This window comes from Manis pentadactyla, chromosome 4 (assembly GCF_030020395.1).
Source record: "Manis pentadactyla isolate mManPen7 chromosome 4, mManPen7.hap1, whole genome shotgun sequence".
NCBI lineage: Eukaryota > Metazoa > Chordata > Mammalia > Pholidota > Manidae > Manis > Manis pentadactyla.
The window spans coordinates 165382540-165658940 of record NC_080022.1 but is presented as its reverse complement, the minus strand read 5'-3'; the positions used below and the strand labels follow the sequence as shown (position 1 = coordinate 165658940).

Here is a 276401-nt window from a genome sequence, read left to right as displayed (position 1 = left end):
CTTCCACCATAATACTGATGCTCACATTTGAGTTTTATGTGGGCAGGAACCATGCTCTACCTGCAGCCCCAGAACCTGCACAGAATGGGGCATATAGTAGTTACTCAATTAGTGTTTGCAGAATGAATGGAAGAATATTAGTTTTGAGGTAAAGAGACTGATTTTCTAGTAAGAACTACAGCTTCTATAATGAAGTCAAGATTCTTACCATGGGAGGGATCCTTAGGGACCTAGTTCAATCTCATTGGTTTGCAGATTACGAAAATAGGCGCAGAGTGATGGCAGATAAAGAATGCTGCTGTGTGGGAAGGTGTTGGGGGGTGCCAGGTTCTGTTTTAGTGCTCTCCATAACTGGAACTCCCAAAGACTCTTCTTTGGATTGGAGCCAAAGTTTGGATTGGCTGCAGTTGGAAACGGTGAGCCTTGAGGGAAACCCCACTGACAAAAACTGAGAAAAATGAAGCATGTTTGGGAGTTAAGGCTGGAGAACTCGGCCTCAGATAAAGTCAGATTAGCAAGGAAAGGGGGAGAAATGATGGTCTGGTCAGCCCCCAGGAACAGTTACCAGAGTTTTCCCAGCATCCCTGACCACCTGTTCTTGCCTCCACCCCAACAACTCCTGCTCCTTGTCCTCTCAACCCAAGCTTCCAATAGAGACACTGATATGCCCTGGGCCACAACGGGTTTGCCAGGGGGTTCACAGAGCCATTGTGCATCTTTCTGATATGTCTATTTGATCCAGAAAGTTTTGGAGGAAAAAAATAATTCAACTAGACTATGTTTTAGAGCTTGGGTTTTCTATTAAGCAGACTTGGTGATAACATGGAGTAAAATGTGCCATGTACACATCCATTAAAGGTAAAATAAAACCCGAAGTGAAGGTATTTATGAGTGAGTTGCTCTGTGTGCTATTCCTCCACCCAGCCACTTACAGGTCCCCCAGGGAGGACTTTGAGGAACACTACTTGCTGATAGCCACCATGTAGCCTCTCCTACCATCTGGGACAAGGCCCACTCCAGAATGGGGGCAGGTCAGTCACAGAGGAGAACAACTGTCTAAGGAGGGCCAGAGTCCAGGCAAAGACCACTGGCCACACCCACGGTGACAGCTGGCAGAGCACTCCCAGGACAGGAGCGGGTAGGTAGGGAGTGTTAGTTTCTAGGTAAAGGTGTTTGGAGCTCACTTCCTGGCGATGGCAGAAGGGGATGAGTGTGTGTCCACAGGGGCTGGGAGGTGGCAGGTCTCAGCAAGAGGAGGCCTGAGCCACCGGCCCGGGCTGGTCCTGGCACCTAGTGCTCCTCCCAAGGCCTGCTGCAGACTCAGTCTGCACAGCATCACCACCCGCCAGAGATGACCCAGGTGCCAGCCAGCAGGGCAGTGAGGGAGGAGGGCACAGAGGGAGGTCACGGGCTGAAAGCAGGGCAGGGACACTGGAGGGATCAGTCCTGGAGACAGGCTGGGAGGGGAGGGCTGGTATGCCAACTGGGGCCTGGGTGGGGCCGGGCAGGCTCTGGAGAACATGGAACTCACCTGGAGTTTCTCCAGTCTTGGAGAGAGTATTTCTGAGAGGAGTTTATTGAGCAAAGGACTTTCTGATCTCCAAGGTGGGAGGACTGGGCTGATGGGGCAATAAGATTGGGGGAAGAGGAAGGGCCCAGGGGCATCTCATTTTCCTTGGCCATTTGAAGATAGGGTGGTGTGGGCTGGAGGGAAGGGCCCCTCTCTGTGCTGGGGGCTGGACAAAGCCTTGAGGCTGACAACACCAGCATTCCCTGGACTCTTACTAAGTACCAGAGCCACTCTAAGATCTTTACCTGGATTAACTCATTTAATCCTCCGAATAACCCCATAGGGGAAGTGTTTTCATTATTGCCCATTTTCTAGATGAAGACACTGAGACATAGTAGGGTTGAGTCCCCGTTCTGCTGGAAATCCAGATGGTGCTCAAGAATCTGTAAGGAAATCAGGCAAAAGACATAGAGTGCCCTTCAAGCCCGTTCATTCATTCATTCATTCATTCATTCATTCATTTCAAGGGATGTTGAGTCAACCTGCTCTGGACAGCTAGCATGCAAAAGCTTATGTGATCTACTGCAGTCCTCACATTGATCCTCTGTGGCAGGTTCCTCACTTTACAGATAAGGAAACTGAGGCTCTGTGAGGTCACCTATCAGCTCAGTTATGTAATACTAGACATGGTCACAGAGCAAGTAAGTAACAGAACTAGAATTCATACCTGGGTTGTGTGACTCTTTGGGCTCTTGTTCTTAGGGAAGGTAAGCCCACAAGTCAGCTAGGAACCGTGCAAGAAAATAGAAGGCAAAGGGTGTTTCTAAAAGAAATCAAGGGACTTTCCAGCATTCCTTTTTGTGCTCAGCTTCCAGAGGTCTATTACCCTGCCAGGAGGGGGCGCTCTGCTTAGGAGGGAAAACTAAGGAGGCAGGTGAGGGAGGGAGGAATTATTAAAAAAACAAAAATCCAGCCGCGGCTGATGGAGCAGGATGGACTCTGTTCAGCACTTTGCTCCTCCTCCCCTCTGCCCTTTCTTCCCCAGGATGTCCGCTGGCTTTGCCTGCAGGGTTGGCTCCTCTGTCATCTTTGTCCATCTCCTGAGCCCCCTGCTTTCCAGCTCGGTCCTGCTCTTCCCTTGAGGAGCAGGCCACACCTAGTCCACAGGTTATCACACCAGGTGACTTCCCTGCCTTCTGAGAACCTGGTGGCCCATCACCCCCAGGGCTGGCCCCACCTCCCCATGGGTTTCCTGGAGTGGAATTTCCCCCAAGGGAGTAGCATTGATTGCAACAGATTGGGCCTTGGGAAAGCTTGGGATTTGGGGTGAAAGGTGATCTGGGAAAGTTCCTAAGGGCGTTCCCAGGGGCAGGAATGGCTTAGCCCTGAGGTGGGTGAGAGCCAGAGTGGGGAAGGGGGCCTGGGGATGGGAGGTGTTCTCTTCCCCAGAGCTAGCACAGCCGGGAACCTGGATGCCCTTCACCTTCTCCCCAGCCCTTGGGCAGGAACACTCAGGCTGGACACGGGACCTCTACTCTCACCAGCGGGAGGATGGACCTTGGTGGTGGGCTAGGACACCCAAACCCATGTGCCTGAGCTCCCTTCCTGGTGCAGGACAGAGAAGAGAGAGTTCCAGAGGCCAGCGCCTCCATTTATGCTTCCATCCTGGCTGACCCCCATCACCACTCCTATCCTATCTACTGGAACCCCCAATCCCCAGTAGATACCCCTTTCCTTATCACCTTTTGGTTTGCATTGGAGAAAGGGAGGCCCAAGTGAAGTGAAGTTGAGGAAGTTCTCAAAGTCTTGTTGGCAGACCCCCTGCTACAGCCCCACCTTCAGTATGACTTTGGTATAAGCATTTAAAGAGTCAGGCTCAGAGTTGGAGAGAGGGGGCAAGGGCTCTCCTTCACCTCCTCCTACCAGCATGCTGATGGCACCTGGTAAACTCTGCTGCTTCTAAGACGTGATTTATCTTACCTGAAATGGTCCCCTAGTCTCTCCTAGGACCCCTTTCTGCTCTTCCCAAGAATATCTCCAATTCCCTAGTTCCTAACTATACCACCCATTTCCAAGGGAGCAGATGCCCCAGCCTCCTTCTCTTCCTTACCCCGATCCCCAGGCCCCCCTAAACTGTGTGGCCCTCAGCACCCAGGGCCTAGGGGGCTGGCAGAGATGAAGGGGAGACAAGCCCAAGCCAACTCTTGGGGTCCCACTGGGAGGGAGGGTGAGTACATCTGGCCTTATCCGCTGCCCCCACTGCTGCCAGCTGGCCAGCCCCATCCCTGGAGCTCAAGTGCTTCCATGCGGGAAGGAGGAAAGCCTGCACAGTGGGAGAAGGATGAAGCTGCTCCCCCCACGTGTCAGTGAACAAATTGGGCCAATTTGGTGTGATTAGTGAAGAATTCACATCTGGCCAGCAGAGTCCTCCCCCCAGCCCAGCCCAGCCCGGCTCCTGCTCTCCATTAGCATCTATTTTCTCTGACGGCTCCATTTGTCTCTGTAGTGGGGGATTTGACAGCTCCCTGGCCAGCCTGGGGGGCCTGGCTCTGAGGGAGAGGCCCAAGGCCAGGCTGCTTGCGCACCCCCTTGACCTGATGCCACGAGGGATGCCATGCTCCAAACAGAGTGCAGGCACCTGTATGTCCCATCTGTCTGCTGTGTGTGTGTGTAGCTCCACAGCTGGGCACGGCCCGGGAAGCAGCATTCTCTAAGTTTCCCCACCAGGTCTCCTTTGCACCCTGGTTTCTCATCTTGCACAACGATGATTCTGCTTTGGGATCAACAGAGACTTGAGTGTGTGTGTGTGTGTGTGTGTGTGTGTGTGTGTGTGTGTGTGTGAGGGGAAAGCAGGGGTCTGGTGTTTCCTAAAGGAAAACAGCTGGGCACATAGAAAGGAGGGCCTGCCCCCACCTCCTTCACCCTTCCCTGCCCCTCCCAGAAACCCACTGCTGCAGCTGCCCCTGGGGAATGCCTGGGATGGCTGTTGTCAGCTGGAAGGCTCGCCCCCAGAAGTGACTTCAAGGTGGTGCCATTGGGAGGTGTGTCCTTCAAAGCCTTGCACCTCCCTCCCCCAGTGGTGACCCCAGGTTGTCTGTGTCAAAGGCAATTTGGGGCTATTTAAAGAAGCCCGACCCAGAGGTCACCTGGGCAAATCTCTTCCCTGGGGAATTACCACCAGATGGCAACCTGGGGCTTGTCTCCTGGAACGTTCTCCCTAGTTGCTTGGGAGCACCGGGGCTCTGCTGTTGCCTGGAACATTTGAATGGGAGCAGTGGTCCAGGATGAGGATTCTCCTTGGAAGAAGGAGGGCTCTTAGAGTCAGGGAAGGAGGGCTGCTCTTCACTGTGATGTCACACAGTCTGGGAGATAGGCAGTGGAAGGTTCTCAGGCCTCTGGCATTTTTCCACAGCCACACTGGTTACCTAAGGACAACCAGGCAGAACGAAGGAAATCAGACATCTGTGATCTTGCCAATCTCCAAAAGTGCTCTGAGGAAGGGGCGCCAACTGTTTCAGTTTGCCCCAGGTGAAGGGGTTCCCAGGGATGTGGACCTTCCAGTGCTAAAGCAGTGTAGTGCTGAGCAGAGAACTGAGGGGAAGCCAGTTCTTTGGCATCTGTCTGATTTCTTACCTGATTTTATTTCAGCCTTGATTTTAGTCTGATGCCCTATTATTATTTGTAGTTTTCTCAGCTTTCTTTTAAAGGTAATGCTTATGGTATTGGAAGGATGTCCTGGCCTGGGGGAGCTGGGGGGGCTGGAGCTGGGTAGTTCATCCCATTTACAGGGAGAGTCCTGGGCATGGGTCCTCGCACCATCATAGCAGCCAAGCTGGCCTGTTCTCCCAGGGCACCAGCCTCCCTGCACCGAGCACTAGTTAACAGATGAACCGTCGGAACACCCACTGTGTGGGTTTTGGAGTTATTATCCCATTTCAGAGATGGGAAGACTGAGATGGAGTCACTGGCCCCAGGGCTGAGTTGGGGTAGAGCACAGCAGGGTCTCCTGTACATCCTTGCCCCCTCACCCTCACCCCATCACCAGTTCAGGCAAACACGGCGGTTTTCTTGAGGTCAGGATTAATCCCTCAGTCCCAAGCCAGGGAGAGTGCTGCTTCTCCCCTGAAAGTGGCCTCAACCCCACTCCCCAGACATTAATTACATACTGAACTCGGGATGGAGAAGGGGGAGGAGGTCACCCTGGCAGGATTCCAAAGGCAGAGGAAGGTTTTGGAAAATCTAGATGTTAGACCAAATTTCTACCTGCTCTCAGCAGTGACTGGCATCCAAGAAGTGGGACCTGAAGAAGCCAAGATGTGAAGGAGATGCCTGCCTGGAGGGAAAGCACACCCGGAGGCAGAGCTGCGTTTCTTCAGCCCTGGGAGCCCAGCTGGTGCTGGGGCTGGTCTCCACCTGCTCCTGCCCTCACCTCCTCTCCTCCACGTGTGCCTCGGCCCTCACTCTCTCCCTCCTTCTCCTCAGCTCACATGCCCAGGGCCCTGGAACCCAAGCAGAGAGAGGCTGGAAACAAGAGCTGAGCTTGCTCTTCAAACTGAGCTCCAAGTGCCAGTTTGAAGGGGGACTGGAAAATTCTCGGGAGCATTCTCTGCTCTTTTCCTGGGTCTGACTCTTCGGCTACTGAGGCACTGGGCACATGGTGTTTCAGGTTAGGTTGCCCAGCTCCAAACACAGAGGGCTTGGGTGCACAAGCTGACCTGGGGGAATGCACACTAGTCTGGAGGAGAGGTGCTGGGCCTTTTGGGGAGCTCCACTTCTGGGGCAGGCTCTTCTCTAGAATGAGGCCCCCGCTATGAAACCTCCCTCTAGTCCTGTTGGCCTCCTTGGAGAACCCCCAGGCCTAGGACTGGAGGGAGTGCGTTTCTACCACCTCCACAGCAAGAGGGATGCTCCCCTCTGTCCTGACATTTGGTCTCCATCTTGGGGAAACTCGAAGGTGGGGTGCTTGCCTGTTTACACCCTGTTTGAATTTGCTTCAAGCCAAAGGCAACTTCCTGTTTCCACCAGCAGGCCCCAGGAGAGATCAAAGGCAAGGGCTGGTGAGTTCAGGGGCGAGGAATTGAGGATGGCCACCCTGCCACTGCATAATGGGAGGGTGGAAATTTATGTGGACAGCTGGAGTGCCAGGATGGTACAGGGACAGAAGCGGAATTCGCAGGGCCCTCTACCTAGGTCTGGCTGTGCTATCCTGATACCTCCTCCAGGAAGCCTAGGTCATCCCTCCGCCCTGAATCCTGACCTCAGGGCACAGAGGCCGTGTCGCCCTCCTCCTCAGTCCCCTATGAGGGTGTTCCTGGTCTCTCTCCTAGCGCAGGGCTCCCTCCAGAGCCGAGGCCTCAGCGAGAGCAGAGACGAGGAGTCCCCTGCCCTGGGCACTCCCCGCCGCGGCGCCCGCCCCACCTGCGTGGAGGGCGGGGCGGGAGGGCCGAGCGCCCCGCGAGGGGCTCAGGCGCGGCAGCGGCTGTCACTCACGCACTCACGCGGGAGGAATGCAGACGGCAGGGCTGCCCTGTGGTCACGTCTCCGCCCCACCGACGGAGGTAGGCGCCCAGGTACCCAGCCTGTGGGCCTTGGGAGCCCGCCAAGCTGCTGATGAAAGGCGCTGCAGATTAACCCTTTTTTGGCCGCACCCCGTCGCTGCCGCCGGCTGCCGGGTGGTGATCCACCCCGAGGGGCGCGAGGATGTAGCGAGGCTGGGGCACCGGCAAATGAGTGGGCGGCCTCGGCCTCCAGGCCTGGTGGGGGTCCGCCCCCCGGCTCAGGCCCCTTCGGTTAGAGAGCTGACACAGCTAAGAGACAGGGCGCCCAAACACAGATGATGAACCCCTCCCCCAAGACATTCTGCCCCGGGTTCTCGCCAGCCTCCCAAGCCCATGTCCCCTCTTGGTAAGTCCTTGTAGCTCAAGAGCACTGGGCAGAGAGTACGGAAATTCATGTATTCATCCAATACACATATTTGAAGAGCTCTTAGGCCCAAGGAAAGTGTGTTCCAAGTCTCAGTTTCTTCTGTCTGGAGATTTACAGGGTGGGTAATTCAAAACGTGGCTTATTTTGGGTCTGTTTTAGTAGCAACCTGCATTTTTCCCTCAAGCAGAATCTCAGTGCCTAGCAGATAAATAAGTGGAGAGTTCTGGTTGGAGTAGGGAATAGGGTACCCCTTTCCTCCAATCCATCTCATGAGGGAGGGGAACACAGTTTGGAAAGCTCTGAGGTCTAGGTATGGTGTGAGCTCCTTTTCAGCTTGTACAGCTTTCTCTTCCTGTTGTTTCCATTGGGGAGGAGGAGTGTTACAGATGCATCTGTTCGTGGAGGCTTTATCAAACAGGCATTGCTCTGTGTGCAGGCCTCGCTCTGGGGCATTCCGTGATGCCCTGAGGTGTGGGCTCCCACTTGCAGGCTGGGGCTGTGTTCTGTGCTCTCCACAGAGGGCCCTGTGCTGGAATTTGTGATTATCATTCAGGGTCCGTGTCCTAGGGCCTGCCTCCCTCTCTATACTCTGCATGTTGCAGGACTCAATGCCTCCCCACCAACCCTGTGTGTCTCCCAGACCCTCCTCTCTTCCAGTTCTGCTAAGACTTCGAAGACCCCAGGTGTGCTCAGGGATGAACGGTGGGCAGGGTGACGAGGGCAAAGCTCTTCGAGCTAAACCTGCCTTAGAGTTCAGATCTCTCCCCCATCTCAGCCCCCTACCTGCAAATTAATCTCCCAGAGATCAAAGTACTTCGTTAACCCTCTTGAACTGGGCCATACCCTGGAAGCTCCCAGATCTCTCCCCCATCTTATCTGGCCTCCCTGGGGAGCCTCTACCCAACCTATGATGGGTCAGAGCTCCAAAAGGGCAGGAATTCAGAGGTCCAGTCAGGAGACAGTGCCAGATGGGGGCTGGAGGCCGGGAGTGCCCAGTTCTAGCCTACCCGCCCACCCCCTTGCCGCGCAGTGGTCTCTATGAGCCTCACCACCCTGGGGAAGACGATGTCACCCTGGAGCTGGGTTTCCAGAGGAGCAAGAGAATATAGGCTTTGGCTGTAGTCAGAGGATTAGAGAGCAGACATCAGGAAGAACAACACGTCCAAATAGAACTCATTTCTCTCAAAAACTGGTGCCTCAGATATGACTTATCCAGCTTGAAGTCATCATCACCTCCAAGACAGTATGGAGGTCATCCTTAATGTCGACTCCCTTCGCCATCCAACTCGTCCCCAAGCCCCATTTCTGCGTCATTCGTGGTTTGAAGATGCCCGCTTTCTTTGCATTTTGTTCCAGACTCAACTGGGCCTTTTTTTTAACCAGTTCCTGAGACTACTGCAACAATGGCTGGTTCCCGGGCTCCAGGTGAGCACACCCCACCCCCTACTGCCATCCCTCCCTCCTCTGTACTAAGAGGGATCTCAGAACACAGGTTGGAACATGCCTTGCTCATGCTCAAAAACCTTTGATGGCTCCCCATTGCCAGCAGGATAAAGTCCCAACATTGCCTGGCATTTACAGGCTGCCCTGATCTGGTGCCAACTTGCCTTGCCAGCCTGGCACCCCCTTCAACTGCAGCCCATCCAGTGGTTTGTTTTACCCTGGTCCTGCCATGTGCTTTCATGGCCGATAGCCTTGGCTCACAGACACAGCTTATTCCTGGCACTTATGGTGTTGTGGGAGGATTGATCACATAATCCCGTAAATGAATATATCCTTATAAACTGATAAGTTCAAGGTGTCTCTAGGAACTCAAGGAAAAGTTGTAATGAGGGTGGCACAAGTTTACACTGGGGACTCAGAGAGCTGCCAGGCAGAAGGGTACTTCAGGTATTGAATTCAAGTCCCCTTTCTTGCTGCCCATTTGATGCCTGGGAAGGTGACCTTTGATCTTTTGTCAGGATGAATTTCTCTGTCTGCACACCTGGATTTCTTGGCTTCTGTGGTTAGCTTGTATTTCATTCTGTCCTGAATTGTAGCCCCTAGACTGTGAGCTACTGAGGGAAGGGAGCATAGCTCATTCAGCTTAGAACACATCATTCAGCACACAGTAGGTCTAGAACACAGTAGGCCTTTAATAAAAGTGTTTTTATTTGAGGTGAGGATGTGGAGATAGCTGCATTAAAGCAACAGGTATTCTCCAAGAGGAATTCAGTGCGGTCTGGCAAGGAGTGAGAGGTGTTGTGGTGGTCTTCCAGTTGTGCCCTCTCCAAAGCTCTGTCCTCTCTCTGTCTAAATGACTCCCAGCCACTACTTTCCCACATGCCTCAGAATCCTCCAGTCCTGGCCTAGGAAACAACATTCCATCTGGCCCAGTTCCCCTACCCCCAGCCCCCAACCCCAGATGATCTATATCTGGGTAGAGTGTGGAATGTGGGGAGGGGGTTCTCTTTTTTGCTGAGAGACTGGATGCTGGTGTCGGAAGCAGAGGAGGTCATCTGCTCCAAATCTGGGCTTCCTTTTCCAGCCTCTGATCAGCCCAACTTCCGGGAGCGCCCCCTGCAGGCTGCTCATTGGCCTGACCATAGGCCTCAGGGAGTAAGATGCCCTTTGTTTCAGGGTCACAAGCCTGTCACTAAAGCCATTTACTCCCTTCCCCCTCTGGCTCCTCAGGGACCAAGCATGGAGGGAGAAAGGAGTCAGCCCACCTGGTTTTAAGGAGGGGAGAGAGGAGGGAGACTGACTTGGGAGTGACCCTAACCTAAGGCTGCCTCTCCACACACACTGCCCCTCCCCCTTACCTCAGCTGTTTGCAGATCACAGGGCTCCTGGCAATTTCCCAGGCTTTCCAATTCTTCAGCTTCCCTGGGGACTTTCCCATCAGTGGAGAATTTTGGGATCTGAGCAAAGAATGGGGTGAGGCACCATGAAGGTGCCAGGCTGACCCATCAAATCCCAGCCCCGTCCCCTGGTCCAAGCTCCCCTTCACGAAATCTCCTGGCTGATGGTGAGGGCCCAACGCCCTGCCTCTGGGAGCCCCCCAGTCTGAGGGTGAAGATCCTATCCCTGTTATGAGGATTCTTCCAGGGTGCTGAGGGTCACAGGATGAAATGAGGACATATACGCTTAGCCCTTCCATGTGTGTGGGCAGCTCAGGTGCCCAGCAGGCTGCCCAGAGGCCTGCTCCCTCAGCCCCTTCCTTTCCTAGCAGAAGCTGTGTCTGGCAGTCCCACTGCACTCTCTCTTGCCACAGAGGCCAGGTGAGTGGTGGTGCCCCAGTACAGGAGGGAGGAGGAGGAATGTGCCCCAGGCCGGGCAGGATGCCACTGGACAGGGTGCCCGGCAGCCCCACCCCCTCCCTGTGAGTGCTCACCCCACTGCCTGCCTGCCACAGTCCTAGTCCCGATGCCAGGGGTCACAGCTGGGTTCCAAGGAGCCATTCCTGGGAGGAGGCCTGGCCTCCAGACACCAGGAGCATCTTGTGGGGCATTAGTCATTGTTGCAACTGCCACTTTAGGAACTGACATTGGGCTGGCTTATTTAATCCTCACAGTTAAATGTTGTATTACTCCCATTTTACTGGTAAGGAAACCAAGGCTCAGGGGGATGAATTCCCTGATACAGTGTACCTTGTATGGCCTGATGTGGAGAAGCATGGATGGGGGATCCTGGGGGTCAGAGGAAGAAGTCTCTTGTGGATCTGCAGCTCCCAAGAGGTTGAGGTAGGGGCAGAGATTCAAAGGGTCCTGCTCAGCCCAAAGAGTTTTTCCTACAGTGAGGGGTAGTAGGCATGGGCTGGGAGTGGGGACAGAGGGACAGCAGGCCAGCACCCCACAGCAGGCCAGGGACCCAAAACTACCTATCTCCTCCCCTCCACCCTCCTGAAGCTGAGAGGGCAGGTGGGGAAATGGTGGCTCTGCAGAACCCCTGACTCAGCAGAGAGATGGCCCCTGGGTGGTAGCCCAGGGGTTCCACCATCCTAGCCCGGGACAAGCATTCTTGAGACCCTCAGTGTGCCTCCTGGCCCTTTCTTTGGCGATGTCTCAGAACATGGGCAGAGGCCTGCTTAGACCAGTGCTTCCAGGGAAAGACTGTTGGCTTTGCCCTCCCCTCTGTCTGCTCCCACCCTCCTCCCCTCTCCTTCCCCACCAGCTTCCCTCCCAAACACTCAGTCATTCATTCCCCAGACCACCTACAAACCACCCATTTTCCCAGACCACACAGCTCCTCTGCCCCACTCAGCTTCTGGGGATAATGGCCACCCCACCCCCATCCTCCCAGCACCCACCTCCACACCTAATTACCACCTTGGCACCTCCGGGGCCAGGGAGGGGGGCACTGACCTCCATTTCTGCTTGGAAATCTCTTGGGCACAGGAGGCCTGTTTTCCTCTGGGAAACATCAAGGGGTAGGAGCAAATTGAAGACCCTCAGCTGAGCCCCGCTCCAGTCCCTCCCACCCCAAACCCCAGTCCCTGGGCCCAGGCTACTGGGGCAGGGCAGGAAGGCAAGATGGTGGGGACCCCTGTTTGCTTCTCTGTCCTCCTGGGCACAGTGAGGGGATCAAGGAAGGAGCAGGCCCAGAGTGCCCTCAGGTGCAGGGTCAGGGAGGACTCCCTAGAAAGAGCACTGGATGGGGAGTCAGAAGACCAGGGCTTAGCTCTGTTGCCCCACTGCTCCCACTCTCCTCACCTGTTTGAGCCTGTTTCCTGGTGCATGAAAGAGAGGAGAGATGATCTCCACCGTCTCTAAGAGCTCTCCTGACTTGGGGCCTTGAACCTCAGGAAGGTGACTGAGAGGTGCCGAGGGTCTCTGTACTACTGAGAGACCCCCGAGCAAAGAAACAGAGAGAACTGTAGTGGGTGGAGGAGCTGCCAGAGCACAGTGGGCAGGCAGGACAGAGAGACAGACCAGGGACAGCCTGACATCTGTCAATCTCGGGTGGGAGGCGGGATTGGGCAACATGCCCGGTAAGGAGTGCAGAAGCCCAGAAGTCCCTCTCTGGCTTCTGAATGGAGCTGGTGTGCTCAGCCCACCCTCCCTACCCCCCCCCCCCACTATGTCTGCTAGGTGATGGTGAGGGAGGACTTCCCTGCAGTGGCTTGTGATCCTGCAGGGGGTCCTCTGCCTTCCCCTCTGCAATGTCTACACTGACCTAGGAGTTGCTCCCTGAGGGCAGGGACTAGCCTACTTGCAGTGCCCAGCATGGGCCCTGGCTCCGAGGAGGTGCCCAATACATGTGAGACGAAGGAATGAGAATGCAACAGCTGGGGGGAGACTGAGGCAGACCCAAGTATGTTAGCTTGTGTGTGGCTCCAGGGGTTGGGGTGGGCAGGGAGGGGAGAGCAATGGGGGCAGAGGGGGTGGTGGTGGTGGTACTGTAGGTGGATTCACCCTCACCAGGCAGAGCTGAGCGAGGACTAGGCCCCCGGGGCCAGGGCCACCAGTGCTGGGCCAGGGTGGGTGAGGTGGTCTCTGTGGGGTCCCTCTCAGGATTCCTCCTTCCCCCATAATTACTTCTAATTAGCTTTACCATAACAGCCAGGCTGGAAAAAGAGGGGTGTTTGGGACATAGGGGGAATGGACATGGTGGAACAGAGCACCCCAGATAAGCCAGGCTCTGTGAGCTGAGCTCCCCACTCCCACTGCAGCTCAAACACACACACACCCTGATCTGGAAAATTCCAATGGCACCCCATCTGCACAGGCCCGAGAGCAGCAGTGATCCAAGGAAATCAGGCCCTTTAGACAACTCACCAATTTGCATTAATTCAAAATGTTCCCCCCACACATACAAAGTCCTGAGAGGGACAGTAGGTGGGCATAGCTTCTAGGCAGAGAGGAGCAAGGAACAGAAAGAGCACTTCAGGCCTGAAGGGAGCTTTGGCAGGCACGTCCACGCTCACAGCTCAGGGCCCGACCTGGAGAGCCTCACCGCTACTCAGAAAATATCCCTAGTGTACAGAGGCCTATTCTGCTGATCTATGCTAAGCTGAGGGACCTCCAACAGATTCATTGTGTCCACAGCCCTCACTCACCCACTCCTTTTGAGTCAGTGCATGCTAGGGCCTTCTCTGGAGGCCAAGAGGCTGAGGCCCCCTCTCTCTAACCTGGGGGCAGGACCCTTCGTCCTATGTCCTCTGCAGATCAAGTAGGAGCTACAGATTAGGTTACTTGCATTCCCCAGACTCACTTCCCAAGACAGCCCTTGGCAGGATGGGCGGCCAGGGGAGGTCATCCCCTCTTCTCTTGACTGTTCTAGGGAGCTGGGGGAAAGGAAAGAAAGGTGGGACATGCCTGCTTCCCTGTCTTTTAGGTGGACCCCAAACCCTGCCACCAGAGTTTTCCCCAGTCTGATACGGGGAGCACTGCCCCAATACCTCCCCAGAAAAGCCCCTAGTCTAAAGAGAACCAGCCTTTGCCCTCGGGGAGTCTGTAGTCTGATGGGGGAGACACACTATACAAACTGAATGGACACTCCTGACCTGGTCTCCTCCGCGAGTTCCCCCTTCCCAGAAGGGAGGTGGGCTTTTCGGGGTGCAAGGTACCCTGCATCCCGAGGCAGCAGGGGTTTGGGGAAGCCTTGCAGGCTTCCTGGAGGAGCAGCTCCCAGCTGGCTGTGGACTGCCGGGAGGAGGCGGCGGGGCCGGGCTGGGCACGCGCAGGAGGCAACCCCAGCGGCGCTCCCACCGGGGCAAGGCCGTCTGGGCGCCGTCTCCGGTCTCGGTCTCGCGGCCTGCGGTTGGGGCACCGCGGGGCCATGTTTGAGCCGGTCAGCTCCCCGCGGAAATTACAGGGGCGCTCGGCGCTGCGGTCGCGCCCCCCGCGGCAGCGCCCGTTGGTTGGAGGCGTTTAAATTGAAAGCAGCTTTGGGGAGAGGGGGCGGGCGCGGATCGACAAGCAAGGGGAGGGGGCGGCCGGGCACAGCGACCCCATTGTCTGCGCCCGCCGAGGGGAGGAACTCTGTGGTGAGCGCGGCGCCCCCTCCCCGCGCTCGGGCCAAACGCCGCTCCCAGCTTGTTCCCACGATGCCCAGCCGGCCCCGCACCCCTTCTCCTCCTGGTCTTCCCTGCCCCTGCTCTGGTAGCGCACGCTCCTCCAGGAGGCCCTCCCAGACTGACAAGCACTTATAGTCAGGGCGCCCCAGACTCATGGAAGGTGAGATCTGAGTTGCGTGCTCGGTGACCTCTGGGCCCCAGTGTCCTCGGTAAAATGTACATACTTAACCCTCTCTGCCTGCTGCTCTTAGTTCTTGTAGAGATGATTTGACTCAATCTATGGGAAAGTGTTATGAAAACTATAGTGCTGCAAAAAAATCTGAGGAATAATAAATGCCAGAATAACTCCCCCACCTCCCTGCGCTTCACTGTGGGTTCATTCGTACACAGGTGTGCTTGTGCGGGAGGGAAATCTAGCATGCTGGGGATGGGTGGGGGAGGACCTAAGCAGCCAACAGCATGCAGGCGTGGACTTCTTGGAGGAGGGAAACGTGGAGCAGGGCTAGGAAAGAGTGAAGGGAGCAGCGATACTGGAAAAAGGAGAGAGGTGTCCCTGCCAACTGCGGGAAGGTCAGCAGAAGGACAGGCAGGAACCAAGAAGGAGGAGGCGCTCTGTGAGATGAACAGGCCCTGCCTGGGGGCTGCAGCTGGAGAAGAGAGAATGGCTTGAGGAGAATGGCCGTTTGCCCAGTTGGCGGATCGCATGTCTTCTGGGAAGGCAGATGGGTGGCAGAGCCTGGTGCAGCCCCGGATGGTGGGTGGGTGCCTGCTGCCCCTAGGGACTGTGGGGAGCTCCCCCTGGGCCCCTTCCCGGTCCTTCTCCCCGAGGGCTTTGGATGCCCAGAGGCTGGTCCCTGGGCTCCGGACACCAGGTGCAGGGAACTCGGCGTGTTGTTCCCTTTGCTTCCAGGAGCAGCAGCAGCAGGCTGTTTGCAGGCTGGGTGCCCAGGGACGGGCTCCACACCTGGCAGAGTCACATGTTTCTGTTTCGCTGCCTAGAGGTCCCGAGTGGGCAGCCAGGTATGGGGGCAAAGCTTGTGGTTCCTGGTCCCTGCTCTGGGTACCTGGTGGGAAGACAGCTGAGCCTGGCCAGAGGGAGGAAGAATCTATAAGCGTTCCCTGAAGACAAGATTGCGGAGCAGCCCTGGAAAGGAGGGAAAGGAGAGGGTGAGGCTGGGGGAGGGAAGGGAGAGTGTCTGGGCCAGGTGTTTCCACCAGAGGAGTGGGGCTGTCAGATAGAGTTCCTTCTCCGTCCTCCTCTCCCCATCTCTGACACTCCCTCTGGGCCCCAACCCCTCCTCCGGAGCCGGAGCCGAAAGCTCTCAAAGGCCTACAACAGAGAGGGCTTTGATCTGGCAAGTAGGATGAGATCTACAAGTGAGCTTTGGGGCAGACAGGGGCCCACAGGCTCTGCCTGTCTTCTCTTACCTCCTCCCCTGGCCTGAGCCCCTGCTGAACCCACCCACCCAGGCTAGTTCACCCCCTCGCCTGGCATGGCCTCTGCTCATGCCAGCTGGACTCAGGGCAGGGATGCTGTGGGAAAAGAATGAGGTGGTAACTGTCTGGAGGACCTGAATGGTTAGAGCTGGGCCACCCCTGGCTCTGGCAAGCTGGTCAGCTTAAGGAACCTCCCTGACCCCCAGGTCTGGGACCCACTGGACACAGCCTCTTCCAAGGGTAGGATCCCAGAGGCTTCATGAACACCATACATTGCATTAACAGCCAAAGACTAACAGGATTCCATTTCGCATCCAGGCCGAGGGCTTTACCAGAAGCCCTCTGAGGATGTCTTTCCTGTCCCTTTTCCTCCCTACACTCAGCCCTCCTATCTCCGTGCCCCTACCTCCTCAGAGCCCAGACTGGCTTCCCAGACATACCCCACAGAACATGAACAAGCCTTTTCCCAAACCCACCTCTTGCAGGAAGGTCACCAGGTTGAGTAGGGGGTAGGGGGGTAGCAGACACCCACAGGCCTTGGCAGCCAGCCCTCACAGTGGGCCAGGCCTGAAAGAGGCAGTGTCGCTTTATATCCTTACCCCCTGCTCAGCCCCAGGGTCCTAAAGGTCAAGGTTTTGAGCCTTGGGAGATGGTCCTGGGGTTGAGTCCTCTGCAGGCCTTGGTCCCAGCTGACAGGCTCTGCATGGGATCGAAGGGTGACTCTCTTGGTGCAAACACTTCCTTGGGGCCAGGGAGGGAAATCTGGGAGAGGGAAAGGGGAAGGAAGAGGCTCATTCCCCCACCTAGGTCATCCTGCCATTTAGAATGCCCATGGGTAGGTGCAATGCGCAGCTACTATCCCAGAGGGGTCCTTGCTCTTGGAAGCTCAGGTCTGATGTTTCCAGAAAGGACAAGATGGAGGAGGGTACCCAGAAGGTGAGAAGGTGAGTTGCTGCAGATGACCTCCAAGTCTCATTCTGGAGCTGACTCTGGTCTTATGATCCCAAGAATCTAGAAACTTACAATGTTGTGCTCCTAAGATACTGGGATTGTAATAATAATTATTATTATTATAACACCAGGCCCAGTTAGAGTTTAACATGCACAATCTCACTTACTGCTCCACAGTGAGGAAACCGAGGCACAGAGAGGGTAACTTAGCTTGTCCCTTGAGAATATAGGACAGGGAGCCCAACCCATCTCTGTGTGACTTGAGAGCCTGCTGGCTTAGCTGCCTCACTGCAGCTTGTGTGCCTGTAGACCTTGCTCTCTGCAGGATCCATGATTCAGCAAATCACCAAGTCCTAACTCAGTGTCCTTGGTGGAAACAGAACAGGTGGGAGGGGGTAGATCCTTGTAGGGGAATGAGCTATGAAGACAGCAGTCATCTGTCTTTTTCCGGGTCCTGGAGAGCTTCCTGGAGGAGAAGCAGAAGAGAGAGAAGAGAGGAGAAGGGTATTTCAAGATGCTTAGGAGGCATGGCCGTTCAGGACAGCAGGATGGGTACTTGGAGAAAAATGACCTTGTCTGAAAACAGAAGACTGGAGGGACCCAGAGAGGCAGGACGGAGGCAAGGAGTCTGGTCTGGCTGCATTTCCCCTTTTCTACCGGCCCATGGGCTCAGTGTCTGTGCACTCAGACCCCAAGAGGCAAAAGGGCTGTGCCCCATGGCCCACTGTTTCACCCCCTCCGCCAGCTGCTCAGCTCTCTGCTCCAGGCTGGAGGCCACTTTCAGCCACCTCAGGCTGAACCCCTAGGGGAAGGGCCCTATGGGTCTCCCCCAGGGCTGATTAACAGCAAACAGCTGGGGTGAACATCTGCTCTTCTCCTAGGGGAGGCCTGTCTTTGTCCCCCAAAGGTATGGAGTCTGCAGACAACTTCCCTCCCAACTAAGGCATCACGGGCTGCTTTTGCAGGCACCTGAGCAGACTGGACAGAGAAGTGAGAAAGTAAACATTTGAGGAGTGCTAGCCTTTGGGGAAGGAGGGGAGACTGACACAGGCAAATGCAGGCACTTGTCCGGAATCCCACGGAGGCAGAAGACTGAAGGCCTGTGGGTCTGGCCCCTAAATTGGCTCTTCTCTGGCTTCAAGGTGCTAGGAGTCTGTGTCCCTGCAACCCCCACCTGCCTCTTCCCCTGGCCCATGGGTTTGCCCACAGAGGAGTCCAAAGCTCCAGGAAGGAGCTGTCAGGTTGACTGGGTCCCTCCTGGGACGCAGGGCAGATGGCAAGTTTGCCAGGCACCCTCAGCACCCCCAGCGCAGGCTTCTGCCCTTTCTGGTTGATACTGCCGCTTTTCTGCTGGCTGCCTAGTCATTCTGGCTGACCTCTGTTGAGGACCTACTAGCCATCAGACAATGGACTGAATATTTTAGCAGGTGACATGTTTCATCCTCTTAACAGCCCTATGAGACAGGTGTTTCTACTTTCTTCTTTTCACATTTTAGGAAACAGGCTCAGAAAGGTGAGGTAATGCTCAAGATCACACAGCTGTAAGAGTGGAGGCGAGGTTTATATCCAGAACCTTCTCTCATAAGCTCTGTACCACTTCCTTTGGGAATACAATTGCTGGGAGTGTGACTCCCTATCTCCTCTAACTGGGGTCCAGCTCGATTGGAAGAGCAAACTATGACCTCCGCTCGCCTCCCTGAGAGGAACTGACCTGGGGCTCAGCATTTTGAGAGATGTGATCCTGCAGGGGGTCCTCTGCCTTCCCCAGGGTGCTGGGGCTGCAGGAGGAAGTCAGACAAATTGTATATCCCATTTTCCTTCTGCTCACTCCTGTCACAAACTGAGGTTCAGATTCCTCTGGGATCAGCGGGAAATGACTTGTGGGGTGCCTAGTGTTTGGAAAGAAGATAAAGGTGCAGGCTCAACTCTTGCTGCTTGCTTACTGTGGGACCTTGGGTGAACTACTTAACTTCTCTGTGCTTCAGTGCTGGCATCTATAAAATGAGGTGATAAGAGTACCAGGCTCACAGGGATAATGAGAGGATTGAGTTGGAATGAATCTGCAGAGTCTGGAATAGTGCCTGGTAAGCAGTAAATGCTACTGCTATTATTATTAGCTGGAGAATCAACAGACGACTGTTTAAGACAAGAGGCCAGGAAATATGGGTAAGCCTATGAAAAGGACATGGTTAATTTTGGGGGGTCTGGGTTTCCTAATTTTGCAGGACTGAGGGATCCTGAGAGGGAAGGAAAGGGTGGATGGTTTCCAGGTGACGTTCCTCCCTTCCCACCCCCATCCCCAGGAGGATAGAAATTCCTCACAGGTTTCTATGCTTTCATGTGGAGCCTGCCAAGCCCTGGCCAGCATTCCTCTGCCCCTCCTGTCAGTTAGGGGCAGGTGGAGGGGATCATTAGCCCCTTTTACAGCTGTGTAAAGTGTGAGGGTAGATGTCTGTACCTGAGGTCCCAGCTGGGACCTGCTTGAAGCAGGTGGCCCACTCCCCAGCAGAGGGCCTTTGAGGGTGAGGACAAGGGGAGGAAGCCACCTGGGCAGCTGTTCAGGGCTGCCTTACAACCCCGCACCAGCGTCTCAGTGCGTGCTGCTGCCTGTGAAGGGGACGGGTCAGGCACCAGGGAAGACCAGGTCTGGTCGTTTCCCCTGCCACCATCCCTATGGAGGGATGACAGGGTTCTGTGTGGACACCAGGGAACATGCAGTATTGCCCCAGAGGAATGAACCTCAGCTCTGTCCCTGCCCCTGAAGCTCTCAGGCAACTGGGTATGGGGTGGGCGGGACCTAGAGAGACATCCAACCCAAGTGAGCAGAGCTGGGAGCCAGAGGACATGGAGGAGAGAGCTGCATGGGTGGGAAGTAAGGGCAGGCTTCCTGGAGGAGAGGGCAGGAAACAGCAGGACCTGGACAGAGGATCACAAGGCTGCATGGGAGTACATAGAGACCTGCTCTTTTTGTTGTTTTTTATTAGGGTATCACTGATATACAATCTTATGAAGGTTTCACATGAGCAACACTGTGGTTACTACATCACCCATATTATCAAGTCCCCCCCACACTCTGTTGCAGTCACTGTCCATCAGCGTAGTAAGATGCACTATTTGTCTTCTCTGTGCTACACTGCCTTCCCAGTGACCCTCCTACATTATGTGTGCTAATCATAATGCACCTTAATCCCCTTCTCCCTCCCTCCCACCCACCCTCCCCAACACCTTCCCTTTTGTGACCTCTAGTCTCTTGGAGTACAGACCTGCTCTTTTAACTCTCAACCTCAATGCATGGAGGTTCTGCACTCATCCATCCATCCGTTGACCTATTTTATATTTATATGTCTGAACAGGACATGAGGAAGCCCTTTCCCCATCAGCTGGAGCTGTCCCACGCAGGATGGACCAAATGACAGGTGGTGAGCTTTCCTTTGCTGAGTTTTGTAAGTGGCTAGTGCAGGAAGGGGGTGCTGGGACTCCCTAAGTGTCCTCCACTCCTCCGTCCTGCTCTGGAGCCCTGTGAGCTCCTCCAGTTCAGCCCTCAGAGCCTGGAGCTCCTGCTTTCTCCCTCAAGCCAGCTGCTTCACCCCTTTCTCCCAGATACTTCTCTGCCATTCTCAACTCACCCCGCCTCCCTGCCTGGGCCTGGCCCTACCTCCACCCATGTGGACTTTCATATCCCTTCTCCCCAGCCTCCCTACCTCCAGTTTGGCCTATCTGCTGCCTCCAGAGCTCTCTCTGAAGACCTTGCTGTAAGTGTGGCCTTCCCTTGCTCCAAAGCCTTCCTTGGCTCCCATTGTCTGCAGAAAACAACCAGATTCCTCCATCTGCCTTTCAAAGTCCCCTTTGAGTGGGTCCCAGGCTCTCACTCACTTTTTACATATGATTTTGGCTCCACTTCCTCACCCCTTGCCAACCAACTTACTTGGAAGGCAACTACTACGTCCAGTCTAGGCTCAGACACTGCCTCCTTGATGAAGCGTCGGGCTGGTGCCCCTCTGAGGCAGAGACTGCGTTGCTGGGATGGTTTCCTTGAAGGTGGGGCCACATCTTTTCATGTTTGTATCCCAGCCCCTAGTAGGGGCTCAACAAATGTAACCACACAGTCATATGAGTCAGAGAGTGAATGATTCCCCATCCTCCTCCCATCTTCCCATCACTGTTTGTTGGGACCTTTCCCGTCCTTACTGCCTTCCCTAGGATCCCCACCTGGGCTTCGCTGTTCCCTGAATGCCCAGGGTGGATTGACCTGGTCATCCTTGTGCTCCGTGACTCTCCTGTCACACTGCAGGTTTCTTGAGGGCAGGAACTGGGTGTCTCCTCACATCACTGGGTTGTTATTAATGCTTATTCAACCTCTAATGCTTTAAAAACTTTCCCCATGCTCTGTTCAAATGAAGTCAGCAGACGGTTATTGGGCTCCTAGGGCTAGCATGGGCCGGGCAGTGTTCCAGGCCCGGGACTCACAGCCACAGGGCCTCAGAGTCCTGTGAGGGAGATGGACAAACATCCCCAGTGAGGTCAGCTCTGGCCTCTGTCCCCTCTTCAGAGCTGAGCTGCTAAGCCCCAGGAGGCTGACTCTCTGGCTGGGTCACCCAGCCAGGGAGTGGGGGGCTGGGCTAGCCTCCTCTCCGCCTCTTTTCCCCTTGTGGCCCAGCAGGAGTCCTTCGGTCCAGCCCTCATGCCAGCCCAGGACCACCCAACTCAGATGTGTATACTCATTAAAGGGTAAATCAATAGTATTGAATTATTTTTAAGTACACTTTTTTAAAAATAGCAAACGCAGCTTCTTAGTTTACTTGGAGTTTCTTTGGGAATCCAGTAGGCACCCCAATCAGGTGATGAACCATTTCTATTTCTGACATGAAAAGGGTAACTTGCTACTTCCTGGATGAAACGAAGGTGAAGGTGTTCCACCTGCTGCTTCTGTTGCCTCTCTCCAAAAGAGACAGGGTGAGGCCTTGTCTCTCTGGGGCTTCTACCCACACTGGCAACTCCTGTGATTAGGGGCTGGGTCCTTGGTGGTCCTGGGCTCCCTCACAGAACAGAGAAGGGCTCCATCCAAACTGGTAAGCCAATCTCCTGCCCCACCCAGGAGTGTGACCTCAATCTTTCCTGCTACGGCCACCACCATCTCCCACTTCTTTGGTTCCAGAAGGAGGTGGGTCTTCAGTGGGACCACGTCCACCCTCTGGACCCCTTGCTCCAGCCCTGAGGTCCTGCCTCTTTTGCCCTGGAACGGGTTCCCAGCCCCCACCAGGCTCACCTGCATGGCTCCTGTGGTGGGGGGTGGGGGGTGGACACAGAGATGTTATTCCTAGGGGTATAGACGTCAATGGGAGCATTGTTCCCACTGGTCCAGAGCAGGATCGGGGAGGAACAGGGCAGAGACTGGGGATGTCCCAGGTGCCACACAGGCTGGCTTTGTCCTCCTCCTCCTCCTACCCCTCCCTCTCACGCCCTCCACGGACCCTCCCCTGGCCCCTTCCTCAGGCTCCTCCACAGCCTGGGGCAATGCAGCTGGTGCAGGGGTGGGGTTTGGGATGGCCTCGGGCAGTTCTGCAGAGCAAGGTCTCCCCCCCCAGGGCAGTGCCCTCTGGAGCTAGGGCTCTGCTCCCGTAGGCCCAGCCCTGCCGCCCACCCGCCTCCGGAGCACCCCATCTGGGAAGCACACGTCCAGTCCTTGCCCTGAGCCTGCTCCCTCCTGTCTGTGTGACATCCAGACCCAGACCAATCTTAGCTGCCCCATGAAGGCGTCCTGGTTACAATTACAACGATGGGCACCCCACAAGACAAGACAGGCCGAATATAAAAATCAGTTGCCAAGAGCTGACCCCTGAGCCAGAACTCCTGGGTACAGGTCCCAGCTCTGCTAGTAGCTGTGGGGCCTGGGTGAGTCACTGCACCCTGCAGGCTTCATTGGTCCCATTTATAAAGTGACTGGCACCGGACCACCTTCCCTAAGCTCCCTCTGGCCTTGTGCAGCTGCCTCCCCGGGAAATGGAACTGCTGCTGAGGACTGATCCAGAGAGAAAAGAGCCCCCGGCCCCAACCCCCGGCCTCTGCTTCTCCTTAGCCTCCAGCCTGAGCTTTGTCCCCAGAGCATGAGTGACAGCCAAAGAAAGCTCCTGGAAACCTGCACTGCTGCAAGTGAAACTGATCTGCAGCCCCAGATCCAGTTCCTCCTCTCAGCTGCCCTGCCTCCCTCACACCTGCTCTGTCCCCTTTGTACGTTAGGCCAGGAGCACTCCCAGTCTTTCATCCACCCCCTGCCCCATTCAAGCTTTAAGCCTGGGGCACCACCTCCCACCTCCTGGTTAGGGTCTGATGGCTGTAGGCTGTCCAGGCAGGTACCCCAGAGCCTGACTCCCCACCCCTCAACCTGGAAAGATCACAGGGAAGGAAGATCAGGGTGGGGAGGGAGGGAGAGGGCAGGAGGGAGACACTGTGTCCTATTGGGTGCAGCAAGGAGTGCTCATTACTGGGGGATGATTTTTTGCTGAAAAAAGCATAGATTCAGGAGGACTTCTTGGAGGAGGGGCAATTTCTGACATGGATTTAGACACATTTAAGCCCAGTAGTGCCCAAGAGCAGGTCCTGCCCTTCTGGTCGGACTAATTAGAGCCAGTCATTTATTTATTTGGCAAAATTTATGGATGTTGATTCTGTTTTAGGTGTTGGGAGTACAGCTGTAAGCCAAAAAGGGACCCTGCTTTCACAGAGTTTATATTCCTGAGTGGAGTTGAGGGAGACAGACACTAACAGATAGGTAAGATGTTAGTTAGCGGTAACTGTTTAGGAGAAATGTTAAAATGGGTAAGGGAACAGGGAGTGACCAACTAATAGTTTAGATAAGGAGCTCAGCAGGCCTCTGAGAAAGTGACATTTGAGCAGAGAGCAAGTGGACAGCTGGGGGAAGATATGTCAGGCAGAGGGAATAGTAAGTGCCAAGGCCCTGTGGTAGGGAGAGTTTGCCATATTGAGAGATTAACAGGGAGCCCACTGTGGCTGGAGTGGAGTGAATGGAGGGAAGGGTGGAATCAGATCACATAGGGCCTTATAGACTGTGACAATGACTTTGGATTTTATTCAGAGTGAGATATGGTAAAGAAAGCAGCCAGGGTGCCTCTCCTTTGGGGCTCCTGGAAGTTTCTAACAATCCCGTCTTCCTTACTGCCTAGGATTAGGGAGAAGTTAAGAGCTAAATTTGGGGATCAGGCAGACCTAGGTTTATTCCTCCACTTATCCATCCACCAAGGCATCCATTTATTTAACAAATGTTTTTTGCATACTCTGTGCTTGATGCTGCCACTCTGGCTAGGTGACCTTGGCCAATTGTCCTTATCGGTAAAGTGGGCCCAGCAATAATTCTTACTTCAGGGACTTGGGAGGCTTAAGCAAGATGAAGTGCTTAAATCATGAACACAGAGCCTGGCACGCAGTGAGTGTTCCATACCTGGTTGCTTCATGACTGGTCACACAAGCTCCCCCACCTCCTCTTTGACCCACCCAAGGGAGTCTGACCTGTGCCCACCCTGCTCTGGGGAGCTTGTCCAGAGAGGACACCCCTGTTCCCCATTCTCAGGGCTTCCCTGTCTCCTCTCCCCAAATGGCTGCACCCCTACTCCCTGCCCTCTGCCTCCTGTCCATGTGTGGTGTCAAAGCTAAGCAGAACATTCTAGCTTGCCCTCTTGATTTATCAGCCAGCCTCTGTCTGCCCTAGCCTATGGGCCACACACTTTCCACCCTCTCCAGAAAGGTGTTGTACTGTCTTGTGCTGGGGCCCAGCTGGGGCTCAAAAGCCAGAGACAGAAACAACTTCTAGGGAAAAACCCAGGCTTTGAAGCCCTTTGCATGCAGACATGTTGAGCAAACCCTGGCTCCAGCACATCCTCACTGTTGGTCCCTGCAAGTCACTTCATGTCTCTGGGCCTTAGTTTCTTTATCTGTAAAAGGGAACAGTAACAACTGTAGGTGCAGGCTGTTGGTGGATGGAGATCACACACATAAAGCTCCTGCATGAAGCACATGCTTCACAAGTTACTATTAAGAGTGGAGGAACTGGGGAGCACATACCCTCACCAAAGTGAAGGTTCTGGGTCTGGACCTGGGGGTGTGAATCCCAGAGATTGCATTCAAATGTGAGTGTCCTTTTGTTTATGGTGAGGGTCCATAGCTTTCTTAGGATTCTCTAAAGGGTCTTGAGCCAAATGGACAAGGACAGAAGGATGACATGGCCAAAAATTTTAAAAGAGTTGAAGTCATGCCTAGAATTTGTTCCTTCATTTTATAAAAATTCAGTTATTCAGACAACATGTTTTTAGTGCCTGCTCTGTGCCAGGCCCTGTGGGGGAGTCAAAGGCACACAGGGACCTGCCTTCCTACCAAGGTGCCCCCCTTTTAGCAGTGAAGACAAGACCATAGAGGCACTGCACTTTATAGTTTATTCAGCACCCCATCTGGGTCATCTCCAATGATCCTTTCTGCTCCCCTCTGGGGGAGACAGCGCTGGGGTACCATTGTGCAGATGATAAAATTGAGACTCAGAGTTGCTAAGCCCTTGGCCCAGAGTCACACAGCTGAGAAGCCAGGACTCAGAGCCTAGCACCCACCCCTTCCTCCCTGCACATCCACTGGCCCACCAGGAGTGGGAAGCTGCATCTCTGGCTCAGGGATGGAGGGGGGGCCCCTTCCCTTTCAGCCTTCAGCACCATATAGGCCGGCTTCTCCCCCTCCTCCTCTCCTGGCCTCAGACACTCAGGGCAGCACCCCCATTGCCCTCCGCAGCGGGAATCTCAGGCTGGCTGGGCTAAGGGTTCCCTTCGGATAACTTGGATCACCGCCTGGGTTTTCTTCTTCCCCAGGTTGAGGGATGCAATCTGGGCATGTCGGAAGAGGCAGGCTGGCTTTGGAGTCAAAAATGTTGAAGGAGAGGATGGCTTGTCCATGAGGTAGAGCAGGTGTGGCTGTGAGAGATGGGGGCACACCTGCTGAGGGACCCTCCCTCCCTACGCAGCTTCCCCTGCCCCCCAACACACTGCCTTTGTGATGCTCCTGAGCATAAGCCAGGCCTCAGCCCACACGAAACTCTTTACACACACCTTCAGCTCCAGGCGGTCCCCAAGACCTCGTTAGGGGCTGGCCCCATGCCTAGGTCCCAGCCCAGGGCGCCAGGCATCAGTGAGGGGCAGGAGGCCCAGCTTATTCTAGTATTTATTTATTTATTTGAAGGCCCAGCATTTACACATACCTGGCTCTGATGAACCCCCAGGGCCGGGAGGAGTGGACGCTGCTGCCTGGGCTTTGATGTGCCAGGAAAGAGATGGTGAGATGTGCTGGGAGGGAGTCGCTGCTGCTTGCGGTGTGTGTACACTGGGGGAGCCCTCATGATGTCATCTTGGGAGGCCAAGGGTGGCAGACGCCTTGGCCAGGCCAGGGGTGACTAGAAGGGATTGGAAGGTGGGGAAAAGGAAGGAGTCTTTGCTGGGCCAGACCTTTGGCCCATAGCCAAGCAGTCCCCCAGCCCCCAAGGGCCACAGCCATTACCTTGGCTTTGGGAGCACATACACCCTTCAAGGTAGAAGGGGAGAAGGGTAGCAGGTTGTGGAAGGAGCTGCCAAAGCCCTGTGAGCAGGCACAGCTCTAAACACCCCCCTCCAGAACTCCTACCCCAAACCCTAGAGGGACCCAGCCCCAAGGAGATTAATGAAGGTGATTGGGGTCAGGAGCACTGAGGTTTAGGCCAGAGACCCACTCAGAACCTCCAAGACCCTCCAAGATAGGCTCTGTAAGTGGGTCCTCCTGCCTGCCCCATATGCCTAGGGTTACCAAGGGGATGCATGCTGAGTGATGAGGGACATTTACTCCAAAGTGAATGAATGAATGATATTGACATACATGCAAAGACAGAAGTGCATCTGGCATGTCACCTATTTACTACTGAGTGTTTTCTATGGGCTGGGCACTGTTCTAGGGATGAACGAATGAGTAAGTCACAGGGAAGCCCAGGCTATACAGGAGCAGTACCAGGGAGAAGGGGCAGCTAGGTTTGGGAGATGGCCAGATGTTCTATTTAGCTCTTTCATTGGAAATAATTTCAAATTTAGAAAAAGCTATAAAAATTAAAACAGTACAGAGTGTATCTTTACAACTTGCGCTCAGATTAACTTACTGTTAATATTTTACTCCATTGCTTTGTCTCTGTCTCTCTCTCTATATATATTTTTCTATGTATATACATGTTTCTCTATAAGTACATCATTTTCCCTGAACAATTTGAGGGTAAGTTACATATATCATAGTCCTTTACCCCTAAATATTTCAGTGTATTTCCCAAGAAGAGGGATATTCTCTTGCTAACCACGCTATAGTTACCAGTTTCATGAATTTGCATCGATACAATATTTTGTCTTATCTACCCTCCACATACCCCTATCCCATTGTGATTAGGCCTAATTCAGTTGACCTAAGAATGTCCTTTCCAGGATTTTCCCCTGGAGTTCACAGGAACCCAGGAGATCACAGAAGTACAGGGAGGGAGGCAGGGGCAGAGCCGGCCTGAGCCACCAGGCCAGGAGAGCGGGGTGCTGAGTGGGAGGGGGGTGAGCATGTGCAGGGATGGGTGTTGCCCCAGTAGCCAGCGACAGGTCAGGATGTCCAGGTTCTACACTCAGCAGACTTTGAGAGAACAAGAGGGCACCCAGGCCTGGGCCCTCAGTGCACCAGGGATGAGGTCCCTCCACCTTCTTCAGCCTAGGGACCCCATTTTGAAAGGGCTTTGGGGCCGGATCCCCAGGGTCAGGAACTTCTGAGTGGGCTCCCAAGTACCCAGACAGCTGCCTCAGGCTCTGGACATCTGAGGGCTGTCAACACAGAAAACAGAAAAACCTCAGATTTCAAGGAAGTGGACAAAGCTGCAGAGCCAGCATCACATAAGTCTCTCCTGCCACCCTCCCTGCCACACACCGGATGGACATGAGTGGGTGGAACAGCACATCAGTTCTTCCAGAGGTTCCAGCCACCAAGGCCCCGTCTCAGCAGGGCCGGGTGGCCAGTGGGAGTGTGGTGTCCTCATCCCAGGGAACCTGTGGGATTTATGGGTCTCTGGGGTTGATGGTGGATGGTGGAATCTTTACCCAGAATTTCCCTGGGTAACAGCTGAAATCCTCCTCTCCCTCTGAGGCCTCTTCTGGAAATAGCTCCCCATCCTTCTGAAGGGCTCTGGCCTCCTCCCCACACTCTTGATCTAGAGCTGGGCCTTCCTGGGCAGGGCCCCTGCCTATCTTCTTCCCTGCTCTATTCCCACACCTAGACCAGCAACTGGGACCTCGTAGATATCAATAAATGTATGTGGTATGAATGAATGACCAGTTCTTTCTATTCAGGACCACTTAGTTCTTACCCCTGCTGAATGCCCAGTGGGTAGAGCTTATGGCAAGAAGACTCATGGTTCAACATCAAGAGGGGCTTCCCGATTTATTTAGTGTATCTTGGATGGTTTCATTGTTGACCTGTACAGAGGCAGGGGGTTGCCAGAGATGACTTCTTGACCCTCCCAGATGTCCCTTTGGGGCCTCCCGGGCCCATCCAAGGCTCTGCCCACCACGCGTGGGAGGCTGAACTGTGGATGGTTGGATCAAGCTTGCATCTTGGACTTTGCCAACCAGGCCAGAGGTGCCCCATACACTGCCTGGCCTGGGACAGTGTCCAGACTTGGTCCCCAGGGCCCTCCCACCCCTGCTGGACAGCAGCCTCTCCCAGTGACTCAGCCCTGACGTCGTGGGGCGAGCGGAAAGGCCGAGGGCGTGGGAGGTGGTGCTCCCTCCCTCCTGTCCTCACCTCCCTGGCCTCAGCCCCCATAACCTCCTTCCCTCCCACCATCCCTATCCTCTAACCTTCTTGGGTTTCCCATGAGCCCATGCACCCAGAGCTGTTGTCCTTGTCCACGGAAGCATGCTTTGTGTGTGCCTAGGTGTGTGCCAGGCACCATGGCTCATGGGATAGAAGCAAAGCACGAGAGAGTTCCTGGTCTGCACCGCACTCTGCCTCTCCTCACCCTAGCAGTCCCACCCTATTAGGGAGCCTGGGTACCTGCTCCTTTCTTAGGTGGCCTGAGACAAAACCTCTCTGTGGCTCTAGGGCTTGGGTCTGCTTTAGTCTACTCCCTCCAGAGCCTTCCTTAAGTGTGTGATCTCAGTTTTTGATTTCCCTCAGTTAGAAGAGGGTCCCTGGGACTCACACGTTCCCCCATAACAGGCCAGGGCACTTGGGCCTCCAACTCTACACCTGCCCAGCCAGCCCCCTCCACCCCACTTCAAAGCCCAGAGCCAGCACAGCTAATTACATGCCCCCCGCCCCACTTGCTTGTTAAGTGTCATTAGCCCCAGTTTACAGATGAGGAAACTGAGACTGGGTGGTGGAGGATGTCACCCCCTCCATCCCCACCCTGGCTGCTGAGCCAGGACTGGCACAAGGTCTGGGGACCCTGCCAAGACTCCCGTTCCTTGGAGAAGCTGAGACCCAGTGCCCGTTCCAGCTCCTGCTTCGGGCCTTTCCCTAGCCCGCTCCTTCCCTGGAAGCCAGCTGTGGAGCCCTGGGGTGGGGTGGGCAGGGAGACTCTCTGAAAGCGCACATAGGCAAAATGCAAATGAGCCCCCCAATTATTGAGAGTCAGGGCGGTGACACTTTAGGTAATAGGACCTTGGGAGTGGATGGCCCCCCACCCCGTGCTCATCAGTCAGAGGCCCCGCTATGGGAAGAGGCTGGTGATGCTCTCACCCTGAGTGGGGCTGGGCTGAGTGGGGTCAGGGGCGGGAGCCGACCCTGGCAGGACCTAGGAGGGCACTGAGCCGATGCTGTGTGCTATGACCGCCCTGCCCTCAGGGATGAGAGAAGCCCTGCCTCTCAGCCCCTCCTGGGGAAGGCAGAGGCTCCCCTGTGGTCTGGGAGCAAGGCCAGCTCCTTGGCCCTGCCTGACTCAGCCAGCCGGGGCTTAGTGGACTGTGAGATACTTGAGGCACCCCTCCACACACACGCTGGGAGACAAGGCCCTCCATTTTACAGACTGGGAGACCGAGGTCCAGAGAGGGGAGTGATTTGCCCAATTGGGATTGTACAGTGCAGGGGGGAAGCAGAGAATTTGGAGAAAAATGTCAGTGAAATTAGGGCTCCTGAGGGACAAGTGAAGGCAGGGAGTGGGGAACAGATGAACAGTGCCAGGCTGTCTGGGAGCAGTGAGGTGCTCACAAAGCTGTAACCTTCTCAAGTGTTGGAATCTTATGAGAAATTTCTTTCATGGCTCCTAAGGACAGACAGAGTGCTGGGCCCATGGCAGAAGATAAATACTTATCTGCTCCCTAGCTGGGTTCTTTGGTGCTAAGGTCTGTGAATGCACAGGGGTTTGGATTGCAGCAAGAGAGATGGAGGGCAGACTTCAGGAAGAACTTGGCAGCTTTGTGGATGAGGGCCTCTGAGATAAGAGCCTAACTAATAGAGGAGAAAGCATTCAGCCCTCTCTGGTACCCTAGATCTTTCCCTGGGGTGAAGGGGTGTCTCCGGTATCTACCCCATAGGCTTTTTCACTTCACATCATCATCACATGGGATGAGAGGTCCATGGACTTTGTCATCATGGGAAGAGTCCACATCCAGGAAAACTGGAGGTGACGTCACTGCCGCTTTGCACAGGTGTGGGGCTGCGCCTTGCTGAGGCTTCACCCCTGCAGCTGTGAGGGTCTCAGCTGAGGCCCTGTGGGGAAGCTGTGGGGAGGGCCGCAGTCAGGGAGCAGGAAACTGGCTCCCCACTTGTCCTTTGTGTCGCCACCCTGTCTTCTCAACAGGCCTTTCCAGGTTGGGCTGTGTCTCTGCAGGGTCCTTTTGTCCTTGTTAGTGGCCAGGGCTGGATGCAGTGACTTGGAGGGAAGAGAAGGCAGGGAGTCCGACTCTGTGTGGCTCAGTGGGGGTGTCAGTGCCCTTCTCTGACCCTTAGTTTCCTTTGTTTTCAAATGAGGGACTTGGCTTTCACAGTTGGTAAAGGATTACACGCTGCCGAAACCTGTGTAGGACAATTTGGGAGAAGGATAGAAGCATATTTATCACAGGTGAATCAAGGCTGGAGCCCAGACTGGGCCTCCTCGCCATGTCCCCCTCCCCAGAGAAAGCCCTCCCTGGGCGCCGCCACCAGTATGAATCTCTCCTTCCTTGGCCTCAACAGCAGAAGCTCCAGCTTCCCTGGGACTTGGCTGCCGTGCCTTACGTTACAGTCAGTGGGTTGCTGCCCACCTCCCCTTTGGGAATGTAAGATCTTTAAGGCAGGGCAGGCTTCTCAGGAGCTGTTTGGCCATCCCAGGTGTAAATGTGGCAGCGGCTGAATCTCATGCAGCCTGAGCTGCTTCAACTTTCTTAGCTGTCCCTCTCCTGGGGTACTTTGGAGAATGAACCTGCACCCCAGAAGGCCCAATTTCCTGCATTTGGTCTGGTTGACAGAACTCTGGCCCTGGTCCTGATGTAACCTGTGTGCTACAGGCCTTGGGTGAGGTATTTCTCCTCCCTGGGCCTCAGTTTCACCAGACTACCTCCAAAGTCCCTCCAGTTTGAACATTATATCCAATTTATGCTCAGAAACTCATTTGTTCCTATAAACTTCCCTGTCCTTCTTTTGCTCATTTGCATAAATCTGCATGGAGCCTCTAACAGGCTCTGTGTTTTTCTGTTGATCTGCTTTCGCTTTGATTTCTGGCTTTTCCTCTGCCGTAAGTGACATGAATGAGGAGTGGGTAAAATGAACAGAGACCATGTCTTGTCTCTGTGACCCTATCATATAGCACAAGGCCTGCGACATGGTATGTGCCCTGTAAATGCTTGTTGAAATAAAATGGCCAAGAGGGGAGTTCAGTGGGTACCTGGAGAGAAGGGGAGGCAGGAGGGGGGTGCATGGGGAGCAGCTGACTTGGAGGGTTGGGGGAGAAGCATCAGGGAGGGAGGTGAGTCAATGTCTCCACCTGTAGATTGAGCAAGAATGGTGAAATGGGGTCCCAGAGGGTGTGACAGGTGTCCAAGGTCATACAGGTGATTGGGGACAGAGCTTAGAGCTCAGCTCCTGACTTCTGACTCTGAGATGCCAGGTTGATGCTGGAGAGGTTTGGAGATCAGGCTGGAGGGAGAGTCTGACTGGGGGCTCTCTCCCCCCACGTTACCTCTCCCTCTGACTGAAACAGGGGCTGAGCTCAGTTCTCCACTTATAAGGAGCTAGGCACCTGTGGGAAGGGGCAGCCCCTCTAGATGGTGAGGGACCCCAGGCTGTGAAATGGCCTGTGAGAGACAAAATTCAGTTGGAAAGGCCAAAGGGCAGTGTGCATGGTCCTATATTCCTTTGGGATCCAAGCCGGGTTCTGAGGAAGGGAGTGAAATTCTCTGCCCTACAGGTCTTGGAGAATCAGGGGAAGCCTGGCGAGACCAGACTGGTGTAATAGCAGGGGACAGGACCCCAGGGCCACTCAGAACCACTCAGCACATCCCCACCTCTGTGATCCAGGAGGGAGTCTAGGAATCACAGACAGCACGCAGAGCCAGCCTGCCTCTAACATCTGGCATTCCCGACAGCCTGCCTCTGCTCAGCCATTCCCACCACTGCCACCAGGTCATCCAGGGCTCGTACCTCGAGTGGGGGTGGGCAGGGGGGTCATATTGCTTTAGACCCCCATCCCCTCAGAGGGGATTAGAGCATTCACCCCCACTGGGGGCTCAAGGAGGAGGGCTCAGGGGCAGGCTTTGAAACTGGGGGTGTAGGTCTAGAAGGATGCTGGGATGCATTCTTCAAGGGGTAAGAACAGGGCCCAGCCAGCTTCTCTATCCTACACTCCCCTCCCTATTTCACCAGCTCTGCTTCCAGAGCCCTTCTCCAGGCCACTCAGAGGAGATGGGTGGGAAGCCCCTAGGTCCAGACCACCCTCCACTTGCTCAGGACTCTGTTGCTTTGACTGGACCCCATGCCCTGGATGGAGCTCTCCGAGGGAAGGTGAATCAATCCCCGAGCTCATCAAACTCATAGGGTTGCACTCTGCTTGCAGGGAGCCCTCAAGTGATGGGGGAGGCCAGACACTAATGTATTCAGGATATAGATGCACAGAAAGACAGCAGAGTGTAAACGAAGTGAATATTGAAGGCTTGGGGTGCAGAGAAAAGGGTAGATAGAATTTGGGTCACAGAGTCTTGGCAGGTTGCATGGAAAACAGGGGCCTGGAACCTAAGGAGGAGAGGAGAAAGGGATGCTGCTTTAGACAGGCAAAAGGCTTAGGAGAAGGGCAGAGCACCAGTGTATGACAGCCCTCAGCTGAGGAGGGTGGGAGCTGGAAGCACAGCTCTGAAGAGCTTCCCCAAGGAGAATGGAGAGCCTGGGAGAGAAGAGGCAGGAGGCTGGGAGGCCAGGGAGATGGACCCGTGCTGTTCTCCTGGGGCCCGAGGCGCTGAGGGGGTGGAGGGAGGACGCGGAGTCCTCACAGGGCAGAGGGAGGATGGAGGGGATGCGGAGGCCTGGAGGCAGGTCTGGCCTGGAGCCCTGACCGCACTCCCCCTCCCCTGTGCCTATCCTGGCCCACACTGACTGTGCCCCAGGCCAGCTGTATCCCAGCCCCCAGCACCCTCCAAGCAGAGCCAGCCCCGAGCTGGTGCCCAGAGAGCAGGGCGCTGCAGCTGCTGAAGGTTCAGCATGGAGACTTGGTGGGGGTTCATGGGAGACTGCTAGGCGCCACTTAATAGGATTTTAATTATACAGCTCCAGCAAGAATTTTTCTCCCCCCTGGGCTTGGGCCCTCACAGATAACTCCATCTCCACCTCAGCATCTTCCCAGCCTTGGCAGCCAGGTCTCCTGGGCCCCCACTGCCCACTCCCACCTACCGTAGCAGGGCTCTGGCCTATCTCCTGGGGACTCCAGGAGGGCCTGGCATCTGCCCCCAGCAATCATGGGAGGACACTGGCCCCTGGGGAGGGCCCTGCCACTGGAAGCTCCTCCAAGGTCTGCATCCAGGGCTGTGCAGGGCCAGAACTGACTTGGGTGCCGGGCAGAAAGAAACACTTCCACTCACTGTGGACTCAGTGCTCATTTTTCCAAGGTGATTGTGCCCCACACCAGGGCCTTTGCATGATGAGTGTCTCATGGGTCACTTGCAACAGCTCTGGGTGGCAGGCAGGGCAGATAGAGTGATAACCTCCATTTTTTTTTTAATTAAAATGTGACATTTATTTTAACATAAGAATTCAACGTGGAAGAGTGAAACACGCACACACATGGTGCACCAAGTGGCAGCTCTGAAAAGCCATGCTGCAGGGAAGATGAAGAGTCCTGGTGTAGTCATTTTGAATCATACGTAAATGCAGTCATCTCTGAAGGATTTGGCAAATATTTATTTTTTTCTGTCTCCAGTCTTTCAAAATAGCTACCAATTTGTTTAATGAAGCTGCTTCTAAGAGCACACAAAACATGAGCACACAGCATAGATGAAACCCAGCGATCTAGAGTGATGGGTGATGCAGGAGTGAGCCCGGTGGGCGCCCTGGGTGGGCTGCCCGGCCACGGTGGCTCCCGACTGCCAGAGAGCATGGGAGGTCACCGCCCTGCAACTCGGGGCTCAGTGGCACAACAGAGTCCATATTGTGCCGTGGGTTCCATTGATCACATAACAAAGAACTGGCAGAGTTCAGCACAGTCTTTAAGTAGATGACCTGCATCCACGTCACCGTCCACCCTAAGTGGTGTGAATGTAAGGCCACAGTATGTACTGGGGACAAACTTCCTATGGATCATTTTACTGTCAACATCATTATTCTGAAATAGGAAGTGTTTCTGAATTAAGGTTACAGACAGTTTTTCTTAAAATACTACATACATTATGACTAGTATGTTAAAATTATTTATACTTAAGATATTTTAATATCCAAAGGAAATTTACTACCAAATTATTACAGTCGATATTAATCAGTATGGCATGCTTATTCATTGATCCCATAGGTATGAGTATAGATCAGAATGATTTTAGTGTCTTCTCTTTCATTTTACTAAGTTAGGAACACAGCATTTACAGAACACACACAAACGGTGCACCACCCCAGGACTGGGACAGCTCCCCGGGCAGCTGCGCTGCAAGCTCCGCTAAGCCCCGCAGGAGAAAAACCGGATTCCAGTTCTTCCTCAGAAGGTACTGGTGGCGGTGGTCAGGCGCCTTGCAATATAGATCCCCAGTCCAATGGCCAGGAGGTGGGAGAGCAGCAGGGACGGGAGGAACACCTTCAGGAACTCAGCCGAGAAGATGCCGCCCTTCTTCATGACGCCCATGTTCCTCATGCTCAGGGCGGTGGCGCGCCTAGGGTGTCTGAAGAGGAACTCCTTGGGGGGCACATTTTCCGGCCGGCTCGACCATTCCCAGATCCAGTCCGAGTTCTTCTTCAGGATCCTCTCCACCTCCTTCCTCCTCTCCAAGTAGTCTTCCTCGGACTGGATGCTGTTCTTCTCCCTGACGCTGTGGGAATCTGGCTCTGAAGCTCTGTTATTATCCCGTGGGGTCTGTGAGCGAGGCGGGCTGTCACGGTGAGAGCTCTTGGAGCTGCTCCGTCCAGATTCATGCTGGGTGTCCCGCAGTGTTTTCTCCAGGTCACCATTATAGAGAGAGACCGAGGCAGGGACGCCACTCCCGTTTGAGCCATGGCTGAAGTGCAGCTCGACCCAAGAGCCCTGCAGGTTCTCCTCCTGCAGTCCGGGGATCCCGCTCTGCGACATGGCACCGGAGGGAAGGCGCTGCGGCCGACGGGCCGGATCGCGGGTCAGTGTCGGGGCTGATAATCTCCATTTAATGGATGAGGAAACTGAGGCTCTAAGAGTTTTAGTGACTTGAACTTAAGGACACGGGGGTAAGAAGTCTGGACTCCAAGCTGTCCGGCTGTGCCCCTGAGCTGCCATTCCCCTCCACTCCACACCCCAGCCACGGGGAGCCATGCAAAGCTCCTCTGTTTGGAAAGCTCTCCTCCTTTCCCACCCTATCTCCTGCTTACCCTTCAGGCCCGAGATGCCTCGGCCCTCCCAGGCTGGGTTAGGGTCCCTGCTCCCATGTTCTCCTAGCTCCTAAATTTGGCCGCCATAAGCCCATTCACACTATGCTGGATTGCCTGGCTATCTGTCCAGATCGCCGTGGGTCTAGAAGTCCCTCAACACATCAAGACAAACCTTGCTGATGCCCCTGGCCCAGCACTGAGATACTCCTCCCCCAGCTGTGCTCTGTAGCATGAGTGCTGACCCTCTCCTGCTCTTGGCCTGCGCCCCTGTGCCTGCCCAGCCTCCCAGTGAGGCCAACGTCGGCCACAAGCATGGCAGGGTAACCAAATGGTCTTCTTTAGTGGCAGCCCTTTATCTGAGTGAGGCTTTTTGGGAGAGTCCTTATTATATTTTTTAACACCTACTTTTGGTTTTAGAGTAACTTTAGATGTATAGAAAAGTTGCCAAGACAGAACAGACAGTTCCTATACACCCCTCCCAGCTTCCCCTGCTGTTAGCAGCCTAGATCACTGAGGTACCTTTGTCCCAGCTAAGAAATAAGCATGAGTACGTTACAAATAACTAAATCCAGCATTCTATGTGGGTTTTACCATTTATTATATTTTTTTAATTCCAGAAGTAATAGGTGAATACATTATTACATGAATTTCAACAATGTTGGAAAATGAACAGTAAAAATGGATCTCCCTTCCCCCCTCCCCCCAGGCCCCTCCAACCTCAGGGTAATTCTTCTGTCCCCTCTATGCGCATGCGTTCTTCCTGCCCCTTTTTCACCAGACAGTGGGGCTGAGGTCTGGCGTTCAGCACCTCGAATGGCCAGCTGTTCTCGCCTACCCTCTCCCCTCCTGCGCTGAAGGCGCTCCTTCCCCATCCCCACCCATCCCTCTAAACTCTGCTCAGCCCATGCTTCCTCTGGGCAGCTCTGAGGAGCTACCTGCCCCCAGCAGCGCCCCTTCCTCTCACTGTCCACTCCACCACATCTTTGCGTCCCTCCCCTTGCCCGGCAAACAGCTGGGGATGATGACAGCACTTCCCACACCCTGCTGCTCCCTGCGCGGCCTCCAGAATGCAGGAGGTGACAAGACTGTGAGTGAAGAAGTGAGCCAGGGCTTTAGGAAAGTCACCCGGATGCAGCCAGCAGTGAGCAGTGGCTCCAGTCCTGTAGTGGATGACCGGGGCTGCAGAGCTCAGGCGAGGCCCACCTATCTGCACCCAAGGCTGGTTTCTAGACAAAACCTCCACCTGGTGTGACCTCTGTTCTTTTCTGCCTTGGCCTCAACTCACCCCAGCCAGAGGAGGAGGCTGTACCCCAGCCTTTTCTGTGTCATCTATACCTCCGTCCACAGCAATCCCTAGAGGGCAACCTGACCACTATTGCTTCAGCCTACCTGCCCTCATCAAAGCGTCTTCTGCTTCCCTCCCAGCCTTCCGGCAGGCTGCTACCACCCACCATCACAGAGAACTTATCTTGTCCTCCTCCCCACCTATGCCAGTGAGCCTCACCCCATGCTCCCCCACAAGGCCTGGGCATGAGGCTGTGCCTGAAAGGGGGCTGCTGCCTGTGGTGGCAACCCAGCGCCCTGAGGAGCCGATCATCCTGATCTGCCACTGGCCAGTCCATTCATCCCCTTGCCTCAGTGCTGTGCCTGCCTCTGCCAATCCCAGCAAAAGAAAGGAATCCTGGTGAAGAAAATGGCTTGTACCACTCCCAGTGTCTGTTCCTCTGACTGCCGAGCCTTCTCTGTCTCCGGTCTCCCCCCGGCTGCCTAGGCCAGAGGACAGAGCAAGAAATGGAAGGGCTCCTGGGGCTGAGGAGCAATGGAGGTTCTTGCCCAGGGAAGAGGACAGTGAGGGGGACCTCAGTGGATGCCCCTGATTCCAGGGTGACAGGGGGGTGCCCCCCAGGGTCACCCGGGGTAGGTCTGCAGCAGAAAGCCAAAGCCCTGCGGGGTTCAGGTCTCCTGCCCTGTGAGGCCCAAGCCTGGGAGAAGCTCTGGAGCTGGACAGCCCGGGGGCTGGGGGATTGCGGCATTGAGGCAGGCTGCTGAGGCATGAGATGAAAGGCCATCAGCGGGGCTGTTGGCAGACGGACAGGCGGGGCTGGTGGAAGCGTGGGGTGGCGGGACCGGAGATAAGCATCTGCAAGGGCTGCCAGGTGTAGACATGAGTGTGGAGGACGTGGGAGGAGTTTTAGCCCTTGGGATCAGGGCAAGGAGCCTGGATTTGGAAGGGTGCCCTGTGAGGTCATCTTGTCCAGCCTTATGCCCCCAGGCACTTGGCCCCAAACCAAGCAGGCCCTGCTTCTGGGGCTTCTGGGCTGGGTGCTCCTCCCTGGCTCAAGCCTGCCCACCTTGCACTCATTCCGAGCAGTGGTCCCCGAAATCAAGCTCAGATCTTCTTTGCGCTTACAGGTACTGTCCTCCATGGGGACGGTCAGCTCGCCCTGACCCTTGGCCAGTCACTTGCTAACTGTTGGAGTACGTCGGCTAACTCAGGACTGGGTCCACCTTGGCCACCTTTTCCCTTGATTCTGAATTTCTTTTACTTTAGTTGTAGGATTATTTGTCCATGTCCCCCGACCCCACTTTTAAGAGAAGTTTCTAGACACCATGGAGAAAAGGAAAAGGAAATTTCTTGCTTCCTAAATATTTCTCTTAACCTTTCTTCATTATTCTAGACCCACACCTACTACTCTGTCCAGGCTGCCATCTTTTCTTACCCAGAAATTATTTCAACAGTCTTCCCTAAAAGTCCCCCAGACTCCTCACCCCTCTCTAATTCCCAGTTTCCACCGCAGTCTTAAACTTGAGAATCTAATCATGTCACTTCTCTGCTCAACACCCTTCAAGGCAGCATTGCCCATAGAGCCGGCCAGCAAGAGGCCCCCCAGCTCCAGGCCCCTCAAAGCATAATCAGGGCACAGATGCTCCATTTGTTAAAGAGCCCTAGGATGTCTAGGTTATCTGGGATCTAGTATTGAGTGGTTCATGGCACAGTCCATAACTTTAAACATCCACTTTTGTGATTAACACCAATCAAGCCTAAGGAATGCTTCTTGTTCTAAGTTCTTAAAACCAAAAGCAACTGTGTCTATAAGCCCTCAGTGTGTGCCTCTGCCAGTAACAGAGATGGACATTGTTGGAATAAAAAGTACATGGACATTCTTGCTAAATCCTTCCTTCCAGATAGCATACATGTGACAGATTATTGAAAACAATTCAACAGTAATGCAATGGATTTTAAATGGATAACAAAATGTCCTAGTAGTGTCACAAATCTGTGTTCTTGCTTCTCTTTGAGTTCCAGAAGGACACACAATTAGTGTGGTATTCAGAACAGATGCACATTGCAAGTGAGAAACATTTTACTGTACTAAATAATTCATACAATTCTTAATTTGTATAAATGTAGGCCTAGAGGTAATATACAGGAAATTTGATGGTGAATCTTTATCTTGGTAATTTGAAGGGTGATGAACCGTTGGAGTTACATAGCACTGTATTTTATGAAAGTATCTCATCATTTAACTATACTTACAGAATTTTAAATTAAAAATTTAAGCTTAGATTTATCTCAATGATTTTAATTTACTATTTTGATATTCATTAGCTATGATTTGCATTTTGCCTCTTAATTTTAATAGTTACATGATTTTAGTCACATAAATAGTCAGCCATATAAAAACCATGGTTTTATGCAAAAATTTTCAATTTTGTTGTATTGTCAAGGAAGGCAAAAAGAACATATTTATTTATTTAGCAATTTGGTATCTTGATTTGTGGGCCTCTGTATCGCGCTCTTGTCCTGGGCCCCACACACTCTAGGGGTGGCCAGCTTCATTGCCCACCATTTCCTGCTGGACTCCTTAGCCTGGCCCACAAAGGCCTCCACAGCTGTCCTCTGCCTGCTTCTCCAGGCTCATCCACTGGATGTCTTCACGCAGCCCTGGACTGGGGGGTTTTCCAGAACATGCTGTGCCTGTCCTGTGCCTCAGACAACATCTCCTTCCCTCACCATTGTTGCAGGGGAAAATACCATCTCCTACTTCCAGTCTCAGCCCACATGTGCCCTCCCTGGCTCCAGCAGGCTCACAGGTGCCCTTCTGGAGGCCCTGCTGTTTGGAAGGTGCCTGTTAAAGAGGTTCTTCCACCTCAGGGTGAGGCTTGTAGGCTGCCTCCTGCAGGCAGCAGCACCTTCGTGTGGATGGAGTGGACAGGGGTTCCAGGAGCAGGCAGGTGCCTCAGTGGAGGAGGGCAGGGGCTCCGTGTGGTGACCAGGGCTCAGTTCTGACCCTCCTCAGTGCTGGGACCACAGGAGCTCTGTTACCTCTGAAGTCTGGAGGACTTGGACCCTATAGAAACTAAGAATCTAGGGAAAACTAGCTGAGACGTTAGTCTTTGCCCAGGTCTAAACCACCTGAGTGGGCCCCAGAAAGCTCAAGGCTGGCAGAAGCCCACTGGCCTCCCTGCCAGCTGCCCTGTGGCTATGCGGTGGAGGGGGGAAAGGGGAGGCAGGACGCCAGGATGTCGTCGGAGCAGGTGGTGGGGTTCAGATGGTGGAAAGAGGCAGGGGCCAGTGGGGCCGGCTGGTTCCTTCACTGTGGTCTCTGCTCCCTGCGGGGGGGGCCTCTTGCTGGCAGAAGAGTGGGCAGGTGGATTTTGAGGGAAGCACTGCCTTCTCTCTCCTCCGAGGACGGCTTTAAACGTGCTGGAACCCCAGTGTTTATCGGGCACCTGTGACGTGCCAGACGCTATGCTGATCTGCTTCCCTCACTTTCCCTGGAGAACTGCAGCCTGCATGTCAGGGTGGCACGAGAGAGTACCCAGCCCAGTCCTCCTGCTCGACAAAGGGGGAGACTGAAGCTCACACAGGGCTGTGACTCACCTTGAGGTGAGTGTGAGGTGGGGTCCAGGCCGGAGTCTTGGTCTCCTGGTTCCTTGTCTAGGTTGCTCGCTCACCACCCCTGGGACCTGCCGGTCGAGGACATTCTCCACCCAGAGCCTGTGGAGCCCGTAGCAACCAGCCCCACCCCACGCCCCCAACATGGTAGCAGCCCTACGGGAAAACGTCCTGACGCTGCCACCCTCTGAAGCGCCCCCACCCTTCGCATGGCCCCTGATGCAGAGCAGCAGGGGAAGTAGAGGGTGCTCAGTTTGGCCTCATTTTCCCCTTTCTTCCATGGACTGGAGAGCCTCGCCTCCCTGGGCCTTGCCGAACCATCTCCTCTCTGCGTCCTGAGTCCCCATCCAACTTTCAACTCCCCTAAGGCCCAGCACCCTGAGATCCTGCTTCCTTTAACACAAAGGCCAGAAGAAGAGTCTGAGATCCCCCCCAGGACGGGGAAGTGAGAGGCTTTGTTTCGTCCCATTTATTTTTTCATCATCATCATCATCACCATCCTCACAACAACGTGGATAACATTTGAGGGCTTACTCAGTGCTCACCACTGTGCTTACAAGCAAGTACTATAATCTGCTTCATTTTTCAGCTGGGAGAATGGAGGCCTGAGGGGTTGATGCTGAGGTCCAAGGGAAAAGCACAAGTGCCACCCTATCTCCAGTCCCCCTGAGCTACAGCCACCAGCTCCTTCTGCTTTTTCTGGAACACCTGAGGAACCTGCCGTGACCCCTGCCCACACCCTGCTCATGCTCTAGGGTGGCCACCTGGTCAGCCAGAGAGACCATCGGGGCTGGGTGTGCGCACAGACCATCGGACAGGGAGCTGGGCTCCCTCCTCTCTGCCTCCGCCCTCTTACTCATCCTGCTCATGGCTGTGCCCACAGGTGGCTCCGTATGGACAGACACTCCACTGACAGCCCCTGTTCATCCAGCCAACAGACATGGATTTGAGCTCCTTTTATGTGCCCCACACTGCACTGGGCACGGGGCAGACAGGTCCAGGCCTGGATTCCACCCTTCTAGAGCTCACTGTCCAGTGGGGGTAATGGAGAAGAAAGCAATCACCTCCATTCATTCTACAGATGATGGCACACAGTACTGTGTGCTGGGTACTGTTCTAGGCACCGAGAATACAGAAATGAACAGAACAGCCCTGCATCTCTGCCCTCAAGGAACTCACATTCTAGAAAAGGGAAACAGGAAGTAGTTAAAAGAAATAAGCAAGGGATATAACCTGTAGAAGGGGATGTCTGCTGTAAAGAAAAATAATGCAGGGAGGAAGGTCAGGGAGGGAGAGTGTGGCTGCAATTACATCACAAAACTAATTGGGGGCTCCAGGGGAGTAGAGAAAGGACCTTGGATCCCTCTTTCACTTGTGCCTCTTCCCCTGGGAGGACATGGGACAAGAACCTGGGAATTTTGAGAACCTGAGTCTCAGGCCAGTGGTCCTAAACGCCGTAGCATAGAACAGGCACGGTGGGGCCTCCTGAAATGACTTCCAGTGCCCACCTGTGTGAGTACCTGCAGTCTCTGGGCATACCCAGAATGCACAGGAAACAGGCATGCACACGTGGGCACATGTTCACTTGGACATGGATGTGCATGTGGGTATGGGCCTTGAATGGACACCCAGTTACTGGGCACCTGTGATATTTCAAGCACCCTGGCCCCAGGAGGCTCAAAGTCTCATGGCAAAGAAGAGAAGCCATGAAATAAGTCAGTGTGGAGGCAAGGAATGTTAGAGGTAGAACCACGGAGCAAGAGATTACAGAAAACTCCCAGGAGCAGCAGAAGTTGAACCAGGCTGGGCCACCTTCACTAGATTAAGCTCAGGTAACTACAGCTTATCTATAATGAAATGAAAGGGGCTACCTCAGAAGTTAGTAAGTTCTTATCACTGGAACCTCAAAGGAAGGCTTGCCAACTTGCACTGGGGATTCACAGACTGGACTAGAGGGTAGTGCTGACGTCTTTTAAGGTTACTTGGGGTTTTGTGAAGTTGAGGGAGCTACTAAAGAACTGGAGAAAGGAATGGCAGGTGAAGCACCTGAGCTTTATCTTAGAAGGTAATGGGGAGCCATGTAGGATGTTGGGTCAGCAGAGAGACACAGGGAAAGCTGAGCCTCAGGAAGATTCATCAGACATCACCTATCCTGGACCAGATTGGAATAAGGATGGATGTAGAGGGAAGGAAAATAATTACTGTACTAGCCAAATTCACCAATGTGTGTGGGGGGCCTGTGAACACATATGCAATGTGTGTGGGAGCAGAAATCTCCAGTGACTAGACAACCATCAAATGAGAAATTGTTGAATGGTGTCCAGTCTTAAAGCAGGGGATGACCTAAATGATCTCTCAGCCCCATTTCCAAGGTTTTAGGCACATGCACAAGTGCATATGGGTGTGTGTGCGCACTCTCTTTATTCATTGATGGTGCTCTGTATGGTGGTTAGCAGGAATGCACAATGTGTTGGTGTTGGTGTTAGGGTGGCTTTGCGGGTCTCTATTTGGGGGGTGTAGCTGCGGAGAAGACATGCATGCCCCTGTGAGAGCCTGTGGTGAGGGGAATTCACAGATTCTGCGGTCATAGGTGTGATACACAGGTGTGTGTGGGTACGGGTGGGAAGGGGGAAGGACTGGGGAGGTCCAGACAGTGTGTGAGGTTTTGTGAGTAAATTTTTCTTATGCAGACTCAGGTAGAAGACTAACCTGGTGTGTGGCTCCAGGTGACAGCCTCATTTCCATCTAGTCTGGGAATACCTGTATTGAGGATTGTTATGAGCCAGGGGTTTTTCTGCACACCAGCCCACTGAACTGTCCCACCACCCTAAATGGTATATTGTTCCCATTTCAACAAGTGAGGAAGTCCAGGACCCAAGAACCTTGGCCAGAGTCACAGTGCCAGTCAAAGCAGAACCAGAGCCCAGGGCTCGTGACTCCGGACCGGCACTCCTGCCTCAGGGGCCACCTCGGGCACCCTGAGGGTGAGTCACAGAATGTGGCTGCAGGAGACAGTGCTCCCTTTAAACATCTCCCAGGCACCCATGTATCTTCAACGTCCACCTGCCTAAGTTCTCTGCTCCTATACCTGCCCTCACTCTGAGCCCTCCTGCACCCCCCGGGTGCATTTGCTCCCCACAGATCCACATCCCCCTAGCAACCTCACAGTGGTGCCCCACAACAGCTTGCCCCTGTATTATCCATATGTTTTTATCCCCAGCTGGGTGCTCAGTTATTGTTCTGGTGCAGGAGGGCGAGGGGGCGGCTTGTGGGCGTAGTGACGCCGGGCTGTCTGCTCAGTTCTCCGCTTGTTATTACCTCTCCTCCAGGCTCCCATTAGACTGCCTGCCCCAGAGGCCTGTGAAGGCTCCCTGCATCTCGGCACCTTTGTTCCTTAATTATCACTGGGGAGCCCACTCACCTGCCAGCCACTTTCTAAGAAGCTGTCTGGCTTCCCTTCCCTGCCTGCACTGCCAGGACCTAAGCCCCTACCCCCTTGGGGCCTGGGCTGGTGTCTAGCAGCAGCTTGCTCCAGGCTTCAGGAGGCTCCAGAGCCTCAGGCCTGGCCACTCCCCAGCCCCTGGTATAAACCCTTTCTTTTTGAGAGCCCCGCCCAGGCTGATGCTGTCTTCCAACACAGAGCTGGAAGGGACTTTATGCTATCTTCTGAGTTCAACAACTGCCTCTCTACTTACTGCCTGGGTTGGGCCACCTACAAAAGGTACTCAATGAATATTCAGTGAAGGACAATTAACTTCCGCAGCCTTTACTTGACTGCCTCCCCAGTGGGCAACTCCCTCCCTCCCGAGGCAGTCCGTGCCACCTGGAGACTGGTTGGGACTTTTATAAAACCACTCATCCGCAACCTCTCCTCAGGGCCCTGCTTTTCATGGCCTTAAGTCTAGAGTCTGCCTTGCTGTGTTTCTGAGTCTGGGCTCAGTCCTGTCTTTCTGCTGGGGGCTCACTGATGCCCACCTCAGGCAGGAAACCTCCCAGCATGAGGCTCTGTCCAGGGAGCACTTGATTCTCCTCTTAGGCTTGGAGACTCACCCATGCCCAACTCTAGCCCCTGGCTTTCCTTCTGTTTCAGGCCTCTGGCTGCTGTTCTGGGGAGAAGGCGAGGGGGAGGGGGCACTAGGGTGAGAGCCCTCAGGCCAAACAAGCTCTGACAGCCGACAACAACCACGGAGGAGGGTGCTTGCTACACACACAGGCCAAGGCTGCGGGAGGGAAGGCCTCAGGGAGTCAGGACTGGAGACTGGAATCTCCCTTCCCCAGCCAGCTTGCTGCCCTGCCTCCTGACCCTTGCACAACTCCCTGCCTCAGTGCACTGTGGGTACAAGGGGTTCAGAGGCTGAGCTTCCTGATGAAGGAGCCAGGAGTAAGCTGACCCATGTGGGCACCTGGGGCATCCTCATGTCAGGTCAGTGCCTGCCCTAAGCTCCTGGGGCACAGCGTGTCTCTCCAAGAGGGATGGCAGGGGTTGCCAAAACCTATGGCTGCCTTTGGACAGAGCCCCTTGCCCACAGTTACACGGATGAGGAGGACATGCTAAAAGAGGAACCCCGTGTCCACAAAGGGTTTCAGAGCCTAGGCCCAACCATATTTCCACTGCCTTCCTTGCGGACCATTCTACTCAATGGTCCCCCTCCTCCCCCAACCCTTGTCATTCTCCATTCCAGTCTTGATCCAGCAGGAGATTTTCCTTTTCATCTCCATTGTCATGCTCTTTAAGTGGGTCTCGGTCTTCTCTGAGACTGGGGCTCTTTGAAGGCAATGTTGCACCTTTCCCTTGAGTCTGGGGGCTCTGTGAGGGCAGGATCATGCTTCTGTCAATTTGATCACATGAGCAGGGTGGAGACTGGAGGCCAGCCATACCCTGGCTCGGAGCATCCTGTGTCCCAGGAGTGCTGCACAGAGGCCAGGAAGGCGCCTGGCGCATGTTGGAGGGCCCCCTAGACAAACACCAGCTGGAGGTGGAGGACTTGGGTCAGGAGGCCACCTCCAGCCACCAGACCGTGACCTCAGCTGGGCCGCCCAGTGCCGCTCTCCGGATCTGACTCAGACCCTTCCCAGTGCTGCTGGGCATCCATCCCCAGGGTCAGCCCCCAGGAGGTCTGCCAGATTCCATAGGTCCCACCCAGACAAAGGCCACACTCCTACCCCCTACCCCACCCCCAGCTTGGACAGCCAGGTGCTCCAGCATCATTTGGATGGTGAGCAGAGGGCAAAGACCACCTGCTGGGCCATTTGCTCCACCACCTCCCTCCCGTCCCTCCTCACTCAATCTCCCCAGACTGAGATTCCTGTCTAGTGTTGGTGTGGCCCTGGTCAGGAAATCACCCTCCTCACAGAGCTCCTGACCCAGAGGCACCCCCACACGAGGCTGGGGCAGAGGGATCCCCAAAAGGCAAACAAGGCAGTTCTTCCATGATAACCACTGCCTTGACCCCCAGAACCTTTTTCATTAAGAGACAATACATTAAGGCAATTCTTCTGGAATGTTCTCTGGAGCCTGTGTCCAGTTATGGTGAGGAGTCTGGGGCTTCTGGGGCACTGAGATACTAGAGGAGAAGGAACAGATATGATGACACTTGCTGATCTCAGCACTCAGCTCTCAGCCAAAGAGATCTTTATGAATGCAAATCAGAGCACGTCCTTCCCCTGCTTCAGACCCTCCAAGGGCCTCTCATCTCACGCAGAATAATATGGAAACTCCACAGGCCCTACACTTCTAAACACTGCCCACTTCTTCAGCCTCATTTTGCCTTCTTTACTTTCCCCCTCATTCATTCCACTCAAGGCTGACCAACTGTCTTGCTGTTTCTTACACACCTGGTTCACCCCTGCCTCAGGGCCTTTGCGCTGGCTGTTCCTTCCAACTAGAATGCTCTTCCCTTTACTCTTCCTTGTTTTTGTCATTCTGACCACAAGAGATCTTTTCCGAGAGGTGCTCCTAGATGACCCAATCTAAGACAGTGCCCCTGTATCCTCTGGCACCCCTGTCCCCATCTTCACAACTTTGTCTCATCCTTCCTCACAGCACCATCTCTACTTGAAATGAATTTCTCTTTAATTATTTGGTTATTGTCTCCCCAACTAGAAATGTAAGCTCTCTGAGGACATGGCTATATCCTCAGAGCCCAGCGCAAGGCCTGGCATAGTGGGTGCTCCAGAGATAGCTGTTGAATAAATACATGACCTGGGGTAGGAGGGAGACGTGCACAGATAACCGAGGTCACTTGGCTAGAAACTGACAGAGGCAGGACCTGATATGGCAGGGCTGGTACAAACAAGGCCCAGCCCAGCAGTCCTTGTAGGGGTGTAGAGAAGGGGGCTGGTCCTTTGGCTGCCAGACCTCAAAGGGCCCAGGGAGGAGGAGGAGGAGGGTGGGAAGATGGTAGGGTAGGCTGCCAGTCAGCGCCTTCCTAGAAGCTCCCAGGCCCCACTTTGAGGGCCACTGGGGAAGCCAAAGAAGGAGGAACCACAGGCCCCATTCTCAGAGCGTCCCCAGTCAAGGGGACAGGGAATAGTGCTTGGAAAGTCCTCGAGGTCAGTCCTTTCCACGGAGCTCAGAGCTGGGCCTGGTTTCTGCTCAGCTCACTGCGTCAGGCCCAGTGTGTTCCAAACCCAACACCTCATCCTCCTGCCACCTGCTCTGGCTTCCCCAGTTCTGTCAACACCCTCCTGCTCTCTGGGGCAGGCATGCTTTCAAGCCAGCGTCACCTCTGACTGCTCCCTCTCACTTACCCCCGACCCCCCAGACTTGTCTCTGTGCGGTGACCAGAGACGAGCAGTTCCCTGTCTGGTCCTAGTCCTCCCAATCCTATAAGCAGCTTCAGGTTAGGAGACAGCTTCCCCTCCCCTGTGCCCAAATGTTCCCAGCCCCTGAAGCAAACTCCACCAATGGATCAGTGGGGTGGGACAACAAAGAAGGGTCCTGCCTAAGTCTGATCCCCACTCACTTTGGAGGAAACTGGGTTGTGCTGGCAAGTGTGTGGACTCTGGAGTTAGGAGATTTCAGTTCTCTCACTTCTCCTTCAGTTCTATGTTCTTGGGGAAGTTATTTAGCTCCTTCAAGTCTTAGTTTCCCCATCTATCAAATGGAGATAACAATACCTATCTCACCAGGCTGCCTGGGGATTAAGCAGGAAAACATAATAAGCACCTAGCAAAAATCTGGAATACAGTTGATGCTTAATAAATAGGAAGCCCATCTTTTCCCTTTCAACCTTCACTCCTCTGCTCAAGAACCTGCTGTGGCTCCCTGTTCCCTATGGTGTCTGATCTAAATTCCTCTGTTTGGCCGTCCAAGGCCTCCAGCATCTGGCCTGAGCTAGTCCCAGTCTTCACTCCCAAGTTTTCCCACACTCTATTCCTGTGTGCCCAGTGAACACACCATGGACATCCCTCTGCTGTGCCATCTGCCCATCCTGCTTATCCTGCAAGGCCCCCTTCTCCAGGAAGACCCTTGAACCACTCCTGCCCTGATCATTGTCTGTCTACCCCCAAACCCTGCCCTTCCCTTAGGCTGGCACGATAGATGTGCTTTCAAAGTGATTGGATGTTCTGTGTCTGTGATGTCACCTGTCCACCCAGGCTGGTAACTGTTTCCAGGTGGGCAGAGAACCCTCCCTGGACCTTCCCAGAGCTTGTTACAGCGCTAAACATGTAGTAAGTGCACAGTAAATGTGTCTTTTTATTTGTTACAAAGCAATAAATAGGGGGAATTGGTATAAGGCAAACTGAGGCGTTGGAGGGATTCTGGGAAGGGAGTTGGGCCTCTCACCTGGAGTTTGGTGCTTTATATGTTATCTCTTCATTCTCACAACTCTGGGAAGTGGGATTAGCCCCCATTTCACAGATGGGAAGACTGAAGTTCAAAGAGGTTTAGTGACGTGACTGGGATCACTTGGCTAGAAATTAACAGAGGCAGGACTTGATGGGAGGCTGAGGGGGTATCCTGGGGGAGAAGTATTTCAGAGAGTAGCCTGTTTAAAGTCTCAGTGGGGAGGCCAAGGGGAAGATGCAGAGGGAGAGAGTGGGCAGATGGGCTAGAGGCGGTGAGGAATATATGGGGGAAAGGCATATAGGATTGCCTATTTGAAGAGAAGGAAGAAGGGTCTGGAATCACCTCTCTGACAGGCTAGTGAAAGATACAGCAAGACTCTCCTGGGGAACTGGCTGCAGCTCCAGAATTTTCCAGAAAATGCCTCAGCTAATCCCCTGAGTTTATACCAGCTAACATGCTCAGCCTCCAGTTCCAGGGCTTAGGAACAGAGGGGCAGAGAAGAAGGCATCTCCACCCCCTCCCTGCAGAGGCAGGATGTCAAGAGAGGCAGAGGGTGATGTCACCGGTGACTTCAGGTTTCTCCCCCACCTTCCCAAAAGCAGTTTCTTCAGAGCCATTTGTCCAAGTGACTTGCCCAAAGCCCTCACATCACAGACCCCACTGCTGCCACCCCAGCACTTGTCCCTGGTGTGGCCTCTGCAGAGCCTTACCTGCCCCCAGCTCTCACTGGGGCGCCAGCCTCAAATTCTCCAGTTGCTGGTACTTGGAAGAGACCCTCATGGTTCCCCAGCTCCTGACTGGCCAAGCCCTGGGTGCAGGCAGCCAGGCCCAGCTGGAATAACAGCTTCCCTCCCTCCATCCTTCCCTCCCACAAGCACTATTTATGGCTCACCAGGGCCTTCACACCCATGAGCTCACTGCAACCTTCCCCACCCGCCCTGGGAACCCAGCAGGGCAAGCGCCATTAGCCCCATTTTGCAGATGGAGAAACTGAGGCTAAATGCCTTCCCAGTGAGTTCCCCAAAGCCCAGCCTCCTGACCCCTTTGTCTGAGGCTCTTCTCAATTTTTCCAGGAGGGTGGCCCAAACACCCCTAATTTGAAGTGGGAGAATTTCAGGCTAGGGCCAGGCAGGTGAAGGAGTAGTTCTGGTGAGTTAGCTAGTCTCAGGAGCAGGAAGCCCTCCCAGGCAGTGGGCCAGGAGGGTGGGAGTGGTGGGAAGCTTTCACAGCTTCACTCACTGGCTGGTAAGAGCCTGGCAGCGGCCCCTGCAGGTCGGATGTGGGGGCCTGAGGCCAGGCAAGATGGCTGGAAGTGCAGCTGGGGTGTTGGCCCCCAAGGCTGGGGCAAGGGAAGGGGATGATCCTCAGCCTCAGAGCTCCTTCCTGTATAACCGCACGTGGGTGGCCATATGCTGGCTGCAGCTGGAGGGATCAGGGAGATGCCAGTGGGAGCTTCCTTTCTACAGACTGTTTAGACAGAGCTCCTCTGCCATGTGGACAGTCCAGCCCAAGCCCTCCCTGTCACCTCACACAAGGATAATGCCATCTGCGATTATCCTCGCCTCCTGTGTTTCATCTCTAGGGGCTCCCAGTTGCCCACCTTCCAGGATGCACTCTCCATTCCAGCCTGCGCCAGGTCCCCGCCGCCCCTTCCAGAAGCCTTCTCTGATTCTTCCTCAGACTGGGGACAAGACCCTTCTCCCAGCCCAGGGAGCGATAAATTCGAATTCTTCTTATTCCTTGCCTCAGAAACTGTGCATTGGAGGGTTCTGACTCCCCCAAAAGACTGGGTAGGGGGGTGGTCCCTGGGACAGCCATGGTGTCTCTCCCATCACACCCAACTGGCGTCCTTGCTGTCGCTCCGCCTCTTTCAGTCTGGGCAGCCTCTGCCCATAGGGGGCGTCCAAACAGTGTTGTTGAGTCTGGGCGTCTTTGCTACTGCTTGAATCACCTGCAGTGACATGGATCTGCGTGATGTCAGATGCACCTCCTGGGCTCCAACCTACTTTTCAATTAACCTGTGACTAAAGAGAAGGGAGAACTCTTAGATAAGGAGAGGGGCCTCGCATTTGGGGCGGGAGCCAGGAACTAGGCAGTGACTTCTGAAGACTCATTGACTTTCCAGGCTCAGGGAGGGCGAACAGCTTGAGATGCTCACATAGCCCGAGACGGATCCAGATGTCTCCCTTGGCCCTGCTCTGAAAGTCCTCGGGCTAGTGGGCAGAGGCCCCAGCCAAGCAACCCCTATTTCCTTCCCCAAGTCTCTTGGAAAGAGCGGTGAGTCAGTTGCGGCCATGAACTCATCCAAGGCAGTAAAAATAGGAAAACAAACAGGCCTCTCCTTCAGGCGGGAGAAGAGGGTAAGGATGAGGGGGAACTGGGATTTTCCCCCACTGGGCAGAAAGGACAACCATCTTTTGAAGTCCTCAAGAGTGAGCCAGGCATCCTCAGGGCCCCTAAACACTCAACCACATCAAAGCCACCCAAGGAAGGTGGTTTGAGGGGCATGCTGCTTCACACACAGTCACAGTCACACACAATGACACAACCGAGTACCTGAGGGACACACAGTGACACACACACAGTTGAGCATACCTCACCCAGCTACACATACAACACGCAACACCATCAGGCAGTCATACAGATGCACACAATTGCACAGCCAGACACACAGGCACACTTGGAGACTTGTTAGTGTCCCACGCAGTCGCATACATCCAGAACAGCTGTCTCCGCCCAGAGGTGCAGAGCAACACAACCGCACACACAGCCACGTGCACACACCCATCACTCAGCTGCCCTAGAAACCAGTCTCTGAGAGCCACACACAATACTGCATAGGCAGCACCCATTTCTCCACACACAGTCACACAAACACACAGCTACACTGCCAGTCACATGCAGCCCACAGCTGCACAGATCGCACACAATGCGCAGTCACACCCAAGCCACAGAAGTCACACACACAGTCTCAGTTACACAGTCACAGAGCCAACAGCCCCACCTCACGCACACCATCACAGAGACCTGTACTGTTCACGGAACGGCTGGGGCTGAGGCCTCATGGAGCTGGCCCTTGGGTGGGAATGGCAAGGTGTCCAATTCACAGCTGCCAGCTTCTGCCCTCCCTCCCCTTGGCTGCACCTCCCTGGCCACCCTCTTCCGAGCATCCACTATTTGGTGTCTCCAGGTTTTGCTGAATCCCCACACCTCTTGCCACTGGGAGGAGGGGCATTAGCCTTGGAGATGATTGACTCCAATCCACGTTAAGCATCACTGTTTATTCAACATCCCTCATCCTCCCCTGTACCAGGTGCTGTGCTAGGCGCTGGTGCATAGAGAGGTTATTCTCAATCAGACCAAAATTTTCCACCAATGTAGTGGTTATTTCCATATGTGTGACCCTCCATGGATATAGCCCCAAACACTGACTTGGTCCCTCACCTTGGCCTTGGGGAGGCCCTGGGCAGTCCAAGACTCTTCAATCTCATTTTTTTAGAGGCCATTTCCAGGAGAGTGGATGGTTCTCGTGTGATTGACAGGACCTCTGAAGGAGACATGGGGGGACAGACTCACAAAAGACTTCGGTGGGAACTCTCCCTCCCCAGCTCTTGCCAAGTGAGTCTTGACAGGCAGCTGGGTTGGAAAACATCCTATACCAGGGTCCAGAGAGCCAGGCTTTCATCCAGTTCTCTCTTGTCATCATGGGCCAGTCATGTCCCCTCTCAGGCTCAGATTCTCCATGAGGGCAAGGTCGCTGGGCCAAACCATTTCTCATGTGGTGGGGTGTGTGCTTATTAATATTCAGATTTCCAGGCCCATTCCAGACCTTCTTGATTCCAGTAATTTAGACTCTCTGGTTCTGGGGACCTCTGAGTTTCCTTCCAGCTCTAAGAAAGACTACGAAACTGCTGGAAACTGAGGGCCCCTTTTAGCCCCAGGTGCTGCCACACCAACACCCTCCAGGCGGTGACACGTCACCTGGCTGGTTTAGACGCTTGGGCTGATGAAGGGCTTGTGGTTAGGGAAGGTGACCGCCGAATCAGAATTTTCAAGCGCTGCTCTTGGCTGAGGCCAGGCTTCCAGAGTGGGCTGGGCTGTTTGTGGACACTTGGTACCTTTTCCAGGACTAATGATGCCCGGGTTCCAGGTTCTCCAAAAACCAGATCCCAACACTAGGCCTGGGGCCTGGTGGGAAAAGTCCATGGGACAATCTCAAGTAGCTGGGACTCTGAATGGGGGTTCTGTTTATTTTGAACACAGTCTCCTCCACTGAGTCAGTCTGCTTCCTAGTTTCTACTTAGCTCCTTTCCTGATGCTTATGGAATGGAATCATGTTGTCAGAAATGGAGGGACATTAGTGGATACCTAACCCCATTTCTCTAGCCTGTGATACAGCCCTGTAACCACATGCATCATCCGAAAAAGCTGCATTATTAGCTTCCTATGTGCTGGCTGCTCTGCTGGCCATTTACAGCGTGCCATTTGATCCTCACAGCAATTTTATGTGGTAGGTATTAATGCCATTTTGCAGATGAGAACGAGGCTCAGAAATGTTAAGCCACCTCTCCAAGCAGCAGAACGGGGATTCAAGCCTACTGCCGTCTGCTCCATAGCCCAGGCTCTCAACCACATCTTGAAGAGCCCCCAGCTTCTGCTTGAATGCCTCCAGAGATGGGGACTCTCAAGCACTGAGGACAGGTTGTTCACCTACATGTTGGAGGGAGCAAAGCTCAAAGAGAGGTGACCCTGCCCCCACAGTGCCTTATCCCGACAGAGGAAATAAGGGGTGAAATAATCACTCTGTACAAGGTGGAAGCAGTTGGTGCCTAAGACGGCGGTGGAGAACGCGCCACTTTGGGAGCGCACTCATGATTAAAAGTATCTCCCTTCTATTGAAACTAAAGCCACCTTCCTCCAACTTCTATTTGGTTTCTCAGCGTTCTGGCCTCAAAAATCACATGGAATTAGTCTGAAGCCCTTCCTGCTTTTGCAGACGACTCTCATGTCCCCATTTCGCCTACTTTCCATGGGGCCAGTTGCCTTAAACCTCTCCAGCTTTTGACTCCCGTCATCATGGTACCCGCCTGTAGAGACCTGGGCTTCACTGCGACCGCTCCTGCACGTGGCCAGAGGCCCTAAAAACACCGTCCCTGTCTCCTCCTTCACCTACAAGAGACAGTTGGGCTTGGTCTGGAAAAACCCAAAGAACCCTGGAGTCAGGAGGCTGGGGCTCCAATCCCAGTTCTGCCCCTCACTGGTTGTGCAATGTTGGGCAGGGCCCTGAGCTGCTTCAAGCACCAGTTTCTTCATCTGTGAAATGGGGACAGCAATACTTGCCCCACCTGCCCTGCTGGTGAGGATTAGCTAGACCCTCAGTGTGAAAGTATTCTACATGCTACTGAAGGGCCAGACCTTCAAAAGTGTCCCTGTGCTTAGGAGGAGCTGAGGGTGGCTTCAGGATTATCTGGAGAATGAAGGCCGTTCTGAGCACCTTGGTATGCAGGGCACAGGGAGGATAAGTTGCTGAAGGACTTTGTCTTGGGAGTATACCTCCAGCCATCACTAAGACTCCTGGGAATTAAAGCATTTTCATCACATTGGCCTCCTGGTAGATTAAGAGATGGGGACAGGTATATATCTCTTATGGCTGAGCCAAAGGACCCAATAGAAAGAGGAAGAGGAGCTAATGCAGGTAAAACACCTACTATGCAACAGTTGCTTACTTACAGAATGTTCACAACCCTGTGAGGTTGGGATTATTATGTCCCTTTCACAGATGAGGAAACTGAGGCATGGGGATATTTTATTCACCCAAGTCAATAAGATGTGGAGGTAGGATTAGAATTCAGATCCTTCTGGCTCCCAAGCTGGTGTGCTTTCCCCAGCCCTAGCTGTATGGTGGAAAGGCCCAGGACTTAGCAAGAGGCTACCACTTAGAGCCTCTCATTCCTGAGGAGCAGCAGGTAGGTAGGGAGGGAGAAGGGGCGCTCTGACAGGAGCTTACATTCTAAATGTCACCCATGGCTTCCTATATTACCCCTGCACCTGGGATTTCTCATAAATGTAAACGGAGGTACACCATTTCACTCATCCTCATTCATTTGTTCAGTGCTTGCTTGTATCCTGAGTAATTATTATCATATCCTGGCCTGCGCTGGATACTGTGTTCACCAGGGTAGATGACCCCATCCCTGCCCTCATGCAGCAAACCCACCCCAGGGCATCTGAAGGACAATGCAGCTGAACACATGCTCCAGGGAAAACGGAAAGGTGATTACAGTCCAGGATGGGGACGTCAGGAGAGGATGCTGTAGACTCTACAAACTGTCAAGTGAGGGGAGCAAGAATCCCTTGTACAGTGTGATTGCATTCATGTAAAATTCATCAACTGGTAAAAGTTAGCAGATATCAGTGATGAAACTGCAAGGGAAGCAGGGAAGTGATTAACATAAAAGCTGAGAAACCAAGGTGGAGGAGAGAATTATGATCCAGGAGGGTCACTCAGTGGGCCTGGGGAGCCAACTGGGAGATCCAGTTTATGTGTTCCTTAGCTCTGTGTGTGTGTGTATTTTAATTCACTCTTTGTTACATATATATATGTATATATTTCACAATATTAACATACAGAAATAGCCAAATTCAGTGTTAGATGGGCCCTAGTCTGATCTCCCACCATGCCATACAAAGACCCTGTACCTAGTAGCTGCTTATGAAGAGAGTACTGCATTGCAGAGGATCTTGAAGCAGCTGGAAGTGGGGTGCGTGGTCCAGCCAGATAGGAGGGGTGTGGCCCCAGGTCTGGAGACAAGAGCTCGCCTTCTCGCTGAAGTTCTTGATGACAGAGAGGATTAGAGGTGTCTTTCCCATGACTGTCTGGATACCTGAGGGTCAGTGATTCCCCAAATGGAGCCCCAGACTCCAGAATTAGCTTCCCCCTCCATCAGCCCAGCGTCAAACCACAGACTAGTAGAAAGAGCACTGAGTCAGAAGGCCTGGATTGGAAACCAGCTCTCTACACACTGACCAGATTTTCCCTGACAAGGTGCTTCGTGACATGACCCTCAGTGTCTTCAGCTATAAAATGGGGTTAATAAACCACCTACTTCACCAGTTGCTATGAGGCCTCAATGAAGATCTATGAGTGAAAATGCGTCAGGGAATGCCATGTGTGCTGTATACTTATGAATGTCACAGTACCCAGTTATTCTTCTTGCCTTCTTCCCACTGCCACCATTTTGCAAGGTGGAGTCAGAAAAGCCTTACCCTGATTTAGAAAGTCCCCAAAATTAGCTTAGTGTCCCAGGTCCTCTGGGCTTGTATCTTCTGAGCCTGAGCTTCAGGGTGATTCTAGGAGCAAGTTCCCCAAGTTGGAGGAAGCCCAGCTGGGGAGGTGGCATTCCAGGCGGCATGTCAGAGGGTGAGTCAGGGCTAAGGCGGCCCTCGCCCTCCCCTGGCTCTTGGCTCAGGGCCCAGGCTGGGTTGCTTTTATTTGCATACATCTGCATATATGCAAGTTTCACCTGTGTACTCTGGCAGAGCCCTGGGGAAAGACACCTGTACAGGGCATGGAGGGAAACCAGAGTGACTGGCTGCCTACTGGGGCATCCAGACCTGGAATCATCATCCATGGTCCATCTGCCTATCAATGCCTGAATCTGAACCAGACACATGGCTTCTTCCCCAGGCTCCTCTGCTTGCCTAAGCCAGGAACTTCAGAGTCATTCTTGCCTCTACCCTCTTCTGGTCCAGTCACCAGGCCCTGCAGAGTTTGTCTTTGAGCCGCCCTTCTAGCACTCCCCTCCTTTCCATTGCGTCTGCCACTAACCCATTGGGCCCTCCCTCCTCACTATTTGCAATGGCCTCCTCACTAGGCTCTCTGCCACCCACTCTTCCCTTCCCAGCCCACTCTGGTACCCGAGATGCTCTGGGGAAGCCTCTCAGCTCCCTCCCATCTAGGTCCTCTCTGCTGCCCACAGGCCTATTCTAAGCTCTCTGAGGCCCTCCCCACTGTTGGCTCTCCTGACATCTCAGCTCTCTCCCCACTTTCTTACCTTCCAACCAAGTGTGTAGGCCCTGCACACACCTTTTCTGTGCTTCAAGTCTCCTCAGCTGTAAAATGGGGGATAATAATAGTACTCCCTTGCAGGGCTCTGTGAAGATATCAATGAGGAAATGCGTGTGGAGCATTGTAACAAGACCACCATAGATATTGGCCATTGCTGCTATTATTCTCCTTCCACCATTCCCAGAGGGCCTTCCTCTCCTGGGGTCCCCTCTCCCTCCTCGGCCCTTCCCCTTGCCCTTGCTGAGTGGTACTTCCCCAGGTAAAACAACTCCGTGAAAGTGAAGAGGACAGCTGGCCTGGGCTCTAATTCTAGCTCTTAGGCAAGTTACTCAACCTTTTTGTGTCTCAATTTCCTCATCTGTAAAGAGGGGATAATATGGATACTTACCTCGTAGAATCCACGCAGTGAACGAAATGATGCAGGCAAGGGCTTAGGACAGTGCCTGGAACACAGAGAGCACTTAATAAGTGTTAGTTACTTTTATCATTATAATTGTGTTACCCAAAACACAGGGCCTCAGGTCACTGCTACTTCCCTTCTACCCCCAAAGGCTCCAGAAGGTTCCTTAGAGGTGTTCCCAGGAACAGTGCCTCCACCTGGATCCCCCTGTGTCTCAACCAGCCAGAGGATCACTACCTGGCCTTCCACCCACCCCTCTTTACTGTGAACAGCAACTGAAGCAGCCAGTAATGTGCTGGTTGTGGAGCAGGGGGCAGAGCTTTCCCTTCCTCACTAGTTCTGGGGTACATTACACCCAGAATTTGGGCTTGGGAGGGCTTTGTTTCCAGAGTTTGGGGGCCTTCCCTCAGCCAAGTTGGAACCTGGATAGGTGCTGGTCAACCCACAGGTTCAAGGGGTGAAGAAGCAAATTAGTCTGAGAAGATGGAAATGGGTAACTCAGTGCAGCGGAGGCCACGACCCACGCAGGGACCCCACCTCACCCTGCAAATACAAACTCTTCCCTGCCCACATCTGAGTCCCCCAGCCATTTCCAGGCACCAGGTGAACTTCCAGTGTGTGATCCTTTCCAATGGGAATTAATGAGGGTGCTGGACTGTGGAGGGCAGATGTGGGCCGGAGGGGGTGCATGAGCCACCTCCCTCTCCGTTATCAGACAGAGTGGGCCTGGGCCCCTTCTTGGTTTAGCACCCTGTCCCCATAACTAAGCAGGTAAGGGAGAGTTTGCAGGAGAGGGGAAGGGGGTGGGTGGAATCCTTACCTCTCACCCTCCCTGCAGTCTACTCTTTCCCCACACCAGGCCAGCTGCACCGTGGTGGTGGTTTTGTATTTGTGATTATTTTTCTCATTTGGGAGGCAAGGGAGTGCCGGTGCGTCTGTGGCGCCCACGTGGTGGTCCTGCTATCCTCCCCAAGGCAGTATTGCCTCATTCTCCTAGGTAAGCTCAGCAGAGGTAAGGCTGTCCCCTTTTCCCTGACTCCACAGCCAGTACTAGGATGCAGGACCCTACCTACCCTTTCCTGAGGGAAGAGAAAGAGTCCAAACTGCAAGGTCGGGAGTGAGAGGGTGCAACCAATAACCCCACCCGCACAGACCTCCCCCGAGTCTAAGGGTCCTGAGGGCCAGGCGTGAGCAATGTGTGTGTGTGTGTGCGCGCGCGCGCGCGTGCGTGGCGGGTGTATGCTGTGTGAGTTTTGTGTGTGTGATAAGGTTGCGCTGTGCTGTGGGTGTTGTGTGGTTGCCCGTGGAGTGTGGGCTGCCGGATTACCGGGCAGGTGTTTGCGGTGTGAGCCTGTGCTCTACGCTGGGTGCTCGCGCACAAACCCTCTTCGCGTGCCCGCAGGATGCACCATCCACTCCCCCACGTCCCACCTCGGCCTTCCGCCCGAAACCGGGCAACAGAGGCCTGGGCGGAACGCTCGAGTTCCCGTGCTAGGTTCTGGAAAAGTCTGAAGAACGAGGCAGAGCCGACTTCGTTCGGGGCGCAGCGAATTCGTTGCAACCGGGTGAGCCTCCCGCCAGGGTGCCGCGTTCTCCCGGCCCGGGGCGCGCGGGCCCACCACCTGACCCCGGCTCGGGGCTCGAGCTCCTCCATCAGGCCCGGCGGCCCGAGGCCGGGACCCCTGGCGCAGAACTCCCGCGGCCCCAGCCGGGGCTCCGGCCGCTCCCGCGCTCAGCCCGGACTCCACAGCCCGGACCAGGATGGAGCACCCGACACACCCTTTTCTGGGGAAAGAGAAACATTCCGAACTACAAAGCCGGGAGTCAGCCGCGTGGCTCCTGGCCGGGCAGGGCGTCGCCTCCAACGCACAGGAGCGCCCCACTTTTTGTTAACGTTTCTTTTTTTTTGGTGGGGTGAGGGTAGGTACTTGGTCCAAGACTGGTTCATAGTTTTGTTTTGTTTTTAACGTGTTTGGTGACTTCATGTATACGTATATGTTAAACGTCCCAGTCAATCCTAAAGGTAAGCCTTCTCCTGAAGAGGAGGCTGCAATTGGAAGTGGGTCAAAGACGCGGGGACAGCGTCGCTGAGGACCCATCGGGAGACCCTCACGCGGAGCCCGCGCGCTGAGAGCACCGGGATCTCCCCTCCGCCTCTCCCAGGGTTACCTGGACGATGAGGCGGGAACGCCAACCGCAGAGAAAATTCGGGCGAGCACGGAGGTGGGCGCAAATCCAAGGGCGCAGCCAGGCTAGCAGTGAGCTCAGTAACGAGCCCGCCGCCCCGCTTGCTCCAGCTCTCATTAACCGCTCGAGCAGAAAGAAAAGAGACATCATAACTCAAAATTTCAGAAAAAGTCAAATCGGAGTGTGTGTGGCGGGGCACGCAGACCTCTATAGACTGTGGGTTCCCCGGGCCTCGCCAGGTACCGGGGCTTTACCGCGCACCCAGCTTCGAGAAGGGAGGAATTCCACTCCCAACCCCCTGCCAAATTGAATTATTCACAATGTTTCCCCAAACCGAGTTAATACGAAAGACCCTCCAAAACGGATTTAACTTTCACTGAAAAGGGACAAATTAAACAAAAATTTCGTTTGGGGTAGATGGGTGCTATAGAGGAGAAAGGGCTTGATAATCCCGCGGGGGCCCCCGAGGGCCGAGTACTGGGGTAGCGGAGGAATCTCTGTTCCCCAGGGCAGATCCATACGGGTGCTGGGATGACTCTGCACCGGGCTACAGACCCCGGCGCCGGGCTGGAGTCGCAGACGCCCAGTCTTTGCTCAGGAGCGTGCCACCAGCGTGGTACCGAGGCCAGAGAGGACGCGGAGAACCCTGTGCACCCACCACGTGTTTGGAGTATTGGATCGTGAACCACCCGAAAGGGGCACTGGTTCGGATGAAGTTCTGTGCTTCAGGGGAGAGTCAGAACCATGGGTGACTAAAGCAAGGCTCACATCCCTACCGCCGCGAGCGCGTATTCTGCGCAAAGAAATCATTACGGGATTGGATGGGATTGATTGCCTTTGCCCGTCAACCGGCGCAGGGCCTGAGAACCACCGTGCACCGTGCAGATAATAAGGACCAGTCGCTGCGCCTCGGCAGGGACCACGGTGGTGCGCTGTCCCCCGACACGGGACCCACTGAGGCTTTCAGGGCGGCACTCCGGTGCTGGGGTTCTCCAAGCGGGCCCCTTTCCCTATGGCAGAGGACCTGTGTGATAAACATGGGAGAGCCACTTCTGGCTTTTGTGACAAGTCAGAGGCTGAGATACTGGTCGTGACAAGACAGTTGGGTTTTTGCCTGCCTGACTGCCCACCTTCCTCTCCTCCCACCCCTCCTCCTCCTCCTTCTCCTCAGTGTAATTTTTGCAATTCATTCTAAAGCAAAAATGACAAAGGCTTGGAGGTCTTATGTGCAGTCACCTCCTTGTGTCCCTCCTAACAGGAGACTCAGATGGGAAATGGCTGACCCAGGCTATCAGAGCCAGAGTGCAGGCTGAGCTGAAATGAGAATGCAGGCATTAAGCCAGCCCTCCCTCCCCTCTGATCAAACACATTACAGCCCTTCCTACCCCCCAACCCCTTTCCTGTCACCTCTCTAACCCAGGCCCTGAAGTTGGTGAGATGTGGCCTCATCCTTAGGGAGTCTGCATTCTGAGACCACAAGGTTTCCCAACCAGACACCCCAGGCCCACACCCTTCCATGTATGGAAAGAGAGCCCTGAAGTGCAAAGTGATGATTGGAGGGAGATGTCTCCCGGTTTGTAAACCAAGGATAATAGTACCTACTTCACAGGCTTTTTTGGTGAAGATGCACAGGGCCTGTGGTGTTGTGTTTCATAAATTCTAAAGGGCTGCAGAGTATTTCTCACCACTGCACGGGGGTGAGGATCCTGCATGAGTTCAGCAAAGACCCCTGAGATTTAGGAGAGGCTCTCTCTGTGAGTCTCCTGGCTTTGGAGAATGCCCAAAGTCAGCTGCAAGGGAGGCCTTCCAGAAAACCCCTGCCTACCTGCAGTTATGCTAGGTCTGGCACAGCAGGGACTCTGGGTACTTGGCTGGGCGGGTGGGTGGGGAGGGAGTATCTTCCTATCCCCCATCCTTTCAGGTATACCCCAAAAGCATCTCCTTTGTGAAACCTTCCCTGACAGCTAACCCCACTCCAAAGAGCACTTTCTTGCTTTGGTGCAAACCCCAGCCATGGCACTGTTCTGTGACTGTCTCCACCCAGAGGAAGATCGAGGTGGCAGAAAGGAAGGTTTGGAAGGATATATCCTTATAAATTCATAGCCCCAGCTCTCAGGAGGTGGTGGTACTGCTGGAGTTGTCTAAAGGCAGTCCCATGGGGAAACAGCTTTTCTCAACTGAGCAAAGCCCTTATACCCTGTTGGATGAGACCAAATGGATTCTACTCCAAGGAGGGTGCTCCCCTCCAGAGCCCCTTCTCCGGAAGCTCCAAGGCTTCAGGGTGGAGAGCTCAGAGCCAGGTACCAGAGGAGTGTTTTCTTAGAAAAACTCATCTCTATCCATTCCAGAGGGGAGTCCAGTTTGAAGCCAACTTACTTTTCCTGCCCCCAAACCCCTGAAAGGGTGGTTCGACCACTCCTGCATACTGCTTTGATCTTCCCGTTTATTCCAAGGAGGCCTGAGCCTGGCCACCCTCCAGTGCCTTCTCTTATTCTTCGGAGTCTCCCTCTTTCTCTGATTGTAGTCTTCTCCCACACCCACCCGCAATTCTAAGATTGCTGCTGTCACTCTGAGCCCTGACAATGTGAGCACACGTGTGTACAAATATGAATAAGCCCACCCCAACTGCATACTCAAGCAAGAAAGGGTATGTATATATGGGTGTGCTGGGATCTGTGAGGACTGGTGCATTTGGGGGTGTAACTGTCTCTCCCCTAACATGAAGCAGTTTAGATGTGTGTGGACAAGTAACTCTCATTAACTCTCATAGGGTGGATACACAGGCATAAACGCTTATAAGCTTGGATTTTCTGTATTTTTCAAGTGTCTCCATTGACAATTCTATTTGCTTAGCTGTGGGTCTGTGTAGGAGACAAATACAGTGCTTTAGTCCGGAACACTGCTATCCACCTTTCAGTATGTGGATATATATACATCACAACCTTTCTGTTCATGGTTGGAGGCTGTTAACATCGGTGTAGACATCTATGTGTTGGTATATGGGAGTACATATGTTGTACTTGAATTGCTTCTCTGTGTAATTGTGTATCTGTGGCCATAGATACTTGCATACGTGTATACAATATATAATATTTAGAAGCAGGTCCTGCACACGGGATGGAAATGCGGCCGCCCAGACGGCCCTGTTGGAGTTCCTTCGTCCTATGGGGAGCCATCAAACTGGATTCGCCTCCCACTCCCGGATTTTGTCTCGGTTCGTGCAAGGCTTCAGCCTCACGCGGTGCCAAGAAAGGCGAGGCGCCGCATGGGCAAAAGTCCAGACGGAGGATCCCTCCTGGGGCCTCGGGAGCCTGCAGGAGCTGCGATGTCGCAACCACACCGGGGCCCCTGCCGGAAGCGGAAGCTGGGAGGGGGCTCGGGGTGCGGCGAGGCGCAGTCGCGGCGGTCGCGGCGTGCCAGGCAGAGGGCGCCCCACGGGGGCGTGCTCGCCGCGCGCGTGCGGGGCAGGCTGGGCGCGGGGAGGTACCTCCCTGACCCAGCGTCTGTTTACCAACAAACTGCAGGCGCTGGGCAGCGACGCATTCCGACGTGTTGAATAAGCTGCCAGCGCGGGCTGTTTGGTCTCGACTTCGCTGCAGGTTCCGTGGCGGCGGGGTCAGAACCGCTGTGCACATCAGAGATTGCTGGGGAGCGCGCCACAGGTCCCTTGCGTCCCCGCAGCCGCTGGGCCCCCTCCACTGTGCTGCGCCTCTCGCCCCTCCAACTCCCTCGCATTCTGCCATTAGGGCCGAGGTTCCCAGACTGCCCAATCATCCCACCCCAGCACCGTTCTCGAAGACCCTGAGATAGCTGGGCCTGGATAGCTAGCTGGGCACAGCGCCTTCCCAGCTCCCGGTTCTGAATTTCCCTACCTCGGACTGCCCGGTGGGGCGGCCCGATCTCCAGCCTCAGTGAGGTCACCGCGTGCGGTAGCCAATCCGCAGCATCTAGGTGGGCGGATCTCCCGTCGGGTCCCGGGAACTGAACTCCAGAGCAAGATGAGGGGGGCCCCATGGATTTAGGGGGGAGGGGAAAAGCCATGGGGGAGTACCCCCTCGGAGCCCCCTTCCCAGGCGCGCGCTCTCCGCTGGAAGAGGCGCAGAGAGACATTTTCCGGGGATCTTAAGTGTGGGGGAGGCTGGCTGGGGGGCTCATCCGGCCCCAACGCCCGAGGCTCAGAAAAAATAGAGTTGGCGGAGAGAGCGGACTACGTGCCAAGCCATGGCCTAGACCCTTCGGCCCCGGCCCCGGCCGCAATGACCTCTTTGCCCTGCCCCCACCCTGGCCGAGACGTCTCCAAAGCCATCTTCCAGGACATCGCCCCCGTCGCATCAGTAGTGGCTGCCTATCCGCTTGGCCTGCCCCCGGCAACCGCAGTTGCCTCCGATTTGCCCTATTCTGGGCCGTACGGCCACCTCCTGCCCTACTCCTACACCGCGCCAGCGATCCCCGGAGACTCCTACCTGCCCTGCCAGCAACCTGCGGTGCCCTCTCAACCCTCCCAGCAGGAGCGCGAGGCAGGTAAGTGCGACCACCGCAGCTCTTCTCACCTCCGGGGTCCTGCTCCTGTGTGCCCCTAAACTTCTCCCTCGCCTGGTTGGGCGCAACTAGCGGGATCCAGATTCCACGGTTTCTGGGGACTGGGGAGACAGCAAAGAGAGGGCGGGAGACACTGGGAGGGCGAAGGCGGGGGCGAGTTAATCTAGGTCTCCTTTCAAGACCGACCTGGTTTCGACTTGCAGTTGTGTGAAGCTGGGAGACAGGGCTCCCTACCCCACCCCCTGGAGCAGCGGGGTTGTGTGTACCTACCTACATGTAAGGGAAAACTGAAACAATCCAGATGTGGGTGGGTGTGCCTAGCCCCTGCCCCAAATTCTTCCTTTCTTGCACTCCTCTTACCCATGTTGCCTCTCTCCCAATTTGTCTAGTCTTGGAAAGCAGTGCTCAAGCCTAAGTCAGATAACTAGAAATCGGGTCCCAGCGGGAGGGCAGTGCAACTGGGGGCTTATTCCAGGCCCTTCCACTCTTTTGGACGGTGCCTGAAAGTGCCCAAGATTCGAAGCTGGCTGGGCAGTATCTGGAGCTGGGACCCCACCACCCATTGTTCTAAGAATGTAGCCACAGGTGGGTCAGGCAGTCTGTCTTCGTGGACCCTGGCCACCTCAGCCTTCCAGCCAAAGAAGCAGGCCAATCCTGTCATCTGCATCCTTTGCCTTTGGGGTAGGTTAGGCCCCAGTTCCCATTGTCTGGAGCAACTCTGAGCTCCTGAAAAAGTGCTTACTGGAAAGCCTCAAAGAAGCCAAGAAGCTAGCCTACCTTCCTGGCCCTGGGCTTGCAGGGGCAGAACCCACGTGACACTATACATACATCTGTATTGGCTCCAGCTCAGATCTGCACCCCTGGACCCCCTGCACTCCCTGTCCCCACCTTATTACCCCACAATTGTCTTTAGCACGGTCTCCTCCAAGGATGCTCATCCACTGGGTGACTGCTGGAGTCAACCCAGAAATAAGATGTCTCCCTCCCTCCCCTGCCATTTCAACACATGCACTCATAAACCCTCAGACCCAGAAGTGACCCTAGAGATTTGGGAGTTCAACCTCCTTAATGTGCAGATGGGCAAACTGAGGCCCAGACAAGGGGTGTGCATGTTCCAAGGGCACAGTGTGTTTTTCTAGTAGGTTGGCCTTTGCAAATTGACTTCTATTGCAGGAGGCCAGAAAAGAGGATTTTAGGGAATTTCCTCAGCGTTCCCAAAAGTTAACTGCCTTCTGTGTGAGAACTGGGGCTGTCACTCCCAGGCTGCCGGGTCTGTCATCAGAGGAGGCAGTTGGGAGAGGAGATTTCTGCAAATAGTGTAGTTTCTACAAATGAATCCCTTGAACTCTTCCTTTCAGTCTATGCTGATATGGGATTGTGTGTGGTGGGAGGAGGATAAGGTAACCTTGTTCTTAATGGGGTTAGTATTTTCATCCCTGTCTTCCACAGCCCTTTGCTTGGTCTAAGGACAAGAGAGTGGAGAGTTTTGTTTTCTTTATGGCATTTCCCCCGTTCCAACGAAAACCACTGACGTCCTTAGACTAGAGGTAGCATTTTTCTCCTGAAACTGGTGGGTTTGCCCATTCTAGATAGAATGATCCGGGTGTGAGAGGTTTTGGGCCCTCCTCTGGCCCCTACCCCTGCCTCCGGGAGAGGTTTGGCTCCAGGAGAACTGCTGCCACCACCCCGTTGAGCAGGCGGGGCAGCGGCGCCTTTAGGGAGGCCGCTGGGCTCCATAAGCGCGACTAGGGCAGATCCAGTCGCGACTTGCAGTAACTGGTGTGGAGAAACGCAGCTGTCCGGGAAAGGCCTCGGAGGAGGGTCTGCTGGGCAAGTTGAGGCGCGGAGGGCTCTGAGAGTTCAGTCGCCAGGCTGCCACCCAGGCTCTGCCTCACCGTCTGAATTGCGCTGTCCACGCGGCCAGAGAGGCGCGGGTGGTCTCTCACCTGGGGCCTGCCTGTGAGCAGTGGGGTTGAAGCAGGGGAGGCCGGACAGGAGCAGACAGGAGAGGAAACCTAACAGTTTTTCTGGGAATTGGCCGGGGGAGGGGGTCGAGGCAGGCGGATCTATGAAGCCCAGAGCGCCAGAGGCCACGGGTGAGGGATGCGGGGGAGGAGGAGGCCACCAGTCACTGCGGCGGGCCAAGGGCGGGGAACCTGACTTGTGTGGGGTGAGCCCGACTGGAGGAAGAAGGAGGTGCGCAGGTGTGGATGCCGCGTCTGGGCACCAGGGCCAAGGGCTCTCTCGGCTGAAGCGGCCCGGCAGACCCGCGTGGAATGCAGCAAACGTTGCTCCAAGCCCTGGGGCCCTACGGCCGCTTTGTCCACCCTAGCACTGCCATCTCCATGGAATGGTCCTGGGTGTCCCCATGGAGTAGCGCAGGTTACTCCTCCCCCCATGCTAGGCCCGGGCTGTCCTCTGGCCAAGATTCCTTGAAAGGCTGGACCCGAGGACAAGCCGTGAACGGATCTCCCGCAGCGGCACCGCGGTACGATCCGGGAGCTGCCCGGAGGGTCTGCTTCCTTTCCAAACCCTGGTTACCTTTCCTGTCAGCCGGGTCCCCTCTGTGAGCGCGGCAGGGCAGAGGAAAGAGGCTGCCCTACGCCCACTGGGCTTCTAGGGTCCCTGAAAGCCGTCTCCCCTAGCGAGCCGGCGGTGGAGAAGGGGAGAGATTGTCACTTTCCTGCAGGCTGTGCCGGGGAGCGGGGAGGGGTGGCGCCTTACAATAGAAGAGACGATGGCAAACCCTGGCAGTACTTTCCACACTAAGATCCTGGGAGGGGGGCTCATCTTGGTGTTCAAGGCCCGCTGCGCCGGCCCTCTGGCCCTCCGACCCACCCTTTTTCCGGCAGCGGCGAGACTGCTACGCCAACCCTGTCTCTGTCCTCTGAGCATTGCTTTGGAGTTCCCTCCGCCTGGAATGCCCTTCCCCCGTCAGCTCCAGGCCTCAGCCCAGCCCTCCACCGAGCTTTTCCGCCCGCCCCACCCAGAGCCGGCGCCGCCGCACCCTGCTGAACTCTGACCTCCCGCCGCAGGCGCCGCCCGTACCCTCGGTCGGCCCTTCCTGGGGTCACGGGACTCCTAAGAGTGGGAGCGCCCCGAGGGCAAGAACTGCGTTTTGTACCACCTGCCGCACAGTAGACGTGAATGTGGTGTTTGAAAGGAGCGCGGAACGCGAGGTAGAGAAGGGCCGAGCCGGTGCTCGAGTGTTTTGCTAATCCGAAACCAGCACGCAAACGAGATGCAAACGAGCCTCCGAACCTGCGCGTCCGACCTTCCCAGCATCCCACGCACACCGTCTTGTGCTGCCCCCCAGATTCAGAGAAGCGGCCTCCTTCCCCGGAGCCTTCAGAGCAGTGCCCGCAGGCCCCGACCAAGAAGCTCCGCAAGCCCCGGACCATCTACTCGAGCCTGCAGCTGCAGCACCTCAACCAGCGGTTCCAGCACACGCAGTACCTGGCACTGCCCGAGAGGGCCCAGCTGGCCGCGCAGCTCGGCCTCACCCAGACCCAGGTGGGCCAGTCCCAGTTTCCTAAGCACTAACCTTCCCCATATGTGTTCTCTGGAAACTCCCCCTCCAGGTGTGAATGACCAGTTCCCCTAACCCTGTTTGTTGTCCAAGTTCTCCAGGGTGTGTTCAGAGTTGGCCCCCAGTAACTGTTAGAGGAGTGTGTTAAAAGGTATGTGTTGGGGAGAGAGGGTAGATTCAGGTACAGGAGGGTCCCTGGATCAGGAGAATTGGATACCAATTCAGAGGGAGGAAGCCAGGGCACTTCAGGAGCTATGGAGGACTGCAGCAAACGTTCCCAACCTCGCTCTTCTCCCAGGACTTCCCTCTTACCTCAGAGTCTCTTTCCTTTGGTCACACTTTGTCACACATATACTCCTGCTGATCTTACATTCTTTCCCCCCTTTTCTCCCCAAAGGTAAAGATCTGGTTTCAGAACAAACGCTCCAAATACAAGAAGCTCCTGAAGCAGAACTCTGGGGGGCAAGAAGGGAACTTCTCTGGGAGGCCCCCCTCCCTGTCTCCCTGCGCCCCACTGCTTCCAACCCTCTGGGATCTGCCCACCAGTGGCTATGGCAACAGCTTTGGAACCTGGTATCAGCATCACTCCGCAGATGTCCTGGCTCCAGCTCAGATGATGTGAGTCGGGAGGGGTGGGCCAGGCCCTAGTCTTCCTACAAAGCCAGCACCCAGCTCACCTACACCCCTTCCAGGCCCAGAGAACATCAGCTCCAGATGGGTTATCTCAGGAGGACAAGAAGCTAAAGGAGAAAAAGGATGGGGTGAAGTCCTGTCCCCTATGCCCCATAACCCAAACAGCCTAATCCAAGCCTTTGGTCTTAACCACTGCCCCCCAACCACCACTACCACGAGCTGGACACCTGCCCTCCAGCTTGTCAGTGGTTCTGGAAGAGAGTCACTGACTGGAGCTCAGACTGCTCCAAGATCTCCAAGTCTTGCCACCCCTTCCTTGAAAGGACTGCAGTCCTACCACAGCCTGGGTCAAAACCAGCAGGAAACACTGAGTATTTTTTCTCTTTGTGTGCCTTGGGCCTTACCCAGCCCTTTTGCAAGCAAGGGCAGGAGTGAAATGGGCATCCACAGTCTTCAAGTTGATCACTGTTAGCTCGGACACAGATTTTTTGTGAAGGAAAGATTGGCCCCGTAACTGATTCACCTATTCCCCATCCTTTACAGTAGCAGGAATGCTGAAAATGTGGAGTTTATGGATCTATGGGTAGTTTACGCTCTCTCCCTAAGAAAGCCCTCTACCCCTTATCTACTCATTTTAAGTAAATAGTGTATCCAATTATCCATATAATTCAACGGGTATTTATGAAGAGCCCATCCCCTCCTGTTCCCCACCCCTGGAGCCTAGCAACCACACATGTACATACTTTTGGGAACCCAATAAGGTAACACTTTCGGAAGAAGGGGACAAACAGGCTCCCTGGATGACTGTAAGTAGGGACACCCCCAAATAGGTGAGGTGGGCCTGGCAGTTCAGCTTCTCACAGCTGTCTTTGTCCAAAGAAAGTGCTCATATTTATATAACCAATCTGACAAGCATCCCCCAAGCTCTTACCATCTCCCATACCATGAGCTTCCAGAGATTAAAGTTCTTACAAAAACCTGGTTCCTGGCTGTGAAGTATGTTTGTTTCCTGATTTTAGGGTGTGGGAGATACTCATCTCTCTTCTCTGCCATCTGACTCTTCTAGCACTGAATGAACCAGAGGACTGGATCCTAGTTTTGCCTCTACCACTAACTAGTGCTGTGGTTCTAGCTCTGGAATGTTCTAATGGCCATTTTCATATGCTCCTGTATGAAACTGGAAGATGCTAATGCTGGGAGTGACCAAAGTCTGAGTGATCCTCACCGGCAAATTCTCTCCTAGCCCAGTTCTGGAGGAAGCCAGGCACCTTACAGCCCCCTGTGACGCACTTTCAGCCCCTGCTCACCTTCTGAGAGGACATACCCGCTGAGCCAGCCCACTCCCCTCAGTGTGCTCCTTGGGGTGGAAAGGCCCCAGCCTGCGTAGGGGGAGGAGGAGGAGAAGCAAATCCCAAAGGAACTGGACTTCTGCTCCATCCAGCCAACATCTGTAGAGCCTCTGCTTTGTGTTAGATCCTGGGGATACCAAGCTGACTGAGGCAGACCCTGTGGGCTAATGAGGGAACCAGACACATGCCCAGCCACGTGTGCAGTATGTGCCAGGCTAAGGGGAGTGCAGAGGGCAGAGCTCACATGGGGGCTTGAACTCAGCCTGAACCCAGCAGTAGGTTCATGGCTGTTGCATCCTGCCCCACACAGTGGGCAGCCTCAGGGAAGCTGAGGACAGGGCCCAATAATTCAGGGAATCCAGCTCAGCCTGGCCTGAGGGATTGGGGGAGGGGACTCCAGTTCACGGCAAAAAGCTCCCAAGACAATCTTCTGGCTTACTGTATAACCCTGTTTCCCAGTGCTGCAAACTGGGGCTGCCCCAGCCTGAAAAGCTCACTAAGGCCTACTGGCCAGAGAGGCCCAAATTGGGGTCTCCTGTAGAATACAGCTGGTACAGAGGTCAATGGAAGCCCCGACCTACCTCCAGAGACCGGCAATCAGTCCCTCAGTGGCCACCCAGACTACCCAAAACACATATGAAGTTCTCCTGGGGATGGCAAATGGCATGGGGTGGGCCAAAGCCAAGATCCGGGAGCAGCAAGGATGATGTGCTAAGGGCAGAAACCTCCTCTTTCTCTGCACTGACACATCATCCCCTGTCCTAGCCTCGGGGGGGTGGCACCAGCTCTCAGTGGCCCTGGCCCCTCCTCTGGGAGGTCTCCTCTGAGACCACAGGCCCTGGGGCGGCTGTTCCTCCCACTGCAGGTAGCACACTCCTCTTTCCACAGACCTGAGATAAGATCTACCGCCCCAACTCGGAAAGCCTCCAAAGGCGAGATTAATTGGACAGCCCAACACGAGTCACATCATTAAAACAACAGCCCAGGTTGTAAAGTTACATTGCAAGAGAAGTGTAATTATTCTCCCAGCCAGAGGCTTGCTGAGCTGACAGCATCTCCCCTTCCCTATGCCTTCCATCCGACCTTCCTGGGGTAATTGGAGTCCTTGTCCACTTGCCGGCTGGTCCAGTTTCCCAGGGCCCCTGGGTGATGATGGGATTGGAACCCCAGTGGAGGAGGTGCCCCATTCCTCCCCTCCAAGCCATCTACACTGTAGAAGGGAGACCTGTAGCTTCTTCCCCTAAGGACTGCCCTCTGGGAATACTGGCTCAGTAAGGGAAGAGGGGACAAGATTGTGTGGTTAAGAATGAGGGCTTTGCCCTCCAGATTCCCATCTCTGCTATCTGACTTTTGGAAGGGTATTTAACCTCTCTCTGAGCCTCATTTTCCTCCCTCTAAGATGGGAACACTAATAGGGCCTGCTTCACAGTGTGGTTATGATGATGAAATGAGATAGTGCTTGTAACATGCTTGACAGTGCCTGGAACATAGTAAGCACTTAATAAATGGCATTTATAGCTGCGGTGTGATTATCAGCGAGGAGGGGTCATAGCAAGGGTGAGTTCACACTGCCACTGCCATCCATTCACCTTCCGCCTCTGGCCAATCTGCCTCCTGAGGGTAGGGAGGAGGAATGGGGCTGGAGCCTAAAGAACCCCACACAGTCCTGGCCACCCCGAGGCTAGGACAGGGGATGGTATGTCGGTGTGGAGAAAGAGGAGGTTTCTGCTCCTGGCACCATCATTCCTTGCTTCTCCCAGATCTTGGCTTTGGCCTGCCCCATGCCATTTGCCATTCCCAGGAGAACTTCCATGTGTGTTTGGGGAGTCTGAGTGGCCACTGAGGGCCCATTTGGGAGCAGGACACAGGCAAGGTCCCAAATGCAAAAGAGCTGGCAGCAGTGGGTGTCTGAAATCAGCTGAGACTAGAACATGGGAACAGAGAGTCCGGGACACAGTCTTTTACCTTCAAGGGTCTCAGCCACAGGAAACCTGACTTGGGGCTTCCCTTCCCTCTCCCTGTGCTATTTTAAGACATGCCCCCCATCTTCTCCCCCAACAAAATGAGATTCAATTAATTCAATTAAAGCAATTTTGGGAGCAGCTCCTGAAGTCTTTCAATGTGAGATAATTACAAGTAATTTGCTGCTGTGAAGAGAAAAAGGGCACACGGGGTCTGGGGGAAAGGACGTAGCCCCCTCCCCACCAAATGCACACAGACCAGAAGGATTCCACACCGCAATCTTAACTGCCCTCCCATTGGCCAAATTACTTGCAGGTGGGAAGAGGGGAGAATGTGGTGGTGGGAGGGAGCTGGGAAGACACTGAGTGACAGACGGCCCCTCCCCCACCCCAAATCCTCTCTGCAAGGTGGGGGTGGGGAGCTGGTTGTTCCCCGACAAAATGTCTGCATAGCCCTAACAGCTGATTACTCAGCTCCAAACCTCATTTGAGTTTGGATGCCTGGACTTGCCTCTGGGATTGTGTCCAGAGTCACTGGAATGTTATCCGGGTAGATGAGGCCTGTGTAGACGGGGCTTGTAGATCGTGGATTTCCCCAGAACTTACATTCGATGTGGGTAGAGAGGGGAAAGGCCAGAGAAGGCATCCACTGACTTCCTGTTTCCAACAGAGTGATGAGACACTCTCTCCTCCCCTCATCTCACGCTTTCTAGTGCTGCCTGGCGTCTAATCTCAATTCCTTCCATTGTGGTGGTGGCAAATCTCCTCTCAACTTTCTGTCCTCAGGGCCGCTGAAGCCTCTGCCTTCAGAAAAGCATCCCCCACCTCAAGGCACCTGGAGTAACTCTTTCCTTGCCAGGGCTCATTTGGCCTGGGAGGAGGTGGGAGGGGGCTGGTAATGGAGCAGACAGAATCAGAGGTAGAAGCCAGGAGGCAGGCGCAGAGACAAAAGTGGCTTCAGGCCTCTGCCAACACCACTCTAAACCCTGCCCATGAGGTAGCTGGTTTTCAAGGGTCTAGGGTACCTGGGAGGCCCTGTTCCAGGCGGCAAGTAATGGTTTTAATAATAATGATGGAAAAGAAAAATTCACTGACCCCAAAGAATTTCTTTCTTACCTTCCTTTCCCTCTCATGCTCTCGCCTTGCTTCTCCCATTCCAAGGAGGGAAGAGGAGGGGCTCCTTCAGCTCCATTTTCTCCCCATCCAACCCTTGCCCCATCCCTTCTCTGAGAAACTTGGTGGTTGGACCTGCGGGAGCCAGGGAGTCCCTGGCAACTGCTGACTGCTCTCTCTCTTAACCGTCCATGTCAAAAAAATCTTAGGGAGGGAGAAATGGCCACCCCTCCATGCCTCCCCTTCCCCCTTTCCTGGTCTGTTCAGATTGGTTCAAAAGGGGGAACTTTTCCACCCCAAACTTCAAAATACAAAGGCCCCAGACAAATACGTGGAGACAGGTGGATGCAGGGTCCCAGGCACAGGGACCTTAAGGGCACACACACATGTGTGTGTGCACACACAGGCAGGCAGACACACACAACAGCATACATACATGAAGTGGGCAAAGCCACACCGAGACATATGAGCACATGTGCATGAAGCTTTCCCATGGCTATACGTGGACATATACAGAGAAATACACACACACACAGGTTATATACTCACAGAGAGAAGCACAGCACACAGGAATGAACCAAGAAGATGCACAGGGACTTAAGCATATGCAGAAACAGACTGAAACATACCCAGGAATACAAAGATGGTCTTCCCTGTGTGGGACTGTGGGCGGGGCAGCCAGGGAGGATTGGTCTCTTTGTCTCTCTCTATCTCTCCCTTCTCCCACCCCTTTTCCATCTCCTATTTTCTGGGAATATTTTCCCTGGTGAGCAGCTGGGGAGGGAGACCGAATGGCCACAGAAACTCAATAATTTTATTACGACTTTATTTTCTTTGTTCCCTGAAGCCTTGTCTCCTTCCTTTCCCTGTCTAGGCAAGAGCTCCCATCCCAGCCCTTCCTGGCACATCCCACAGCTCCCAGACATGGCCATCAATTCTAGCCATGGCGCAGGCACCCAAGCTCTGTCTTCTCAGGTGTCCCCACTGATCTCTCTGCTCCCTTGCCCTGACAGCAACTAGCCCAGGGAGGGAGGAAGGGGACCTGGGATTACAAGGTGAGGGGGAAAGCACTGCCCTGCTGGTACTTGCTGTGTGACTTTGGACAAGTTACATACTCTCTCTGAAGCTGATTATTCTCTTGCCAAATCCTGAGTTGATGCAGGTCTACCACAACTTTCCACCCCGGCCTGGAGTTTTTGTAAGGCAGAGCCAGTCTCCCATCAGAACGGAGGCTATTCTTGCACAGGGCTTTGCTTCCCCCAATAGAGCACATGCATTCTGCAGCTCTTTCCAGCTCCATAGCTTGATGACTCTAAGGTACTCAGCCCCATTGGCATCCTGGGGAACATGTCTGGCCAGCCCAGGAAGGGAAAGGATTGGCCCCAAGCTTCTTCCAAACATCAAGGATTCTGATTCAACTCTTCACAGTTCCAGGCCTTCAGCCTCTCTGGCCCCAAAATGGAGAGATTACTTCATTTCCAGGGGAGGGAGCCACTCTCTGTGGAATATATGTGGAATATATTCCTCTCAGCTTCATCCGAACCATCCCCTTTCAGAATTCAGTTGCATTTGGGGTCAGACTGAAGGAAGACTCTTTGGCCAGCGTGAGGAATTCCACGCTGGCCTGTGTCCCCCACCCTCTTAGCTTCCCCACTTCAAGCTGATAAATAACATACAGGCCAAGTCACATGGCTGGGAGCATGGAGTTTAAACTGTCTGACTTAGATCACGAGGGTCCCTGGGTGGTATCACTCTTTCCCCACTCTGTACAGGGATCCCTTCTGCCTGGAAGCCAACCCCCTTAATCACCTTCTCTGTACTGTGTGCCTTACACCTCAGGACTTGTACTCCTCCCTCACACAGGAGGTTGCCAAGGAACAGGACACTGGCCTTCCTTTGCAGTCTGGGGCCTCCCCCACTCAGTGTTTCCTTCCTCTGCCTAATCACTTACACCAGCACTGGTGCCCCCACTCTCTTTGGGGTGGAGGGCCTCAGTGCATGGGGTTGGGCAGTGGACTAGGAGTGGATGGGGGCATGTGAGCCCTGGCCAGGTCCAACCCTTCCCACTACCCACCTTGCCTGCCGCATAGCTAGTAGGCCACTCCTCTCAGGCTGGACCCAAGAGCTGCTTTCTCTGTCTCTGCAAGCTGGGGCCTGCTGCAAACTCCTCCTCCCAGCCCTGGAGCTACCGGGAATTCTTTGCTCCAACAGATCCTGGGGGAAGCCAGACTGCGAGAGGCTCCTGACATGCCTCTGCGGGGCTCTTGTCACATTCCCCAGGCCCAGGGCAATCAGCTGGATCCACCAATACAGGCTTCTTCCACCCTTGGTGACCTCCACAAGTCCTCCAAACTCCCTCTCCAAAGACTGAATCTGCCCTGGGACTCATCCCTAGATGTGGGTCCCTCCCACTCTCAGATCCTTGGCAGCCCCATCTGAACAATAAGAATCGTCCCCACTGGCTCCTTGAACAATAAAATTTGTTTCCTTCTCCAGAGAGGTTTCGTGGAGTCTCTGGAACACTCAGCTGAGAGGCTGTGGGTAAGTCACTTTACCTTTCTGGGTCTCTAATTGCTCACTGATGCAGTGGAAATAACTATCGAAATATCTCAGAGGTCATGGAAGCAGAGCCAGTGCACCCTTGGTAAGTTGTGAAATATACCAGGCATGCCAGGGGATACGGCAGCTCACCCCTTCACCTCGGCCATACTGACTTGGTGCTCAAAGTGCCTCTCTTCCCCCACCCACTAAATTCTCTGACCCACCAGCTTTACCACATAATGGTGAAGGGTATAGTTCTGTTCCCAGGAACACAAAATCATAAAGAGCAGGATGCCTGAGTTCAAGTCCAGCTCTATAGCCCTGGGCGAGTTTCCTGACCTCTCAGTACTTCACCTTCCTCATCTGGAAAATGAAGATAATGATAGCATGGGCTTCAGAGTTGTTGTGAGGACAAGTGAATTAAAACACAAAAGGTATTTTACTGTGGCATTTTACTACACTGGTGGACAGTGACTTAATGGGGCATGGGGGGGACTTGATAATATGGGTGAATGTTTTTCATGTGAAACCTTCATAAGAGTATATATCAATGATACCTTAATAACAAAAAACCTGCAAAACGTTTTATAATATAGTAAGGATCCAGCAACGGTTAGTTACATCTCCGACTGCCAAGCAAGAAAAACCTCTGTCCATGAGGGATCTTGTCTAAGTGCCCTTGTTCCTCTGTTGGTCTTCACCTGAGAGTAGAACCCTAGTCTGGCTGTCTTCCCCAGACCCTGAGCAGCGTGAGTGGTGGGCTGGACAGAAGCTGTTTTGTGAAGAGGAGAGGAAGTTGTGCAGGAGGCTGGCTGAAGGGTAAGGATATCTGATGTGCTCTCAGAGGGCATCCCAGGTGAGAAGCTGCCGGAAGAGGTGGGACCATCCAGTACCTGCTTGGTTCAGAGCTAGTGCAGAGGCAGACAAGGCCTCTTACTTCTTCATTCGTGAAAGTTTACCCGTTCTGTAACCCTAGGATCCCTTCTACTAGGCTAAAAATTAGAAATATAACAATTTCTTTTTACTGATATTTGATTGTATACCTAGAAAACTCCAGAGACTCAAGGGAGGAAAAAAACTTCCAGAGTTAAGAAAATTGTGGTGTAGTGGCTGGATACAAGATAAGACATCAATATCTATTCTCCAGTCCAGCAATAAATAAGGAAAAATATTCCAGTTACAATAGAAATACAAAATAACAAAATACTATAAGTATATAAATGTGGGAACAGATTTTTAGCTGATTAGAAACTGAAAGATATTAACCTCTGCCCTCTCCCCTTCCACTAATGCTAAGGTTCAGCACATGGCTCTGTCCTTGCTGGCCATCCATTCATTACATATGAAGCATGGTAGACTTAGGTTGGAATAAAGAAAACACTTTCCCAGTAGAAGAAGGAATTCCCAGTATGTAACCTCCCTCCACAAAGGAGGAAGTGTCAACTTTGGACCCACTGGGGGATGCCTAGAACTCCCTAGGCCAACTGAAGAGTTTCCTAACTGCACACAGGCTAGTTTCATCTAAAACTGACAATACAGTTTGTTAAAGCTTTGTGCTAAGCTGTGGTATCTCATTTAACATCCTCAGCAGCCCCGCAAGATAGGTACGATTAGCTCCATGTTGTAGGTAAGACAAAGTGAGGCTCAGAGACAGCAAGTGACTTACCTGAGGTGACACAGCTAGGAAGTGTGAAAGCCCAGGGTTTGAGTTCAGGTGCGTGCATACATTTGCCTGTTCGCACACGTGTGTCCCATCTATGGACAATTCTGGTTTCTCTAAGGGCACAGGGCATGTCTGGAAACAAGGGGAAAGGCTGAGCCTGGCCTCCTCCACTTCTCTTCATTTCAGTCTTGGAGGCCATGGGGTGGTGAGAGGCCCACAAGGCCAAAGATTCAGAAGGGTGAACCCTTCCTCCGAATCACTGGGGCACTTAGGGGGAAGCTGTTGAACCTCTTTGAGCCTCAGTTATCTCAACTGTGAAATGAAATAATGACGGCAGACCTCGCCAAGCTGTTGAGAAGATTAAATAAGACTGTGCTTGTGGAAGCTGCTGGCACAGGGCTTGACACACAGTAGGTGCTCAGTTGGCATCTTCCCTGTCCAGATGGTGGGAGGATGTGAGTTTGCATGTGGGAGCAATTTTCTCCCACTTCCCTTCCTCACCAGAAAACCTTTTGCTCCCTCTGGCCTCTTCTTTTCCTCAGCTTCTGACATTACCCTCCCTTAGCGGAGGATGCACCACTCCCCTCCCCCATTGGTGGCTCCTGAGCTCAGGGCAGGCCTGGCTGGCTCCAGGGGTGGGCGTGGGACAGTGCCACATGCATTGCATGACGTGGCCAGGCACCCTCGGTGCTCAGGGAAGGGCAGCTGCTGCCGTTTGCCAGGTGCAAGGTGAACTGCCCCGGTGGGGGGAAATGCCCCCTCCCCGACTCCAGCTCATCCTTCAGGGTGTGGAGTCTCTGTTCCCTGCTTACTCAGCAGACATTTCCAATCCTGCTCTGATTTGCCCCAGGAGACAACCCAGGAATTTGGGCCTTGAGGCCCTGCCTCCTGTCAGCCCCCCTCCCCAGGTTTGCCTCCTTCCGGGGTGCCTATTCAGGCTACCCTAGCCCCTAAGCCCTTCCTTCTCTCAAACTGCAAACTTCTAGCAGAGCAGCCACCAGACTCCAGATACTTCCCTAGTGTTTCCAGGCCCTCTGAGCTTCCCAGGACTCTCACGGGCTCAACAAGCCAATTTCACACTCTCCGCATCCCCACCACAGGAAGTCTCCTAAATTCACCAGCCAGCATACTTGGCCAGTTGAAGAGCAATACAGAGGTTTGACCTGCTTGTTGTCGAGAAGACACACTTGGTTTTGCATCTGGAGGCCAGGGTTTCAGAGCCCATTAAGTAATGCCTGTTCAGTAATGCCTGGCATAGGCAGAGGAGCCCCAGCACTCATGGCACTGCCCCTTGTTTGCTGTGTGACCTTGGGCAAGTCACATAGTCTCTTGGCACTGCTTCGGGATGGCTAGATGAGATGATGCCCGGTAAGGGTGCAATCACTGTTGGTTCCTGCAGGGCTCAGGAGCAGAGATTGGGTGCTGGGCTTTCCTCTTGTGTCATTTAGCCCCAAAAGCCAAGAGAGGGGGGCAGTTATCATTTCCCCCCCAGCTTGGCAGCCCCTCATCTGATGGGAGTGGGAACCAATGCTGAGAGGGATTGTGTGAGGGGCCCAGAGCTCTCTGTCACCTCATTTACTCATTCAGGCATTCAATGCTCTGAGCATCTACCACTCCAGCCTGGGCTAGGCTCCTGGGGGTGGAGCATGTCAGGGGGAACATGCAGAATCCCTGCCCTCACCCCATGTGTCCCCAGGACCTTGGTCTAAAGACTTCCTCAGGCCCCTTGCCTCCAGCCCAGCAGCCCTCCCCAGGGCAGATGCAAACATTCCATATGGCCCATGCCTGTGCTGGGGACGAGGTAGTAAAGAAGGTGAGATGTTGGTTCTGCCTCCGCAGAGCTAGGACCAGGGACATGAAAGGAGTCGCCTAGTTTGTAGCGACCAGATGGCTGAATGACAAAGGAGGAAGATGGGGCTGGGACCCAGGCTGGGTGTTAGGAAGGTCATCCTGAGGAGTTGACTCAGGGGTTCTGGGGGAGGGGGAGGCACCCCTTTGAAGAGCTGAATGCTGGCCTTGCTGACTCCTGGCCCCACTCTTTTCTGCCAGACCTCCCCACCTGCTCCCTCTGCCCCAAGCCCCACCAGGGCCCCCACACACTGTCTTCTTGAACCCCTCCCCATGCCACAGAGGACACTCATCTCCAAGCACTTTTTGGCTTCTAGTTTTCCAGTCGCAGGCTGCTGCATGGTTGGTAAACAGCTTATTAAGGTGATTAACGCTGCAATTAAAGCTGGAAAAACAGAGGCCAGGGTGCTGCTGGCTGAAGAATCCCCCTGCTCCTCCCCAGTAGGTTCTCCTCTTCACCTCCCCTCCTCTTCCATCCCCTCGGGGCTCAGTTGATGCAACTTAGCCTGACTTAGACAACCAGAGCCCTCACCTGGGGGCTGGGAGGCTACCTATCAGGGGTCCTGTCTCAGCTGCCCTGAACCCCCTTCCGCAAGGAAGTTGGGGGGGTCTTTGGACTGGGGAGTAAGTGTAGTGATGGTGTGTTGCTGAGACAGATAGCATCAGAAGGCTGAACTGGGGTGAGGTCTCTAAGATCCCTTAGTGCTTGGGACCCCTTAAAGGGAGGGAGCCTCAGGGACAGGGGCAGAGACAATCCTCATCCACTTCCCCAGGTGAGAAGGGCAGGGCCTGTTCCCTCCGAGAAGGGGGGCAAGGAGCTTCCTTTCCCCACGTTCACCATGTCAGAGGGGCTGCCAGCACATTTGAGCAGCTGGGAATTGCAACACCCTGGCCCTTCTCTGAGCCCAGCACCTGGAGAAGGATTTAGGGACCCTCTGAATCCATGCTTCCCTTGCTTTAGCCTCGGCTCCAGCCAACTAGGATGAGGATCCGCGGGGCTGCGGTTCTCAGGCTCTCCCTCCTCTCTGCTCTGAGTCCTGGAAGGGGAGATACTGCGTAGGTGGTGTGTCACACAGGGAGGATGTTCACAGACCCCAGCTCTGCCTATCCTGCTGCTGTTCTCCTTTCAAGGCATCATTCATGCTGCCTCACCCACGAAGCCTTCCCAGATTTCCTTTCCACCGGCTACCAGCTTCCCTGCCCTTTCCTCTGACAGCGTGTCCAGTCCTTCCTATGCCACATTTCCCCAGCTCAGGGCCTCTCCAGGGCAGGCCCTGCTTCTGGCCCTGGAGCACCTAGCACGGGTCTGTGCCTCCCTTCCCCAGGCTTCACTCATCTATTGTACTAGCTCCTGGAACTGCCTGGCACATAGCAGGTGCTCAATAATATTGGTTGACTCACTCCATTCTGTAGTGTATGGAGATGTGTGGATAAACTAGTGTGGCACGTGCACCCAAGGGGTCTGGTCTGAACTGGGGGAATGATAGGGTGGGGCAGGGCAGGAGGCAAGGTGGGGAGTAAGCCTCATCAATCCTGTCACCATTGTCAGCAGCAACTTTCATTAACTGAGCAGTCTTCATCATGTGCTGGGTACCTTGTGAAGCATTTTACTCACATTATCCTATTTAATCCTTTCAACAACGCTGCTAGGTAGGTAACATTATCCCCACATTACAGATGAGGAAACTGAGGTTTGAAAAGGTTAAGTGACTTGCCCAAGATCACAAAGTCAGTGAAGTGGTGGAGGCGGGATTCAATTCAGGTCAGCTGACTCCAGCGTGCACGTTCTTGACCTCGGCCTTAAGCTTTTCCTAGGACCGGCTCCTCCCCATTCCACTTCTCCCAGGGATGAACCCAGGGAGGGGGGCTGGCAGGCTGGAGTGGGTGGAGCTGCAGTGGCTTCAGCTCTCTGACACTCTGCCCTGCAGCATCTTAGTAAACTGAGCTGTAGAGAAGCCCCTTAAGAGCGCCCATTCTCCAGAAAGACCTGGTCTCAAGCCTCATCATTGCTACATATTAGCTATAGGAGCTTGATGGAGACAGGACTGCTCTGAGCCTTAGTTTCCCCATCTGAAAAATGGGTACTATACCATCCACCTCCAAGGCTGCTATGAAGGTCACATGCAAAGTGCCTGTCACAGAGTAAGAGTTTAGCAAATGTCAGCTGTTACTAAGGTTTGGAGAACAGTGACCCTCAGGGCAGACTGGGGTTCCCTAGGCCCCTCTTCTTCCCCAAAGGTTGTCACGAGGCAATGGGTGTAGTCAAGAAGCACCTGGCAGAAGATAGGCTCAGCAGCCCCACCCTGGCACTCTGCCTGGTCCCCCACCCAAGCCCCTGTCCTTTCTCCCCCACCCCCAGGGCTGGAGAGGACAACCCCACCGGTGTTGTCCTCTGGAGGTGAGGAGAGGAGGAAGGGGAGGTCAGGGGTGTGGCTGACCTCTGCAGGAGGTCGCCTGGGCAGTTAATCCAGCCTGACAGAGAAGGGATGAGCAGGGAGGAATTAGGGAGCTTACAACATCCTTTTATCCCTAGCAGCCCGCCCGCCAGCCTGCCTGCCCTGCCTCCCTCCTTCCTTCCTCTTTCTTTCTGCCCTTTTTTCCCCTCTCCCTCCCTTTGCTGGCAGCCCAGCCCTAATAAAATGCAGTGTCTCCAGCAAGTCTGCCCGGCTGCCGCCTAGCTGCTCCTGCCTGCACGCAGCCCTCAAACCAAACTGCTCAGCTCAGCCCTGCCTGGCAGCTGCCACTTAACCCTTGCCAGCCCGGCTAGCATCCATGGGCTGAAGGCCCTCCTCCCTTCTACCTCCCTCAGGCATGGGGGGAGGGGAGGGCCTGCCTTCTGAGAGGGAGAAGGATGAAGTGGGGACTGGGGGTCCTCACTGTTCTGAAGTCCTGCCCAGAGAGCCCCTCTGTCATTCGCCAGTGACTGCTCCCGAACAAGGCCCTTGGGGCAAGCATGAGACCCTTCCTCCTGCTTTCTCATCCTTATTCTGCTTTGTGCCTCTCTCCAGCCCCAGAGGCCAACAGGGTGGGGACTGTTCCCCATTTGACAGATGAGGAAACTGAGGGACTGACAGGGAGGTTTCAGGCTGAGCTGGGTCACCTCAGCTACTGGGTGGCATTGCTGATCCTCAATCCAAGAGTTTTCCCAGTACAGGGAGCTGCCTCTGCCTCCATGGGGGGGGGTGTGAGCACGTGCGTGCCTGCGTGTGATGTGGCGGTGACTTGAGATGCCTGTTTGTGCATTTGTGTTTTGGGGGAACTTTATCTCTTGCAGTGCTCATACATTTGTGTGATACTAAGGTGTCTCGGGTGTGTGTGTCTATGTCTGTGTCTGCACACCACCACCCACTTGCCTCCATGGGGGTCCATGTGTGTGCAGTGGCAGAAAGGTGTCACCGTGCGTCATGGTCCATGTGTGTAAGAGAGAGCAGTAGCTTCACAAGTGTATGCATGCATTCGTGCTGTCTCCCGTCTGCATCAGGATGTGTCACTCACACCCCTCCATTCACTCTACTACCTTCAGAAGTCTCCAAAGTCTTGGAGTTGGGCAGCTCGAAGAGGAGGGTGGCAGCAGTGCTGGCCCAGGCCGTCAGTGGCTGAAGGAAAGGCGGAGTCAGGGCCTGAGCCCTCCCTGAGAAGGTGAACAGAGAAGCCCCCTTGTCTGTTGGCTCCCACAGTCCAGCCTGGACGCCAGTGACTGGGGTCCCTGCCAGCTGTGGGCGCAGTGGTATTCCCCCTGCCTGAAGCCCCACCCTCACCCCAAGCTGCAAGGGATAGACAGGAGGGTGAGGGACCGGGGAGTGCCTGGGTGTGGAGGCAGGGGGTTTACACGCGTGTGCCAGCATGTCTGCGTGTGAGCCCAAGATCAAAGAACAGCCCTGAGGTGACCCAGCGGCAGTGGCGGAGGGCAGCTGGCTGGCAGGGAACGCCAAGCTGCCAAGCAGAGTGGAGTCAGGGAGGCCATGGCTGGGAGCCTCCCAACCACTTGGGCCTGCCCAGATTGGGGGCAGCCTTGGGGTCAGGAGCACCTGCCATCCAAGGCCTTGAGCCCAGAGCCCCAGCAGACCGCAGGAGCCCCTGGAGGCTCAGAAGTCGCCTCCCCCCAGCCACCTTCCCCAACTCCCAGGCCCTACCCGGAGAGGTGTCTGCCTCCAGCCTCCAGTTCAAAGAGCTCAGTGGTTATTTTCTTGTTTATTAACATTATATATAAAGATGGGTCCAGTAGGAAAGCAGAAATGAGAAGGCTGAGAGGGAGTGAGAGCTGGCTTTGTTCCATCTCCCTGGGGTAGGACTCCTCGAGATCCACCACGTCTGTCTTGCTCCTACAATGCCACCAAACCCACATCGAGCCAGGCCACATCCCCCTTGGTCCCGGCAGTAACACAGGACAGGTGTGCCTGGGACAGAGGGCCACATAAACAGGGGGCCACAGTGGGGAGGAGGCTGCTTCTCTCTGTTGCTTTAAAAAAACACACACGCTATATATATAGCGACAGCCACTACCTCCCCTTTTCTTCGATGTTTGACCACATCAGCGTGGAGGAAAGTTAGCTCTGGGGGGATGTCTGGGCCAGGGAGGGGCTGTGCCACCAGCCCTCCAGAAAGCCACCCCCTCATCCCTAAGGCACCAAGCTATAATCCTCCCCTCTCCCAGAGTACCTCACTCCTACCAACATTCTCCATCTGGGTGGGAGCAATCTGTTTCCAAGGTCACCGGAAAGGGGACATTTGGGGTTTGTCTTGCCTGGTATGTCTCCTTGGAGATTTGGGGTTTGGCGCCCAAATTGCCAACTTACTGGAGGAGAGGAAGAGGTGGGTGGGAGTGGGGCAGAGCAGCGGTGCCCTCAAAGGGGAGATTGGTCCTATCTGTTAACAATGCCCTTTGTTTTCCTATTTTTCAACAGCTTTTAAAACCAAAGTTGTGCAAAGTCCTATACATGGAAGAAGAAATAAGTCCTTAGGAAAGACATGTGAGCCCCATCCCTCCTCTCCAACCAGCGCAGGAGAGAGGAGGGAGATGGCTCCTTGAGTTCTTCCCTCTAAAGCCACAAATATTAAAAGATTCTCTCACTTGGGGGGTTTTCTTTGGTTTAACCCTCAAATCTTAAATGAGGGCTAGAAGTGCGGGTGGGGGCTGGTTGAGGTCCCCACCCTGAGTCCCAGTCACCATGTCCAATGTCTTTTTGGCAGGGGGATGCTCAGAAAATGGGGAGCCACAGATGGTTTAGGAGGAACCAGGCCTGGCAGGTCGCGGGTTCCATGGCACCTGGGACTTGGCCCAGGCTGATCTGTAAATGCCCAGTCTCCCCAGTCCCCATGGTCTCCAGTCTGGGGACTGAGTACTAAGGTTTAGAAACTGGAAGGTGATGGGCTATTTAAAGCCAATCCAGGCTCCTAGAGTAGAAGAGGACAACCTGTCCCAGCTGGAGTGGAGTACCCCAGCATCTGGAGGGGTCCCCCTGTGTCTAGGCAGGAGGAGGGAGGTTCAGGGGACATTCTTGGTCCATGCAAATTTCATCTGGAAGCTCCTGAGTCCCTGGAGAAAGGAGCAAGGTAAGGGGAGAGGTGCCCTTCCCCTACACTCCTTGATGATTCCTGAGTGTTGGCTAGGAACAGAGGCGCCTTCTGCCTGGTCCCCGGGGGGGTCCTTCGTGGGAGGTTCAGGCCAGGTGGGTGCTCAGTACACAGCCCCAGGGTTGGGCGGGGGCCCAGGGGAGGCATGGTGCAGGGTGGCCGGCTGTGGCGGCTGCTGCTGCAAGTGGGGTCCACTCAGGTTCTGTGCATGGTACCAGGAGTTGGAGGGGTCGTCCAGGTAGCTGGGAGAGGCACTGTACGGGAGCGGAGGAGGCAGCTGACTGCGGGCAGGGGCCGGAGTGGAATGGGAGGAGGTGTCCCAGAGGGCGGGTGATGGTGGTGAGTTGCAGGCCATGGAATCACTGTTGTTGGGGCTATGCTCCAGCGGTACCTCCCCATTCTTGTAGAGCTTCTTGAACTTGGAGCGGCGGTTCTGGAACCAGATTTTCACCTGCACCGGAGAAGAAAGGGGGAGCTAGTTAGCCTCTCAGAATGCTGAGTGGAAACCTGAGGGGAACCCAGCCTAGAGAGGGGGAGGCCAGCACCCAAATGTCACACAAGACACAGGTAAAACCCAAATGTCCTGACTCCCAGGCCAGCATCTTTCTACTCTCTGGCAGAGAACATTCCACTGCCCAGGTCCACATTCCACTCTGACACTTACTGAGTGTGACCTTGGCAAGTTACTTAACCTCTCTGGCTCTTTCTTCCCTACCTGCAAAATGGGGATGTTGGTGGCACCATTACCTACCTCATAGGGTCATTATGAGATTCATTTAAGGTAAGAAAGATAAAGAACTTAGAATAGCCTGGTATACAGTAAGCACTCAAAAAGGGCAGCCAAGGGGAGGATGGGCAATTGGTGACATTTTGTTCACATTAGAAACCCGGAAGCAGAGGCACACAGATACACAGAGAAAAACACACACCCACATAAGCATCTCCATGCACAGGAACATACCTACTCACAGCTTCATGCACAGACAGCAGACTATAAAGATGCACACATGCACAGATGCACCCAGATAAACATCCCAGAAACACAAGTACCCATGTTCACACACTCAGGTGTAGAGAATCCCTCCAGGGCTGGGCAATGGGGGTGACTTGGGGACTCAGAAGCAGGTGAGCCATGATTCCCCAAATTTCCCTTGGGGTATCTCCCCCTCTTCTTGCAGCTCCCCACCCCATGACTGGTACAAACAATGAATCAGCTCCTCACCGGGTGACCCAGATTCCCGTCGAGTTGGGCCCCACGCAGCCGCAACTCAGTCCCGCCTGTCAACACCTGCAGGGAGCAGGGCATCTGCCACTCCTCCCGTGAGGCTGCTGAGGGCTTTAGGGACAGACTGGGGGTGTGTGTGTGGGGGGGGGTTGTCCCACTGTTGAGACCATATCCCCCTGGTGGGGAGTCTCCCTTCTTCGCTCCAGGCAGAGGAAGGGGTGGAGCATTTGGGTGCTGAGCAAGAATGTGGTGTTTTGATACAAGCACACATTTTTGTGTGTGTACTCACATTGTGCAGTTTCATACATGTACCCCTCCATTTATAAACACAATGACCCTTGAAGTTTTGCACCTCTTATGTGAGTATTCCCAAGTGGACCCAGACCCACTAGCATGTGTGCAAGTATTATACACACGGATACGTGTTTAGATGCACATTCTGCACACACATGTCTAGCCTGGGAGGAAGATACCATGTGGACGTCTATTGAGTGACCAGCACTACTGGGGGGCTATGGGAGCTGGGGAATCTGGAGTAGAGGGAGGCACCTCTCCTTGTGACAGACAGTCACACAGGTTCACAAATATGCACACCTGTGCACGTGCTAATGCAGAAACTTCGATAGAAGCTGAAACTTGGTGGGGAGCCTCCACCTACAGGCAAAGAGTTTCAAGGGTCTGCAGGGAATTAAAAAGGCCAGCCAGGCGCGGCGGCGCCTGGAAAGCCTCAGGGTGCCGCGCCGCCCCACCGAGCCAACACTGACCTGTGTCTGCGTGAGGCCCAGCTGCGCGGCCAGCTCGGCGCGCTCGGGCAGTGCTAGGTACTGGGCCTTCTGGAAGCGGCGCTGCAGGGCGGCCAGCTGGTAGCTGGAGTAGATCGTGCGCGGCTTTCGGACCTTCTTGGGCTTCCCGTTCACCATGCGCACCTCGGTTTCGGGCTCCTCCTTCACGGACACTGCGGACGACGCACCGGGCGGGGGGCGGCTCAGCCTCGGCCTGCGGCCCCCTGCGGCCCTGCGGGACGCCCCACCTTCCGGCCCACCGACTCGCCCCGGGATTTTCCGGCGGCGCGCCCTGCCGCCTGCGCCCCAGGAGGGAGCCGCGGGGACAGAGCTGACCGGCGGCCGCCCACTCCACGGCGCTCCCCGCTCCCAGCTCCGCGCCCGGCACCCGGAGCGCCGTCCCCGGCGCCAGCGCCGCCCGAGCGACGTCGGCTGCGGCTTCGCTCGCGACGCCCTCCCGGCTCGCCTCCCAGCCCCGCAGCCCCTCGCCTGCCTGCTGTCCGCGCCTGCTCCCCTCCGCCTTGCCCTCAGTCTCCTCTCTTGCTCTTTCCCATCTGTTTCCGCGCCTTTTTTTTTTGAGTTTTTAATTTTAGAATAGTTTTAGATTTTTAGAAGTTGCAAGCATAGCACAGACTCCCTCCCTCCCTCCTTCCTTCCTTCCTTCCTTCCTTCCTTCGTTTCTTTCTTTTTCTTCCTTTTTCTCTTTTTCGCATTCTTTCTCTTTCTCTCTTCTTTTTGTTCTTTCCTGCCTCCTTTCTTCTTTCTTTCTCTCCCTTCTTTCTTTCTTTCCTCTGGCCCTTTCTTCTGCCCTTTCTCTCACTTTGGGTCTCAACATGTCTCTTTTGCTGTCTCCACGTTTCTCTTTTTCAGCTTCTCCGCTTCTCAGTCCCTGCTTTCCCCCGTTTCCCCGTGGCTGGGGGGCCTTTCCTCATGTCCTCCCCTCCGCTCTTCTCAGCCTGTATCCAGGGTCCCTGGAGCTTCCAGTGAACCTCGCTGCCCACCCCCGAACCCTCTGCAGCCCAATGGTCGACGGCCTGCTCAAGTGCCTGCAAAAGCACCTCGCTTAGGAGGTCACCTGGCAGTCCAGCCTTGCCCTTCCTCCCCTTGCCCACGCCGATCCTCACCCGAGACCGCGGTGCACAGTGCGCCCCACGCCCCAAACGCGCGCAGTCTCGGGACTGGAAGGTCGTCTGACCCCTCTGGGGGCATCTAGCACACCTCTAACTTGAGACAGTCCATTTCTTACTCTTGACACTTCCCCAGATTTCCGCTTCAATTCCCTGTCTTTCTCTCCCTCCGGAACTTTCCAGTGTCCCCCACCGTCCCGCGACCCAGTGGTCCTCACCTGGGTCCTGGGGGGGCAGCGGCTGCTCCCGGTACGCCCCGTATTGCCGGTAGGAGGCTCCGTAGGTATATTCCGACTTGGGCGAGTAAGCGCCTGTGCCTGCAAGCCCGTTGAGATTGAACTGGTGGTGGTAGGTGTAGGGGTTCACGGTCTGGCCGTAGGGCTGGCCCGAGTAGTAGTCATGCTGGGGAGCACTGTAGTAGCCCAGGTCAGTGACGGAAGACTCAGGCAGGGTGGGCGAGTCCTTGGAGCCCGCATGGCAGCTAAGCGAGCTGGAGATATCGGTGAGGATGCTGCTGAGTTTGCGATCGAAGGAGCCACTCATCCTGGCGGGCGCCGCGCCTCCCCGGGGCTGGCCCGGGCCGCTGGGCGCTGGAGCAGACAGGAGCGCGGGGGAGGCGGAGGACGAGGGGCGTGTGTGTGTCCGGAGGCCAGGGGAGGGTCCCGCAGAATCTCAGGAGAGGGCAGGCCGAGGGGCGCTTAGACCATCGCCGGCCTCCCGGCGGTCGCCCTCTCGTCGCGTCCCAAGCCACAGTTAAATGCTGCCAGCTCCGCCCGGCCAGCCGGTTATAGACTCAATAGTGGAGTCGCGGAGGGAGGCTCCAGCACTCTGATTGGCTGCAAGTCCTGCCTTCGAGGCAAAACATGCTCTAGCGCTCTTTCGTTCTCTCTCTCTCTCTCTCCCCCGTTCTTTGTTGTTACCCAACACACACACACACACACACACACACACACACACACACACACACACACACACCTGTTCTTCTTCCTCCTGTGGCTCCCTCCCCCAGCCCAGATAAACCCCCACTGTCTTGAAGAAAGGAGTGGGAGAGCTTGTCACTGCGGAGCCCTGGGGGCTATAGTCTGTCTCCTGGCTGGGGGTGGAAGGTGGGCTCAGGTGCTACGGAGAAGGAGGTGAATTTGCCCATTAGTGTTTGTGGAGGGAGGTGGTCCAAGGTGTGTATGTGTGTATGTGTGTGTGCGCACGCTGTGCAAGTGACAGGCAGACAAATGGGCCTAAAGCGGGAAGGACCTAGGGCACATGAACATGTTTTAATTTCCTTTAAAATAAAAAAAGAAAAGAAATGTCTAGGCTGAAGAAACTGTTTGAAAATATGATATTAATATATTGTTTTTATAACAATGCAGTTATAAAATGCAATTTTAAAAAATTTTATGGGGAAAGAAATCTATCAGGCAAAAGATCCTTGGGCCTTTGAAAGTTGTAATTGGGCTTTCAGAGGGGGCAGGTATGTGTGGATTTGGGGGCTTATGGAGAGGAGGTGCACAGACCTGTCTGTGGTGACATTAGAGTTATCTCAAAACTACGTGTATGCAGTTTCAGAGATTGTCCAGGCTTGCTGGAAGCAGCAGGGGACCTAGGGTCCCGTGAGGCACAAACAGGCTGCCTGTCTGAGTGCTTCAGTAAGGTTGGGGCAGATTTTGTGCACTTGGGACAGCACTGGGGAAGTGTGGCCACTTTTAGAGATCAGGTGTTTGGGATGGGTATACTTGGGGTATGCGGCGTAAGGATTCCATGTCTTCCACAGGGTACAGAGAGATACAAGAGTGCAAGAATATGTGTGTGAGTTAAGTGTAGCAGTGTGTGTGTGGTGTATGTAAGCAGTGTGAGTAGAGGGCCTGGACCTGGTGTCTGTGTGTGAATGTGTGCTTGTATGACGATGGACATCAAGCTCTCAGGACCCTTCCAGTCCCCAGTGCCTGGGAACCATCATGCCCCACTGAACCCTGTTGGGCCAGGCTTCCCTCCCCGGAGACCCCCAGCTCCTAGTCCTAGCCAGCCCATCCACGTTTGCTTAATCCGAGACTGTTTCGCCATTTCACCCCCAGTTCTGCTCTCTACCTCTATTTGGGGTTGGGAGGGAGGGAGAGCTCCTCCCGATCTGTTTCTAGCCCATACAACCTTTCCGCAGGGCTGCGGGGTCAGTTCTCCTGTCCCCTTCCCCTGCCTGGACGCTGCAGGACACGCAGTGCCAGCGTGCCACCTAGTGGTCACTTCTGGGACCTGCATCCTCCCCAAGTCTCGCCCAGTCCCGGGAAAGGGTCTCCTTTGTAGACTCCGTTTGGCAGAGAAGTGTGCGGGGAGCTCCGTGCCCCTTGCCAAAGTCAAATCCCCAGGGTATGCTACCAGGGGCTTGAGAGCTGCAGTTGGAAGAGACAGAGGGCAAAAGTCAGTGGGCGGAGGAGCAGGAGGGTCAGACAGGTAGGAGAGGCTCCGGAGAGGCTGAAGCGTGGGAAAGGTGGGGGCGGGGGCCTGGCGAAGGGAGCTTTATCTGCCTATCTCCGCGTCCCCTCAGCGCCTATCGCCCGCCGCTCCGAGCCCCTGGCGGGGCGAGTCGCCACCCGCTCTTGGTGCCCTCTGTTCTGTTGCCAAGAGGGCGCCTAGAAAGCCAGCGGCGCTGGGGGAAGAAAGGGCACTTTGTGGGCCGGCCCCCCTCCCAGGATGGGAGCGGGGGAGGCGGCAGGGCCTTCTTTGGAGCCCCCAACTCCCCACAGAGAAAGGACAGCGTCAGGCCTTGATTCATTCATTCATTAACCCACAGTGAAAAAGGGCCAGGCGATTCAGAGCTGGCAAGGAGTCCACCTTCCTCCTGAGGTCCTCACGGAAGGCTCACTCCTTTCCCTCCTCACCCCCACCCAAACTGCACCTCCTTAGTAAGGAGAATGAGCACTGGACTGGGAGTCTGGAATCCTGGACTCATGAACAGGTGATGGTCAGGGGGAGTTATGTTAAGATAATTTCTATGCTCCATCCTGCCCTGAAAGTCTTAGAGTTCTAGAAATGGACTAAAACGGCAGCATTCAGGACTTAAGGGAGCAATTAGACAGTTGTTTGGCGATGTGAGATTAGCATCTGGTCTCCTGTTGCATTCATGTTCTAAGACACCAGGGGCTGTAACCTTCCAGTTACCTAGGGCAGGCCCTGACACACACACACAACTTCAATGCTCAATAGATGTTTGTTGAGTCAATAACTAAGATTGCCTAATACTGGAGAGGGGCTCAATCATCATGGCTGAGAACACTTGCAGGGTTAGGAAAAGGGGAGGCATGGAGCAGGCATCAACATTGGGCAGCCCCTCCTGAGTAGGAGCAGGAGCAGCTTCCCAGATGGGTCCTGTCAGGCCAGCAGGACTGGAGCCACCAGCTGCTGGGCAGGCACCTGCTGGCTCAGGGCAGTAAGGTTGCTGGAGGATGCATGGGACCAGGGCCACCCACTGCTCCGCACCTGGGCCAGCAAGATGAGCAGGTGTCATCCAGGCAAGAGTCCTACCCTGGTGGACGGATGATGTCAGAAGTCTCTGCAAGGCTTACAGGAGGGAGAGGGGGCAGAACTGGCCAATGCCTAGGTCAGAGTCCATTGCAGACCCTCTCCCTTGCGTGATAAAAGGTACCCTGTTAAAGCAAGCTTCTCCCTGAAGCTCAAGTATCATGCCACCTGACTATGGCCACAGCAACTGAGCTCACAGAGTTGAGCCAGGTCTTGGGGGAAACTCAGGAAGGAGGATGGTACCAGAGAACAAGTTGGCAGCCCTAGTTCTTCATCACCTGGGTGCGGGCGCCATCTAGTGATCAATGTGAGGCAGCTATAGGCCAGCTCTGCTGGGGAGACCTGGGAAGTGGGCCACATGCGTCACACCCAGAAGGAACATTATCTTTACTTACTTTAGGAGCCCTATCGGCACTAAACATTTACTTTTCATCATCACTTTGCCTTATTCTACAGATGCCACCCCTCCCTCCTCCTACCCATCCTTGTCCAGCCAGTGGTTTCCCTTCGATTTCTCATTTGTAAATCGAAAAATGGATTATTAGATGCCCTCTGAGGTCCCTTCAAGCTCTAATGCTCTATGACTCTAAATTCTAGGATTCTTGTCTCTCAAGTGGGAACTCCTTTCTACCTTCTCACCAACCCCTTTGGAGAAATACCCAGGCAGCCAGCAATCTGCAACCCGGACATCTTCTGGAGTCCTTAATCCATCCTACAAATCTTTCTTGAGCCTCTACTATACTAGGTGCTTGGGATGGAGTGATGAGCAAGACAAACATGATGCGCCTCCCACCCCAGGAGTCCAAGGTCCAGAGACAGAAGTGGACACATAAGCAGCTGGTTTCACTACCATGTGATGTGTGCTGGGATGGGACAGCCTGTGCTGCTGTGACAGCTCAAGGGGGCCTGAGGCATTCATGCAGGCAGGAGGATATCTGAACTGAGGCCTGAGGGATGTGTGGGCCTTGGCTAGGAAAAGCAGGGATAAGGGGAAGGAGAGAGTTCCCAGCCATGGGAAAAGCCGGTGGGAATGCCTGGTGCATAGCGCTGGGAGGGGGTGGCTAAGGGTAGAGCTGGAGTGGAACACAGAGCTCCTGGGGCCCCAGAGCAGGAGAAGGGGCTTTATCTAGAGGCTAAGGGGGAACCAGGGACATGATTTAGTTTACATCCTAGAAGAGTCCCTCTGGCTGCTGTGTGGGAATGATTCACAGGGGACAAGACTGGAGGCTGGGGCAACAGTTAGGAGCCTACTGAGGAAATCCAAGCAAGAGAGGCATAGGTCTAGGGTAAGGAAGAGGTGGTGGGGGGTGGAGAGAAGCGAGTGGGTTTGAGAGACAGTAAGGAGGCCTGAGCAGCCGTGCTTGGGAGCTGACTGGGTGTGAGTGACAAGGAGCAGGCAGCAGTGGGGAATACCATCCATGCTTGTGACTGGGCAACTGAGGGGAAATGAGACTATTCTCTGAGAGCAAGAGCCCCCGAGAAAGGAGGTGTGGGATGGAGAGCGAGGATGGGTCCTATTTTTTGTTTTTGTTTTTTCTTTAACTTTTCATTGTAGTATAGTATTCATGGAGAAAAATGCACACAAAATAATCAATGAATTTTCAGAAACCAAACACAGCTGGGCACCCAGGGTGAGAAGCAGTATTACCAGCACTCAGAAGCCCCCTCACTGCCAGGTACTCCTCCCCAAGGGTAAACTCTGTCTCACTTCCTAACACCACAGGTCAATGTTGCATATTTTTTACTTTTATATAAATGGAAGCATATAATATATCCTCTTTTATGTCTGGCTTCTTTTGCTCAACATTATGTTTGTGAGATTTATCCACATCGTTGGATATATTTGCAGCCTGTTCACTTTCATTACCGTATGTAGTATTCTATCTGTTCTGCTGTTCATGGGCATTGCGGTAGTTCCCAGTTGGAGGCTATCATGAACAGCACTGCTATGGACGTTCTTGTACAGTCTTTTGGTGCCCATATATACACACTGCTGTTGGGTGCCTAAGAGTGGAACTGCAGGCCATGGGATGCACGTATGTTCGGTTTTAGAAGATACTGTCAATCATGGAGGGAGTGCTCTTGGGGTCAGAGAATGGGAGGTTGAAATTACTTCTTAATGTAGTTGTGCCATTAGCTCAGTTGTGATCATGTTGAGGTTAAGTGTCTTTGAGAAATCTAGGAGGAGCTGTCCAGCACGTAACTGGCTCTGTGGATCTGATGTCTCTGGCATCTTGTGGTAAGAGAAACCATGGGCATGGTGAGCTGGTCTGGGACAGGACAGCGGAGAGGGCCAAGGAGCATCCCAGGGTGACACCTGTGATAGAATGGCCAAATGGCAGAGGGAGGTGGTGGGAGCAGGTGCTGGGAGAGTGTTTCTAGGAGGAAGGAGTGGTCAGCAAGGACAAATCCTAGTGCGGATGTGTGGTACAGGCAGGATGAGGATGGAGATGTGCCCACTGGATGACATCTCAAGCAGGCAGAGAGTGGCCTCATGGGTTCGATGGAGGGGAAGCTGGAAGGCTGTTTAACAGTCAGCTGAGGGGCGAGTGGGAGGAGAGGAAATGGAGAGGGCAAGTACAGGCAACTCTGCCCTGAGGTTTGGCTATGAAAGGCAGGAGGGAGCAGAGAGGGTGGGAGCTGGAGGGCATTTGGCATATTGGGGGAGTGTGTGTTTGTGTGTGTTTTAAATGGGAGCAGACTTGCTTAGATGTCAATTATAGCAGCCCATAGAGAGGGATTACTCGAGAGTGCCATCCTGAGTAGGTGGGAGATGAAGGATCTGGAACACCACCCACAGGGTTAGCCTTGCAACAGATTCTCCCATCCGTTGAGTCAAGAGGGAAGATGAAATGATAGGAGTTGGCTTTCATGGAGCACTCACCATGTGCCAGGTGCTGGTCAGAACATTCTACATATATGAGTTCATTCACCCGCTATACCACCCTGCGGGGTGAGCACTCTCATTTCCACCTTTTGACAGAGGGGGAAACAGAGGCACAGAGAGGATAAGTAGTGCATTCAAGATTTGGGCTCAAGCAGTCTGACTCTTAAGCTCTAGTGGGTGAGCAGGGACATTTGAAGGTTTGGAATCAGAAGATAATTTGATGGCACTGGGTACAAGACACATGAGTGTTTGCTCTGCCATTCTCTGTGCTTCTCTGGAAGTTTGAAAAATTTCAGAGTAAAAAGAATTGTTCAAGATATTGGTGGGGGGGGTTCCTGTATGGATGAATGTATGTGCTGTGTATGCAAAGTAGGTATGATGTTAATAGCTAAGGAGAGGGAGGTGGTGGGTCCAGAGGCTCAGCAGAGCAGAGAAAGGTGAGCAGTCTAAAGTACTGCCATGGGGACCAGGAATAGGACTGATCTGGGCACAAGGAAGCATTGCTGGGTTGCCAGAACCCTCTCTGTGGCAGAGACCATGAGGTTGTAGTGACCCCAGGATACATGTTTGGGGCCATCCCAGGTGGTGGGCTGCTCTCCAGCACCCAGTGGTGGGTAGACAGTTGGGCTGACCAGGGTGGAGGTTTGCTTGGCTGGCAAGGGAGGAGGAGCCACTAGCAAAGGTTGCTAAAGTGGTTTCTAGAGGAATCCAAGTGGAGCAAGGAAAGAAGTGAAGAGTGGAGTGATTGGTGGAAGTGGAGAGGAGGTCCAGCTAGAGGTCCCCACAAGGTCAGAGGAAGCTGTACGGGGATCAGGGAGGGAGTGCTCTTGGAGTCAGAGAATGGGAGGTTGGAATTTTTTCAAACTGTAGAAAATCAAAGAAAATGAAAATCTTGAATGAAGCCAGAAGCGGGGGAAGAAACACTGTATTTATAGAGGAACAAATTTGAGAATTACATTGGACTTCTCAGGAACCATGCAAACAAGAACCAAGTGGAGTGGAATCTTTAGTGTTGAAAGCAACAGCAAGAACAGCATAGAATTCTGTATCCACTGGAATTATCCTTCGATAGTGAATATAAAAAATAAAGACCCTCTCAGGCAAATCACATTGAGGGAATTTGTTGCCAGTAGACCTGCTTTGGAAGAAATGTTAAGAGAACTTCTTTAGAGAGAAGAAAAATGATAAAGTTCAAAAACTCAGTTCTAGAGAAAGAAAGGAAGAGCATCAGAGAAGGAATAAACGAAGGTAAAATAAAATATTTAATTTGTTGAATTCTTAATTGACCTAATAGAAAGCAGCTCATATAATAATGGCAATAATGTATTGGGTGATTATAGATGATGAATAAGTGAAATGAACTATAGCACTATTATGAGGGACAGGAGGGAGGAATAGGTTATAAGGCACCTGTACTAGCCATGAAACAGAATAGTGTCATTTGAAAATGGACTTAAATCAGCTTAAATGCATATTGCAAACTCTAGGGCAACCACTAAAAACATTTTCTAAAGAAGTGCAATTGGTATGCTAAGAGAGGAGAGAAAATAGAATCATATAAAATACTGAACTAAAGCCAGAGAAGGTAGAAAAAGAAGGGATGGATTTTTTGAAAAGAGAGTACAACTGCACAGAGAAAACAATAAATGACTCTATAGAGTCTTATGATGCTGATAGACAGTGACTGCAATGGCAGGTGTTGAGGATTTGATGATATGGGTGAATGTTGAAACCACAATGTTGTTCATGTGAAACCTTCATAAGACTGTGTATATATCAATGATATTTTAATTTTAAAAAGAGTACAAGTACAATAAATAGAAATAGCCACAGATATGGTAGATATTAATCCAATTAATATCAATAATCATTTAAGTGTGAATAGTATAAATACACCAATTATAAGGCAAAGTGGGTAAAACAGAACAAAGCCCAGCTATACCTTGTTTACAAGAAACCCACTTTGAATATAAAGACACAGTAGACTAAATATGAAGGAATGGAGGAAGATACATGATGCTGACACTAATCAAAACAAAGCTGGAGTAGCTATATTAGTTTCAGACAAAGCAGACTTCAGAACAAGGAAAATTATCAGAGATAAAGAGGCATATTATATAGTGATATAGGGGTTAATTATCCAAGAAGATATAACAGTTCTTGTTGTAAATGCACCTAACAAGAGTGTCAAAATACATGAGGCAAAAAATAACTGAATGACAAGAAGAAATAGTCAAATCCACTGTTATAGATGGAGACTTCAACATACCTTCATCACTGAGTCTGAATTACTAATGGATTTGAAGAACAGCAAGGAGTCCGGAGGGAGAATGCCAGAAAATGAAGTCAGAGAGTTTAGGTGACAGGTGTTGGGGATTATATAGGGCCTCATAGGGTATTGTAAGGACTCTGAATTTTACTCTAAGTGAGATGTGGGGCTATTGAAGAATTTTGAGCAACGGAGTGACAAAAATCTGACTTGCTTTTTATTGTTACTATTATATGAGAATGTATCTCAGTGTGGACTTTTTTCAAGTTTATCCTAGTTGGATTCTTTAAGTTTTTGGATTGTCTAGAATCATGTATTTCATCAAATTTGGGATATTGTTGGCTGTTGTTTCTTCAAATAGTCTTTCTGTCCCCCTTCTCTTTCTGGGATTTCCATAATGCACATGTTGATATACTTAGCGGTGTCCTTGGTGCAGTTACGCCATTCACGTTCACAGGTCCCTTAGGCTCTTCTCATTTTCATTCATTTTTGTCTTTCTGTCCTTCAGGCTGGATTTCAATTCACTTTCTTTCACTCATCGACTTTTCTGCCTGCTCAGATCTACTGTTGAACCCCTCTGGTGAACGTTTCTTTTCAGATATCGTACTTTTCAGATCCAGAATTTCTCCTTGACTCCGTTTTATAATCTGTATCTTTTCATTGATAGTTTCTATTTGTTCAGACACGGTTCCCTCAGCTTCCATTAGTTCTTTGTCCATGCTTTTCTTTGACTCTTTGGGCATATTTCACAAACAGTTGCTTTGAATTCTTTGTCTAGTACGTCCAATGTCTGTGCTTCCTTAGAGATGGTTTCTGTCCCTTTCTTTTCCTGTGAATGGCCATATTCTCTGTTTCCTTGTAATGTTTCATTGTTGAAAACCAGACATTTTGAAACTTATAATGTAGTAACCCTGGAAATCAGGTTTTTCCTCCTCCCCAGGGTTTGCTTGCTGAGGGATGTAGTCATCCATTTGTTCAGTGACTTCTCCAGACTGTTTTTGCAAAGACTATTCCTTGTCAGGTGTGCTCACTGAAGGTGCTTTTCTAATATCTCAGTAATCAATCAGCGACCTGATCGCAAATGCCAAAATTAGCAGCTCCTTTCTTCATTATGCACTCCTCTGGCAATTGTAAGTTTTCTCTTTTTTAAAAATATTTTTTTATTTTTATTAAGGTATCATTGATATACACTCTTATGAAGGTTTCACATGAAAAACAATGTGGTTACTATATTCACCCATATTACTGAGTCCCCCCGATACCCCATTGCAGTCACTGTCCGTCAGTGTAGTAAGATGACGTAGAGTCAGTACTTTCTTCTCTGTGTTGTACTGCCTTCTCCGTGACCCACCTATATTATGTGTGCCAATCATAATACCCCTCAATCCCCTTCTCCCTCCCTCCCCACCCGCCCTCCCCCACCCTTCCCCTTTGGTAACCGCTAGTCCCTTCTTGGAGTCTGTGAGTCTGCTGCCGTTTTGTTTCTTCAGTTTTGCTTTGTCGTTATACTCCACAAATGAGGGAAATCATTTGGTACTTGTCTTTCTCTGCCTGGCTTCTTTCGCTGAGCATAAAACCCTCTAGCTCCATCCATGTTGTTGTAAATGGTAGGGTTTGTTTCTTTCTTATGGCTGAATTGTAAGTTTTTCATTAGATTTCACAATTCCAAAAAAAGTTGGTTCTCTTAATTGCCAGCTTAATGGTTGCTTCAGTGAAAGGGCTGATTGCTGACACATCCCACCTAACCACTTGCCATGATGTCCTTCCTGACTGTTTTTAAAGCTCTCTCTCTTCAAGATATCTTGTTACATTAAAAAAAATTCAGATGGAGAGAAATGTCTATAGTATGTTGCCAGTCATCTAAAAAAAGGGTGGGGGGAGTATATTTGCTTATAAACAGTGAAAGGATAAACCATAAAATTAAAAATAGTTACCCACTATACATCTATCCCTTATGAATATAGATATAAAACTTTATGAACGTATTAGCAAATAGAATTCAGCATTATGTAAAAATAATTCTACAGATCTGAAAAGTATTATTGGAATAGAAAACAGAGTCAAATTATCTGACCATCTCATGGGTCAGAAAGGAATGTGTCATTGCTCTTTTTAAAAATGTTTTAAATGTGGATGATATTTGTTTAATTTGTCTTGCTATATTTATGTTCTCCTTTTTCAAAGTTATACTTATGTATCTTAAGAATACACAATCATACAGCCCACAGACTCTAAATGCCCAATAAAGAGATTTAAAGAGTTAAAATAAATTTTCCTAAATCACAGGACAAAAAAGAGATGTTATAAAAATATCATTGTATTTTTCTTACACATACTGTTTGTTTAATTTGGCCTACTATCAGTTAGTGCTAATTTCCTCTTTCAACTAAATTCTATTGTTTTTTTTGTTTAAATAACAGCATTTATGGACCAGAAAAGTAAATAATAGAGAAAACCATAATTTCAGATAAATACTTATTTTCATTATAAAATTATAAAACATGTTTATATTATATATGATATTATTTAAAAAATTTTTGTCAGGCTGTGTCCCAGACTGGCCCTCTAAAAAGTTAGTCACTGCAGGTGAGGGTCTTTGCTGCCTTCTGAAAGCCAGAGGCCAAGTAGAACTCACGTCATGGAGCTCAAATGATGCTGCCAGGTCTGTGCTGTTACTCTGCTTTCCGTGGTCCCGCACACTCTCCACACCCCCCGCCCAGCTCATGCGTATGTTATGCTCACCCAGCATCCCTGGCCAGGAACGCACTTTCCCAGACACAGTCCTGAGATTGAGTCTCAGCAGATGCCTGTAGGAACCACTTGCTGTGTCCAAAGGGAGTAGTAGAGCCTGTGCTGCCCTCAGAATGGGAGGGAGCCAGCTCCCTCAAACACAACGGGAGTGGAGAAGTGGCTCCCTAAAGAGAAACCCAGGGCTCTTCCCAGAAGAGGGAATAGATGCTATGCTCGCAAAAGCATCCTCGGCTGTCCATTACCCTGTGGGCAGTGAGCCAAATGCTTTCTGCTAAGTCGTTTTTGGCCAGATCCCTGGAGCCAAACAACATGCATCCATTTTATCTATTACCATATTATATTGAGATGATCTATCAGTGTGTCTGTCTTCTTGATTGGACAGCAAACTTCTCAAGGACAGGGACCATGTCTGACTCCTGCTCCAGCCCCTGCACTTGCAGTCGGCCCCTGCATAATGGATGCCCTGGGATCCTGCTCTTGCCTTGGTTCTCAGCTCTCCATTCACATGTTTGTGCGCCATCTCTTCCACTCCTATGGCCTCTAAGTCTACAGCTCTGGCACAGACCTTCATCCTGGCTCTAGGGCTGGGCATCCTGCTGTCTGCCAGACAGTCTAAGTTGGACATCCCACCAGTGGTTCAAAGTCTATGTTTTAGAAATGGAACATACCATCTTCATCCCTAAACACTAACCATGCGCCACTGCTCCCCCTCTCAGTGACCATCAGTCACTCGGTGTGCTACACTTTCATCTGCCACCTTCAGTTTCCAAGTGTAACTAATCCTGCCTCCCAAATACCTTTCACCACCTCCCCACTTCCCTGTTCAGCATCCCTCCCCTGACACGCAGGCATCCTGCACCAGGCCTCCCTCCACCTGTCTCTCTGGAGCAATGCCCTTGCTCAATGCCTCTTCCCATCTCCTTCACTGTCCAGCCCATGCCACCAGCTCTTTGGCCCTGCAGTCTCTGGCCCTGCTGCTCTGCCCACACATGGGGCTCCAGCCCTGGCAAGACCCTTGCCTTCCCTGAAGGCTTGCCCTGGAGCATGCCGCTCTCCCCGTGTCTGCCCTGCTTCTTCAGATGGCTAATTCCTTTTTGCCCTAGGAGACCAGATTACCTCCAGGAAGACCTCCATGATACACAGCCCAGTCCCCCAACTGAGAGCCCCACCTACAGGCCCCCTGTGCCTTATTTTCCCGACCTTATAGCACCTTATATTCATTCACTCCTCTTTCCAATGGTGCATTTGATTGTGTCCACTGTTGTGTTCAGAAGCAATTTGGCTTCCTGTGGAAAAGCCCCTGTGGTTAGACTGGTGGTCTCTTTACTTCCCAGTCTCTCCCTCTAGACTGAGCACCAAGAGGGCAGGCACGATGCCCCTTATCTCTGTGACTCAAACCAGAGTATGTCATGGGGTTGGCATCCAGTAGGTGCTCATTAATTGTTAACTGAATGAATCAGTGGACCAGCTACAGCAGGTGTTGGCAAAAACTTTGTAAAGGGCCAAATAGAAAATATTTGGGGCTTTGCAGTCCATGTGGCCTCTGCTACAACAAGAAAGCAGCAATATGTAGATAAAATTGTATTTACAAACTCAGGGGGCAGACTGGACTGAGTTGGTCGCATGGAGTTTGCTAACTCCTGAACTACAGGAATGAACTTTCCCCAGGTGTGGGGACAACTTCCATGCATACTTTTGTCCCTAGTGAGCCTGCTCCCACTTTCTGTTCTGACCTCCAGCCCAGCCCACCTGGCCCTTCCTCCCCTCTCATTCCCAGAACACTGTCTGCACTCTGCACCTTGTCACCCAGCTCAGGTTCTCAGCAACCTGTAGATCAGAATCCAGTTTCTTTTCCTTGGAGCACCTCCAGCCCAGCCACCTGGCATCCCCATAACCCCCATGTGGACAAAATGGCCAGCCCTTTGGGCAAAAAGGAATGATAGGCATGTATTTACTATGAATAGCACTTCCTTAGCTGATCAGAAGCATGTTAGTTTGCAAAGCCCACGGACCGCATTATGCGCTCTTTGGTTAACCCCTGCCTCTCTTGCCTCTAGCTGGGCTCCCTGGGGCCTTTCCCTAGAGGCTCAGTCAGCAGAACTGGTTCCCAGGAAGAAAGGAACTTGGAAGGGAATGAGTCGCCTCCCCAGAAAGCCTGGGAGGGGCAAGTATAGAAAAAGTGTGGGAGATTTTGTTTTCTGATACGAAGGAGAATGAGAGAAGAGGATAGCCAAGGTGTGGGCCCCTGCCCAGCCCCTGGCCTAGGTCTGAGCTGCTGTCCTTAGGCAAGTGGTAGAACCATTCATGTGAGAGACTTTGAGCCTCGGAGCCCAAGCTGAGGGGCCCCTGTGTCTGAACTGTGCACAGTCTTGGCAGTTTGGGGAGCACTGAGAGACACCACCCTGGGAGGAACCCTGGTATTCTGCATCAAGGCCCGTTCGAGCAGCTTTGTGGGCAAAGGACCTTGGCTAGGGGGCTGGGGAGGCGGAGGAAGTGGCATGGATGTGGCCTGGCACCTGCTGCTGAGAGACAGTTTTGTTCTCACTCGTGGGCTTCCCTTTGAGAGGTCCAGGGACTCTTGCTGCCCCAAATAAAAGTGGGGTTCTGAAGGAGGAAGGGGAGAATGGACATCAGGGCTAGTCAACCAATGATTTCACCACACCTGGGATGCTTTTGTACAGGGACCAAAAAACGGGACATCTGGGAAGTCACCATTTATTCTGCAGCTGGCCCTAGAGGTAGATGAGGAGAACAAAGATATGAAGCTACCAAAACTTGGCCTGTGGAAGGACAGAAATGCTGTGGATGTCAGCCTGGCATGGAAAGGCAGAGCCACAGGACATCAGAGCCACTCATACATATAGAGAAACAGAGGCCCAGAGAGGGATGATGACCAGCCCAGAGTCACACAGACATACCTCCTGACTTGGCATTTCCCTGTATTAGAACTGCTGAGCTCACTGCAGGCCCTGGCTGGTCGCCACAGCATCTTGCTCTATGGGGTGAATGGCAGAGTGGGGCGTGGCTCTGGGCCCCGGGTGCCCATTGGGGCTGCCCAGGCCCCTCAGAGCAGCCTGGAATCTGCCTTCCTTCCTCTGAGGAAAAATAGGACAATTTTCCTCACACTAATCAAGAGGCAGGAGTGGATGGCCCATCCTGGTGCAAACCAACCAACTTAATATATTTGGAAGTGAGGGAAGAAACAGAGAGACAGACAGAATTTCTGCCAGTCCAGGGCCTGGCGCCTTTTCAGGCTGACCTGCCCGTCTGGATGCAAGGAGGCAGACCCTCTCATTCATTCTTTGCCTTGAGGACAAGGCAGAATAGGAGGAAAACACAAGGGTCGCACCATAGGTACAATTTTTCAAGGAGCAAAGATAAGGGAGGAATCTCTTTCCTTGGAAGTTTTAAAAAAGAGGAGAAAATTGCCTGCGCTGGAAAATAAGATGGTGTGGCCTGGAGGCAGGAGGAGGGTCACAGTCCCTCCTGATCAGCCTTAATTGGTTCAATCAGGGTTCTGCCATTTGGAGAAGGGCAGTGCAGGGCCCTGACCATGGCTGCAGTTAGCTCAACCGCCACCAGGTGGCAGGCCTGCCCATTTCTAAACGCTGTCGATGAGGACTGCTGGGAACTCCGGTTGAGGGGTTTCTTTATTCATCCATCATTTATTCATTCATGGTTTTTATTCCCCAAGCCCTGGGACTCCTCATATGTGCCAGCAGGCGTTGTGCTAGGTGTGAGGAGGAAACAGAAGTAGCCAAGACGAGGCCTCTGTTCCAGACATGCAGCCTGACTCCTCTACCCAGCAGCTGGGCCAGTGCCCAGACGAGGGTCCGTAACGGTGGCCAGGTGTCTGTGGGAAGGCCTGCTGCCTCGGTGGGTTCCCACTGCAGCCGCGTGGGATGGTGCCCCTTGCCCTCCGTTCGGAAGCGAGATCCAATGGGCAGCGGGCCCTGAGCGAGGTTTGGCTCGCCTCCCATCCCAGGCGCATTGCCCACAGCAGGTCTCAGGTGTGGCCGCATAGTGGTCCCTGGGGCTGAGGTTTCCTCCATCTCTGTTCCTCCTCTAAACAAACCCAACCTCAAACCACCCGTCCTTCTCCCCTCCGTACCCCCACTCTGCACAGTTCTGGCTGCTTTTTCTCAGCTGTCCATCCAGAGGGCAGAAAGTGGCACCTCGAGCAAGCCCAGGTCCTGGGGACTTGGGTCTCATCCCCTTCTGCCTTCCTCAGGCTTTGCTCCTACTCCACCCCCTCTCTGGGTTCCCAGGGCCAGTATTCACCACCAGGCCATGTCTCCCATGTGCTGGAAGCATTGTGTCTTGGCTCTTAACACTGTCCCCACCTGAGGTATGGCCTCAGGAGGGCAGGGAGCCAGTCTTGTTCACCATCAACTCCAGGACCCTGCACAGTGCCAGACACAGAGTAGGTTTCAACAAACATGGGCTGAATCACTGAGTGCAGGTGAATGGATGTAGTATGCAAAGGGTTTAAGGTCTCCAGAGGAAGGCCCCATGGATCTACAAGAAAGCAGGGTGGGCAGGGGTAAGCTTGGAGGTTAAGAACACACCTGAGTGCCCATGTGCCCAAGTAACTGCTCTGAATTGTATCAGAGGCCCCCCTGGACTCACCTCAGCGAGGACCACAGAAGCCCCGGTATGCTCCTTATGCACTGGGACTCCAGACTGAGCAGGGATGGGGCAGCACCCACTGGGGAGGTGGACAGGCCCACTAGATGGCTTCCTCAGCCATCAGCCATGGAGCCCTGTCCTCTGGAAGAGTGCCAGCCACTGTTCAGCCCTGCTTTCTTCTCTCTTCTCCTCCTTCCCAGCTTCCCTGCCAACTGGGAACCCCCTCCCTCAACCCAGGCCCCGTGCCTTCTGACTCACGGTGCAGCTCAGCTGGGAAGCATCCGGCCGTGCCCATGGCCCTGGCACCTGGCCCACTGGCCCTGCGTGAGGGACCCCCCTCCCTCAGACCTTCCACGCAGTTCCTCTATTAGGATTTTGTCCATTGAAAACTTCCCCACCCCACACCAAAGAAAAGCCCCTCTGCTAAGTGTGGGGGGTGCAAAGCACCCCACCCCCAGTGCCCTGTGCCAGGTGGAGTGGGAGTCCCCATCTTATCAGCTCATCACATTCCGAACATTCCCCGTGGGCGGGGGAGGGGGTGCCAGCACAGGAGAATGCAGCCTGACTTCAATATCCTGTGTCTCAGTTTGCTCTAGTTTCTCCCCCAGTCCCCACCCCTGGTCCAGGGCTCAGGCCTCTCCATGTGCTTCCCAGTCCTCGTACCTTGGACCCCACATTCAGCTCCTTATCTTTTTCTGGTCTGCTCTGTTCTTCCTTTCCCTCCATTTTCTTTTCTTTCTTTCAGCTCTCTTCTCTGTCTTCCCCAGAGTTTGTGATAGGAAGCGGGGGCACTAGAACGGGGTCCTCTGCAGGGCCTTTGTCCCTGTTCTAGGCATCCAAGAACTCTGGGTTTGAGCTGGCCCTGGCTCAGCACCATCTCCCTGTGGTCTGGGGTTCAAGCTTGCTATCTCTGGCTATTGGCTCCTCCACCCCTTGGAACACCAGGGTCCTGGAATCCAAGTCCTCAATCTGTGAGGTCCTTGCAGGATGATGGTCCAGGTCTGCCCTGGACAGAGCTCCCTAAAACTCCCTCCAAACTGCACAAAACTAGAAGTGAAGGCCTTTCCTCCACCTGCGTCCCACCTCCACCCAGCCCTGGGCCATCTCTTGCTAGAGGAGAGGGGCTGCCTGCCCATCTTCTTTAAACAGAATCTCTGGGTGTGGGTCCAATATTTGAACAAAGTTGCCCTGCTCCTAAAACACACACGCATCCCTCTGCCATCTGGCCACCTCCGAACTCGTAACTACGGAGTGGGGATTGAAGAGGGCTGGGATCTAGGAGCCCTGAGTTCTAATTCTGACTCTTCCACTTACTGCGTGCCCTGAGGCTACTCACAGCCCTGTTTGCTGAGCCTCACTTTCCCTGTGGAATGGCAGGAATGAACTGGAAGTCTTATGTTTCAGAACCAAAGGGGAACATTGAGAGATGCCCTAGACTAGGTGGAAGTTTTGATGGAGGTGTGCAGGGGAGTCATCAGGGAGGTGTCTACTTTTGGAAACAATTCCATTTTGTATTTTGAGTGAGGAGCAGACCACTCCCAAGCCTCCCCTCCCCACAGTGGTCTCTACCTCAATCCCTCAGACCATTTTCTTATCAAAAAAATGTGTCCAAAAAAAGTAGTACTATGAAGAGTATCTCCAAACACACAAAGCCAACATTAAGCTTAATGGTTAAGTTCTGAAAGCTTTTCTACTGAGATTGGGAACAAGATAGGGATCTCCTATGCCCACTTCTGTCCAGCACTGCACTTGGAAGTCCTAGACAGGGCAATATGGCAAGAAAAAAAGTTATGAAAATTGTAAAGGAAGAAATAAAACTGACAGTATTTAGATAACAAAATGATGCAAGAGAAAATACAAAAAATATGCCAACTATTAGAATAAATAAGTGAACTTAACAAGGTCACTGGGTCAGTATAAGAAATCAAATGTTTTTCAATATACTATCAATGCACAGTTAAAGAAAGGAATTAAAAAGACAACACCATTTACACACCATAAAAATATTAAATGCCTACCTAGAAATCTAACCAAAAAACTGCAAGATCACTCCATACACAGAAAAACATAAAACATTATTGAGAAATACTTTAAAATACAGAGGGGTATATAATGTTCATGAATTGGAAGACTCAATATTGTTAAGCTATTAATCCTCCACAAATCAATCTATAGATTCAGCGCAATCCCACTTAAAATGCTAGGAGAAATGTGTGTGTATATGTGTGTGTGTGTGTGTGTATGTGTGTTAACAAATTTATTCTAAAATTTATATGGAAATGCAAAAAACCCAGAATAGCCTAGCCAAAACACTCTTAAAGAAGAGCAAAGCTGGAGGACTTCTGGCACCAGATGTTAAGACAGTGTGGTATTAGTGGAGATAGACCAGCAGAATAAAATAGAGAGCCCCCAAACAGATCCACACAAATATGGCCACTTGATTTTGACACAGTGATACTGCTATATTTCTCATAAAAGGATGGTCTTCTCATAAATGGTGCTGGGTCAACTTTTCCATATCATATGGAAAAGAGGTATATCTTTATCTCAGCTTCACATCATACACAAAATAAGTTCCAGATAAATAAATATCTAAATATAACAGGTAAAACAACTAGAAGAAAACATAAGAATATCTTCATGACTTTGAGGTAGGTGAAGATTTCTTAAACAGGACACAAAAAAATACTAAACATAGAGGGAAAACCTTGATAAATTATTCTCCATTAAAATGAAGAACTTCTGTTTATCAAAAGTCAACATTAAGAAAGTGAAAAGGAAAGCTGCAGAGTTGGAGAAGATATTTGCAATACACAGCATCTGTGGGTATGGGCCCAGTACTCAGACAAAGTCTGGTTCCTGGATACAAGGGCTTATATCCAGAATACATGAAGAACTCTTACAGATCAAAAGAGATAGTATGCATAACCCAATAGAAAACAGGCAAGAGACTTGAACCTGCACTTCACAAATAAGGCTTTCCAAACAGCTCATAAACAAAATGCAAAATGAATACAAATACAGATACACAATTAAAATGAAAAGACCAGCTAAATACTGACAGAGATATGAAGCACAGAGCACTCTCATTCCCAGGCACTGAGAGAGTAAGTTGTACAACCACTTTGGAAAACTTCATAACCACATCAACTACAGCTGAACACACTCAGCCCCTATGGCCTTAGAAATCCCACCTCTGGGCATATATGTGACAAAAGAGCATACATTCTGCTCCAAAAGACATGCCTAAGAATGCTCCTCCAGCACTATTTTCCATCAGCGGTAGAGTTTGGTCTATTAAGTTGACGGTATTCTATACAGCAATGTGAAGGGACAAACTGCAACTGTAAGAAACACAGATGGGCTGGGCAGTGTGCAGACAGAGACAAAGACAGAGACGGGAAACCAACACGAAACCAGGGTGAGAGGAGGCATGGCCGAGAGGAGGGGGCGCTGCAGTGCCTGAAGCTCAGTGGGGCCTGGCCCTCAGGGTGGGCGGAACAGTGAGCCCTATCCCTCCCACCCCTCAGGAATGATCCTGCTGCCCCACTCCCCCACACACACTGCTTTGGGTGAATAGCATTAAGGGAGGAATTAAAGGGGGAGGGGGCTGCATTCCACACCTGGGCTGACAAAGTGCAGAGCCCACTGCCCACAGGTGAGAGGCAGAGAGGACTTGGGAATTCAGTAAAAGCCAGAAATCAGAGGGAGAGGGGAGCACCCAGGATCCTCAAGGTAGGGCTCATGCTTAAAACCCCAAGTATGGTTTTTAATGTGAGAGGGGAAAGGTGAGCCTGGAAATTTGGAAAACTCAAGTTCCCTGGTGTGCCTGACCCTTGGGTTTCATGTAAAGCGAGCAGGGGGGATTGGATGTGGTGTGTCTACCCAACCCACTCAGGGAACTTGCCCTAAGCCCCTTCCTGCGCTGGTGCAGGGCTCAGAAGGTCAGGTCCTCAGCCAGACATGACCCAGGCACATGGAGAATGCCAGTGGCCAAAGGCCCAGATGGCTGAAGGAGACCATGGAGATTCACCTCACCGACATCTGGAGGCTCCTTTCCCAACCCCCGGGGAGAAGGTTTGGCCCCCAAAGAAATAAGGGCTTCAGTGCGGGCCCCAGGCCCCAAGGCTGAAGGACAGTGGTCTTCAACTCCTCCCAGGCCCAGTGTGGGAGAAGGACATACGCCCTCAGTATCTCGTTTGCCTCTCACAGTTTGGAAATCCCGCACGTCTGCAGCCTCTGCTTCCCTGCGGTTCAGGTTTATAGGGGATGCCCTGTGCAGGACCTCACCTCTCACAGATCTGTCACCAGCATGACCTCAGTCAGTCAGCAGGAAAATGGTGGGAGGCGGTGTTCTACTGTCTCTATTGCACAGATGAGGCTCCATTAAGAACCCGAGGTGCACAACCAGGAAACTGCGGGTTGGGGAGTTCGGGAGGAGGGGCTGTGGAGAGGAGGCAGCGGTCTGGGTGAACTGGCAGGAGGGTGAGGATCATGCTTTGCTCCTGTGCTTAAGGAGGTTCCAGGCTGGTGTGGGGGTGAGGAGGCAGTTGAGGTGGACACAGCTTCAAAGAGAGATAAGACTTCCTTCATCAAGGCCCATCTCTAAACACCTCCTCCAGCAAGCCTTCCCAGATGCCTTCATCAGAGAGGCTGTCCCTGTCCTCATCCCCACCTCCCAATCTCCCAATCTCCCTCAGCATAGACCACACCAGCCTCCCAACGCCCTGCTCTGCCTGTCTCCCCACTTAGCGCTGACTGCCACCTGAGCAGCAGGGGTGGGATCCTCCGGGCCTTCCCCAAGGAGCCCAGTGAGGGCTTTGCGTGGGGTCGGTGCTCTGCAGCACTGAGTCAGCTGGAGAGAGCCCAGCGCCACCTAGAGGGTTCCCTGAGGGACGGAGCCCTCACGCTTGGGAGAGGTGGGAGGGCCTTCCGGAGGCTGGTGCCAAAGGAAGGGGAGAAGAACAAGGCTCGGTGCTGGGCAGAAGAGCCCCAGTCTCCTGTGGTAACCACATTTCCCCCCAGGCATCCTGATTTGAGGGTGGACCACCCTTGCCATCATGGCTGGGAACCCCCAAAAGGGGTGGAAGGACCAGCCTGCTGCCCTACCCGTCCCACAAGAAGCACGAGTCAGGGGGAAGAGAGCCCAGACCGGGCACAGGCCTCATCTTTCACTGGAGCCCTTTGCCTCTCGGGGCCTGCACTCTCTCAGCTGCGCAGCTGCTCCCCACTCTGGCCATGAGCAGAATGGAGGCTCCCCGGGATGCAGGATGCAGGGGGCAGATTCTCCCACTGTCCTCAAGGGTGTGGGTGGAGAAAGGCTGGCCTTGGGGGACAGGGAGCGGGTGTTTACCTGGTTGGGAAAGGCTTGGCTGAAGTTCAAGTTTAGCTGCTTAAATTATACCAAGAGGGACAGAGATGCTTTTTGTTCCTATGTTGTCACCCCAAACCTCCCAGGGACTGGGAGAGACAGGTTGCTGAGGGTCTGGGACCTCAGTACTCCAGGACGATCCACCACCCCTTCTCCTGACCTAGCCCTCTCCTCCCACCAAACCTCCTTTAGGTGGTGTACCTGGATTCCTGTCCCAGCCTGTCCTGCAGAGATGAGAGATGAGGGGAGAGGGGACAGAGAGACAGAGGGAGGCAGGGCAAGGAGGCAGAAGAGGAATGGGGGAGGCAGAGGAGGCAGCACAGGAGAAGGCTCCAGAAGAGCGCTGGTCAGGGCCCTGGAAGTGGGGCAGGCTTCCCTTTGTCCTGGTCCAGAGGGAGGGAACTGCACAGGACTGGCCTCTGTGTACCACCCAGAGCCAGTATCTTAACTTTCTGGGGGTCCCCATCCCAGCCTCTCCATACTGGGCAGGTAGTTCTAGGTGTGTGTCCTGAGGGCCGCCTATGTGATGTGACAGCGTGCTCTGGGAGGTGGCTGTTCACTGGGCGACAGACCCAGGGCAGCACCCCCACCCCTGTCAAACTCCTTGATTATTTTTTCCTGTCAGCTCTGCCCCCAGGGACTGCCTCCTGCCCAGGATGTAAGGCAGGCAGCAGCTTATCTGACCCATCCTGGCTCTGGGGAAGCACCCGCTGGAAGGGGGCTGGAAAATCTGAGCCAGGGAGGCAAGACAGCCTGCTCCCACCCCCAGCCTGGCAGCCCTGGGTGCCTGCTTCTGCCTCCATTTCCCAACCTCTGAGAGCCTGCCTGAGCCTTTGGGATGCAGCCAGATTCCTCGAGGCGAGGTGGGTGGGCTGTGGGAGGGATCATCAGGCTGTGGCTTCTGTTCTGCTTTTCCCATCCCCCATGCAGGGTGAGCCAGCCTCCTGCCTCCTCTGGCCTCCCATGCCTGTGTCCAAGGTCTGCTTGCTTGAGTGAGGCAAGAATAATGGATGCAGCCAGGGCTGACCCAAGGGCCTTGGCTCTGAGCCCAGCACTAGGAACACTGTCCATAAATATTTGGGGAGTGAATGGTGCCTGCCCCTCCATACACAGCGGACTCTCCTGCAGCCACAGGGAAGATGGCCACAGTGTCCATCCCTCTGCTTCTGAGCTGGAATCAGCATTGGGGATCTGGGATCCGGTCTGGTGGACCTTTACCCAGGTCTGGCTACAGACAGGACCACTTCAGCCATTCCCCCGCCTCTGGGCTGGCCAGTTTCCTTCAGCCCAGAGACCCCAAGCATTCTCTCGGGTACAATCCCCTGATGATGGACATTCTTTCTGAAATCTAGCTCTGCCCTGGGGACCCCTTGACTGGTATTGGGATGGAAATGAACCCTATCTGGCCTTTGTGGTCCCCATCTTGCTGTATTGTGCCCCCTCCTGGAGTGATATCCACCTGCTGTATGGAAGGACTCCAGCCTGTGTGGATACCCCAAAACTCCTTGGGGGTCCCCTTCTCTGCCCCACCAGGATCCTGAAGGGGAACACAGAACTCTCAATCTTCCCTGACATTTCCTCTCTCCTCTGACCTCAGATTAAGATAACAAGGATGTCTCTTTTGAAGGAAGCTCCCCCACCAAGCAGCTGAGAATTGGAGGCAACCAGCAGCTGCCTGCTTCAGGGGAATGGCTAAAGTCATCTCCGGGTGTTCCCTGCTCCAACTTCTAGGGCCTCAGATGAGCTGTAGTTGCAGGGCTGCACTAGGCTGGGCTGGGGAGCAGGCAAGCCAGGGAACAAGGCAGTTGTATGTGCTTCTCCATCCTCACTCCGTTTCTATACTCAGTATCTAGCCACATTGCATGACAGCCCCTTGGCCCAATGTCTTGTTGTGTAATACTGGGCAAGTAATTGCAGTCCTCTATGGCTCAGTTTCCTAAAAGCTGTAAAATGGGAGTAATAATAGTACCTACTTCATAGGATTGTTTTAAGGACCAGATGAGAATGCATGCAGGGTACTTAGCACAGGATAGAGTATAGATGAAGTACTCAATAAATGGTAACCATTATGATTAAGACTTTTAAGATGTAAAGGTCAAGTTCTCCAGGTTCTCTCAGCTCTGAGCTCTGGGTGTGTTTCTCCTGGCCTGGGGGAAGGAAGGCTGTGTAGAAAATAATGTACTTTGGGACCAGAGAGACCTCCTGCTCCAACTTGGCCCTGATCAGTTTGACCTGCTCCTATCCACTGTTGCCCCACCCCATTCAGCCTTGTCAGGCTGGTGCCCATCCCACTTCCAGGAAAAAGGACATAAACACAGCTGGATGTATGAGAGCCCCCAGCATCCTCTCAGGAAGCACCAGGATGGTGGGGAGTTCCTGTCTGGGTCAGGGAATGTCTGGGAATTCCTAGGGCTTGGGCTAAGGAGCCCAGGAAGGGGAGAAGCACCTATTTTATCTGTGGGAGCTAAAGAGACATGGGGCAGGGTGTTCAGACCTGTCTGCACACCTAGTGGGTATGAGGTGGTTTTGATTTGTTATTTCTCTGATGTCTAATGATGTTGAACATCTTTTTAAGTGCTCATCAGCCATTTGTGTATCTCCTTTGGAGAAAGGTCTATTCAGATGCTTTTTTACCACTTCACTGGCACCAAGCCATCAGGCCGTCCATCCTGCTTCCATGCTCCCCATGACGGCCTGTTCTCCTTCCAAGTGCAGCTCTAGCCAGGCCCTTCGGCTGCTTAAACCCTCTATGGCTCTCCACTGCTTGCAGTCAGACTTGCCAATTTGTGTTCTGTGAACAGTGTTTTGGGAGAGCCTAAGAGAGGTTCCTCTGAAGATGGTTGCAGTCTGGCTATGGCCAAGGTTTCAGGAAATGCCTCATAGTGTAACAGACTCCAAGAGTCTGCCAATGCACGTTGGCTCAGATGCGTCCCAAAGCAAACAATCCCCTCCTCAACCCAGAATTTACCAAATGGATTTGATTATAGATTCACACCCCTCCTCGTATTTTCTTTCTTTTTTTTTTTTTTTTACAGTTTTTTGAGATATAATTCACATATAATACAACTCACTCAAAGTGTAAAATTCAATGGTTTTTGTGCAACCATCACTACAACCTATTTTGGAGTATTTCACATTAGTAGTCATAGTCTTCAGGGAAATCCAAATCAAAACCACAGCGAGATATCACTTCACACCCACTAGGTGAGCAGATGGGGGAGGCAGGGGTCTGAACACTGGACCCCATTTTTCCAGCTCCTAGAATAGGTGCCTCAATCCTTCTTGGGCTTCCTACCATGAAGTTCCCCAAAAGAAACTGTATACCCTTTAGCTATCATCCCAAACTGCCCCTGACTCCTCTCTCTCAATCCTAGGCTGTTACTAAAATATTTTATGTCTCCGTTATTTGCCTATTCTGAACATTTCATATAAATGGAATCATACTATATATAGCCTTTTGCGCCTGGCTTCTTTCACTCAGCAAAATGTTTTCAAGGTTCATCCATATTGCAATGTGTGTCAGTACTTCACGTCTTTTAATGGCCAAAAAATAGTCCACTGTGTGGATAGTCTGCATTTTGTTTATCCTTGCATCAGCTGATGGGCATTTGGGTTGGTTTTACTTCAGGGCTATTGTGAATAGTGCCGCTATGAACACGTGTGTACAAGTGTTTGTGGAGACACACGTTTTCATTTCTCTTAGGTATATACCTGGGAGTGGAATTGCAGGGTCAAATGGCAACTCTGTGTTTAACTTTTGAGGAACCACCAGACTAATTTTTGAGTCAACTGCATCATTTTACATCCCCACTTGCATGTATAAGGGCTCTAATTTCTCCACATCTTCACCAACACTTATGTGATTTTGGGGTTCAAGCATCTTTGTGGATGTAAAGTGTTATATCATTGTGGTTTTGATTTGCATTTCCCCAATGATTAGTGATGTTGAGCATCTTTTCATGTGCTTTTTAGCCACTTGTTTATCTTCTTTGGAGAAATATCTATTCTGGTCTTTTGCCCATTTTTAAGCTGAGTTATCTGTCTCTTCATTATTGAGTTGTAGGGGTTCTTCATATATTCTAGATACCAATCTCTTAGATGTGTGATTTACCAATATTTTGTTCCATTCTGTGGGTTATCTTTCTGCTTGCATGAAGGTGTCCTTTGACACACTATAGCTTTAGTTTTGATGAAGTTCAGTGTCTTAGTCCATTTGGGCTGTTATAACAAAACACCACAGACTGGGTATATTATAAACAACAGAAATTTCCATCTCATAGTTCCGGAGGATGGAAGCCCAAGATCAGCACACCAGTGTGGTCAGGTGAGGGCCCTCTTCCAAGTCACAGATTTCTCATGTCCTCATGGGACAGAAGGGGCTCAGAAGCTCTATGGGGCTTTTTTTATTAGGCACTAATCCCAATCATGAGAGCTCTGCCCTTGTGACCTCATCACTTCCCAGAGGCCCTACCTCCTAGTACCATTACTGTGGGGATTAGGATTTCAACATATGATGTTGGAAGGGACATAAACAGTCAGACCTTAGCATTCAGTTTAGCTATTGTTTCTTGTGCTTTTGCTGTTATATCTAAGAATCCATCGACAAATCCAAGATCACAAAAATTTACCCCTATGTTTCCTTCTTGAGTTTTATAGGTTTAGCCCTTGTATGTAGATCTTTGACCCATTTTGAGTTCGTTTTTGTATATGATCTGAGGTAGGGGGCCCAACTTCATTCTTTTGCATGTGGATATCCCATTCCCCCTTGTGTGTGTATAAAACATTCAATAGCATCTCATGGAACTCTGGTGTTCTAGGGAAACCAATTGGGAAATGCTCATCTATAAGATCTGGTCCAAGTTTCTTTGCTTGGCCAAAGCCTCTCACCATCTGCCACCAACCTGCCTTTTCCCAGTTGATTGGACTGGCCTTGTGCTCTTCCTTAGACTTGCACTGGGTTTTCCTGCCTCTGTGCCTTAGCATACACTGCTCTGGTGCTTCCCTGACCCTTACCATAGACACACACACACACACACACACACACACACACACACACACATACATGCACTGTTCACCTTTGCCTACTGAAATCCGCTCATCCTCTAGGAATAATAATAGCTAGCATTTATTGGGCACTTGCTATGTACCATTTTCCTAGGCAATTTATTTATATTATCTCATTTAATTCTCACAATAACCCTATGAAGTATTTATTCTTATTATCCCCACGTTACAGACGAGGAATTCAAAGTTCAACATGTAGGGTTCCACAGTAAGTGATGGAGGAAAATCTGAACACAGGCCATCTGACTCCGGAGTCCCTGCTCTTAACAAATCACTACTCTGCCACAACCTTTGCTTATCACTGGCACTCTGCCCACAATTTCATTGGTACCAAAATATATTTACGGAGCTGTACTATTTTGTTGAAATAACAAGCTAGCAAGTGAGTAAAAGAATTAATAGAACTGCATTGTCAGAGCTGGAAGGGACCCAAGTGGTGGGGTACCTTCCAGGATAGCAACTTGATGTGATGGATGGGGAGGTTCTGCAACTTGTCCAGGGTCACAAGGTGGGGACAGAGACCATGTCAGGACCAGGTCTCTTCACCTCCTGCCTGGCGGTTTAGATACCATTCCTGTCGTATCTCCATTCAACACATGTTTATTGAGGACCTTCTCTGTACCAGGCCCCACTGTGAGCTCCATCTGAAGCAAACAGGATGAGACGGCTGGTACCCTGCCCTGTCTCTCCTCCTGGGACAGGAGAACTTAAGCCTGGTAGGGCTCCTCCTGGGCTTTACGACCCTCTGGGTCCCTCCCCCATGCAGGGCCATCCCCTGGGCTCCCACCCAACTTTCTCTGTTCCCTTGGCTGGAGCGTCAGGAATGAGAGGCGGCAGGCAGCCAGGGGCACAGGGCGGGCCGGGAGGAAGGGCCTTGGGTCCAGTTCATTTCCTGGCACCCTTGTTTGCCGCGTGCCCCCAGCTTCTGGTGGCTGTTTCCGCCCCGCCCACAGCCTCCCTGGATGAGTGCGCAGCTGGCCTGGGGCTGGACTTCTCCCACCACCCTTAGTTCCAGCTGTCTTTCATCTGGGCCCTCACCTCAGCCCAGCAGACCTGGATGAGAATCCTGCTCTTCCCCACTGGCTGTGTGGCTTTGGGTATGCCACTTTGCTGTTCTGGGCCTTTGTTTCCTCTTCCGGAAAGGGGGATAATAGGACTGACCTTACAGGCTTGTCATGAAGAATAAGAGACGTAATATACATAAAGTGCTTAGCACAATGAGACTCCGTAAAAACTGCCATCTCTTTCTCAGCCTAGCGCTCCCCATTTTCCTCTTCCAGGATGCCTCCTCCCCCACTGTTTCCCCATCCTTGTGTTAGAGTCCCAGTCTGAGCTCTGGGGAAGACCATCTGGGCTCCTCTGTGAGGGGGTGCTGTGATGGGGTTCCCCCAGTGCTGATATCTCCTCTAGCTCTTGGGGGTCCATTTCCCTGACATAGAAATGCCCACGTTCCACAGTGAATGGAACACGGGGAACCCTCATTGTGAGTTTTTCAATGGACTGGAGAAGATTCATTTTGATGCACAACATTGACCTCCATTCCAAGCAGAGTACTGTACTAGGAGCTACTGGCAGGGTGGAGAGAGAGGGTCTGAGCTTGATTTTTCCGGGAGGTCAAGGCTGTTGGGGAACAGATAGCTACTGCCACCTCCACCAACATCTCAATAAAACATTTCTTGAATTATTTACTATTTGGCAGTCTTTGTGTGAGTCCTTATTCTCCAAAATGACTCTATTAGGGTGCAATTATTAACTTCATATTAACTCCACTTTACAGATAGAGAAACTGAGGCACAGAGAGCTTAGGCAACTTTGCCCATGCTAATAAGTGACATGAGGCCAATTGTGACAAATGTTCTAGTAGAGGGAGAAACAGGGTTATGTTGCAGTAGAAAGCATCCACTGAGACCTAGGGAGCCTGGAAAATAGGAGATTTCAATTGGCTTTGAGGAAAGGGAAGCTGTCAAGGGGCAAGAGGAAGCTGGAATGTCACCTGCAGGCACAGTAAACACTCTGAGCAAAGGCCTTGAGAAAGAAGTGAGAAGCCTTTAGGGGATGAAGATCTGCCCCACAGTTTGGGGCCATGTGGAAAGGAAGGGAGTGTGGAGTACAGGGGCTAAAGGCAAGCAGATGGTCATAGAGGACCACAAGCCTTGGGCCAAGGAGCTAGGTTTTAGGTTTGGTTCTGCAAGCCATCCAAGGTTGGGTTTTGAATGGGGTCAGATCAGAGGGCAGAAGGAGGGTCTCCTGGGCCAGGTGATGATTGCTTAAGAGAGGAGAAAAGAAGGGCACGGTGTGTGATCTGATACCAGTTGCTCCCAAGAGTCCCCAGAGTTGGGCATAATCACCACCTCACTGCAAACAAAGAAACTGAGGCTCAGAGATGACCAGAGGTGAGTAAGAGGCTGTGTGTGCATTAGGGAGGGGGACCCCACTGCCTGGGGAAAGGCCAGGGACCAAGCCGTGTTTGCACACTGACGGACAGCAAGGGTGAGTGTACAGCACTCTGAGGTCTTCTCAGGGTGTCTGTGGGTGCAGAGAGGAGGTTAGGTATGGAATGAATGAAGTGGGGAACCTGGGTTTACGGCTTGGATCACCAAGAGAGCTGGGACAACAAGGGGGCTAGAAGGAGGGCAGGAGTTGAGGGGCAGAGCCCTGGGTGCAGGCAGTGAGAGGTGTGCAGGACTCAGGCCTGGAGGCTATCCTGGGTTTGCTGTAGCCCAGCCTGACTACCAGAGCCAGGCTGACATGGCCTGATCTACATGAAGGCCAAGACTGGTGCTCCTGGGGAAAGACATCTCGGAATTTCTCTGTGCTGGAGGGTGTGGGGCACATCAGCTTGGGGTCCCTCAAGAGCTCTGACCTCCTTGTCTATCTCTGTCCCTGTCTTGGGGCCTTGGGCAGATTGCCAGCCAGACCTGCTCACCCACCTAGGAGGCCCTGGTGTCCCACACACTGACCAGCCATCCTTGCTGCTGAACTCGCCCTGTGTCCCCTGCATTCCATCAGCCACCAGGTCCTGCCCTTACCCCTCACCCAAACATCTGTCAAGTCCATCTACATCTCAGTAGGGGAGACCATCACCCCTTCTCATTTCTATCCTTGCACCAGCCCCCAGGTGGGTCCCACTGACTTCCACCGAGGAAGCTTTTGTTTCCTTCAGTCCAAGGCCAGCAAGCTGAAGCCACATATCCAAGCCCCAGTGCTCTCCTGAGCGTGTCCCTTACAGCCAGCTGTGCTGTGGTAGCTGCCCTGCTGCCCAGCCCATTGCCTCTCACTGCCCCCTGTGCCCTCTGATGCATCTGGCTGCCCTCCCCCATCCCCCACCCCGTTCCCTCTCAGCAATCAAGGTTGGCAGAGCTACGCGTGGTAGGGACACTCTGCCCAGAGCAGTTCTGCTACTGCAGGAGTGGCCCTGACATCCCCCAGGTTCCCTCTGATTCCTCCCCTCAGAGGGGCCCTAGATGTCCAGGACCATGGAGGGAAATGGCTAAGATCCTGGGAGATTGTTCTGCAGGAAAGTGCAATCTCCTTCATCATTGTCCCATCATGCTAACAGTTAACAGAGGGCAGCACCAGGGGCCTGTGTGGAAGCCCTGCCTGCCCCCCGCCCCCCACTAAACCCTTCTTCATCTCAGCAATCCCCCCTGCACTCATGCCCTGGTCCTTTCCCTCCCTCCCCTCCTCTTCATGGCTGCCTGAGTCATTTTTTCCCCAGGGCGCCTGATTCTGCGTGTGATGCTGTAACATCCTGCCCCATTCCTGCCAGGGAGCCCACGTGTTACCCTGCCAGGTAGAGCTCCCTGCCTTTCAATAGGAACCCTCTCGGAGACAAGGCATAAAAGCTGCCCTAGGACAATTGCCTAAAGCTGAGAATTTCTGTGATCATGGCAGGAAAGGAGAGGGCCATTATGAGAAGGGGGCCTTCTGCTGCCTCCCAGATCAAACTCCAGAAGGGCACCTTGCCTTGCACGTCACACTCCGGGTCCTGAGAGCAGGACTGAGCCTCCCGCTGTCTGACCCGTAGCTGAGGGGCTACTCTGTAGCTCACTGACACTTTCAGGCAGATTGCACATCACGGGTAACTGGCTCCACTGCCCTTCGGTAGCTCCCTCTTAGGGGTGAGGCCCGAAATGAGGGCTGGACCAGGGGCAAGGGCTGGAGGCTACAACCTGTGTTACTCAGGGCCGGGCCCGTCCGGAGCCGGCAGGGAGGAGGAAGTGAGTCAGTGGGCACAGCGACTCATGCCTCAGAGTTCTGACTTTCCTTTTCAACCCACTGAGCCAAGACATTTGTCCCAGCAGGATCCCAGGGTGGGGGAGGGGACAGCAGCAAGAGGATATTTGTGAGACAGAGCTGGCCTCTCGTGCACTGTGCTGGGCTCCCATTTTTAGGGCCACAAAGAATATGTGGCTGACTGAATTCAGCTGGACACAGAGGTTGAAAACCTGCTGTGTGTGAGGAACTGTTGAAAATACGGGATAAGCAACGGTGAGCCCAACCACCACACAGTGGCCTCCCAACCTCAAAGGGGCCACCTTGGCATGTGACAGAGAATGCTGTGGAGCCCACCAGAGTCCTAATCTCCCAGCCAGGGGGCAAGGCGTGTGCAGCAAGGCCAGCCTCTGAGTGGCAGTGAGGGGACTATGCAGAGGGCTGGAGGAACTACAGAAATAGGGAGGGCAGGCTGCCAGGGAAGTCTCCTGACGTTTGGGACTCTTCACCAGGTCATTGCCCATTTATCCCCAAAGACCCTCTGCTCTTTCCCTCTCCCACCCCTGGCATGCCTACCACGCCTGTACCTGAAATCCAGGTTAGATCAGTGCCCTGGGTCCTTCTCACTCCCTCCCTGCATCCCTCCCTCTGCCCCTGCTCACCCGCCTCACCCCTTGCCCAAATGATTACAGCAGTCTCCTCCCCCCATGTCCCAATCTCTCCTGGCAATGCCAACTGCATGCCACGGCCAGAATATTCTTTGTAAAGCACCTCCACCTCTGTTAGCACCAGACCTAAAATACAATGCCACGTGAGTTCAGTCAGCTTAAGTTTGAGAACTTTCAGAATGTGAGGCCGGGATAGGATGTTGGCCTTCCCAAAGATGTCCTCATTCCTCTTTCACACCCTGTGGCTTCTCAGCACTGTGCCAGGACATAGTAAATTGTCAATGAATGTTTGAGGTTAACAGATTCTGAGCCAGGCAAGTGGCCTGGACTAAGTGCCTGCCCCGCCTCTGTATTTGGGTCACAGGAGAAAGGAAATCTGATAAACCCATTCATGCCGCACTGCTCCTCCCTCCCTCCCCAGTGATTTGCATTTTTAATTCAAATCAGAGATAAAGAGCTGAGTCTTAGTTCGATACCAGAGATTTGAGCCACTTAGTTCAACGAATATTAGTAGCCTTACACACGGGAGGTCAGCTGGGGAAGAATGAGGGGTTTGCTCCAGCCCTTTCACTTCACTGGTGGGGAAACTGAGGCCTGGAGGAGGAAAGTGACCTGCCCAAGGTGAGAGGGCAGATGGGAGCCTGCACTCAACCCACCTGGCACCACAATCCTACTCCATCCATCAGCACCAGCTGCCTGCATACATCTGGTCAACCAGAGGACCTTCCTGTGAGAAGTGAGTAACACATGGTGTGGTCTGGGGCTGTGCGGGAGCGGACAGGGGTGGGGGTGGGCCAGCTGAGGAAGGCTAGTGCGAACACGCAGGCACTGTATTAACAGAGGTGCCTTTATACAATATCAGCATTGTCATGATGTAACTGGGAAGACTTCACCCAAACCAGGTCCCAACTCTCCTTTCTTCCTCCCTGGGCTCCATCCTGCTAGTCCTTTTCTTATCCTTTGTCCAGATACTCCTCCTCCAAGAAGCTGCCCTGACTCTACAGTGGAACCCACAGCTTGCATGTTGTCATAATCACCCACAGAGGCAGATGGACCCCATCCAAGGTTTCACTGGATGTCAAGACTGATGATACCAAGACATACACACCAAGAGAGGATGAAAGTTTTGTTATTCACATAGTCGAGGTCTCTGAGGAGAGCAGGGCCAGCCTCTCAAGCAGGAGAAACAGCTGGAGAGAGCTGGGAGAGGAGCCTGCCTGGTGTTTGGGACCGTGGTTAGGGTCTGGGGTCAGGCTGAGCATTTGCACCCACAGCGGCTTGCATGGTTCAGATCTCCCACGGACACCAAAGGCACAGCACCCAGGCTTTCTGGTTGGCTTGTCCTATGGGACACAAGGAGTGAAGAGGAAAGTGAGGCTTAAAAGCTGTCAGCAGTCACATATCAAAAATTGACCCTGAGTCCTCATTACACATGTTATTTGCATGCCCTAGTTTCTCTGCCTTTCTAAGTGGGTCCCTTCTCCACGGGGAAGAATTGACATGATAAAGTCAACTGAGGGATGAGATGAGGCTATGGATGATAATGTCACTGAAACCAGAGGATTTCAGGCCTTTGGCATGAACTTGGGATTTTTCTTAGGCATCGCTGCATCCCAGAGAAACTTCTAGTCTCCATGTCTCCCTCCATCCCCATTCCATCTCCCAGATCTGTCTGGCACTCTCATGCATTCCTGAGATGGGGCCCTCCCCCTGACCCAGGCGCCCCTGCTCCTGCTCCCACATTCCCTCTGGACACTCCCCTGGAGTGGGAAAACCATCCCTCATCCCTTTCCTGCTTACAACTGGATCGGACATGCTGGTCATTCCTATTTAGGATGGTCCAAGAGATAACGTCTGGCCTGGAGCCCATGTGTCATCACAGGACTTAGAAAGCTGATTCAGGTGGGACCCCTGCCCTCATTGAGTGCCCACCTTGGGCTCTGCCTGCTAACCCTGGCTGTCTCCCCTTCCCCAGGAAGAAAGTGGGGGACCCAGCAGCTAGCCAGGAGAGCAAGATAACTGTTCCAACTGGGTCAGCTTCCTGCTTCTTGACCCCAGATGTCTCCAAACCCCGGGAGGCTGTGGGTCACAGGCAGACCATGGAGAGAGGTTTGGGTGGCTCTGAGAGTCACAGCTCAGGACAAATGCTGTCCCAACAGCAGACAGGGATATGTATGTACTCTCCCCAAACACCAGAAGGAGCGCAATTATCACAGCAGCTTTTGTTTAGCCATGTCTGTCTGTCTGACCAACATCTGCCTGGGGCTTCTCTCATGTGGTCAGTGTCTTCCAGTCCTTGCTCTGCCTCCCGTGAGCTGTGTGACCTTGGGTATCCAGGTTTCCTCATTAAGTCCAATGAGGATGATAATCCTGACATCACAGGAAGCTGAGGGGATGAAATGAGAGTGGTATGTGACCTGATTCGTAAGTCATAAAGTTCGGCCGGAGTCCCTTCCCAGCCTCTGAATCTAACGGTGCACTCTTCTTTATCCTTTTCTTTAAAGAGGGCTCCAAATTGTACAAGCTTTAGGCTCAACCAAACCTAAGTCTGCCCTGAGTATTGTACCAATGTTAATTATTAGCATAAGTGGTCAAGAAGGGTTCTGGGGTCAGGTAGCACAAGATTAAATTCGAGCTGTGTGGCCTTCACAATTGCTTAACCTCCCTGAGCCTCAGTTTTCTCGTCCTGAAAACAGAGATAACACCTCAAAGACTGTTGTGAGGGTTTAATTTCATAATATTTGAAAAGCACTTAGCATAGTTCCTGCTGAAGGAGCACTTAGTGCATGGCAGTTTTCTGCTTATTTTTATAAACTCTGAGACAAGGACTCTAAACTGAACTTCAAGGGAATGAGCCTTGAACACTGAACTCCTGGGCCAAAATAAGAAAGCTCCTTCAGCCTAGAAAAAAGAATGCTCGTGGGAAATGGTTCTTTGTGCTGCAATAAGAGGGATCTGAGTTCGACCCAAGGAGATACACAGTAACCTCTTGAAGTTCCCTGTCAGCTGGATTCTTCGGCGGAAAACTAGAGCGTCGGCCCCGCCCATCTACCTCCACCCGGCACCACCTTCTACGCACCTGTGGGGGATGGCGTCCCGCCCAGTCTCCAAATTCAGTTGAGCCTGGCTAGGAGGAGGGGACCTTTGGGATTCTGCTGGGCTGACCCTTGAAGATAGGAGGGTTTGAGAAATCCATACAGTCTGAGCCCAGATCCCCGGCCACGCAGGACACTTTAAGAAGAAGGGACTCATTTCCACGTCGACAGGCTTACAAGGGATACCAGATACCCAGCACTTTGGGGAAGGCGCTTCCTGCTAATTACGATTGGCGATGCTTAGTTACTACCACTGCTGAATGTCTGGCTTTGCTGAGGGACCATTCCCAGCTCGCACCAGGGTTGGGAGGGTGGGCGGGCGAGAGTTACAAATCTCGACAAGGACAGCGAAGGGGCTGGGGACGAGGAAGAATGCCCAGAGACCGCCAGCCGCCTCTCAGGGACTCACAGCGCGGCGGAGGCGAGTAGAGCATTCCAGCCACCGGCGCGCGGCTGTCTGTTCCCAGATGCGCCAACGCCGGGGCTCTCCGACCGGGCGGGCAGAAGTGGCTGCGCCTGCAACTGCTGTTCCAGCAGCTGGAATAGCCGCAGCACAGCGCCCGGACAAATCCCACCCCCGACCCCGCCCGTCCGATCCCTCCTGCTCGTGAGGCGAAGCTTCTCGGGAGAAGCAAGGGGCGGGGAGGGGAAATCCAAGCCTTTGGGGGCTCCCGACAGGTGTTTGGGGGAGAGGGCGGAGCCGGGTTGGAGAAGATGAGGGAGGGGCAGTGCTGCCCCTTTAAGAGGCGGTGGCGGAGCCAGGACCTTTTCTCTTTCCCCGGAAGGAAAGCGGAGCCCGGGCTGGGCTCGCAAGGTGGGGAGGTGCGGGGCTGGGCGCGGGGAGGCGGGGCGCGCGCGGGGGCTGGGGAGCGCTTCCCTCCCGTCTTCCTTGCGGCCGACCGGTCGGCCTGCCCAGATCCGCCGCCCAGCCGGGATCGAAGGCGACAGTGCGGCCAAGGGGTCGCGGCCGGGACGAGCGGGGGCAGGGTGCCGGGCACTGGGGGCGGTGACCCGGCGGCTGGGCCGGCGGGAGAACAGACCCGCAGACCTGGGAGGGGAATCTGAGAGCAGATCCTGAGCGGATGTGAAACGGCCAGGGCTGCGGGCCCGACACTGACCAGCGCCGCGGGGCTCAGCGACACCGCCGGCCCGAGCGTTCTCCGGTGGCGCGCGGAGCAGGTGAACAGGTCCTTGCCCCCAGCTCCACACCCTCACGCGCTCACGCCCGGCCCCCAGCCCGGCTCACAGCCATGGGCCCCGGCCCCCGCCGCGCCGCCCGAGTCCCGCGCCCGATGCTCTGTGCGCTTGCTTTGATGGTGGCCGCCAGCGGCCGCGCCGCCTCCGCCTTCAACCTGGACACCCGATTCCTGGTAGTGAAGGAGGCCGAGAACCCGGGCAGCCTCTTCGGCTACTCGGTCGCCCTCCATCGGCAGACGGAGCGGCAGCAGCGCTACCTGTAAGTGAAGCTGTCGAGGGTGGGGTGGGAGGAGTGTGTGTGCGTGCAGGGTGCGGATCCGCTGCTGAGCGCGCCCCAGGCCCGCTGGCTCCCAGACCCGCAGGCCGCCGGCTCTCGTGAGGGAGGATTAAGGGGGCGGGGACTTGGTCCTGCTGCCGAGGCTTGGCGGGAAGTGGAGAGATTGGGTGTGGGACGGGGTGGGGGCAGTAATCGTTGGCAAGTGCTGACCTGGCCAGAACCCGTCTAGACACAGCCCCTCAGCTCTTTAAACCTCTTGATAGCGGAAGCAGGGGATCCCGTTTCTGTGGCCCCTTCCCTTCTGTGAACCGGTACCTAGTGCACACAATGCCTCTTCTCTCCAGGACTGAGAACGGGTAAAACTGCAAGATAAAACACCTAGTGGAGCCCCTTTCCCCCTTTGCTGGGGAAAACTTACAAGCATCCGCATTTCCTGCCCCCCCATGAACCTTTTACAATGCGGGTGTCTGCGGCCATGCCAGCCACACCCTCTGCAGAACCAGTCTGGAGGGCCTTCTAACCATTGCTTGGCATTTGGAGGGTGAGGTGACTGGTTGAGTCTGGGTGATTGGAGCTCCTGGCACTCACTCTGACCTCTTGAGGAGGGAGGAGTAGGAGAGGGGCTATCCCAACTCCTGCTTGTCTCCTGTGCCCCCCATCCCCACAAGCAGTGACTCCCTCCCACCAGACATCTTCCCTGCATTCCACAGATTCATGTTGAATCTTCAGCCCTGAGTGTGTTTGTTTTGGTTTGAAGAGGGAGATGGTGGTTTTCTCTTCTGTTCTTCCCAACAGCTGCAATGAGAATGAGGGGGAAGATCTAGGCATAGGGGAGAGAGGGGAAGGAGATTGCATCCAGCTGCTTGTGTACCCCCCCAATCCTCCCACTCCCACCATGTACACTCATGTATATGGCATGTCCAGTCTTAGAGGTTTCTTCATGGAGTCAGTGTGTTGAGGTTGGCAATTGGGGGAAGAGGGCAGCTGGGAAAAGTGAGGCTGCCCCAGGAGGATGGGGTTAGACAGGTCATGAAGGCCCCATCTATCTCTTTGGGCTGGGTGTCTTATCAGACATCTGCCCCTACCTGGTGTCTAGCCCCACTGAGCAAGAGCATATGGTCAGATATGGGGTATGTTGAAAGCTTTCCCAACTCGGGCTGGGGCCTGAAGAAATATGAAGAAGCTTGGAATGTCCAAAGTCCAAACTCTGCCCCAGCCTTGGCCCCTGCCTTGCTGGCTCAGCCACTGCCCAGTCTACCTGCCTACTTGGCCTCAATAACATCTAGCTTCTGCAGAGGCGAGGGCTACCACACCCTTCCCGGCCCAGCCTCAGCAGCTGTGGTCTGGCCATGGCCAAGTCTCCATCTTTTTGAGACCCTATGTAACTATCAGCACAAGTTTCTATATTGGTATTCTCTGCCCCAATCCCAAAGAGTATCAGATTTTTAATGCTGGATCCCATGATATAAGGCAACATAGTATAAAGAGAAGATCAGAAAAGCAAGAGTAAATAATGGAAAGCTGGAATAAATAATGGACTCTAACACCCACACACACACCCTCTGCTATGAGACCTTGAGCAAGACATTTCCCTTCTCTGGACCAGTTTTCCCCAAGGTAGGTTTGGACCTGGATCTAGAGGCTCCTTCCTGCCCCTGTTGGCCTGTAAGAGGCAACTTGGCGATGTGAAGCAAGGAGAGACCCTGAGTCCCATTGCCAGTTTGCCATCTTGGATCTCTCACTAATATCTGAATTTTAATTTCCTCAAATGTCAGGGGGAGGGGAACAACACTCCTTCTTCATGGGGTGATATTGGGGCCCTAGTGGGGTAATCTGTACAAAACACTGTGTATAAGCCTACTTCTTCAAGGAGCAACTGCAGGTTCTTGTGCCAGAGCCAGGATCCGGATGCCCCCTCCCTACCCATGGGCCTTGCGCCTTGCGCAAGACGGCAAAGCAGAAGAATTCTATTTTTTTTCCTGGGTAGCTAGAGATGATATTAGACCTGCCTAGGGCCCAGAAGAATCTAAAACTAATGAGCCTCAGAAAGGCAGGTAGTTCTATACAGTGTTCTGTGTCACTTTATCGGGTACCCTCTGTCTTTCCCAGGGGTGGTTCTCTATCTTGGCTCATCTCATCTCAATGAATTCTGCCCCTTGGCCCTTTGGGAGAGCCAGCTGGGCCAGCTGGGCTTAGCTGCAGCCAGCCTTGTAGCCAGATGTGAACAGCTGCCTGAGTGCATGGCTCAGGGGAACCAGCAAACAAATTTTGGTCTTGTATTCTGTTAGCTTCCAAATCCCTTTGAAAAGGGGAAAGGGCTCGTGGTCCTGAACAAACTCTTAGTCTGGGGTTCATAGTTTTCAGGAGATGCAGGGACTCCTGAAGATATATGCAAAATCATGTGTGCTTGTGTATTTTCCTAGGGTGGCAGGAGGGGAGAATAGAGCTGTCATCATATTCTCAAATAAGGCCTATTCCAGAAGTGGTTAAAAACCCAAGGGTAGATCCCTTTTGTTCCCCCATCACATTCATCTCTGGACTGGGGTTCCCTGCCCATAACATTGGAGGCTCACCCCAACCCAGGTCCCAATTTTCCAGTCTCTGGAGATGAGGGCAGAGGACCAAGGTGCTTTGGGCTTTTTGTTGAGATGGACCAGGACCCTTGGGGAAGCAAAGGGGCTGTTCTCTGAGTAATGGTAACTGACCCCATCCCTGGCCCCCAGCACCTGCTCTGGCATTCCCTCCTGGGAATCCTGGTGGCCTGGTCTGGCCTGTCCTTGCAGGCTATGGGAGATACCTCTGGAGCTCTCTCTTTCACCCTAGCCTGGAAATAAGGTGTCTGGGGAGCCTGGGGCGGGGTGGCTGCAGCTCTTGGAAGATGAGCTCATGCCTGAGGTAGGCAGGAATGAGGCTTACATGCTATGCTCTTCTAAAACATGTTTCCCTGGGCAGGGTGGGTGCCTGGCAGCCTCCGAGGCTTGTGCCAGAGGGAACTGGCATAGATGTGGCTGCAGGCAGACAGCCTGCATGTGTAGCGTCCTTTTCCTCTGCTTCCTCCAATGACCAGTCCAGGCCTAGGAGCTTTAAACTGGGCTGGAGGTAAGGGAGAGCCTGATCTTGTAGAATAAGAATTGAAAGGGGCTTGGTCAGGGCTAAACAACGCAGGAAGATGTCTGTTGCCACAGGAGGAATTGAGATTAGAAGACATGAATGCCCAAAGGGTTCAAATATGGAAAAAAGACTAAGGAGCCGGGAGAGGGAAAAGAAATGAGAAAAACAGCCTTGTTCTTTTTTTATCCGAGGCTTGGGCCAAGGCCTCTTTCTCCTTTCCCCGCTCATTCTCCCGCTTTCTTCAGCTTGTTGCTCTGGTTCGAGGGCTGAGTCACCCGAGGGGAGGGGGGCTGGGGGGGGCAGCGTAAGGAGAAGTAGGGGGAGGACAGAAGGCTGCAGTTTCAGCTACCACAGGAGCAGCCTCTGGGGAGATGGCTAATTTAGGCAGCAGGATAGGCGCAGAGCTGGGATGCAGGCATCTGAGAGCTGCCCACCCCGCCCCCCTGGGCTCGGAGCTGGAGTGGGCCCCCACCACATGCTGCTTCCTGGCCTGCCATGGAGGGGAAACCTGAGGAGTACTGTGTGGAGGCCTGCTGGCCTGCATGCTGGCCCCTCTGGCCCCTCCAAGATAACGGAAATCTTACCACTTGGAGTCACCCCAGAGCCTCCCTCAGATGAGGTGTCTGGGAAGTTGGATCTTACAGGCTGCTTCTCTGAGCATCACTTCACTCCAGTGCCACCCTTTCTCTTTGGGGTGAACCAACCTAGTGCCTTGAATGCTTCTGGGCCCCATTCCTCAGCCTCCTCCTATTCTACTGCTTTCTACTCCGCTGTTCTATTAGCTTTGAACTGCCCTGGGAAGAGTGAAGGGGCAGGGGTGAGGAAGTGCTTTCCTGGAACTCGGAGTTCAGGAGGTTCCCCAGGGGCCTGGAGAGGCTTTCAGGCTGGAGCCTAAAGGAGAGGGTGGGGAGGCAGCTGTTTGAAAGCCCTTGAGAGGCCATTTTACTTATCCCCCTACCTGCGGGAGGGGCTCCCTGCTCCCCAAGCCCAGCCTGACTCCAGGAGAGGAGAGGTCCAGTCTCCTCTTTTTCTTGGCCAAGAACTAGACAAAGCCTCCCATCTAGCCTCTTCCTGACTGCTGCTGAGAGGGTGGGCTCAGGGGTGGTCTGGGAGGGGTCAGCTTGTGGGCTCTGATCTGGACCAGACCCAAAGTAGGCAGCAGAGGTGCTCATTTGCATATATTTTACATTTCATTTGCATACCAGTAAGGTCTCTCCCACTCTGGGCTGTGGCTGGAGGAAGCTGGACCTGACCCTCTGCACACCCAGCTTCCCCACTCTGCATACCCACTCCCAGTCCTCTGGCTATAGACCCGTTGGATCCAGGCTGAGAGCCAGAGGGCCTTAAAGGGCCGCTAAGCAAGCCAAGTAGGAGCTAAAAATACTCTGGGTGGGGGGGGGTGTGCTCCCTGTGGAATCTCTGAGGAGGGAAGGACCTGGGATGTGGGGCTGGGATTAGGGCACTGGCCCTGCCCCCTGTCCATCGATGGGCACAAGTCTGGTGCCGGGTAAGGGCCAAGGGTGTATAGATGGTAAGGGGATTTATTTCAATCCAGTTGCCATTCATGCCCAGCTCTGCCTGCTCAGTACCCCACGGGAGGCTAAGAAGAGGGGTCCCTCAGCTCTCTGACATAAGCAGGCTAGGAGGCGTGGCCACTCTGCTCCTCAGCCACCTCCTGCCTCCACAACTTGGGCTGGGCAGCAGTGGGAATAGTAACATTTCCATTGCATTGCAAGCCCTGGAATGCAACCTGCGCTGCTCCTCACCCACTAACACTTGGACCCACCCTTTCAAAATCATTGTAGCCAACCCCCAGCCTCCTCCACCTCCAGCCAAATCTGAGTTCCTACCCTAGAATGACTCTACCGATCCCCTCCCCCACTTTAGTGATTGCCTGGTATCCTTAGGCCATGGAAGTGCTGCTTATATCCCATCCTCTGCTCCCTCTAAACCACTGAGCTAATCTGCTATTTGCCCTCTGCTCCAGGTTCCCTCACCTGGTTGGGTAGAAATTCCTGGGTGCTTGGAGGGAGGCCTGCGGGAGTGGCAGGGCTGGTCCTGGTGCCACCAATATATCAGAATGACAGTGCTCATGTTAACAATGGCTTCATAGTGAGAAAGCCCTTTCAAGAACAAACCCATTTGTTCCCCCCAAAACCCTGGAGTTTGATGGGACAGCTGCTGTCCCTGTTTTACAGATGACACACTCACAGCTCAGAGAGGGAAAGGAAATTGCCCCTTGAGGCAGAACAAACCTTAGAATCAGGCCCTTAGGCTCCCAGGCTGAGATACTCCTTTCCCAGGGCTGTGGCTTCCCACTTTCACCTGTCAGGCATGCCAGGGGCCGATGTCCACTGGTGGTTAGGCAGCAGACTCACCAGGCACCCTCCCCAGCCCAGACAGAAGGTGACTAACTGGGCCTGCCTGTCACACTGGCTCCCTGCCAGCCTTCCTGCCGCACTCCTAGCGCTGCTCCGCTCACAGAAGCTGCACCCCTACCCCCAGGAGCACTTCCCCAGGGTGAGGTCTGAGCTGAGATAGGAGGTACAGGCAGAGGTCCCACCTTCTTCCCCGGCTCCCCCAGGCAGTGCATTCCTGACGTCCAGTGGGCGGAGGCATCCCCAGGCCCCAGCATGCCCAGGCCCTGCCCTGCTCACTCTGAAAACCCTCACTCCCAGGTCCCAGGCGAGAGCACAGGTGGGGCGTTGCTCTGCACTTCCAGACTCTGGCAGGGAGCCCAGAGCCTGAGTTCTGAGCCGGAAGCCTCAGGGTGATAGCGTTGCTGGGCCAGATGGAAGGGTGCCTTGGAGATGCCTGCCACCCAGGATCCTGTGTCCATAAGGATCAGGGAGGCGGTCCTGGCAGAGTCCAAAGGCTGCAGGGAGATGATGTGGGGAGGGCAAGGGGTGGTAGAGCTGGGTTCTCAAACTGGGGTGTACAATATTTGGGATTAAATATGAAAGTTCCAGGGCTCCACCGCTAGATTCAATTCACATGGCCTGTAATGGGCTGAGGAATTTGTCTTTTTAACAAATATCCCAGGGATTTCTGATGCTAGTGGTCCAAGGACTGTCTTTTCAGATCCTTGTTCAAGGCTGATGACCTCCCTCCCATGCCTCTAACCCCCTCTCTGGTATGGAACGGGTTATCAGGGTAATAAGAACCCTTGCAGGGACTTGCAGTCGGTGTCCCTAAAAATGGGTTCTGGGAAAACTTGGGGCAAGGTGATAGTCTTAATCTATCCCCACTCTCATGCCCGCCCACCAAGAACTCTGCCCTGGGACTATACTGTCCAGAGGTCAGGTACCCAGCCCCCACCGCCCGCCCCCATCTACCACACCTGGTTTTCCTGGCTGGAGGTGGTGAGATGAGGTGGGGCATAGACATCACCCAGGTCATTTAAGGGCCCTGCTGACCCCAGCTCCCCCAGCTCTGGCTTGGGGGCCCCCCTGTCACCTCCTGCCCATTCTTCAATGCTGGCCCCTGGATCTAAGTACTCAGATGGCTTAGAGAGGAAGGATCCAGGCCTCCCACAACACATCCTGCCCCCCACCCTTCACATGTCATCCCTTGGGTCTTCCAGAAGTTGGACACTATGCTCTGGATTCTTGCTCTCTTCTGGTCTATCTTCATCTCAAAGCCAAAGCATTCCTCCCAAAACCCAGGTCTAACCACTTCGCTCCCTTGCTAGAAGTCTTCCCTTGGCTGCCCTCCCCCATTTGCCCTCTTGTCCCTTCCTGTGCTTGGGGCCTCCAGCTGTACGGAGGGCCTTGCAGATCCCCGAGTCACCTGCTTGCCCATGCTTCCTGGCCCTCGCACATACTGTGCCCCTGCTGGAAGTGCCCTTCTTCACCTGGTGAGCCCTGGTCATCACCCTCAGACTCAGCCTGGGTCCCTGACTGCTCCCCACACCGAATCTGGGCTGGTTTGCTCCCTGCTTTCCTCTCACGAGGCACTTACCGAGATGTCTGTCTTGCCTGCCTTCCCCCACACTCCTAGAGGGCAGGGGCTGGGATCCATTCATCTTCCAAACCCAGAGCCTGGCACAAAGCCTGGCACATACCAGATGTTGAACAGCAAGCTGTTTGAAGTGGGCTTTGGGGAGTCTGAGCCTGGGTCCACCTACCTCCTTGCCCCCAGGCTTCTGGCTGGTGCCCCCCAGGACCTCGCCGTTCCTGATGGCTATACCAACCGGACTGGTGCTGTTTACCTGTGCCCACTCACTGCCCACAAGAATGACTGTCAGCGGATGGACATCACAGAGAAAAGTGAGGGAAAGTTGCTGGGGATCAGTGTGGGGTCCTGGTGGAGTGGGTAGCACAGGGAGAATGACCTGCAGGAGCTATTAGGCTTGCCTGGGCAGTTTCTAGTCACTTCCTCTCCAGCTGGCAAGAGGGAGGCCTGAAGGAGAGTGGGACCATAGGGATTCACGGAGTTTAGACTGTCGGTGGGCTGAGAAAAGGGTGTAGGAGAGCTGCCCTGCTGGAGTGGAGGGTCCACGAGGGACCATCCCCTGCCCACTGGAGGCACTCTGTACTGGGAGTATTGGGTGCCCTGGCTCATGGCCCCTCCCATGCCCACAGGTGACCCTGACCATCACATTATTGAGGACATGTGGCTCGGGGTGACTGTGGCCAGCCAGGGCCCTGCGGGCAGAGTCCTGGTAAGTGGGCACTGGCTGTCAGCTCTCCCTCTGCAGCCATCTCCATCTCCCAGGAGCTGAGAAGGGAGGCAGAGGGCTGCAGAAGGGTCCTCAGTGCATGAGCTGAGACCTTGCAAACATCCATTGCTGAAGCTGTGTTTGCATAGTATATGTCGCTAGGGGCGGGGGGTCCCTTGATCCTGCACTGATGGCATTGGGGGAGGGGGAAGGTCTGGCGCTGTCCCAAGGCTGGGCATGGCCTGGGTCCTGTCTGAGTCACCCACTTCCTCCCTCTCCCTCCCCCTTCCCCCGGGGTGCAAAGGACTTCGTGGGAACAAGCTGAGGGAACTGCGAGAAGGAAAGGGCAGAGAGGGCCTGGGGCACTGTGGGCCGGGTGCACTCCCTCCCGGGAGGCTGGCCACGGAAGAGGTGCAGCCCTGCTGACTAACCCCAGCTCACCCGCTGGGTTTAGGAGCCACTCTCTGCTATTAGCTGTCACCTCCTGTCTGCATTCTTCACTGCTGGCCCCTGGGGGGCGGTTCTTAATTTCTGAATCCCAGACAGACAATTATTTTCATTTTTAAATTGATGTGAAATTTACATATAGCAAAATACACAAATTTTACGTTTCAATGAGTTTTGACAAATAATACACCTGTGTAACCAACACCCTTAAAGAAATAGCATATTTACACCACTCCAGAAAGTGTGCCCCCTTCCAATCAATCATCACTCCCGTAATCATCACTGTTGTGATTTGTGTCACCTTTGAACATTGCTTTAAGTTCTGAGTTTACATCCATTCACTGAAACACCTTTTCTGGCCTCCTGTTATGCATGGTATGGGTCTGGGATTTCATTTAAGGTGGTTCTAGATCCTGGGTGCTCCAGCAGTTGTCCGCTTACCCATCTGTTCATTCAACAAATTTTAAGTGAGCACCCACTGTGTGCCCCATACTTTGCTAGCACTAGAAACTTGGCAGTGGCTGACGACACACTCAGGCTGCTGCTAATGGAGCTCACAGCTGGAAGGGGGCATAAAAAGCAAGCAAACAAGAGCTGGGCCTAGTTTGGGGTTTTACCTGGCCCCTGGCTGTTTTACAAACACCCAATTCTGATTGATTTGCCCAGTAACTATTTTTCGAGCATCTCCAGTGCCAGGAGAAGCTGCGAGAGAGGCGGAGAAGCCTTGTGCTTAAGAACTCAGACTCCAGAGCCCAAGAGTCTTGGTCTGAATGGTCTCTGTCTCTCTCTAGATGTGAGCTATTAGTCAGACTTCATTCTCTGTGCCTCAATTTCCTTATCTCAAATGAGGAAAATAATGGTTCCTATTCCGGTTGTTAGGAGGCTTAAAAGGGTTAATGTGTGAAGAGCTTAGACTCCTGCCTGGCACACAGTATGCACCCACTAAGTGTTAGTTGCTGCTATCATTGTTATCTTAATAATGGTCTTTTCACCAAGAGGGCAGCAGAGAAGCAGGTTTCCTAAACTGCTCTGTATCCCGCTCCTGTTAGACCCAAGAACCTGGACCCCACATTCCCTCATCCTCTCCCCTTTTTGTTTTGCCACGCTGCTCTCAAATCTTGTACCTTCTTGGCCTTCCAGAAAGTATTCCCAGAGTATTCAGAGCAGATTTCTGAATTCTGGAAAGGACATGCAGGTCCAGGCATCACTGTGGAAAGAAAGAAAAGCCTAGAGAGCTCTTTCAGCTCCTCTCCCACAACGCCAGAGGTACACAGGGCCAAGGAGACAGCTGGCCTGGGCTCCTGCTGCAGGCTCAGGCTCTGAGTGTTGCGGTGGGGGGGGGGTATCCCCAGGTCTGTGCCCACCGCTACACCCAGGTGCTGTGGTCAGGTTTGGAGGACCAGCGGCGCATGGTGGGCAAGTGCTACGTGCGGGGCAACGACCTAGAGCTGGACCCCACTGATGACTGGCAGACCTACCACAACGAGATGTGTAATAGCAACACCAACTACCTGCAGACAGGCATGTGCCAGCTGGGCACCAGCGGCGGCTTCACCCAGAACACTGTGTACTTCGGTGCTCCTGGTGCCTACAACTGGAAAGGTAGGGACCCTTGGGGATGGGGAGGACCTGAGACTACCCACTCCCACTTAACCCCCGGGACAGTCAGTCCAGACCCTCCACGCTAGAGAGCAGAAGACACAGGACCCCATTTGCCAATATTAGGAACCATCATGACCGCTACTATATTAAAGTACCTACTATATGCCAGAGGCTTTAAGCATATTACCTTCATTAATCTTAAGATACTCTTATGAGGCAAATACTATACCCATTTTACAGAATACTAAGCCTCAGAGAAGTATTAAATTGCCCAAGGCTAATAGTTAAGTTATGAAATCTGAACTGGAATGCAGATCCATCTGATCCCACTTTAACCATTTAAGAACTTTTAATACAAAACATGCTCAAAGAGTAAAAGCCCCCCTCCTCTCCCACCCACCTTCCTGGTTCCATCTCCAGTGTGTATTGCTAAGTCCTGGGCTCCTCCATCCAGACCTATTTTAGAATATACAGGTACCCTTAAAAACATATATGCAGAAACAAAATCCCTGCTGTTCTGCTTCTTTCTCTTTTATCAATAAATTGGACATTTTTCATGTCCAGTGTATGTCACTACATATAGGGCAATCTTTTAGGGGGGCTGCAGAGTATTTCTTGTTAGACGGTAGTTGCACACTTGTACCTACCATGCTGCACACTGCCTCTCAAGTGTCTGGTGGCTCACAACCCCACCATCTCTGCCTCCCTACCATATAGGCTGCTGTAACAGTGACCCCTCTCCCCTTACTGCACCCTTATGGCAGAATCAACAGGCAATGGGAACCCCGAATCTCCTGCTCTTGACTAAGAGGTAGCCCAGGGCATAGATACGGCTCTGGGCTCTCCTGAGGCCGAGGCCTCTGCTGGTTTCTCTGGTCCTGCCTGCCTCCCCCTGGGCCTTTAGAACTTTGGCAGGGAGACAGGTACTGTCCAGCAGCATCCCCACGGAGTAGGGGTCAGGTAGGCAGCCCGAGTTTAGGGGCAGAACCAGCAGGAAATAATGACATGGAGTCTGGCCTCAGTGTCCAGACTGGGAGAAATGTCATCTTGTATCCAGGAGTCTGGATGACTGGCTTCCAGCCCTGTGTCTACAACTTGCTCCTCATCCCTGAGCCTCATTTTTCTCAGCTGCAAAATGGGGTTGTCATTCTCCTAGAATTGTTAATAACCTCCCAGAATTGTTAAAGAGGAAATGATTTACAAATGGAAAAGTGCTCACAAATAAAAGGGGTTATTAATATCCTTAGCTGGTTGGGGCTAGACATGGTGGAGGAAAGGAACGGTGATTTATACTCCCCATTTTCCCCTCCCCAAATCTTTGGGAAGGAAACAGCTACATGATTCAGCGGAAGGACTGGGATTTATCTGAATATAGCTATAAGGAACCAGAGAAACAAGGGAACCTCTACATTGGTGAGTCCAGTTGTGGGAGCTCATTGGGTGGTAGAGAAAGAAGGAGGCTTGGTCCCTGGCATGCTGGCCCTCCCACCTTCAGTGCCTGGTGGAAGAGTGAGGCCAGGGTACAATGTGACTGGTGACATTTAATTCAACTAGCACACACTTACTGAGTACCACCTGTATGCCAGTTCTGTTCTGAGCATCCCACGATGCAAAGTCCCCACCTCATGGAACTCACGGTCCAGTGTGTAGGCAGGACTGGGGACTGGGCATCCAGGGTCTACTTTCTTGCCCAATGTAGAGGAATAGAAAGTAATGGGGGGGGAGCTGGGGGCTGGGTCAAGAGTATAAGGGGACAAGGTTTACTGGGCCTTGATTGACCACCTTCCCCCCACCCCAGGGTACACGGTGCAGGTAGGCAGCAACATCCTGCACCCCACGGACATCACCATTGTGACAGGGGCCCCACGGCACCAACATAAGGGCGCTGTCTTCTTGCTGAGCCAGGAGGCAGGTGGAGACCTGAGGAGGAAACAGGTGCTGGAGGGCACGCAGGTGGGCGCCTATTTTGGCAGCGCCATTGCCCTGGCAGACCTGAACAATGATGGGTGAGAATCCAGGGATGTTATCTGGGGCTGGGGAGAATGGCAAGGGGGCAGGCTTGCCCAAACCAGGGCAGAGAAATGCAGGTTTGAAATTATCATTTGTTTACATGCTGTTTGCAGGGATTTGCAAGTCAATTTTGTGTGTTGATTTGCAATCAGACTTTATGGGGATTCTGGGTATTTGCATATCAATTGCACAACATCTGCATCTCCTTGTCTATGCCTGTCATCTGCATGGCTGTAGTGGAGGTGGGCTGTTGGGATGTGATCTGTGTCTGCATGGTTTCTCTGTGACATGTGTTTTTAATTAGATGGGTCATGTTGGCATTTCCATGTCCTTCCAATGACCAGTGATACCATTTCTACAGCTGTGTGCCCTGGCACTACACAAGATTTATGCTGCATACTGGGGACTGACCCCACACTCCTGTTTCCCCCTTCTTCTCTCCTGTGCAGGTGGCAAGACCTTCTGGTGGGTGCCCCCTACTACTTTGAGCGGAAAGAGGAGGTAGGGGGTGCCATCTATGTCTTCATGAATGAGGCGGGGGCCTCCTTCCCTGCTCTCCCTTCCCTCCTTCTTCACGGCCCCAGTCACTCCGCCTTTGGCTTCTCTGTGGCCAGCATTGGTGACATCAACCAGGATGGATTCCAGGGTATGAGCCAGCACTCCTGCCCCAGCACACCCACTGACTGAGTGCCAGCTGCATACCAGGCTTAACAGGGCCTGAAGAGGAGATGGGATGGGGCCCAGGCCTGGGGAGCTCACAGGAGTACTTGAGAGAGGACGTGCAGAGGGACCTACCAGAGAAGCTTGGTGGACCTCCTGGAGGGGTGCACATACTGCTGGGCATTGAAGGCTGGGCTCAGTGCACAATGGAGGGGAACAGAAGGGGTGCAACATGAACATGAGATACTCACTTAATGTGCCCAAATCTAGTGGGTGTGGGGTGTTCATATCAGAGATGAGGCTGGAGAAGTAGTGTGGGGATGGGGTGGATGCCATGAAAACGGGACAGAGAAACCAGGGCTCTAAATCTGGGTAATGATAGAGGGGTGTCCAGAGAAGGTTTTGGGGCCAGGGATGTGATAAGACAGCTTGGTACCTTAAAAGATGAATCTGGAGGGAGGTGTGGGGTGGATTGGGGAGAGCAAGGCTGGGGGCATTAACATCAAGAATGTAGTCTATCAAGTGTGGGATGTTAAGAGCTGGGACCAGGTGGGAGTCCCAGATATAGGAGATATCCCCAGCATTCTGTAGGACTTGGAGACCAGTCAGACCTGGGGCATCAGGGAGGGGGGCAGACCAAGAAGTTGAGCCTAGTTGCCGTGGAAGCACCTGGTGATTCTGGAAGCCACTTCTCTGACAAGCTCAATTTCCCAGAATATAGCTAAGAACCAAAAGGAAGGCAGAGGAGCCTCTAAAGAGCCAAAATAGGTGCCAGAAAGTTCTGTTAACCAAGCCCAGGCATTTGCTGATAGAAGAGTTACCCGGTTTCCACTCAGAACCTAAGTCCTCTTCCTTTTCTAGCAAGGTTGGCTTTTCTGGTTGGTCACCTACTCCTTATCAGATCCAAGGCAGCAAACCAGAAAGAATCCAGTGAAATTTAAGAAGATAATAAAACAGTTGAGGTTCGTTTGTGGAAATAATGGTTAGACTTTTAAAGTCTTGACATTTTAACAAGTTACAGTATTGTTGCTAAAATTCCAGCTGCTGATGTTAGACAGACGTGGACTCAACTACCCTCTTCCCTACTCATTAACTCTGTGGCTTTGGGTTTTCTGAGTCTGGTTTCCTCATCTATAAAGTGGGGACAGCAGTATCTACCCCCAGTACTCTGGCAAGGATTAAATAAGATGAGTGTATGATGACTACCTGGCAAAAGTTACTCATGGGGAACACCTCCTTTTGTGACCCTGCTGGTAATCATCATTAGGAGAACCAGGTGTCTGGAGGGGCGGCTAGTGGGGAAGCTGGAAGGTACTGTAATAAGGGAAAACAGACACCAGGTCGGCAGTCATGAATCTGGAGTTTAGGTCTGCTTGTGACATTGTCTTGCTGTGTGACTTCAGGTAAGTCATTGCTTCTCCTGAACCTACTTTTCTACATTTAAAAGTAGGCAGTTAAGCTCACCATGATCCCAGTTTTAATACAGAGTCACAGCGCTCTGGGCAATGCCTGGCAGGATGAGGTCAATTCCAAGCTGGGCTCTGTGGCCTGGAGCACAGGGTTGGGGATATGTAGGGTCCTAGTACCTGGGGTGACCCCTCCCGCCTCTCTTCCCTAGACATTGCTGTGGGGGCTCCGTTTGAGGGCTTGGGCAAAGTGTACATCTACCACAGCAGCTCCAGGGGACTCCTCAGACAGCCCCAGCAGGTATGGAAGGACAAGGGCAGAGGGGCCTCCCCTCCTTTCCCTCACCTACCCGCCCCCCACTATTCCCCCTTGGCCCCAATCCCCAGAGTTCACCCCAGAGCCTGTCCCCACTGCTTCCCCCTGCCCCCAGGTAGTCGACGGGGAGAAGTTGGGACTGCCTGGCTTGGCCACCTTCGGCTACTCCCTGAGCGGGCGGATGGACGTGGATGAGAACTTCTACCCGGACCTGCTGGTGGGGACTCTGTCAGACCGCATCGTGCTGCTGCGGTGAGGCAGGGCGACAGTGGTTAGGGGCCTTTCTCTCCTCCAACTCTTTATGCATGGAGCCCCATCTCTGTCCACCTTTGGCACCAGGTCCACACAAGCCTGAACCCTGAACCCTGGCCCAGGCCTTTGCCTGGCCTGGGGCAGGCAGGAGGCACTGATGTCTGTGTGTTTTGTATATAGGGCACGGCCTGTCATCAACATCCTCCATAGGACCTTGGTGGCCCGGCCATCTGTGCTGGACCCTGCACTTTGCACAGCCACCTCCTGGTGAGACTCCAGCTCCCGCTCTGCCCACCCACTCCTCCATCCCCATAGGCGGGAAGGGCCCTGGCTCCCAAACCCCTCCCCTTCCAACTCCTGATATCCCATCATTAGGAGGCTGACGCTGAGCTAAGCACTGCCTTCCCTACCTGACCTCATTACAAAGCAAAATTTCCTTGCAAGAGGTAATGGACGAATTGGGCAGCAGTAGGATATGGTAGTTAGGAGAGGGAGCTCTGGATGGCCTGGTTTAAATCCCAGCTGTGCCCACTGCAGTGGTAGGAGTGGGCTCCAGGGAGTGAGGCCCCAGGTGAGAAGGGAAGAGGGACCCTTAAGCGGAGGGATGTGAGGAAAGAGACAGAGCCACTTTGGGCAAATTATTAATTTCTGAGTCTCAGATTCCTTGCCTATAAAACAAAGTTAATAATAACCAATTCATAGGGTTGTTGTAATCAATATATACAAAAAGCTCTTAGCATGGCACCCTCTACACCCTAAGTGCTCAAAATGTGTTAGTTGCTAAGAGGGTGACAGTTGCCATAGTAATGACCTCAAGGTCATTTGGATATTGGATCAGTAGGCAAAGGGAGACAGAGTAGGGAAGCGTGGGGTTGTGGGGAAGAGGAAGGAGATCTGGACTGGTGATCCTGCACAAGTCTGGGCTGAGATGCCAACTGACTAATGACTTCAGGCAACTTGTTCTGCTCTCAGGGCCTCAGTTTCCCCTTTGGTGACCTCTAACCCTGTTTTCTATGAGTAACTTTAATGGGAGTGGGGAAGGAAGGGGCCAGGGATACCCTAGACCAGCTTCACAGACTCCCCAGTTTGGCCCCTGCCTTTACCTCTAAGGGCCCTGGTTTCCTCTTGCCCACTACAAAGGATGAGACCTAGGGCCAGGATATTTGGGTCGCATGGTGACCAGGTCCTCCTGTATGTCCCTTCCCCCCAACAGTGTGCAGGTGGAGCTGTGCTTTGCTTACAACCAGAGTGCTGGGAACCCCAACTACAGGCGAAACATCAGTGAGTGTTGGGGTGCAGGGTGTGGGGCCCACACTGCCTGGGTCACTTGCTGATCACCCTATCCACCCCCAGCCCTGGCCTACACATTGGAGGCTGACCGAGACCGCCGCCCACCCCGGCTTCGCTTTGCCCTCAGCCAGTCAGCTGTCTTCCATGGCTTCTTCTCCATGCCAGATATGCGCTGCCAGACGCTGGAGCTGCTCCTGATGGTGAGGGAGGGGCAAGGGTAGGACATGGGCTCCACAATCCCTGAGGAGGTAGAGTCCCCCAGGTAAGGGTGAGGGACTGGGGTCTCCCCAGAGACAGAGATGGGGAGGTTGGCCTGGAAGGCCAAAGCCTGCAGAGGGTCTAGTGCACAGCACCCAGCATGGGGAGGAGAGACCCTCAGGTGGGCATAGGGTTAAAAGGCTCAGCGCCTCTGAAAAAGTGAGTGGTGCGAGTGTTGGCTCAGCTCACCTTGGGGGGAAATGGGGTCCGGGAGTGAGGGGCAAGCTCAGCCCCTTTGGGACATCAGGGTTGAAAGGGAGCACTCAACTTGGGGACCCCAGGGATAAAGGGAGGCTCCCCCACCCTCCCCTAGGGAACTCTGAGGAGGAGGAGCGCCATCTCCTTGCTTGTGGATCAGGTGATATAGGAAGGGGGGCAACTTGATGATTGAACAAAAGGGTTTTCAGGCCTACTGGGAGGAGCTCCAGGGTGGCAGGGGCCTCAGCGTCTCCTGGAGGTTCAGGATAGTGTGAGGATTCAAGTTGTGGGGGGCGGGCAATGTAGAGCTGGGCTTAGCTCACTCTCCTTACTCAGGACAACGTCCGCGACAAACTCCGTCCCATCATCATCTCCATGAACTACTCCTTACCTCTGCGGATGCCCGACAAGCCCCGGCTGGGCCTGAGGCCCCTCGATGCCTACCCGGTCCTCAACCAGGCGCAGGCGCTCGAGAACCACACCGAAGTGGGTGGGCCTGGGTCCGGGAGGGCCATGGGGCGCGAGGGCGCCGTGCGTGATGGGCCCTTCACGCCTCTGGCCACCCCCAGGTTCAGTTCCAGAAGGAGTGCGGGCAGGACAATAAGTGCGACAGCAATTTGCAGATGCAAGCGGCCTTCGAGTCTGAGCTGGGGCAGCGGCTGAGCAGGTGCGCTCAGGGCCGCCCCAATGGCCAAGAGTGGGACGGAATATCCTCGGCTAACGGGATTGAGCGACGGAGCCCTACTGGTCAGGGAGGTCCCAGGGGCGGGGGAAGATCTGGGGGGAGGGGCCCCAGGAAGAGGCGAGTCTGAGGGGAGGAGCTAATTTAATTGGTCGGTAGGATGTGTAAGGCCGGTCTTCGTAGCCAGAAAAAGGGCTTTCTTCACTTAGTAGGCCGGAGGGGCGGGGCCTAGTTGATGGGGTGGGGGATCGTGGGGCGGGGCTTTGGGCTCAGGCCAGGGCCCCTCCCTCTTAGGCTCCAGTACAGCAGAGACGTCCGGAAACTGCTCCTGAGCATCAACGTAACCAACGCCCCCAGCCGGAAGCGGGCTGGGGAAGATGCCCACGAGGCTCTGCTTACCCTGGAGGTGCCCCCCGCCCTGCTGCTGTCCTCCGTGCGCCCCGTGAGTGCCCTTCACCCAGCTTAGCCCAATTAGGGCTCCAGTGCTTGTTTGCATCCTCATATGCATTTCATTTACCTGTGCTGTCATTTGCCCGGTGCCCCACCCCAGCCCTTATGGACTGGACCTCCTCAAGTGACTGTAGCGTCTTGGCTGCTGGGGGAACCCATTTTCAAGCTTCTAGGGCTTCAGACCCTGTGCCACAGGGGAGGGGCAGGACAAGCCCTGCTCCGACCACTCAGACCGGATTCATCTTCTTTCCTCAGCCTGGGGCCTGCCAGGCCAACGAGACCATCGTTTGTGAGCTGGGGAACCCCTTCAAAAGGAACCAAAGGGTGAGCACTGGCCACACCCTCCCAGCTCTGTAGCTCCAGGCTCTGATGAGCTCCTTATTCAGGGCGCTTCCCCGGCTTCCCTGAAGCAAAGAATCAGGTTCGAGGGGTGGGGGAGGGAGAGACAATAGGGGTGGGGCAAGAGACCCAGAGACTGAGAAAAATGGGGCCACTAGGGAGCTAGGCACAAAGATAGAATAGGTGGAGGTTAGGAAACCAGTTTAGCTGAGCTCCTACTATGTGCCACATCCCAACCAAGCCCAACACTTGGCTGCTTTCATATGACACAATTCTCACGATCTTCTGAGGAGGTAGGTGCTGTTTTACAGAAAGGAAACACAGGCATAGAAAATTTCCATAATTTGCTCAAGGTCACATAGCTCAAACATAGTGTAGATGTCATTGACAAGAAGGTGAGAAGGGAGCAAAGGATGGGGCTGGGATGGTGAGAGTGGAGACTGCTAGAGAGGTAGAGGCCAGAGAACCAACTCCCCAGGACAGTACTCAGCCTCTCTCCATCCTGCCTGGCCCCAAATGCCCCTCTTGGTCTCCCTGACCCTCATGGCAGATGGAGCTGCTCATCGCCTTCGAGGTCATCGGGGTGACCCTGCACACGAGGGAACTCCAGGTGCAGCTGCAGCTCTCCACGTGAGTGACCTGAAGCCTGCCCGTGTCGGGGTGGAGGTGTCCTGGGTCCTTCCCCAGTCCAGCCTCAGCCGACACAGATCCTCCCCTGCCCCCTGCCTTCCCTCTCCAGGTCAAGTCACCAGGACAACCTGCAGCCCGTGACCCTGCCTCTGCTGGTGGACTACACACTCCAGGCCTCACTCAGCATGTAGGTACTGCCCCACCCCAGCCGCCGTGCCTGAGCTAGGGCCTCCCTGTCCCCAACATGTCTCTCAAGCTCCTCTGACTCACCTCTCTTCACCGGGCATCCTCAGGCCTCTGCTTCCCCTGTTCCTCCTCCCTTGACAACACTGGTCACCATCACTCTTGTTATTACTGTTCCCCTCGTAAAAAGCAGGCAGCAGTGGAGGAGGAATCAGCAACCCTGGGGCTAAGGCACTGGTATGGCCCCACCATTTCAGCATGTGCATTGTGCTGTGGATTTTATATACACCATCTCCTTGATTTCTCCCAACAGCCCCATTATACAGCAACTATTCCTAACTTCACTTTACAGATGAGGAAACAGGCTCAGAGAGAATAAATGACATGCTTGAGGCCATACAGCTAGGAAATGGCACAGCTGGAATCTATCTCAGGTCTGCCTGATGTCAAAGGAGCTGTGGCTAACCAACATTGGTGCCCATCCACTCTTCCAGGGCCCTTCCCGTCCCCTATGACTCCAGCATCTTTCTTACTTCTAGGGTGAGTCACCGGCTACAAAGCTTCTTTGGGGGGACAGTGATGGGCGAGTCTGGCATGAAAACTGTGGAAGATGTGGGAAGCCCTCTCAAATATGAGTTCCAGGTAAGCAGACCTCTGGGATCCTGGGCAGGGATCTCCTGTGAAGGGTGATGTGGGGTTTCTTTCTGGGCTTGGGGTCCGAGGATGTGAGGGTTGAGGGTTGGTTGAGATGGAGGTGGTTTTCCAGGAGACAGTGGTCATGACACTCCTTGTGCCCACAGGTGGGCCCAGTGGGGGAAGGGCTGGCAGCCCTGGGGACCCTGGTCCTAGGGCTGGAGTGGCCCTATGAAGTCATCAATGGCAAGTGGCTGCTGTACCCCACGGAGATCACTGTCCACGGCAATGGGACCTGGCCCTGCCGACCACCTGGAGACCTTGTCAACCCTCTTAATCTCACCCTCTCTGTAAGGACACCATCAGGGACTTTTCATTTGCATCTCATTGGCATTGCACCTCATTTGCATGCTGCAAGGCAGAAAAGCCAGTGTCTTCCCTTCCCCCACAGGCACACCTTTGGGAGCCTGCCTCTCCCTCTGCCCTTTATTCCTCCTCTCTCCACAGCTGCTCCCACTCCTTTCAGCAAATTTCTCTTCCCTCTTCAGGTCTCTGGGGACAGGCGGACATCTCCACAGCGCAGGCGACGACGGCTGGATCCAGGGGGAGACCAGGACCTCCCACCTGTCACCTTGGCTGCTGCCAAAAAAGCCAAGTCTGAGACCCAGCTGGTGAGTGGCCAGGATTAGAGAGGCTGGTGGTTTGTCACAGGGAGTGTGGGCACCATGGGACACATGAATCAAGAGAGATAGATGCTACTCACCAGGAGACCCAGGTCTGATGAGGTGACGTGGCCCCACCCTCAGGGGCCCCCAGAGTGGGGAGACTCATCTCCTGCCCTTAGAGGACAACCCTCTGCCCTTGTCCTTTGGGAACAGACAATGCAGTGGACCAAAGGGAGAGACACTCCAGGAGCCCCAGTCTGTTGGGGGCAATATAGCTGCTCAAAGCCTTAGACATTAGGGCTGGGGAATGGGGTGAGGCAGGAAGACATGGGGAGAGCAGGGTGCCCTCTGGCGGAAGAGAAGGGAAACAGGCCTGGGAAGCAAGTCGAGACAGCTCGCTGGAGAGGTAGGTAGTGGTGTCCCAGAGGGAGGGAGCTGGCATGAATAAAAACTCAGTGTAGGACAGGGTTGGGAAGGGGGTATTTGGCAGTGGGCCCCCTTCACAGGAGCAGGGGTCAGATTTCATGTTATCTGTAACCCTGGCATGTATATATTTGACTTAAAGAATGTGCCTTAAATGGATAAGTGTATATGTGTGTTGGGGGTGGAGGGGGTGCATGAGTGCAGGGGTGAGGCCCCTTTGGGTCAGCCATGAGTGGGACAGAGCCAGGGAGGAGTCGAAAGTAAGGGATGAAGCATGGAGAATCTGGAGACCCAGACTGTCTCATGCCCTATGTTCCCTGCCCACCTCAGAGCTGTGGCAGCGACCGCACCCGCTGTGTGTGGCTGGAGTGCCCCATTCCTGATGCACCCGTCATCACCAACGTGACAGTGCAGGCACGAGTGTGGAACAGTACTTTCATCGAGGTCGGTGTCTGGGTCTGAGGGCTCCACTGCCACCCACTCAGGTTGGGAGAACAACAGGGAGGGTGAGGCCAGGATCACAGCAAGGCCACGTGCGCGTGCATCAGTTAGCGTCGTGTTTTATGCATGACAGGTTGTGTACCTGTCACTGTGTATCTGTCAGGGTTGGTTTGTGTGTCTGTGTGTGGATATGACATAATGTTTGTCTCCAGCTCAAATGACCTTCTCTCGTGTCAGTTACTCCTACCCCCTCCCCACCTTTCCCGGTGCTATTCCTCCCGGCCCCCCGCGAATGCCAGCTTCCCCTCTGTTACCTCTGCACGTAAACTCCTGTTCAGTCTTCAAGGTCTCCCTTAGACGTCTCACCACCGGTGAGGTATTTTCTGATGTTTCCAGATGAAAATGACTCCTCCTTCTCTGGGCACCTACAGAACTTTCTCAGAAGCCACGCATGCCACTTACCACTTAGCTACTTTGGGTTGCAGTTACTCACCAGCCTGCTCACCACCTAAACCAAACTTTTTCTATGGTTGGTTAGATTATAAACTTTTCAGCTTTGTGGGCTGTACGGTTTCTGTTGCAACTACTCAACCCCGCCATTGTATCAGAAAACTGCCCCAGATAATATGTGAACAAATGGGTGTGGCTGTGTGCCAAAAATATTTACAAAAGCAGGTGATGGGCTGGATTTAGCCCACAGACCTGACCTAGATGGTGACCTTCATTGTGTCTGCTGTCCCTCGCATCCGTCACAGGACCTGATGCACAAGGGAATGAATGATGGTGCATTTGTATGAGAGTCTTGGCTGTCACATCCTTTGGGGTGCTGCTTAAGGATGCTGTGTGGTGGGGGTGCTTTGGGGGCTGCTTTGGGCCCAGAGGGAGGTTCAGAGGAGCTTCAGCAGCTTCTTTGACCTACCTCTTGCCCACCTTCAGGATTATAGAGACTTTGACCGAGTCAGGGTTGCCAGCTGGGCTACGCTGTTCCTCCGAAGCAGCGTTCCGACCATCAACATGGAGAACAAGACTGTGCGGGTGAGTGAGTGTGCTAAGCGGCAGTCCCCACCCAGGGTGTGGGGGCTCCAGGCAGCTCTTCAGAGTACTTTCACGCACTCTAGCTATGCGCAGCCCAATCTTGGCAGCACCTTGGAGTCCTCTGGAGGATTTCTGGTGTCCGGACTGTACCCTCGAGCAAGACATCTGTGTCTGTGGAGGTGGGACCCTGGTACTGGCATTACCCTGGTGATTCTAATGAGCAACCAGGGATGAGAAAACCTCTGCTTGAGTTTATTTGATCCTCACAACATTTCTGCAAAGATGTTCCATCTCTATGGAAACTTGAAAAAAAAAGGTTCCCAAACTTGATTCTGAGTTACATCTGGAAGAGTAAATATGACAGAATTGCTAATAATTTGTTGTGAAAAGGATATAAGTGGTCATATGTAAGAGATACACAGAGGAGATGAATGGAGGGTTGGTTATATACGTAATGGTACATTTCCTAAAATAAATTAAGGAAGTGGAGGAAGGGCCAGAAAGACTAATGGAATGGAATATAAATTTATTTTGTTTTACAGATGGCATTTATAATCAGTGGAGAAAGGGAGATTATTAAGTAGTGTTCAGAGAACACATTTAGAAAGTAAAGACAAATCTCTGTCTCACACCATAAACAAAAATATGTATGAGTTAGATTATACAAACAAATATAGGTAATAAAACCTAATGTGCTAGAAGAAAATTCAGAGAACAATTTAATAATGATCTTTAATTTTGGGGAAAGGGAGTTATTTTATTAAGCCCAGAAATCACAAAGGAAAAATTTGACAAGTTAGACTATGAAATTTTAAATATACTGCAGAAGCGATGGCCAGGAAACTGAAAGGGCAAATGAGACAGTGCTTTTTAAAAAAGTTTATACCATATATTATATGACAAAGTATTGATGTAAATTTTAATATGTAAAGATAAAGGGCAGCTTGAAGATAAATAGGCAGTGTACATCAGGTGAAATACAAATGTTCAACTCAATAGTAAAGAAATAAAAATGACAGCAAGAAGAATTAAAAAAGAATAACGCTGTCTGGTGCTGATGAGATAGAAGGAAATGCTACTGATGGGAGTATAAATTGATCGATTCTTTTTGGAGATGAATTTGTCAATGTCCATTAAAATTTTAAATGCATATTTCCTTCGATCTTGCACATGATCACATATCTTAAGGAGCTAATTGGACAAGAATGTGAACATAAATATATGGGGGATATTTTAAAGCATTGTTTATATGGCATAAAATTGGAAACAATCTAGTATTCTTCAGTGGGCAATTGGTTCAATAAATTATGGTATATTTCCTACAATGACCATGCAGTCATCAAGAGATTAGGTTGATCTTTATTAATTGACATCAAAAGATGCTGATAGTAAGTGAAAAAGAAAGGTTGCAGAAGAAAGTATGTAGTACACATACATCTCATTCACATGGAAGAAAAAAGTGTATAATATGTTTAACATATGCATTAAAAACGTGGGAAAAGATTCACCACAATGTTGAAGATAGTTATTTCTAGGGAGTAAAATTACTGGGAGCCTTTAACTTTCTGTATATCATGTGTATTTTTAAAAGATAATCAAAATAATTATTAAGAAATCATGTATAGTCAGAAAAAACATGTATATTCAAAAATTTTATGAAATGTAATTTTATATTATAAAAATATACAAGTATATTGATTATGTTAAACATTAAAATGTAATATATTTATAGATAACATATACATTTATCACCATTGTAGGGGAAGAAAAAGAATGATACTATATGTTAAGCATTTTTTGCTTTTTTGTAAATATTTATGGAGTGCATGCTGTGTATCTTTCAAAGCAGTTTACTCATATTAAACATATTTAATCCTCGCTAGCAACCTTTGAAGTAGGTATTATTATCACAATCCCCGATTTACTGATGAACTACAGAGAGGTTGAGTGATTTGCCCAAGGTCACACAGCTAGTGAATAGCACAGCTGGGACTTGAACCCCCAGGTAGTCTGGTTCCAGAACTCATCTTTTGGTCACTTTGCTATCCTATGAGGCAGGCATTATGATCCCTTTAGCAGAGAGCATGAAATGGAGATTCAGAGAGGGAAAATTACTTGCCCAGGGTCACACAGCTCATTCAAAATAGAGCTGGTACCCAAGCCTGGATGCGTGGGTCATAAACCCAGGCTCCAGGCTTGCCTCCCAGATCTGAGGCTTCTCCTTTGAAACCAGATTTGCACCCAGGGGAAACCAGAGGATGGATGAATTGCTGTTGAGAGTGGGCAAGCAGGAACTTTTTCCAGTCCCTGAGTGCCCCCTACTGGCAGTAAGTCAAACAGCGGGGGCCTGGGCCCAGCTGGGACAGGAAGAGCAGGGGCCTAAGGCAGCGGACGCAGGGCTGAGCTCCTTCGCACTCCCTGCAGTTCTCCGTGGACATTGACTCTGACCTGGTGGAGGAGCTGCCAGCTGAGATCGAGCTGTGGCTGGTGCTTGTGGCTGTGAGTGCCGGGCTGCTGCTGCTGGGGCTGATCATCCTCCTGTTGTGGAAGGTTAGGACTCCAGCCCCCACCTGGACTCCCGCTCCAGAACTTCCTGCCAGCCAACCCTCGCCAACTCTCCCTCCATCCCATGCCTCACTTCCATCCCACCCGCACCCTTCTGCCCTGTCCTCCAACCTTCTCCCCAGCTTCCAGTCTCACCCCCGCCCCGTCCCCACCTCACCCACTGGGATGCTCCTGCCTGGGTTAATGGGGGAGCCTGCAAGCTGTCAAGGGAAACACAGGCGCTCTGGCTTCTGGCCACACCACCAAGCTGGGGCTGGGGCCCAGGCATCCAGGCTCCCCAGCCCTAAGCCCAGTCCATGAGTGCTGCTGGTGAGGCACCCCCAGCTCCCCCTGATGGCCCCTCCCCACCTCCTCCCCTCCGCAGTGCGGCTTCTTCAAGCGAGCCCGCACTCGCGCCCTGTATGAAGCTAAGAGACAGAAGGCGGAGATGAAGAGCCAGCCGTCAGAGACAGAGAGGCTGACCGACGACTACTGAGGGGGGCAGCCCCCTGCCCCCAGCCCACCCGGGTAACGCGGCCTCCGGGCCCTCTTCCCCAAGCCCCACAGCTGGCTCAGACCTCTGACTCTGCCCTACCTGCTCCTCCTTTATGGGCCTTCTCTGCACTTCACTCTGTCCCCGGAACCACCCCAAAAAGCAGGCCACTCTGTGCCTCCCCTCCATGCCTTGGGAGAGCTCCAGGTATCTGCTCTCACCAGCCTCTCTACTGAGCCCTCAAGGGCTGAGGACCTCAACAGGGAGCCATGAAGCCCTCCCCACAGCCTCTTTGCTTCCTGAGTATTGGAAAAGGGTCAAGGCCAAGGCTAGGCCCCACTAAGCAAATTTCCAGAGTGATTCTACCCCTCCATTCCCACCTCCACGGAAGGAGGGGACTCGTAGAGTCCTTCCTCCGGGGAACCAGCACTTTTCCTCCTGGGAGCCCCTCAGGGGTAAAAAAACTGACCCCTCCCAACACTGTGGTCAGAGGAGACCACCACCCTTCTTGGCGATTCCATCAGCAATCTCAGCGAGTGCTCCTCTGTCTCCATCTGCCTCCCCCTCCTCTCTGCTTTCCTCAACTCCTCCTCCAAGGCCTGGGGTGGGGAACCTCATCCTCCCTGTCTCAGTGTGGGATGCTGGTGTGCATTTGGGCTGGGGTCCAGAGTGAGGACCTCTGGGCAGGGAAGGAAGGGCTGGCACATCTTCCCACAGGCTCCAAAGCTGGATACTGACACCCTTCTTCTCCCCCAACTCCAGTGTGACTTCTTTAAGCGGACGCACTATTACCGGATCATGCCCAAGTACCATGCGGTGCGGATCCGGGAGGAGGAGCGCTACCCGCCTCCAGGGACTACCCTACCCACCAAGAAGCACTGGGTGACCAGCTGGCAGACTCGGGACCGATACTACTGACATCCTCCCTGACCCCACCCCTGCTCCTCCAGTGCCCCTTCTATTTATCATAAGCTATGCCCCTGACAGTCCACAGGGGCCACTGCCTTTGGCTGGCACCAGCAGGCTCGGGCACACGCTCTTCTTAAAGCTCATGCATGGGCACCTGGCCATGGGCTTCTCCCCATGGGAGGGCTGGGGCCATGGACCTTGCAGTGCCAAGCACACCACAGCCCTGTGCCCTGGACACATGGGTCTCACTGCTTGTGGACTGTGCTCATACACCATGATGGTGAATGGACAAGAGTGTCCCAGCCTCTGCCTGCACCAAAACCAAGCCAAAAGGCCTCCAATGTGGGGACACCTCCCCCATTCACACTGGACCCATCTTGAGCCATAGTCACTGGACTGACTCTATTATTGAGATGAAAACTACTGACAGCACCCCACCAGGTCCCCAGCTGCAGCACCAGAGAGCAGGGGGCCTGCCTGAGGCGCTCTGAGGAGGCGTTTGCAGGGCCTGGCATGCTCAGACCCAAGAGCAGAATGAACTGGAAAAAAAGTCCTCAGGATGGCTTTCTTCCATGGATCTTTGCAAAGCCTCTCTCCTCAGCCACAGCCCTCACTGGCAAGGGGTGAGCTGCAGGAACAAAGATGGACAAGCCACTTGACAGCCTGATCTTGCTGTGCTGGGAGTGCCCTGGGATCCCCAACAGAGGAGGGGACCAGTCCTGGGCCAAGGAGATGTTGGAAGGATACAGAGGAGATACCTCCTCTCACCCACCACTACCATCCCGGCCTCTGAAGGCCTGGAGAGACCCCCACAAGATCACAGAGAGAGCGACACTTGAATGTAGAAAAGGGAGGTAGCCCTGTCCCTGCCCCATTGGCCAGAACCCACTCTGCCCCCACTGACCATGACTTGGGGACCTAGAAGTGAGAGATTCTTGGCTATTGTTGGCTTTCAGAGCCAACCTGGCTGTGCCGCCTCCCCCATGGGCTGAGTCCTGAAAACCTAGAAGTTGGGGCTGGTTCCAGAAAACCTCTCCTAACCCCTGCCTACTGGCAGGCCTCCCCCTCCGGTCCCTGCCCTTCCACGGTACTGTAGCAGGGGAGTACCCTCCCCCCCTTGTGCCTTCTTTGTACATAGGCTTCTCACGCAACCAATAAACAGCTTCCAGTTTGTACGCGCTGCCTCTACCTCCATCCACCCCCACCCCTTGCCAATCCCAGTTCAGTCTGATGGGTAATGGTGTCATCTAGCTGACCCCTGGGTGGACAAAGCCAGGTGGATGGGTCTTAGAGGTAGGGACAGTGAAGATCAATGGGGAGATACCAGGCCTTGCTCACAGGGGTGCCCTCGTCTAATGGAAGGTCATGGACACATACTGAGATCCAAAACATAAAGTCAGGGAAAAAACCTGAATAGCCTGGATAGAATCCCAAATGCCTTCCTGTTGGACAGTGTGTTGGCCCTGGGGAGGGAAGAGGAGTAACCGTGGTGGTGGGCAGGGTCTGGAAGAGGCAGTAGGCAACTTTGTTGTAGAAACAAGTAGTCCTGGATAATGGTCGAGGGAGGCTGGGCACAAGGGTGGAGAGCCAAGAGCCCTTATCCAGTGGCTGAATTCAGATAAAAACATGCTTTTCTGCCTCAAATCCCACCTTCCCACACCTGGGCACCATGATAGGTGGATCAGAAGGTGAAACAGTGACCCATGGCTGGGAAGACTGAGAATGCAGAGGCCGGGTTCTGGAGCCCTAGTCTTGTGGCAGCCCCCCCAGGTCGGCTTCAGTACTGAACACACAGAGTCCAAGCACTGCATCAAGCCCTCCACTTCCTCCACTAAGGTTGCCCCCTCCATGCAGGCCTGGAGCAAAGCAGCATGCTGCCTTCCCCATGACTTCCTTGTTCTAAATTGTGACACAAGTCCTTCAGTTAATTGTCCCAAAGGCTGTGACCGTCAGCAAGATTTCACGGAAGGCTGGAGATTACTACCCAGAGAAGCCTAGAAGTAGAGTTTTTGATTCAGCTCTTCTGAGCCCACAGACCCAAGCCTTTCTAGAAGACCCTCCTGATGTCTGCCTGGATGTCTCCAGCCTGCCTCACTGTGGCAGCTGTCTGCCATCCACTCCTTCCACCGGAGCCCACCTGACAATCCTGGACCCCGGGCCCCCACCTCAGCACCCCGTCCTCACTGCCCACTCACTTTCTGTGCTGGGATTGCCCCTTCTTAGGTGGACTGACAGTGGAATGCCCAGTTCCTCTAGGAAAATCCCAGCCCCTACCCAGAACTCCTAAAAGTAGTAATGGGAGACCTCAGTTTGTTTTCCAGAATATGGGTCATTCACTTGGTCAGAAATAACACACATAAGTTGGCAAAGCCCAGCTCAGGTTGAGAGGAGCACAATTCAGCTCAGTCCTGTGCTTAACAGCCATTTCCTGCTTAAGAAAAAGGTGGGGTCCATACAACCCGCTAGCCAGCTTCACAAGTCCAGTCTGCCATGTGTGTGTGTGTGTGTGTGTGCGCGCCTCCTCTTTTCCTTCTTTGTGCCAAATGCCATCCCTGGTCCTGGAGATGGTGCAGTAAATATGACAGACACAGCCTTTCCCTTATGGAGCTAAAAGTCTAGTGGGGAAGAAAGATGAGTCAGCAGACAATTCCCACTCAGTGTTATAAGAACTAAATGGTGCTAAGATCAGGAGGTGTAAGGAGCCCTTGGAGGGAGCCCATAAAGCAGCCTGGGACAGGGACCTGAAGAATGGGCAGGTGAAAGTAAGAAGGAAGGATGATCCAGATAGAAGGGGTGGCATTTGCAATGGCTTAGGGATTGGAGACTGGTTCAAGACAGTAGGTATGTATGGCTGGGAATTGAGCAGGGAATATGGAGGGATGAGAATGGAGATTTAAGCCAAACCAGGTAGGTAGAGAACTGGACAGGCTACAGCAATTGGTGGAGAGCCATTGAAAGGTTGTGAGCAAGGGAAGTAACAAGTTCAGATTTGCAGTTGAGCAGGATCCCTGAGCCTCATTGTCCTCATCTATAAAATGGGGATAATAATAGCACAATAGAACTGTCTGGAGAATTAAATGAGATAATGTATGCAAACAGTGCCTGGCACGTAGGCAATTAATTCATTCAGCTGAGATTCTTTTCATTGTGAAGCCTTGTACATAGCTCAGTGTTAGCTAAAGTTACACTGTTAAAACTATTTAACCATTTAGTTATTCAGCCACCTCCCGAACTGAGAAATGACACGACCTAAGGTTAAAGACCATGTCTTAATCCTGTTTTTGTTCCTGTTTCCAGCACAAAGCCTAGCACGTATTAGGTACCTGTTGAGTGCGGGCCAAGGACAGAACAGTGAAAAAGTGAAAACATCCAAGGGGCAAGTCGGGGAACAGGACATACCACGTTCGACCACAAGAGGGCGCGCTGCGTTCCTACCAGAGAGCTGGGCTGCTGGGGATGGGTGGGCTCCGCGACCCAGCACAAACCACCTTCCAGGACCACTCTTTGAGGAAGCCCAGTGCGAAGGAGCGTGCTTTCTCGGGTCAAATTTGTTAAGTGATTAAAGTTTTCAGTGTTGAAAACTGCACTCACAGCACCGATGGTAGACACTGCCTCCATCCCCGCTGTTCTTTAGTTTGGGTTTGACTCCGGGTGTTTTTTAATGGTAAATCAAAATGACGCCTTTTCCTGATCCGCTTGCATCTTTGTGGAAGTGGGTGACTGCACATGACCCCGAAGTGTGCAAAACTTCACAGTCCGAGCCGCTGTCACCCGGGCTGGGAACCCATCAGATCTCTGAGAGCAGGTTAGGGATCAGGAAAGGTCAAACAGGAAAGGGTTTCGTTGAAAGCAACCCGGACAATTTCAGGGAAGGCAAGTGACGGAGACTGGGCAAGGAGCGGGGAAAGGAAGGGTCCGGGGAGGGAGGGGTTAACTCTGGCTACGCCCCGCGAGGCGGAAAGGGCGGAGTGAACGCACGCGATGCTGGACCGTGGCGCAGCCTCCAGAAAACAACAGGCCTTCGGGGCACAGATCGGGCTAAGGGGGCGGGCCCGGGAGAAGCCACGTGCAGGGGCGAGAGGCTATTGGCTCGCCAGAAGTTGTTTGTGAGCGGCCATTGGCAACGGCGGGGCGCCGCGGAGAGCCGGTTGGCCGGGGCCTGAAGGGCCGCCAGGGCCGGGTAGAGGGAGGAGGCAGCCGAACCGCGTCGCTGGGCCGGGCTGGGCCGAGCCGAGCGCCAGCGATACCTGTTCGGCAACCGGAGCCCGGGCCCGAGCTGCGGCCGCCGCCGCCATGCGCTGGATCCGCGCGCTGATGAAGAATGCATCCCTGGCAGGGGCGCCCAAGTACATCGAGCACTTCAGCAAGTTCTCCCCGTCCCCGCTGTCCATGAAGCAGTTTCTGGACTTCGGTATGGAGTGGGCGGGAGACGGCTGGCCACGGGGGCCCTCGGGGGCCGGGTTGGAGTGAATGAAGGGGCCTGACAACGGAGGATTAACGCGGAGGAGAAGAGAGGCCCTGAGTGACAGAGAAGGATTGCTTGGAGGGGTACGGGCAGGAGAGGGTTAACGGGGAGGCAGGGACCGACCCTGAAAGGGTTAAGGGTGCGCTGGCTGTACAGACACTCGACTGGACTGTGAATGAGGGCGAGGTGGGGTGGACTGGGAAGGAGGGGTCCAAGGTGTCTTCCTGAGCTTTGGGAGGGGCCTTACAGAGTAAGGGGCAGTGAGGCGTCATGTTAGGGCAGGAAGGGAGTAGGGTGTATCCAAGCCTAAAGAGTTAATGGGGGCTGTCTGGATGACCCAGAATGGGGAACAGAGAATAAGTGCCGGGGAGTGCTGGTGGGAGTACCAGACATAGTTGGGAGTTGCAGCCATCTGGAAGGAGACTTGGGCTGGTCTGGGCACCCAGGGGTCCGCTGGGAAAGGGGCTCTTTCAGAAGACGCCAGCAGGAGAGAGACTGACCAGTATACCTCCACCCCCGAAGGAGCTGGCCCCTAGCTGTCCCAGTGGGCAAGGACAGTTGAAGATCAAATCTCCAACTTGTCTGCCTGTCTCCAGCTAGGCAAGGGGCCCAGGACACCATGAGGCAGAGTAGGAGGCATGCACCCACTCTTGTCTTCCCTGGGTTCCTGGGCCAGGTCTCCCACCACAAACATTCTAAGCAGGGGCAAGGCTGTGCCAACATGGCAACTAAAACAGGCCTTGTGTGGGCCCTGTCTGCCCATAGGGTATTGCCATGGTGCCAGCCGGGATTAGCAGAGGGTGCCCAGGTTGCTCTTGAGGAGATGGTGCCTGGCTCAGGTTACAGCTGCATCACTGATGGGAGGGGGTGGGGAGGTGTCAGGAGGACACAGGGGCCACTGTTGCCAGGACTTGTCTGCCTATCTCCCTGCCCTGTTGGAGCTGTCCCATGTAGGAAAGCCTCCTGGGCCCTCCCTCAGCCACCAGCAGCTACCCACGCCAGACTGGACCGCGATCAAAGAAATGTCATAGCTGGTTGGGGCTCATAGTAGAGTTTGGCTCACCTGTGGTGCAGTGGGGAAAACTGAGCCCCTCAGAAGGATGGTGACATGGTGTGGGTGACAGAGCTGGAAGCAGAACCTGGTCTAGAACCTAGGTCTCCTGACTCCAGATCAGGGCTTTATTCAATCCTTTACCCCCTCGTCATCTTGCAGTCAGACCAAGGACCAAGGCATTTGGGTTCCCATCCTTGGGCCATTTGCTTCACTGGTGGTTACTAAGGTAGGGGCAGCTCTGCAGTGGTCAGGAAGACCAGCCCGGACAACCTGGATGGACCATCCAGTCTGGATGGACTGGGGCCAGAGATGATGTGGGGACCCTGCAGCCTCAGTGGCCCAGATATAGCTCCCCTCAGCCAGGGCCCAGCCCAATGGACTTCCCAGGCTCCTCTGCCCACCTGGATCAACCCACCAAAGTAAGTGTCTTCTGAGAGGCAAAGAAAGAGGGGAAATGAGGTAACTTAGGCCAGAGGCAGCTGCAAGTAGGCCTGGGAGTGGCCCTGTCCCCTGTGGTTGGAGACAAGCAGGGTTCAGCTGGAGATGTAACCTTCCCACTGGTTGTGTGGGGTGGAGTGGAGGTCAGAGTCCTGCAGGGGATTAGGAGAGGTGCCTTGTTCCCCATCCATGGTCGCTCCTCTGCATCCTCAGGGAAGGAAGGATTTAGTCGACCTGACTCTGGTTCTGAGGTTTGCAGCTCTGTGGGCTCACCTTTCTCTCTCCCACCAGGGTCCAGCAATGCCTGTGAGAAAACCTCCTTCACCTTCCTCAGGCAGGAGCTGCCTGTGCGCCTGGCTAATATCATGAAGGAGATTAACCTGCTTCCCGACCGAGTGCTGAGCACCCCCTCGGTGCAGCTGGTGCAGAGCTGGTGAGACCCCAGCTAGTGTCCACACCTCCCACTTCATTTCCAGGTGCCCCTGGGCTCAGAGATGGAGTCCCCATACTCCCAGCAGCTGTGAGGGAGGCAGGGACAGGGGAGAAGCGCAGGGACTTGGAGAGGCCAGGGAGTTGCCCAAGGTCTAGTGCACTGCTAGGCCAGAGCAGGGACTTAGATCAGGCTCCTAGCCTCCATGTCTGTGGGACAGCCCCATGCTTACCGCCCTCCTTTCTCTGGAAACCCAGGATTCACCTAGGAAATTGTTTTCACAGCCAAAACCCCAAATCAGGCTACTGTCAGCCTTTGCTACCAGCCCTGGTCCTGAAAACCCCGTACCTGTTAGAAAATATTACCTGGGAAACTTTGTGGGAAACAAAACAGGAAAAAGCAAATCTTCAAATTACATAATCCAACCATAAGTCAGACTGTTTTAGATGTTGGAAAACACCCAGATAGATGCAGGGATGGCACAGTATGTACCCCAAAGAGCTTCAGGGGGCAAAGACCAAACATTGATTGCACAGAGCAGCAGTAGCACTAAGTCCTCAGTAAAGTTCACTCAAGAACTCTGCCAGGGTTAAGTAACTGGATGACGTTATGGCCAGTCACACAGAGAATAAACAAAAGTTGTTCTGTCATTGGGCATGTAAATGACTAATTATGGTTGGTCTTAAGTGGCACCAGGCAGAAATCTTTCGCTAGCTCTTCTGGCTATGGTATGCATGGCCGTGGTTCCCTGTTGGGTTCGGGAGAGGCATCTGCACCTGCTTGGAGCCCAGAGCCGTGCTAAATGTGGGCAAATGACAGCAGCCACTGCCCTTGGGGGACCCATCATCCCCTGAGCGCATAAAAAGCTAACTAAGTGCCTAGATAGTAGGGGGAGCAGTGGTCTGCTGACGAATTCGTTTTACTTAAATTAAGAATCAAAAGAATTATGTAAAGGCAACACTGACTGGGTTATTTCCCCTCATTGCAGAAGTATAATGTGTTCACTTTGAACATTTGGAAAACACCGCTAAGTAAATAGAAGAGAATGCCAACCACTACCCTCCACCCCCTAACCAAACACTGTAAGTGTTTGTAAGCTTTTATGGGTGTCCTTTCTCTATGCGTGGGTATGCGTAGGCATGACTTATTCTACTAAATGAGATATGATAAGGAAAATGTCTTGCTCACAAGGCCAGGCACATAGGTACCCAGCGATTGTTAATTGAATCAGAGGGTGGGGGGAAGTTGAAACAGATGCATAGAGGAGGTGATGCATCACTGGGCCTGACAGGGTGCCTAGGTGAGCTTAGACCAAGAAAGAAGGGAAGGGCATTTCAGGCCACAGGAACTGTGTGTGCCAAGGTGCTGAGGCAGGAAAGGCCCGTCTAGGGCCACCAGGAACTTACTCTGTGGATATAGTGCTGTGAGTGCGAGCCGTGACGGCAGGCTGAGGGGATGGAGGCAGAGGCTGATTTTCTATAGCCCAGCCAGGTCACCCCTCGCTGGGCCCTGTTCCTCAGAAGTGCAGGACCTCTGAGCCACCAGCATGTCCCACCATGGGGCGGTGTGGAAGTCATGGGTCAGAGACAGAAGGCGCCATCTGTCCGCACCCCTCCTCCAGCTCTGTCCAGCTGGCTGACCTGGCTGCCTCTCCAGCTGGTCCCTGACTAGCTGGACAGGGCTTCTCAGGCCCCTCCCTGGACATTTTTCCTAGGAGAGCTGAGGGATGCAGGAACTAGGGAGCCGCCAAAATGCCCAGGACACCCCAGGCTCCTACCGTGTCCCTTCCTGAAAATCCATTACACATGTGGGGGCTTGGCCTGACTTATTTGTCCCTCAAAGCTTGGCGCTAATGTCAAACAACAGCAGGAGGGAGTGAAGCTAGACAAGAAAGAACACTTCCCAGTGGATGATTCAGCTTAGAGGAGAGCAGGCCAAGGGATTGCTGGAACATTCTGACACACTGAAGAGACAGCCTGCCGAGATAGTTTCCAGGGAATGGACTTTGGCTATAGCAAGAGAGACTGAGGTCTGAAGGCAGTGAGGACTTGCTGGCCGGGACAAGGTGGCTGCCTGTGAGGGAGTACAGGCCTCCTGCAGGAGAACCCTCCAGCTTGGATGGTAGAGGTGTTCGTGGTGGGCAGGGTTTTCATGAGAGGAGGGGACAATGCACTCAGGAGGCTGGCGGGAAGATACTCCCCTCAGAGTCTCATGAGTAAAGAGCAAAACCTCCCCTTCTGAAAAATGGAAACGTCCTGTACAAATGCTATTAGTAGTAGTAGTGGTGATAGTTAATACGTGGTAACAGTTAATGGAGTTTCTGCTCAGCTGGGGAGAGGTTCTAGGCAGGAGTCACTGTGGGCGAATTGAGAATTCCTGGTTCTACATATGCCTGATAAATTATTTAAACTGGACAAACTGGTCTAGTGGGACCCTGTTTTGGTGTGGCATCGGCATGCTTCACCTTGAGGCCCAGCTTCGCTGCTTGGTAGACACTTAATCCTTAGCAAACCCTCTGCCTCTCTGAGTGTCAGCTTTTCATCTGTAAAATGGGGATCTGTTCTGTTTCTAAGGATCAGACACCGCTGCTAGATGTGCAAGTATGCAGAACTCCATAGACACAGCATGTCTCCAGCTCCTGGGTGGCATCATCTCCAGAGATGAGTGATTGTGACGGAGACTGATTGTCTTAATGTAGTACTGATGAGTACGAGGATGTCAAATGCAAGCCTACTTGGAGTGCCTGCTGGGCATCACCAACTGATTCATTCATTTAACCCTCAGTTTAGAGATGGGGATACTGAGATTCGGAGATGGTAAACAGCTTGTCCAGATCACTCGGCAGAATGTGGGAGAGCCGGGATTCCAACCAGCCTGTGCCATCTGGGGGCTGTGTTCTTGAAGGGAAGAAAGAGTGCTGTGTTCTGGGCAGTTCTGGGGTCAGAGATTTCTAAGCTCACAGTGCAAGCCAGTGGGAAGGTAGGATTTATCTTACAGCAGTGTGTTTGATGCCAGAGTCGCTGGAGCACAGCGGCAACCTCACCTCCTCTCGGGAGGGCAGGATAGCAGGGAGGGTGTGGTCGGTGGGGACGTGCTTCCAGAAAGCAGAGGGTTAAGTGAGAGTTGCAGAGTAGAATCAAATGGCAGTGAGTCATCCTGTCACTAACAGAGTCCTGCCACAGTTGCAGGGAGGGGGTTGGAAGGCAATGTGGCCGGCACCTTCTCATGAACCTCCCTTGCCTGTCAGTGAGGTTTTTGTGACCCCTGGGCCCCAAATCCAGCCTGTGGGGGACCCCCACCCTGAAGGAACCAGGCCTTGCCCTTGAGAAGAAGAACCAGCCCCATGACAGTGGCTCCAGTCATCCAGGGTCTGCACCACACTGGACACAGGGCAGGGGCTGAAGCCAGATCCTCTCGTGGAATCCCTCAGCCACTCCCTGCATAATCGAGTGATCGGAGAGCTTGACAGCCTGCATCGTCTCGATTCTGCACCATAGTCCCTTGAAGTGCTTTCTGCTGTGAAGCCCGTTTTATAGAAAGGGACTGAGCAGCTCAGCTGGGGGGGCCTCCTGAGGGCACAGCCAGTACCAGGGCCCAGGTCTGCCAGCGCAGGGCCACAGCCTCCACCCCTCCACAGAGCAGCTTCCTGATGCAGGGCCTGTCTGTCACCTCTCCCCTCCCCACACAGCCGTCGCCATCACTGTGTTCACACTCCTTCTCCCCAGCAGCTGTGGACACGAGCGCCCAATGCACAGCCACCCACAGGTGCACAGAAGTACACACATACCCCCACTTGCGCAGCGCCCCCTCCTCCTTCCTCACAGCCTGCACCTCCTGCCCCACCACAGGCATACTCCTTCCACCATCCCCAGACACACCCACACCCCGTCCACCTCTCCACACATTTCCACCCCTCCTGCCTCCCAAATCCAGGCTTCTGGACCGGCAAAAACGCCCCAGAAGACCGGTTTGGGACTTCCACATTACCATGGGCCTGTAGGATAGGGCTCTAGATCTCACCCCGGGGCTCTGGGACTCTGCAGTGGCCTTGTTTACTGCTGAGAGCAGCAGGCCCAGGTCTCCTCGAGGGCCATTATGTTAGGCCCCACTACCTGCTCACCCACTCTGCATGGCCAAGGGCAAGTGTACCTGTAAGGGAGGAGTCTGTCATTGCACCACTGCCTTCAGGCCTCCCTGTCCAAGCCCAGTTCTTTCTCTGGGCCTCGGAGGGGCAGGCAGTCCAGGAGCCAGCATTGCTCCCTCCCCAGTCTCTCCCTTCTGGACCACAATCTGGCCCAAGGTGTGCAAGGTGTCTCAGGGCTTCAGGCCAGGGCCAGGGACCTCTGGGAAAACCCTTCCCCTCTTCTCCTTTCCCTTCTGAGAGTATACCCAGGACCACTCCAGAGGGATGGCCCTGTGAGCGATTCTAACTGTGCTTCCCAGCCCAGGAGAGGCCTGAGACTGGCAGCTCTCTGCTGCCTATTGTCAGTCCTGGTGCCCTTTGCTCTACTTAACTGGTCATGTGACTCAGGCCCATTTCCGTTCTCCAGGGCTCCTTAGGCAGCTGTGGAAGGCGGTGCCAGCAGCTAGAAGCTGCTCCCTACCCCGGGCCCTGGGACTCTGACCCTATCTCCCACCTCCTGGCCAAGCCAGTCAGGGCCTCCCAGCTCCAACCTCCTCCCTCCCTGCTTGCCACACCCCTCCTTGGGAAGGGGTCCCAAGGTCCCGCTCTCCAGATGCGCCCCTTCCCTCCAACTCTGCACCTACCCCAAGCACTGCATCCCTTCAGGTTTCTCCCCCAACCCCCCTCGGACCCTCCAGGAATCACACGATCCTGACGCTTTCTCCTGGGTAACTGTTAGGGAACATGGGATATGGGGACACACTGACGTGCAAGGGAATCCCAGCTCTGCACATTAACTTCCTCATCTGTACAATGGGTCTCGCAGTAGCACCCACCTCAGGGTGATCATGTAGCTTAAAGTGGGGGGCAGGCAAGCACAGCAGAGCCCTGGCATGTGGCTGGTGCCCCGCAAATGCTGACGACCGTCACCATTGACAACAGCAGCATCACTGTTGGGACCAGTGTGGGTGGTGAGCAGTCGCTGCGGGGCTTAGACTTGGAGCCAGGGGTGGGGGTGGGGGGGACCTGGGGTTTGAATCCAAGCCCAGCTGCTTCCTGTGTGGTCAGAGACATGTCACCTGCCCTCTCTGAGCTGGTTTCCTTGCCTGCAAAAAGGGGAAATACTGAGTCAGGTGTGCTGGGAGATGAGAGACCTTGTGTAGACTCTGAGCACAGGCAGGCACTCACTGTCCCTAAGCATCAGCTGTTACAATTCTCTAAGCCGACTGAGGTTAGGCCTTAGGAGTGCTGCTCTACCACTCTGATTGTCTGCTGAGGCTGCAGGGATGGGGAGGACCGGCTGCAGGGAAGCTGATCTGCTGTCTGGGCCCCCTCACCTCAGTTATTATGCTGCCTCCTGTGCCGGGCCCCCAGTGGGGAGGGCAGGCAGAGTGCCACAGCTGGGACAGTTCCATCCTTGCTGTCCAGAGCATGACGATTAAAACATGGTGATATTCAAGCCTGTGCCCAATACAGCCAGTAGGATGGACAGTGTTGGGGGCCTCCTGGAGGCTCAGAGGATGTACTTAGCTGATGACGTTTTTGACCACCATTTGTAACAAGAGCAAACATTTAGAGAGTGCTCACTAGGTACTAGGCACTGTGCTGATTATCACATTTAATCCTCACCAAAAGGCAGTGATAGCGGTAGGTACAAACCCTCCATTTTCCTGTTGAGGAAACTCAGGCTCAGAGAGGTTCCAAAACGTACCCAGGGCCACACAGCTCGAAGTAGAAAAGCCAGCAGTGGAACTTAGCAGAGCCAGCTCCACAGCCAACTCGCTCACCATCCTCTCCTCTGCCTTAAGCAAGAGAGGGATGAGGAGCAGTTGGTAGGTGAACGGGAAAGCGCTTTCTGGACAGGGGGACCTTGAGCAACATGGAGGTGGGCATATTGAGCAGCCCCAGGACTGTACAGTGGCAGGAATGCTGGAGACTTGAGAATTCGTTAAACCATTTACCAGTTGTGAGACTGCTTTATGCCAGTGAGGAGCCGTGAAATGGAGCTAATTCCTGCCCATCCCATTTTACCTGTCAAGGTCAAAGTACGGTGTACATGGGCATGTGCCTACCATGGTGGGGCCTTTTCTAGAGAGACTATTAGACCCAAGGCCCTTCCCGCCCTGGGCTCTTGGCAGCCCCTCCTCCCTGCTGACCGGAAGTGTTTCTGCCAGAGAAAAGCTCAGCTCTCTGGCCTTTCCCAGGAGAACAGGCTGCAGGCTGGGCATATAGCAGGGGAACAGTGGTGGTCCTGGCTCATGGGAGCAGGGGACAACGGTTCCAGGTTGGTACCATCTGCTGCCACTGATGGGCCTGACTCCCTCACAGAAGATGGCCCCTCTGCTGCCCCGAGTTCACGGCTTCCCAATGGTCCCCGTAGTTACCCAGCAATTTTCTAGGTCCTGGGGATGCCGGCTTCCTAACTAGGCCTGCAGATGGGGGACAATGGGGCTACCCACTCCTGCTGTGCCTTTCAGAGTAGAGTGAGCTCTTCAGGGGTCTCCATGGGCTTCAGCCCCACCAAGGGTCAGAGCTGAGCATGTCCACTGACTGCTGGGTCCTCCCCACCTGCCGTTTAAAATCCAGTTCCCTGGGCAGATTACCCAGATCCTGGTGCCTGGCCCAGACCCACCCAACCCAGAGTTCAAAGTGTGAGGCTGTCCTCACAGGTTCACAGCCCTGCTCTGTAGGAGGACCTGGGCCAGCCACTCTGTCAGCTGTGCCCTATAGGATGCAACAGCCACCTGTGGGGTAGATGTTAGGATCAGTTTCCATGAAGGGGCTCAGAGAGACTGCATGACTAGCCTCAGTTTCTCTCACTGTGGGCCTGTGGTAAGTCTCCCCAGTCTGGGCCTCAGTTTCCTGATCTGTGAGACCCCATGGATGAGATGATCTTGAAGCTCCTTCAGAGACTACTATTCTTGGATCCCAAAGCAAAGGAGCTGTAAGGGGGACCAGCAACTTAGAGGTTTTCTGGCACAGTTCACTGTGTTGTCACACGGAGACTTGCCTGCAGATGGATTGAGAAAAAGATGATGCAGCTTGCCAACCGGTGCAGCTCGGGGGGTGCAGAACGAGAGTGAGGTCAGCCAGGCCAGGTGGGGAGGGCAGCTGGCCTGGCCCGGAGCTGAGGCAGTGTCCCCGCTGCTCCTGCGCACAGGTACGTCCAGAGTCTCCTGGACATCATGGAGTTCCTGGACAAGGACCCTGAGGACCACCGAACCTTGAGCCAGTGAGTGCGGGCCCCACTTGGCGGCAGGAGGGCAGGTGCAGGAGAGGGGCATCTGGGGCCACAGCTCCAGGGGTAGATACGCCAGCGGGGTGAGCAAGATTATCCCTGCCCTCTGGGATATCCAGCCTGAGGGGGGAGACAGGCCCAGGCCTTGGCAAGCCCTGAGTCTGATGGCGAGATCCGAGCCCCATCCCTGGGGCACCCAGGCTGTCAGGCGGGCAGTGGGAGATTCAGGGTGAGCTGGGGAGGAGCGGGGAGAACGCCACGCATCAATCAGACTGGGAAGGTGGAGTGAGGGAAGACGTGGAGAGGAGGTCAGAAGAAGGGGAGAATTGGAGGGCGTCCTGGGGGCGGGGACTGGGTGGGGGCCAACCCCTGCCCTGCCCTGCAGGTTCACCGATGCCCTGATCACCATCCGGAACCGCCACAACGACGTGGTGCCCACCATGGCGCAGGGCGTGCTGGAGTACAAGGACACCTACGGCGACGACCCCGTCTCCAACCAGAACATCCAGTACTTCCTGGACCGCTTCTACCTCAGCCGCATCTCCATCCGCATGCTCATCAACCAGCACAGTGAGCAGGGCTGCGGTGGGGGCTCGGGGCCTGAGCCAGCGTTCCCGGCCGCCAGGTGGAAGGAGAAAGCAGCAGCATTGAGACTCATTGTTTTAAATGTGCACAGAATGCAAAATTATGTCACTTCTTTTAAGTGTGGTATTCATCAAAACTCACGTTACATTCAGGGACGGTTTGCTGTTTCGAGTTCCAAGGAGAATTCACTGTGATTGTCAAGAAATCATTGCCAATCAAAAGTTAAATGAGTTCATCATGCCCAAATAATTTCAAATGCAAGATGGTAAAAATTATTTGTAAATGGTACAGCAAACAGAAGAATACGTGTAACGCGGGCTGTGTGTGGGCCGAGACCCCTGAGAAGAATGCTCGGGCCTGCAAGGGTCCAGGGTGGCCTGACCCAGGGAGGGAGGGGTCAGGGCAAGAGTGGGGCAGCGTGCCCTTCAGAGTGGGTGCTAGATGGAGGTGGGGGTGGAGAGCCCTGTGGGAAGAGAGAGCCGGCAAGCTCTGCGGCTCTGCCAGCAGCACCTCCTTCCTGCCTGCAGCCCTGATATTTGATGGCAGCACCAATCCAGCCCACCCCAAACACATCGGCAGCATCGATCCCAACTGCAGCGTCTCCGAGGTGGTGAAAGGTAGGCAGCCCCCACTGTGCCTCCTGTGAACCCCGCAAGCTTACCTGCCAGAGGGTGACCCACTGCCCCGTGTGTTGGTGATGCCTCGTGTCTGTGCCAGGAGGACTGCCTGCTGGGTGGACCGCCCCATTCCCTGAATGGCCCCTCTCTCCTGCCAGATGCCTACGACATGGCCAAGCTCCTGTGTGACAAGTATTACATGGCCTCACCCGACCTGGAGATCCAGGAGATCAATGGTGAGCAGTGTGTGTGTCTGAGGGCTGGGGACATGGAAGAGGAAGGTGGGAACGGGAGCCACAAAATCACCTGTTAGCTAGAAGGGGGAGAAGCAGAGCTGTTACTGGATGATGATGATGAATTTATGTGACAAGTATTTATTAAGCAGTAAACCCAACAGGCAAGGACCTTGTTCTCACAGAGCTTGCATTCTTGGTGCTGGGAGGCTGGGGAACGGGCCCTTTAACCAGTGAACAAATAATAAACAAGAAAACTTCAGATCATGAAAAGTGACAGGAAGGAAAGAAAATGGGGCGATGTGATGGTGAGGGGGGGACAGTGTGCGGGCTGTCAGTCTGGCTGCCCTCCCAGGACCCAAGTCACAGTGGCTCAGTCGAGAGGGAGGCCTCCCTCTCCAGCCTCTGGGTCAGAAGGGTCGCAGCTGCTACCCATCTCCTGTGCCAGGTCTAGCCTGGACGAGGGGGGAGAGGACATGGCCGGTAGGGCCCAGCAGTCGAACACATTGCTTCCCTAAGTTACCTGGCTTCCCCCGAGCTCCCAGGGAGGCTGGAGATTTAAATTTGGTTCCTCACCGGGCAGCCATGTGCCAAATAAAACTTTGCGGTAGGGATATCTGTGCTCAAAGGAGGGGGAAGAATGGATACCATCCTCTGCGGGCCTCCTTTGGGTGGAGTAGGCCAGGACCAGAGGATTGGCACAGTGGGGCTGGGAGACTGAAGGGGTGATGAGCTGGAGAGAGAAGCTGGGGTATGTGGGGCCCATGGCCCATGGGCAAGACCCGGGATTCTGGTGCAGCAGGCAGTCACTGGAGGGTCTGAAGCACAGTGATGACAGGATGACTTACAGTCTAAAGGTGTTTAGAGGTTGGAGGAGACAGGAGAGGACACAGGAAGGCCAGTCAGGAGGTCAGTGCAGGATCTAGGCAGGGGGAGGGGATGGCAGCAGAGATGAAGAGAACGGGTGGGTTTGATATATACCTTGGAGGTAGAGGTGTCAGGCCTTGGTGCTGGCGGGGTGGGGGCAGGTACAGGGGAGAGGAGGATCAGGGGCCTGGAAGTCACCTCTACCCTACTCCGCACCCACCTGCTCCTTAGCCACCCCACTCTGTGCCAGAAACGTAAGGTGTTTCATGCCTTTGTACCCAGAAGTCACACTGCCCACATCCTCATCCTCCCTTAAGGTCCAGTTCAAGTCCAGCTCCTCCAAAAAGTCTTCCCAGACCTCCCGGAGGAGACAGGCACTTTCCTGCTTAAGCTGTCCCTTTGTAGCACTGTTGGTTATGTGGGGCCAGAGACAGGCCACTTTACTTCAGTATCCAGAGGGTCAAGCCCAGGGCCTGGCACACAGCTCTCGATACACCTAATGTGAAAGTCGTGTGTTTCAGTCTAGGTGTGAATTTCCGAGAGGGTATGGCTGAATTTTAGTCATCTATTTGTCTCCGCTGCCGAGCACAGGGCCTAAGATTCCTTCATTCATTGATCCAGTGCACATTTATTGAGCTCCTGCTACATGCAAAGTTCTGTTCCAGGCACCAAGGAAAGACACTCAGTCCCAAACATCAAGAAACTCTCTGAGCTAGAGTGATTTTGGGGAAGCAGAGTGCTGCTGTCAGCATCATCTGGGCAGCACCCCTTCTTTCTCCCCACACTGGGTGAGAAAGTTCTCTGGGGCATTCTGGTATCCAGGTGAAGCTAGTAGGTCGGATATAGGATGGATAGATACTATTTGAATGGGTAAGTAGTGGATAAACGGCAGATGAATGGAAGGGTGAATCTGTACTCCATAAATAAATGGTAGGTATTTGAACAGATGCATAGATTGAAGGGCAGTTGGATGGTTGAATGGACACTAGATGGGTAGATAGAGGACTTCCTGGATGTTGGTGGATATGATTAATGGATGGATGGATGGGTGGATGGACATCGTATAATGGATGGATGCTGTATGGATAGACAGAGGGTTGAATTGACTCTGAATGAATGGATAGATGAATGAACAAATGGTAGATGAATAAGCAAGCAGATGGATGGATGATAGGCAGGTGCTAGATGCTGGGTGAATGAATGCTGGATGGTGACCTCTTGACAATTTCCTGTCTTTGGTCTTGACTTCCCCAGCAGCATCCAACTCCAAACAGCCAATTCACATGGTCTATGTCCCCTCCCACCTCTACCACATGCTGTTTGAACTCTTCAAGGTGAGGAGGCTCTCGGATTGTCCTTTGCAGGGAGATGGGAGTAGTTGAGGCTAGGCTCCTCTCACTCGCTCTTACCTTTTTCCTTCCACAGAATGCCATGCGAGCAACTGTGGAAAGCCATGAATCCAGCCTCATTCTCCCACCTATCAAGGTCATGGTGGCCTTGGGTGAAGAAGATCTGTCTATCAAAGTATGTAACCTTTGACTTTGGGGGCCAGAGAGCAGTAGGATGCTCTGGCCACCATGCCTGCCAGGAGATGGGCTTCAGGAAGACCTTGGGGACAGGGAAGGCCATGAAAGGTCAGGGGTGTTAAGAGGTGGGACATGTGGAAAACTGAGGTCTGGCAAGGCCCTGATGTGTCCCCTCTCCCCCAGATGAGTGACCGAGGTGGGGGTGTCCCTTTGAGGAAGATTGAGCGACTCTTCAGCTACATGTACTCCACAGCACCCACCCCCCAGCCCGGCACTGGGGGGACCCCGTTGGTGAGATGGCTTCACCCCAATTCCCCTCCTGCCTCCTAAAGGATGCCTGTCTTTTCTCCTTCCCATCGAATTGTCATGCCTCCCCACCACTGGCCTCTTAGCTCCCATGGTCTCTCCATTCTTGTGTGGCTGTGTGTGATGTCAGTCCCCTCTCCTGACCGGACCTCCCTGTTCAGCCTAGTCTCTGAGCTTGCACATACCTGCCCATCTGGTGTCTGCCTGTCACCTTTTCTCAACTCCCCCCTCCCTTCTATCTCCCCACACTTTCCTACCTCTCTCTTGGTGGTGTTCAACTCACCAACATCTGTCCATTCCCAGTGGAGTAAGCAGGACTGGTATTGGGAAATTGGGACTCAGAGAAGCCCTGTGACCTGCCCAGACCCCCTGACTACCAGGGCCCAGCTCCTCTCCCTGCCATGCTTACGGCCCCCACCCTGGCCCCCAACGCCGCCTCAGCCTTCCTCGCTCCACAAGACTGACTTCCCACTTGCCTCAGAGCCTGTCCTTTCTCATGTCCCTCCTTACCGCAGCAGGTCACCCACAGAACCCCAGCTCAGCCCTCCTGCCTCAGCCCATTGGTCCCAGGAGCTCTGGGGAGGCTGGCACCAGCTTCCTCATCGCTCCCCACTCTCGCCCCCTTGTAGGCTGGCTTTGGGTACGGGCTCCCCATTTCCCGCCTCTATGCCAAGTACTTCCAGGGGGACCTGCAGCTCTTCTCCATGGAGGGCTTTGGGACTGATGCTGTCATCTATCTCAAGGTGAGGCCCCTGCCTGCAGCGCCCAGCTCGGGGGGTGCAGACAGGTCAGGCAGGATTGGGCTGCTGTTAAGTTTCTCTTTCCCATCCTTCCAATCCTTCCTGATTCCAGACTGAGAATCAGAGCAACGCTACAGTTCCCCAGCCCCCAGGCACTCCCTACTTGGCAAGCAACTCCATGGTCTATGACTAAGTCCCTGTTCTGGGGACCCTTGACTTGTTAGATCTAGAAGGAAGGCGGGACCACTGAGAGCTTAGCATTCAGCTCAAGGGGAAACTGAGGCCCAGAGTTAGTGACCTTGTTGAAGGTCACACAGCCCGGCCTCTGCCACTTCCTTCTTGACCCTCTGAGTGAGCAGGAGCAAGACAGTAGGGACGGATCCTTTCAGAGGTCTCTCCAGGCTGGGGCAGTTGTCTCAGCCAGTGTCTGAAACCTCACTGGGCTGCCTCAGACATAGAGTGGGACACATGGGCCACAATCTGTGGCCACTATACTCCACCTTGCGGGTGGGCGTTCTCCTGAGGAGTGGGCAAGGTACAGGGGGGCAGAAGAGGCTGACCCTGCTGCTCTCCAGGCCCTGTCCACGGACTCAGTGGAGCGCCTGCCCGTCTACAACAAGTCAGCCTGGCGTCACTACCAGACCATCCAGGAGGCCGGCGACTGGTGTGTGCCCAGCACAGAGCCCAAGAACACGTCCACATACCGTGTCAGCTAGGGGCCACCGCCCTCAGCTGCACCTGAGGGGATGGGCCGCTGTCTCTGGGCCTGGCCACCACGGTGACCCTCCCTATCCCCCCAGGCTCTCCCTGATGACCAGCTGTGTCTCTGTGGAAATCACTGTGGTGACCAGGCTGTAGTGGCCCCTAAAGTGCCAACCTCTGTCTCCATGGAGACCCCTAGGCAGTCTCCATGGTGCCCAAGCTCTGTGGGTGATGCCTGAGGACTGGGGGCTGTTTCCATCCTGATGGGGTGCCCCAGAGATACATTTCCATGGCAGTCTTCCTCTCTGAGACCAGAACTGCCACTTTTCTGCCAGGGCTCCAGGCCCCCTTCACTGCCCTCTGCAGCCCTGGCCTCCCAGTGGACGCCCCTGCTTGCCTTATTCCCCTGGCCCATACAGGCACCTGGCCCTGCTCTGGTGTCAGTTAGCAAAGGGCCCGGCACCCTCCAGATCTGGGGTAGTCGGCTGGGGAAGGGGTTGCACTGTTGGATGCCTGGTCTGGGCCCTGGTCTTGGGCCCTCTGAGCTGGGAGGTCGTGGCTGGGAGAAGGGGGGCTTCCCTGAAATGCCAGAAACCTGGGAGGACCCAGAGGTCCACCACCTAGCCAAGCTGCTGGAAGCCCCCCAGGTGGCCCCAGCAACGTTTCTGCCGCCTCCCCAGCCCTTCCCAGCATGTCCTCACATGCACTCGCCCACCTGCCCACCATACACCCCCCCACGGTTCCACGTGAGCTCCAGACCCCAGCTGCCGTTGTGCCCAGACATGTGCGTGCTGGGGCTGGCTTTCTCCCTGGAATGCTCTATGTACATAGCTAGTTTTATAGCCTGAATCCCCCTTAGCACACAGGGGGTTAAAGCTGTGTGTTCTTCGCTGTGGCTGTGATGGCAACAGTGACATCCACAGTAAAGAGGAGATCCGCTGAGACTGTGGCCTGGTTGCTTTCCTGCGGGAAGGGAGACCCATACCCACGCACTCAGACTGCAGCCCCGGTGACCAACATAAGACACACCCGGGACACCCAGCCCCTTTCAGGGCATGACACAGTGTATACTATGAGCCCAGCACCAGGCCAAGCCATAGAACACTTGAGCGCATGGCGCCCGGTGACAGACAGGGCACCCTCCCCCCACGAGGAGACTGCACAGCCTCCTGACCCAGCCCAACCCCAACCTGGGGCAGAGAGAAAGGTCACTGGCACATAGTAAGTGTTTATTGAAATAGATTGAGTACTGCCTCCCCCCTTCACATGCAGGTAGGCACCCATGTAGCTCCTGATAGTTTCAAAGACCTGGGTGCCTTACAGTCTCCCCACCAGGCCCAGAAGTGCCAGTACCCCTGCCTCTCAGTTTCCCTCTGAAGCCCTCTCCTAGCACAGGTGGCACAGAAGAGTAAAGGGCTGAGTCTGAGGGAGAGGGCCCTGGCCGTACCAGGGGTAGCCCTCAAGCCATGGCCCCAGGCAGGAATGAGGAGAATTGGCATGCACTGGGGCCTGTCCACAGCTCTAGGCAGATGGGAGTTGGAGGGGGGCTTCTAATCAGCCCCCTGTCCTCTGTGATGACTGGCCAGTGCTCCAGAAGCTGGCCTACCTGCTGGCCAGCATCATACCTTATGCTCCCTACAAGTACATATGCCTGTCCCTGGGCTGCTAGGAGATCCACTCGCTGCCAGAGGGGCTGGTCCCACCCCTCCTGTGGCCTAGCAAACCAAAGCCTGCATTGTCTGCAAGGGCTGGAGTTCTGATGGGGACCCGCGCAGGTAGGAGAGGGCTGATGAACCCTACCAGTCTAGCAGCTTCCAGGGGGAAGTCCCAGATTTTGCCTTTCTACCTAGCTGGGGTGAGGATTCACCAATTCAGTACCACCTAGGCATTGGTAGGGGGTGTTCTGTCCCCACTGCCTCCCAAGTTTGCTCTGTCCCCAGAGAGGGCTCAGGTGCCCTCTGAAGGAACAGTGGGAGAAGTACCCTGGGTTGGAGAGCAGGCCAAAGAGCCAGCCTTGAATGGGCCCCAGGAGGGGTGGACCTATATGGATGTTACCACCATTGGGACCTACAGGACAGGAAAGGGGAAAGAGGGTGGTTTTCATCCCTTCTTCTAAAGTCCTTGCACAGATGGCATATGATGACCAAGCTGCTTTCTGTGCTCACCCCTGAAGGAATGCAGTCTGGGAGTCTACCCTGAGTGCAACTTACTGCAGTAACCAGCCTCCCTGGGGAGCAGAACAGAGCTCTCCTGACAGCCACCCGGGAGGGCTAGAGACAAGCACCTCCGCCTGCCCAGAGGCCTAACCTATATCTCAGCCCAGGACCCTGGCCCTGTCTCAGGGCCTCTGGAAGGCAGGCAGGCATCCTCGCTCACTGCTGGCCCAGTACTACTATGGCCTGAGGGTAGAGAGGCGGACTGACCCAGGTGCTTCTGGGCTCCCAGACTTACTTCAGCCCTGGCCTTTCTTCCCTCTGCCCGTAACCTCCCACAGGAACATTGTGCCAAACAAGTCCTTGAAGTAAGATTTATTACTAGGCCCTCTGGCTGGAGTCTCCCTTTCTGGGGGATCTGGGTCCAGACGGAGTGACAGAGTGAGAGGGTGTGTACCTGCTGACAGCATGGGGCCAGGCCAGCCCAAGCTTGGTGCCTAGGCCCTGCCTTCCTAGTGAGGCCCGTGCCCGAGCCCAGCAGCCACCCCATGCCAGGTGCCAGTGCTTACCCCCACCCCCATCCTCCCCTAGCTCTTCTTGGCCTCCTCCCTGCGCCGGAGCTTCTCACGCTGCCGTGCAGCCTTCTCCTGGGCCTTGCGTGCCCTCTCGGCTGCGGCTGCCAGCTCCTTCACCTTCCGCTTCACTAGCGCCCGGTCCTGCGAGTTGCTGAGCCCCAGGCTCTGGGGGAGGAATGCAGGGGTGAGGGAGAGGCCAGGCCCTGGCTAGCCCAAGCCCCAAGTTCTTTGTGCCCCTAGTAGACTCTCTGGAGCCCTGCAAGTCCTCCCTAAAGTGTGGCCTCCCTCTCTTGGACTTGCTAATGGGTCAGAACCCTCAAGGCAAGAGTGGAATGGGAGTTGTTGGGAGAGATGAGGTTTGGGGGGGTGCCATGCCCCACCACAATCTTTGGCTCCCATCCCTCCACACAGGATTTCAGCCTTGGCATGCCCTGCCTGATCCCCTGAGGCCCACAGAGGGGGAGTGACTGGCCCAAGGTCATACAGCTAGTTGGCCTTCTCCAGAGTCTCCCTGGGGAATCTTCTCACCACCCCTTCCCCAGGCAACTCAGCAGAGGGTGGGAAACAGGCCAGAAACTTTCCAGCACCAAGGTCAGAGGCCCCTGACCTTCCCCAACTACCACCAGCCACCAACACTGAGAATTAGCCAAGGCGATCAGGGGAGAGGCCTGGCTTCCTATGATACCAGGGAACTCATTAAAAAGTCAGATGATATGATAGTCCTAAAAGTAGGTCACCCTGGAGATTTGGGCTGGAGTTTGAAGGTCAAATCAAATAATTGGTCTTGAGTTTCAAATTAGACTAGGGACCCATGCTAGAGTACAAAGATTAGGCCAAGGACCTTGCCTAGAGGTCAGAGGTCAGAGCTGTGGCCTTGGAGTATAAAGGTCAGAATGAGAGGATCCTAGTCCTTGAAGGCTGCCTCAGTGCCTGGCTGGGTCACGGCCCTTCCCCTCTGACCCACCTTGAGTTTGCTTCCATCCAGCTGCAGCAGCTGCGGCCCATCCACCTGCCGTGCAGCAAACTCGGCAGCATATTGTTCCAAGCTGAGGCTCTGCAGCCACTGGCCCACCTGCTGACTGGTCCAGTGGTGGACAGCAGGGAGAGGTTCATCCAGGAACTGGGGTGGAGGCCAAGGAGAGTGAGGGGGAAGACAGGGCCTGTGGCCTGCACACCTGGCAGCGTCAGAGGTCAGGCTTACTCACCTCATCTGAAGACTGGGACAGTGTGTGGTAAGGGTAGGAACACTTGGTCTCCTGCCGGGGACCACTCGGGATCTTGGGGCTGCTGCTGGGGGGTGTGGAGTCATCACTCAGGGTGGATTCCTAGACAGGGAGGGGTGCACACTGCTGAGGAAAGAGCTTGCTCCCAAGGCAGTGCCGCCAATCCCCTGCCCTCAGCTGGATGGAGCTGGGCAGTAGGAGTTCTCGGTGCTTCTGTGCATGAACCAGGAGCTGGGCAGGCACATACCATAGGGTGACTCATGTAAGGCATGAGGATTTGAGGTTCTAGGAGGATGTGGTGCTAGAACTGAGCCAGGCAAAATAGCAAGAATGGAGGAGGTACCAGCCTACGTGTTGCTTCCTGCAAACAGCAGATCAGGATTACCCCAGGCCAGGTCAGGTGTCCCTGCCTGTGGCTTCTCACCATGCCCTTCAGTCCCTTGGCTTGTAAGTGCCTGGTTAGAGGCTGTAAGCTCTATGAGGGCCTGGCCTGTGTTTATTCACCATGGTGTCCCCAGGGCCCAGCACAAGAGAAGGAAGAAATGGAAGAATGAAAGGAGGGCATGTAGGGAGGGAGAAAAGAAGGAAGGCCAAGTCAGAAGTCACACCGTGACTCCTCCCCTGAATTCTCAGCTTTCTGATCTCCTCTGTCTCTGCTGTACATAAGGAACAGAACCACAGAACAACTGGGTTGAGGGTCCTAAAGCCTGGCAACTAATCCACGTGGCAAGCCCCTTTCTGGGCCTTCATTTGTTCATCTGTGTAAGTCAAGTGTAAGCCTTTGTGAGAGTAAAGCAAAAACATGCATGTGGAGCTTTGTGAGTTGTGTGAACATAAACAGATGCTCCTTACTGCTTCTGTTACCTGGTTTCACTTCTCCTACAGGGTTTCAAGCTTTCTGAGCATTAGCTAGGTTGCGGTCCTATTCACCTTTCCCCCAAGTGTTACCCCACTACACAGGTGGCCCAGCTCCTAAGACAGGATGTGGAACTAGAACTGAGACAGGTGGAAGAGCTGGCCGGGATGGAGGAGCCCTCAGGCTGGGCATGTGGCAGGGGAATCAGTGTCCAGTGATGCATGTTGAATAGATGCAGCAATGAATGAATCAATGAATGAACTACTCAATATGAATGAATGAATGAACTCAGAGAATGGATAAGTTAATGAGTCCATGGATGGACAAATGGACGCTATGAATGCCTGGATCCCAGCCTGAGCCAGGGTGAAGCATGCCCTCATGTCACCTGAGGGTGGGGGCCAGAAGGCCATGGACTCACCTGAGAAGCTGACTTCTTAGGGCTGAAGCCCTCATGTTTAGGAGAGCAGGCAGGGGAGGTGGTGCTGCCAGAGGACGCCGAGCCCTTGCCGCTGTCTGTGAACCAGGAAAAGGGCAGGAACGGGGAGCCCCCTGACCTGCCGGCCCCCTCCACCGACTCCCTGTGGAGAGAGTGCCCTGCATGGGTGTGGACACCGAGGGGAGGCCAGGGACCCCCGGGAGCTATGGGAGGAAGCAGTGGCTGAGGCACTGTCAGTATGGCTTACCTACTGCCCACTGACAGGCGGTTGCTGCCCTTGTCCTTCCGGCTCTTGCTGGTGGACGCTCTGCGTAAGGTGACCCTGTGGAGAGGCGGAGTGAGTGGGGTGGTGCGGCCCGCTGTGCCACCGTGCCCCCTGACAGCTCCAAGCCTTCGGTTCTGGCCCCTCCACCACTCACCCCAGGTCCAGGAACTTCCGGCGAGTCTTCTTATCCAGGCCGATGGTGGGGCTGGCAGGCTCAGGTGGGCTGGCATCCCGGCTGTCATCTTCTGGGGAAGAGAAGGAAGCAAATAACCTGTGTGTGGCTTGCCTGCCTCCTTCAGCTGCCAGTGTGAGGAGGCAGAAGCTCTCATGGCTTAGAATCCGGTAACCTGGCTCTTCACAGCTGTGACCTAGGACAAATCACTACCTCTCTGAGCTCCCTTCATCTCAAATATGGGAATAATAACACCTTCCTGTTTCATGAGATGTTCCTGAAAGCATTACACAAACCATAAGCCACCCTGAAAAGTAGGGACCGCTACTATTTACTGTTAATCTTACTTTTGCCAACTTCCCACCAGCCTTCCAATCTTACATACCACTTTCTCGAAGTTTTTCAGGATGCCCCCAACTAGGTCCTTTCACCCTGATACATGCTCTCCCACCACCGTGCATGTTTCTCACATAGCACTTAATACAGCTTGTAACTATACATTTTAAAGGATTACTTGATTTCTTCCTCCTTAAACTATAAGAAATTAGTGGTCTCTCCCGGCAACTCCAAGCTCCGTGAGGACAAGAACTCCATCTGTTTGCTTACTCATGTGTCCCGGGGTCCAACAGTGTCTGGCACCTGGAAGTCGCTCAATAAATGAAAGAATGAACCTTGATGCTTACTCCCCACCTCCCCCAGCCCAACCATTCCGGCCCACGTGGTCCAGCCCTGTGCTTCTGCGTCCGCCGGGACTCGGAGGGGCCGCTGCAGACCCGGTGCACACCAGCAGGGGGCGCCCCGCCGGCCGCCGCTCACCTTCGCTGTGCGGCTCTGCGCGCGGGTGGCGGCGCACGAAGCTGGGCGAGCTGTCCGAGGAGGGCGCGGAGCGCGGCGGAGAGCAGGAAGCGGCGGCCAGGCCCTCGTGCGAGGCGGCGTTGTGCAGGGGCCGGTAGCGTGTGAGCGGCGAGGGCGGTGTTTCGTCCTCCTCCAGGCTGCGCCGCAACCCCGGAGGCTCCAGGCAAAAAGAGCCACCGGCCGGGGACCCCGGGCCCGAGTGCAAAGGCGAGCGCAGCCGGTGCAGGGGGCTCCCGCAACCGTCCGTCACCTGGGGAAAGTGGCAGCTGCTCACTGTCAGCCCTCCTCTCCCTTCCCAGAGGGGCGGTGTCACCCTGTAAAGTGCGAGAGAAACCCCCTCCCCACCTCACCCCAAAGCCAGGAACCCAGACTTTTTTTTTTGGTTCCTTGGGAACTTGGAGGGAAGGTTCACCCCTGCCGGAGGGCAGAGGGGTGGCTTGGCATTGAGAGGGGGGAGACAGGGCCTTCAGTCACCCAGGCTGGGGTTGAATCCTGCTTCTTTCACCTCACTGTGTGACTTCAAAACTGAACCTCTCAGAGACTCAGTTTCCTCATCTGTATGATGGGAATGGTTATACCTTCCTTAAAGGGATGAAATGAGCCATATGTGAATGCAGGTAATATTTGTTGGCATTATGATGTCAGAAGTCTGGGGTGTGGTTTCCCAGGAAGAGGTGTTTGGAGGGATTATCCAGGGGCAAGAAGGGTGGGTGGGGTATGTGTGATTAGGTGGGTTGCCCTAACCTTGCCTCCAGGCCCATCGGAGCCTTCACCATCCTCTGCAGAGCTAGCACTGTCCCGAAGCCTCGAGCGGGACGGCCGGTGTCTCCGGCCCTTGGCCAGTAGTTGGGCCCGGGCCTTGTGTAAACTGCTGTCCAGTCTGACGGTCTCTGGCACAGCCAAGTCCAGGTCTGTGAACCGGGTGAAAGGGCAGAGACTAGACACATGCGGACAGCCAGCCCAGAGGCCCACCTCAAGTGGCCACCTGCACTCACACCCCAGACATTCAACAAATGTTTCCAAATGCCAGGTGCCAAGAGTACAAATGAGATGGGAAGCAGGCTCTCTCACAGTCCCTCAGGGGGCTGACATGTCAGCACATAAATACAGCAGTGTGATGTAACTCACGGGCACCGGAGGACTGGGCAGCCCTGTTAGGATGGGTTGGAGGAGGGAACACCAAGCTGCGTCTTAAGGTCTGGGTGAGAGTTTACAAGAGAGCAGTTTGCAAGCTCGTATATGCAATGCTGAGAAGTGGGGAAGCGGAGGGGGGGTCAACTCCAGGGCAATTGAAAGGCGTGTTTGTGAAGGGGAGGGCTGGGGAGTGAGGCTGGAGAGAACATGGTAATAATGGCTACCACTTAAGCACCTACTGTGTTCCAGAATGTATATCCATTACCTTTTCTACTTAACTACCTTAAGGCTAGGTACAGCTATCATGCACATTTTATAGCTGAGCAAATGAGGTTCGGAGAGGTTAAGTCCCTTGACTGAAGCCACCAGTTAGCAATGGTCCTAGCTAGTCTGGTTCCAGAGACTGGCCTTGCTGGGGACACTGGCTGCCACACTCAGGATTGCACCCTGAGACAGCATTGCTGAGAGGGCCCACAGTTGAAATGGTGCAGGCAGATCCCCTACAAGCCGGTGGAGGGGAAGGGAAGAAAACCCACAGTCCCCTGAAGCCTGTTTCGTGGGTCCTAGGGTTAGTGATGCAGGGCTATGTCCTGAATGAAGACATGGAAGAAGAGTAGGTAAACCCCAAACAGATCGTGCATAAATCCTATTGCTCCTAGTTTCACTTTTTCATTTGATCCATCTGAGAATGAAGCCCTCATTCTGCACTGTCCCAGAGCTTGGCACTGGGGTCTCCAGGCTGAACAGGGGTCCCCAGGTTACCAGACCTCAGGATGGGTCATGACCTTTCTCCCTTACTCCCCCAACCCCAGGATCTCAGGGTCCCAAATCCCTGTCATGCCTGTCACTCATTATTCATGCCTGTCCTGCCTTGCCTGCTCCTCTTTCTCTTGTCTGCAGACACCCCTTAAGCCATCCCAGTTTCTCTCCCTGCTTAATGACCACCTGTCTGTTTCTTGCCCTGACCCCCTCTGAATCCCAAGCCTGGGCTCCTCAACACCTGCCAGAGAACCTCCAATATCAGAGGCACCCAGACATCTCAAGCCATCAAAATGAACCCACCACCTTGCCTCAAACTGACTTCCCTGCTCCCTGAGTAAAAGGCCCCATTGTCCACCCATCTGCCAATTCAACAGCTTTGAGCTAACCTCCCCCTCAGCCCCACCCGGTTGGTAATGCATGTGTCCAGCTGCCTACGTGATTCCTCCACTTGGTTGTGCAGCAGGCATTTTTAGCGTGCATGTCAAAATTGGCCTCCTGACCCCCACCCCGAGCTGTTCCCCCTAGTCGTCCCCCCTTGGCGAATGGCAACTCCATCCTTCTAGCTGCCCAGGCCACACCCTGGAGTCACCCTTGACTCCTCTGTTTCCCTGCCTCCCTAGAAGCTGATCCGTCCACAATTCCTGTTAGCTCTACTTTTGAATTTTATCTAGGTGTACTGAAATATTTATGTTGATATGATATATTTTGGATTAGGTTCAAAATAATCCAGAGGAACAGGAGGGGAGAGTGGAAAGGGATACAGATGAGACAAGACTGGCCAGGCGCCGATGACTGTTGAGGATGAGGGAGCGGTACATGAGCGTGTAATGGAATACACTGAGCTAGTCCTTCTACTTTTAATTTCCCACCATAAAATACTGTGTATGTGTCTGTCTGTGCACACAACTCACATGCACACAGAGAGAGTAGAGAGCAGAAGGGGAAGGGAGAAGAGGAGAGGATGGGAGGGCAGGGCAGAGGAAAGGAGAGGGAGACTCACCACCCCCCTGGTCTAGGCCACCATAACCTCTTGCCCCAATTATTAAAAAAGCCTCCTAGCTGGTCTTTCCTCCTCCCTTTCCCATTTACAGTCTATTTTTGACATAGCAGCCCAAGTGATCCTGACAAAACATGTCAGCTTTTGTTACTCCTCTGCTCAGAAGCCTCCAGGAACTTCCATCTCACACAGAGTAAGAGTCCAAGTTCTCCCAGTGGCTTTCCAGACTTAGTCTGCGCTCCCTTTACTTCTCTGAGCTTCTACTTCTCTCCCTCTCCCTCTCTCCACTCCAGCCACTCTGGCCTCCTAGCTCTTCCTCACACAAACCTAGCCTGCACCTCAGGGCCTTTGCACTTCCTCTTCCCTTTTCCTCCTCGGCTCTAGACAGCTTTCTGCATGATTCTCTCCCTCACCTCCCTCAGGTTTTTGCTTAAATGCTTTCTCTCATTGAGGACATCCCTGAGCACCCAATTTATAGTTCCCCCCAGAATCCCAACCTTTATTTATTCCTATATAATTTATCATTTTCTGACATATTATGTATTTACTCATTTCGTTTATTGTCTCCTTCCACCCATTAGAATGTCAGCTCCATGAGGGCAGATGTTTCTCTATTTTGTTCATTGCTCTAACATAGCATAGAATGGTGCCTGGTACATAGTAGGTGCTTAGTAAATACTATTTTTTAAAAAAAACGAGTTTTTTTTAGCACCCTGCCTCCACCTGCCTCCCTCTCCACTCTCTACAAGGTAGAAGAAACTTTCTAAAGTACATTTCTGACTGTGCCCTCTACACTCTTGCTTTTGAAACCTGGTGGTGAGGAGGGCAGGGGGCTGGTCCTAAACATAAAGTTCATGCCCCTCAGCTCTCCATTCAAGGCCTGAGGGGTTCCAACCCACCCTTTCTGTGATCCCCACACTGCCTCCTCTGTACAGCCTGCTCTTACACGGCACTATGGTGAAGCACATAGGCCCCAGAGCCAGATGGCCCAGGCTGAATCCAGTTCTGCCACTTGCTGGCTGGGTGGCTCTGGACCCGTTACTTACATTTAGGTTTGGCTTCCTCATCTGTAAAATGGGGTCCTAATAGGGGTATCATAGAGTTGTGAGCATTAAATAAGATGACCCATATAAAGCGCTTTGCCTTAATGCCTGTGACATGGTAAGTGCTTCATTAGGTACTAGCTGTTGGTGATGTCTGTACTAAACTGCTTATACTGGTACCTCGATACCTGCCTCTACCTTCGTTTCCCACCTGCCTCCCATGCTCATGCTGTTCTGTCTGCGCCATCACTCTCCACCCCTTCTTTGGCTGTCAACTCAAATACATCATCTCGCCACCACCCGCCAGCTCTGGACAGCTTCAGGCCTCAGGACTGCGATCTGGTTAGAAATGACTATCCTATGCCAGGCTGCACACTGCCCAGGACAAAGCCCTTCACTGTCCACTGAGTATCACGAGAGCCTGGTGCAGGTCCAGGTGGGGAGTGGGTACTCCAGTGGTGTTTGATGAATTGAAGCAAAGTCACACTTTGTGGACTGATGCATAGCTGGTCAGCGATGGGCTCAAGACACACGGAGGTGCTGATGCCCATTCCATCACATCCCCATTTTAACCCTCAGCATGGCACTCCTCACCACCTAATATGCTCCTTGTTTAGTTCAATGGGCTTTATTGTCGGTCCCCTGCTTGCCCCTGCACTAGAATCCAAGCTCCATATGGGCAGTAACTTTATTAGGCTTGTTGGGGGCTGTCTCTCCAGGGCCTGGGACAGAGCCTGGCACGTATTAGGAGCTCAGTAATATTTATCGAATGGATGAGAGATGGGGTGACTGGGGAGCTACAGCTTTAGATTAGGTAGCCAGGCTGAGGTGTGGGTGACAGTAAAGAGCCAAGGTGGCAGGGAGAACAAGAAAGGGCTTTGTAAGGTGAAGCAGCTGTGTGGGCTTGGGCTTGTCTGGGCTGGTGTCTGAGGATCCCCAGGGCCAATGTAGCCTCCAAGGACAGGGGACTGGCCTGGCTGAAAGGGAAGGGGGCCCAAGTTGTCCAGGGGTAGCTGGGGTGGCTAGGAGAGGGGAGAGAGGACTGTCAAAGGACTGCTTTCTTGGACCCCAGGCTCAACACCACTCATCTTATTCCTTAGCTGCCCCTGTCTTCCTTTTGGTGTTTCCAGTCTCTGGGGCTGAGCTGGAGAAGGGAGCTCTCTGTCCCCTGCTCTGACACAGAAACCCCAGGCATTATCTCTAGGCAGCAGGGATTGAGGACTGAACCACAGAATAACAACAGCTAATACTTATTGCTCTCGCACTGTGCTGGGCACCAGCTCTAAGTGCGTTACAATTACTAGCTCATTTAATCCTCCCCCCAACCCTGCAAGGAGGAGACTCCAGGGATCCCCAGGGCAGCCTTAATTTGCCCCAGGGCACGAGCTGGAAATGAGTGGGCCAGGATTATAGGCAGTCTGGCTCCGAGGCTCCGTGTACAGCTACCAAGACCGCTACTCCTCCTCTGAGGCAAAGATGGGAGTGACCTGTGAGTCCAATGCCTCATTCTACAGGTGGGGAAACTAAGGCTCAGAAAGGAAAGATGCAGCCAAGTGTGCAGAGGGAGATAGGGATGGTTTCCAGGTCTCCCAGCTCCCAAGCCAGTGCTCTTGCTGTTCTGCGGGGTCTGGGGAGGGGGGCTGATGAGCACCTCCAGCACTCAGCTGGTACCCAGCCACCCTGGGCCAGGGAGAAGGCCCTTTACCTCTGACTCTGGGCCACATCAGGACCATGGTCATTTCACCTTGGAGGGTCTAAGGAGCAACAAAGGGACTCCAGAGGGGCTTGGGGCTTTTGGAAAAAAGGCAGGCCTGCCTCTCCTCTGGTCCCTGCTCTCCCTCTGCCTGTATCTGTCTGTCTCCCTCTCAGTCTCTCTCCCCAGCAGGGAGTTAGCCTGGCCCTGAGCAGTGGGGAGTCATGAATATTTAATTGCCTTTCCTATCAGGCAGCAGACAAGGCAGGTCAGCTACCTCAGCAGGTTGAGGAGAAGGAAAACAAGAAGAGTTGGGGTGAGGGTGGGAGGAGTGGAGGTCAAGAAGCCCAAGAAAGCTCATCTTGTCAGGCCAGGCCTGGGGGGAGGTGGAGAGACTCAGAGTCTGAGGTCCAGAGGCAGCTCAAGGCTAGGGGAGTCCAGGAGGCCAAGCTTCCATTCCACAGGGAGGCCTGGCAGGAAGTGGTGTTCCCCAGGAGCCAGGAGGCAGCGGTTCCTGGCATTTCCAGGGCATGTGGCCATGGCAGGGGAAGATGAGGTGAGCAGGGGAGGGTAAGGAAGTAGAGATGAAGAGATAGCAGGGGAGGAGAAGCTGGGAGCTGCTCAAGGCTGCGCACATACTGGAGGCTTCAGGCAGCTGCTTCTGTGTCCCCACCTCTCCCTCCATGTTCCTTTGCTCCTGAGTCCATCTGGGAAATAGCCTTTCTTTCCACACCAATGCATGCTGGGAACTCTGCCCTGTAGGGGTGGTCTTTCTCCACATAATAGAAAGGCTGCAGGGGGTAAATGATGGTGCAGGCAGGTATACACATACACCCCAGTATATGAGTATACCCCAGTGTGTGTATGCACCCGTGCACGCACCCCAGTGTGTACAGAGGGGCCTGGCCTGGGGGTATTGAGGCTGAGTGTGTGTTATGTATTTGATTTCCATGCACATCCATGTCGGGTGAGGTCCTTATTTATGCAACTTGGAGGTAATATGTGTCACCTGTGCTGGGGGATACAGGTGTACAGCACAGTGACTGAGAGCATGGAGTCTGGAGTTCTAGTCCCAGCTCTGCCACTAACCTGCTATGTGATCTTTAAAGCAAGTTGCTTCAGTACTCTGTGCCCTCCATTCGTCTATATAATAGGCATACTTCTTAGCATTACTCTGAGGATTAAATGACACAGTGCATGTGAGATGGGGGTGCTGGCCTAGTGTCTGACAGGAGATAAGCACTTAATCAATGGGGACCCTTACTATTATTGTTGTTCTAATTGGCATGTCCACTCAGACAGTAGTGACAGAGAATCAGGCTGTAAGGTCACAGCACACACACACACACAGATGTCCCCAAGGGAACCCCCCAATGCCGGGTGGCCTTGGCTAGAGATATAGGTGAACAGAACTTACCAAAAACCTCATCTGTGGGTTCTCGGAGCTTTGAAGAAGCCATGACTCAAGACAGCTGGGGAGAACAAGGTGGGAGAGAGAAAAAGACTGTGGAGAAGAGGTTCAGGTTGGTGGAGGCAAAGGTGCTGCCAAAGGCTACCTGTTCCTGGCCTTCTGGCTCCTCACCTTCCCTTAGAACCCTTCTTCCAGCCCCCTGGGAGAGAGGTCATCTGAGCCACACCCAGATTGTGTGGCCTTGGGCAGGAGCAAATCCAGGGTGTAGACACAGGCCCAGTCCTGCGGTCTTGATCCAAGCTGATTTGCTGTGTGCCTTCACGTGGGTCACTGAACTTCTCCCCTTCACTCTCTTGGGCCTTTCCATCATTAGCATTCCCTAAAAACTTAATCACCATAAATTGTCCAACAGAAATCTGGGAGAAATCTTGGAGATTATTAACTCCAGTACTCTTATTTTGCAAATAAAGAAACAGAGGGGAGAATGGCTGGCCTAAGATCACCCAACAAACTAATGACAAAGTCAGGACCGGAAACCACGTTCTTCCATTCATCCATTTACCTACCTACCTACCTATCCATCCATCTACTTGCTCATTCATCCATCCATTTGTTCACTCATCCATCCACCATCATCCATTCATTTACCTATCCATTCATCCACCCATCTTTGCATCCATCAATTCATACCACCCATCCATCCATCACCCAGTTCTGCCTGCCCCCGCTCATCACTGAGGCACTCACCACCTGCCTTCCTGAACACGAGCTGTTCAGGAAGCTGGCACCATCAGCACGGCCGCTGTTCTTGACAAACTCACAGTTCTCACAGTTCTAGAAAGACTCACAGATGCAAGGGGGTATGAGGAGTACTCATAACAAAACAGTGGACAGCCAAATCTCTGATGCATCAACTATATTCTCGGAAGAAGTGTGGATGGTTTAAGGGTTTTGTTGTGTTTTGGCTTTTGGTAGGAAGCAAGAAGGGAAGGCAGGTGGAGAAACAGGATATGTGCAGCTGAAACAATCTGTTCTAGCAGACCTAGGATCGAAGCAGCTCTAAACCAAGGTCTGGGTGTTTGAGGGGCAGGGGAATACCAGACAAGGGAAGTGAGAGGAAACTCAGGGGCAGGGGCAAACTGCATGCTGGGAAATGACCTCTGATTACTCCTAGCACTCAGGTCCCCATGAGAAGGGTAGGACACTAGGCTAGACCATACATTTAACAGGTGTAGGAAGGCTAGGCCACCTGCTTACTGGGGTCTTTTCCAACTCTTCTCTTATTATTACATAGATATCATCTCACTGTGAGCTGGCCAGGCTTAGGATTCTTAGTATCTCCACCTTACAGATGGGAAAACTGAGATGCAGGAGATAAGAGGCAGAACTCCACCTAGTCACCTGTCCCTCAGCCCTATCCTGGGTGATGACCTGGAGTTTTGGAGAATCCTAATGAGGAAAGGACTACTGGGAAATGGGAGACAGGTGGAGGAAGGAGAGCAGCTAGGAGGACTGAGAGACACTTCAAAACCACCTCCATCCCAAGCTCCTTGGATGCTTAGGGCTGATGGCAGGAAATGAGGTGTGAGAAGGAGCCAGGGACATGGGACCTCCAAGAACCCTCCTGTTGTTCTTGAACTCTGGGTGCTAGCAGCAAAGAAGTTCTAGACCCTCTCTTCCTTCTTGAAGGGCCAGATGGGAAGAGATGCTGCCCCTAAGAATGAACCAAATTCCCTCATTCAGTCACAAAGCCTCATCTGGCCAGGACCCAGCTAGCTGCCACCTCCTCCAGAAAGCTGTCCTAGATAGACCTCCCCCCTCCCATTTGTGTACAAAATTTCTAAATCCACCCTTCTCCAACTCCTGGGAAATGGGGAATTTTTCATACTTCATTGAGTCCCCAGATGTGCCATGTCTTCCCTACATCAGATGAGAGCTTCCTGAGGAGGGCCAGTGTTCCCCTCAGACTGGGGACTCTCTGACAGTCAGAACTGCACCCTACCCCCACAAGAACAGAGCTCCCTGAAGGCAGTAGTGTGTCTCCTCTCTTAGACTACCTGAGAATGGAGATCCCATATGTTCTTTATTCCAAGTCCCTGGGGAGGGTGGAGCCCCTCCTGTGGATGGAGTCCTCTTTCAGATAGCCTCTGAGGTGGGCTGGCACTCCCAGCTCACACCGGGGCCCAATTCATCCCATTCAACACGAACTCCTTTCTTTCCCTCCCTTCAACAACTAACTCCCTGAGGTGGGTATGAGGGGACACCCCCCAACACACTGTCCCATGGTGGACTCTGGGAAGCAGGACACTGGGGAGGTCACCAGGCCCCTCCCACCCAAACCCCTCCTTCCAAAACTGAGCCTTGGAAAATTAGACCAGCCCCCTAATTCACACTCACACACACACACACACACACACACTCACTCACTCACTCACTCACTCACTCACTCAACTAGGTAACTGCCACAGTCTGGGCTGGGTGCTGCTACCAGGCCACTCCTTCCTCCCAGAGCTTCCAAGTCCCAGAGGAATAGCACCTGTGACTTTTGAACTTTATCTGGGAGTAAGGGAGGCCTGCCAGCTCAAAGCTTCCTGGGACCCAAGGGAAGAAGAAAGAGGAAAAGTGGGTGCACAAGTCCTGGAGGGAAGTGGGGAGCAAGAACAGAGAGAAGCCAGTGGAGAGTCAGGCCACAGAGCTGCAGAGAGAAGGAAGAGCAAGAAAGAAAGGAGAGAGTTGGGCCAGGGAAAGCAGCGGTGGAGACAGCGCTCCAGTGGCCAAGGGAGGCCCAAGGGAGGGTGCTGGGAGCCAAGAGTCTGCCCTGGGGAGAGGGGCGGCCCCAGCAGGGCAGGCAAGAGAAATGGGTCCCTGAAAGAGAAGAAAGAGACCAAGAGAGAAGTGCACCCGGGAAAGGCCAGGAAGGATCGGCCTGAGGGCTGGGGAAGCAGTTGTGGAGCTAGAGAAAGGGGTGCCCCCTCAGAGAGGCCCAGGCTTGGGGCATTCCGCAAAAGTCGGATCCCCCCGGTGCCCCCCGGAGATGGGGTTGGGGTGAAGGACAGGACATCTACTGCACTTCCAGGGCCTCTCTTCCCCAGTCAGAGACGGGGCTAGTTTCTCTCTAATCCATCAGTCCAACACGGTGGGCAAGGAAGAGTTAAGGCCTCTCCCCCTCCCCCAACGCCAGTTTTTAAAAATTTCTCCAGGAGGGAGAGGATTAGGGGCACCAATCCCATCTCCACCCCCTCCCCTGACAGCCCAGCACCCTAGCTCTGCCCGGGCCCCCTAGGGACAGGAGAAGAAAGGCTGTTGTTGCTTCGTCTCATCCAACCCTACTCAGGGTCCCACCGTGAGCCCAAGTGGCCCCCAGGCCCGCTTCCCCGGCCACTTCGGGGTCCTTGGGGTTCCAGCCCCTCACCTCCAGCATCGGTCATCTTCAGCGTCCGGAGCCTCGGGAACCCCTCAGGCCCATGGTGCTCGAGGCGGGGGTCCAGACGGGAGAGGGGCGGGGGCCGTCACCCCGGCCGCGGGGGGTTCCGGGCTGGCTCGATCCGCTCCATCCCGAGGGTGGGGTGGGGTGGACGAGGAGGGTCCTGGAGCCGGAGGGAATGGGTGCAGTGTGGGGAGAGAGGAACGTTTGCAGGAAGCTGGAGGCGCGGGCGGGGCTGGACCAGGAGACCTGACGGGAGGATGCTCCGTGCGTGTGTGTGCGTGCGTGTGTGTGTGTGTGTATGTGTGTGTGTGTGCGCGCGCGCGTGAGAGAGAGAGAGAGCGCTCCGTTGCGTTGCGTCGCGTCCGCGGGGCCCGCGAGGATCCTCCAGGAAGGGGCGACGCGGGGGTCGCGTGGCGGAGAGGCCGGGCGCCGGGGAGACAAAGAGCGGGCGAGGAAGGAGGGGGGAGGGGCGGAGGCTGCAGGAGCCCGGGGGAGGGGAGGCGGCCCCGCTCAGGCAAGGGGATTCTGAGTTGCCGCTACTTCTCGGCCCGCAGGAGGCGGCCCCGCCTTAGGACCCACGGGGCTTCTGTCATCTGCAAGGTCTGTGAGGGCCCCCGATTCATGCATTCTACAACCGTCCTGCGGAGCAGTCGTGCACGCCCAGGCCCGAGGGCCCGCGGGGCACAGAACCGACCTGGCCCAGGCCGTCGGGGCTCGCAGCGTTGTCAGGGGTATACAGATGATGGGGAGGCCTCCACAAGGCTGGGCGCCGGGAGTCCAGGCTCACAGAGGACACTTCAGCGAGGGAAGAGCGCACCGGAGGGTGCTGGGCCGCAGGGGTCGGGTTGCTCAGGGTGGCAGGTGGAGGTAACTCTTGGAGGGAGGATTCCTGGAGGAGGTGATGTGTTGGCTACTCCTGCAGGCCAGGGCAGTGGGGCTTCGGGGTCTGAGTGGCAAGCGAGTGAGATAAATGGGGCTCAGGTCTGCATTTCAGGAAAAAGCCCTTGGCTCCTGTGTGAATTGGAGAAGGCAGCTTGAAGGCAGGGACACCCTCTGAGGCTTTTAAGAGATGCTGTTAGTAGGCATGAAGACTAAAGATCAAGTTAAGAACTTTCCAGGATGTAGAACTGAAGAGATTGACAGATTTGGGGACTGGCTGGCCACAGGGTAAGGAGGGGTCTAGGATGACTGTAGGTTTGGCTTGAGGCCAAGAGCCTTGGAGGTGGGGGGATGAGGTCAGATTTGGACCTGGTGAGCTGGAGGTGGTGGCAGGCCAGCCAGGGGAGATATGTAATAATTAACGACCAGCTATCAATCATATTGTGATGGCTTAGGAGGAGCCAGGCACTGTACCAAGTACTTTTCTCAGATTATTAAGGTCACTCTTATGATAAACCTGAGGTAGGTGTTTCTATTACACCCATTTTAAGAGGGGAAAATGGAGACTTAGAAGAATGAAAGTGGTTTGTTCAGAGCAAGTGATGAGGTTGAATAAGGGGGTACAGAGCTCAGGGTAGAGGCATGGACTCTATAGGGATAGAGCTCCCTGATGGCATGCAGGAATCTCTGCAGTCTCAGGTCCTGCAGGGGTTGTGGGAGGTGGCTTGTTGAGCCAGGATGGCCTTGGGACTGTGGGTGAGGACAATTAATAACCTTTAGGAGCTGAATGTATCCAAGAAGATGTGTGGGAGCTTGGGAGTCTCTGGGTGTCTTTAGAATCTGCTGGCAGCCATGGGGTGCTAGCTAGACTGTGGAGATCTGGGGAGGGACTGGTGACTGGGTGACAGCCTATGGGGCCCATTTATCTGGGGTCTTTAAAGATGTGGTTTACAGATATCTGATGCAATCTGGGTAGTTGGCTGGACAGGGGGGATTGATTATATAGCCCCTGTAGGGAGTGGGGAGTTGACATAATGTCAGTGCTGGGGGGCAGGTTCTGTGTGGAAGGGTGGCTGCTAGGCCACAGGACCTGGGAGGACCCCCTGTTCCTAGTGATGCCTAAGTTTCTAGGGGTTGAGAAGACCCCCATCAACTGATTTCCCTCCCCTATGGGAAATGTTAGGGTTATGGCAAAACTGCTCAATCTGGCAAGAACTGGGCAAGCAAGAGAATGGGGCTGAGATAACAGTCCTCACATAGGCCTGCCCATAGCCACTGACACCTCATGGGTGAGTCACATTTCAGGTCTGAGAAACAGCAAACCCACACACCACACCACTAGCCACACAACATACTAAGTCTAGTCATGTGGGCAACTTGGCCCACCTTTTGGAATACACAATGTGCAGGCCCTTCATCTAATACATAGAACAGATGGAGTGGCAAGGACCCTGCCCTGGTAGCTTAGCCCAAGTCAGACCAGCAGAAGCCCTCACCATAACCGCCTTCTCTGCCTTCCCACCCAGGTAAGTCCAGCCACTTCACTTCTTGGGACTTCTTCGTTAGGTTTCCTGGGCAGAGCCTCATCGACCTCTGACTCTGGAGCCATACCCTGTGACCTTGTGGTTGCCTTTGAATTTGGGATTCAGCCACCTGGATCTGTCTTCCTAGAAGTTCCAAGAAGAGACCTTGAGGAGCCTGGTCACCATCCCCAGGTTTCCAAGTGACCCTCAGATGGGTGGCAGCTCTGACAGGTCCTAAACGGCCCTGAGGTTTGGGACTAGGATCTTTGAGAAGAAGCTAAGGGAAGCCAGAATTTGGCTTGACATGAATGAGACTTGTCTGATGGAGTCATCCACAAGGGAGTTTGCTACCTCAGGAGCTGATTGCCACTGGGAATTGTAGTAGATGCCACTCATCTCAGGTGTTGTCAGGGAACCCCCAAGGTGATCTTAAGGGCCCCGATGTTGGGTCTTCCTTTCGTTAGGGCAGAGGACAACGTGAGAGTCCTGTTGGGCAGCATGACGGTCACTGAACACCATAGCCTTATGCTTCAATTCTCACACACACATGCCAGCACCCAGAACAAGGGAAGGCTGGTGTGGGCATGGCCATATGCCTTAGCCCTCCCTCCCCACTGCTCTCACCTCTGGGCTCTAGGACTTGATCAAGCTTGTCCCTGGCACCCTGGCATCTGGACTCCCAGACTCATACCAACCAGATCTGCTGGCACAGAGCGGGGGGGCTAGAACTACTTAAAGCCTCTCAGGCCTCCGGCTAAGGGATTCTCTAGGACCCTGGGGACAACGCCGCTCTGTTGTTACCTCCACCCTCACTGACACCTTCAGAAAACCTTTGATCCTTCACCTACCTCCTGTATGCTCTGTTGAGAGTAGGAGCTAGGTGTCCCCTTCAGGTTAGAGGATTTCTCAGAGGATCTTGGAGTTCGCCTTATCATACTAACCCATCCTCTGGATTCCATCCAAGGCCTTGTAAAAAAGGTAATGTGAAGAGCCTAAGGAACTCCCTGGAAACCCTCGCCCTGCCCAGGAGGATGGATTTAAAACGAGGCTACTGATGGGAGCAACGGTGTTAGACACAGTTTGCGGGAACCGGAAACAGAGGATCTCGGCAGGAAGACCCTCACGGTCAGAGGCTGCACTGGTGGGAAGGGACCACTAGGCGCAGGTTGCCGTCCCAGCCCCTCCCCCACTACCCTCTACAGCCAATCAAGGAAACAGACAGCGAGGCTCTGGGGCTGCTTTTATGGGGACGACCTGACAGAGGGCATGGTCCGTACAAAACCGGGAACAATACATACATATATATATATATTATATACAGAGACGCGGTCCTACGGAGGGCGGGGCAGGGGCTGCCGCCAGCCCGAAAAACCGGAAGCTCCACGCAGCCCCGCCCCCTCCATCTGCCAGGACGGCGGAGGTGAAGCGCACCGGCCCGCGGACTCAGCCAGCCAGCTCTTTCCAGGGTTAGGGGCACGTCCGGGGGGCAGGAAGGGGGCGGGGGCGAGAAATACTGATCGACGGCATGGCCTATTTACAGGGAACGAGGAAAAGCCAAAACGGATGGAACGGGGTTATTTTTAAAAAATGAAAAACCCAGGCTGGAACAGGGGCATGAGGAAGGGGCAAAATAAGTGATGGATTCTGAAAAGGGAAGGGCCCTGGGGGAGTATCTCTTGGTCCAAGCCCCAATTTGGGGTTAAAGTGAGGAAACGGAGTTGATTTCACTTAGAAAGCAGGCTGCCAGCAAGGCAGCCCTGGTCTCCAAAAAGATGAGTAGTAAAATTTGCCCTCCAGTCAAAACATTGGAAAACTGGGTGTGGGTGGGGTGAGGCTGAATCTCTGTGATGTTAGTACAAGGCTTCCAGGTGTGGCCCTGGACAGGACAGGGCAGGGCAGCGCCTGGCTCACCAGGGAGAAATGTTACCCTTGCCTAAGACCAGGGGCTCTGCAGCCAGGCCCCCTAAGCTAACCTCCTCTCCTCCCTGGCACTGTCCCAAGCTTGGCCAGGAAGCCTGGACCCCAGAGAGGCTGCAGAACAGTTCTAGGAGGAGGAAGTTATGGCTATTTGGCACCTGGGGGCCAGGAGGCACAAGGAGAATTGAGGGCTGCTGCCCCCAGAAAAGGGGAGCTGGGGACCAAGTGTTCTGGACTTTCCCCCTTTCCTGCTCTCACTCCCCTTTTCCTGAAGGATACATGAGAAATCAGTGCAGGGCCAGGCTCTAGGGTGGACTCAATTCCTCCCTCCTGGGAGGGGGGACAAGGATGGAAGGAGGTGTGGAGGCAACCCCTCCCAGCAGGAGAGTCAGACTGCAACAGAGACAGCACAATGATGGGAGAAGGGGAAGGGTCAAGAAGCCCAGGGGCAACCCAGAAGCCCCGTGGGCAGGGAGCAGCCTCCAGGTGGTGAGATGCTGGGACAGCCCCCACACCCATGCCAGTCCAGAGACAAAGGCTGGAGGCTGTAAAGTCTGGCAGTTTGGTCTGCAGGTCCTTGTGTCCACCTACCACCCCAGGCCAGCCCTTGGCCTCCCTTGGCCTCTGTGACTCAGACCCATGAGACAAGAAGGAGGCCATCCTTCCAGCTACTTCTCTCTGCCCAGGCCTCTTTAAGGGAGCCTGTGCAATGGGCCCTCTGGTCCCTGAAGCTTGGGGAAGTAGGGTGGAGGGGTGGGGGAATTGGGGCACCTGTCCCCAGGCTGGTAGGGAGTGGGGGTGAAGTATTGAGGACAGGGGAGGGAGGACAATGGGAGGGGATTATTTTCCAGTCAAGGAATGATTCTTGTTAAGTAGAATTGGAATTCCTCAGTGTTTGCAGGTTTCCTTCCAGTTCTGAGATCTGGAAAACAAAGGGGAGAGGGGGTTAGGCCTGCGCATTGGGCACGGGACCTGTCCCTTCTGCCCTCCTGGCGGGGACATGACCCTGAGCTCTCAGCCAGCAATATGACTCCTCTCAAGAGCCAGGGAGTGGGTTCTAGAGAGAAGGGCTTACCCGATGCTCCCTCCATAGGGCCCTGCCCCCAAGGCAGCCCTGGGCCTACCTTGTCTAGGAGCTTATCCATCTCTTCCTTCCTAGCCAGCTCTGACTCCTCCAGAACCCGGCGCTGTGCTGTCTCCTTTTTCAGGAACTCAATCTCCCTGAGGATTGGATGGGGACAAACAGTGGGTAAGGGTGTGTGGTCGGGCTACCAACCGGGGAGTCTCAAGGACCTCAGCCCTGTCCTCAGCTCCACCTGGGTAGCTCTGCTCCTCTCCCTCTTCCAAGGTCTAGGGGCCCTAGGTCTTCCCAAAGCCCAGTCATTCCGGGCCCAGGTACTCCCACCATGAGGCCCTCCAACTTCTATGGTCCTTGCTTCCCTACTCAGCTGGGGCTGGGAAAAGGCTGCTACCAAAGGCCTCTTAGTCCTCCCTGGACCCAGGACACCCGACTCAAGTCCCCAGCCACGTACTTCTGCTGGTAGTCCTTGATGAGGCGCTTGGCCTTGCTGTACTTGCGCTCCAAGGCCTGGTACTGGGCCTGGGTCTCCCGCAGGTGCTCATCCACAGCCTGGCACAGGCTCTGGGCCTCACCCCAGTAGCCCTCCAGTTTCTCCATGCGCTCCTTGTTCTCCTCCACGCTCTGCTCCAGCTGGGCCTTCTCCACCCGCCACCGCCCCTTCTCCTGCTCTAGGCTCTGCAGCTGAGAGAGGAAGGAGCAGCCTGGGGCTGGTAAGGGCCAGTGGGGGCCAGAGGGAGCCAAGGAGCACCCCCATCCTGGCATTGAGGCCAAAGTCTCTGGGTGATTCCTGCAGATATGGAGCACACTGCACCCCACCCACACTACTAACTCTCCTTGCCTGAGCCTGGGAACTGAAAGCTGAAGAAGGAAGAGGTGGGACCTCAGCCTCACAGCTCTCAGCCAGTGACCCTGACACTACCACACTCCTAGAAGGTCAGAAGCCCAGTCTAGTCACTGACTAGCTCTGTGACTTGGGGCAAGGCAACTTCTGTCTTGAGTTTCAGTCCTCTCATCTGTGAAATGGGAGTGTTCCCTGCCTTGCCAAGCTCATGAGGGCTACAGTGAGATGATAGATGTGAAAGAGCAGGGAGATGGGGGTCCCCTTTGCCCTCTGTAACCTTGCAGCTCTGGCCCTGATGACATGCTGACCAGTCCCTGCTTCCATGGCTTCCTGAACAATCCTGGCACTCTCCCAGCAACCAGGCCATCAGACCATCCCAATGCAGACCTCCCAGCCCCAACAGCTCAGTCCTGAAGCCTCTGTTCTCAACACCTCTGTGCAACCTAAGCCCTACATCTCCAGCTCAAGCCCAGCCTCACTCCCAACTCCAGCCTTGTCTCCCAGCTCCTCAAAGGCACCAGGCCCTAAACCTGACCCCCACCTCCTTCCCACAGACCTTTTCCTCCTTTCCTAACTAGTGTACCTCTGTTCAAAGGTGCCATCATCTCACTGCTCCCCCAGCACTCAGCCTCAAGCCCCTGACTGCCCCTCCAGGTTTGTTGGCTGCAAACTCCACCTGCCCTTTGTGCCCTAGCCACACAGGCCTTCCTGTGGATCCTGATTTGCCATTTTTCCTCTGTCACAGGGCTTTTGCCCATGCTCATCCCTCTGCCCAGAATGCCCCCAGCTACCCGCCCTCCCTTGCCTCGTTAGTTCCACTAGCTCACCCATCAGCTCCCTGCTCAGTCTGTCACTTTACCCTAGAGAAGTCTCCTGTGATTCCTTCCAAGAGCACAGCCCCACACCCAGCCTGGCTGGATGAGGATCCCCCTGCTCCAGCTCAGTAACGCTTTCTCTCCCACAGAGCCCCATGTCCAGCTGAAATGACAAACACTGGTGTGCAGGCTCTAAGCTGCATAAGGTCAAGGATCTAATCTGCTTTTTTCCATTACAGACACTGGTACCTAGAAGGTACCCAACAGATGTTTATAAATTGAAAGTATGAGCAGACTTCTGACTCACCCCTTCCCTTCAAGATCTGCATCCACCAGAACATGGCCTGTCACCTTGACCCCAAAAATGCAGCTCTCTTCTGGCCTTCCTATGCATACCCTGTGCTCCTGGGAGCCCTGGCCCACCCCTACCAGGATACCAGCGGGCCTCTAATTGGTTTGCTGGCCTATACTCATGCCCTCTGACTTCGTAGGCAGTGACCCTCCCCTTTCTGGCCTCATATGGCCGCAGGACCAAGGCTGAGTCCTTACGGGGAAGTCAGCATGCTGCAAGCCACAGTCCACCCCCAGCAGTCCAGCTCTGCCCCCTACCTCTCTCCTGCAGGGATGGCTTCTGCAGCCAGTGGGCCGCCTCCAGGCTCAAGCTTGTCTCCCTGCCAGGAGTGCCCTCCCTCTGCCCTTAGTCATCCAAACCCTGCCCTCTCCCCAAGGCTCAGGTCCCCACTCTCCTCTCTCCGTAAGGGGGGCTGTAACCTACATGTGGGAATGCCCATGCCTGCATGGCCTCTGTGTACCCGTCTCTCCCCACCACACTGGAAGTCCCAAGGGAGTTGGAGCCCAATACAGACTTAAATATGTAAGTCTGCATATCTACATGCCTGTGAGCATGTTGGGACTCAATGTGCTTTGTGTGGGTGTGTATGCATGGTACATGTGCGCAATTGTGTATGTCACATGTGTCACCATCTGGTAGTGTCAGCATCAGCACCTCTGTGAGAATGTACATGTCCTATGATACCCTTCCTGGGCAGTGGCCATGCCTGTGTGTCTCACAGGAGACTGAATGCAGAGGGGCCTGCATATCCAGGCTGATGCACCTGGGAGCAATGTCATGTGAAGCATGGGTCCAGAGTCTGTGTTACATCTGCAGAGAATGGGGATCTGGGAATCAGGGTGAGTGGGTCCGTAGGCAGTATATGCCTGGGGTCCAGGCTCGCATGTGTCACTGTGTGTACTTCTGGGTAGTTTACATGTATTACTGGGCCTGTATGTAGAGGACATATGTGGGACAGTATGAACATGAAGACATCTAGAGTGTGCCTTATGTGCTTCAGGATAACTGTTAATAACTTGACTTTTTATTGAGCGCCTATTTTGCGTCAGACACTGTGCTAAGGATTTTACATGACTTAGCTCATTTAATCCTCATAGTGATCATATGGTGTCGCCCAACATCATTACCCCATTTTACAGGTGAGAAGACTGAGGCACAGAGCAGCGAGTGAATGGTGGAACAGATGAGTCCAGTCCTCAAGCTTTTAACTATGTTCTGTTGACTCAGAGTAGCTTGTACTATATGAGCCTGTAGGTGGTGGACAAGTGTCATGTGTGGTGTGAGGTGGGGTCACACCCCCACCTCCCCCGACACCCCTGCGAGCCCTCAGACCCCATCCCTTCGACACAGGCTCTTACCTTTCTTTTCAGCTGCTGGATCTCTGCCTCAGTCACTGCATGCTTGATCTGGAGCTGTGGGGGCAGAGGGCGTGGCTCAGGGGAGGCTGAAGCGGGCAGTGCTGAAGGGCAGCACACTGGCCCACCTTTGCCCCTGCCACCCCACGGCCCCGCCTCCCACCTCCTTGAACTTGTGCACCAGCTTCTCGGGCTCCATGTCCACAGGGGACAAGGCATCCTCGTTCTCTGCTAGCTCGAACACCTCAATGGCCATCTCGCCGCCTGGAAATGTGGGGCTCAGCTCCTCATCCTCATCTGTGGCATACTCTCCTGTCTACAAAGGGAGAAAGGAGGCTGTGCACCCTGCCCGCCCACTGGAAATGTGGGGCTCAGCTCCTCATCCTCATCTGTGGCATACTCTCCTGTCTACAAAGGGAGAAAGGAGGCTGTGCACCCTGCCCGCCCAAGGCCCCTGCAGCCCTGATGGCCAGGGTTTACACTGGCAGCAGGCTGCCCCTGCCAGACTGGGGATCCTTCTGGGTGTGGTTCATGCCTCTCCCAACAGACTCAGGCTACCCCGGCAGTATAGTCTGCATCTTCCCCAACAACCTGGGGAGTCCCCTGAAAGCATGGGTCACTTCCCCGTGAGACTGGAAGCCCTGAACGAACAGCCTGGGCTTGCCCCTCCCGGTACAGGTCCTCTGAGCTCTGCAGCTGTCTCCTTCCTCGTCAGGTCCTGAGGTAGGGGCTATGCCTTCCCCTCAGAGTGGGTACTCTTTGAGGGTGTTGTGTTTTCGTTTGTAGGAAGGCACTCTGATGAAGACACAGGGTGTGACTCTTCCATCAAACTAGGGTTCTTTGATGGAAGGGTCTGTTTCTCCTCCCCAGGACAGGGAATGGAGCTTCTTTAAGGCCTGGGAAGGGGCAGAAGATGGTTGTAAGGCTCCATCTAGCCACTAAGGGGCGATGGCGCTGCCAGCCAGGCCAGGAGTCCCTACCTCCTCGTCATCCTCCCCGTATTGCGCGTATCTCTGCTCCATCATCTCCCGCTGCCATCGCTCCTGTTCCAGAGTCTGCTGAATTAGTTGGGCCACCTCGCTCTGCTCGCCTGGCCGCTCCCGGCCAATCATAAACCTGCAGGGGCACCAGTGTCACGCCCTGCCTGTCCTCAGCTGGGTAATGCTACCATCCTCCCTCTGGTGCTCCCCTCTTCCCATCCAGACCCTCCCATGGGAGGTGAAATGAGAGGGCTGAGCCCAGAGGCTGTGGAGTGTTAATAATGAATGCAGGAGCTGGGAGCCCTTATTCCGTTCCCTTCCCAGGAGAGGCAGAAGGCCAACCCCTCCTGGCTGGTAATGGGGGAGGGGCAATGTAGCCAACCTTAAGGCTGGGCTGCAGAGGACCTGAGTTCAGGAACTGCCAAAGTAGGGGCTCTTCCCCCACCACTCAGGAGAAAATGAGGCAGGGGAAAGGCGAAGCTATCCTATCCCAGCAGGGCTGGCGCCGCGGAGGGGCGCCTGTGTGTGCTCCTGAGCCTCAGGAAGAGGCGGGATGATGGTGACTGGAGATTAGGATGGAGAGGAAATAGTGGAACTTCCAGGCACCAGCCCTCCTCTTCGTGGCCACCCACATCCTGTTTCTCTCTACCACCCTTTCCTGGGGGCAGTGCCCCTCTTGGAGAGGACAGGGGGTTGCCCCTGAATGTTATGCCAGAGAGGGACACAGGGAGCTTCTAATCCAGCTTCCTTAACTGACAGGCCCGGGGAGGAAAGTCCCCCCAAGATTATATGGGCTGGTGAGGAGAGGATACAGTGCCTGTGGGGAACCCCAATTTGGATGGCATTCTATCTGCACAACTTGGTTCTTCAATGAATGAGGCAGGGCAAGGAGAACAAGCCCAAGAGGAAAGTGTGGAAGTGTGTGACGGTGAGCTTTGCAGCCGGACTGCTGGTGGCCAGCAGTGGTCAGGGGCCTGGGGTGGGAAGGGGGGCATGGGACAAGGGCTCTGGGCACACTCGGGGAGGAAGGCCATGCTCCCTCCTCTATAAATTGGGCCCAAACCTTAATTGGGTGTGGGCAGAGTGGCGGGCTGAGGGCCAGGCCTGTATGCTCTGACTCCCCTCAGCCCCGGCTCCCCTCAGCCCCAGCCCTCCCCGCCCTCACCTCACACGGCCCTTGGTGTTCCGGAGCACGGAGGCTGCAAAGCTCTGGGTTACGCCCACCAAGCTTGTTCCATCCACCTCCACCAGGAGATCGTTCACCTGGATCCTAGGAGAGGCGACACTGGTCAGCCGTGTCATGAGCAGAATTGTGGAGCTGGGATAGAGGTGGCCCCCCTCCTATCAGAAACTCGAGGCTCAGCCTCAGGGGGACCTGGTACTTTGTCTGCCTGTATAAAATCAGGAGGCCAGAGAATCAGCTATCAGCCAAGCCCATCCATGGGCAGTGGGACCCCAGAAAGCAAAGCAGACACAGGCGTCCAGGACCAGGAGTGGTGGCAAGCACACTTCTGGGACAATCACACCCTTGTCCCCTCCTCCATCACACTCAAGAGAGTGGTATGACATCCATAGAGTTCATCACCGCCATGCATACTGGCAAGGGCCCATGGCACAAGTGACAGGCAGCCCTCTCACAGGTCTGCACAGACCTGAGTCCGCAGATTTCCTCCCCGAGGCCTGCGTACCACACTCTGGTGTTCACACTTGGTCCCACATGGCACCTCACCCTGATACGGGTGCATAGCCCTCAACATGTTCCAGCTGTGACACCAGAAGGAGAAATGTGGGTGGTCCTGCCTGGCCTGTGCCCACTTCTCCCTCCCTCAGAGCTCCAGGCCTTCTCTTGGGGCTCCTACGCGGAAATGGAGGAAATGGCCTATTGTAAACAGCTAACCTTCACACACCCCACATGTGGGCACCAGCTTGGACATACTCCTCGCATGCACACACACTCCCCAAGCTGCCAACAGGCGACCATGGAGAAGGCTCTGGAAAGTTCAAATAACGGCAAGAAGTGAAAGAGCAGGGGCTGTCACCTCCCTTTTTTCTGCACCCCCATGCCAACTGGGTTACAGGCAGAAGCCCCCTAAATGGGCAACCTCACCTCTAACATGACCCCAAAGTCACCACGCCCTCACAGGGACCCAACTCACCTCTGTTGCATGGGTCTGGGTCTACAGGGACCAAAAGGCACCCCCATGTCAGCCTCCAACTTAACAACAATCTGGGGGTGCCCTAAAGCCCTTTCACCTCCCCCTGCAGTATATACACAGTGAAGGGACCCGCAGAGAGGTCCCTGGGCTTCCCAGGACTCCAGGAGGCCCTCCCTGAACCCTCAAACCAGATCCCGTCTCCAACCTCAGATGTCAAACACAGGCACACAGGCAAGGAGCAGCCTCCGCTCCAGGCACACTCCTACTAGTTTCTAGCCACACCACACACCTGGATTCCCCGCGCTCTCTAGGCTTCAGCTACACCTGCCTGCTTTCGGTCCCCTGCCTGGAACCTCCTGCCCACAGCAATCCTTCTGCCTCACTAACTCCTGCTCAAACTTCAGGTCTCAGCTTCAGTATCACTTCCTCCAGGGAGCCTTCCCTGACACCCAGTCAAACCCTCCTTTTTATCCTCCACATACTTCTCTTCCATTTCCCCAACTTTTGTGTGTCCACTCAAATGGTTGGCTGCCCACACCACACACACACACACACACACACCTCATCACTGACTCCCTGGGGCCTGGCACCACCCTGCAACAGTAAGGGACTTGGTATTTGCTACAGAAAAAAGGGACACTCAAATGTATTCCACCAGGCACAGAGCCTCCACGCCATACTCTCTCTACAACGACCCAACACGCACCCGAGACCAGAACACACAGTGCCCACATACGGCCGCCTCCTCACACCCCCAGAATGCAAGCTCCATCTGTTTTGTTCACTACTGTACCCCTGGGGCCTGGACCAGCACCTGGCACTGTAATGCACCTCTAGCATCTGAGCCCCACACAGGTAACGGCCCATCCCAGCTCAGTAGCTCACCCCACAAATGACAGCTGGTGGGGGAGGAGGAGGTCGTACCTGCCATCCCGGTGGGCCGCACCCCCCTCAGTCACGGTCTTGACGAAGATGCCCAGCTTCTCCAGGCCCATGTCTGCGCCAGCCCCCATGCCTATGATGCTGATGCCCAGGCCCTCGGAGTCTGCGGAGCAGAGGGTGGGGTGAGAGGCAGGCTGTAGCTGGGGGTCAGGGAGGAGGGGTGTGAGGAGCTCCAGCTGGGGCTTGCAGGGGCCACAGTGAGAGACCCCTCTCCCCACCCCAACCCTCACTCTGGGGCCCAGCCCCAGCTCAAGAAGCAGTCCCCAAGCTTAGGGGATGTCCCACAACAGGGGAAGGGACACAGTTCTGTCCACCTTCTTTGCCAAGCTAGCTAGGATGCTCTTGGGTCACTCCCTGCCCTTTGCCCACCCAAAGAACTGATGGGCAGCAGACTGTGCTGAGGCGGCATGCGCAGATGGGCCAGAGACTATCGTGCATGCAGATGAGGAAGTGTGGAAGGGTGGGATGCGCTGGGGTGGCTACCATAGCCCTCTCCAAGCCGACTCATCTACCTGCACAGCCTCATCTAGTGACCACAGACCTCCTGCTTTTCTCTCCCTAGGGTCCCCTCCCCTTACACAGCTGTCTCTGCCTTCTCATGGGCCCCTGACGTCCAAACTCATAGTCTTCCCTCACAAACTGGCTCTTTCTATCCATCACTCTGTCACAGGGCCTAGGAGTCACCTGGATTACCCCCAACCCCACCTCACAGTCTCTGAGCCAAACAGCCACCACACTGCCTGCGCTCCTCCCAAGGATCTCTCAAGCCCACCCACCTTCCCCCTGGCCATCATTTCGGCCACCCCATGGTGGTCTCTCTCCATGCACTTGTGACCCTTCTCCCTACAGCACAGTCTGCTGCAGTCTTTCTAGAACACCTTTCTCACTCCTGGTGGTAGCTTCCAGGGTCCTACACATGGTCTAGAGGCTTTGATGGCACACCCATCTTTCCCTCACTGTCAAAATACAGCCAAGCCTCTGAATTTCTACTCACAAAATCCACTCCGCTTCCCTAAATTTCCCCTCTTCAGAACTCAACTCAAACGTCACTTTCTTGGGGACACCCCCCCCAGTCTAGTTGAGTCTCCTGTTAAGTACTGTTACAGTGGCTCCTTCCATCCCTTCCCAGCACCTACTACAGTGCATAAAGACATAGCTGGGACTATTCTGTCAAAGTCTGCTTCTCTCATCGGTCTCCCACATCCTATGGCCAGCACACAGTGTCCCTGGGGACCTGGTAACTGAAGGTACTACACAGTGGTACGTGACAGGGCTGGTGGTGGGAGCTTCAGCCGGCTTGGAGTCTGTGTGGCTGTGGGGCACTGACAGGGACCCAGACAGACACCTAAGTCCCCGCAGGTCCAGGGCAGAAGCTGGCACCAGAGGAGACCCACATGGCCTGGTCCCGGGCCTCTCACCCTTCTCCAGCTCCACAGGGAACAGCTCCAACCTCTCCACCCGCTTCTCCAGCTCGTACTCGGCAGAGGCTGCCATGGGATCCACATCCTCGTTGCGACGATCATAGTCCTCATTAGAGTAGGTGCTGAATACCTGGGGAGGGAGCCACTTGTCAAGGGGGCTGGCAAGAGGGCAAGGGCAGGCTGCGTGCCACCCACCAACACTCCCCTCCTGCCACAGGCCTTCCATATTCTCCAGAAAGGTTGAGATTAGTCCTCCCCCTGTCCTGAGATGACCCCAGAGGGAGTGAAGACCCTTCTACCTCTGGGGCCTATGGGGCAAGTGAGAAAGGAACAGCCTTGCCCAACCCACGCTGTTATTCTTTTCTACAGCCCTAACTGCATGGGCATGGCCTGCCAGAGAAAAGGAAGGGAATTCTGGAGAAACTGTCAGACTCAGGACCCCAGGTCCCAGGTCAGAGAAAGACCAACAGACAGTGGCAGAGAGGAAGTGAGATGAGGACCCAGAGAGCCAGAGAGAGGCAAAGGTGGACATGGGCACAGCCAACAGGAGAGCGGAAGAACAGACTGAGCAGGAGAAGAGGGAAGAGGAGGAGGGGAGAAAGATGCTGGAGGTGCCAGATGGGGATGGGGGAGCAGCAGCCAGGGAGGGGGGCAGGAGGAACAGTGATGGAAGAGGCAGAGGGCATCCAGGCCCCAGACAACCTGAACCTGAAGCTGAGGCGAGCTGTGGGGAGGGAGGCGGGAAGGATCACCTCCACCCCCATGGAGGACCCCACCTGGGTGACCCTCCAGTGGCAGGAGTGGGAGAATGCCCGGCCTCGGTCACCCAGAGAAGCGCAGCTCTCTGAGGCGTGCCTCTTATCCCCAGTGCCCTTGGAAGCCTGGGAGGCCTAGGAGCCTGGCGATAGCCCCTCTGACTTTGTCCACAGCGAATCCAGCCTCCCTGGGGGGCCCCAAGGCCAGCCCTGCCTTGTTGTCCCCTGCACCCCTCTGCTGCCTCCCTCTTCCTAGTCTCTCAGCAAAAAGGAAAAGTCTCCAGCCTGACCCTCCTCCAAAGAACAGAGAAGGCAAGGCAGGGGCTCTGTGGGAATGCCTAGTTCTAGGGCCAGGCAGGGGTGCCCCCAGCGGGGAGGTTAATGAACAGCATTTGGGGTACCATGATGTGCTCATGCTTGATTGCCTGCAGCGACAGGTTGGCACCACTTGGAGCCAAGCGGGGGCGAGGAAGGGTGGGAGCAGCACTATCAGATGGCTGGGCCTGAGGCCCGAGGAGCTGGAATGGGCCCCGTCTCCCCCGAGGCCCCTGCCAGGGCCCCCTCTTCTCCAGGAGCAGGCCCCGTGGGCACCCTAGTGGGCAGCAGCACTCTTGTATCCCAGCCTTTGTTTGGGCTCACTCTGTGTCGCCCCCCACCCCCCGACTACAGGCTCACTCCCATGGTGGGGGGCTCACACAAGCACAGCTGGGAGGGGCCTACGTGGTCACTTAACTCACTGCCCTTAATTTCACAGCATCAGAGAAACTCGAGTTCAGACCCTTAAAGCTCATGTCAATAGGGCAGCTGCTGGAATGCCCTCCTGCCATCTGGCCAGTGGCCTCCAAGCTCCCTGGAGACATGGGCCGCCCAGTCTGTACTTAATGCAAGACACCAGATTCACCACCAAGGTCACTCAGACAGTGCCAGGGCAGGATGAGACTGAGCCCAGCTCTGGCGGTGGGTCACTTGAGAATGTCCCTGTTACACACGTGTCCCAGGCACTGGGTCAGAGGCTGGCAGGAGCCTGGACCTGGCAAATTGGCTTTGGCCCACTTTTGCTTCTGAGTCTCCTGACCCTCATCCTCAGCTCCAGCAGGCCGGGTTCCCTTTATCTTTCAGTGTTGGTGGTGGCCTGAGTCACCCAAACCCCTCCGCCCATGTGCACACCTGCTGTGCATACACACACTGTGACCTCCAAAACACCCTTAACAGACTGTCCTGGGCTTTGCCTGCCCCGCTTTTCTCAGCCTATCAAATCCTGCCCCCTGCAGGGAACCCAGACCTCAGACTCAGAGGCCCCAGACCACCTCTCCATTGCCCACCAGGATGTGCCCAGCCTATCAGATGACCCTGGGCCCAGGTTCCTAGCACAGATGGCAATCTGGAATTAGGCTCCCTGTCCTCAGCAGAGGTCTTCATAAAGGCAACAATTGGGTCATCCTCAGGGAACAAGACCTTGGACTGAGAATCAGCACAGAGTCAGGGCAGGGAGAGGGAAACCCTAGGACCCGGGGCCCAGGGTGGGGAGGGAATCCCCAGCAAGGTCCACAGTAAGTCACACAAGGAAGCACCACACACTACTGGCTCCCACACCGTGGCAAGCCACGGTCACCAGGGAGTTGGGGAGCACTGCTCCAAATCATGTGCTATTTTTTACCCAAAAATCAGGGTAAAGTGTCAAATATAGATGGCTAGAGGCCCAGGACTGAAAGACCAAACTCCATCTCTGAGGGGCTCAGGTTGTTCAGAAAATTGGTGGTGGGGTGGTAGGGGGTTCCTGACTACCTCAGTGGTCCCCACCCCCTTCCTCAGCATCCCAAGTAATACCACAAGTCTCAGTTCCTTCCAGAATCCCATTGCCTTCAGGAGGGAGAGGGTTCACAAAGGACTCATGAGATCACAGCCCCAGGGAAGGCAGTAGCACCTTTCAGGCCTCCTGCAGGGGTGGGAGATGAGGTAGAGGTTAATATACTCTGGGGCGTGTGGGAGGAAACTTGGGCAGCTTCAGTGACCAGCAGTAGTTATGGAAACTGTAAGCAAACAGACAAAGGTTTGGATGAGGAGAAGTAAAGGCAGGGTTCAGGCCAAAGAAAGCCCAGGGCCTGGACACCTCCATGCAGCAGGTCTGGCATGGGGCACAGCTGAGCCCAGGACGGTGAGAAAGGGCCATCCAGGCTGAATGTGCCAGTCAAGAGTGGAGGGTGGGAGGCTGGGGTTCTTAATTCTCCCAAAGGGATTTTTCTCCACCCCCACCCTCCCAGCACTGTTCTGAGGATCTCAGTGACTAGCACAACCCACAAACTAATCACCAAGAGTGGTGCTGGGGAAGGAGATGGGGCAAACTGAGACCCCAAAAAAGGGACAGCTCCCATCCCTCTTTCAGGGCACCCAGAGAACATGGCAAGAGCACTAGGTCCTGCCAAGGCCATGGGAGATGGTCCTATTAAGAGCCAAGGAGCAAAGGCATGATGGCAGCTGCCAGTACCCTGGGGGTTTCCTAGCCCACCCCCTTCTCCAGCATGCCCTGCTGAAGGCCTAGACCCCTCAAGGGCCACACAAATGCCTGCTCCCTGTGGAACCCAACACAGACACTCCAGACCTGGCTCAGCACAGGGCTCCAGCACCAGGCCTTCCCCCAACCCCCAGTCACATGGCCCCAGCCCAGCTCACCCTTTTAGGCCTGCTTCCCTCTTTCACTTCTGCAAAGTTGGGGTGGGGGTTACAGACAGGATGGAGGACTGCAGTCCCCTACACCTTGGTTTTGGGAAATTCTTGGCTTCTCCCTCCCTCCCCCTATGTATCTCACATACAGGGGGGGAAGCAAGGGGCTTGTTTCTGAGCTCTCCTGACCCTTCTGGCCCACAGTGGAGTAAAGGCCAATGTGGGGAGGCTCTCCTGAAGATGGGGACACACACACACACAGACACACACACACACACACACACACACACACACTCCCACTCCCACTCCCCAAGCCCAGCATCCAGCAGCCTCTGGAAGAATGTATGGGAAAGCAGGTGTCCCCGGACCCTCACCACCCTCCTGGGCAGAGCTCTGGGCAGACAGGCCCAAAGCGCTGGGCGGGGTAGCAGGCAGAGTAACCCGAGGGCAAGTCAGGGCAGGCTACCCTTGTCTTTGCGCCTGAAAATTGTTTCTCTCTGACAAACAGCTGGGGCTCCCCCACGTCCCCCTCAGGGTGGTAACTTCTGGGAAGGGGGCTGGGTGGCAGGGGCTGACTCAGCCTGCCAAACCCTGCTGGCGAGGCAGGGGATACCGCGTGCACATGGTAGGGGCGGCGCGGGGGCAGAAGTGGGGGCCCACTTACTTGAATGGGCGCTGTGCTAAAATGGATCTTCCTGCTCGGGGCCGGGTCCTCTTCCTCCGAGAGCCCTGGAATCTCCACGCACCCGGACTCGGGTTCATAGGGGGGCTCCCCATCCTCCTCGTCTTCTTCGTCGTCCTCCTCCAGGGCACTGCCCCCAGAGTCCTCCCCCAGCCCACTGTAGGCGCTCACGTCCACCAAGTCTGCCTCTGAGAAGTCCTCCTTCTTGGACTCATCGGCCTCCTCCGGGGCCAAGTCCGGGGCCCGGCCATTGCCTAAGCCTCTCTCAGGCGCCCCTACGGTCGCCGCCGCCTCCTCCTCCGGGGCCGCTTGCGCCTTCTGCTCCTCGGGCGCTGGGCCGGCTGTGGTTGCCAAGGTGCTGCCATTCTCCAGGGCCGCGTGGACCGTCACCTCCGCCTGGATCACCTCCCCAGGTGCCGCCTCGGCCTCCGACTCCCCACTCTCCTCCACCTCCACCGGCTTAATCTTGCGCACCTCCCGGGGCTTAGGGGGCGGCCTGGCGGGGGCCACTCGGTGCTGTGGGGGCTGCTGCCCTCCGGGGCCGCGCTCCTTCTCGGTTGGGGCATCCCCCGACGGGGCGGACGGTGGCGGCTGGAACACCCGAGATCTCTTACTGACCAGCTTCGAGTTGACCTGGGGAGCTCCTGCGGCCGCCGCCCTAGGGAGCCCGAGCCCACGGTGGAGGCCGGTCCTCGAGTCGGCCTTCTCAAAGACTGCGCTGAGCTGGCTGACCGTCGGCGACACGGCGTCGGCGTCCAGCTTGTCCAGAGCCTCTGTGCTGCCGTTGAAGCGCACCACGACGTCCAGCTTCCGGTCCTGCAGGCCGGCGCGCTCCTGCCTCAGCAGCCGCCGCGCCGCGGCCTCCTTGTCGCCGCCCGCGGCCGCCGGGACGCTCCGTTCGAACAGCTTCCGCGTCTCCTGCAGCCGGGACGGCGGATGCGGCGGCGGCGCTGCCTGCGCGGAGGGCGCGGGCTTAGAGTCGAAGCGGCTCACGCGCTCCGACACGCTGGTGCCCAGCTTGAGCAGGGCGCTATGGTCCACGTTCTCGTTCAGGCTGCTGGCCCGCGGCAGCGACAGGCGCACGCCGCGCTCTGGCGCCCGCGGGGCCTCGGTGGAGCCCGCGCCGCCGCCCGCCTCACCCGGCGGCCCGGCCGTCGTGCCCATCTGCAGGAACATACTTTTGATGCGGTGGACATTGGAGCCATATTTCTTGTGGTGGGCTGCCTTGGGTGCCTCGTCGGGCCCGGGCGCGTCGGGCGGCTTCAGAGCCTGGATGCCCGCCTCGTATGCGCTGCGGTGCGGAGAGGCGCTCCGGAGGGGACCCCCGGGCCCCCGCGGCTCCGTCTTCATCATGGTGGGGGGAGCCGGGTTCGCATCCCCTCGCTTCCCGCTCCCTCGCTCCAACAGGCGGCTGGCCAAGTCGGGACCACCGTCCCCTCCCCCCCGAAAAAAAGAAAACGAGAGGCCTTTTTTTAGGCTTCCCCCAAAACCAAGCTGCCAGAAACAGTTAACCCCGCTCTAAAAAAAATCAAGCGCCCTGTGTGGGTCGCCTCCCCCAGTCAAGCTGCCAAAGATAACCAGCCCCTCTTGCAAAGCCCCAGCGGCCTGGTACGGTCGCCCCCACCCAAATGGGAAAAGCGGCGGCCAGGGCCAGTGGGACCGCGCGTCCTGCCCGCGAAGCAGCGGCTCACATCGTCCGAGGCGGTGTCAGCGGGGCTGGCAGCCCAGGCGCCCCCCACCCCGGCCGGGGGCCTTGGCTCTCGGGGGACCCGGCACCCCGGCGCCCATGGCTGATCGGCCGGCCCGGGCCGCTTCGCCGCCGCGCCACCCTCCCTCCCTCCCTCCCCCCCTCGCCCCAAGCTTCGGTCTTTCTCTGGCTCTGCCCGAGCGGCGGCTGCCCGAGACCGAGCGGCTGCCCTTCTCGCCGCCGCCGCTGGGGGACTGGCACCTCTGGGTCCTAAAGGGATCGGATTTCCGGGGCCGGCGTCTGTGAGCCCTCCTCTTCCCCTCCGCCCGAATGTATCCCCTCCCATGCGCGTCCCCCGCCCACAGCCTTCCGCTGACCCCAGACCCTGGCCAGTCTTCGCCAGCCTTTCCGTCCCAACTTCTGACAGCGGCTCGTCAGTACCCCAGATAACCGCACCTTTCACTAAATACTAGGGAAGGCAATCCAGCCACAGTGGTCTCAGTGAGGCCCTCTTCCACCCCAACTGTAAAGGGAGATTAGTGGGGAGGGGCAAAGAATCATTTCCTTTAAGGTCCTTCAAGCTCCTTCGTATGGTTCAAGTCCATTGGCATCAAAATCACTGGGCATTTTTAAATTTTTTAAAATTCAGATTTCTGGGCCTTCCCCCAAACTTTGAAGTAGAACTCAGAGGCCGCCAGGGGAATCTGCATTTTAACAATATTCCATAGGGAATCATTTGTACCCTTTACGGTGTAAAATCTTGGCCCTGTGTTCCTGGCCTTGTCCTGGAGGAGAAAGGGTAACGGAGAAAGGAAATGGTCCTCATCACTCCAGCGGCAGACCAAAGCTGGCCTTTACCCTTTGGAAGTCCGAGGAGGGTGGACTGCCCTGCACCCTGGCTAGAAGGCCAGGTGGGAATCCCTGTCTTCAGGCCCCTACTAGGGCACTCCTGCCTCCCAAACAGGAAGAAGGAGCTTTGGAGGAGGCTTTTCAGGGGCTGGGGCCGAAGTGGCAGTGGTGAGAGCTCCAGTTGGGTCTGATTTAAAGGACCCTGGCCACTGTGTACAAGTGTGTATAGGGAGGGAAGGGGAAGGGTGGTAGTGACCTACGCATACCCTGTCCTGGCAACCCAGAAAGCTGTTTTGATGCCCCCTCCACCCCATACACACAAGGGGGCTGAGGTTGCCCTCTACCACTCCCCAGCTGCCAAGGCCTGGGAGTGCACGTCCCCCCCACCCTTTAGACCATGACAGGTCCAGATGCACTGCTTCACTCTATAGATCCCAGAAAATGATGAACATTGTGAGCCCTAGGACCCAGGGAACAACTCAGGCACAAAGCCTCCCCCCGCCACCCCAACTCCCAGCTGCTTCCGGCATCTCTGGCCTTCCTGGGGCCTCTGCCTCCTCCCCCGCCCTCTTCCCTTCCATTCTCTTCCTCTTCTTCCCAGTCTTCCACACCACTCTCCCCACCCTTGCCTACAAGGGCTGTCAAAGTGAATCCTCCCACCTCTCCACTGTAGGGGTGTGTGTGGGTTTTGTGGGATATAAACCAGTTAGCACGTGCAAAAGAGTATGGGGGATGGGGGGTGGGAAGCTGCCTGGGAGCCCTGAATATAGGTACAGAGAGGACCAGGAGCCATAGGACTGGATCCGGAGTTGGCAATCCTGAGGCTAGGGGAGAGAGGGGGTTCTGAGCAGGAGGCAGGAATGAACCCAGACCTCAGGCCCTCCAGTGCCACCTGCTTCTTCTTTGCGCAGCTGCCCAGGAAACTTCTGCCTCCCCAATTTTCGACTTTGGGATGGGACGGAGTAAAGAAGTTTACCTCAATCTCCCCTCCCTCCTAAGCTTTCTTATTAGACTTCTTTCACCAGCAAGCTTTGGAACTTGGTTTTCCAAGCTCAAGTCTGGAGCTTGAACCCACCCCGCTGACAGGCCCCGCAAACCCTCTATGGAAGTTGGGTGAGACAGAAATCTTCCCTTGTTGGGGGTTGGGGGTTAGGTGAAGTGTCCTCAGAAGCTCTTCTGCGGATTGGAGGAGGGCGCAGGCCCTTGGGTGTTCTGCCCAGAATCTCCCACACCCTTTGGTGAGTCATCTTAACTGGTCCCAGCCCAAGGGGTCTGTGCCCACGCTTCTGGCCAGGTGGGGAAACTGGCTTTTAAGGGTGGAAGAGGAGCTGAGAACCAGCCGTCAGGCCCGGTGACCCTGGGACACCCAACATCATCTCCAGCAGCCACTTGGAGTGAACTAGAACCTTTTGGATGCTGGGGTCTCCCTTGTTCGGAGACTTCCAAGAGTGAAATCCCTTTAAGTGTTTTGGGATGCAGGAGGGTGGAGCCAGCCCAGAGCTTGGATAACTTAGGCTAATGAGGGACATTATTACTTCCTGGGCTCCTGGTTAGCTCAGTAACACCCCCCAGCCAGAATTTCTGAAGCATTTATGGAGTAGTAAGTGCTTTACCATCACTCCTTCCCTGGGGTCTGGCACTAAGCCTGCTGGCCTGTGAGATGGGTGGGGAGCAGAGCGTTATCTCCACCATTCTCTCCCTGCCTGCCTGGAACAGTAATCTCACCTCCAAAAAGGGTGAGAAAGGCAGTTACGTTTGGGGAGGGTTACCAACCAAACCGATGGGTTTAAACCTAATTTTCATTCTTCAGGCTGTGATCCTCATATCTCCTGTTCAGTTCCCTGGGGTAATTTGACCTTTTTTTTTTTCTGTTTACATTGTCCTTTATGAAGGCGGCCTTGATGGCCAAGTTGCCTGGTAGTCTGAATGGAAGTTCCTTCTTACCTTTGCCTGGAATAGAGGGGTGGAGTGGTTCCCAAAATTGATGCAGGAGTGAGGCGGCCAGGGCTCGAATCCTGACACTACCACTTACCAGCCGTGTGTGACCTTGGACAAGTCACTTAGGCTCTCTGTGCTCTGAGAGGATAAACTGAGATGAAAATAACTGGAACACAAAAGATAAGAGTGTGGAGGGAGGTGCCCTTCCCTGCCCTTGCTAAAAAGGCTGGAGGTTTCTATAGGGAGAGACGATCCACCCCCACCCCTCCTCCTGCTTAAAGCTCCTCCCTTTTTTCCTACCCTCCCCCAAAGCTGGTGAGAACCCTCTGAGACTGTTCTTTCAGGCTTGCTAGTTTTGAACACCCAAGTGTAACTACAAGCTTCGGTGATGAGGGTAGGGAGACACTTGATTTGTGATAAGTCCCAAGCCGTTAACGCCCTGGGCTCAGGCCTGGGCTGGGGGCCAAGACTAGCTTTTGTTCCCAGCCCTGGGTTTTGCGACTAGGCCTCTGGAAATGGTGTTTCCTCAGCCACAGTCATTTAAGCAGCAGGGGTTGGCCTGGACCCTGCCTGCCCTTCAGCCGTTTTGTGGTGATCCATTGGTTCCTGCCCGGATCGGTCCCCATCATCTGCCCTCCTCCAGGGACTTGGGCCTGTAGGAAGATGCTGGGAAGGTCTGCTGAGTGTTCCATGCTTACACAGAAGGAATTCAAATCCAGAATGTCAGTGTTGGAGGAGCCTTTAGCAATCCTTGGCTGACCCCTTGCCAAGGGGAGTGAGGAAGGCTGAGACGTGGAGAGGGAAGTGGCTTACTCAGTTTTTAGAGGAAAGAGACCAGGTTGGAGTTCACAAGTTCTGAATTGAGTCCAAGCTCCACCTATTTGCTGGGTGACCTTGAGCTAGTCATTTCCGTTTCCTAAGCCTAATTTCCTCGAACAACTCAATTTGAGTGTCTGATTGTGTTTCCTGCCTGTGGGTGGTCCTGGATCTCCTTCACCCTGTGTGAAGCAGAGCAAAATAGGGCTGTGAAGTCTGACCAATCTTAGAATCCCCAATCTGCCACTTCCCGAATCAAGGGACTTCAACAAATTCCTGCATTTATAAAATAGAAATAATCTCCAACCACACAGTGCTGCGAGGATTAAATGTGTTCTATGAGCATTTATGCATTTAGAATAGCTCCTGGCACAAAGCAGGAGCTTAGTGAGTTGGCCGTTATTAATTGCATGTGTATCTGAACATGTATGAGGGTGTGTACACATGAACACATGTGAGAACAAGTGTTGTGGGTGAAAATGGGCATCGATATTTGCATCTCTTTGTGTGTCTTAATGAGACTTTCAGCCTCTTGTTTCTTTCTAGGATCTATTATATGAAATTCTGAAATATTATAAGCACTCCCTACCTGCAGCTCTCCAAATCTTTTGGGATCATTTCTGGAGTGAAGGTGACCTCCCTTTTCTACCTCCAAAAAGGGTTTCCATTCCTGCCTCTTGGTGCTTCAAGTTCCCCATTGCCCCTGCAGGGAGAAGGGTCCCTTGGTGGTTCTCCACAGCTGGGAGACTGCCTTGCTGCCTGCGTTCCTCTGCTCTGTCCCCTTTTCTTCCATTTGTGCTCCACACTTCACTCTAGTGTCATATGGAAAGTTCAGATACATCTTGGAGATTCAGGAAGGAGACTAAGAAGGAGGAGTCAGGGTGTGTGTGTGTGTGTGTGTGTGTGTGTGTGTGTGTGTGTGTGTGTGTGTGGTTGGGGGTGGGGAAGGGATGGGACAGAGGAAAGATTTCTCCAAATCATCAGTTGCTTTAAAAGAAAGCCTATATTTAGCCAGGCTTAGAGGGCCTGTAAATATGTATTTTGCAATGCAGACAGCCACAGCCATGAGAGCTCCAGAGATATGCAGGGAGGTCAAAGAAAAAATTAACTGGAAAGATTAGGCAATACATTTTGTCATCAGCAGATTCTAAAGACAGCTATCTTTCTATTGCCCACTCCAGCTGCTAATAATACACATTTCTGTGTTTTGATGGAGGTTTCTATTTTTCATCTGCTCTCTGGATCTTGTGCACTGGATACCTGAGGAGGAGACTGGCTCTTGGAGTCACGTCCTCCGCCAGCCTTTGCCTCAGCTGCTGTGGGTCAAGAGCATCCTGTACCTGTCACTCCTCTGTCAACTGGCTCCGCCAGGCTGTTATGGTACCCGGTACAGGTACAACATCGTAAGGCCAGCTCTCAGGAATTCCACACTCAGCCCTTTGCACTTCAGGTGATCTTGCTTGAGGGGGAGGGTTGGGGGCACAAATCCTATCACTTCAAGGCGGTTCCACTTTGGAAAACTCTTCTTTTATACTTTGAGTATGAAGTTTCTTTAAAAATAAGAGTTCGGAGAAGCATATGACAAACAGAATTTACAAGAGTTCCCATTCTGTCATTTTTACCTTCTGGTTCTTTTATAGAGGGTGAGCTGAAGCCCCTTTCTCCTTCTCCCCAGTCCCATTGCCCACCCTACCCACTCTCACAAATTTGGAATGCATCCTTTATAGCCCATAATTATTATATTATCTTTCATTATAAAATATGCACAACATAAAATTTACTATTTTAACCATTTAAAGTGTACCAATTCATTGACACTAAGTACATTCACATTGTTGTGCAGTCAACATCACAGTCCATCTCCAGAACTTTCTTCATCTTTCAAAACTCTTTGTGCCCATCAAACACTAACTCGCTCCCCATGTCTGCCTCCTGCCAACCTCTGGCAACCACCATTCTACCTTCTGGCTCTCCAAATTTGATGACTGTATGTACCTCATATAAGTGGAATCATTCAATGTTTGTCCATTTGTGACTGGCTTACTTCATTTTAGCATAATGTCTTTTTTTTGTATCATTAATATACAATTACATGAGCAACATTATGGTTACTAGACTCCCCCCATTATCAAGTCCCCCCCACATACCCCATTACAGTCATTGTCCATCAGCATAGTAAGATGCTATAGAATCACTACTTGTCTTCTCTGTGTTATACTGCCTTCCCCGTGTCCCTCCCCACTACATTACATGTGCTAATCGTAATGACCCTTTTTCCCCCTTATCCCTCCCTTCCCACCCATCCTCCCCAATCCCTTTCCCTTTGGTAACTGTTAGTCCCTTCTTGGGTTCTGTGAGTCTGCTGCTGTTTTGTTCCTTCAGTTTTTGCTTTGTTCTTATGCTCCACAGATGAGTGAAATCATTTGATACTTGTCTTTCTACACCTGGTTGTTGCAAATGGTAGGATTTGTTTTCTTCTTTTGGCTGAATAATATTCCATTGTGTATATGTACCACATCTTTATCCATTCATCTACTGATGGACACTTAGGTTGCTTCCATTTCTTGGCTATTGTAAATAGTGCTGCGATAAACATAGGGGTGCATCTGTCTTTTTCAAACTGGGCTGCTGCATTCTTAGGGTAAATTCCTAGGCATGGAATTACTAGTTTTTTGAGGAACCTCCATACTGCTTTCCACAATGGTTGAACTAATTTACATTCCCACCAGCAGTGTAGGAGGGTTCCCCTTTCTCCACATCCTCGCCAACATTTGTTGTTATTTGTCTTTTGGATGGTGGCCATCCTAACTGGTGTGAGGTGATATCTCATTGTGGTTTTAATTTGCATTTTTCTGATGATTAGCAATGTGGAGCATCTTTTCATGTGCCTGTTGGCTAGCATAATGTCTTCAAGGTTCATCCATGTTGCAGCATGTGTCAGAATTTCCTTCTTTTTAAAGTCTAGTCCATGATGATTTTATATTTTCCCTACACATTTTATTCACAGAGCAGTATATAGTAATATATTCTGTATTACGAATATATATATAATCACCATCATATCGTATGTATCACTTTGTGTCTTTTTTTTCACTTGACAAGTTTTTCTTGATGGAGCCATGTTAATACATATGGCTTTGACTACTTCACTTTAACTTGTTTATTATGTCATCGCATGAATAAACTACCATTTATTATCAGTTTTGTTTCTGTGTTTGGCTGTTATAAGCAGGACTGCAAGTACACCCTTGCACTTGCTTGAACCCATCTTCAGAGTGCATCAGAAAGCTGGAGTTGTATGGCAGGTGCACTTTCTTGACTAGTACTGCCAAACTGCTCTCTACAGTGACTGCTCCAGTTTATGCTCTCACCACCAGCATTTGTACAAGATGTCCTGTCTGACCACATCCTTGTCAACATCTGCTCTTGCTAGACTTTTTATTTTTGCAGTCTGATGGGTGTGAGGTGGTATCTTATTTGAATCTGCATTCCCTGCCTCTGAGGTCGAGCATCTTATACTCATTGGCCAACTAGGTTTCCTCTGGGTGAGTTGCTTATGTCTATATCCTTTACTATCAATTGCAGCTTTCGATGTGAGTTATAGAAAGCCCACCTAGATGTAGCTTAAACAACAAAGAAATTTTATTATCTCATATAACAAGAAGTCCTAGTATTGGTTAATTCGGAGATTCAGCTGTGACATCAGGAACCAGGTTGTATACCTGTTGCTACAATCCTTTCCTCATCATGTTGGTTTGCCTCTTAAACTGGTCCTCTCATGGTCCAAAATGGCTGCCTCAGCTCCAGGTGTCTCTTGAAGACAACAATGTCTAGATACAGAAGAAAGTGGATGCTTTTTTCTCAGTGTCTCTTTCCCAGGGGCCCCACAGGAGATCTCCCTATGGTCTTGGTGACCAGAATTGCATACATGTTCACGCCTAAAACCAATAATTGAACAGAGGAACCAAAGTATCATGTTATATTTAGACCAACCACTGTTCAGCTCATGGCGCTGGGGTAGGGCCTGCCTCCCCCAAAGCCTTGACCCTTGATTCCTGAATCAGACCAAGATTCTGTTAGCAAGGAAGAAGGGAAAAGAATGCCTTTGGGGTGACACTCAAAATGTCTGTACTTCCCTTATTGATTTGCAGGATCTCTTTATAAATCCTGGAAACTACTCTTTTATCTGTTTTATGTATTGCCAACATTGTCACCCAGGCTGTTGCTTGTCTTTTAATTTTGTTTATGTCATTTTCCTAGCAGAATGGTATGAAAAAATTTTTTTGGTAATGTAGTAAAATTGGCCAGTCTTTTGTGAGTTGTGTCTCTTGTCTAAGAGATCTTTTCCTACCCTGAGACCTTCTACATTTTCTTCGAATTATTTTGAAGTTTTGTTTTTCACATTTAGTCTTTAATTCATCTGGAATTAATATTTATGGATGGTGTGAAGACTTTTCATATGAAAAGCCAATTGTCACAACATTTTTTATTTAATAGTTTATTCTCTCTGAGTTGCAATGCCACTGCCATCATAAATCAAATTCCCACATATGCTTGGATCTGTTTCTGACCACTCTGTTCTATTGATTTCTTTGTCTAGCCCGGCACCAATACCACATTGTTTTAATTACTATGCTTTCAAATATGTTTGGTATCTGTTAGGGGTTTATTCTTTTTCAGAATTGTCTCATCTCCTCGTAGTCCTTTGCTCTTCCATATGAATTTTAGAATCAGTTTGCCTAGCTCTCTGAAAAATCCTGTTGGGATATTTACTGGACTTTTATTGAATCTTCAGATTAGTATGTGTATACCTGTCTTCATGACATGGAGGCTTCCCATCTCTAAACTTAATACATCTTTGCATATATTCCTTCTATAGCCTATAGTTTTATAGGCTTTTTTCTTCATAAATATCATTGAATATCTTTTGTGAGTTTTAATTTTATTGTTAATGATTTCTTTTAAAAAAGATATTACAATTACTAATAAATTATTACTAGTGTATAGAAACAGTATTGAATATTGTATTCTATTTGTATTTGGATGTTAATCTTTGTCCCTCAACCTTGCTGATCTCTCTTAATAACTCTATAGCATAGAGAATCTGTATTCTCTGTAGACTTTCTTGGATTTTCTGTATAAATAATCACACTGACTGCAAAAAATGCCAGACATTTTATTTTCCTAATCTTTCTATCACTGAGTGGTGGCTTCTAAATCTGACTTCTCCCACCTCTTAGGCTGTGCCAGTGGGCTGGCCCTGGACAGCTATTGCCTTGCACTGTCAGTTATAAATAAATAAAAGACCCCTTACTTTCTCCAGAGCTTTACAGTTTACAAAGCACTTTCACTTCCATTATCTCATTGATCTCATTTCCCCCACTTTACAGACGGGGAGTGTCTCGGTGGAAAGCGCTCTAACAGTCCTGCGCAGTAAGACCTCGGACAGTCCCTCCCCTTCTGTTCAACTGTAAGCTAAAAAGTTTGGCTGGAATGGTCCCTAGCATTCTCAGACTCATGACTGATGGTTTGGGGCTGTCACGAGGCTCCAGAAACCCCTTCGAGGCCTGAAACACCGATAAAAAGGGCAGGAGAATTCTGGGTACACTTAGGTCCTCAGGCTAGTGCCCTCAAACGTCTGGGGAGGTGGGGAAATAAGGAAATGTACCCCGAAGCCGGAGGGTTGATTACAGATGAGGGGCAAGGTGGGAAAGAGGGCATTGTGTCCAGCCCCCTGCTTCCTTGCCGGTTCTCCTTCCCATTTGGAAAAACATCCTCTGGACCCGGAAGGGGAGGACGACGTAGCTCGAGGCCTTGGGTCCCCTCTTCCATCGGCCCCCTCTAGCCGCCGCGCTCACCACGCATTTCTGACGCGCATCCCCAACCCTAGGCGGGCCACCCCCTCCAACCCTCACTCCGCCCCAGTATTGCGCAGGCGCAGGTCCGGGCTGAAGCCAGTAGATGCGCCCTCTCGTGGCGGACTGACGTATCGCACCCTTTGTTGTTTAGTGGGGGCGGTGAGGAGCGTGAGGGAGAAAGATGTGGGTGGAGTCTGGGAGGCAGATGCTACAATCAGATCACCATGATGAAAATCCTTTTTCTTTGTCCCTCATGACAACATATAATCCCTCGTTTTAGATGTAGATGAAGAAAAAATATGGCTCTCAGAAATCCGGAGACAGGTTCAAAACGACGAAAGTGGAATGAGACAGTTGGGGAGATGATACATTCATTCAATCATTCATTCATTCAGAAAACATTCACTTAGATGAGGAGAGGCAGAGACAAAGGGCCAGTGGGATTAAATTGAGACGCTGACAGGCAGAGATCCGGCAGAAAGCTGAGGCAGGTGCAGATGGCAAAGCAGCAGAGACAGAGAACTAGCTCCAGAGGGTAACAGGGGTAAAGCAGAGGTTCCAGAACCGGGCTGGGCTTCTGGAGACAGGCTGAGACAGATGGAGATCAGAGACCTTCCCCAGATGGATGCTGCAAATGGTGAGGACCAAATCGGAGCTCAGGAGGGGACAACCTGAGTGTCAGGAGAGGCACAAGTCGCAATGGATTGAAGCAATCAAATATGTTTAAAATCATAAATTCATAATTTTTCTACTAATTTCTTTTTTTAAAGAACGCTAACTGGTCACAGTTTAGAGGATGCTAGGATATCAACTCATTATTTTGAAATTGGTAAATACAGGAACAGAATCAAGTATCCTGTCTTTCCTGTATGAGCTGTACCACTCTGTAACCAAATGGTAAGGGGCCGTCTCTCTGTCTAGAATTATCACAGCTAATAAAGGAGTGATTGCATTAGACTATTACCATATTGCAAAAACAAACAAATAGAAAACCCACACAACCTCAATGGCTATTGTGCCTCCAGATGGAAAAAGCAACACTACCATCTATGAAATGCTCTTGCCAAAGAAAATGGAATCTACACCTGATCAGGACTCTTGATCCAACCAATTACAATTTATAGGAAATAACAACAGATAGGAAATATAATTTACAGGAAGTACAGAGGTCAGAGGAACATGCTGAAGAACACCATAGAGATGCAACAAGCAAAACCCAGCCAGTGGAAAACTACCCAACAAATGACCTGATTCCCTCCAGGACAGTGTTAGTGGGAAGGGGAAACCTATAGATTTAAAGAGACTTAAAAGAGACCTATCAGTTGCAGCGGGTACACCTTATTTGGATTCTGATTCAAACAAATACATTGTGTATGAAAAACATTTATGAGAAGTTGGAAATTTGAACACTATAGATCTGATAGTAAGGAATTACTGTGAACTTCAAGATATAATAACATATTAGGTATAATAATTGTGATTATGTTTAAAAAAAGAATCATTGCCTTTCAAAGATGCATACTGAAATACTGACGGAGGACATTAAATACGAAAGGGAAATTGGGAGGGGTAATATAATGTAATAGATGAAATAACATTGGCCAAGAGTTGCTGAGTGTTGAAGCTGGGTGATGGATATATGGGGGCTCATTATATTATTCTGTGTATTTTTGTTTTATTTTAAAATTTCCAATATAAGAAGAGTGAAGACTCTGTGACGCTACTGCCTACTCTGAGGCCCTAAGGAACAGAGGGTGCAGAGCATTGTGGGCTGATGGCTCTGAGGTGGGGTAGGTCCTATGGTGAGTCAGGCAAGACTTTCAGGGACTTCCTGCTGGCTCCTAGTATGGTCCCTGCTTCCCCTGGTTTTGGCGAAGGGGAGAAGGATCAGTAAGGAAGGCTGGCCTCTGTGGACCTGCTGGCACTGGATTCAGGCACTGCTATCTTAAGACAGCTGAGGGTGTGAGTGGGTGGCTCCAAAAATAGCCCGGAGGGGCAAGGAGAGTCACATGGAGCGGCTGAGGGGTTGAGGCCCTGGCAGGTGGCCCAGCTCTGGCACCTCTCCCTGCTCCTCCAGAGCCCTCTGACTCTCCCTCCAGCCTTCCATCTCAGAAAAGGCACAGGGGTGCCAAGGTGACTCTGGGACAAACCCCGCCCTGTCTAAGTGAATGCTGACTCTGGAATTTGGTGGCTCTCGAGGGACAGGTGGGATGGTCAGGTGGAGAGAGAGAGGAAGGAACAAAGACTAAGTAAACTGCCCAATGGTCACCCAATCTGCAGGCCAACACCCTCCCCCTTAGGCCTGACCCAGGGCAGGCCACAGACATCCCAGAGTGGGGTGTTTGGTTACAGGGGTGCGATGTCAAAGCCCTTAGTCTCAAAGCCAGGAGGGACACTCACGCGGACACCAAGAATTTTGGAACCCTGGCACCCATGGGCCCTGCCTCACTCTCAGGGCATGTAGGGAGTTGCCCCTCTGCCTGCTCTGAATGGGAAACCCTGGGAGAGGGCATCCTACCCCTTTACATCTGGGCCAACATCTTTTGGCAGATGCAGAAGGAAGGGGAAACGGTGCCCCTGAGCAAGCACAGCCGGGTGTCATGGATCAAGTCAGACACAGGGCCAAGTCTTCACATGCATTCACCTGGTCAGAATTGTGGTCTTGGGGGAGTTACACATCCCTTGTGCCTCAGTATTCCGGTCTGTAAAATGGGGACAAAATTAATACCTGCCTTGTGGAACTGCTGTGGGCTAGAGTGAGTTGCTATAAGTAAATATAGGTAAAAGCTTCAGCATAGCAGCAGGGAGGGATTAGAAGTCATCACCCACCAGTGTGCAAGGTCTACATGGGCAGGAGGCTGCTGCTCATCTTGGCATCCTTAGACCCTGACATGTGGGGGCTGCTCTGTCAATATGTATGGAATTCATGATTTTGTAGATTCCTCACAAGCACATCAAGAGGCAAGTACTATTCTTGCCAGTTTGTAGTTAGGGAAACAGAGCCTAGGGAGGGCAATTGACTCTTTCAAGGCCACATCTCCAGTAAGTGGTCAAGATGGGATTCATGCCCAGGCCTGCAGGCCTCCAAGCTGGTGCCACCTCTTCTACTCCCCTGTCTCTGCCTGCTGGCCCTGTCCAGGGCTCTCTCTTCCCCGTGCTGGGGACTGGGTGAAGGGGCACCCACACCTTCCAGATGCCAGGTCCTGGACCAGGTGCAGGATACAAAGACAACAAGCCATGCTCAGGGCTGTGTGGTTGGGCTATGCCCTGCGTCCCAGGGGAAGGAAGGAGGACAGAAAGCCTTCAGAGAGGAGAGGGTGCCTGCGCTGAGCTTGAAAGGTGAGCGGAAGTTTGCTGGTTGGATGAGGGCAGGAAAGGAACTCCCAGCAGAAGGAACAGCCTGTGTGAAGAGCTGTAGACTTAGAAGAGAATGGCTGGCAAAAGCCTGAGTTCCTGTGTGTGCGCGTGTGCGTGTGCGTGTGTGTGTGTGTGCGCGCGTGTGGTGGGCAGTGTACAAGAGGATTCTACAAAGGATGGCCAGGTACAGGAAGGGCCCAAAAGCCATCAACAGTTGGGGAGCTCAGGGCAATGATGCCATTGTCAGGTTGGTTTTTAGAAAACATACTTTGGCCACCAGGAAAAGGTGATTGGAGGGACCTTGACAAGGGAGGGAGCATCCACCCCAGATTCAGTGCCTGCTCTGTGTGGGGATGGGGGTGGGGAGGGCCCACAGGCGGAAACCAGGGCCCAGCTGCTCCGGTACACCTCCCTCCCTCCCTCCCACTCCGCCCTGCTCCTGTCTCTGTCACTCACACAGCCGACCCACAGGCCGGGCAGCCATGGCGCCAGTGCTCATCTGGATTCCTCTTGTGGGCAAGTTGGGGCCTTCTGCCTGGAGAGGTCTAGGGCAGAGGGATGGGACTTAAGGGGGAACGAGATGAAAGTACAGAAGCTCCTCAGGCAGGGGTGCCGGTGGGGGCCAGAGGACTTCAGAGTGTTAATGCTGGGCCTGCAGGGGAGGGGGGTTCAAGGGAACTGGGGCTGGAGCTGGGCTCTGGGGTGAAGGGGGCTGGGAACACCAAGGGGTGTGGTGTCCTGGGCCCAACCCAGGCCCAGGGCCTCATGGGCCCTTTAAAGGGCTGGCTGGGCTGGCTTCTCTCTAGGCCCAGGCTAAATTTGGCTCTGGGAGAGTGTAGGGGCCCGCTGCCACAGGGCCTCTCCCAGGGGCTCAGGATGCCCTTTACTCAGCTTTTGTTGGGCTAAGTGTGGGCCCTGTTCCTCCTGCTTATTAGGGGAGGCAGGTAGGGAGTCCCAGAACACTATCCCACCTCCTCCAAAAGCTCCTCCCCACCCTCCTGCCTCCCAGATACTCAGTGTTAAGGGTTCTTTTACAAGTGCCCTAAACACACACCTACACACACCTGCCCAGCCAAGCATTAGTCCCTGCCCACTGTGACCCCTACTGAGGCCTAAGACTGAGGCAGTGGGAGGAGCTCCCAGGAATCCAAATCAAGCAAAGGTCTGTCTTGTCGCTGGTTAAAGTGTATGGCACAGCCAGGGTCCCATCCAGGCCTTTCCTGGGAGCCCCCTCCCCTCACACACTTCTCATATCCCTCAAGGGCACCAGGACATGGGAGAGGAGGGGAGCTTACCAGGACTGAGGCTGGTCCCTGTGTTTGGGGTTTGTGGTGTCCCCACAGGTCTCCTGACAGGGCTGGGAAGCATCAAGGCCCAGCAGACCACCCTGCACCCGCTTGTGGGCCGCATCTTTGTGCACACCTTGAACCATGAAACCTTTCAGCACCTTCCTGAGCACGTCGGTGAGAGGGGCTTGATAAGCATGGGGTGGGCTGGGAGTGCCTCTGGTAGGCGAAGTCTCCTGTCATGTTTCTAATCCCCTCTCCTCCCTTCCACCAGCTGTCCCACCCACCGTCCCTATCACCTACCACGCCCACCTTCAGGGACACCCAGACCTGCCCCGGTGGCTCCGCTACACCCAGCGCAGCCCCCACCACCCTGGTTTCCTTTATGGCACCCCTACCCCAGAAGATCGTGGACGCCAGATCATCGAGGTACCAGCAGGGACCCCAGTGGGCTGTGTTACATGTGGGTGCTCACTCATGTTCATTTACATAAGTTATATATGCCGCGAACGTGATGGTGTCTGAGTCCTCTCCTGCCAGGCCCCAGCCACGTCATTTCCCCCAGCCCTCTTCTCTATCCTCCCCAGGTCATAGCCTACAATCGAGACAGCTTCAACACCACCCAGCAGAGGCTGGTGCTGTTCACTGGCAACCCAGAAGGTACCATCAGCCCGACCCCACCCCCACTCCACCAGTGCCCGTCTTGGGGAATTCCCCTGAGAGAGGGAAGACTTGGGAATAGTGGGGAGCAGGGCATCCTGGAAGGACTCTGGAGTTGTATTCTTAGCTGCTCTGCTGACAGTCCATGGGGCTGTGGGCCAGTCATTGAGACTGGGTGTCGGGTACAGGTATTTGGGGCCTGTGATGAATGGGGTGTTCAGGAGGAAGGAAGGAGTCCGAGGGGATATGGGAAGACACTGGGGTGGGGGGAGGCTTCAAAGGACCCATGAAAGCTGGGTGCAGCCTGATGTGCCATCCTGGCACTTCCAGGCCCCCTGCTGCCATACCAGGCTGAGTTCCTGGTGTGCAGTCATGATGTAGAGGAGGTGCTTCCCTCGGCACCTGCCAGTCGCTTCCTCACAGCCTTGAGGGGGCTCTGGGAGCCGGGGGAGCTCCAGCTGCTCAACATCACCTCTGCCTTGGACCGTGGGGGCCGCGTCCCTCTTCCCATTGAGGGCCGCAAGGAAGGGTAAGCGTGCAACCCTGGAGGCCTTCTTGAGGGAGGAGGCAACACCTTTCCTTCTGTCTGGATAACGGGTCTCCCTAATTTAATTTCCAGGTGGGGCTTCACTCAGTTTCGTGCAGCCACACCATGCCCATTTGTACCTCCCAGCTTCACACTGTTGTCCATTTTCCTCAAACCATCCCCTACTTCTTGCCCTTCCTGGATCCGAACCCTACTCATCCTGATCTCTGAATGTCTGGTGCCCCATAAGGACATAAAAGATTCATCCATCAGAGGACATTCCTAGGAAGATGCCCTAGAAGACTTGGGTGTTCTGTCTACTCTCACCATAACCCCAGATCTCAGGGTGGCCCTGTAACACCCAAATCTCCAGGGCCTAGTGATACCCACTGAATTTGCTGATGGTGGCTTCTACCTGGGCCCAGGGTGTACATCAAGGTGGGCTCCGCCTCACCCTTCTCCACCTGCCTGAAGATGGTGGCATCCCCTGACAGCCACGCTCGCTGTGTCCAGGGCCAGCCTCCGCTCCTGTCCTGCTATGACACCTTAGCACCTCATTTCCGAGTTGACTGGTGCAATGTGTCCCTGGTGAGGAGGGACCCTGGCTCTGGGGGTGGGGGTAGGGCATGGCCTGCACCACAGTCTCCTCCCTGCCCCACCTTCCCATCCCATCTCTCTATCTGTGGCTCTTCTTTCCCTATCTCTACAGGCACATCCCCTGCCCCATTCACCCGGCCCCACAAGCTTGCTCTAAGGCACTCACAACCTGAAGTTTTACTTTATCCCACAAGAGGGAGACAGAGCCCACAACCCAGGGACAAGGGCTCTACATTAGCTCCAGAGGTCCCAGTTGTCCCCAATAGCTGGAACAATCACTCCCATAGGGCGGGTCCAAAGCCTTTTTCTACCAAGGGCCTTTGTGTGACAGCTCTGTCTGCTTCCTTCGAAGATGTCACCTAGGAAATCTGCCTGTGATAAGGAACAGATAGCCGTCACCCCCATGCTCACTACTGCTCTTTGGGATATTGAGCAGAGGTATTTGGGGTCCTTAGAGATCCTGACTCCCCAGGCTGGGAACCCCTGGAGTACTCTTGTTTCTGTGACTTGACCAACAGTGCATCCAGGGACTAGTAAGCAACATTCTGGAGCACTTTGTGTGCTAGGCTCTGTGCCATCAACATGTTTATCCTCTCAACCACTCCAGGACCTATTAGCATTCCCATTTTACTAGGGCGGGACATTGAGGCCCCTGGAGTTGTCATCCAGCACAGAACTTGTCTGAGTCAGGATTCAAACCCCGATGGTCAGCCCCTAGAGCTGTGCCCTGACCGTGGTCCAGTCCGCCTCTCCCGGGCTTCCTCTGCTGGATGCTAGGCCAGCGCTTGTCCTGCAGGTCACCTGAGCTGGGGGTCAGGCAGGGGGAAACCCGATCCATGGATGCTCTGGGACTACCCAGCCGCTCCTGGGTCAGCCCTGGGCTCTCTGAGCAGGTGGATAAATCAGTGCCAGAGCCCGCAGATGAGCTACCCACCCCGGGCGATGGCATCCTGGAGCACGACCCATTCTTCTGCCCACCCACTGAGGCTGCAGCCCGAGATTTCCTCACCGATGCTCTAGTTACCCTCCTCGTGCCCCTGCTGCTGGCCCTGCTGCTGGCCCTGCTGCTGGCCTACATCATGTGCTGCCGGCGGGAGGGACGGTGAGTGTGGGCAGGGAGCCTAGGGAGACTGGTGCTCACACCCGCACGACTCCTTGTGGCACTCTTGTGGGCCAACACAACACGAGGGGCGGGGCCTCAGCCAGGAGAGGAGTGGGGGGCCTCTTGCCTGGCCTGGCACCAAGCTGGGGATTGTAGGTAGTAGCTTATCCTCTCCTTCACTTTTCCACAGGCTGAAGAGAGACCTGGCCACTTCTGAGTGAGTAGAGGAAAGTGAGGGGCTGGGTGGGAGCTGGGTGGGAGCCCCTACTAGACTGTCAAACTGGACCTTTCCAGCCTCCATGAGCAGACTGACAAACCAGATTCTCTGGAATGATGGGGGCTACCTTTGGCCTCTGAGCTCCAGCCCGGGGCTGCTGAATGCTAGGCCGGACCTATCCTGGCCTGGCCTCACTTTCTGGTCTCCATGGAACAGTCTGTGGTTGCATGGGACAGGGGAGGGGGCCTCACCAGACTTTGGGGATCTGCTTGCCTCTTGGGGGAAAGGGTCTGAGAAGCAACTTAAGAGTTCCCAGCACACACCCACACACTTTGCTGAGTCAGACACTTGGGTTCTAGGCTGGGTTCTATCACACAATTCCTGTGACCTTTTCTGGCCTCAGTTTCTCCACGTGCAAGATGATGTGGTTGGACTAGCTAATGGGTGCTTTCAGTTCCTCCAGCCCTTCCCAAATCCATCTCCCCCTAGTTTTTCCCAGGTTTTCCCCTCCCATGGCCTTGTGCTTCTTCTGTGCTCCAGCCCTCTTCCTCTTCCACCCGAGCCCCAAAGATTCCAGGAGGCAGTTGTGAAATAAGTTAGGCTCCTTTTATTCCCACTGCACTGAGCCTGTGGCAGCCTGGTGCCCTGCCTGCTTGCAAGCCTGCTTCTTTAATTGTGGCTGCATTTGGCCACCCTGCGAACCCCCTTGCCTTGCCGCTTGCGCCCATGTTTGGAGCCCAGCATCAACTTGCGCTGCCCAGGCCACCCCCGCTGCTGCTGTTGCCTGCTTTTGGCCTTGAGCTTGAACTTGGAGGTGTTCTTCTTGCCCATGCAGAAGGAGCTGGAGGCCCCCTTGCCGGTCACTTGCTTGAGAATGCCCTTGTTCACCAGCCCCTTGAGCGCTCGCTTGAAGCGCCAGGCGTTGCGAGTCATGTTGTAACCCGTAGTGGCGACTGCTTTCTTCAGGGTGGCCAGGGACACGTGGGTGTGTGCCCCCTTGTTTGCCACAACCCCCAGAATCACCTTGGAGATGCTGGGCTTCCGGTAGCCTTTGGGGCAGGCATGGTGGTCAGTCTCATTCTCGCTCGGGAGTCCGGACGTGCTGGCCTGCCTGCTGGTGCTCAAGGCAGTGTTTGAGGCCAAGGGTAAAGATGGCGGGGGCAACGAAGTGTCATCCTGCATCTCTCCCTGGGGAGGATGAAGGGAACTGGGTGCGAGGTCCTCCAGGATGGCAGCTAGAAGTCTCCACCGGGTTGCTCCTTGGTGGGTGAGGTGCCTCCCAGCTCCTGCTCCCCTCAGAGGCTTCCTTGAGAGGCTTCAATCTGGGCCTTCCCCTGGTGGCGTGGCTAGGGAGGACCAAGGGTGATCCCCCACACAGGCCTCAGGAGACTTGTGCCTCAAGCTCAGGGGCTGGTGAGGTTATCTCTTGATGACCTCAGGGGGACATTGTGAGGCCACCGGAATCCTGTGAGGCTCACAATGGCCCCATGGTTCCGCCCTGGAGGCAGATGCCAGGTAGTGAGCATGGCACGTACTCTGGGAAGAAGGGCTGAGTCTATGTGGGCCTGAGGAGTGGTTATGTACAGTATGGTTATGCATGCATGCCAGACCATTTCAGAGTACTCTGAGACCCCAGTTTTATTTTTATTTTTTAAAATTTGTATTAAGGTATGATTGATATACACTCTTATGAAGGTTTCACATGAAAAAACAATGTGGTTACTACATTTACCCATATTAGCAAGTCCCCACCCATACCCCACTGCAGTCACTGTCCATCAGTGCAGCACGTTGCCAGAGATCCACTATGTCCCTTCTCTGTGCTACACTGTTCTCCCCGTGATCCCCCACACCATGTGTACTAAACATAATACCCCTCAGTCCCCTTCTCCCTGCCTCCCCACCCGCCCTCCCACACCTCTCCCCTTTGGTAACCACTAGTTCATTCTTGGAGTCTGAGTCCCCAGTTTTAAACCCACTTTTTGGTCCCACCATCTCAACACTTTGGGTCAAGGACTACAGACATTTTTAGAATCAGAATTACATCAAAATTCATTAATTTTTATGACGAATATATTTTCCAGAGTGACCAGAAATGTAATTCCTTGATCCACCTAAGTCCCTTTAATTCCTTGATCAACTTTATACACAAAGCAATGAAAAGGCTTTGCTTTTTTAATTATTTTTTCATGTCTATTTGATAGAATTTTCTCCCATTGGGATCAGTGATTTTCTGTGTAAATTTTACAGGGAGGATTTTATTCCTCAGTTCTGAACCTGTGCAAAATCTGATCAATGATATATTCTGCTATTGTGGATATTTTCTTCTGACTAGTAATTTCCACCACAGCCACCTTTCCTGGGTCAGTTGTGTAGTTCTGACGGAGTCAGGAAAATCTGCTCCCTCCATCAATTTTGAATCAATTACCAGTCTTACCATGTGCAATATTAGTCCTTGTTGGATTGGATTTTGTATTGATTTATTTCTACAAAATCCAGGGTTTTTTTTTAGCTTATTCAATGTCTGCCATTTTTCAAATTATCCACAAAGCATGATTCTGCCGTCTATGTCAGATTTCGTGGCCAGGAAGTTCTCCATCCTGACCGTCTCCCATGGTCTGTGTGCCATTGAGGGGCTATGTGTAAGACTGTCCCTCCGTTTGTCTGCCGAAGCGCTGATGTGGAAGGGTGGGCGTGGGGGGTGGGGCGCACTGTGGGTCTGGCTTCTGCTCCTGCTCTGCAAAACATCCCAGCCCATTTTGCCACCTGTGTGTGTTGTCAGAGTAATGAGTCCCAGATGTGGGATTGGGGGCAGGGAGGAGGCCCTTAACTAGGGCCCTTCCCCCAGGGGGCCCTTACCTGCCGGACTGCCTGCAGCCCTCAGTATCCACACCCTTCTTGCTCCCTTTCCCCCTCAGCTTCCCCTGGCTTAGGAATGGAAAATTGTGTTTTGGACAGCTCTGCTTGCCAAATTCCAGACTCAAGAGCTCATCTTGACCCTCCTCTGGCCTTGTAGCGTGACTCCACCTCCTCGTGCTGGCCAGACAGGACTTGGTCCTGCCCCCCAGGGGGCATGTGGCCCATTCAGCACGCAGCTAGGAAGTAGTTTAATCTCTGCGGCTCTAGCAGGAGTTTGTGTCCACTAACTGAAACTTGGGCATGCATGGGGACCACTTCCCGGCCTCCATCTGATCACTACCTGGGTGGCAATTAGGGCGCTTCTACCCTGCCTGGGGCCCCTTTCCCATTAAGAAAACTGTTTCTTACTGTTTGTAATGAAAAGTCCCTGTGGTCTGTCTGACTAGGAAACCTGGTAGTCTAGGAAAATGTCTCCACACTGGGCACACAGATGTGGAAGGGTTCATCCTTCCACTGGAAGCCAAGTTCATCAGTGGGCCACCATAATAAAATGACACTAATGATGATGATAGCAAGAAGGCTCCCTATAATAATAGCTACCACTGGCTGCATGCTGACCAGGAGACACCTAAATGTTCTTCCTGTATTATTAACTCATTTAATTCATGCATGAAAGAGGAAACAGCAGCACAGAGAGGTTAAGTAAGTTGCACAAGGTCACACAGCAAGTAAACAGTGGAACTCCCATTCACACCCAAAGCAAGGCCTCATGTTTAACCATGGTGCTACCCTATTTCTCAGAATGAACCAAAGCCTGCCTCTGGACAGCAGAAAGCAAGCCCAGGAGAATGTCAAATGAGAATAAGGTTGAGCCTTATTGAAGAGAAATGAGTTAGACCTCAGGAAGGATTTTCCCCATGGGTGTGGCAGTCAGTTCGCTCAGTGCCACTGGGATCTCAGGCCTGTTGAGGGTGGAGGCCCAGGCGGGCCTCTGAAAGACAGAGAGAAGGCTCACTGTCAGTGCTGGGGGCAGCCTGGGGTGGAGATGGGAAGGGTCAGGGTGCAGAAAGAGCAGAGGACAGGTCTGAGGAGCCAAAAGATGAGCAGGCCTGGCAGAAAGCAGCTTGCACAAAAGCCAGGAGGCAGGTAAAAGTGGTGGGGTAGGTTTGCTAGACTAAGACAGGGATGGGGGTGGGGAGGAGGATGGCTTCTCCGTGGAGGCAGAGAGGGCTGGGGGAAGGAGGTAAGGGCTAGAAGGGCCCTAGCAGGCGGTCACCAGTCACAGCGCAGCACACACTAGCCTCTGATGTGCATATCCACTGTATCTATTCATGTCTCAGTATTTTGGGAGCCCTTACCAAGTACCAGGCACTTTTCTAAATACCCAGCCTGCATTTTCTCATTTAATTCCCACCACAATGCTGGAGGTAGATTCTGTTATTATCTGCATTGTGCAGTTGAAGAGACTGAGGTACAGAGTATGAAGGATACACAGCTTTGCACCCAGGCTGTCTGCACCCAGAGCCCATGCTTCTGTTCCTGGGCACTGAGGTGGCGCCAAAGACCTTGCTGTCTGTCCTCTCCGTGCTTGTCACATGTGTGAGTCCCCACACGTAACAAGTGGGGAAGACTGCAGAGGCAGTGCCAGGTGGGCCCCTGGGAGGCTGGCATGCGGAGGTGACAGCTCACCAACCTTGTGCCCCAGTATTCAGATGGTACACCACTGCACCATCCGCGGGAACACGCAGGAGCTGCGGCACATGGCAGCCAGCCGGCAGGTGCCCCGGCCCCTCTCCACGCTGCCCATGTTCAACGTGCGCACAGGCGAGCGGCTGCCTCCCCAGGTGGATGGTGCCCAGGTGCCCCTCATCCTGGACCAGCACTGAGATCCTGCCCGGGTGAGTCTGGCTGGGCAGCACTGGCCTCATTTCTGGACACAAGGTGGCCTCTGTCTCTAGGCTGGGGCAGGTGGTCAGGGATGGGAGAGGTCAAGGGAAGGGCACACAGACCTGCCTGCCCCTCTGAGGCAGTGGTGGGGGTGTGAGCAGTGCCAGTGCTATGCCCCCTCCCCACCATGCCAAGCATTTGGGGTCAGAGAGTCAGGGTGGGGAAGGCAGGAGAATCAGGGACTGGTCCTCCCCACTCCCAGCTCTCTCTTCCCTCTGCTGTTCCAGTTCGAGTCCTGGCCTCATCCTCCCTCTCTGCCCACTCACGGAGCAGCCGCGACCCACAGCCACATCTTTCCTCCTGATTCCAGTTCCTGGCCCAGTGGTCCCCAGGCCTGGAACAAGCAGAGAGATGGGGATGGGGTGAGGGTGTCTGGGGCCAGGACCCCTGAGTAAATAAATACCTGCCACTCTGCTCACCTATTGCTGCAGCCCTTTCTTCTCAGCAGCCTCCCTCCTCCCCAGTCCCCACTGCCTCTATTTCCCTTTCTGCCTTCTGGGAGACCCCAGAGGCAGCCAGCCTGCCCTTTCGACCCTTGGTTTTCTCAGTTTCTCTGGAAGAAACGGGGAAGGACCTGCTATGTGTGGCCCTGGTCTTAATCTTCACATGAACCTATCAGTAAGGGATTGCCTGATCTTTATCCCCATTTTATAGACAAGGACACTGCAGGCCTAGGGAGAATAAGTGACTTACCCAAGTTCACAGAGCAAACAAGTGGCAGAGCTTGGGTTCAAACCTGGTATGTCCACCTCCACACAGCTTTCTGGACCAGTGAGGGGTTCTGGAAGCAGGAGAACCAGGCTTTCACCTGTCTGGATTCCCTGCAGGGAGCGCCCCTTTGTAGAGAAAGAATCCAGCCAGATATGGGGAGAGGGGCTGGGATGCAGGCTTCTGCATGCCCAGGCTCCGTGACCCCTTCCTGGCGGGCTCCCCCAGGGCAAGGCGGGGGTACAGAGGACACTGCAGGGCCCAGAACCCTTGTCAAGCTGAGTGGCATGCTCAGTCACTCAGGAAAAGGCCTGAGCTGGTTTCTCCCAGGTGCCTACAACCTAAGCCCACTGCCCACCGCCACCTGAGCCACGCCCCATCTCACCTCTGACCCCTCCCTTGGGAGGACAAGCCAGAGACCAAGCCGGACCCAGCTAAAGATGGAACAGATCCAGATAATGGAGGGAGAGCAGAGGAGCAAGGACTTGTGGCCCAGGCCCCAGACCTTGGCTCCAGAAGGCAACTCCAAGAGAATCCGAACAAGAGCAAGACATCCCCCACCCTGGGCCTCTAAATCCCTTTTATGAGTTCCACCCGCGAGGCCGGGGATCCACCCACTGTCCTGGAGCTGACTCTCAATCTTCTGTTCCTGGGTGGAGATCGGGGGATGCACAGGGAGTTTCCCTTACCTGGAGACAGGGACCCCAGCTTGGGCTGATGTGGGAGGGTGGAGAGAGCCTAATGGTGGTGCCTCCTGGGCCAATGATCCCTGAGGAGGGACCTGCTTCCCACGTTCAGAAATGTATGTATAGGCAAAAGGGTTGTGAGGGCCCCTAACTGCCCTGGCCCCATCTCCTTTCTCTCACTCCTAGGAATCTCCACCTTGGAAATAGGTGCTGAATCCCTCCACCTCTCCTGCCGTTGCTCTGACCTCCCCAGTCCAGCACCCGGGGCCTGCTCCTGGACCCCTGCAATTCTTTCCCATGGTCTCCCTGCCCTCCCTGCCCCCTCCAGTCCCCTCTCCAACAAGACATGGACCCATCCTTTAAAAGGAAAAATCAGGGTGTCTTGCACTGCCCCCTACCCCTGACTGTCCAGTGCCTTCCCTGCCCACTGAGAATGGAATCCACACTCTGCCCAGGGGCGCAGGCTGCGTCCACCCCTCTGATCTCGTCACGTGTCTGCTGCAGCCACACACCGCATGCTTTTCGGGGCCTTTGCCCCTGCTGTCCCCTCTGCTGGGAACCCCCCAGCTCCCCTGGTTACAGCTCCTCTCTCACTGGGCTCCTTTGGTCTCTGCCCAGATGGCAGCATCCTGGGGAGGCCTCTCTCCTCAGAGAGCCGCTCTGGCTGTGGCCTCTGGGTCACGCTGCCCAGCTCTCCTCACTCTCTGGGAGGACATGCCCTGCAAGGGTGCCTGTGCCCCTGGGGCTGCAGTGCCTGCACAGGAGGCACGTTCTGAAGCAGACCTGCAGGTCTGGGTGTACTCAGAGCTCTTAAGGAGGTTGCTTCTCCTCTCTGGGCAAAGGGGGTGAGCAAGGCCATTGCTAAGGCTCTGCCATTCTGTTCTCATCCCCCTCCCGCCAGGCATTGCTTACTCTCAGCTAATAATCAATCCCATAGACACCTGTGGGGGCAGGCAAGGTTCAGAGGGGACACAGTGTATCTGCTGATAGACACTGGTTGACTGAATGTTCTTTGGGTGCCCATCCCAACCACATGGGTTCTGGACAAGAGGGAGCCTCTGCTTTCTCATTCAGGGTGTCCTCCTTCCCCGGGCGGTCCCTAGTCTGGCCGAAGCCAGGCTTTGCACAGAATCTGGTCAGATTGGAGGATTCAAGCAGCCAGCCTTCTGTCTGAGGTGGCTCTTCCTTGAAGAGGGGGCAGGCCTCTCCCTGTCTCTGTGCTCCCTTCCCTGCTGCTGGGCCACAGGTCCGTGCTCTTCCCTTCCCTGTCAGGGATGGAGAGTTCTAGGCCAGCCCCTCGCTTCCCTCTGCTTTCTGGCTCTGCCTTGGCATCTTGGCAACACATTCTCCCCCGTTCAACTCCAAGGAGCACACGGGAGCCTGGCTGCCAGCCTGGGAGGAAGTGGCCCAGACAAGCAGCTCGCAGGATGGCGTGACTACAGAGGGTACCCAGCCATGCCTGGACACACACGTGCCCAGCCACCCCTGACAGCACATGGGGAGGCAGAGCGCTCAGCACCCCTCTGCTCACTGAGGGGTAAGATTCCACCTCCAACATGTCACTGCCAAAGACAGTGTCACACAGTGTCCCTGTACCACCACCCTGAGACTCAGACTCACATTCTGCTCCACCTTCAGCTGCTTCAGTCCCACAGCAGGCACTGCCCACATGATCCTGTGCCCCCTAAACAGAGCCCCACCTGTGGCCATCTCCCCACCTCCCATTCAGTAAGAGGATCTCTGCCAGGCGTGGGGATGCAGGGCACTGCCCACTCAGTCTCAGCCCCCACGCCTCCCAGACACACACACACACACACACACACACACACACACACACACACACACGTGCCTGCGTACATGCCATTTCAGAGAGCCAGCCCCCTGGGTTATGTCTGGGGTCAGGGTCTGAGCAGGGCTCCGATGACGGCTCTGACGTGTTGATCATAATGGCCTCGACTAACTCTCCCTGCTGCGAGGCTTTGTGAGGGGTGGGCAAGTGCCTGACCTCCAGCAGCTCCTATCACATACACACACTGGAATGATCACCCCAAACCCAGTGGTTGGTGGGGTCTCCCTGCTTCCAAGATCCAGATTAAATGGGCTCTAATTACATGCTGCTCCCTGGGGGAAGAGTTCCAGCTCTGTGAGTTTGGGGTGAGGCTGAAGCTCGTCTGCTCCTTGGCGCTGATCTGCTGCCCAAGGCTGAGCTGGCCACGTGCAGCCACTGAGAGCTGGCAATGTGGCCAGTCCACACTGTGGGCCGCAAATGTAATGATGAAATGATATTTGGACAAACATTGAGTTAAATAAAATACATCATTAAAATTAAATTCCCCTGTTCCTTTTCATTTTTTTAAATATGGCTGCTCCAGAATGGAAAATTACATACATGGCTTGCATTATATTTTGACTGGGCAGCACCAGTTTCGTGGCGCTTCCTTGATCTCCACTCCAGTGGACCCAAACCCAGAGCTCAGCCCGTTGCCTTCTCTCTCCGGAATGCCTGCTCACACCGGGCCTCTGTGCATGCGCCAGAGTTTTCCAAAGCCTTGGAGAGCTGCAGGGGCTTACTCCGCAGTAGTGGAGTCGTCTGAATATGTGGTCTCCTTGTTCTAAAATGTGCTTTGGTCCCCACCCCACCCCATCTTCCTCTCCCTCCCACCGTCATAGGCAGAGAAAACCTCACTCTTTCCAGCGCCTTCATACTTACCTCCCTCCGGGCCTTGCCATGAGCATCCTCTACAAAGCCTTGAAATCTGTGTGTGTGTAGGTATCCAGGTACCCTCCTAGACAAGGGCCATCTTTCTTCCAGGGTCTTGCCTCCTGGTCTGTGGACATCCCCCAGCTCCGCTTGGTACCCTCTGGAGCACGCCAGGAAGGGGACACCGAGGTGCTGCTGCTCACCTGCACGCATGCTCCGCTGGCCCAGGCTTTTCTGGTGGGCCCCCCCACACCCAGCCTCTCCTCATTTTTCTCACCCTCCTCCCCGCTCCACCTGCCTGTTCATCGTCAGTCATACAGACAGACCATCTTAGGGCCCCTGTTGTGCCTATGCACACACATGTCCCAAATGCTAGACCCATGTGTTCCTAGTTCACTCAACATCTTTTCTGCTGCCGTGTGTGGGGAAGCTCTCCCCACATTTACAGACCCCCACCCATCCCCAACACACCACAGGGGTGTAGGACCCCTTTGAATACAGGCATGTTTGTTCATGAGTGGGTGGGCACCCAGAGAGTGAGACATTCTTGCCCAGGGACGAGAGCCAGGGACAGCTGGCTTGGACCTGCCACCCACTCACATGGCCTCCCCCACTCACGGCCACCGTGCCTCCTCCCTGGGGGTCCTGGCTCTGAGCAGCCCCTCACTTGCTCCTGTTCCACACACAGCCCCACACGCCCCCGCTCCTGAGGCCCCCACTCTCCAGCCTGGAAGCTCCCTCTCAACCTCTCACCTCCTCGACTTCACCCAGCTCCACCCAGGGACGTCTTGGAAGCTGAGAATTAGGAGTTGGGGAGAAAAGGAGGGAAAATCCGCCATGTTGTGGTGGTAGAAGATCCTGCCAGGAGCTGGATTCACACCACAGCAGGGTCCCAGGATTCTGAGAGCAGCAAAAATAAAAAATCCAAGAGACCTCCTTCTTCTCTAGAATTTTCCATCTGGATTTGACTAAAAACTCAGGCACAGGAACACAGCTTATCTCCTACAGAGAAGACAAAGGTGAGCCCCATGGAGCAGTGCTGGAACAGCGGTGCTGTGCCACCGTGCAGAGGGCAGCCAGGGTCTGGGGGAGCAGGTCTGGGCAGCTGTATTTAGGGCAGCCGTGATGTCAGCGGAGAGGAGGGCTTGAGTCGGGAATGTAGTACAATGGCCCCTTTGTCCCCCTCCCCTTCTGTCCTGCACACACACTGAAACCACATTCTGGCCTCACACCATGTGAACAGGCACTGAGTTGCACAGAGGGCCACTGTCACACAGTCTGCCACCACCATAGCCCTGACATGCAGTGTCACCTCATGTGCCCTCATATGTGCATGCCCACACAGACACACATTCGTGATCCCATGTGTAGATTTGCACATATGTAGTGAGAGGCGTATTCACTCCTTTGCTTGGAGCTGCGTTGCCCAATATGGTAGCCACTAGCCACATGTAGCTATTAACATTAATTATAGTTAAATAAAATGTACAATTGATCCACATGTCAAGTGCTCCAGAGCCACATGTGGGTAGTGGCTACCGTATCAGAAGGCACAGACAGAGCACACGTCGTAGCTGCAGGAAGCGCTGGCTGAGGGCCTCCCACCGCTGTCTGCTCCCCGACCACCAGACCGGAGGCTTGTTTTCACTTGCTCTTCCCCTCTCCTGCTCACGCCTGTTCATGAAGGCACACAGCTCTGCACTCTCACCTAGAAGGACTGCCTCTCTGTCTTTTGTCCTCTCTCATTAGTCTCCCAGTATCTGTGCATGGCCCCCTTGCCCGCCCAGCATTGCAGCACCTGGCTTCTGACCATGGCCAACTCTGCTAGGCCTGGAAGGAATAACAGGGTGAAAACGTGACAGCATAAGATGGCAACAGTGTCTGGTATTAAGGCCAAGATTAATTTTGAAGAGCTTTGGAAACTCAGAAGGGGCACATTCAGCCAGGGCTGGGCAGGAGAAAGAGGGGACAGGAGAGGTTTGAGCATGGTCCTGAGGGTACGGGGTGGAGCAAGCAGAGATTAGGGCAGAGGAAAAGGCAAAAAGAAAGGCCTGGAAATGGAAAGTGTGGTGCATATACAGGAACTGCAGCCACCTTTTTTGGCTGGTGTGACAGTTATGGGCAAAGGAGGGGACTGTGAGAATGACAGGTAGGTGGTGGCCAGATAGAGCCTTGGATGTCCTGTGGGGGCAGGTGGGGATGGGGCTGAGAAGGCCAGGGGCCCCAGGGGCTCAAGGTCCAGGTAGATGGGGGTTACCTGGTGGTGTCAGGGAGCCATCACCAATCAATCAGTGGTTAATCAGTGGATCACCACTTAACTTTGGGTTATTTACACATGAATAAACTTTCATTATTGTCATCATTTCTTAACTTCTCTAGACTAATTCCCTTTCTACATTGTCCCAATTGTGCTAGAAGCACTGACGATGAATTATTAAAGGCTATAATTAATAGCCATGACTACTTAATGACAGCCACAGCATTTGCAGATGATGGCCTCTGTAGACTTGCCCATCTCTCTGTAGACCAGACAGAGGGACGTGTGCCTTTCCTGCCTTTGAGGCTTAGGCCCTGAGACCCTGGGTGGGAGGGGTGACAGCTGTCAACTTCTCCCTGCCTCCAGGTCTCTGGGTACCTGCTCTGCTCCAGACTTTGGACTCTCTGACTCCTCTATGTCCTGGTGACCGCTCACCACTGTTCCCTTTCCCTGGGACTGGGGAGCTGCTCGTTGCCTTTCCTCCGGGCACCTCAGGTTCTCAGGCAGGCTGAGGGCAAGGGGAAAAGAAAGGGGAAAGAAGGAGGAAGAGGAAACAAGCATTTTAAAAGGGGTAAGGAATGGGCAGGAGGCAGGGTCTGGGCAAAAGGACCTCCCCGGCACCCCACAGCCAGGAGGTCTGGTGTCACGGGAACTTGGAGGGCTGAGGGAGACCCCGTACACGTTCCATAGGGGCAGGGCCTGTCGCCTTCCGGCTAGCAGCCTGTGTGTGCCTGGGCCGGGCCAGACAGCAGCTCTCCAAGGCCCCAGGACAGACTCTCCTGAGGGCTGGGCCGGCTTGCCCCCTCCCCTGGGAGCCCAGGAGACTGAGCCGGAGGCCTTCCTTCCTCTGGGTCTCCTGGCAGGCCCTCAGGGCAGGCTCTCCAACCCCTCTGTGCTCCACTGCTTGTTGCTCCTTTGGAGGAGCTCAGAGAGGGTGGAAACAGAGGGGAGGCGGGATGGCCCTGCCTGTTTGCTTGGGGAGAGGCCCTGCTGCGGGGCTCCCAGCCCTACCTCCCTTCCCCAGGCTGGGACTCCCAGCGGCCCAGAGGCAGTGCGTGCATGTGTGTTGCTGCAGGAGTGGGTTGCTGTATGGCACTGTAAGGGAAAAGAGCCTTTGGAAGGAAGATTGCATGAGAGAGAAAAGGAAAAGGATTAAAGCATAAAAAAGGCGAGAGGAAGGGGGAGAGATCATGGAGGGTGCTGGTAGAGGGGGGCAGGGTAGGGGGAGGAAAGGGGCCAGAAACAGGAGAGCCCACCCACCCACTCAGAGCTCCCTCTCCCAGGTCTCCCACCCCAGGCTCCAAGGAAGGAAATTAGGAGGCCACTGCAAATATGTTTGGGTCATTTCCACATGCTTTATTCCAGCAATCAAAATAATTAAAAACATCTCAAATTATTATACACATACAAAATAGGTACAGAGTCTTGCTTCCTCCCACCCCTAGGGGGAAAACCGCTTTGTGCTTTGGGAAGTTGTGCTCTGACACTGGGGCAGAGAGAGGACACAGGAGAGACGATGAGAGAGGCCGTGATGGTGGGGTGCAGCTGAGGAGAGGGTCAGAGGAGAGGGGGAGAGAGGCCTGAGGAGGCGGAGGCGGCCGCAGAGGTGGAGAGAGGGTGGAAAGGATGTGGCACCATCTAGACCATGGCACTCTCTCCCCCCATGTTACATAGCACCTTCAGAAAATTCACATGAGTCCCCATCCACAAGGGAAAAAAAAACAAAGAATAAAAAAAGACTTTGAACAAAAAGGAACATTTGCTGGCCTGGGGGGTGGAGGGGCATCTCGACTTCCATAGCACCAGTGATTCCCTCCCCACCCCACCCCATCACAGAGATGTAGCACCTTTGATATAAAATGGGGCGCCCCTTCCACCCTGCCCCCATCCCCGCCCCCACGCAGTTGCCCCGCTGACATATAAAGACAGGAAGAGGTAGTCTTTCAGCAACACAGTTACATGAGGAACAGAGCAGTCTCTCCCACCTAGCCCCGCTGCAGGCTGCGTGGGGGTCCATGTGCCGCCCCGAATCCAATGTTTCCGATCTGTCCTGGCCCCTCCTGATTCTCCTCCAGGGGCAGTGGTCCCCTGGCATGCCCATCAAAACCGAAGAGGGGTATGGTGCAGGGGCCATGGCGATACCAGATGGTAAGGCGTCTTCAGCAGTCTGAAAACCCCAGGTCCCCCAAGAGTTTGGGGGTGCTGAGTGAGGGGAGTGGGCTGGGAGCTTGGGGACCACTGGGTGTTTAAGCATTGCCTTTAGTTGCTGGGCAGACAATGCATTGTTTCTTGTGTCTTTTGGGGAGACTTAGATTTGGGGAATAGTGGAGGGGGGTCCCCCAAGGAGGGATGGAGAAAAGAGCAGAAAGGGCAGCATTGGGGTGTCATAAGCCCAACGGGCAGAAAAGGACTTACCCCCACATGGGTCTTCAAGCAAGTGGACCAAGCTTCCTTTTTTAAAAAGTTATTTATTTATTCTTTTTTTTTTTTTTTTTTTGGTAAAAGGTTGATGTGCTTTTGGTTTTTGGTCATGTTCAGTTGGTCAAAGATAAAAACTAAGTTTGAGAGATGAAGGCAAAGGAAAAAAATATTTTCCAAAGTCCATGTGAAATTGTCTCCCATTTTTTGGCTTTTTGAGGGGTTCAGTTTGGGTTGTTTGTCTGTTTCCAGGGTCAGGGGCAAGTGGGCTGGGTGGGAGGGAGCCAGGTTGGGGTGGAGGGAGTTTACAGGAAGCAGACAGAGCCAACGTCGAAGCCGAATTCCTGGTTGGGGGCGCCAATGTCCAATGGGGCCACATCGATGATGGGCAAGCGGGAGGTCTTGGTGGTTTTGTATTCGATTACTGTCTTGCCCCAAACTCCGGTGTGACTCTGGGGTTAAGGGGAGACAATGGGAGAGGGTGTCACCATGTGGGGGCGATGGGGTGACGGGAACTGTGGCCTGTCAGGAAAGCCAAAGCCCACAGAGTGGCTCTGCCCTGGGACTCACCGTGCAGCCGTCGTAGGTGACGCTGTAAGTAAAGCGGCTGTTGCCCTCGGCCCGGATCTCGATCTCGTTGGAGCCCTGGAGGAGCAGGGCCTTCTTGAGGTTGCCAGTCTGCTGGTCCATGTAGGCCACGCTGTTCTTGCAGTGGTAGGTGATGTTCTGGGAGGCCTCGGTGGACATCAGGCGCAGGAAAGTCAGCTGGATGGCCACATCGGCAGGATCGGAGCCCTGGCCGCCATACTCAAACTGTCCAGGATGAAGAGGGTGAGGAGTGAGAGACCGTGCTGGAGCCTCTAGTCCTGGCCCTCCCTGGAGTCCTCTGAGGGCATCCCAGTGAACCCCCCATCCAGAGGTATTACCACTTGCCTCCTATGGCATCTTGTGTCTGAGCCGTTATCAGGGACCCAGGACCCCTGCCTCCCAGCCCAGCTCTCCCTGTCACACTGGCAGAGGCCAAGCCCACCCAGGACCTTCCCTCGTGCCCCTTCTAAGCCCCGGCCAGCCCATCTAGTAAGAGTGGCTCCAGGATCCAGCTCACGTACCTGGAATCCTCCGCTCATGCTCTCGCCGTACCAGACGTGCCTCTTGTCCTTGGGGTTCTTGCTGATGTACCAGTTCTTCCGGGCCACGCTGGGCTGAGTGGGATACACGCAGGTCTCCCCTGTCTCCATATTGCAGAAGACCTTGATGGCATCCAGGTTGCAGCCTTGGTTGGGATCAATCCAGTATTCTCCTGTGTGGGGCAGGGTAAGATGGAGTCAGTGGAGGTGTGGTGGGGGACCCCAGTGGGTCCGGGGGCCCCGACTGCTCAGCTGTGACACAGGCAGGAAGAGGAGGAAGAGGCGGGGGTGTGGCTGGGGCAGTCCCTCACCGCTCTTCCAGTTGGAGTGGCACATCTTGAGGTCACGGCAGGTGCGGGCAGGGTTTTTGCGGCTGCCTTCGGGGCTCCGGATGTTCTCGATCTGCTGGCTCAGGCTCTTGAGGGTGGTGTCCACCTCGAGGTCACGATCACGGACCACATTGGCATCATCAGCCCGGTAGTAGCGGCCGCCGTCGTGAGCCTTCTCTTGAGGTGGCTGGGGCAGGAAGCTGAAGTCGAAACCGCCGCTGGGAGGACCAGGGGGACCAGGCGGCCCAGGAGGACCCGGGGGACCCTGCACAGAGAGGGAGGAGAGAGCGGGATTACCCGTTGCCGGCGCTCTCAGGACTGGAGGGCCGCAGGCAGGCGGGCTGGGGGCTACATACCACAGGACCAGCATCGCCAGTGCGACCACGAGGACCAGGGGGGCCGATGGGGCCTGGGAGACCGTTGAGTCCATCTTTGCCAGGAGAACCAGCAGAGCCGGGGGGACCCTGCAAGGGGGAAGATGGTTGGAGAAAACCTGCTAGAAACCACAGGACCACCCGAACTCTGGCGGAGAAGCCCACCACCTCTCTGCCGGGCTCTGGCAGCATGGCCTCATTCTTGCTCATTCCCATGGCCTGGCCAGGAAACATTGTGTGGGAGGAGGGAGCAGGGAGGGTGAAGCTGGGGACAGGTAAGAATGTCTGGGACTCTCCTTCCCTTCCCCACCCCTGCCCCCTGGACACTTCCCCAGATTGGTGAGAGACACCCATGTCCCAGGCAAAGGGCCCTGAGGTGAGCCTGGGCTTGGGGCCCAGGAAGAGGACATGGGTAGAAGGCATGACTTACACGGGGACCAGCAGGACCAGAGGCTCCGGAGGGACCTTGTTCACCAGGAGAGCCCTGAAGGACAAATGCAAGGGCAATTCAGGCCTTGTGTGGGACAAACGCTGCCAGAAGCCTGTCCTGCCTCCTTACTCTGGTCATGCAGTTCCAAGGTGTCCACTGGTTGACACTCCTCCCACAATCCCTCTTCGTGCACTCCTCACCCTCTCTGAAGTCCCTTGGAAATGCCCGTGGATTGTCAGACCCCAGTACCCACTAGGAAGGGGTAAGAATGACTATCCACAGGGGAAACTGAGGCAAAGAGTCCCCCCCACCATGGTACAGCGAGGCTTGTTGGGGAGGTGATGACAGAAGGCTCAGTGGCAGCAGGGGGCCAAGTTGAGGCTGAGCATACTTACAGGAGGGCCAGGGGGACCCTGGAGACCAGAGAAGCCACGGTGACCCTTTATGCCTCTGTCACCCTGTTCGCCTGTCTCACCCTTGTCACCACGTGGGCCTTGAGGTCCCTAGAAAAGGGGAGGGGACAGGCTGTCAATGGAAGGTCCACTAGCACTGAGTAGGGTACAGTCCACATCTGGACAAGGGTTCTGAGGACATGCAGGCCAGAGCGGAGCACTTACAGAAGGGCCACGGGCACCAACAGGGCCAATGGGACCAGCAGGACCAGCAGGACCCTGGGGAGAGCAGAGAGAGCATTAGAACCTGCTACAGCCTAGCGACAGGGTGAGACCATCCCTTGGCCAGGTCCTTCTTTCCCACCACGTCCATCTCTCCTGAGCCCCAGACGAAACTTCCTGTGAGTCGAGGCTTCATGTGAGCTGGGCAAGTGCCTGGGGACAAACCCATTCCTCAAGGGAGATGGGGCACCATCTGAGAAGGGCCTTGAGGCGGAGCTGTGGCTCAGTCTTTTCAGGGAGGACATATTGTAAGATGTCCTCTCCTCCCCCAGCCTGGGAGAAGTCAGATCTCAACCTGCAGGTCCCGAGGCAGGCCTGGGGAGTCCCTGGCCTGACCAGAAGCAGCAGGCTGGCGCTCAGCTACTTACAGTCTCACCACGATCGCCATTCTTGCCAGCAGGGCCGACGGGGCCAGGGGCACCAGGAGCTCCAGGAGCACCAGGGGGTCCAGCAGGGCCTGTCTCACCACGGTCACCCTAGGAGGCGAAGAGCGGGGAAATGATTAAGCCCCAGCTGAAGGGGCCAGGCCGGGGCAGGGAGTGGCAGGCGGGCTGTGGCTCTGGGGTGCAGCTGTCTCACCTTGGGGCCAGGAGAGCCATCTCTTCCGGGGGAGCCTTCAGCACCAGGAGATCCCTATAGAGAGAAGGGAGCGGTGAGTGACAGCCGGGGGAGGGGGGCTGCTCAGGCAAAGGCCAAAATGGCCATGTTACTGGCATGGGGCTGCTGACCGCTCACCTCACGTCCAGACTCGCCAGGGGGTCCAGCCAATCCAGGGGGGCCCATGGGACCAGGAGGACCACGTTCACCACTTGATCCAGAAGGACCTTGTTTGCCAGGTTCACCCTAAGGCAGAAGAAGGAATCAGGCCAGAGGTGGGGCAGGGAAGGGCCCCAGGGCCCATGGCTCATCTACCACATCTCACATCTGTCATCGCTGGCGCCCTCACCCCCACCCTGTACCCTCCAAGTCCTGTGACGGTTCTTAGGACCCCCAAAGTAAAGGGCACTCACGGAGGGGCCAGGAAGACCAGGGAAGCCTCTTTCTCCTCGCTGACCGGGCAGGCCGACCACACCACGCTGTCCAGCAATGCCCTGAGGTCCAGGAGTTCCGGGAGCACCCTGTACGAGGCAGACGGGGGTGAGGTGCCTCACAGAGGCTGGGGACCAGGCCCCTGCCCCGGACCCCTACGGAGCTCGCACTTACAGCAGGTCCATCAGCACCAGGAGATCCTTTCTCGCCAGTAGGGCCAGGGGGACCAGGGGGGCCGACTTCTCCGGGACGTCCAGCGGGGCCAGTCTCACCACGGGGGCCTTTGCCGCCTTCTTTGCCAACAGGGCCAGGAGGGCCAGGGGGTCCAGAATTTCCCTGGATGGGGAGAAGAGGGGCTGTTAGATTCCAGTGGATTCTGGAGCACCACTGAAACCTCAGATGGGCCCACCACCCTCTTGAAAGCCTGTGGCCTCCACCCCCAAGAGCATGTGCCACCGGTACTTACAGAGGGGCCGGGGGGACCGACTCGGCCAGCAGCACCAGGGAAGCCAGTAGCACCCTGGCAGAAGAGGATGAAGAAGTCAGGAGAAGAGCCCCCTAACAGCCTGGCTGCCCCACCTCCAAAGATGGGCTGGAGAGAGTCCCAGCACGGGGCAGGGAGATACTCACGGGGGGACCGGCACTGCCACGAGCACCTTTGGGTCCAGGAGCACCAACGTTACCCTGTAGAAGAGCAGAGAGGCGTCAAGGCCAGGCCAGTCCTGGGTCCAGGCCTGCCTGCAGCTTGGGGCCCAGAGGATGAGATACTCACAATTGGGCCAGGGGGGCCAGCAGCGCCAGCGGGGCCAGGGGGACCGGCATCGCCCTTAGCACCAGCATCGCCAGGTTCACCTTTAGCACCAGGTTGGCCATCAGCACCCTGGGGGAGGAGGGAGGGTGGTGAGCGTGGAGAGGGCTATGACAGGGTAGGGAGTCGGGTGGCTCCACAGGGCTGGGGAAGGGCAGTAACTCAAACGGGACACAGGCCCTTTGCCTTCTCCTTCCCCAGCTCAGGCCATGTCTCTGTCCTCATCCAGTCCCCCAAGGTCCTGGGACCCAGCTAGTGATGGAAAATTAAAGGGGCCTTGGTACTTACAGGGGGGCCAGCGAAGCCAGCAGGGCCAGGGGGACCAGGCTCACCACGGTCTCCCTAGAAGAAAAGGAGCAAACTGGAGAGAGGCCCTGACACGGGGAAGGTGGAGTGAGGTAGAGTAGAGGAGGAGGAGGTGCCCTGAGGAGCAGTCCCCAGGGCAGAGGATGTGGGGGCAAAGGGGGAGGAAGCCCAGGGGGAGAGCTGGGCCTTAACCAGGTCTTCTATACTTACGGGGGCACCACGAGCTCCAGTGGGACCAGCAGGGCCGCTAGGACCACTTTCACCCTGAGAGTGGGGGCAAGAGGCTCAGGGTCAGGGGTGCACCCTGAATATTCCCAGCAGATGCACCCTGAATACACCCAGGTGCACCTCCCTTCCCTTCTGGTCTCCCCAGCTCCCAGGTTGCCAACTTAGAATGGCAGGACCTGCCCCCCTGCAGAGCCATGCCCAGGCTTGCTGGGGAAGGTGTGTTTTAGGGAAGAAGGTGGGGAGGCAGCCACCTCACCTTGTCACCAGTGGCACCAGCGGGGCCAGGAGGACCAATGGGGCCAGTCAGACCTCGGACGCCATCTTTGCCAGGAGAACCATCAGCACCTTTAGGACCAGCATCGCCCTAACGACATGGGAAAGCCTGAGACTTCCAGTGCAGAGCAAGGAGGTGAGCCGTAGCATCCTGCTTGTGTCTGGACCCCTCCCCAGCTCTGTCCCCACCTGTGCTGAGGACTTAAGATCTTTCAGGGGAAAAAGTGTCTGTGTGGGATTCTGGTGGAAGCTGGGCTAAGAAGCGTCTGCCTTTCGGAGAGGGATGAGTAAGGGAGGAGAGGCCCCACATCTAGTTGCCATGGTAGCTCATGGGGAGGGAGGACCCTGGACCATAGGAGGAGGATTCATCAGCAAAGAGGCCAGGTGGGCAGAAGGGAGGATTAAAAAGAGGGAGTGATCCCAGGGAAGAGAAAGAGAGGCCGAGGGATCCAAAGCAGGGAGATGGGAATCCCACATGGCTCAGGGGAGGGGGCTGCACTTACTCTGTCACCCTTAGGGCCTGGAAGGCCAGCTGCACCTCGTTCGCCAGGCATTCCCTGAAGGCCAGGGGCGCCCTGGCTACCGGGGGCTCCGGGAGCACCAGCATCACCCTGGATGACAACCAAGGTGCCTGGAATGAGGCCTGGGGTCCCACGAGTGGGTCACAGCCCTGAGCCCCTTCTTGTCTCCCAGGCCTGGTTCTAAGGCCAAAGACAGGCATCAGCTATGAGGAAAGGCTCACAGCCCAGAACCTCAGGCTCCATGTGGACCCCTCCCCAGTCATGTCCCATGACCCTTCCCTGACCCAGGTGGCTCTGGTCACAGGTGTCCCCTGCTGCAGCAGGGGTGAGACCTGGTCTGTGTGCTGCCCTCACCTTAGCACCATCATTGCCAGGGGCACCATTGGAACCACGGGGACCAGCAGGACCTGGAGGACCTTGCACACCACGCTCACCAGGGAAACCTCTCTCGCCCTAGAGGGGAAGGAAGGACAGGGCGCATGACGGCAGTTCCGGAGACAGGGCCCAGCTCCAGCTTCTCGATGGGAGCAGCAAAAGGCTCTACTTACTCTTGCACCAGAGGGGCCAGGGGCACCGAGGTCTCCAGGAACACCCTAAGGGGGAGGGAGGGACAGACAGTTAGCAAAGTCCACCTTGGCCCTCCCCACTGGAAAGCACCCCCCTCCTCCTCTTGGGGGCCGGCCCTCGAGGTCTGTGGTTAGAGTCCAACCCCTTCTCAACACTGAGCTGGGATTATCCCTTTACTTCACCTTAGGATGCGTCAAAGACGAACCTCCTCCCCAAACTTTCAGTTGAGGGAAGTCACATCACAGAGAATCCCTTCTCTAAAAAGAAGTCCTCTGAGCTAGGGGCATGCAGCTCCTTCCAGAGCACAGCATGCAGAGGGGCAGCTCCCAGCTTCCCTCTGCGTAGCTCCCTTCATGATGGGAAGTCCTTCCAGGTGTCTACTCCTGATCCCTCTAGCTGATGATTGCCTGATTAGCTAGGGGGGCTGGCCTCTTTCCCTCTACTCCCCGCATTCCCCACCTCTCTGCTCAGCTGCTACCTCTTACCTGTTCACCGGGTTTGCCTGCTTCACCAGAAGGACCAGCGGGGCCAGGGAGACCCTGTAGGTGGGAAATGGGGGAGGGAAGAGAGAGTGACTGGAATCTGGGAGAGAAGGAAAGGGAATGCACACCTTCACCTGAGCCCCCCGCAGGCCTGCTGCCTTACCTGGAACCCGGGGGAGCCGGCAGGGCCCTGTTCACCTCTTTCGCCAGCGGGACCCTGTCATGGAGAGAACGCTGCAGTCACAGGAAAGCCCGGGAGAGGAGGGCCGGGGCTGTCTCCCCTTCGCTGCTGCACAGTGCCCCGTCCCCAGGCCTTCCTGTCAGAGACACTTACAGCAGGGCCAGGGGCTCCCTGGGCTCCAGCTTCTCCGTCTTTGCCAGCAGGACCCTGTGGGCAGACAGCAAAGAAGAGCTCAGGGTGGTGAGGTGGGGGCCGGCTGGAGGAAGAGGGCGCAGGTGGAGCACCGAGGCAGGCACAGGCAGACCCTGCTGGGCTCCTGAGGGCCTGGTGACCCCTCTTGCAAGGAGGGGGACAGGTCACAGGTAGGGGCAGAAAGGGATCAAGGAATGAAAGGAGATACTTACAACAGCGCCGGGGGGCCCGGGAACACCTCGCTCCCCAGCTTTGCCTGGCTCTCCCTGTAGGGAAAGAAAGTCAGGGTTGAGGCAGCTGACATGGGAAACCGGACTCCTGGGCCCCTCCTGTTTACTGGGTGGAATCTTTTTAAGGAGCTTTCTTACCAAAAGCTTCTGCCAGCTCCTGCCCTGGTGACTGGCCTTTGCTGGTTCCTACTGCAGAGCCCTCTTGGCCAGACCACATGCCCCTTCAGGCTCCTCTGTCCACCCTCTCCCCTTCCTTCTTTCTGCCATATGCCCGCAGGGCCGTGAGCTGCAAAGGGCCTTCACCTCCTCCAGTATTTTGAGGTCCTTCTGAACCTCAAAGAACCCATGAGGATTTGGGGGTGACTATCATATGAAAGGCCCATTCTATCCCTGTGGGGGGCACCAACATTAATTATGTCCAAGGATAAAGCAACATGAGTGGAGCCAGGAGAGGGGTTTCATTTATGGATAGGAGAACTGAGGCCCAGAGAGGGGCAGTGACTGGCCTGAGGCCACACAGCAAATCACAGCAGAGGTGTATGCAGGGCCCAGGACTCTTTGCCTTCTGGACATGTCTGTCTCTGGCTCTGTGATGTTCCTCACTGAATACTCACAGCAGCACCTTTAGGTCCAGGGAATCCCATCACACCAGCCTGACCACGGGCACCAGGGGGGCCGGGGGGGCCAGGGCGACCATCTTGACCAGCAGGTCCCTGGGAGTGGAAGGCACAAGAGCAGAGATGAGGGCTGGGGGCGGGTGGTCAGGACTGTGGGAGGGCCAGAGGGGGAGAACTTACAGTGGGGCCGGTTTTGCCATCAGGACCAGGGCTGCCAGGGCTTCCAGTCAGACCCTAAAAGGGAGGCAGAGAAGAGTGAGTGGGTGGGGAGAAGGGAGACAGGGGTAGGAGGGTGGAGGCTGGGGTGGGGGCCCCCCAGAGGGCAGATCCACGGTCGGCTCCAGGGCATCTCAGCCTGGACCTCGCACAGGGTGGGCAGGGTCCTTGGCCTTCCCAAGCTGGGGGGAGGGCTGGGGTCTCACCTTGGCACCAGGCAGACCAGCTTCACCAGGGCGACCGGCTTCACCAGGAGAACCTTTGGGGCCAGCAGGGCCAGGAGAACCACGTTCACCAGCGGGACCCTAGTTGGGGGAGGCACAGGAACAATCAGGGTCTCAAGTCTGGGCCCTACACCATAGGCTAGCATCTTATTCCTCCCATGGGGGCAGAATTGGGGAGAGCTTGTCGGGGCTTGGTGTGGGGTGGGAAGGTCAAGGTGCGACTGAGTGTGAAGACAGTTCTGCAGCCGCGGCATGAAGCACAAATGGCTAGGGTGGAGTGGGAGGCAGTTGACCATAGGTGGAGGGGAAACGGCGGCGTCAGCCTCCCGGCTATGAAGAAAGGTTACCTTGGGACCAGCAACACCGTCTGCTCCAGGGAAACCACGGCTACCAGGGCCACCCTGCAGAAGGAGAGGCCAATGAGCTCAGACTCGCGGGCACCAGCCTGGCACCAGGGGCAGAGAAGAGGGCACTTACACGCTCGCCAGGGGGGCCGGGCAGGCCAGTGGGACCGGGTTCACCTCGGGCTCCTCGCTTTCCTTCTTCTCCGGCAGGGCCAGGGGGACCTTGAATACCTGTAGGGCCCTGGAAAGGGCAGAGAGGAGGAGGCAGCCTACAGTGAGGGGCCACCCTGGTGCCAGCTCCAGAGCTGGCTTGAGGCCGGGCTTCCAGCACCAGGGGCTCCTGGTCCTCCTCGGATCTCCCTCAAGGGACTCCCAGGGAGGCGGCTGGGCTGCAGGGACTTACAGGCTCTCCCTTGGCGCCAGTATCTCCTTTGTTGCCGGGAGCACCAGGTTCACCCTGTGTGGGGGGAGAGAGGATGAGTGGGGAGTTGGGGGTGCTCAGCTGGCCTGGACCTTCATGCTCCCCAGACAAGGGCCACGCTGGAGCCAGCGCTGGCATGGGGAGGGGCAGAAGTGAACATGGTACTTACACTGTTACCCTTGGGACCAGGAGGGCCGCTGGGGCCTTGGGGTCCAGAGGGGCCTCGGGCTCCAGGGAAGCCAGGAGCACCAGCAATACCAGGAGCACCCTGTGGGGGGCAGAACAGGATAAGCCCAGGAGTTGGGCAGGGGGCAGGTGGGAGGTGGGCATCAGGGCCAGCTCTGAAACATGCAGGATACTTACATTGGCACCTTTAGCACCAGGCTGTCCATCAGCACCAGGGTTTCCCTGTGGCACAGAGAGAGAAGGGTGAGTGACAGGCAAGGACTCTGAGCTGGAAGGGACACAGGGGCACCAAAGAGGTGACACTTACAGCAGGGCCAGCAGCACCAGCGGGGCCAGGGGGGCCAGGCTCACCACGAACACCCTGGGGACCTTCAGAGCCTCGAGCTCCTTGGGGACCAGCTTCGCCCTGGATCAGAAGGAAGGACATGTCAGGAGCTACTGTTGGAGGCCAACCTCACCTTCGGATGGTGGGGGGATGGAGGGAAGGGACAGGAGACCAGAATCAGGACTCCAAGATCAAGGGGAGCCCAGGACAAAGGTGTTGGGGCAGGGGCTTCTCTCATGCCATTCCGGGTCCCTCTGGTTTGGGAGTAGGGAGACATCTACCCCTTGGCCCGTGGGAACTGTGCTCAGAGGGCGAGGGTCTCACCTTAGCACCAACAGCACCAGGGAATCCAGGAGGACCAGCAGGGCCAGTGGGACCCTGTGAATGAAATGGAGATGTCAGCAAGAAGGAAGGGGGCAGCTGCAAGCCACACCCTGGGACAGAAGGGGCTTCAGACCATCATAGCCTGCCCCCGGTGCCAACCCTAAGGGGACACTGAGACCCCTCCGCACTCGCAGGCACTGAGGTCAGGCGCCATACTCACAGGGGGGCCAGCAGCTCCTGTAGCACCATCATTTCCACGAGCACCCTGTAGGAGAGAGGGGAAGCCCCAGTTACGTCCCCTGAGCGCTGGGCCCTCCTTGTAGTTCCCGGGGACCCCCTTCCAGAGCCCAGGAATCACTCGAGAGGCCTGAGTACTTACAGCAGGGCCAGAGGCTCCAGGGCGACCTCTCTCACCAGGCAGACCGCGGGGGCCCTGACGACAAAACCAAGAGAAGCCAGGTGAGGAGGGATACAAACCCTTTCTCCCCAACTCCCCTTTCTCCCTCTCTTCCTTCTAGAACTGGACACACTCACCATCTGACCAGGAGCTCCATTTTCACCGGGACTACCAGGCTCACCCTATGGAGCAGAGAACAGAGTTAGGAATTTGTTCATGGTGGGACGGGGGTGGGGTGTGGTGGAGGACTGCAACATTTAGACAGCCTCTTACCTTGGGACCAGCAGGGCCAGAATCTCCCTTGGCACCATCCAAGCCACTAAAGCCCTAAGACAGGAAGGAGGGCCAAGGTGAGACCCTATGGAGGGGCTGGGCCACCTTGCCACCCACCCAGACCTAAGAAGAAGCCTTAGGAAGTTACTAGAGTCACCCCTCTGTTTTGAGCTAGACATAACCTCAACTGGTCCAAGATCTCCCCTAATCCCTTAACTGGGATTTCTTTCCCAATGGAGGAAAGTTCTTCTGGATGTTTATTCTCTATTTCTTGGGAGTTCTGTAGCTGCCATCCATCATGGCACACACCAGGACCCTTTGGGGAAGGGGCTGGAATGGTGGGATGCTAGGACTTTGGGAGCTTAGGGGACTCACTCTGTGTCCCTTCATTCCAGGGAGGCCAGCTGTTCCAGGCAATCCCCGAGCACCCTGGAGAGGGAAAAAAAAAAAAAGGAGGGAAAAGGCAAGGCCATTAGAGGACACCACTGTTGTCCAGTGCTCCCCAAAGAAGCCCAAATGCAGCAAAACCTGAGGCCGGCCGCACATCTGGCTCACCTGAGGTCCAGGGGGCCCACGCTCACCAGGGCGACCAGGCTTTCCGGCTTCACCCTGCAAGGGAGAGAGAAGGCTATGGTGTCCATGCCTCCGGGGCTGGACAAGTGTGGAAGGCTGAGTCTTCTAGGGATTGTTGAAGGTCAGGTTTAGTGGCCCAGAATCTTATCTTTGAATTTAGAGTGCAGTTTAAATCTACCACGAGATCCTTGTTTGTGAATTTGGAGTCACTCCAAAGGAATTTTTAAAACATTTCTGTCACTAGCATTTTAATTTCACCATATGAAAAGCAAATCTGAGGTGCCCAGAGCAGTTAAGCCTAAGGAAGTCATTTGCTCTGAGAGATGGGGGTGGGATTGCTTTCAGGTGGTTGGGGTGGGGGGAGGGACAGTCACCCCCACTGGGGAGATGGAGAAACATCCCATGAAGCGCAAAGGTCATTGTCTAAGGGCAGTGCTGTGCATCAGGGAGAACTTGCCCTCCTTTCTCTGTGTAGCACCCCAAAGGTGGTGGGCCACTGGGGTGGAGATAACAGGGACCTGGCCCATGGAGGTGGTGGGAGTCGGATGGTGTCTTCTTGCCTGGGCTACTTACATCATCTCCATTCTTGCCAGGGGGGCCAGGGGGGCCGCGGGGACCCATAGGACCCTAGAGGAGACAGAAATAAAGGAGGTTAGAATTGCCAGGATAAGGAAAAAAGAAGGAGAAGGCTGGGATTGGAAGAAAGAGGTAAGGAAGACCCAAGACTGGGGGGTCCTTCAATAGAATTATGTATTTGTAGAGGGAGTGTGTATTTGCAGAGAGAGTGTACAAGCTGGGGGTACTTACTGAAGCTCCAGGCTCTCCAGGCTCTCCAGGGGGACCTTGGAAACCTTGGGGACCCTGGAGAACAACGAGAGAGGGGTGGGGTTAGAAGGCAGGTCCTGCCAACCTTTCCCCATCTCACCAAGACCCTGAAGCACCTACCCTGCCCTTGTCCCAATCCTCCCTCCAAAAGACTAAAGTCTGAGGCAGTGTATGAAGACATCCTGGATACTCACAGGTGCGCCAGGGGGGCCAGGGAGACCACGAGGACCAGAAGGACCCTACAGCAGGACAAGAAAGGGAAGGAGAGTGAAACCTCTTTAGGGAAGCACAACCTGAGTGTAGTCTTGTTCTCTCCTATTGGTTCCTGTTGGGACCCCCCAGGTGTCTTGTATACTCTATGGACTTGCAGGTCGCAAAGGTCGCCTTGACTTTCCAAGTTATCTATGCCACCCTGATATGCCATCACTGCACCAGCTTGTCTGGATCTCCATCCAGTCCTTTTTTATCAGCTCTGTCTCCCAGTGACTCACCATGGGGCCAGGCACGGACAAGCCTCCAGTTGATTTCTCATCATAGCCGTAAGACATCTGGGGAGCAAAGTTCTAGAAAACACAAGACAGCACATGAGAAAGCAATGAGTTGAAGGCAGAAGACGTCCCCAATAATAGGACACACTAACATCACGTGCCTCCTGATATGATGCTAAGCACAATATCACTTAGGAGATTTTCCTGCCAAAAATGCATCCCCCAAATCTAATTACGAGGATACACCCGACAAACCCAAACTGAGGGACAGTCTACAAAGCAACTGGCCTCTTCAAAAAACTTCAGTGCTTTAAAAGGCAAAGAAAGTCTGGAGAAATGTTCCAGATTAAAGGAAACCAGAGACATGACAATTAAATGCAATTTATGATCCTGAGCCAAATCCTGGATCAGCAAAAAAAAAATGTTACAAAAGACATTATAGGGACATTAGTGAAATTTGAATATGGACTGTATGTTTGGTACTTGTGTTGTATCAGTGTTAAATTTCCTAAACGTAGCCATTGTGCTGTAACCACGTAAGAGAATATTCTTGTTCTCAGGAACTATTCACTGAAATATTTAGGAATGAATGGACATGTCAGCAGCTTACTCTCAAACAAATGGCACAGAAAGAAAAATAGCCATAATTACAATTACATCTGTACACAGAAGCAGATAAAGCAAATGTGCCAAACTGTGAAGGGTACATGAGAGTTCTTGTAACTTTTCTGTAACTTTGAAATTATTTCAAAATATAAAATATGCTATCTGCCCCCCCCAAAACCAAAAACATAACACAGGTGGACGGGGAAGGGGGCATGCAAGGTCTTTCACGAGTGTTTTGACTCTCCACTTACTCCTCCGAGGCCAGGGGGTCCGGGAGGTCCGGGAGGTCCGGGGGGCCCAGGAAGTCCAGGCTGTCCAGGGATGCCATCTCGGCCAGGGGGGCCAGCGGGGCCCTGCAGCGGGAGAGGGCGAGCTGGGTGAGCGCAGGCCTGGCGCCGGGCCCACCTTTCTCCCCCAACACGAGAGGGGCCAACGCTTACCTTTGGGCCCCGGGGGCCAGTGTCTCCTTTGGGTCCCTATAGGGATGTGGAGAGAAAAAAAAAGATGCCGGGTTAGTGGAGGGAGGGTGGTGGGGAGTTAATGTCGGGGGTAGGGGTGGCGGCGGCGAAAATGGAGGGCAGAGGATTACCTCCACTCCTGTGGTTTCTTCGTCCTTAGGTGATTCTAGGAGAAGCAGAACGCGGGTTAGGGGCAGGGTTTGCTCCAGATGCCCCCGCGGCAGAGGCCCCCAAGACGGCCCGTGCTCCCCCAGCCCCGGCCGGAGCCGTACCTCCGTCGGTGGGGCAGACGGGGCAGCACTCGCCCGGGGGAATTGTGGCACCGGGACAGTTCTTGGTGTCGTCGCAGATCACGTCATCGCACAACACGTTGCCATTGTCGCAGACACAGATCCGGCACACCTCGGGTTTCCAGACGTCTCGGTCTTGGTACCTAAGGCCGTTCTGTACGCAGGTGACTGGTGGGACTGGCGCAAGAGGGGAGGAGTGGGGGCTGTCAGCGGCGCCGGAGCCCCCACCTCGGGACTCCAGGGACCCTATCAGCCCTTACCCTCTGTCTTAGAGACACACTTAGATTTTCCATTTTTCACCGCCTCCTTTTTTTTCCCCCCCAAATCCTTAGAAGCTCATCTGCTCCTCATCAGCGCCAGTGACAGCGCCGAGGCCCCTGGCCAAGGCGGCTGTAACTCTTTCCAGTTTTCAGGAATTTAAACAAAGCCTTAGACCGGGGTCGCTTCCAACTCCAACCCCAGCACAGCGGCGCTGAAGCCAAGTGAAATACGAAGTCACTGGGTGGGGGAGTAGGGGGTGGGGAGTGGAGAGAGAGAACAGGCGGGGACGCACCAGGAGGGCAGGCTTGTGGGGCGTGGTTGGGGTGGAGACAGGAGGAATGGGAGGAGAGATGGGAGGTCCAGCCCTTCGCAGGTGGGATGGCGTGGGCGGGGCTAAGAGGAGGGGGCGGGGCTCGTTGGCATGGAGTCCCTCCCAGAAATTTGATAAGTACTCCAAAAGTAGGATACGCCCTAACCTCCAGGGCCCAGACATCTAAAAGCCTTCTTTTGGGGACAACCCCCGTTTCCCAACGCCAACTAGTGACTCTAGGTCACTCCTAAGCCAAAGAACCCAAAAGTCCTCAAATAGTAATAGTTAACCACGCCCACCGCGAGAACGACTGCCCAGACAGCCACTAGGTGGCGGGCAACACTAACCAACTCCCCCTAGCTGGCTACTTTTAGAGACTGGGGCTACTCCGACCCCAGTATTTTTTTCCAGGTCTAGAGGAGAGGTTCACACCCGGCAATAACCCGTCTTTCCGCTCCACCTCCTTCGCGGAGAAGCACTGGATAGGAAGGCGCTGTGCTCAGTGTTAACAGCAGAGGGCGCCAGGACCCCACCCTGCCAAATCCGCGCCAAAGTTTCTCAACCTCCAACCCGTTCACTCTCCACGCCCCCTCCCCGCTTAGCCCCGCACCCCCGCGGCCCGAGAAACACTGCCTAGCCTGCAGAGAGGGCAAACAATCTTTCCTTATGAATCATCCCACAGCCTTCCTGATCGCTTTTACATCTTGGCCTCCAAATTCCCAGCTCGGCGTCCCCATCCCACCTTCGACGTACTTTCCCTCCACCGTGCGCCCAGACCTGCATTTTCGCCGTTGTACTCCACAGTGTGCGCTCGGGTCTTCGTCCTGAGCCAACTCACGCCGCGCTCCACCCTCTCCTCCCTCTCTTGGGGGGCGTTCATCTACAGCCCCCACCCAGGGCGCACTGCCTTCTTTCCCAGAGCGCCAGGCAGAGAGCCTTCTCCATCTCCCTTCCATCCCTGAGTCTTCGGAGCATCCCGAGTTTCAGTTTAAGTCGCCGACCCCTGGGACACGCAACAGCGCAAGATAACAAGTAGGCCTGGACTCCCCAAAGTCTGACACTTACTGTCTTCTTCTTGGCCCTCGTCTTGGCTCACGTCTTGGCCCACGTCTTGGCCCTCCTCTTGCCCGTGCGTCAGGAGGGCGGTGGCCGCTAAGAGGAGCAGGAGCCGGAGGTCCACAAAGCTGAACATGTCTAGATCCTAGACATGTAGACTCTTTGCGGCTGGGGTGGGGGTTAGCGTCCGCTCATGCGTGGCCTCACACTCCGCGTGCCTCCTGCTCCGACCCCGAGGAGAAACTCCCGTCTGCTCCGACGACCGGCCCGGGCCCCTTTTATACTATCCTGATGGAGAGCGGGGTGGAACCCTGCCCCTGGTAGAGGGGGAGCCTGCTGCCTGTCCCCCAGCCAATCAGAGCTGCCTGGCCCGGCCCCCAATTTGGGAGTTGGAAGTCAGAGGGGGAGGAGGAGGGAAAGCAGAGGAAGGGATCCACCGCACATCTTCCCCCTTCTCAGCTCTGCCTCCCCAGCCCCCAAGCCCAGCCTGGGCCAGAGATGCTGCTGCCGGGGCGCGGCTAGGTCTTCAGTATAGGGTGGGCTAAAGAGTGGGTAGGGGCGCCCCTTCGACTCTCTTCCCGGGATCCCCACTCTGGAGGAACTGGAATTGGGGAGGTGGGTGGGGAAACTTTCAAAGGTGAAAGAATTGGGAGTGATGGGAAAGGGCCCTCCTAGCCACGCCACATTAGGCTCCTGACATCCTTGATGTGAGCTGAGGGATGGGTATGAAGAGGCCAGCTGAGGACCTCTCTAAAACAGGAGAACCAGGGAGTTATTAAAATGCACCTCCTTAGGGTTGTCTTCTGGTGTGTCGGGGTACGGAGCTTAGGAACATTTGGGGAACAAGTTAGAGATTTCTTTATAGACGTTAAGAATCAGATCTTGGGGGGCAATGCTGGCAAGAGGGGGTTATTTTGAGGATGTCGATTCTTCTGCTATGCCTGAGGCTGCAAGACAGACTCAAATGCTCTCTCCTAAACCCCGGCATGATTGAGAGAGATGGGGTGGGGAGGCTGGGGCACAGTCAGAAATTGGACTGTGTGGTTCTCTCCAGAAGGGAGCTTTGGAGTGGAGTAAGGGGCTTCAGGTTGGCAGTGGCAGATTTTTTAGGACTCTTCTATTCCCCCCAGAGGGGATGAGTTTGCACGGGAAGGGCTCTGAGCACCTGTAACTTAAGAAAGAGTCTTGTGTTAGGGTCTGTTGTGGCTGTGGCCAGGGCCTGGTTAGAGACCCTCCTATCCAGCGCAGTCAGCTGGGGAGAAGTCAGGTGGAGAGCATTTGACCCGAGAGCATGCTCCCTCTGGAAGCTGCATGAAGCTCCGACTCTGGTTGTACCTGGATGCAGGGTTGAGGGCATATTGAAAAAATTTGAGTGTCTGGGGGAGACTTGCCTTTGGGGGTTTGGAATAGAATTGCAAGGAAGGGTGAGTGACCTTGTTTAAGAGAATGTTTCCTACTGCCCCACTTCTTTCCTGAAAATCCAGGGCATTACTATCTGCCCCTGGAACCAGAAGAGAATCACCTGTACCCTGAAAGGGGATTGGGACCCAAGGACAATAAGCTATATTTGGGGAGATGACTCGAGAAGCCAGTGTCTTTCCTCCCCCATGATCAACCTCCCGAAGTGCTCTTCCCCAACCCCAGTCTGTGCAGGCCCCTGGTCCTGCCAAAATCTGTGGGCTTGAGAAGCAACGGGGGTCTGTTCGGAGAGCTTGTAAACTACAGCCACTCCTGTACAACTCCCCTACCCCCATCACTCCAGAGCTGCAAACGTGGAAGCGGGGAGTCCCGCCTCCCCCAAACCATCCAAAATTCCAGCGCCTCCCCCCACCCCTCTCCACACCCTCCCCCAGCTGGTTTTGTGCAACGAAGGCAAAGGGAAAAAAAGACCAAGTGAACAGAAGGGGAGGGAGCCACGTCGGCCGGCCTGTGGGCAGCCAGGAAGAGCAGTGCGGGTGGGGCAGAGGAGGAAGACTGCAGGGGCTATAATTAAAGCAAAAATATAGAGTTTCCAGAGAGGCAGGGCTGGAGACAGCAATAGAGGGACGGGCCTTGATCAATTATCCCCACCATGTGGCAGCAACTTGTGGCGCAGGATCTGTCCCCGCCTGGTGCCAGCGACTGCAGGGCAGGACAGGCAGGGGCTGAGGTGCTGAGATGGCAGTTCCTGCAGCACCCCCCCCCCCAGCATGGGTTGGGGACAAGGGGCTTCCCCTTCCTAACAGGCCACAAGGGTCCTGACCCTCAGAATGGTCAACCTTTTGGAGTGGTTGTCTGGGGCGAGGTGTCACAGGCTTTCGGTGAGGGGTGGTGCTACCTGCCACCTCCCTGCTTGCTGAGTTTGATCTGCCTACAGCCCCCTCCCTGTGTACTCCCTGTTCAGGCTGTCCCCTGCTGCCTTAGAGAAGAGATCAAGCCTCAGAGATGTGGACTGGGAGTTGCTACACAGGCCTGAGGTCCTGGAGGATGTTCAGGGACCCCTGGAGTTCTGGAGGTGGGCTTTGTGTGTGTGTTGTGGGGTGACAGCCACCCCTCAATGTCCAGTGTCAGACCTGTGTCCCAAGGGTTGCAGGCAGAGGGTTTCCAAGCATCCTTTACACGTGGCACAGAGCTGAGGCCCAGGGCCTCCTCTGCCACTTTTCAACTTGAAATGCTTGGCGGTTGCCCAGCCCAAAGATGTGTCTTTAATTTCTGCAGCATGACAGTGAGAGGAAGAATGTGCTTGGGGTCTCCTCCCAGCCTAGCTGGGCCTCCTTGGGCTTGATTGAGACTTGGGGGGAGGGAGGAAGGAGGGAGCTGGGGCTGGAGAGGGGAGGAGACTGCCACCTCATCTTTAGGAAACTTTGAAGCTCTGGCTTCTTATGGAATGTAAGACTTTGTCCGGCATTTGGAATGGGGGGAGCAAAAGCCAAAATCTCCTCCCCCCAACCCCCAAGCAATGGTAAAGTCATCAGGACTTAGGGAAAAAAAATTCCTCAAGAAGAAAAACAGAAAGAGGAAAAGTGCTGAGCTCTGAGTTCTCTCCCTCTCCAAATTTCCCCAAGTGCCTTCCCTCCATGAGGGAGGGGTCAGGCCTGTGCTCCCTAGTTCCCCCATCCCTTGGGAGCCCCTCAAGCCCCCAGTCTGGCTGGACTCTGTGGTGTGGGACCAGGGAGAAGAGGCCGCCCGGGTGTTGGTGCACCTGGCAGGTGGGGTGCTCAGCTTTGCAGCTGCTCTGGACCCTGCCGAGTTTCCAGTACCCTTCGTCCCCAGTATGACCCTCCAGAAAGCCCCACCCTGGCCCCCGGCTGGTGATGGAGAGAGGATCCCTAGGAGAGCAGTTGAGGAGAGGGAGGGAAGGGTCTAAGAGTGAAGCTGCAGTGGGGACCTTGGTCAGGTCATGGAGCCCAGTGCGGTGCCTGATGACCGTCCCTGGGGGCAGAATCTGGGGGCTGATTCCAGGTGTGGGGGGTCCTTTCTTCCTGCCTTTCCTCAGCATTGCACATTCCAGCCCTTTGATCTTTAGCTGAGTTCTTTAGCTTCCAGGCACAGCTCTGCTCTTTCTGTGCTTCAGTCTCAACCGGAGTCCTTTGGCCTCCTGAGACTACCCTTGACTCTTCATCCCTCCCGGGTTGAGAGGGAAGATGATGAGTGAAGTTTGTCCATGGAGGGTGTTAGGTGACAATGAGACATCCAGTCAGAAACGTGGAGGAGACGGTTGGGTGTTTGGATATGGAGTCCAGAGGAGGGACAAATGAGGGTCCCTCTGCCCCAGATGATGGTGTGGATGGAGTTGTCTTTGGAGAAATCATGGTGGAGGAGCAATGAAGGGCTAATATGAGCCTTGAGGACCCTCAGGGTTGATGGGCTGGGCAGGGGCGGAGGAGCCTGCCCAGGGGCAGGAGAAGTAGGAGGGCAAGGACGAGAGAGGCATGGTGGGTGGCATGCCTGCAGGGGCGGATTGTTCTGGCAGGAGGGGGAAATACATGCCGCAGAGAGAGTTGGGATGATAAGGAGTAAAACGTTCACTGGATTTATCAACATGGTGGCGACTGGTGCCTTAAGCGAGCGAGGAAGCCAGAGTGGAGTGGCCTGAGGAGTGAGTGGGAGGCCAGGAAATGGGGTCAGAGTGCAGACGACCGGGAAAGGAGTTTAGGTGTGAAACTGAGGAGAACAAGTAATGCCAAATCATCCTTCTCTCTTTCCCTGCACTCCCCCACCCCACTCCTGTCTGTCTGTCTGTCCCCTGCCTCCCTCCTCTTTTGCTTCTGTGGGGCTCTGCTTCCTTTCACACCCTTCCCACTCTGGAGCTCTTTTCCTGGGTCCCCTTTGCCTTTTTGTTTTGTCCTCCTTTTAAATATCCATATCCAGGCCTTTCTTCTCTTCAGGAGCGAGGCTTCAGTCCAGGCTGCTGAAGAGAAGTCCTGCTTTCTGGTCCCGGCAGGTCCTGCCCTATCCTCTGGGAACCCCAGTCCACGAAGGGAAAGTCGACCAGAGGCAGAGGAGCCAGGGAAGGAGCTGGAATGAAAGCAGGGCTGGGGTGTAGTCCCCTGGGGACACTTGGATTCCCCAGGCTCACTCCAGCCGCCCTCCCCAGGTTCCAGCCAGATCCAAACCAAGAATAATGTGCTGGATGGGGACGTTGTGGCGCTGGGGGGCTTCCCAACCCAAGGGAGGGGTCACCACCCATCTTCCCTGCTGGAGCGTGGGCTCCCCAGGAGACCTGGCAGGGTCAGGGTCTTCATTGCGTCCCTAGCCCTTCACCATATCTGGGGACAGAGCAGGCCCCCAGTACATGCTGGGGACACGAATTCATTGATTTGCTCTTTACCCCTTTCTGGTTCTGTTCAGTTCCATACTTGTCTTATTCCGTTCCCTTTCCCCCCTTTTTCCTGCTCCTTTACCCCTCCACCCCAACTTCTTTCCTCTTCATGTCTTTTTCTTCCTTTTTTTAGTTCTGTGCTTTCCCCTTCTGTCCGCTCCCTCTGCCTCATTGTCCCACCCCTCCACCCACACAGTCCCTCTCCCTCCTCCTTTTCTCTCAGATTCTTCCGGAACCTCTGGGCCTCCATCCTGTCCTGGAGCTCAGCGGCTCTCCTGATGGGGCGCTCCCGCTCCTGGGGGAGAGGTGCAGGCCGGGAGGCCAAGCTTGCATCACAACCCGATGTCTGGTTGAAGTGCTCAGAAGATAGACATGAAGGTTCCTTTGAAGCTTGAATTAAGGAAAAAACAAAACAAAACAGACTGAGGGGGCAGCGTTGGTGAGGCAGAGGCACCTGTCCTGACCTGATCTTCCTCCACCTCCCCTCACTCCACCACAGATAAACCTTGGCCACAGATGTCTGGCATCTGTCTTCCCTTTCTACATCAGCCACCAGTTCTTCCCCCTGGCAAACCCGGGATGCTGGAGTTCCTGGGTTAAGGGTTAAGTAGGGGTGAAGGAGATCCTCATGTGCTTACTTGCACCAGCCCTAGGAAGGGCATCTCTTTGGACAGTGTCTGGTTTGGGCAAGGAAAGGATCCAGAATTATTCATTCCACAATATTTAGATGGCAGGCACTTTGCTGGGTTCTGGGCATTCAGTGCCTGCCCTCAGGGAGCTTATGTCTGATAGAGACATTAATGAAACACGTAAATAAACATGTAATCGCAACTATAAAAGCTATGGATCAAAGGAACCCAGCTCTGAGTGGCAGGTGTCCCAGGGAGTCGGCCCTAGACCTTGGGGCCCAGTGAGGTCTCCCTAATTGGGTCACTGGATGAAGAGAGATAACTTAGTAAGAAGGAGGTGGTGGGGTCAGGAGGGGTGCTGCGGTGGGTGTGATGGCACCACATATGCAAAGGCTCTGGGGCAGGAGGCAGCCCAGCAACAGATGTCTACAGAATCCAGAGGCTGGCTACTGTGGCTGGAGCACAGGAAGCAAAGAGCAAGCCAGCCAAAAACACGTCAGGGGGGTTAGTCTCTGTCCTTAGAGCTTTGGGCCCTAGGAGAGGGTCTGGAGCAGGGAGGGTCACCATCTGGCCTGCACCTGTAAGGCTCACGACGGTCCCTCAGTGAAGTCATTGGTGGAGAAGGGCTGGGTGGAAGGTGCTGAGAGTCTGCACCAGGCCAGAGGGCTGGAAACAGAGAAGCAGGTGGATCCAGGACCCCTCTGGGTTGGGTTGGATGTGGGAGTGCGGCGGTGAGGGACAAGGATGCCTCCCGGGCTTCTGACCTGAGAGATCAGTGCGGCACCTGGGGGCCAGGGGACTGGACGAGGACCCGGTTTAGGAAAGAAGAGCCTGAATTCGGTGCCTGCTGCAGACACTCTCATCAATTCTATTCAATGCGTGGTTGCTGCCGAGCTCCTGGGGCCAGCCCTGTGGTGGGGGAGAGCTCTGGGAACAACAGCTCTGCCCTCACCGAGGGATGAGTCAGGACTCCGAGTAAAATAAACAGAAAAACGGCTCTCACCCATGGCAGCACTGACTGTGATTTTGGGTAAGTTGCTCTAACTCTAAGAGCCTCACAGTTGAAAGGTGGAATACACAGAACAATAGATGTTTAGTTGGAAGGAAACCTTGAGCTCATTCTGCCCTCCCCTCCCCTCCTTGCACCAAGGAGAAAACTAAGGCCCAGAGAAGGGAAGTGACCTGCTTAAGGTCACACAGCTGAGACTCGGGAGTCAGAGGTAAGATCCTTACCGCACTTCAGGATCTGGGGGGCTGGGGAGCTGGAGGGACCAGGGAAGCAACTGGGGATGGGGTGACATGACACAGGGATCCCACCTAATACAGTCCAGGCCTGGGGGGACAGGGCAAGGGAGTTGCTCCCTAAGTCGGGGCTGAGCTATGTGGCTGGAGGGGGAAGGGAGCCTGGTGGGCAGGGTGGAACTGCCACATGAAGAGGCTTGATGTGAACCATCTGGCCTGGTTGGAGTGTGGGCTGCAGGGAGGGGAGGAGCAGGGGATGGGAAAGGGGTGATGGTGGGCGGGTAGATGGCTGGTTGGACCTGGGAGTGGCCAGCCCAGAGGCCCCTACCTTCCAGACTGCTGCAGTCCAGATGCCTTCACAGCCACAGCCTGGCCCATCCAGCCCGCTGACCTCATTCCCAGCTCCCCTCCCTCGTGGGCCCCCCCTCTGCCTGCCACGTAGACTGAAGGCTTTAGCTGCATCTTCTGCTGGGGGAGGCAGAGAAAAGGACACGGGCACCCAGAGCTCTGCCAGGTCAGGCAGCCCTGAGGCCAGCCACTGTGTTCCCTTAGCCCCCAGAGCACTCTGGGCCTCAGTTTCCCCCTCCCCAGAGATGATGCCCAATCAATGGAGGGGTCTGGATCATGGGAGGAGCATGGCAGTATAGGAAGTTGGAGTGGGCAAGCACCAAGGGAGGCTCTCTGGAGATCAGCGGAGCCGATCCCTGCCTCCTCAGGGCAGGAGGGCTTTACTCTCAGACCCAGGAAGCGTTAGGGGTAGAACCTTCCTCCTCTGCAGCTGGTCTCATCTCAGGAAAGGGAGCTCCCTGAAGGAGGCGGTGGGGGACCTCTGGCTCACCTAACCTTCATGCCCCTGCTGCATGGACAGTGCAATCTGTGGATGGGATGGAAGTGGGAGGCACGTCTCCCTTCCCTCAGGCCCCTCTCAGTGACCTTCTCTCCATCCTGTCTCCAGGCCAGAGCCTCTCCTCAGCTCTGCCTCTTGACCTTCCACCTCCCCTCACCTCCCACCCACGGGGTCCTGGGTCTTCTCTGGCTGCCTCAGCTGAACAGGGGGCTGTCCTGCCGCCTCTCCAGGCATTCCGGACCTCTGAGTCATCGGGAGTGTCTGCTCTGGACGCAGCCTCCCTCCCCTGGCTGTGGACCCTCTTTCCCCTCCTCCCCCCAAACTAGGGGGCAGAGGGTGCTTCTCCCAAGCAGGGGGCTCTGGAGCAGGAGGAGGGAAGCCACATGCAAGACTGTGGTGAGGCCCTGCTCCCCAACACAGTGAGAAAGGGGCTCAGAGGACCCCAGACTTCACCTCAACCATCCCAGATAGGATGGGATGGACACCGGGATGTCCTTCTCCCATCTCCCAGGTGGGAAACTGAGGCAAGGCCAGGACAGGAGGGTCAGAATTTTGGTGGGCTCTGGCTCCTTCCCACTCTACTAGGACCCAGCTTTGCCAAGCTGGGAACCGGCCCAAGCCTTCTTCTGAAGGGCCCTCCCCACACTCAAGCCTGGGTCTGGCAGGAAAGCTGGAGAGAGGCGGCTGCTGTTGCCATGGGCTCCAAGGATGACACGTCCTGGCTGGGGTGGGGAGTCCACGTCTGCAGGAAAAGGGGAGGCCTGGACCCTTCCCACAGGGCCCCTGCATACTGTGAGGCTGTCTGCTACCCCTCCTCCTCTCCTGTCTTCCCAGGCCTGTGCTGCCCCCTCCTCCTCCAGCCTGAAGAAACACTGTGGGGCTGGCTGGGGCAGGGGGTCAGAGGGAAGGACAGGAGTTAGGACAAGTTCCCAGCCTCCTCCTCCCCAAACGTGTTTCCCTGCCCCCTCCTTCCCACCCCTCAGCCCTGTATTAGTTGTTTAGAGACCAAGCATCAAGGTCACACAGCTAGGAAGTGGCTTGCCTAGGACCGGCTTGCCTAGTAACTTGGGGCATTTTCCACCAGTGAGCCTCAGTTTACTCATCTGTAAAATAGGAGTCTGGACAGAAAAAGTCTCTACCAGTGAGGCTGGTCTATGATTCTGTGTCTTTCCAGTCGGACCGATAGACACTCAGGCACTCACGCTCACTGACACGCCCTCTCACACATTCATTCACGTGCCCTGTATACATGCATTTCCTGTGCATTTCCACACACACATGGCCCTCTGCCTCCTTTGGCACCGCGGACCCCACGTTTCCTATCCTCTCTTCCTGACCCCCCAACCCCCATTTCTTCTCTCATTCCGATCACCTTCACCAACACTTCACATTTTCCTGCTACTGGTCCTCCTCCTGAGGTCACTGGCAGGACAAGGGCAAAAAGGAATAGTGGGATGAGATGTGAGCCTCAGAGTCTCAGGCCTCTGACCCTGCCAGAGACCACTCCTACCCGCGGTCACAGTCAGCGGGCTCTTTCTGAGGTTTTGGGGTGGGAAGGAGTAGGCGGGGGAAAAGGAATAGAGCAAAGCTTGCTCTCCACCCAGCTGGAGAACTGCAAAGCCATGCCCCTCACGTTTCATTCCTGAACTTCATTAACATTCACTTTCAAAAATATCTGTCCCACATCATCCTAGGTCCTCCCAGGATAAATGTGATTGTTTTAGCAGCTTGCGCGGGCTGCCTTGCCCCAGGCTGCACCCTTCTAGGAACTTCCGCCTAAGGAGACTGGTTAGAGCTCAGGAGCCAGGCTGTTCCGGGGGATGAGCTCTCTGTTGGCCAGGAAAGGCGTGGGAACTGGGCAGCAGAGCACACCCCTCAGATCTGGCCCCACTCAGGAGTCACCACCAAGGTCTGTACCAGGCTGTGCTGTAAGCACTGTATGCATTTGAAGTGTGTACTCCTCATATAGCCCTCTAAAGTGGGTGCTATTATTGTCTCCAATTTCAGGAGAGGGAAGGAAGAGAGGCACAGAGAGGCTAAGTCAGTTGCTTGAAGTCACAAAGCTAGGAAGTGGCTGAGCAAGGATTCCACTCTACGCAGCCTGGACTCCAAAGCCCAGGGGCTTAACCGCTGCACTCAACAGGTGCAAGAGCCCCAGGATGGATGCCAAGTGATGCCCTCTTCCCTCGTCTGAAAAAGTGGTTATATGCACAAACAGGCACACTCCATCTACACACGTATGGGAGGGGTTGTAGCATCAGGTGGTTGCAAAGCCGCAGCAGGCACCGTGGCAGCTGGAAAGCTCTCCTGCAGAGCATTCTTCCGATTTGCCAGGGAACTATTGTGAACTGCCAGCACCACACAGGTCCTCACAACAGCTCTGGTAGGTCAGTCTTAGTACCTCTATTTTACAGATGAAAACCTGAGACTCAGAAGGGTCAAGCATTCCCCAAGACCCTCTTCCTAAAGCTGAGAGAGAACCCAGGTGCCCTGACAGCCGAATCAGGCTTCTTTTCATTGCCTCTCATCCCGTTTGCAGATCCACATAACCACTAGACAGGCATAACTATATACCACAGATTACTTGCCACGCTGGGAAGCATTACAGCCTTCACTCATGCTTCAAGTGGCACTTTCTCCTCCTCAATGACAGTACCCCAAAGAAGGTCTTATATCCATCCTGTAGGTGAGGAAAGCCGCTTGCTAGGAACCCCCAGCCAGGAAGTGGTAAGCTGTGACTAGCCCAGAGCCAGTGCTCTTCCCATTGCACTACACTACCCACTGCCCTCACTAACAACCAGCCCAGAAACACCCTGCACACACCACATTCCCACTGAACACACATGCATGTAACAGACACCGGAAAATCACACCCACCATGCACCTGCATGGTATAGGCTAAGTTATTTGGTGTTTTCTGTGTGCCAGGACTGTCCTAAGGGCTGTATATGCATTAGCTTACTGAATGGCCACAATAATCCTATGATAAGGAATTACTGATGAGGCAACTGGGGCTCAGAGAGGTTAAGTAACTTGCCCAAGGTGACACAGCTAGGAAGTGGCAGAGCTGAGATTTCAATCCTGGCTAACACCATATGTTATAGCCTTCTCTACTATTGACTGGATACCACTCAGTCAGTCAGTCAGTGGGTCACCCTGTTGTACCCAGCACCATGCCCAGCCCCAGGCACACAGACTTGGACAAGGCATGGGTCCTCCCCTTCTCCTCCACCTGCCCCTGCCTGATACTGCATGGCAGATGGGGGATGTGCCCTCTCTCATGCTCCTTCCTTCCCAGAAAGCCTCCTCCCCAGTGAGCTGGGACATGTGGATCTTGGCTCTGGCTCTCATTTGACACCTAGTGAGGGAAAACACTGAGGCAGTGCCAAAGTCTGAATGTGAGCACAGAGGCAGGGAGATGCAAATGGGGTGGGCCAGTGGGGAGCCAGGGCTGGGACGGCAGGTGGGGACAGAGGTGCCTGGCTGGGCTGGGGGCAGGGGCAGGGCTGGGTCAGCTGGGTGGGGGGAGGCGGGGGAAGGGGCGGGGCCAGGGCTGGGATGCGGATGCTCTCTGCTTCTGCTTCTGTTTTGGTCTTATGCTTACAACTGTTCTGTTTCTCTCCATGTCAGATCTTCTCCTGGATCTCTGGCTGATTCTCTGCAAATCTGTCTCCTGTCTTTCCCTGTCCCTCCACTGCTTATTGGCTGCTACCAGCCCTTGTGGGGACAGTGGGTCAGAGGCTTGGTCACCCACCATCTGAGTGGACACCTATGTCTGAGCAGGACACATTTCCAGGGGACCCATCAGCTGTGTCTCCGGACCTCTCCTACTGGTTTCTCTCCACAAAGGACTACAGTCTTCTCCTCCTCGAGCCTTCCTTCCCGGCTCTCTCTGTCCCTGAATGCCAATGTCTGAGGGTCAGCACAGACCTCACCGGTCTGCATGTCTGGGAACTATCTCACCTTCCCCTTCAGATTGGGAAAGAAGCTGTGTCCCTCCCATCAGGCAGGAGCCCCCAAGGGTAGGGACTCTCTCTCCTCCTTCAGACTGAGAGCTCCCAGAGGGCAGGGACTGTGTCTTCTCCTTTCCTCTGGCTTTTCCTGGTCTGAGCTTGGGCTCAGACTTGGGAAGTGTTTAGTAGGGATGAAGGGACTGAAGCATTTCACCCTGAATGTCGCCATCCAAAGCCTATTCAAACTTTAGTGCTTTAATGTCCAACCCATTCCAGTGAGCCCAACTTCAGTTCAGTCCTTCCCAGATGTGTCCTAACTTTCTTGGGGCAGCTCGAGAAAAGGAAAGGCAGGAATATGAATGTCCAACATTCTGCAAAGAAATCTGGGGGCAGAAATCCTGCCCAACCACCGATGTCCCACTAGCCCACTCCTACCCAGGATCCAAGCATGGCCTCCTTCTGGCAGCCTTCCTGAACCACCAAAGCCCACCTGACTTCCTCTTTATTTTTGGTGGTATTTAGAGCTCATCTGTCTGATGGTTTCCTAATGCTATTTTTTTAAATGAGCTTTTTATTTTGGAATAATTTTAGATTTGCAGAAAAGGTGCAGAAAGTATAGAAAGTTCCCATATACCCCTCATCTGATTCCCCTTATGTTTACATCCTACATCATCAGGGTACATTTGCCAAAACTAAGAAGCCAACATTGGTACATCACTATTAACAAGCTCCTGACTTTATTTGGATTTTACTAGTTTTTCTGTTAATGTCCCTTTTGTGTTCTGGGGTCCCATCCAGGAGATCACATTGCATTTGCTCATCATGTCTCCTTGGTTGCCTCTGGTTCATGATAGTTTCTCAGGATTTCCTTGTTTTTCACAACCTTGTTAGTTTTGAGTCAGATGTTCTGTAGAATTTCCTAGTGTTATTTTTTCAGCAGTAAAAGTCTTTCCTCAAATGTGCAGAGTCTTAGAATGTGAACAGGTAGAAGTGGAGCTGTCCTGGTCATAGCAGAGATGGGAGAGGATATGGTGTGAGCCTGCATATGAATCTCCATGGGTGCCCCTGAGAATGCTAAGAAACTCCAAGGGTATCATGGAACCCAGTTTAAAAAACCTTTTGATTTGCCAGAGGGTTTCAGCTGCAGGCAAGTTCACTATGGATTCAGTGAGACCGAGAAATGACAACTGAATGTTCTTGGGGTAAAAGGGTTTATACCCGGCTGTATTCTCCTGGCAGTAGGTCAAGCACTAGAATCACATCTGCATCCAGCAGTCTGTAGGTTGGTAATCCACCTCTGACTCCACCTCTCCCCAGAACACAGGGCAGAGCTTTTTATATAGTAACTCATTAGCTTATTGCCTGTGGGTGAGGAAGCATTAGTCTAGCACTAAGCCAATTACATCATCAATAAGCCAATTACATCATCAAGTAGTTTAGGGTCAGGTGAGGATCCTGGCCATAGGAACGTCCATTTTCCCCTCACCATTCATTGAGGCCATGTTCTGCTCAGTACATGGTTTTGTTCTGTAAAACCCTGGACAGATAATGATAGACTTTTAGTGACTATTTTTCAAGGGAGCTCTGAGGGCTGGAAAGGCCTTTGAAATCTGCCTTCCCCCGGCATCGGTTGTAGGCACACCTGCGGTGTGTGGTTAGGTGTCCGGTTGCAGGACTGAGACACCTATTTCTCCAGCTGATAGGAATGTGGGAAGCTGCTGACTCCCTATCCCTCTCCTGGTATCATTGTCAGCCAAAGAGAGTTACTTTGCTAGATTGTGCTCCCTCCTTAGAGGCAGGCACCCTATGACTGGTTGATGTGAGGGTACAAAAGCCCTGGCCCCTGCCTTAAGCAGGAACACCTCCCAAACGCCGTCTCAGCTGCAGAGCTCCTTGTGGGATCGACTGAGGAGCTTGTTCTGAGTGCACTGCCATTAAAGATCTCCTTCTGTCAGGTCCTGCTTCATTCACTGCCCCCAAAATTCCTGCACACAAATCTCCACTTCAGAGTCTGTTTCCTGGGGACCTGTCCGCAGAAGTGGTCCCAGGAAGCAGACTTTGCAATAGGACTGGGTCCTGGATCACCCACTGACCCGCTTTAGACTAAGTAAAAGTAGAAATGTGAGAACTGTTAGAGCAGATAGTAGAAGAAGGGATCAAAAAGCTCAGAGAGGTGGGCATGCTAGAGTGTATATATTACATAAAACCCAAAATTCACCAAATAGTTTTTGGAGGGTGACAGTGGATTATTACAAGGCAACCAAGTACTAGCCTCAATTGTAGCTGCTGGGTCAGGTGTGGGATCTTTATTAAAGCAGATTAATATGCTTTGGGTGCACAGTATGCAGCCATTGGCCCAGCAAATGCATTCTTTTACATCCCTATCAGAAGGGAGGAGCAGAAATAATTTTTATTCACTTGGGATAGACAGCAGTATACATTTAATTTCTTGCCCCAGGGTATGTATTACTCTGTCACTCTCTGTCACAATATAGTCTAAAGGGACCTAAATCATCTGCAGAATATAAAATTCATCTACTATTTTGATGATCTATAATTAACATGATGTTAATTGGACCAGAGGAGCAAGAAATGACGGGAGACTTGCTATGTCACACGCATTCCAGTAGGTCGGGAAAAAAAATCCTACCAAGATTTATAGGCTCTTAACATCAGTGAAGTCTTTAGGGGCTTAGTGGTCTGGGGCATGCCTGGACATCCCTCTAGAGAAAATTACTGCATCTCATACATCTTCTATCCACCTGGTAGGCCTCTTCTAATTCTGGAGAAAACATATTCTACACTTGGGAATAATACTCTGACCCATTTACAGGTGGCATGAAAGGCTGCCAAATTCTAGTGAGAACCAGAACAGGAAAGAGCTCTGCAATAGTTGAGGTGTGGTCACTTGCCCCATTAGACCAGCAGATGCTGTGGTATTAGCAGTGTTTGTGGCATTGAAAGAGACTTTGATACTCCATAGGAGAATCACAACACAGACACCTCGGGTTTTGGAGAAACTGCAGTGAAGGATTACACAGTGTTCAAAAAACAGCTTCTTGTATGCTAAGGACATAAGGGCACTCTGGTAGAGGCAGAGCACCTAACCAGGGACACCAGGTGACCAGGTGGCTGGAGCTGCCTATCATGAGCTGGGTTCCGACAGACCCATCATGTTTCCATGAGTCTCCTTCAAACTGAACTGCCCAGGTTTCTGGTCATTACATTGTCCTAGATCTCTCTGGGATGTCCCCTTATGTGTCTATCAGTGTTCCTTCCCCTTAATATGTCATTCAGCCAAGAGCATATACTTCCAGCTGAAAGTGAGCAGAGGCCAGAGTAACAGGACACTCCCTTCCCTCTATCTCATGACTCAGACAGCAGACCTAATGGCTACGGAAATTCTCCTAAAATGTTCCAAGGACCATTGGGAGACCCTTCAGGGTTTACAAGTGGTCCACAGGTGTTGGAGGTTTCCAAGGAAAAAAGGATGGAATTATTATATTCATCAATTTGAAATGTGAAATTAAAATTTTCACAGCAATCCCATTATGTTCTTAATAACTGCCGTAGTCTCCAACATTTTGCATATGCTACAAGCTTTCAATGTGGTTGATCTATCTTGGCAGGTTTTCTCAGGCGATATATTTTCATGTCAGTTACTGGTTTTTGGCTATTTTGTGATGTGTAATATCCTAAACTCATATAAGAAGTCAGTGGCTCAAAAGTCGCTCATTAAAGCTTAAAAGGAGTGATGAAAATAGTAACATAGATACTACAGTTGAGAACAGTGTTATAAGAGTACACAGTGAACAGGAATCTAATTAAAAAACAATGTAAATCTCCAGGAACTAGGACATATACAATGATTTCACACAAGCTGTTGAGAAAGAAAAGTGTAAAGAGTGAGTACGCTGTTGAATATCAACACTGCATTTCACAGGACTGGCTAATCATATTCCCCAGTGTGTTGTGTGTTATGAAACTTTGTCAAATAGTGGCATAAAGCCATCAAGACTTTCACATCATTTTCAAACAAAGCACAGTGACCTTTCTGGTAAACCATTAGAGCTCTTTTTCTTTTTCCAGAACAAGAGTAAAATAAGCTTTCCAGGACAAAATTGATGGATTTTTTTTCCCCAGTAAAGGAAGAAAGAAAAACAAAATGACACAGTTAGCATTTATATTGCACTCCTCCTAGTAAAAATACAGATACAAGTAACACTATGTGAGAAGCTTGAAAAACAGCTGTTATTAATGACACACATTTTCCCCAGAAAGAAGGAAGAACCAGCTTTTGGCAAATTTCCTGTATTGAATGACAGTGCTGGGGCATCACACAGTAGGGCATGGTGTCAGCGGCATGCATTATGGGAAAATAGTTTGGTTTGTATAAATCCTGCTATCTTAGACTCATCAAAAATGATAAATCTGAACTATTTATTACATGTAAAGTAGTCTTAAGATCTGGACTATCACAGGTATGAACATATTGCCATCTGAGAAAGCTGTTTAAGATCTTAGAACTGGTCTCAAGTGGCAAAATCAACACTTGAAGAAATGGTTTTATCTCATCTCTCTCAAAATGTCCATGTGGGTCCATGTGCGTGAAGGAGGTTAAAATCTGGGTGGGCAGACTCCAAGCACACTTAGCATATGTGTGGTTTATATACAGAGAAAAGCATTCAATAACTTTTGGTTCTATCGCTGAAGAGCCATATTTAAGGACAAAAGATTCTTTGCTTACCTGAGTATTTTGTAAATCATGATATGAATTGAAAAGATGGTTTGGCAATCACTGTTGAGGAAACCCCGCAAAGGGCACCCCTCCACAATGAAAGAAGTGGTGCCTGAAAGCCGTTTCCTCTTTCCTGATCTTGCCCCAGCATTTTGGCAATGGCAGCTATTGTCTCCCAATATCTTTTCTCTCCTTCTCTCTCATAATAATAATATTCCCAATTTTTAGCTGGATACATGACCACTCAGAATAAAAACTACATTTCCCATCTTCCCTTTCATCTAGATTTGTACTCTTTAACGAAGTCCTGGCCAATGGGATGTGAGCTGAATTATGACAGTCAGGTCATTACAGGGAGTGGGCATGCATTTCCACCCCACTTTCCTCCCACTGCTGCTTGGAACCTCAAGTCATGGTGAGTCACCCTGGAGCCTGGTGATGAGAGCAAAACCTAAGCATAGCAGAACAATAAGATAGAAGGAGCCTAGGTCTCTGGGACAAACTAATGGTGAAGAACCACCTTTCCAGCCCTGGACCACCTGTCTCTGGACTATTGGAAGAGAAATAAACTGCTATCTTGTTTAAGTCACTGTTGTTTTTGGATCTCTGTAATGAATGGTCAGACTGAAACCCCACCCAATATTGAGATGAAGGAAAAAATGAAATTGTGACATTGATCCAGTCTCATTCACTGACAATGCTTCTTTTCAACAGCCTATGCAAAGACAAGAGCAGCAAGTTTAGGAGTCCACTTTCCCACCCTGAGATATTCTAGCGATGGAGAGAAAAGACTCCCACAAGGAGCTGTGAAAAGAACGATGAGATAAAACGATTTTCTCATGTCATGGTTAATGCCACTTAAGACCACTCCTACTATCTGAAGTGTCCTGCTCAATAGGTATTAGGTATTACCGGCATTAGGTACTGTCCAGACACCACCAAAGTATTGCAGTATGTCCTGTTGAGTATCAAGTTAGCGAATTTCTTCAAAACCAACTGCAGGGTGACTGCTCTGTTCTGAGAGTTTGATTCTTTCTCAACACTTGGTGATTTTTGTCTCTGAGCAGGAGAAAGGAATCAATGGCATATTATTAAGTTTCTTTAAAAACTGCATCCAAATATTGCATCAGCACTTAATTCTTTCCAGAGTCAAATTCAACCAAAGAGAAGATTGGGGCTCCATTTGTCATTCTCTCTCTCTCTTTCTCAAGGTGAAATATTCAGTCTTGTAACTGTTGGAAGCTTTGTACCTGTTGAGCCAGTGCCCAAGGAAGTGGAAAACAGTCTTCAGGGAGAAACAGTTCTGTGATTTCTGGTTCTGGTTTGGTCTGAATCCACAACCAGCTGACAGCCACCAAACATTTGCTGCCGTTTCTAATAACCTGTAATTGTGGTTTAGGGTTTTCTAATTTAGTACAAATAAGAAGTAAGAAAAGAAACTGACAGGATGTGAAAACTCCTTATAGCTCCTTACTGTCACACTGGGCATGGATGGACTGGTGGGAATTTTCAGATGGTACCATCTCTCTTATTGGCTCCAGACAGTTATCCCTCATACTACTTTTACAAAGTTGCATTTTCATTATTTTAGAAATACGATGTTCTTTTAAAATGTGCTTAACTTTGGTGGTTGGGGTGTGAGCTCAGTGCCCACGAATGACTGTTCATGCTGAGTGTGAGAAACATTCTTCCCTGTTGCCTAAGATGGCGCATTCCACAGCAGATAAAGAAATCCCTAGAGGGAATCCAGGGAGGCCTCTAAGATCTGGCAGCCCTGCTTGTCTGGGCAGGCTCATGTGCTGACTGAACTGACCCTCCATCACAGCCTCTCCCACGGGTCAGACGCCCCTGCTCACTCTGGGTCCTGCCTGCTCCACTCCAAGTCCAGTGTGGGAGGTGTTCCTGTTCCCAGCTTACAGACCAGGACCCAGAAGCCCAGGGAGCTCCTCCCCAAAGCCACCAGCTTATGAGTGAGGGGCTAGGGCAAGAATCCACGATTTATTATGCCCCAAAGCAGGCTCTTTCCAACCCCAACTTCTCACCAGCACTTAAATGTCTGCAAAACAACCTAAAAAGAAGAACAAAGGCTACAGTTTACTTAGGACTTACCGAGTGACAGGCCTCATTGGTGCTTACATTGCCTCAATCTTAACAGCCCTACGAGCCATGGTGCTCATTAGCTCCACTTTACAGATGGGGAAACTGAGGTTCAGAGAGGTTAAGTACCTTGCCCTCTGTCACGCTGCTAGGGAGTGGTAACACGGTCTCCAAACTGAGGTCATACAGCCACGACCTAACTTTTAACCCCCACCACAAACGACCATCGGCCGGGGCCAGAATTCTCCCCCCTCTAAAATCTCTCAATCCAGGGACTTGGGTCCGGGCTGCTCTCTCTTCGGCCTGCCCCGCCACCTCTGGGAATCCCTGCAGCAGCCCCCATGAGGCTCTCCCTGCCTCGCTCCTGTTCAAGCCCTTCTGCAAAAGGCCAGGGTGGTCTTCCGAACGTGTGCCAGCTCATCTGTGCGCGCTCTGCCCCCTGCTTAGGGGCCCTCGCCTGCGGAGGACCCGAGACCCCCGGGGGCCCCCAGGTCCTGCCTCTCCGGCACCCGCGCCTTGCACCCTGGGCTCCCAACTGGGCGCAGCAACCAGGGCTGGTGCACACCCTGCGCTCCAGTGTTGGCTCCCTTCCTGGGCCCCAGGCCGGGTGGGCGCGGCGAGCTCAGCGCGGGCCTGAGCACCGTGAGGACGCAGTCAGGTCCCCCTGAGCTTCCCGCTGGCGAACCAGGGCACACGCTGTGCCTGGCTGTTTGCCCTCTCCCATCCCACCCTCCAACGGAGCAGTGGTGGGAGGCCTGGGGCTCGTGGGTGGTGTTCATCCTGGCGCCTAGCGCGCTGCCTGGCATGGAGTGGCTGCACAGTCTGGCAGGAACAGTACAGTGGAGCTCCTGAGTGGAACTCTTGAGCTCTTATGCACAAACTTGGGCTCTGGGCTCAGACTTCCAGTTCAAATCCCAGCCCCTCCTTTTCACAGCTGTGAACTTTGGGCAACTTACTTTCCTTCTCTGTGCTTCAGTGTCCACATCTCTAAAGTGGGGTTAATAATAGTCCTTTTTCATAGGGTTGTTGTGAGAACCTAAAGCACTTAGAACAGAAAGTATGCCCTACATATTAGGTGATCTATAATTAGTATTATTTTTATTTGGGTTGTGAGTTTACTGTTTCCTATGTGTTTCTCTTTAAAAACAGTGGGCTTTTTGGATTTGGGATCCAACCTAATCTGTTCTCAATTCCTGACTCCTCAGGGCCCTGCCCAGTGCATGGTGTCAGACTGTCTCTTGGGTTCTGCCCCAGGGATTGAGGATTCTTCTGTGAAGCTCCCCTACCCTGCCCCAGTCAGCACCCTGACTCCTGATGGTGTTCCCACCTTGTTCCCCTCTCCTAAGGGCTCGTTACCCCTGAAACCGTGGCTCCCCTCCACTCACTCAAGGGCAGTCCAGATTCCAAGGGGAGAGATCCTGTCTTCTGCCACACCTCCCACATTAGGGTAGATGTGCCCCATCACAGAAATCCCAAGGTTCAGGGAGCTCTAGAAAGCTTTGGACTTGGAGAGAGGAGCCCTGTCTCCTAGTCCTGGATCCGTCACTGAACATCTGTGTGATTTTGGGCAGCTCACTTTACCTCTCCGAGCCTTACTTTCCATACCTGTAAAATGGGGATAATCCTAGCCCTGCACCCTTCATAAGGTTGTGCTAATGCTCAGTTGCAACAAACTGGACACAAGGTGCATCATAAACAGAGGCAGCATGAAGAAATAAAAGGGACAGTTCCCATGGGGTTGGAAGCGAGGATCAGGAACAGGCCTGCAAGTGTCTCTGGTCAGGACTGTGTCAGGGGTGTGGCCACTGGGCTCTGGGCTGGGCAACAAACTTTCATGAAGTGGAGTTGGTTAGGGGTAAGCCTACGCCCAAGCTTTGTCCAAAGCTCCTCAAGGATATCTGCTTGGTCATTGTCTCCTTGCCACCTGGTCTCACCACTTCTCCAAAAGGAGCTTCACGTGCCCCTGAGGTCCCTAAGACTCCCCCTGGATCCTGACGCCCGGAGGGCCTGCTATGTCTGGCTGTCAGCTACAATTCTCGCTCGGCTTTCCTTCCCCTGATCTCCAGCCCAGCTGAATTAGGAATTTCCTAACATTAGTCATGATTCTTTCAGCTCTAAGTGCCAACAGCCTGACTCAAAGTGGCTTAAGCAGAAAATTAAATATATTTAATAGCTTATTTAACCCAGAAGTCCAAGTATAGCTGAATCTATGGGCTAAAATGGTATCAAAAACACTCAGGTTTTCTCTCTCTTGTTTTTTTCTTTTCTTTGAAATGGCTTTTCCTCCCAGATGTCAGGCTCCATGTGGTGGTCTTTGGCAGTTTCAGGTTTATTTTCTAAAGCTAAGCAACCCCAGGAGAAAAACACAGCTTCTTTCACAATAGTTTCAGAAAAAAAATCCCAACATTGACCTATATTGGGCTGACTTGAGCCCTGCCCTAAACCAATGACCATGGCCAGGTGGATGAAATGTGCCTGTTGACCTGGGCATGCCCATACCAGTGATGAATGGAGAAAGAGTTGGGGAGGAGAAGTTCCCCAGAATAAAATCTGGAAGCTGCTTCAGGAAGGAGAGATGAATGCTAGAGAAAGCATAAACAGTAGCTGTCCAAAACATTCCACCCCTTGGCTGTTAGAATATATATACACACACATACTTTTTCCATACACATAATATTTATAAGCACTTTTGTCACCATTTTTTTCTTCTTATTTGGAAATGATTTCAAATTTATGGAAAAGCTCCAAGAATAACGCAAAGAACTTTTCTCCTCAAGCATTTGAAAGTAAATTGTCAACATGCTGTCCCATCACGCCTGGATACTTTAGTGTAAATCACACACAGAATGACGTTCTCCTAAATAACCACAAGGCAACCATCAAGATTATAGATCTAGCACTATAATTTATTGATGCTTCACATTTGTCTTCACTGTAGCAAAAAGACCCAATCCAGAATCATTAATTGTCTTGAGTTGCCCTGCTTCCTCAGTCTCTTTCATGGTGGAATGGTTTCTTGGTCTTTCTTCGACAACTGTGACTGTAAATTTTGAAGATTATAGGCTAGTGATTTTTGCAGAGCATCCCTCAATTTAGGTTTGTCTGATGTTCCTCATGATAAGATTCAAGCATGCATTTTGAGCAGGAATATCACACAAGTGATGGTGTGTACACACTGCGTCTTATCAGATGATGCATGATTCCAGTTTGTCCCATTACTGAGGATGTTAACGTTAATTGCTTAAGATGGTATCTACCGGGTTTATCTACTGTAACATTGCTTCTTTTCCTATTTTAATTAATATGTTTTTTGCTGGGAGGTTCTTTGTAAAGTACTACAAAAAGTCCCATTCCTCATCCCACTTGGACCCATTAATTTTAGTGCCCATTGATGTCTCTTGGCTGACATATTTTTGTTATGGTGGTTGCCAAATGATAATTATCTAATTCCATCATTCCTTCTATTGTTCTGCTCAATGGAAAAGCTTTATCTTTTCTTCATCTATTTCTCCACATATTTATATCAGTATTAAGATTATAATTTATTTCGATGCTCAAATTGTCCAGATGCTGCTAGTGGAAGCCTTTTCAAGCTGGCATCTCTGTCTTTTTGATTTGTCTCTGTTATGGACTGAATTATGTTCCCCCTACCCCAATAATTCACACTGCAGCCCTAACCCCCAGTGTGATTTTATTTGGAGATGGGTATCTTTAAAGAGATAATTAAGGTTGAGTGAGGTTATTGGATTAGGGTGGGACCCTAATCCAATAGGACTGGGGTCTTTATACAAGGAGGAAGAGATACCAAGATGGCCTGACGAATGGCCATGTGAGGATACAACCAGAAGGCAGCCATCTGCAAGCCAAGGAGAGAGACCTCAGGAGAAACCAGACCTACCAGCTCCTTAACCTTGGATTTCTAGCCATCAGAACTGAGAGAAAATAAATTTCTGTTGTTTAAGCACCCAGCCTATTATTTGGTTATGGCAGCCTAAGTAAACCAATAGAGTCCCCCTTGTTCTTTGAGCAATTCCTGAGTTCTTGGCACAAGATGTTTCAGGCTCCTTTTGTATTTTCCCTGCCCCAGCCCTGGAGCCAGCCATTTCTCCAAAGTTCTCGTTCCTTTTAGTGGAAAGTGGTACTTGCAATCAAGATGTGGTTGCTTGGTGCTCCTTGCAATTAGAATGTCACTGCTCCCAAGCCTTCTCAAGGAATAGAACTGGGGAATATGCAAACCCACACACATTCACATCTATATTTATTTATTTATCTGTATATATTGAGAACTATGGGCTGATACAGATACCTCCAGCTCTAATCCACCACCACTGGATTCATTGTAGTTTTCTCTTTTTCCCTTTTCGTAATGTCTTCTCCAACAGCAAGAAACCTTGCTTCTGTTTTCTTTAATATATTTACTTATTTGATCAACTTCGCTGTTTGTTACCAACCTCTGGCTCTTGCCACCTCCTCAAGCGTGTTCCATCCACTCTCTGCTTGGGCTCCGTCGTCCAATTCCAGGCCACCGCTCTGCATGGATGCCCTACCCACGACACTCAGGCTGATTCCTCACACCAGGCTCACCCCCTCTGTGGATGCTCTCCATACTCTTCTCAGGCTGACACCCGACACTCAGCCACCTCATCGGCATGGAATCCTTAAACACACTGTGGTGCTGGTTTGCCATCCAGCTCATCCCCACGCAGGGACACCCTCCTCAACCGGGCTCTACTAAACTGCACAGGGCCTCTGCAGTGCACGGACAACCTCACCCCCTCAGAGTGACTGACCACAGCGGCCGCCCCTCCGCCAGTTGCATACCCTCGTTGCCCTCCTCTGACTCTGATACCTTGCTCTGGATCACTATGGCTGCCACCACCACCACCATGGGCGCCTACCTTGCTCTGGCCTGTGTAATGGCTTTAAGGCTGAATGGTTTAGATAGAGAAGGGAAAGCAAAGGAAGGAAAAGAGAGGGAAAGACAGGAAACGTGGAAGGAGAAAGAGAGAGGAAGAAGAATTTTTTAAAAATTGAGGTATAGCGACTTAACTATAAAGTAACCTTAGGTACACAAATCTTAAGAGCCTACTTCAAGGACTTCTACAAAGTAGAACATTATCAACACCTTAGAAGTATCCCTCATACCCCATCCAATTATTGCCCTGCTCAGGATAAACAACTTCCATTACTATGGAACAATTTTGCTTACTTTTTAACTTTATGTACATGGAAAAATACATTATTTTGTTTGTGACTGACTTCATTTATGCACAAACACTGTTTTGTGAGATCTGCCCATGCTACTGTATATAGCATAGACTGTTCTTTGGCACTGCTGTATAGTATTCCATTGAATGAATATACCACTCTTTATATGCCCATTCTATTACTAATGAACTTTGGATTCTTTCTAGGTTTTTATCATTAGGAGTAATGTAACTACTAACAAACTTGCAATGCCCTTTTGGTGCATATTGTATGTGCACTTTTATTGGATATGTATTCGAAAGTCAACTGTTGGATTATGGGGAATGTGTATGTTCAGTGTTAGTACTTATGGCCAGAGTTTTTTCTAAAGTGGTTATACAAATTTACACTTCTCCCAGAAGTAAGAAAGTACCAGTGACCACATCCTTGTCAACACTTAGTATTGTCGAGCTTTTTAATTTTAGTCATTCTGGTGACTATAGTGTTATTTCATTGTGGTATTAATTTGTGTTTTTCTGATAACTATATTGAATACCTTTTCATGTATTTATTAGCTATTTGTATATCTTCTTCTATGAAAAGTTTGTTAAGTCTTTGCCCATCTTTTAAAAAATTGGATTGTCTTTTTCTCTCATTTCACAGGATAATTTTAATATATTCTAGATACAAGTCCTTTATTAGATACATATATTGAAAATATCTTTCACTTTGTGGCTTCCCTTTTAACTGAATGTTTTTGATAAATAAAAGTCCTTAATTTTACTGAAATACAATTTATAAGTCTTTTCTTTATGGTTAGTTGTGTGTGTTGTTTAAGAATTCTTTGCCTATTCTAAAATAATCAATTTATTTTCTTTTGTTGTTCTCCAGGGTTTTCTTCTAGAATCTTTATTTTATTTTTCTGTTCACATCTAGTTTTTTAGATGTAGTTTTAAGTTTTACCAAAGATATATGTATATGGTTTAAAAGGCAAGGAATTTACAGGGTATGCAGAGAAAAATAGCAATCTTATAGTCCTTCATATTTATTTCATGCTCCCCAGAGCCAGTAATTTTTCAACTCGGTCAATTGATTTTTTGAGAGCAATTCTGTACTTTTCTAAATAATAAGCTTTTGTTTCC

General features: G+C 53.8%; 10 protein-coding genes and 3 long non-coding RNA genes across 21 annotated transcripts; 5 read left to right on the top strand and 8 right to left on the bottom strand.

Annotated features, from left to right (window-relative positions):
- Positions 1-34200: 34200 nt before the first annotated feature.
- On the bottom strand, positions 34201-35659 carry LOC118909387 (BCL2/adenovirus E1B 19 kDa protein-interacting protein 3-like). The gene has a single exon (XM_057501370.1). The coding sequence runs from the start codon at positions 35587-35589 to the stop codon at positions 35005-35007; it is 585 nt and encodes a 194-aa protein (XP_057357353.1). The 5' UTR covers positions 35590-35659; the 3' UTR covers positions 34201-35004.
- A 20981-nt stretch (positions 35660-56640) lies between these two features.
- Positions 56641-70670, bottom strand: LOC130683565 (uncharacterized). Its single transcript, XR_008997359.1, has 3 exons — positions 70258-70670; positions 57010-57064; positions 56641-56706 (listed from the first exon to the last, which is right to left on the bottom strand). It is a non-coding gene; the product is annotated as an uncharacterized LOC130683565 (long non-coding RNA).
- DLX4 (distal-less homeobox 4) lies at positions 63170-69255 on the top strand. Of its 2 annotated transcripts, XM_057501369.1 has the most exons (4): positions 63170-63729; positions 67064-67260; positions 67674-67894; positions 69153-69255. In XM_057501369.1, exons 1-4 carry the CDS (start codon positions 63465-63467, stop codon positions 69238-69240), a joined length of 771 nt encoding a protein of 256 aa, XP_057357352.1. In that variant the 5' UTR covers positions 63170-63464; the 3' UTR covers positions 69241-69255. The 2 variants fall into 2 exon arrangements, with proteins under 2 accessions (XP_057357352.1, XP_036735707.2); XM_036879812.2 differs by lacking the exon at positions 69153-69255 and having other exon boundaries at positions 63226-63729; positions 67674-68890.
- An 11892-nt stretch (positions 70671-82562) lies between the features above and the next one.
- On the bottom strand, positions 82563-87863 carry DLX3 (distal-less homeobox 3). The gene is made up of 3 exons (XM_036879850.2): positions 87311-87863; positions 85948-86138; positions 82563-84409 (listed from the first exon to the last, which is right to left on the bottom strand). The coding sequence occupies exons 1-3, from the start codon at positions 87633-87635 to the stop codon at positions 84062-84064; spliced, it is 864 nt and encodes a 287-aa protein (XP_036735745.2). The 5' UTR covers positions 87636-87863; the 3' UTR covers positions 82563-84061.
- Positions 87864-119569: 31706 nt separating this feature from the next.
- On the bottom strand, positions 119570-122074 carry LOC118909316 (uncharacterized). The gene is made up of 3 exons (XR_005023574.2): positions 121961-122074; positions 121536-121622; positions 119570-120842 (listed from the first exon to the last, which is right to left on the bottom strand). It is a non-coding gene; the product is annotated as an uncharacterized LOC118909316 (long non-coding RNA).
- Positions 122075-122264: 190 nt separating this feature from the next.
- Positions 122265-149837, top strand: ITGA3 (integrin subunit alpha 3). 2 transcript variants are annotated; one of them, XM_036879660.2, is made up of 27 exons: positions 122265-122365; positions 122788-123007; positions 130277-130404; positions 130720-130799; positions 132596-132845; positions 134172-134258; positions 134644-134851; positions 135305-135501; positions 137134-137222; positions 137353-137489; positions 137670-137756; positions 138703-138770; positions 138843-138979; positions 139572-139721; positions 139805-139902; positions 140212-140359; positions 140623-140691; positions 141257-141336; positions 141446-141523; positions 142059-142161; positions 142320-142502; positions 142701-142823; positions 143571-143684; positions 144618-144716; positions 147141-147266; positions 147646-147788; positions 148516-149837. In XM_036879660.2, exons 1-26 carry the CDS (start codon positions 122266-122268, stop codon positions 147754-147756), a joined length of 3270 nt encoding a protein of 1089 aa, XP_036735555.2. In that variant the 5' UTR covers position 122265; the 3' UTR covers positions 147757-147788; positions 148516-149837. The 2 variants fall into 2 exon arrangements, with proteins under 2 accessions (XP_036735555.2, XP_057357351.1); XM_057501368.1 differs by having other exon boundaries at positions 122275-122365; positions 122731-123007.
- Positions 149838-152781: 2944 nt separating this feature from the next.
- PDK2 (pyruvate dehydrogenase kinase 2) lies at positions 152782-168928 on the top strand. Of its 2 annotated transcripts, none has more exons than XM_036879698.2 (11): positions 152782-153073; positions 154911-155052; positions 162333-162404; positions 162796-162980; positions 163523-163612; positions 163771-163848; positions 165970-166046; positions 166138-166236; positions 166422-166529; positions 167174-167287; positions 167860-168928. In XM_036879698.2, exons 1-11 carry the CDS (start codon positions 152956-152958, stop codon positions 167998-168000), a joined length of 1224 nt encoding a protein of 407 aa, XP_036735593.1. In that variant the 5' UTR covers positions 152782-152955; the 3' UTR covers positions 168001-168928. The 2 variants fall into 2 exon arrangements, with proteins under 2 accessions (XP_036735593.1, XP_036735592.1); XM_036879697.2 differs by having other exon boundaries at positions 165967-166046.
- Positions 168929-170380: 1452 nt separating this feature from the next.
- On the bottom strand, positions 170381-185311 carry SAMD14 (sterile alpha motif domain containing 14). 3 transcript variants are annotated; one of them, XM_057501367.1, is made up of 11 exons: positions 184977-185311; positions 181736-181950; positions 181571-181625; positions 175269-175435; positions 174486-174774; positions 173652-173739; positions 173480-173554; positions 173215-173374; positions 171920-172039; positions 171679-171834; positions 170381-170879 (listed from the first exon to the last, which is right to left on the bottom strand). In XM_057501367.1, exons 3-11 carry the CDS (start codon positions 181611-181613, stop codon positions 170727-170729), a joined length of 1251 nt encoding a protein of 416 aa, XP_057357350.1. In that variant the 5' UTR covers positions 181614-181625; positions 181736-181950; positions 184977-185311; the 3' UTR covers positions 170381-170726. The 3 variants fall into 3 exon arrangements, with proteins under 3 accessions (XP_057357350.1, XP_036735589.2, XP_036735590.2); XM_036879694.2 differs by lacking the exon at positions 181736-181950; XM_036879695.2 differs by lacking the exons at positions 181571-181625; positions 181736-181950.
- A 3310-nt stretch (positions 185312-188621) lies between these two features.
- Positions 188622-205195, bottom strand: PPP1R9B (protein phosphatase 1 regulatory subunit 9B). Of its 2 annotated transcripts, XM_036879692.2 has the most exons (10): positions 203334-205194; positions 199251-199383; positions 197815-197935; positions 195900-196004; positions 194735-194870; positions 193918-194070; positions 193758-193811; positions 190843-191072; positions 190435-190531; positions 188622-190232 (listed from the first exon to the last, which is right to left on the bottom strand). In XM_036879692.2, exons 1-10 carry the CDS (start codon positions 204702-204704, stop codon positions 190179-190181), a joined length of 2454 nt encoding a protein of 817 aa, XP_036735587.2. In that variant the 5' UTR covers positions 204705-205194; the 3' UTR covers positions 188622-190178. The 2 variants fall into 2 exon arrangements, with proteins under 2 accessions (XP_036735587.2, XP_036735588.2); XM_036879693.2 differs by lacking the exon at positions 190435-190531 and having other exon boundaries at positions 203334-205195.
- A 13022-nt stretch (positions 205196-218217) lies between these two features.
- SGCA (sarcoglycan alpha) lies at positions 218218-227464 on the top strand. 3 transcript variants are annotated; one of them, XM_036879618.2, is made up of 11 exons: positions 218218-218372; positions 219200-219319; positions 219417-219571; positions 219730-219802; positions 220133-220331; positions 220754-220916; positions 221278-221363; positions 221785-222027; positions 222218-222244; positions 226809-227001; positions 227278-227464. In XM_036879618.2, the coding sequence occupies exons 1-10, from the start codon at positions 218339-218341 to the stop codon at positions 226987-226989; spliced, it is 1281 nt and encodes a 426-aa protein (XP_036735513.2). In that variant the 5' UTR covers positions 218218-218338; the 3' UTR covers positions 226990-227001; positions 227278-227464. The 3 variants fall into 3 exon arrangements, with proteins under 3 accessions (XP_036735513.2, XP_036735515.2, XP_057357349.1); XM_036879620.2 differs by lacking the exon at positions 221278-221363 and having other exon boundaries at positions 221819-222027; XM_057501366.1 differs by lacking the exons at positions 220754-220916; positions 221278-221363; positions 221785-222027.
- Positions 222279-224512, bottom strand: LOC118909295 (spermatid-specific linker histone H1-like protein). The gene has a single exon (XM_036879621.2). It carries the CDS (start codon positions 223424-223426, stop codon positions 222914-222916), a length of 513 nt encoding a protein of 170 aa, XP_036735516.2. The 5' UTR covers positions 223427-224512; the 3' UTR covers positions 222279-222913.
- Positions 227465-234737: 7273 nt separating the features above from the next.
- Positions 234738-252014, bottom strand: COL1A1 (collagen type I alpha 1 chain). The gene is made up of 51 exons (XM_036879615.2): positions 251775-252014; positions 250121-250315; positions 249980-250014; positions 249831-249866; positions 249642-249743; positions 248788-248859; positions 248491-248535; positions 248279-248332; positions 248045-248098; positions 247454-247507; positions 247274-247327; positions 246899-246952; positions 246763-246807; positions 246608-246661; positions 246449-246493; positions 246229-246282; positions 245887-245985; positions 245757-245801; positions 245563-245661; positions 245376-245429; positions 245106-245213; positions 244976-245029; positions 244611-244709; positions 244369-244422; positions 244186-244284; positions 243554-243607; positions 243303-243356; positions 243132-243185; positions 242972-243025; positions 242468-242512; positions 242274-242372; positions 241902-242009; positions 241382-241489; positions 241108-241161; positions 240880-240933; positions 240556-240663; positions 240414-240467; positions 240250-240303; positions 239958-240119; positions 239765-239872; positions 239490-239597; positions 239334-239387; positions 239123-239230; positions 238698-238751; positions 238476-238583; positions 238081-238134; positions 237633-237740; positions 237259-237541; positions 236930-237120; positions 236391-236633; positions 234738-236272 (listed from the first exon to the last, which is right to left on the bottom strand). Exons 1-51 carry the CDS (start codon positions 251899-251901, stop codon positions 236126-236128), a joined length of 4419 nt encoding a protein of 1472 aa, XP_036735510.2. The 5' UTR covers positions 251902-252014; the 3' UTR covers positions 234738-236125.
- Positions 252015-253832: 1818 nt separating this feature from the next.
- LOC130683691 (uncharacterized) lies at positions 253833-256927 on the top strand. Its single transcript, XR_008997575.1, has 3 exons — positions 253833-253914; positions 254149-254259; positions 256790-256927. It is a non-coding gene; the product is annotated as an uncharacterized LOC130683691 (long non-coding RNA).
- Positions 256928-276401: the final 19474 nt, after the last annotated feature.

What these genes read in the sequence shown, in the direction of transcription:
- LOC118909387 (XM_057501370.1), bottom strand. Translation starts at nt 35,589, where the DNA reads ATGTCGCAGAGCGGGATCCCCGGACTGCAGGAGGAGAACCTGCAGGGC.
- DLX4 (XM_057501369.1), top strand. Translation starts at nt 63,465, where the DNA reads ATGACCTCTTTGCCCTGCCCCCACCCTGGCCGAGACGTCTCCAAAGCC. An exon ending in TCGGCCTCACCCAGACCCAG is followed by an intron (nt 67,261 to 67,673) that starts GTGGGCCAGTCC and finishes TTCTCCCCAAAG; the next exon opens with GTAAAGATCTGGTTTCAGAA. An exon ending in CTGGCTCCAGCTCAGATGAT is followed by an intron (nt 67,895 to 69,152) that starts GTGAGTCGGGAG and finishes ATTCTCTCCTAG; the next exon opens with CCCAGTTCTGGAGGAAGCCA.
- DLX3 (XM_036879850.2), bottom strand. Translation starts at nt 87,635, where the DNA reads ATGAGTGGCTCCTTCGATCGCAAACTCAGCAGCATCCTCACCGATATC. An exon ending in GCTGCCCCCCCAGGACCCAG is followed by an intron (nt 86,139 to 87,310) that starts GTGAGGACCACT and finishes CGTCGTCCGCAG; the next exon opens with TGTCCGTGAAGGAGGAGCCC. An exon ending in TGGGCCTCACGCAGACACAG is followed by an intron (nt 84,410 to 85,947) that starts GTCAGTGTTGGC and finishes TCTCCGGTGCAG; the next exon opens with GTGAAAATCTGGTTCCAGAA.
- ITGA3 (XM_036879660.2), top strand. Translation starts at nt 122,266, where the DNA reads ATGAGGGAGGGGCAGTGCTGCCCCTTTAAGAGGCGGTGGCGGAGCCAG. An exon ending in CGCTCGAGAACCACACCGAA is followed by an intron (nt 139,722 to 139,804) that starts GTGGGTGGGCCT and finishes GGCCACCCCCAG; the next exon opens with GTTCAGTTCCAGAAGGAGTG. An exon ending in CTCCAGGCCTCACTCAGCAT is followed by an intron (nt 141,524 to 142,058) that starts GTAGGTACTGCC and finishes TCTTACTTCTAG; the next exon opens with GGTGAGTCACCGGCTACAAA.
- PDK2 (XM_036879697.2), top strand. Translation starts at nt 152,956, where the DNA reads ATGCGCTGGATCCGCGCGCTGATGAAGAATGCATCCCTGGCAGGGGCG. An exon ending in GTGCAGCTGGTGCAGAGCTG is followed by an intron (nt 155,053 to 162,332) that starts GTGAGACCCCAG and finishes TCCTGCGCACAG; the next exon opens with GTACGTCCAGAGTCTCCTGG. An exon ending in ATGCTGTCATCTATCTCAAG is followed by an intron (nt 167,288 to 167,859) that starts GTGAGGCCCCTG and finishes GCTGCTCTCCAG; the next exon opens with GCCCTGTCCACGGACTCAGT.
- SAMD14 (XM_057501367.1), bottom strand. Translation starts at nt 181,613, where the DNA reads ATGGCTTCTTCAAAGCTCCGAGAACCCACAGATGAGGTTTTTG. An exon ending in CCGATGGGCCTGGAGGCAAG is followed by an intron (nt 174,775 to 175,268) that starts GTTAGGGCAACC and finishes CACTTTCCCCAG; the next exon opens with GTGACGGACGGTTGCGGGAG. An exon ending in CGCAGAGCCGCACAGCGAAG is followed by an intron (nt 173,740 to 174,485) that starts GTGAGCGGCGGC and finishes CTTCCCCAGAAG; the next exon opens with ATGACAGCCGGGATGCCAGC.
- PPP1R9B (XM_036879692.2), bottom strand. Translation starts at nt 204,704, where the DNA reads ATGATGAAGACGGAGCCGCGGGGGCCCGGGGGTCCCCTCCGGAGCGCC. An exon ending in TTAGCACAGCGCCCATTCAA is followed by an intron (nt 199,384 to 203,333) that starts GTAAGTGGGCCC and finishes CTCCCTCCCCAG; the next exon opens with GTATTCAGCACCTACTCTAA. An exon ending in TGGTGCACAAGTTCAAGGAG is followed by an intron (nt 193,812 to 193,917) that starts GTGGGAGGCGGG and finishes CTGCCCCCACAG; the next exon opens with CTCCAGATCAAGCATGCAGT.
- SGCA (XM_036879618.2), top strand. Translation starts at nt 218,339, where the DNA reads ATGGCGCCAGTGCTCATCTGGATTCCTCTTGTGG. An exon ending in GTTCACTGGCAACCCAGAAG is followed by an intron (nt 219,803 to 220,132) that starts GTACCATCAGCC and finishes TGGCACTTCCAG; the next exon opens with GCCCCCTGCTGCCATACCAG. An exon ending in CTTTGGGATATTGAGCAGAG is followed by an intron (nt 221,364 to 221,784) that starts GTATTTGGGGTC and finishes GGGACTACCCAG; the next exon opens with CCGCTCCTGGGTCAGCCCTG.
- LOC118909295 (XM_036879621.2), bottom strand. Translation starts at nt 223,426, where the DNA reads ATGCAGGATGACACTTCGTTGCCCCCGCCATCTTTACCCTTGGCCTCA.
- COL1A1 (XM_036879615.2), bottom strand. Translation starts at nt 251,901, where the DNA reads ATGTTCAGCTTTGTGGACCTCCGGCTCCTGCTCCTCTTAGCGGCCACC. An exon ending in CGTCTGCCCCACCGACGGAG is followed by an intron (nt 250,015 to 250,120) that starts GTACGGCTCCGG and finishes TGCTTCTCCTAG; the next exon opens with AATCACCTAAGGACGAAGAA. An exon ending in GTGGGCCCCCTGGACCTCAG is followed by an intron (nt 247,328 to 247,453) that starts GTGAGCCAGATG and finishes TTCCCTCTCCAG; the next exon opens with GGTGCTCGGGGATTGCCTGG.